This window comes from Serinus canaria, chromosome 1A (genome assembly GCF_022539315.1).
Source record: "Serinus canaria isolate serCan28SL12 chromosome 1A, serCan2020, whole genome shotgun sequence".
NCBI classification, from domain to species: Eukaryota; Metazoa; Chordata; class Aves; order Passeriformes; family Fringillidae; genus Serinus; species Serinus canaria.
The window spans coordinates 28,158,155-28,446,512 of record NC_066314.1 but is presented as its reverse complement, the minus strand read 5'-3'; the positions used below and the strand labels follow the sequence as shown (position 1 = coordinate 28,446,512).

At 39.6% G+C, this 288,358-nt stretch overlaps 4 protein-coding genes across 9 annotated transcripts; 3 read left to right on the top strand and 1 right to left on the bottom strand.

Moving 5' to 3' along the window:
• The first annotated feature begins 72,336 nt into the window (after positions 1-72,336).
• Positions 72,337-138,878, top strand: PRICKLE1 (prickle planar cell polarity protein 1). Of its 2 annotated transcripts, none has more exons than XM_030237754.2 (8): positions 72,337-72,539; positions 129,257-129,435; positions 131,668-131,781; positions 132,626-132,763; positions 133,261-133,464; positions 133,966-134,152; positions 134,292-135,155; positions 136,425-138,878. In XM_030237754.2, exons 2-8 carry the CDS (start codon positions 129,304-129,306, stop codon positions 137,279-137,281), a joined length of 2,496 nt encoding a protein of 831 aa, XP_030093614.1. In that variant the 5' UTR covers positions 72,337-72,539; positions 129,257-129,303; the 3' UTR covers positions 137,282-138,878. The 2 variants fall into 2 exon arrangements, with proteins under 2 accessions (XP_030093614.1, XP_009093279.1); XM_009095031.4 differs by lacking the exon at positions 72,337-72,539 and adding an exon at positions 123,776-123,901.
• Positions 138,879-139,666: 788 nt separating this feature from the next.
• On the bottom strand, positions 139,667-207,070 carry PPHLN1 (periphilin 1). Of its 2 annotated transcripts, none has more exons than XM_018919654.3 (10): positions 206,963-207,070; positions 202,278-202,325; positions 201,102-201,193; positions 197,745-197,924; positions 197,258-197,313; positions 180,801-181,051; positions 177,248-177,327; positions 174,088-174,207; positions 171,475-171,615; positions 139,667-144,975 (listed from the first exon to the last, which is right to left on the bottom strand). In XM_018919654.3, coding segments are annotated over exons 2-10 (1,131 nt in total). In that variant the 5' UTR covers positions 202,279-202,325; positions 206,963-207,070; the 3' UTR covers positions 139,667-144,765. The 2 variants fall into 2 exon arrangements, with proteins under 2 accessions (XP_018775199.3, XP_050844001.1); XM_050988044.1 differs by lacking the exon at positions 139,667-144,975 and adding an exon at positions 159,084-159,197.
• A 40-nt stretch (positions 207,071-207,110) lies between these two features.
• Positions 207,111-217,608, top strand: ZCRB1 (zinc finger CCHC-type and RNA binding motif containing 1). Of its 4 annotated transcripts, none has more exons than XM_018919650.3 (9): positions 207,111-207,276; positions 208,216-208,290; positions 211,838-211,925; positions 212,081-212,109; positions 214,247-214,358; positions 214,442-214,549; positions 215,291-215,400; positions 215,507-215,582; positions 216,959-217,608. In XM_018919650.3, exons 3-9 carry the CDS (start codon positions 211,842-211,844, stop codon positions 217,088-217,090), a joined length of 651 nt encoding a protein of 216 aa, XP_018775195.1. In that variant the 5' UTR covers positions 207,111-207,276; positions 208,216-208,290; positions 211,838-211,841; the 3' UTR covers positions 217,091-217,608. The 4 variants fall into 4 exon arrangements, with proteins under 4 accessions (XP_018775195.1, XP_009093277.1, XP_018775197.1 ...); XM_018919651.3 differs by lacking the exon at positions 207,111-207,276 and adding an exon at positions 207,299-207,771; XM_009095029.4 differs by lacking the exon at positions 208,216-208,290 and having other exon boundaries at positions 207,114-207,276.
• Positions 217,609-248,030: 30,422 nt separating this feature from the next.
• Positions 248,031-280,718, top strand: YAF2 (YY1 associated factor 2). Its single transcript, XM_050970052.1, has 4 exons — positions 248,031-248,344; positions 248,479-248,604; positions 268,076-268,228; positions 270,829-280,718. Exons 1-4 carry the CDS (start codon positions 248,319-248,321, stop codon positions 271,064-271,066), a joined length of 543 nt encoding a protein of 180 aa, XP_050826009.1. The 5' UTR covers positions 248,031-248,318; the 3' UTR covers positions 271,067-280,718.
• Positions 280,719-288,358: the final 7,640 nt, after the last annotated feature.

The following is a 288,358-nucleotide window of genomic DNA, read 5'->3' as shown; positions in this document are numbered from 1 at the left end:
AAGTTACTGAAAATATAGTAAAGGAAAAATAAAGGGACCTGATAGAGCAGGAATTACCAGAAGTTTGAAAAGCCTGCCTGTTTTCCCTTTGAAATCTTGCAGGCACATAAAGCGCTCAAACCTGCTCCCGCAGCCAGTTGTCATTCCCCATCCAGCAGTGGCTACCTTTATGATACTCCAGGTATGGCACAGAGATTTTTATGAGTTTCACAAAATATCCTGCAGAACCTGGAGACAAAACTTGTGAAGAACACATTAGCTCTTGTAGACAGTTCAGCAGACAGCAGCCCCCCCAGACAACCACACGACTGTTTACAGTAAATGGTATTGCCAGTTAATCACATATACACTCGTGTCAAGGCTGGAGGCAGCAGCATCCTGAGTGCAGAACCTTCTGACTGCACCAGCTTTGGGGCAGGCTTCTCCCTACTCATAGCTGCCTGTTTAAATATTGTATTCAAATGCACTGAAAGGCACTACCCACCTCAGGCAAAGCTGTGCTTGAAAGCATTGTCATTTTTCTCAAAAAACTGGGCATGTCCTTGATCCTCCATATTAAATTATCCTTAAAAAGGTAGTTGGAAATGTTTATTTGTACTTGTATTTGGGAATAATCAATAAGGAGTCTAAAAAGCACATTTGGATTTTATCTAGAAATCAAAGTAGCTGTCACTTTCAGCCATTTTTTCCAGGTGGCAGCTACAGCTCATCCTGCCCTTACTGTCAGTGTTGAATTCAGCAGTCCTGCTTGTGCGGTCAGGTCAACCAACCTCAGCACCATTACAGAACCTGATACTCAGCTCTGTGTTTGGGCAGCTTCTCGAGGTTTGTTCTCCAGCATTTTGGGGGTCAGGCGCTCTCCCAGGATGAGCTGTGAGTGCTGGCACCCTGTCTTTGTTGGGGAGGGTGGGAAGATGCTACCTGCACACTCCTGCAGATGCACTTACCCAGTGGGCCACACACAGCTGCTGGCTGTGCCACGCCTACCAGGAATGCCAGGAAACCTAAAGGGTCACCCAGCATTCTTGCACAAGTCTAACTGAGGAACACAGCTGCAGAACAGCAGCTTCTCCAAATGTTCAGAAACATTTACAGCAACACTGTCTTGCATTCTTTTGTACACTCCACATTCGTACCCGTGTGCACATTAAAGTGTATTTTAACGCATAATGTTTGGAATAAGCATCAGTAAGACATAATAATTTATGGAAAACACAGTATTTCATATATTGCTGACTCTTCCACTTTCTCACTCTTAAATTATTCACAGATACATCTGTTTCTCACGGTCTTTTCTCTACTTTTTAATTTGAGCCCTTCCCATGCTGATGTCACTCCTGTTTTCTATTTCTCTTTCAGCACTGTTCTCTGCTATCCAGCTGTAACACAAATCTTGTTCTTCCCAAATACTTTCAGAGCACTTTGTATTGTGGGTATGTTTGGGGGTTTTGCGTTTTTTCTCAACATAGTCATTAGGAATCCTGAGTACTCTCTGAGCTTCCTTGGTAATGCTTATGAAAATCTCTGAAGCTGGTTAGGGTGGATCCATCCCAAGCAGTGGAAGAACTGCCTTTTCCCTCACTCTGAGATGGAAAGCCCAACATACATTGCAGAAGTAGTGACCCTTTCTGCAGCCATATGCCCATAAGCCATATCTCCTTTAGGAGGAAAAGGCAAGGGCTGATCCAGTGCAACACCTGAACAGCTGGGTAATGCATTCTCTGTGAGTTCAGGGATTGAACACCCTTGGTAAATCACACTGATGTCTCCTGTGCAAACACTCTCCTTGTAAAGTTAAAGACAAAACCAGCTTTCCTTTGACTCACAGCACATGTATTTCCAGTGTAATTCCTGAAATGTATAGTCATCCGCTCCTCAAATTAAGAATAAGTCTTTGTAGGACAAACATTTGACTGACTACACTCTTAAAAAAATTAAATTTAAAAAATGTAAAAAAAACCCCAGCAATCAAACAAAAATCAACAAACCAAACAAAAATAAAAACAAGCAATTAAAAAAAACTCCAAACACATCCCAGAGAAAAGATAAACTAAAAAACACACCAAACTTTTGGGATTGGCAAGCATCCAAATAATGCCCTTTTTTTACCTATATTAGATAACACAATATTCAGGACAACAGTAAATACCTTATAGTACTAGTCCCCAATAGAAATCCACATTTCTTCTGGCAAGAGAGGCCCAAGGCCCCACATCTATGTCTCTGGGAGGTGATGGAAAGAGGAATATATTACACACCATGACAGCCACAGTAAAGTGGTGTGGGCCATGACTGATTAGGAAAGAAACTGTGTAATTCCTTATCTTGAATAACTTCTCTTATCTCACGTATATGTTGTTTTATCCCCCAGAAAAAAAAAAAAAAAACAGTGGAGTTTGGCAGATGGGCTAGAATGCAGTTGGCTATCCTACTTCAAACAGCTGCAATTTCTTGTGGTCTAATTTTAACTGAATCACAGTCTGCATTTGTAATTGAAACCAGTCATTTTACTTTAGGGATATCCTCCCCTGTCAGGACTGAACATCTGCTTTTATGACCTTCAAAATTATCTTCAAATCTATGTAAAGACCACCTTTTCCTGTGCCAGTAACTCTCCTTGTTACCATGTCTTCCCAGCAGAAACCACTGGTTTCCAATCCACAGCCTTACTCAAAAATATCTCAAACAATACGTAGGTTTTTGATTCCTATGGCTCTCCTTATTGCCAAATATTTGTATTACAAATCCATACCATTTCATTAAAGGAATATGAGTAATTCAACAGGTTATCTCCAACATCTGTCATATGAAAAATTAATTGATGAACTCCCCCATATTTTTTTGTACTTTTCAGATACACCAGCCAAGTTTCAGCTCTCAAACTAGAGGCATGCCAAACATAATTTAAGTGTGATCAGTGGTATGTATACAAGAATTTACACTTTATTTTTTCCCACACTCTATTCATAACATTAAGTGGTTGACTCAAAAACTCATTTCATTGACGTTCAGTTTCTCACTGGCTGTTTATAAGGAGGCTCCCTTGGCTTTTGAGTTCTTCACCTGGACTAAAGATTGCAGATGGCTCAGTTGATGTTTATGAAACACCAGTGTATGATTTGGATGTTCTTGTGAGTAGCATAGCCCAAATCATCAGCAGCTTTTGCCTACACAACAAGATTTTCAAAATGAAGCATTCTTTGTTTACTTTTAATGCAAAAACTGTAAAAGGTGGGAAAAAAATTTCCTAAAATTCTTAAGTTGAAACTTGCAAGCTTAGCTGATTACTGTGTACTTTCTCTTGTTAACATGCAATTTTGGGCAAAGCAAGGGTATTTGCACACACAGTCCATGACAGCTTATATCTTTAAAATTAGCCTACCATTTTGGATTTATAGGCTATTTTTCAGGTACAGAATTTTCAAAGAGGGCAAGAAAAATATAAAAATAATAGAAAAGTAGCAAAAATAATATAAAATCAACCATTGGGTAATTAGAAATTCTGTTGAATTCAGGGTAGTTAATTAAAGTTAATTAAAAATTGTGATAAAGACATTTAGCTGGCAAAGATTATTGTATGTTGTTTTACACTATATTTCTGCACAGAACTGTTTTCAAATAAAGCTAATGGTATTTAAATTAGGAACTTGTAGAAGCAGCAGGGACTTCAGGAAAAACAGCACACTGAATTGTATTTTCCACTTTCACTTTTAAACACAGATTTCAGCAGAGCCCATGTAGCAACAGTGATGTTACCCTGAGAAATTCTTATTAGAATTTAGAAAATCAGCAGTGCTTCAGTCAAAACACTTCAGTCAAAACGAAAATTGAAGTTTTACTTTGCTCTCCACAGCAAGAAAGGGTTAGAAAAGCCCCAAGGAAAATGCATGTTTATTCATAAATCCAAATTATATGAAGTGAAACAATTAAATGGTAATTTAGAAGCACTAACTTCAAGCCAAAGTGCTACAATGGTGTTGCAGTGCAGATTCATTAGTTGGCACTAGGCTTTGAATAATCGTGTTGAGGGGCCAGCCTTCGTCAATTAAAAATGATGTATGTCCCTTTGTCTGAATTACCTCTTGTTTTAGGCACAATCCATCCATCCAGAGGGAAACCTATCCATCTAGCTTTTGACAGGAGTCTGTAATCTGATTGTTCAGCTTCGGACAGGAATGTTCAATAATTAAATAATAATTAAATGTGTATTGATTGGTATAACATTGGCTACATTTGTTGACCTCTGCTGTGCTGTGGTTAAAGGTGGGAAAGCCTCCTTATTCTTTTGGACATCTTTCACTCCCTGGGAGAGTGCTCTAACATCCTCTGCTACCTACTGCTTTCTTGATAATTGAGATGGGCAAGGCTGCAATTAATGCAGAATTTTTCAGCAGATATTGGAAAGTTAGGATTAAAATTTCTATCCAAACATTGCTGTCTTTCTACATGTTTATGTGGAAGGAAGGGCAGACAGACTTGCAGGTCTGGGTGTCACAGAACAAGCAATGACACAAAAACGAATGGAGCATGAAATTAAATTTTAGAACTTGGGCAGTGTTTCCTACCACAGTGATAGTCAGGTAATGAAACTCCCCAGGTTCAAGATATCAAATGAATTCTACAACCCCACACACTTAGCCCTGGAACTCAGCCAAGTAATGATTAAACCTGCCAAAAGAAGATCCAGGAGAATGTATTTAGATTCAACAAACCAGTCAGGGGTTTGAAGACATTTCAGACCTTGAAATAGACTGGAAATATCTTGTCCCAAAACAAAGAAGCTTCATTCTTTACCAAAGAGATTAGAAGACTATCTGCTGAACAGAGAAAACTGTGCACCTCAGTGGAGTCCAAAGAGGGCTTTTGGAACAAAGGACTGGGCCCTCATTTCAAAGTTCACACAATAATTTTGAAATTCTGGTTTGCATAAGTAAGTTTGAGTAAGGACTTCTTTTTTCTTTCATTAAAAACTCAAAACACTTCCAAGAGCTTTTACTCATCTCTCGCTTTTACACTCTGTTTTCCAGACAGTAAGGACTCTGCATTTCAGAAGCAGAAAGGTTTTAGCGTTAAAGTGGTCTTCTGTGAGAATATTCAATAAAGCTGGAACTTTTCCATTTTGCTCAGTTTCAGGTCAGGTAGTCTTTTGCAGGAAAACTAGCTCTGTGATCCAGTCGGGCACTTTCAATACACACACAGCTTTCACTCTCTCTTGAACTGATAATTTCTTTTGTTTACATTTTACTAATAATAAAAAGAACCCTTAAAGGCATCTTTATTTTAAAAAAATTAAGACTAATGCAAAAAAATGTAAAAGCAAAAAAAATATAATGGAGTTGATCTGGGATAGAATGCAGTTTTCTTGAAATAGTCATCTTGTTCATGTGAAAGTCTCAGGCTATATTTGTTTAATTCACTTGGACCATTTTTACCTCAAATAGATGCAATGTTACTCCAGCAGATAGTAAACCAGAACATTTCTCTTGATTCTCTTGTCTCATCACTTTCTTAGTCTGGTATTTATTCCTGCAACTGCAGTGATTAAATACACTCGTTGCCTAAAATCATGAAACTGAAATCTCATGACTGAAAAGTGTACCAATAAGAAGTAGATTTTAAAATAGTGACTTTTTCTCTTCTTGCAGTTTGCAAGCTTGTACTGATGTAAAGCAATACACAAATAACTTCTGACCTGGATTCCCTCATATGCCATATTTACTGTCACCAGCGGGTTAGGTGCCAAAAAAACCTCAGTGAAATTTGTAGCATTTCAACACCACATAGCATGCATGTCAGTGAAATGAAAGGCCAGTGCATCCAGTGCTGCCACAGCTGAAAACGCCCTCTGTGGCACACATTTCACTTCTCTGAAAGCCATGCCAAGTGTTTTAAAATGTTGAGACCCTTTTGTCAGATTTACCAAGCCATCCCCATTCAGCAGTGTTTTTGACAAGTCACACTATGAAAAAGCTAAACAAAATGCAGAGTTCTATACCGAACACAAGTGGCTAACTGTTGCCACTTCAGTTTCTTTTGTACCTTTCCTGACTTGTTCAACACACCAAGTACGCTGGCACTGCCCCAGATCTCTGAATGGATGTACTCCAGACATTGATCTGAAAACCTAAAATTTGACAAAGAAGGTTTCAAAATGGCAAAGTGCTCCAAGTGTTAAAGTCTGCATTTAGTTACGAGCTAGCTGAAACCAGGGGTTCAACATCTCCTTGTTAAAGCTAATCTGAGAAAGCCAGTGAGCCATCTAAATGATGCACAGTGTTCCCTTAATCTAGTGACAGTTTTTTACTCATCTGGGTGCATGTTCATATGTGCATTTCTGGCAGATGTGCTCAGAAGGGGCTCTCCATAAATGAAACCTGGACTTTACAGTCTGTGCTCTTCAGAGGAGGAGCTGTGATTCCCTGAGGGATTGCAGAGCAGTATCTTTGAGCAAGACCCTCTGACTAGAAGGAAAAGGCTTCTGAAATAAAATTTTTTAAAAGCAAAAAAAGAAAATTTACAGCAGTGACATGACTTGGAAGTTCATTGGGAAAGGCGTAACTCTGCATGCCAGGAAGTGCGAACAGGTCCACATGGCACAGCGCAGCCGGGCTTTGCAGCAGGGGTAAAGCCAGAGAAAGGAAGGGCGGTATCTCCCAAAGGCACTTTAAAATTAGATCCCCCGAGCTGCAGATTTGTCCAGGAAGAAGGAGGTTTGGATTGTATCACATCCAAGTCTGTTGTTGCTTTAATCCCTCACTGTCAGGACCCCGGTTCTGGCCATCCCTTCCTGGACAAGGTGGTGCTTCTCGCCACTGCCACGCCCCTCACAGAACGAGTGGGGTCGGAAATCACATCCACAGGCAGCTCCTTTTGCAGGCGTGCCTTGGGAGATAACAGGGCCTGGCAGCTGTCCTGCCTTTCAGGAGCTCACCAGCCAACTCCCTGGCCTCCCTGCTGCCGAAAGAATTGCATTTGCAGCCATTAGTAGGGGAAGGACCTGGCATGGTTGGCAATGCCTGGGTCAAGGCTAGTGGCTGCTCTCATTTCAGCCCTTGCTGAAGGCTGAGAGCCATGACGATGGCAAGAGACCACTTATGTAAAGCAGAGGATACTTTGGGTCTTAGCAATTGCAATAGCACTCTCCTCAGGGCTGGCTCTTTCTCCCATTCAGCTTCAAGGTTCTGCTTACTTTAAAGAGAATATTTCCTGTTGTGGTGTTGCTTCAGACAGGAATTCCCTCATTTTGCCTTATCTGTATCCAAGTTATAGGGAGGTGGAAGAAAGGGTCAGTCTGACATTTTTCAACACAAAACTTCTTGTTTTCATGACCCGTTCACATTCTTTGCGTATCCTTTGCCACCAGAGCAATCATCTCTGCCATGTTGAGAATATGGACCCTCTGTGGGGACTGGCAGGCTTCACAATCACTCCTGAATTAAGCCTCCTGACACCCTTGCTAAGCACTGTTATCCTAAACCTCTGGAGGAACATTAAACCAGAAAGAGATGAAATAACTTCTTCAAGGTCACATATCGTGTGTGACAAAGCTGGGAAAACAACATAAATTACTGCAGGTCGCCATCCTTTGTCTCCATGAGCTTCCACCTTTTGTTGTCACTGTTTTTATATATGCTGTTTATTACAGACAGTGTTACAGCAGGCACAGTTCACAAGGAGGAGCAGACACCAATACCCCAAGTATTGTGAAAGTGAAAGGATGGGCTTTGTCCTGAAGAGGTTGAAACCCAAAAGCAAACCTTTCAGTTGCTCATGTTGCTGGGATTCTCTCAAGGTACAACCTTGAAACTTTCACTGGACAGTCACATTCAACATTTTGAAAATGCAGCTGTCTGTATCAGAAAAACCACATAGGTCTCTTATGTAAGGGATGCAGGGCTCCAGGAACATGAGGAGCACTGAATTTCACCTTACCCCCTTTTCTGTCTTATATTGAAAAGCATTTAAAGCAGACAGGATTTTTGGTCATTTCCTGCAAATAGAGCTGAGAGGAAAAGTTACTGATTGCACTGACTGACCTACCAAAAGCACACCCACAGCATGCTCTAAGTTCAGCTCAATAACATTCCCTATACCAGTCAAGCCTGGCCTAACACCAAGATTACAATGTGTGGTGCTGCCAGGTTCAGGTCTGGCTGATTTTACAGATTGGTCACAGGTTTCTCTTTAGTTATGAAACAGCTTCCAAACTTCAGACATGAATGCAATGTGCTGACTCACTGCCAGGTATGTCACACACAGGACAATAATGTCCAGGAAATACAAGAATGTGGATTTATTTTTAAACTTATTTTTATTTAACACTCCTTAAATGCAACAGCAGTAAGTTTCTGCTTTTTCAATTCTTCCCTTTTTCTGGAACAGACAAAGTGATCAGACAATAAGTAACTCCAGGCACTAAATTTACAGGGAAATTGTTGCACTTTTCAGGTGGTTAAAGTCATTAACTCATACTTTATTACAGCAGCTGAGGCATGCAATAATCAGCCCCAAAAGTACTGCTCTTTGGGTCTTAATGCTCAATTAAGTTTTGGGAATCCACATCAAGAAACAAAGGAATGAAACCACAATAAGAAGAAGCAAGGGAAGAGTTATTGTTTCCTTTATTCTTTAATTTCAGTCTTGGTTTATCAGAATTATAAATACTTCAACCAAACCCCATGCTGGTCAAGCCTCGCTGCCAGTCCAAATTGTTCTACTATTTCTGTTGACTCAAACAGGATTAATTGCAGAGGGCAGCCATGTGGATCAGACCAAAAGTCAGCCTGAGTCTCCAGAAGGGCCCAGCAGTGGATGCCCAGGAGACCCCACACAGGCAGGATAAGCACAAGTGGTGCTTTCTCTGGGATATTCCCAATGTTTAGCCTCTCTGTGAATGAGAGATGGTTTCATTCTATCTAATATCCTTCACTAGACTTCTATTCCATGAATCTATCAAATCTTTTTTTTGAACAGGTCTATAATATTATTATTCACAGCATTCTGTGGCATGAAGACGTATGAAATAACCTTTCAGGACACTCATCAAAAGATGAGTCCTTCATTTGGTCTGAATTTGGCAATTGCCATTTTTCTTTGACATCATGACTTGCCCTTCAGCTGTGTATTACTGGGGCATAGCTGAGAAAAACATTCTGTAGTCATGCAGCCTCCAAAGAGCAATAGCATTCCTTCTTGAAAAGTAAAAAATGCTGTTTTCAGGGTAAGCATTAAAAGCACTTATTTACAAAAGGAAAATAAATAAAACAAAGGGCACCCAAGCATTTTGCACAGGCCTACAGAAGAGGTTTTATGTCTGAAACACTTAACAGAAATCCTTTACTGAAAGGATAAGGATTTGAAGCTACACTTCAAAGCAGTGCAGGCATGAAGTTTCTGGACAAGGCTCAGCCTCCTTTACTAGAACAGCTGGAGAGGAATGCTATCCATGCAAGCTCAGGAAGCAAATATGCAACTCTATATTCATGACCCAAGTGCTGTACTCCTGAATTTTCCTACTGCTTTCAAGGCCAAAGTATGCCTTTCTGATTATCTAGTCTGATCACATGGCTATGAATCTTAAAACAGTACTACTGCCACCAAGCCCACATTTTCTTTTGGAGATAAAAATACATATGCTAATTGAGAATTTAAGAACGCTCTTGGGTGCCAGCAATCTTCAGTTGAGAGAGACAATGTTCTGTATTTTTAAAAAAGATTAGACAAAAAAATGTAAAATAAAAATTATTAAAACAAATGGAAAAGCATGAAAGTCAACAGGATCAAATATCATTGTACACTGGGAAGTGAATAAGGCAGGAAACAGGACATGATAAAATCTATAGGAAAAAAAAAGATTAATGACAAAAAATACTTAAGATAACTAAAACAAGCGTTCCTAACAATGGTTCTAGTACAGAGGGCAGGAGTACTGAAACATTTGTGGCCTTCTGGTTGGGAGAAAGACAGATTTATATATATGATAAAATATTTTGCATACCATTATAACCATTTCTAAAGAGGATGCTAAGCAGCAGATTCCAAATGAAGATTTAATAATAACAAAATCAGACCATTCCCATGTATGGATTTTAAAAGAGCCAGACAAGGACCTCTTTAGTATTCATCATCATTTCCAGTAAGTTTTGAAACACACAGTAACTGCAGAGGATTAAAGGAAGCTGAGTTTGTGACAGTACATTAGAAGTGTAAGCAGACATCCTGAGCAATTACACTCCCAGCAGCCTGCTAGCAAAGGCAGCAGAATGGTTACTCTTGGTTTCTATTAATAACAATCTTTAAAAGGTAATAAAAGAAATGCCAATCAACAAGCATTTATGAAAAACACATTTTACCGAGTTAACCTTGGAACATTTTCACAGGATTACACATTTGGGTCACTTTTCACATATTCATAGGTAGCTTAATATCAGCACCTGAGACAGACAGCCAGAGGACACGGCCCCTCCTGGGGAAAATAGTGCACACTGGGGGAGCAGAGACCAGGGACAACGTGCTGAGGGACAAGGGGCTCCTCAAACCCTGCTCTGTCAGTCAGAGGGATATGTGAATGGCCAACCAAAGCTCCCTGAAGACCATTAATAAAGCAAAAGGCCACCATTAGAGCTTGAGGCAGAAGAAAGTTCCATCACCGGGTCCCCATGTGTCCATCCCAAGCTGGGCATGGTCTTCAATACAACCTAGTGAAGGGTATTGAGGGAAATCAATATTAGGATTATATTTGCAAATATGGTATCAGTTGCTCTCAGGTTTTTGCTCGTTTTAGTTCAGCACATACAGCTGATATTTACACATGGTTAGCAAATACTGATTAAACCTATAAACTCTCCTTTTGACCAGCTGCGAGAAAATGTTACAGTTTGTGTATCCCACAGTGAACAGCAAGGAAGGCTATTTAATGAGATCCAGGCTAAGCAGTATCTGAAAAATTAATTTAGCAAATACAGTGCCAAATAAATAGATATACCTGTTTTTTACACTGCCTGTGGCATGAAATGTGGATAAACTGTGTTTATGTTGTAAAATTGAAAACTTGCTTTTCATTTTCTGCCCACCAGCAGATGACTAGTTTTAGCAAATTATTTGCTTAACATGTTCTAAAACATGAACTTGCTGTATTTGTGTAACCCTTTGGTCATTGTTAATTTTCTAATAAAATAAAGTCTTTTAAGTCTGGTTTTAAAATAAACCTTATTTCTCTAAAATGTGAAAAGCCTTGCATACTTGCAGTGAAGTGAGCAATGTATATACCTTCACCATTTCCCTTCTTTCAGAAATATTCATTATCTTTATGACATAATTATATATGAAAGAAGGAAAATTAAATTTCAGGTGGTCAGACTTATAAAAGCCTAATGCAATAGACCGGGCCTTATTTTAGCAAATACTTGTATTTCCTAGATGTCACTAGTGAAGCAATTATTTCTCCTCCTTTAGTCCCTGGATGTTTTTTGCATCCTCATTACAGAATCATGAGGATTTTGCACAGTTTAAGATGTGCAGAAGGGATGCATGTGAGAGTCACTGGGCAGGGTTTGGCAGGTACATGGACAGGAGATTTAAGATACAAGGCAATGCAGCCTCAGCTGTTGATTCCAGTTGAGGAAGTATTATCCTAAGAAAATGCAGGGCAATGAATCTATCAGCTGCTTCTGACACTCAGTTCCTCCCTCCATTTCCTGCTCGCTCCCGCTCCGCTGACCTCCAAATCCCCTTGTTTCCTATCTTGCTGATTTCTTTTTCAGCATCCTCAGCACTGTTATCTTCAAGCATTCTGTTGCTGTCCCTCCTTCCTCATTTTCTTTGTGTTGTTTCTAAGAGACCAGATCTTAGTGAGAGCCTCATAACTATTCTGTAAAGTGGGAGGCAGCAAGGGGTGAATGACTATAAGATATTGATAATTTTTTAAAAAAACAATAAAAACATCCATGTTGGACTGATTCCTGCAAATTCCCAAAGATAAGAATATCTTTACAACCACTTGGAATGAACTTTGCGGGAACAGCATTTTAAGAAAGCCTGAAGCAATAAACTGCACTTAAGGGTGCAGATGTAGATGTAGATGGCTGAATGAATTTCTTCAGCTCTTTTAGTAGATAAAATGGCTACTGAAAAAGTTCAGATTTTGGAAGCTTATATTAAGTCAAATATTATTCCATGGGTATTTTGAATAAGGCAAAATGGAACTGGCTAGAATGTTTTACCTGTTAAAAACTTATATTTTAAAATTTGGCCATTTTAAAGGCAGAAATAACTTAGAAATGAAATACCTGGTGAAATCTTCAGCCAATCTAAAACAAAGCTTAAATGGGACACTGCTCAGCTACAAAACAAAATAAACCCAATATATGCCTGGCATTAACTACAAACACACTCTGTATGGCTGAAATACAAAAGAATTCTGCAGATTTAAAAAGGACACAATTTGACATAGTTTACTGCCATAGCAACTGGTACCTAAACCTCATACAAATGGAAGAGATCAGCTGAACTGTTTAGCTCTTTTCATTTGAACAGTTGCTGTCATTGCAAGGAGTCAATTGGGCTGTGATGTCTCTCATTTTTATTCTTTTTTTTCTTAGGCAGCAGCATAGAGATCCGCTGCTCCAAATGGGGCATTTGTGCTTACAAAGCCCAGAAACGTCCAGCAGGAGTGTGAAATGATGGCTGCTTTGCAGTATTCTGCCACTGACAGTGCAAGACAGAAATATTGCTTTATTTTCTTAGGAGGTTTTTGAGACTGCTTAACAGATAATTTTATCCCACTCTCTGGATAGTGCTTGATGAGCTCCCAAAAGAAAAAAAGCATCGCGTGCAGCCCACTTGCATCCATCATCCCAAAGTCCAAGTCTATCCCCAAATCTGGGTTACAAGTGTCCCATCCCTCTACATCCTCCTTCTTCTCCCACACCAAAGCCCAGGGAAATACTTTGCAGCGTGTCTGGGTTGCAAATGTGGGCTCTGGGGCACAGCACAGCCCAGAGGTGATGGACTGACAGGGGAGCTTCCTTTCAGCAGCCCCTACACTTGGGCATCCAGACAAATGCTGTGGCTGGGAAGCAGAAGAAAAGCTGTCTCTTGAAAAGGTGACTCAAACTCGTCTTGACCTTTCCTATAAATGGAAAGATAAACTGTTCACAGCTCAAGCTGTGGCTGAAGCAATGTATGCATTGTTTCAGTCTCACAGTATCAGTAAGTATTCAATCAGACTGATGCACCATTTTTACCACATATTTGGTTTAGTTAAATGTCATAAATTTACTCTGAATTTTAGGAAACACTGCCACGGGAAAATAAGACCTGCCATCCTTGCACCTGCTCTGACTAGCAGCCCTGCTAATCTGGGATCCAGTCTCTGAAGGGGGAAAATACCAAACAAATGAGGGAGAAAAATGCAAGGACATTTTCTAATGCCCCAAGATGTTCTTTTTCTCTGAAAGATTGGTGTTTTAAGTTTCTCTTCAAATTTCCCCACTGAGAAATCCTTCTAGTCCTATTTCTGTCCTTTTAGCACCTGAGTGCTAAGACCACGGTGCAGCTGTGTCCACAAATCCATTCCCTGACATGTGAAAAAGCGCAGCTTCTTCTCAGCTTTAAACTTCTTGCTACCTTCTCATGAAGTGTCCTAATTACCTTGCCTGGGGCAGTCAGTCTTTCACACACAGCAGACACATTCCCTGTTGTCCCCTTCCTGAGTAAAATCCAGGATAAGTCAGTCTGCAGCACCAAGGGCTGCCCAGAAGAACGAGCAGCAGCTTCTTGGCTGACTGCAGTTCTGAGGTGCCCCTGGTGTTGCTGCAAGGTCTCTTCAAGAAGAGATGTCTCTAAAGTTTCCTCAAGGTCCATTTTCTCAACAGGAACTGGTCCTTTGTACACCTGTGTTGGCCAGAAAACAGGTAAGCAGTGCAGCAGAGTGAAGAATTCAGCTGCTCCCCAGAAGAGAGAAAAGGCAGTGCTCTGCAGTGTGTGGGACCCTGGGCCCAGCCTCTGGAATAGCCATTTCCAGGCTCTAGGAGCACTGACACCAACTCAGAGTTCTCACAGAATATTCCTGGAAGTATCCACTCACACTGAGAAAAGCATTTAATAAATGGGTATTTTCCAAAATATTTTTTTTTCCTGAGGGTCCACTACTCCTCTCTCTAAATTGTGCCAACATAATTTTAACCTGTTTGAATACTGGACCATGCCATGTGGTATGAGAGTCACTAGAATCAGTGACCATTACCACCATCATCTGTGGCTAAAAATTGGGAGTGTATGAATTACTTGAGGAATTTTTGCAATTTTTTTACTTTGGGTTTAATTAGAACTCCAAAACTCTACCTCTGTGATCAATGGCATTGGTAATTTTATTTAAATCCGGCCATAAAGATATATAATCTGAGGGGGTTTTAAACTGAATCATATAAATTTGAAAGAGACTTTTACCTGGCTTTTACTTCAAGTTTGAAAAACATTAATAGAAAAAAGTTGGATTTTTCTTGTACCTTGTCTGATTGTCAATTTTTCTTTTTAAACATAAGATAATTTCCAAAAATGAGGTATTTCTCAAATGAGTGACAATAGCAAGGGAGTGAAACAAGTTCAGCTTGCTGGCACTCACTGCCAGCTGTTTGCTGTGTATGCTGACCAGTCACACTGAGTATCAGCTATCAAAGGTTTTAAGCCATTTGTGGACAAATCCTGGATTTTGAACTGCAGACTAAGTGTTCTTTGTTCCTGTGCCTATGCTATAAGAAGTCCAGCAGTACTTAAAATCAGGTTTGCATCAGAAAGTAGAAGAATCTCAATAAAAATATTTGTACATTCGATTCTTATCACAGAAACAAATCTTTCTGTTTGATTCAGAAGGATACATCTTCATAAATGCACCAGCTCCTGGTTCTGGGAAACCTCTATTGCCCAAGTGCCACTCCTGTCAACTTCTACCAGAGTTAAGCAAATTTGCAGAATTTTTCTCAGGTTGGTCCTCAACTTTAAACCCAGATTGTCTCATGGGCAGAGATCTTCTGGATGCTACTCTCAGTCACAGAAACTGCCTCTCCTTGCTGTGGAAAGAGTGTGAGAGCCTCTATGCTAAGAATGTACTGAATGTAACTCTTGATTCTTGTGGCTGTAATTTCGTGGCTGGAAAGAATGAAGAGGAACCATTAGCATGTGACCAGCCAGCTCTCCAGAGGCTATTGTCAAACACTCTGGGAAACACTGCTTGGCAACCTTGTAACCCTCAATAACTCCCAAATGCCCAGTTTTCCCAAAGAGCCTCATTTCAGAGCACAGCAAAGCGCTATGAGACATTCTTTTTTCATTTATGTGTTTATGTGTATTTCTAAATTTTGTTATTATTTTTGTTTATGCAGTACTATGGAACCGATGTTGTTTACTTAGCGCTGGCTATGGCTGCTGATGGCTCTCAGTTGATGTGGTCAGGGCAGTCAGTCCCTAGAGCTATCCAGTGAGGGCCTGTCTCCTGTTTTCTCTGTCTTTCTCCACTTACCATCAATGTGTATTCTACAGAGCCAAGCACAAGCCTTCCTGCAGCATAGTCACAGCAGGTACAGGTCTGCCAGGAGCACCTTTGTTGGTCCTAAGACTGCCCATCTACTTCATAATGGCTCAGGCCATCACCTGGGACTAGGGCAAGGAAGACAAATCAGAGATGCCATCCTAGCTGGATCTCAGGAGTGCAGCAGAGCCCCTGGGAGGAGGCTCCTGCCTGATCTCTGCTGCTGTGAGAATGGTGTGGGACCACAGCTGCTGGGATGGTAGTGTCGCACAGCTGGAATGGGAGCACAGGAAGTGTGGGCTGGAAAAGTGTTTCCTTTGACTAAGATGTCTAGAAAGCCTTGTGCAAGGAACAAGGTGAAGGAAGCTTCAAACCATCATCCAGTCTCATTAAATTTGAGAGCAGGCTGCAGACACATAGGAGGATGTCTGAGAGCAGCACTACATGCTTGCCCTTCTTTTATACTCTTCCCAAGCATACACTTTCAGCAGACAAATACCCTACATGGGCCTCTGGTTGAATTTGGTATGGCCACTGACCCTCCCAGGAGGGGATGCCAGCTGTGGGAAGGTCTGCTGGGCAGCCCCCTGGTGCACCATGTCCCTGTCCTCTGCAGGTCCTTGTGTTCCCTGAATGCTTGGGTTTCTTTGAAAGGATCTCAGCTTTGGAGAGGCATGGTATGCAGCCCCATGTCCTTCCAGCATGCTGCCAGGACACAGGGAGGGACTGTCCAGGAGTGGGGCTGTGAAGCACACCTCAAAGAAGCTGTAGTATTGACACAGCTTCAGAAGCTGAGCAAATGGTGTCAATAAAAGGAAGATCAGATCCTGGTTCCTAAAATTACTTGTTTTCAGTTAATGTCAAATGTATTGCCAAAGCATCTTACACAATTTCAATTACGCACTAAAAGAATCTGCATTGTGAAGTTAAAGTTTAATTATATTATCATTTACTCTGAGGAATGTTTGTGGTTTAATCACTGTTTATGTTTATTATCTTTTGGTTTACATTTTTTCCCAGATTAAGAGATCATAAGATACACTGCATCAAGATCTCACATTAAGGCAAGATACTAGTTTAACATTATGTGGTAACTCCTTAAAAACCAAACAATTGTCAACCTCGTGCCACTGAAATAACTGTCTGCTCCAAATTCATGTCCCTGGAAACGATAGAATGTCCTCATGGTGAGGTGGCCAGTCAAATCACTAAACAAGGGCTGGGGTCAGCTCTCCTGCTGGTGTAACACTAATTACTCCATGCAGCTGTGCCAACAGGGATTTTGGCCCTCCAAAAAACTGCTCACAGGATGTTCATTATTTGATCATATGGAACATGCACATGCTGTGGACACGTAATGTCCTTCAAACAATCCACCTCTTGGGAGAAAAATGACTTTGGGAGGTTAGATACACACAGAAAGGATGTATAAGGAAACTAAACTGTATGTTAACCCTGTGAATGTGGTCCCAAGTGGCTGCAGAGCCCTGCAGTGTAACCAGTAATTTCCATCCCAAACCAGCCATGTAATTACAGTCTAACTGCAGAACTAATGCTAATCTCAAAACAGTTCAATTGTGCTCTGAGTCCTGATCCTGTTGTCAGATACCAGATGCCTTCCTAGACTACCCAAAGGTCAGCCCTGGCCTATAAATGCTGCAGCACATACAGAAGGCACTTGCACACGCTGGCATTCATGCATAAAGAAGGTAATCAGCAGGAATTGAATCACCAGATAGGAGAGTCCTGCATTATCAGATCAAGATTTGGTTTATACAAATTTATCAATAATGTCAATATCAATAATATCATTGTAGTAACTGTAGAAAAAGAATTGAAAGCATCGTGTAAAATCTGTGTAGTTACAATACTTCACAATTTTCAAATGGTGAGAAACTATTATAAAAGAGAGGAAGAGAATGAAGTCATTTCTTTCACTCCTTCCTAGCTAGCTTATTTGTGAAAAACTTTTGATTTCAGACTAGAACACAGGTAGGACAATCTCCTCGAGATACATTCAGACTACATGAACACCAGATTTCTCTTGAAGAAAATGTGTGTCATCCAGTGCACTCTCAAGAAGAGAAGAAAAATGCTGTGCAGTCAGGGAAAATGTATTATCATAAAATAATACACTTACTGTACTGTAATATACATATTACACATACTGTACTGTATGCATATATATTCATTAATATGCATGAACACAAAAGTACACATATGAGTCTCTTCTACTGTACCCTCTCCTATACCAGCAAAATCATACATGAAGTTTTCTCAAGCTTTAATACAGAGTGTGCATTTATCAGGACTGCAGAATCTGGTCATATTAGAAGTAGTAACAATAATGTCAGAGTTTGTCCACACTCCTCTGATAAGTTACATGCTCAAACAAACAAGTGCGTAGGGCTGTCATGTCTGCTACTACCTCACCAAAATCCACGTGGCTTGCTCAAATCCATGTAGTTAATTCATGTTTCCTTTTTCAATTAAATGACAGGTGTGCCCAGTATAAGCCATGAATGTGTGTGCAGACTGTTAAACCACTCATAAATGCAGACATTTCTGCAGTCACTGAATCGCTTGCAAATAAATTCTGATTTCATTCTAATGCATTCTGCATGCTGAAGGTTCCAGCAAATATTTTCAGTGACAAAATCTCAGCTGATGGGTGCTACTCAGCATTCACTGAGCACAGCTAGTAACCCAGTGTGTAGCCCTCCCTTTGATTGGATGAGAAGGAAGACTTTGTCAACAAGAAAATAAGGAAGAATGATTAATTCATTTCCCATATGAATTTTAAAGCATTCAGAAACATTCATTCTAAAATTCATGAGACTTTGGGGATTTATTCATACCAGGAAATTCATTTCAACTCACTTTATAGAGACAGACTTAGTGAATCACAGACCAGTGACCAGCTCAATTCTTTAACTATTTTTCAGTCCAAATTTTTTCCTCCATTTTTTCTATTTGATGAGACCTATATATATATATATATATATATATATTATTTATAAAAATAATCATGTCAGATATAGGAAATACCAGAATGGTCCCTTCCTTGGAAATTTGCAAAGGAAATTTGTTGGCTTTTGTGACCAACACTGCAGTCTTTTTAGGTACTCTGCACCCTGAGCTTTCCTAACTGGAAAAATGAACTTACAGGGGAATGAATCAGACCAAACTTTAGCCATCCAAAATGTAGACACCAGTTAGGCTGGTCATCTGAGTGGTCCTTTGCATGCAAGCAGAGATGGCTCTTCCACAGTGCAAGTCAGCCCTGCAGTCCCAGAAAGGGACAAAACACTATCTGGACTATTTATTTCCATCTATGGAGAGATGGGACTGTGGGGCAACTTAGGCAGTGGGGGCAACTTAGGGGGCAGCTTAGTGAGAAATTTCATGTACTGCAGCACAAGTCAGATGAATCTCAGCCTTTTGTCTGAACTTGGGAAAATAACCAAGTAAAGTAAGGAAGTCATAAGAGATTCAATCGGGCTTTTTATTACACTCTACAAAGCTTCATATAAATGTTGACTAAGGCATTTCTCTATACAGAACAATAACATGAACTGACATTGCTGGCTGCAGTTTTTTTTCTCCTTTCATTCTGCAGAGGCTGAACATGGAAAACAAGTCACTGGGAGGGAGGGAAGCGTGAAAAATGTGTCTCTGTCTGCAACCGCAACCTTTTGCTTATTAATTCTCAAAGGACTCAAAACGGAATCTCATGGAAGTTTTAAAACTGACAAAGTTTAAAAAAAAAGGCAAGTCTTAAAACTTTTAAGGTAATAAATCATAGTCTTAAGACTGGCCATTTTTTAGAATGTCAGTTAAGATGAAAGAGCCTGAGAAGGAATAAAATACTTGGTCTTTTTAATTGTTCTTTTTTCTAGTCACCATTCCTGTGTTTCTCTTTATTTCACCTACAGAAAAACCATTTCTCTCTGTGTAACTTACAGTTAAATTGCAGGGGGTTAAACCTTTGCACAGCTTTTTGCATGGAATCTAGAATAATTTTGGAATAGGTTGTTATCCTAATGGACCACATGAAAAACTATCTCATCTTTATCTCCTGTTAGACAGGAGAAAGATGCATCAGATCACACATCTATTACTCAAATCAATCAGACAAAGTATCATTCTAGTAAAAATGCCTCTGTAACTGCAGAAAAAGACCACTTTGCAAAGACCACTTTGCAAGAGGTTGCAAAGTACAAAATAGGGATGCTAAAAAGACCCAAAATTAAGGATGTCACTGGGATGATGTTACTAAGATCAGATCATCAGATCCAAAGAGCAATTTAACATTCCCATCCTGTGCACAGAACTACATGGATGCAGGCAGCAAGACATAGTGATGTTTCCTCTGTAGCTTACACAATCAGGTCAAGACAACATATAATTTTTTTTTTTTTGGTGTGCACTTGAGACTTAAAATTCAGAGTTACTCTAGACAATAGGTAATAGACCTGTGAACTGTGAGGGAGGAACCCTCATCACCATGGCTTATGATGAGAAAACAAGTGAATGGGTGAAGTACTTGACCAGGAGAAAATACAAGCTTAATTAATGCAGAAACAGCTGACTGGGAGACTCTGCTGGACTCTGGGAGGGTCAGCTGAAATGGGAGGGCAAAGTCACACCCTTGTCTTTGGGCCAAGCATGGGAGCATCAGGCCACCAAAATGGCAAGGAGTGAGAAGCAGCTTCAGGCAGGCCTGGCAGCCTGGCCCCTTCAGGATTTAGATGACATTTAGGGACCCTCTCCGCTCACCTATCTGGGTCATGGTGTGAGAAACCAGACAGCTCACTCATGGAGAGGCAGTTGGCCTGTCCAGCCTGCTGTCCTGCCTCCAGCAGTACCAGGTGATGTCCTGGCCATCAGCTGGTGCCTGAGGAGGATTTGGAGAAGAGGGCAAGCTGTACAGCCATGCTTCCCCTGCTCCTGCCCCACCTTGTGATGTAATTGCTGCTGTCTTTGTGTCTGACAGCCCCTGATGGCTTTTCCTTCTGTGCCCCCCTCTAACATCATGAACAAAGCCAATGTCCTTCAGCACCAGGGATCTCTGTGCCCTAAGGGAAGGGTGGGTGCAGAGCGAGGGGCAGCTAGCAGCAGTGTGGGACAGGATTTCTGAAGGGCTCCCAGCAGCCAGGTGCCTCGGCTCCACTCCAGCCTTACAGAGCTGGAAAATAGCTAGACTCAGTCTGGCCTCAGGACTTTCATGTTTCTTTTATTGCTGAAGCAATAGCATGAAACATCTGAACAGCTTCAGAATGCAATCTCACACATTGTTTTGTTTGCATCTTTTTAAAATAAAATTACTAGAGTATAAAGGTATTCTGTGAATTATGCTGGCTTTCATGTGCACTGGAATATGATGTTTAAATAAGAAAATTCAGAATAATAGTCTGCTGTATCAGATACCATGTTCACACAGTTAATATAGTGTTGTCCTATGATCTGAGAGAGGACATTTCCAGAGCAGACAATCCTTAGTTTGTTTGGTTATTTTTCATTTATTAATCTCCTTAACTCTGAGCTACAGCATAGATGTTACAGATGAAGCAGAGATGTTCCTTTAGCGTGCTTTAGACATTCTACAGGGGTTCAGAAGACCCTCTCTCAGCAGCCACCTTCACAGGACACCAGTACTTGACTTGGTCCCTCTCATCACCCCTCCAGGAGCTCAAAGCGCATGGCACAGCTACCTCAGGGCAAGCTGGATTTTTCAAAAGACTTCAGCTCCCACGAAAGCTGAGAGCATTTAAAGTTTCATCACCTCATTTAGCTGCCTACATGGGAACTGGTGGGTGCTGAACTCTTTGGAAACACTTGTCCTGTGAAACAAGCCTCCAAGCATTTTACATCACAGCTGACAGTGTCAGTGTCGACTTCTACGTGTTGAGTAAGTAAGGTCCTGACATAATACACTATAATGACTCCCTGTGCAGCCCTTCAAGGCTTTTATGTAAAGACATACTTAGATGTCTTAATAGCTCAGAGTTGTTACTTTTACTGCTCATAGCTGTCTTACACATGTGGGTTTATAGATCGATTCACGTCAGCGTAGCTGCTAGGTGAACGTATTCACGTAAGCCTTGGAATTTTTCTTGGAAAATTCACCAAAGCTTTTCCCCTTCCCTGTGAAATAAATTATGTCCATTTGATGGAGTGTTTTGTCTGGTATTCCAAAGAGGCCATGGCTACAAGAGTTATTCAATTATCTGACAAAAACTCAGTTGTGAATGTATGCCTGTCTGGGTACCCACTAAGGTAAGAGTTTTACAGTCTGGTAAACTGAGAACAAGTCTGCATTTAAGTCACAGGTCCTTTAATTAATCATTCTCTCTTTTCAGTTTTGGAGAGGTTTCTTCATCTAACTGTTGAATTAATGAAAAAAAGGAGTTTATGTCCGGAGCTGTATGGTAACAAGAGAACCTTTAAATTTCATCTACATTTTAGACAACACGTGTACTTTACAAACACGCTCCATGTGGCTGTGTTTAACAATCTGAAGTATATTGCAATGAATGAACATTTAAAAGTAATCACATAAAGGACAGGGTAGACCTCTGGATTGATCACTACAACTTTTGGGTGGTCCAGGATATGCTTGTAAAATTTTATACTAAGCAAATTTAATATTATGTAGAAAAATCATCTTTGCAGGATATTTCACCTCTGCATTCCTGCGTCTGCCTTGCTCCCTAGCAGAGCCAACATGGCCTCAGGCACTAACAGGGGTTCAGCTCCTGGGAGTGGAGCTGCTCTGCAGACCCTTCATGGCTGTAGGACTGACTGTGCAAGCATGTATTTGTTGGTAGATGATGGATTTTTCCACTGGTACTTGCCAGACTGACAAACCAGACCAGCTCCTCTTCTTTCAAATGGATTCCTGATGCTTCTGAGACTTTGAGAGAGTGTGCACATTAATATGTTTGGCTTCATTTTTGGCAACGCAGACTCTCTGAACTCAACTCAGGATGAATGCTTTTTTCTCCCCTTAGCCTCTAGCAATATGTAAATAGGTGAAATCACCTCTTACATTTGAAAAATAATTAAAAAGTAGAATACTATCTAGCTAAATCTACTTTTTCAGATCTGGCATTTATTTCTTTCTTTGTTTATAAAAACTAGGTCACAGTATGTGTTCATTTCAAAGAAAAATAATTTAAATATACTTTTCAAGCACAAATTAATGCTTCCCAATTATGCCTTCCTGTGGTGTTCAAAAAAAGTTTTTTAAAACAACAAATTTAGCATAGCAGAAATGAAAACCTTTCTATTAAAGGAGAAAGGCTATCATAATTTGCTGACTAAAGCTGTAAAGTTATCAGGTTAAAAGTAAAGTAAGGTTAAAAACAAAGTAATAGGGCTAGCAGCACCTCTCATCTCAAAGGATAGATTTATTGATTATGATCATAGTTATTACATCATTCACAGACAGTACTGGTTTGGCTACAAACATGGAGCTATTAAAGCAATCATAAATAAAAAAACACTGTCCAGGAACAAAGAATGAATGAGTGGGGAAAAAATGCTTTTCTATAGAAGGTATGTTAATTGTCCTTGTTATAGATATCTGCCTAGCTATAGATGTCTCCTATTCAAGCAAGAGAATATCCAAAATCAAAACTTGCTTGCCACTGATATTAAATCCTCTGGACCTTCTTCAGCTGTAATGGCAAGAGAGGAAAGAAGAAGACAAGGTCTTTGACTCTCTCTTTGGTGAGCTTCACAGGTGTCAGAAGCTGCATGTTCAGCACTCTAGCACTGGGATGGCAGAAAACACAGTTCCCTCCAGATTATTATTAATTTTCCAGTGATCCTAGAATCCCAGAATAATAGAATGGTTTGGGTTTGAACAGACCTTAAAGATCATCCTAACCCCATGCAGGGACACCTTTCACTAGATTGGCTTGCTCGAAGCCACATCCAAACTAGCCTTGAACATTTCTAGGGTTAGGGCATCCACAGCTTCTCTGGGCAGCCCATTCCTGTGCCTCACTACCCTCTGAATAAATAATTTTTCCCTAGTATCTAACCTAAACCTTCTGTCTTTAGCTTGAAGCTCTTCCCTCTTGCCCTATCACTGCGCAGCCTCATCAGAGAAAAGCCCTTGGTAGAGAGCAATGAGGAGAACAACACTTGATACAGCTGCAGTTTCCCTCAGAGCCCAGGGAAGGGGAGCTGTGCTCATTGCTACCAGCAGAAGTTCGTGTCACCTTCAGGAAAACAGGAGTTTATTCCCCGTTCAGCAGAGCCCTCTTGGCTGGATGCAAACACCATGGTGAGAGACAGTGACAGAAGAGAGCACGCACGCACCTCTGTTTGCTGAGGTCTGTGGCTAGATATGCACCAGCTCTTATTAACATCTGAAGGGAGGAGTGACTGAAACAAGACATCAGCTCTGGCATTGCCTGTTGGTGGTCCTGCCAGAGGGAGTCATCACCCAGGTGTGGGTCCAATGCAAAACAGCCCTCTGAGGGTCAAGGCTGCAGGGAAACTGGAGGGAAACTTGGCCAGGAGAGCAAGACAGCAATTTGCACTGCTGCTGCACATATTAGCTTGGCTGCATGGATAAAGAGCTTGCACATAAAAATAAGTGCATTAAAGCTTTTGTTTTTTCCTCTCTCTCTCTCTCTAGCTTCAATCCAACTGTCTTTTATCTGTCATGGTTTGACCCCAGATAGCAACTTAGTTCAACTCAGCAACTTGCTCAGTCCTCCCACGCCCCTGGTGAAATAGGGAGGAAAACCATAAGAGGAAAAACAAAAGTGTTTAAATAGGAACAAATCAAAACACAAAGTAAAATAATATAATACCAATAATGGAAATAGTAATAATAATTGTAATAAAAGGGGGAGAGAGCTACACCACAAGAAAAAACAAGTGATGCACAATCCAATTACTCACCACCCATGGACTGAGTCCAGCCATATCACCAAGTACCAATTAGCCCCTTCCAGCAGCTCTCCCCAGTTCGTAACCTGGAAATGCCATTCTGTGGCATGGCATACAACTTTGGCCAGATCAGATCAGCTGTCCTGGCCATGCTCCTTCCCAGCTTCTTGTGCAGTTCCTCCCTAGTAGAGCATGGGAAATCGGGAACTGCTTGACTCAGGGGGAGCACTGCTTAACAACAAATTAAACATCACTGTGGTATCAGCATTTTTCTTACACTGAATCCAAAACAAAGCATTGTACCGGCTACCAAAGAAAATTAATTCTATCTCAGGATGTTATCACAAAAAAAAAAAAAAAAAAATTCAACTCAATGTTAAAATGCTCTTCATTGCTCTGGCTAAGGAGAGCACTAAAAGAGGATAGGTGCTGAAATATCTGTTCCAGGCAACACCACTGATAGCACAGATGTAATCAGTGAGGTTTTCACACAGGAAAACCTGGTCCTGACTATCTTCATTTTGAGATAGCTCTCTAGCATTGTCATTTTCCAGCTCACATTCAACATGTAGCAGGACTAACAAGTCTCTAATCCACTGGCTGCAGAGGATACCTCTGAGTTTATGTCCACAGGCAACCATCTATGAATATAAGCACAAACAAAGCTGGTGTTCCTGGCCCCTATTGTTTAGAGCTGGCAGCAGAAATAAAGCAATAAAACCGTTAATAAACATTTTGAAATACCTACTCAGTCACAGCTAAACCAGACCTAAACTCAGTATTTTTTGGAAACAGGAAAGAAACAGACACTTCATTTCTGTGCCTCAGCTACACATGAGCACAGCCCATGTTTGTAAACCTGGCAGGCTCAGGCTCCTGGACCTTAAAGGTACAATAGCATGATGTGCAGAAAGCTGTTTCCATTCACCCTTAGCAATACCTAACTGTGTTTCTTCTTTTGGCTTGTTCCACAGTACACACAATGAATGCTAACACAGAAATTCAAAATGCCTGGGATATTGATGGAGAGGTGAGAACCCAGAAGACTTTCCCCCTCAGCCTGGAAGATTTTTTTCAGGAAAGTAAATTCCCTGAGAACTGACATAATTTAGGACCTATTCCAGCTGTAATTGCAGATTAAATTGTTTTCATCAAATATGGGGTGAACTGGACCAGGCTTCATTTGAAATGAGCTACAGATATTTATTTGGGCTTTGCCTCCCCTTCACAATGCAACCCTAATGATCACCCTCTAGAGGATCCATGCCCCACTGATCAAGGGACTGTACACAAAATAAAAAGACTGTCTAAGGGAGTTTAGTCTATCTAACGTATAGAGAATCAGAGAATCAGCTGAATGCCAGCTGTACTTACTTAGCCGATTTTTTTCTATATCTCAAATATACACAATATGTGGAATTTCTTTTAAGATCAACAGAATATTGGTTAAAAATTGACCTAATAAATAAAATGATTAAAATATATTACAAATGCATTCATTCACTGATTTTGTCCGCTGGCTATTTAAAATAATAGTGTATGATTAAAACTTGTTTTGGCTAAACTGAAATATCAGTTGTCCCAACCATTAAAATGTCCTGGCTGTGCTCCTAGGTGATGACAGTACTATATTTAGTCACTGAGTACCACCAGCTGTCTTGCTAACAGAAGTCTGGCATTTTCCTTAATTGAGAGATGCAGTATGTGTGAAATGATACCGCTCACACTCACTCATGATAATACTAGCATGACCTAGTTGAAAGCTTTTGATTTTTTTTTCCTTCTTTGTTCAGAAGAATAACAGTTGGTTCAGTAAAATGTTAAAAACTGAAACCTATCCAAGGGGTTTATAAGGAATTCTCTGCAGATTATGATCTAGAAACCTCATTTTTCTAAGTCCCCTGGCAGAGAAGGGCAGGTGAGGGGGGTGAAATGGAAAATATAGCCTTCAACATTTGACAATTACCTTCCTGGTCACCCATACCTTGCAAGTCTGAGAGATGTTTCCTTAGGTTTTTTCCCTGGCTGGACACTGGGCAAGAAATAACTCAGAGTGTTACATTCTGGTGGACATTTCTGTCAGCCTTCTACTTTACAAGCAGCGGTATAGGTGGAGGTAGATGATGGCTTTTGTTGCTGAATAGTTAGTCTGTCCCAAAAATTAATTTATCTGTGTGTTCTGATTTGACTTCCTAGAGCATAAATTTCAGAGATGAGCCAGTGGTCCCTTTCCCCACTCTCACTCCAAACTGCATTTCCCAGTAGGTAGGACAGACAGCAGGTCAGAAACTAACTAAATGCACTTCTTGCCAGGAGAGCTCCTCAGCACTGGGGGCTGGGTGGTGGGTAATGTGGGTCATATATTCTCTCTTGTTGAAATGCTTCCACTCATATTCATAAACAAACATCCACTGAGGCAGCAACCAAAAATCTGAAGGTACCCTTGTCAAAAGACCTTATCATCAACTTAGACAGGTGTATACTATTTTTTTATCCAGTAAGTATTTAAGTTTTCTTTGATAAGTGGTCCAAGTATAAGAGAAAAGCCATGAGACCCCTGCCTCATCACACACTACAGCTTAGCACTTGTGGTATTTTCTGAGTGGGTCAGCCTGAGGTTAAAATTCCTTCTGCTGACCTGACAAAAGGGGAATTGGACCCAAGGTTTCCCACATATGATGTGTATGTCCAGCCTGGAGTGGGATCTAGGGCACGGGAGGAAGGTTAGTACCAGCTTCTCTGAATTACCTCATTCCTCTTGTGAATCTGGCCCCTGGGTTATTTTTACAAAGTCTCAAAGTGGAACCAAATGATTCAAGGTGAATTAAATGTTGCAAGCAGTTCAGAACAGCTTTTTCTTTTTTTTTTTTTTTTTTTTTGACTCAGTGAAAATGATGAAAAGCCTTGTCTGGGGGAGCAGTCAACTACAACAGTCAAAAAGGATGGAAGAATGGTTGGTGAGCAGGAAACATCCTCATTCATTGTGCCTGCTCCTGAAGGGCCAGCTGGAGCTGGCGTGTGCAGCCAAGCATCCTTACTGAGAGTGTGATAGCTTGTGAATGGGCAAAATAAATACTGAATAGTATTTGCAGGCACTGCTCTGGCAGGTGAGGAAGGCGATCCTGAGCCGGAGATTCAGATGTGAATTCAGTTCCCAGCTGGGCCACAGAATTTCTGCGCATCCTCAGGTGAGTTGTTTACTCCCTGGATGTGCAAATGTAAATTCCTGTAGCTCTGCAGGTTTCTCTGCTCCAGTGGGCCGGTTATACCAGCTGGAGATCTTGGCACTGACACCTCATGGCTCTCGGTATAATAAGGTGAATAATTCTTTCCTAGATCTTGAGACCAGAGACCAATGATAAAGTCATTAATGGGTCTCATGTGTGCCTATTGTGATGGGCTCATAGAGGCCTGAAAAACCAGAATGAGTAAAACAAATAACATGGGCACACATGAACCAGCAATTTATTACACAGCAATTTGCTGTGTACCATTTCCCACGGCCATCGTGGACTTTTAAATCTTTAAAACACAGGGTGTTTTCCTGTTCTCACACTCAATGCTTCCTTCAAATGGGGAACTTCTGCTGCATATGGCAGATCAGCCATTCACATATTCATTGTCCGGTGAAGTCACATTTTTCAGGAATGAAGTTGTGACTTTTTGCTTTAGAGGTGATTAAGAAGACAGCTGAATCCACACTGCTTAGAAAAACAATGTAGTTGGTCAGAACTTCTCACCAAGCATTAACTGTGAAATGTACTTGAAAATTGAGATTTTAATTAAAAATCAGTGTTCTTACCTGACATCACTGGAGGGTCACTGAGCAACACAAGAATGCAAATGAGTTCTGGCCTGCCTCAGCAGTGGTTAACAAGCCAAAGGAGATTATAAGCTTTCACAGAAAGCCCAAAGAGCAGAAGAGGAAATGTTCCATGTTTCCCAGCCTGTCAATAAGTAAAGATCATCAGATCTGTTTTCTGCTTTTCTGTTCCACACTTTTATCTGCCTGGGGAAAAATCTGGAAGGGATGAGCAGGCTCTCAGTCACTGTTTAATTACTTTGCTTTTCACAAAATCATGAAACAGAAGTGTTTTGTTTTTCATTGCAATTCACAGCTTCGGCATACTAACTGCCTTCAGATTCCTGCAGAGAGCTAAATCTGGTGTGCAGGCTGCAGCAGGTAAACAAGGTATATCTTAATGAACTGCCAAGTAATAACATGAGGGAGTTTTTAACATGGCTTTACTTTCATTACTCATGCTATGCTCCATGAGTGCTCCTACAGCCCCTAAGCCCTGAAAAAACAGGGTTTGTCCCTGTGATTCCTGATGTAACATGACTAGGAGGCACAAACCTGACCCCTAATTTAGCACAGCTGAGTCACATGCTTTTACATGGGTTACATGGGTTTGGGTGGTAGTTTTGGTTGGTTGGTTGGTTGGTTGGTTGGTTGGTTGGTTGGTTGGTTGGTTGGTTGGTTGGTTGGTTGGTTTGGGGGGGGATTTTTGGCAAAAGTGGAAAAGTGAAAAAGTTGAAGATTTAGATTTAATTAGCAAAGATGTTTGGTTTCAGGACTATGCCCAGCAGGGTGGCATTTAGTAACAGCACTGTCTCTTCTAAGAGTAGCTGCTCAGAGTAAAGGCATCCAGTTCTACCTGCTGTACAAACATGATCTGAGAAATGGGTCCTTTCCAGAACATTTTAGGATCTCAAAATAAAAAGTGACAAGCTGGTGCAATCAAAGAGGTCTTGGAAGGGACAGAGGTCAGGGAAAAAGGAAGGTCACATGACAGGACAGTTTGGCTTACTGCAACTTTGGCACACACACAACACACTCTTTTAAGATGAGAAACATCAGTCAGCACCTCCTCTCAGCCAGCACCTTGGCATGGACCTTGTGGTAATAAGGAGTCTTGAAAACCAACCTAAAGGACAAGACAGAATCCCATTATCATGGAATGGTTGGGGCTGAAAGGGATCTTGGGGGGTCATCTGGTCCAATCCCCCATGCACAGGCAAGGACACCTAAAGCAGGTTGCTCAGGTTCATATCCAGATAGCTTTTGAATATGTCCAAGGATGGAGACTCCACAACATCCCTGGGCAACCTGTGCCAGTGCTCAGTCACCTTCACAGTGAAAAAGTGTTCTCTGATGTTCAGAGGAAACCTCCCATGTTTCAGTTTGTGCCCATTGCCTCTGGTCCTGTCACCAGGCAACCAGCAATAAGTAGGATGTTCTCTAGGAAATGGTTTTCACTCATAGATTGCAAGGATCCAGGTCACTGTGCTCACAAAGCATGAGATGGATGATTTGATAAAATTCTTACCAGATTACTCACAAAACTCAGCATTTAAGAAACAACAGGTCAGCTACTGACACTAAATTGAAGACCTTTCTTGAAAAATAAACATACAAAAATTGGGACATTCTTTATCCAGTATCTCACTCTGCAGTAAGCCAGGGGCTGCATGTTCCATTTGAAATTGCTTTGCTTCTTAGGATTTCTATCAGGGCTGTTCATCCTGCCACACTAATATTTCATGTGTTTCAACATAATCTAAATCAGCACCTTCTTCTAGCTCCAGAAATCTAACCTTTCCTTTTGAGCATATTAAAATCATTAGCATAATTAACATTAAAAGAAAATGCCAGGTAGCCAATATGAGTTCTCTGATGTTGCAAATGTTGTGAAAGCAGCAGCTTTGTAATGTGACCTACACTCACTCATCTCAATGCAATATTAATAATGGAATATTAATTACAAGCAAAAGGCTACTTCTTAAATCAACATTTTAATCTATTTTAGGGGTCACTACTGTGAGAACATCCCCAGCAGTAGTAGTTGTTATGGAAGGGTGCAACAGGCTGCTTTCTATTGTCATTGACGCTGTAGATCTCAAGCATTTTTGCCAAGGCATAAATTACTTACTGGAAAAAAAATATTCTCCAGATTCTGCACTGAAAGAATCTGCTGCCTTCTATTCCCAAAAATCACAACCAGGTTACATATGTCTGTGTCTCTCAACACAGTGATTCTCCCAAGTCCATTTCCACAGTGCATCCACAGTACAAAATTGGCCAAATGACCAATAACCAATTTTGCATTGCTTGCATTGTTTCAAGAGATGTTTCATAGCTCACTCCCATCCAGCTGCTTTCACCTGGCCCTGGATTATTTGCTGACTCACAATTTGTTTCTTAATAAGCATTGTAAATGATTGCTAGCAACCAAAGTAGACCTCCACAGCAGAACATCTGTATCATGTTCTCGACACAGAAGCCAGATGTCCAATACCACATACTAACAGAAAAGTGGGGTTGTGGTTTTTTCTTCCCTTATGTTAAGACCAGGCTTAAAAAACCAAATATCTGACAGAATTTGCACAGAAACCTTCTGGAGCTGACAAGCAATCGGGAGTACTGCTTAGGCAATGTCCACACAAAGCCCACAAGGGTACATCTGCAGCATCTGAACTTGCCTAAAATGCTTTAAGGACTTGAAAATATTTCAAGACTTGAATACCTTTAAAGACCTGAATCTTGACACTGGAAGGGTTATTTCTGAAGGGTGCAATTTGTGAGATGATTGTTGTCCAATGCAAAGGGCCACGAACTACAAAAGATGAAGGTTTTAGATGCTTTTGGGATCAGGAAAGAAAGCAATTAGGGAGCTTCAGGGTGAAGCAGCACCTTACCATCTTCTGGTTACTTGAAGTTCTAGTTACTGGTGTCTTCCAGCTTCAGAAACTCAGCTGTGAAGGGCCTCTGATGGGAAACAGGGAAGTAGCAGGAAAAGTGGAAGTGAAAAAAAAATTACTGTTTGGCAAGGTTCTCCATCACATCAGAAATTGGACAGCTGAATGTAATGAACGATGCCAGAAATTGCTTTGAGCCTGCATCTTTGCCAGACACAGTGACTGTGCAAAGAGACCATTTCTGTGAGGTGTGGACTTACAGGGACTCGAGTAACACATCTTAATGACCAAGGCTGGCAACTCTTGTAGGGAAGCCAAGGTTGGAAGTTCTGTGTGAATCTGGGAATGTTAATACCTCTCTAACCAAAAGTAGTTTTTACAAGTGGGCTTCTTCCCTTTTCCATATTCTGCCATGAGGAGAAAACGGGACAGTTTCAAGCTAGGCTTTTTTTCTGGCTTTGCTCTTTCTTGACTAAGCTATGCACAGATGGGTAAGGAAAGCATAATAAATCACATGACAGATTAGTCTCAATAACAGAAGCAGAAATCAGAAAAATAAATAATTAAATAAATAAATCTGAAAATATAGAAGGATACATCTATAAAAGTGCATGTCTCTTTTGCATTGTTCATTTTTCACTTCCATACTTAAATTGCATTGGGACATCTTCAATATTTTCCATGCCCATTTATCTTATGATATTTTCCTGTTCTTGCCTCTTTTTTCCTCTCTGAGACTTTTCTAGCACTGTGGTTGGAGAGTGCAGCTGGGATACAGCTGTGTACTGTCCAGCTTTGATGAGCTATAAATGTTTTCCCTTGTGTTAACGTTGTGGCATTCCCTACTGCTTTGGTTTCTTGAATGCTGATGTTTAAAAGGCAGATTTGAAAACCCCAAAACTGCTCTTTTTAGCCAGCTCTCCCTTTGTATCAGCAGTTTCTAATTAAACAGTACCATACTAGAAGACCTAAAGATCATTAAAGGTGCACTTGTGTGTCCAAGAATAGCAACACATTGCAGGTGTTGTTCCCTCAGTTCAAAATGGACTGGTCAGTCCCCTCACTGATTGGCAATTGTGCTAAATGTCATATAAAAGCCTGCCCCTAACACTGCTAATACCTACGGTCAGCCAAATAAATTCTTTCAAACTTTCACAGTGGAAAAAACTTTCTATTTTATGATTTTATAACCCTGTCATTAGCAATCTTTGAAACAGCATTCCACCCCCAGGTTGCATTCTGTGGTTATGAACTTCATTTGATCACTGCCCCATCAATTTGACATTAACTGCTACAATTTACAACTGCTCTGGCTTTCCCTCTATTATTGCCGTACCTCTGCAAGTGCAAAAAACTGCTGCCCAGGGGAAGTCTGAAAGAATGCAATGTCTTGTTAAAACCTGAAAGAGCAACAGGGGTGGGGGAGCAACCTCCTAGAAGAGAAAAACCAAAGGTTGATAATGAATAATGCTTCATTCTCCGCCGTGAACACGGGTGACCTGGCATGTAGACCACAGCAAAGTAGTGAATAATTCACCGAGAGAGTCACAGACCTCCTGGTAGACCACAGCATTGCTTTGTCTCACAAATATGTTCCCCCACAGAACAGGGCTCAACAGGACCTTTCAGTCTACAAATGTTTAAACAAAGGTGGGTGTGCCAGGCGTGCAGCGGAGCCCCGTGCGTGCGGCGGGCTCCGTGCACGGGAGTTTCTGCACTAGGCACGGAGAGCCCCCAGGGCCCCGAGCACAGGGGCATGGAGAGAGCAATGGCTCTGCTGGAGATGAGGCACACGGCTCATGTCCAGTTTCTAAGCCAGACAAGAAACCAGTTGCACACTCAAAGAGGGATATTTCAGCAGCATTAACTGTCTGAGCTGAAGAAACAGGAGCATGAGCATTTTGAGCAGCAGCTGGAATCCAGGCTGATTTCCTTGATGCTCCTAAAAGGAAAATCATCCAAAGGAACCTTTGGGGCTGGAATATGGTTTCAGTTTCCATGCGAGTTTCCTTCTGTGATTTTGTGGGTTTCTCAGCCTGAGACAGGCCAGGTTTGTTTCTGGTTTAGTTGCAAATGTTCATGTTGCTGAACACTATTCAGTTTCTGCCTCCTTCCATCTCTGAGCCCAGGGCTGTGAATGTGGGCCTGGATCCTGGGGGCTGTGCTGGGAGCAGCAGAGAGGTGCAAAACCCCCTAAATCCCAGCTCTGTTCTGGGTTGCTGTTGTGCTTGGGAGCAAAGCTAGCAGGCACTTTTTGTTAACTTGGATATCAAACTGTTTATAGAAGCTAACATTTTCACAGTTTAAGCCATTTTTGTAGCTTTTCCATCTCTGTAGCCAGAAATAATCTGGGGATAATCTTATGGAATATCTGAAGTTTAAATTGTTTGATCTGATGGGGCTACTGAGTGAGTCACTTCTATGTCCATACCCTCTCATGTTACCTCACTTACATTAAAAAAGACTGTTTGACATAATTGTGGTCATTTCCTGCATATAAGATAGTTAATGTCTAGCCTGTCTAGCCTAGATTTTTTTCTCTTATCCTGACCCACTGAGATATTTTCAGGCTCTAAAATTTGCCAAAGTATCAAGCAGCTATTCCTATGTTCTTCCTCCTGATTATCCTCCCATGTTACACAACCTTCTACAGTTCTTTTTTCTAACATACCAGGCAGCACCTTGTTCTCTCACACGGTGAGGATATCTCTGGTCTCTCAGCTCATGTGATAGGAGGAGGATGTCCAAATGCTGAAACTCCATTTTAGGACCATGTGCTTTGGGCATCGGGCAATGAGGCAGAGGACACAAGTGCCAGTGACCTGGTGGCTGCTGGCTGGGAAGTTAACCTGGCTCAGGAAGTCACTGACAGAAGAAAGACTTCAGGTTGTCACCATGCTTCAGAAACGAGCAGGGTGCAATGGTCAGTGCAGGGGCAGGGAATGCAGGGACCAACTGCAGGGCTCTCCTGCTGTGCATGGAGCCTCCAAAGGAAGGAACTCATGTTTTCTGTGGGATGTCTTTCAGTGCCCTTCCCTCTTGGCACTTTTTCCTCAGCCTCACTGGTACTGACTGATTCTCACCATGACTCAGTTTCACTCAGCATCACACCACAGAGGAAAAGAGACTGCTCTGGTGATTTTATTTTAAGTCAAAAAGCTTTCTGACTTTTCTCTTTACAGATCACAGGCTGGGAAAAGTGTGACAACTCATTCTGAAGATCACCTTTCCAGTCCATGCAGTTCTGCTCATGCTTGCAGTCTCTTTACCAGAATGCTCAGAGTAACATGGTTTAACAAGAAATGAGAGAATTATTTCAATTGTTTTTCAAAATAGCTAATTTTCTCTATGTACTCCAGATCTGTATAAAATTTAATTTTTATAAATGAAGCCATCTTGATGTAAGTGACTGCAGAAAGAGGACTATTTCACCTTCTTTATGGTGCTTTTAACTCTCAGATCAGGTTCTTTTCCTACTTAGCAAAGCCATAAATGCTCTGTAATAGCTGATATCTTTATTGAAGATTTTCAGAATTATTTGGTCATCATTTTGACTGGTTCAAATGTATTTGAGGAGCTACACCTAATGTTTACAAGCTTCCAGTGCAATCCTTTTATTTTTCCAACTATCAAAGTCATATGGTCTCCTGCAAATTAGCTCATGGAACACCACTTTTTAGTGTCTTTTTCATTATTTCCATCTATTACACACTACTCTCAAGCTGAGAAGAAACTTTAAAAGCACACAACTAAAGAACCTTTGTTTATTATTTGGAAAAGTTTGGATGTATTTCCTTTGGACAGATTTTACTGACTATGACTGGAGAACTAAATGTTCCTGTGGTTTCCAGTAAATAAGCTTTAAAATACAATTTTCAGACTTGTGGATAAAGCAGAAAACAAAGCTATTGGTATCAAATGAGCCCTCATATTTTTTCAATTGATGGATGCCTGGCAACTTCTATGAGAATATTATCTGAGAACAGACCTACTTATTGTTCAGCTTCCTACAGCAGGACTGCAGATGGAATCCTGCCCCTCGCTGTCTCCTCTTTTCCTGCTTTCTAGGGGGGCTGGTTTGGCTTCTGGGTCCCAGTAGCATCCAGGGGTGCCTGGAGCACTTTCAGCCTCTGAGAAGTCACTCAAGGCTTTCAGGGGGGTGAAGGGGAGTGATGAGTCCATCATTTTCAAGGATGGCTTAGACAATCTGAATGCACCAGAGAGGTAAGACAGCTGCAATCCCATTTCAAGCAGGGATGCTCTGCACAATGCCTCCTGCAGATTTTAATAGGTGTCCCACCTCGTTCAAGAGAAACCATTACCAGCACAGTACAGCTCCAGTGGTTGCCACACTGCTATTTCAATCTGCTTCTTTATCAAGGTGCTGCCCCTGTCGCGTTGGCATCGCTCGCTGTAACCAACCTGTTAATGAGACTTTATGTACTGACAGTACAGATCAGGCCCTGCTCCCATGGTGCACACTGGGAAGAGCTTTCCTTCTCCAATTACCCCTCAGAAACAGGACAGACAGAACCTAACCTTTTGCCCTACAAAAATTGCACATTGCTGTGAAAGTCAAAATGCAAATTATTCATTAATTTTGTAACTGTGTCTAAGGGAAGAGAAAAATAGTAGGCGAAATTGGAGTCTTCTATTTTTACTCATGTGCCTGGTTGATTACATGTCATTCTTCTCACACAGAACTAAATATCTTAAATGCAAATAGCCAGAGGTTGTTGTACCTTTTTTGCCCTTTCCACAGCTGTTCATTACAGAGCTCAACAGCAGCTGACAGCAGGTGAATGTGTGGATGATGGGCCATGGATATATTCTCTTAAATAGAATGAATAAACCATTAAATGATCTTGTTTCTTGCTATGCCTAAATGCAAGCTGCACCTTCAAGCAAGCAACATTAAATTCTGTATAGCAAATCCCTCTCGTATTTTGCAGCACATCAGTCATGCAAATTTTATGCTATAATCTTTTAAGCAATTATAACCTCCATTTATTTTTAATGATATAGTGTATCCTTTTGCTTTTAGTTCTAGACAATTGAAATAAGAATGCATGAGCCTGGAATAATAGACTGCTTAAATCTGGTTCATTTTCTAATCTATATTTGGTGTTTTATATAACTTGTTTGACCTGGGTAGAAATGAGTGACAATGTATCTTCCCTTTTTGAGAATCAGCATCCTTGAAATTCACTAATATGTTAATTTAGCTGTATGTCTGTACGCCATTGCTGTAGTAGGAATTGAGAATGATTGGGAGTGTTATTTTAGAGGGAATGAATATTGCATGTATATAATATATATGCATGTATACAAAGTAGACATAAATTGTACATTTTAGGCAGAAGGAATTAAAATAAGAAAGAAATTATAGAATTATTCCCAAATCATCCTCTCAAAAAAAAAAAAACAACCAGAAAGTTTTAACTTTTTGATTTAAAAATCAGATGCTGGATTTGGAAGTGTCTCTCTTCAATGAAAGGTTTGTTTTTTTCTATATAAATATTACTTCAGATGTAGCTCTGCTCTCCATTTGCTCAAGAAAGGATTCATTTTCCCATGGCTCCAACTCTTTCCATGACACACCATCCACACAGGCATGACCCTCCTCCAGCCCAAAGGCAATTATTTGACCCAATCCACAAGAGCATGGGTTTTTGAGAGGTCAAACACTTCAGAGCATTCTTCTGTAGGAGGAAGAATTAAGAGGGAGAAGTATAGGACCAGACTGGGCAGGTGAATTCATCTGAGGGATGGTGTCACTGCATGGTTACTACTCCACCTCCAAGTGTGAGGCTTGGGGGAAAAAGTGGCCAAAGACCATTAAAATGTTAACTGTCCCTGCTCTGGTGCCTTCTTGCTTAGTCTCCCCACCTTGCCTACACGGTAGAGCTTTTGTCTGGGTTCCAAAAGCTGAGAAGAACCCTCTTACCTTTAGAGACCTGCATTATCCACTCTGGGAAATACAGGGGGACATTTGTCTAGGATTAGTAACACCTGTATCTGTAAGACTTGCATGAGCAATGGGCAAAACAGGATGGACTGCACATGTGAGCAGTTCCAATAACACTAAGGGCCAGGTGGAGGAGATGATGTTTGATCTACTTAGGAGTTCTCACATTCCTTCCTTGTATGCAAGCAGAAAGCAGTGGGAATTTCTTCTCCTTCCATTCAGTAAAGCTCAGGTAGAGCAAGATTTACTGAAACCAAAACTATAGGGCATATGATTTACAAGCTTTAGTAAATCTGAGATATCTTATCCTGGCAGCCCACAAGAAATTCAGACTCAAACCCTCCACAGCCCTCCACTGTATTTTGTGTGGAATTAGCTTACATTGTACAGTTGGCCTAACGCTGTTTCTTTGCAGCCAACTGTGGACTAAAAGCAGGAGAGATATTTAGTTCTAATAGTCTAATCATTTGTTTTCTGCCAGCTTTTGGAAACATGTTGTGTGCACTCTATTTGGAGTTTAGAAAATTCCTCTGTAACCAGCTTCCAGGGAACACTTTTTTCCTGTCATGCTGCTGCCGTTTGGCCACAATTTTGACCTGATGTGCTTTCAGAGACAGCTGTATCATTTCTCTCAAACATTGGAAATCCATGAAAAAGTGTGATGTAGTTATCTGCAACACTGTCACAGGTTTAGAGGTGTGGGTTTTGCCACTAGCAGAATTAAAGAAGCCTGGCAACAGAAGCATAAAAAATATGGTAATAAGAAGATAAGGAGACAAAGAGCAAAAAATAAAAAGGTACATGTAAGCTACAAAAACGTAAACTAGATGAAGATTTATATATTAAAAAATACTTTAGTAACATTTAGAGAAGTTGCATAATAATGAAAAGCAGATACAAAACTGTCTAGCCATGTACAATACTACAGATTTGTGCATGTAAAACTATCATAAAAAATGAACATTGAAATAAACCCAGATGAAGAGACCAGAAAACAAAGAGCAGCCCTGTCAGCATACCAAGTTGCAGTAAGATTAATATGTGCTGCAAATGTTGTTCCCAATGTATCTCTCTGCACTCATCCATCATCTCCTTCCATGAAGCCAACATGAGCTTGTGGCCTTTTTGCTGCCTAAGGCAACCTGGTGCATATGTGCTTGGAAGTAAATATAGATTATTTGTCCAGTCCCCAAACCAACAGTACTCACACAGTTGTTAGCCAGCAGGACATTTTTCTGTCCCCTCACTGAGAATATCCAGGCTTTCTCCTGTTCTCATATTCACACTACTGAAAAAAAAAGGTATTTCAGAGTCCCACACTAAAATTGGTGTGAAAAGCTGAGCACTTCTAGAGTCAGGAAGTATTTAGACACTTATTTTAAAACTATGAAAGGCATCATATTAACTATAGAGGAAGCCTAAGTGTCTAGCTCAAGCTAGACACCCACTTGTGCATGGTTAACATTAAGTGAATGTGGTGCTTAGAAAGATGCATCCAAAGCCCACTGCACATGCAAGTAGCTGCTACAGTCCAGCTGAACCAGTCCATTGCCTAAATACTCCTTGTATTTAGGAGTAACCAACAGCTGAAAACCACCATAGGCTCACCAGAAGTTTCTTCCTTCTCTCTGGCACACACCAGCTGTGCTTTGAAAGTAGCTCAGATTAACTTGCTCCCTTCTTTTTAATAAGAACAGTAACTCATAGTGTTGCTATGATACTTTTACAAGCCTTTACATACAGCACTAGCACCAGCTCCCAATTCCCTTGTCTGTGTATACAGAGCCCAGAGCATGCCCCATGCTCACAGCAGAGATGATGGAGAGGAGGGAATTCTCAGAGCCCTCTCAGAATCCCTGTGTGAGGCCATCTTTTTCCTCCCTCCCCAGATTTCCTCTGGTGTCATTTCTGATGTCATTACTAGCACAGAGTTAGGCTAACACATATCTCACAGGAATGTTGTAGGTGTTAATTAATAAATGCTCATAAAATGCTTGGAAACCTTAAGGGTGAAAAATGTAAAATAACTTTCTTAGAAATATTTCTTATTTTCTCTATCCAGATACTGTGTCTCTTGAGGTATCTGCAATCTGAAAGTAGGTCAAAACTTGGCTCTTAATGAGCTGAACTGGGAACTCTGAAATTTTCCTCCAGACACAATTTTGTACTACTTAATTCAAGAAATGTGAGGCTGGCTTCCCTGTACCTAAATTCTGCTGTACAGCAGCTGAGGACAGCAATGAAGAGACCAGAAGATGTGCTCCTCACACCCAGCCGAGGTGCATTTGCAAGCCAAATGTTGACCTCAAAGTGTCAACCCACCCCACGCTAACACACACCTTGGTTTCTGTGACTTACAGGTTTTTACATTTTGGCTCCCCCAAAGTGTCACCCATCCATGCAATCATTTAGAGCATGAAACGCTTCCTTTTGGAGGAGCATTGATAAGCCAAGTGGTTGCACACGTTTGTTTCATGTCATTTGACCAGGCAGAACGTGGGCTGTTGAAATTCTCTGGCTGTACCAAGTGGAATGGTGTTAACCCCTACAAGAAAGACATGGCACTGCTCTTTTCATTTCCATTCTGTAGGAACAGACACGGCTGAGACACAGGGTGTTTCCTGAGGTTAATGATAACCTGAGGTTAATGGTTTCTGGCTGAACTTTAGGCCCTTGGCTTCCCCTAACCTGTCATTAATCCCCAGGAAATGCCTGAAACCAAGCGTATTATTTAAATCTGGCAGCAATTAATTTATCTCTGGACCTTACAGATGCTCATATTAAATTAAAAAGAGGATGATTTATGGAGAGCACCAATAATGTCCAGATCTAGGCAAAGATAGATGTTATCCTTAATACTTAAAATTCAGGTTTCCTTTTTCACTGAGTCATTGACTATCAGCTGTATTAAAGGGTTTTATTAAATTATTCTATCAAATAGGACCTTTTCCTTAATTATTCCTTTTATCTTGTATATTCTGCCAACTGCATCAAGATTTTATCTCTTTTCCTCTTTGGGAGTGTTTCATGAACATTGTTCACTGTTGCTTTGAATCAGAAAAAAAAGTATTTTTAGCAACTTAGTTTAAAAAGAAGCAATCAGAAGAAATGCAGTGGCATATGTAAGAAACAAGAATTATCCTCCCACTCAGCAGTAGATCTATAAGTCTCAGACAAAATAACAGCTGTGGTCTTATTTCTACATATTAAGAAGATAGGCCAAAGACAGAGTATAAGGCTGTTCTACAGAGCCAGAAGGCAAAGCTGTACATTGGTTTTTTCTCTGTTTATCTCTGGATTTTAGGCTGAGGCTGCCAACAGTGTGCACAGTCTGTGTTAAGGCTTCTGAAGCTTTACCAGAGCTCTCAGTGATGTGGTTTGGCAATAGGTACCACTAAATCACCGTCACAGGTGTCAGTGCCGTTGGCTCCGTAACTGCGAACAGCAGCCGTAAATCCATTGAAACTAATCCACGTACCAACCGAAATAAAATCCCTAATCTCGTCTCCTTTCTGTTTCTCAGCTCTCACTTTCAAGTCTTATCACAGTATAGTGCCATTAGCTCTACAGATAAAATGGGGTCTTCCAGACTCCTTAAAATCTGAAATTCTGCTGTAAAAAGAGCTTAAGAAAAATGGACCTTCTGAGTTAAAGGTGAGCTGCGAGGGCACAGAAATCAGAGTTGTGGATTTTTTTTCCTTCTTTGCAGAGAATTCATTCAGTAATATGTTTCATGAAAAAATGGTTATTGAAAAACCACAGTTTACATTTTAATATTTCTGTAACCTGATTAAACCAATTCCCTACAGAAAAATTACTGCCTGTATTGCAGTATGAGCTCTACTGATACACAGGATTACTCCACTCTTAGAGAATAAGAGGAACAATCTCACATGTGTATATGTGGTCACACATCTGGCTTTGTGCAGCATTAGTACTCCCTTTCCTGAAATCAATCTCTGTTGAATATTTTTTCCTTAACAGCCTCTTCTCACATGTTGATTCTGCTGCCTCTCAGCAGTTTCTTGTATAACCCACCCGTGGAGAAGAAGACAGGGCAGGTGCAGTGGTAAGGCTTCTCCTCGCTAAGGAGGGTCTCAGCCTCAGCACTGCCTTCCCTGGCAGCTCCTACCCCTGGTAACACCAGTCTGAAATGCAGAGAGATGTACATGTAAATGGACAACACACACTGCTGTCCACGTGCACCATGAATACTGCTGTGAACGTTTTTGTGACAAATGGAAGACAGACTTCAGCCTTCTCCACTAACAAGTGGCTCCTTCACTTTTGAAGAAAATTATCTTCCTCAAGGTTCAGTTCAGAATGTCTTTTTTAGCCTCCTCTTTTTTTACAAGCTTATGGCAGAACATTAGCATCTCTTTTTGTTACAATATTTTGTCTTCATTTTGAAAATACCATCATATGTGTTCCAGCAACACGTGTTGCCCTGTTTCATAATAAATAATTAAATATACATATATATATAATGCAAGATCATTTTCTATTGGCTAAGAAGTGATTACAGAAATATGTCTATAAAATATTAGTCAGGGAAGACAAGGGCAGTTTATGTCACAGCTGTACCTGCCCAGTTCCTGCAGTCATGTACAGTGTCCATTTCTTCAAGCATGCAATTGAGCAGCTATGGAGCTTCACCAGTGCCCTGGAGTGTCCTGTTCCAGCTGGTAGAAGCAATTTTGGACTTTTTCCCTTGGAGCAATCAAAACATTTTAACCATGACAGAATAACTGAACTTTCCACAAATTTTAATGAGCTAAAGCAAACATATTTCTGGTGTTCCTCTAAACACTTAGGATCCAATCTGTTCCTACATAATTTAGGAAGGATTTGCTGTGCCCTTTACTAAACTTTGGAGTGAAAGATGGAACTTGTTATCAGGCATGCTTTGTGGAGACCTTTGTGGCAAGAGTCAGATTCAGTGATCTTTACATGCTGCTTGGCAAATAAATGCTATTCCAAGGAAAAAGAAGCCAGCTATCCATATACAGCCACATTTCTTATGGTTTCCTGATTTTCTGCCTTTTGGTACACCTAAATCCTCTAAATATGAGCTACTGAATCAGCATTTTGTATGCTCAGATGTAATTAAAGCTGTTCAGAGGACACAGATTGCCCTTTTGGTCTAAATTTCAAGGTTTCAGAATTTGTTTTCACTCTTCAGAGGAATGAAAATAAACCCCTCAAACACTTTTGCCAATGGAAATTGTTATGAAATGTATGTTTCTGGATTTAAAACCTGATCTTTCCAGCTCAAGTTCTTTCTCCTCTGGCTGTAAGTGACAAGGGAACCCCAGGCAAAAACTTTCTCAAGAAATGTTTGTCAAAACTGATATGTTGATACAACATTTTGGCTTTGATGAAGTGACATATTTCACTTCGCTGAAAATATTCTGACCAGCTCCAGATGGGATTGACTTATTTAAGCTAAGAAAATGATTCATTGTGAGAGTCTGAATAACCCAATAAAATAATAGAGTAATGCAGGGTGGAGTCTAAATAAGCCAATAAAATAACAGAATAAAGCAGTATTCTTCAAATCAACATCATTGGTTCTGAACCCTTGTCTTTATGTCTGAGATAAATAATCATAAAATATCAACAGATTTAAATAGTAGAAACGATGTTTATGTCCATCCAATATAGACTACTGGATAACATTGGCCTTTTCCCTTAGAATCCTGAAGTCATAGGAAAACCGGGTCTGAGTGCAACTTTCTCCTGTGCTGAAGAACAAATACACAGAGAAGACATCTGAGAAAAATTTGTGAAACACGTTTCTAAAGTTTTTTATTAGAGGAGAGTCTAAAACTTACCCAGATAGTTATTTCTTTACTATTAGGATATGCTGATAATTGAAAATGTTGTCCTGCAACATAATCTGCGTTCTCCTGATGAAATCTCAGGTAATTAGTTTAAGCAAATGTTTCGTGGATCATCAAGCCACTTAGAGGATAATCAATAATTGTAGCACTTCCAGGTCTATTTCAAATAAAATAAAACTTCATGAGGTCCTCTCTTGTTATTCATTTTTCTTAAGTAAATAAAATACTTCTTGAAGAGTTTCCCAACTACCTGTGTTTTCTGCATTTTTTAACTTTTTGAAGAGAAGAGAAAATCAATACATTTTATGCAATGATTTCTGAATCATCTTCATATTATTCATTTCAATACATAACCATATATTCAAGTATTTGATTACTATTTTCTACATTAGCTTCAGCTACATCACATTTAAGGGGCCTCAACCTCTTTTTCAATAAGAAATAGGTAGTTGAACTGTCCACCAGTTCACCACTCATGCTGTTGTAATGGTGTCTGGATTTAAGTGGAGCTCTGACCCCCAGAACATGCCATGAAAGCCTTGGCACAGGCACCAGATGCAGAACACGTAGGGTGGCTGACTTCTCACGAACTTCCCACTTATCAGGGATTGGAAATCCCTGCCTGAACTGGAGCTTTGAGTATCGCCTGTGGAATTTCCCGAGCCATCTGACAAAGTGCAGGCATCACATCAATAGCTCCTGCCAAGCCATAGCAGGGATCCAAATACCTTTCCCTCTTGGTGTGTCAAGAAGATTGGTGTGCTATCAGCCCAAGCTAGAATTAAATCACAGAGATGGTTTCGCTGTGAACAGGAAAGAGGGGATAAATAATCATTTGCTTTGTTTTCAAAACCAGAGAAGACCAAGACTTGGCACATTGATTTTCAAGGAAAATGTGACTGCCTTAGCAAGGCTCTACCACTGTCTATCAAAGAAGATAACTTTAAAAACCAATTAGGGATGTTTGCCTAATTAATATAATTGCAGTATCTATTTGATCAGAATTAAGGCAATAGGGAACAAAGCCTGATTCTTAGTCTTGTCTCTTGGGAACAGGCTGCCCAAGCCCCCATACACTGGAATATCTAACTCGTACTGTTTTCCTTTCAAGAAAATTCCTGGGGCCAGTGGAAACATATGAGGTTTTATATCAGGTCATTAAATTGTCATGCTTTGTCCTTTGATTTAATTAAAATCTTCTTAGTTATTCAGACTTCTGTGCTGCAAGCTGAAATGTAAATGAATGATAAGATGAATGGTTTAATATAGCATCTACAACTCTATATTTCTTCCTACCTGAGAAGTTAAAATTTGATAATATATTTCCAACTCCACACAGTCATCACTTCTCAGTGCTCAGAGTAACTGCTTGTGTTAAAAAACTAGAAACTATATTTTATAGTTTCTATATTACAAATACTCAGAAAAAATTATCTTCTCTTTTTTCTATCTAACAAATGTTTAAAATTCTGTGAAGTTCAATGAACTGAACAACATCATACAGACTATTTTGACTGAATGAGTACACAATTGAAATGATATAGATCATAATTCAATATCTTCCTTTTTTATTCCTTTGTTGAATAGGAAAAGCACTTATTCCCATTACTATAATCTATTTTTTAATATACCACTAATGATTTATTATAGATGTCTCTCAAGAAGGAGAATGAGCTTCTTCTGCATTCTTCTGATGGCTTCAGTGATATAATTGGATATTTTATTTTATTTTCACTGATACCACTAAGTTCTAAAATCTAAAAACATGTGTACTCCTCAATACTACTGGAAACATTCAGCACAGATGTTTGCATTCTGCATAATTGCATTGTCCATACGTATTCTGTTTTAAAAATCTCTGCTTAGTGTAGATGGCAAACTACTCAATTAGTTTCAGAGTATTTTGCCCTTCTAGACATAACATCTGCAATTCAATTAAATGTTTCATCTATTTTATTCCTGTCATTCCAGGGTATAGACCCTGATTCTGTTAATCCAGTGTTGATGCTTGTTGTGGAAAAGACATTTTGAAACAATGCAACACTTTACAAATGAGAAGAAAACTGAATGTTTTGACTTAGGAAAAGCTATGGGATCAGATCAGTGATTGCTTCATAATCACAGCTTTTCCCTGGCAGGCAATTAGAGAAGAGCATATATGCTGGATTTCTCTGAGGGCACTGAAATGCTTAGTTTCTGTTCCAGCTTCTACCAAGAAAAGATTAAAATTCTGTGAACAGTCTCTGTTCTTCACCTGCTTTTTAGATAATTTTGTAACAATTTATGTAAGAACAAATCACAACTTTCAAGTGGGGAATTTGCAGGAAGAGAACTCACACGTGGTGTAGATCAACACTAGACAACCTGCAAAAACAGCAAACATTTCTACAGATAGGATAAGAAATGCCTACTGCTCCCAGATAAATGCATTTGCAGGCTATTCTGCATTGCACTGACTTTTGTAAGACCTTGTCATTTTGTTATCTGAGCACATCTAAACATTGTTGGGTGAAAGCATTAATAAGTGTTGCATTTGCTTCCATTCTTTGTCATTTCTTCCTTGTAGAGACAGTACATTTATCTGTTTAGGGTCCATTCCCTTATTTTTTGTCCGGTGCTTGCATGAGCCCAGTTACTTTGGAAAGTGTCCAAGGAGCCTCTCCACTGTCCTCCACTGTCTCCAAGGAGGTCCCTCTGCTCCATGAGGTCATGCTGAGGTGTGTGGCTGCCACTCACCACTCCTCTGGGACATCCCTGGGGGTGTCACCCCACGGCTGATGGAGAGAGCAGGGGAGGGTGGGGCACAGGTGGCAGTCCCAGAGCCTCTCCTGTGGGAAGTTTCCCAGTATCTCTCTGGTCACCAGCTCTGTGCTGCTGCTTGTTGTCTTCCCTGGGGACCCTCATCCACTTCCTTTTTTGAGGTATCTCGAAGGCTGACTCTGAACACTGGCCTCTGCCTTATGTCAAGAAGACTAAGTTTTGGAACTTACTGTCTGTGTATCTGCCCACACCCAGACTCCCTCACCAAGCTAAACTTGGACATAGAGTGCTTTTGAAGAGTTCTGCACCCCAAAGTTGTGTTCTTTGTTTGGAGTATGTGCTCTTTTCCCAGCCTCATCTTTTCCTTCTCCTCGTTTACATCATGCTTGTAAGACCAATGCACTTTATGCTCAATCTGCAAATAACCAAACAGCACACAGAGGAGACAGCTTATGACAATAGCATCAAGTGTTGATACTCAGGGATTATTATTTTATAATAGAAGCTAGAACAAATTGTTTTCTGTGAAAGGAAGTCTGCTTTCTCAAATGCATGGAGTTTATATAATAGTCAGAAAATGGCCAGTTCAGCAGATTTTATACACATAAATATTATATGTAATATTTTATGTAAAAATGTTCCAAGTTTACTCCAGTGTAAAGCTTTACTTTAAAGAGTAATTCTCACCCCATAATTCACTTTTATGATTTTCTTAGGGCTTTAAGTGTAAAAACTCAATCTGGTTTTGTTTTATCCTTCCTTAAAAAAAAAAAAAAAGAAAGAAAAGCACAGAACAAGTTAATTTTTACATTCAATCTGCCAAAGGCATGTTGTCACATATGAAGCTAAACATGTCACTTTTGCAAACACATGCATGCACACATGTGCACACCCAGATACACAATGACTTTTTAAGATTTAATGACAATAGAAATAGTTTCATGTGGAAAAAGGGAGGCCCTGACCAGAGCCGTTGACTGCAGCAGGCTGTGCTCATTCTTGGGCTCCTCTCCAAACCTCCCTCCAGCCCTCCTGTTTCACATCTAGTGTAAAGATATTTCTCTCCCCCAGACAGTTTCTCACAAATCTGAAACTTGGGCTTGCTGCCAGACGCTGGATCTTAGGCTGAGTCCTTTGCTTTCCTGCGACCCTTTGCACGTCCTGTCCCTTCCCTTTGGTCTCAGAGAGCTGCAGCAGACAGCAACAGCCAAGTTCTTTGTTCTTTCTCTTTCTCTCCTGCCCTGTATGAACACAGTACTGATTCCTGCTCTGCCAGGGGCACACTTTCTCAGGTGTTTTAGTATGACCTCAAAAGAGAGGATTTGATGAAGCTAACTGAGGAAATCACATGTGTTTGGGCTGGAGTGTTATCAGTTTTGAACACCATGGCTTCATGAGGGGAAAGTCCTGCTTATCAAGCCTGATTTCCTTTTATGACAAGGTACCTCACCTAACTGATCAAGGGAAACCAGCTGATGTAATCTTTTTGGATTCCAGCAAAGTTTTTGATAGTGTCTCTCACAAGGTCCTTCTGACAAAATGCATAGCTGAATAAACACATCAAGTACTGGGTGAGCAACTGGCTGACAGGTTGGGCACAGAGGGTTAAGAGAGACTCCAACAAATGAGAGGGCTGGGCAATCACCAAATATATGAAGTTCAGTGAGGGAAAGTGCCAGATGGAGGTAGGGCAGCTCTGGATGTATGGACAGACTGGGGCATGAGAGGCTGAGAAACAAAGCCATGGAAATGGACCTGGGGTCCTGGTTGAGGAAAAGTTGAATTTGAGTCAGCAGGGCCCTGGGTCCCCAGGGAAGCAGTCACAGCACCAAACCTCACAGAGCCCAAGAAGCAGTGGGACAACACTCTGAGGCACATGGTGTGATTTTTGGGAGTGGTGCTGTGAAGGGCCAGGAGCTGGACTCGATGATCCTTGTGGGTCCCTTCCAACTCAGTGCATTCTGTGATTCTGTGATTCGTCAAAGTCAAGGATGCGGCTGCAGGGGTGTCTGCTGTTTCAACCTCCCTCTTTCTTTGACAGCAGTTCAACTTTCAGACATGCCATGTAACCACACTCTTTTTGCCCCAAAATATTCTATTTTAGACAGAAATTATGACCAGTATATTCTAGAATCCAAATTACAACTGCCAGAATTACAAAACCAAAGCCATGCATGGTTTGCATTACCAGAACTGACTCCCCTAGGATCTGAAGTCCTAATACATTTCCTCCCCATGTAGACTGTGCTGTACTCGGGAGCTGCAAGGATTCCCTTTGCATTGCACTTCTTGTTTTATCACTTTTTAACTCGTATACTTGCTGCATGGAAATGCTTTTACCATGAGGATACCCTAAAAAAGTGTTTAAGTCTCCTGCTCATCCACACAGGGGTTACAGCACAAGTAATGGCAGAAGACACTCCACCACCACCTCCTGAGCCCCTACCATCTTATTTCTATGGCAATTTCATAGGGATGATGTTTACTGAAGTAATACTCTGGGAGCAGACATTAATGTGGTCCCAAAGGTTTATGGCATAGCACATGGAGCACAGGATTCCTGCTCTCTTGAGCATCTTACAGGTTTTGGTGTGACTATTCCTGTGTTATTTACCATTGTTCTCAACAACCACATTTTTAGATGTGGCTGCAGTTGTGTAGAAGCCCATTTTCCAAGATAACAGATTTTTCCAGTCAAAGGAGACACATCCAGCTCACTGGGGCAGTCATTCACACTGACCACCAGAAATGAGAAATAAGAATTGGTCTCACAGGGTTGCAGAGGATTCCTCAAAACACTTACAGTCATGATTATCCATGGTGATCTATGTTGGTTGACTTTCCAAGTGAAAAAATGATGCTCCCCAAGGCACAAAATGGGTGCAGTTTCAGAGATGGTTTACTCCAGTAACCACTTCTCACAGTGACAAGCTTGGCTCCCAGCAAGCCATGTGGTACATGCTCACACACAGGCTTGCAACTGATACTCTCAGTATCAGTATTCTCATAAAAACACCAGTCTGCAACATCACCTCATGTTTCATGCCCCTTACACTGAGAAATGACTAGCCAAAATACATAAATGCCTTATGGTCACAGAGATGCTCCTGGTGCCTCTGTGCACTCAGCAGCTCTGCTGTAAACTTCCTCAAAAGGCTGCAGGGGAGATTGCTCTGTCTGTGCTGTGTAGGCACTGTTGGGACCCATAATGCACTGTTTTTGCTGTACTGGAAGTCCTTCCTTGGAGCACTTCAATTTTTGCATAACTGCTACATGAGGTGAGTGTAATCCTGTAAAGGAAAACATACAAAGAGCACAGCAAAGGAAGGGAACTAAGTTTGCACAAGCATCTTAAATTTGGCATTTCCTACCCTTTGAGTGACTTCAGTGCATATTTTGTATTGTGTTTTACTGTGAAAATTCCCATCCTCATTGTAAGGTTATTTCTCCACTACAGATCACAGAAAGCTTGATTTGAAGTGCTCCAAAATGGGAGCTCACCATCCCTACATCTTTAACTCTTTTTGGATCCAAGCCAGAATTAACTAGTTTAATGTGTCACCATAACAACTGCTGAGCACTTCAGTTTAAGCATATTTTCTCTACTCTTTTGTTCAAAGAACCAGTAGCAGAGCCATAGATTTCACACTCTTATTCTGAAACAGGCTCAAGCAGACCGAGACAACCATTTTCAACTGTTTGTCCTTGACACAACAATAGACCACAGGCCAAATGTTTTGTTGGCCCCAAGGGGTAAAGCCAAGAAGAAGAGCAAACTTTAAATGTATTGTTGTTGTTTTGTGATCAGAAGAAATTTATACTTCTGAGAAAATGCTATTTTGATTTAGTTACCATTTTTAAAATACTTCATTTCCATTCCTAGCAAATCTTGGATCAACATAAATAAATAGATCTAAGCAACAGATTTCACATCTCAATACTTTCAAGGAGATTTATTTTTTTAGTGAGCACACTCACATATCTTTTCAGAGGAGCTTTAAAATGTTGGTTTTGTTACAAAAAATTCCTTTACTGGAATCAAACACTGGAAAATGCTTGATAACAAAAACTTTACCTAAAATAGTTCATAGTAGTTAAAGCAACAGACACGTTTCATCTCTGAAGCATTTAAACTTAGCAGGATTCTTAGGCTTAGAAATATTTTAAAAATGTATCTGTTTATTAACCAAGATTTTGTCATGTATTTTAAAAAATATGAAAATAATCATAAACTTCCTTTACAGATTTCCTACAGAACCCTGTTTGCTTTACTCACCCGTTGGGGCTGCAGACAGCAGACACTGAGGCACAGGTGGAGACCAAGCTTCTACTTGCTTCTGCAGCTCAGGTATTGAACTATGAAAATAATGTTGGAACAATGTGAAGAAAAAAAAAGTCTCAAATACACATGATGCAATATAATTTGGGAGAGGTTTCCAGCTTTGTCAGATATAAACATCAGGATTAATTTAATGAAGGAGGCAGCTGTGCCATAGCCATAGTGCTAAGCACACGTGAATAGCTGCACGTGTCAGAAGGCTGGGATGCAAGACAAAACATTGGCCAATAGCAAACAAAAGCAAATGTGTATCACACCCTTGTTTTTTACACCACTCCTTTTGAGCGGCTGCATGACATGAATACTCTTTCGTTTTCATGTTAGAGATGTCCCTGATGGTATAAAAAGCCATCCTTCACTCAGGAATTCCTGAGTGCTGGAATCTTAAAGCATTGTTGCTGATGCCTTTGAAAGCTTGTTTACACCAATTCAAATATCAGGTGTAGATATCAGTCAGTGTACTTCTTAAAGATGCTCTCTAGCACACTGTGACTGGGTGAGATGTAGACCAGCTCAAGGCAAATCCTTCTGTGGTCTTTCTACAGGTGGGACTGCAGCTGAACACCTGTAGGAAAGATTACAGACAGATGTCTTCAAAGACTCAAAAAAAAAAAAAGAGCTTTAAGAAAAACAAGGTCCTGTAAATTGAGGGAACTATATTTGGATCACTACAGTCACCAGAGCACTGCAGAAGTCAAACTAATTTGTCATCTAGAAAGCCACAAAAGCTAGATCTGTCAAATAAATGTGAACCTCCACCAGCCCCTATCCTGTTTCAAGGCTAGAAATAGCATTGGATTAAGTAGTTGAGAAAATAAATTAATTTAGAGGTAATAAAGCAGCTTGCAAGATCATAGCAGTGTTCTATCCCAAAACTATGTAGATCTAGGATTTATTTACACCCATGTGGATCATTCATTGCCATTTTTCAGGGTTAAATCACAAACTTTTAAACAACCTACTGACTCATTGAGAAGAAAGCTCACAAGTTTTTATTCTGAAGAACATTGATTTAGTGGCAATTCAATAAAAAATATTCAATCTCAAATGCAGTTCTCTTGTAAATTAGTTGACAAACTTGTCAGGCTGAGGTAGAGATTAAATCATCAGGAAGATATTGAAGTATGCTCTATAGAGCTTTAGGAATTCTGGCAAGATTTTCAGAGAGTTAATAGATTGTTATCTTCCCTATAACTAAGTAGGATGAACCAATGCAAGGAAAAGTGATCCAATTTCAAAATAGGATGCTCTAGATACTCTTTTCTAACAATCTAACTACAAATTCCTGCTCTGCATCCGATTCCTTATTCATAAAATAGTTTCCCTCATTGCACAGGATGTTATGAGGCTGTCCACACTAAATAGTGTGATTGATTTAGTAGTACAATAATGGACTAATCTAAAAGCCTAAAATAAACAACAAAAAAGAAGATTAAGTCTATGAACTTCGTTCTTCCATGAGAAGGAGATGGTTCTCAAGGAAGAATTGCTATTAATTGGGATCAGAGGGGAAACCATCCTGCTTTTGAGGGGAAAAATACATGAGCTGTACTATTTGCCCTCAGTGTGCCAAGGACCAGTCACTGCTCAATCCCCTCAGACCGTGGTCCATATTATTCATCAGAATAACCATAAATCACAACCCCAGACTAAACACCTTCCACAGCTGCTGAGAGACAAATTCAGCATCTTGTATGCTATTGTTGATGTTTGTGGTGTTATTAGTATGCAGGGAAACACAAGGCATAATAGGGAAATTTTTCCTACTGTGCCCTATTCCCACAACCTTCTTCTCATTTCCTTTAAATCCCAGGCATGCATTTCTTTCATTATGGAAAATATATGCTTAATTTAAGGCCCCAGACTGAAATGCTGCTTACAGTAATGCTTTCTTGAGTCTTATTAACTTATGAACTTTTGGTGGGTTGCCCAGCACTCAGAGCAGCTTTTCTGTTATTTTCCAAGCTACATCAAAGTGTTTGTCTCAAGGGCCTGAGGGTTTTTTATAATTTTTAGTGAGGGAAAGTATCAAGAATAATTTTCTAACATTAGTCATGTCATCTATAACTGCATTTCTCTCTTTATTCTAAGCTTAGTGGTCTCTGTATACTTAACACAGAGGGAAGCATTACTCCAATTATTGACAAGTGATGTACAGGTTACCTGATGTGTTATTCCTTCTAGAAGCCTTGGGAGTTAGAAGAGGGCCTCATCCACACAGTGGGAATCTATACCCAACACTGGTTCTATTTCAATGACTCATGATATTACACAAAGGTCTCAGCAGACCCCAGGTGAACTGCAAGGCAGTGCACCAAGTACAACACAAGTTTGGCTTACAGTAGCACCTATCATTCCCACATACACTACATCTGCATCCATGAAAAGCATAAATCCAAATAATGGTCTTTAGCTAGCAGCATTCACAGTTAAAGATGCATCACAGATAATATGGATTACTCGTGTGTGCATGCTTGGACAGTGACAGAACTTCCTTTTTTTCTTTTTTTTCCTATAAAGCCCATTTGTATAAACAGTACTTTTTGCCCCTGAGCTACATTAAGTGCGACCTGCAAAGAAAACACATTGCTGATGGGAATGTGAAAGGCTTAAATTAGCATATCTTACAGACTACAACCTCTACTTCAGCATATACTGCACAATATTTAGGTGATTAATATCCACACATTTCCTGAACCATGGAGGGACAAATTCATTTAATAACAATCTCTGACCTGTGGAAAGAGTCCCAAGCTTCCCCTGATGCCTGAAGAAGCAGCTGCAGTGTCAGCCAGTCAGAGATACAGGAACAGCAGCAAGCCCCCTGCTTGGAGCAGATGAAGCAGGACCGAGCACAGGGCCGAGCGGCAGAAAGGTCCCTGCTCAGATCCAGCTCCTGCTCACACCAAGAGCTAGCAGCCCCTGTATGTTTTGCCACTGTATTTTGCCTCACCAGTTTCTGGAAAACTTGAGAGCAGGATATCAGATTTTAATTTTCTCTACTTTTTATCCTTTTCCCTGCTGGAAGCAAAGCTCTTTTGTGTTATCCTTTTCAGACGCCTTGCATGGCTACTGATACAGTAACTTCAATCCACAGCAGCACATAAGGATGCCAGGAGTCCTGAACATTTATTGCCTCAGCAGGACACTGAAAACCAAACATGGTAAACCAGCAGTTCTCCTTTCAGCAAACAAATGTCCTGAATTTGCTTCCCAGGGATCAGAGCTTCCCATCCTCCAGCGCCTCCTTCTTACAGAAGAAAACTACTTACATCTGCAAACTCCAGAGATCTGCTTGACCAGAAGTGGTCCTTAAAAGCAACCTGGAGTCCACAATATGATTGCTTTATGTTGCTATGTGAGATAAAGTCACAGTAACCTTCTCATGTGACTCCAACGTTAGGGGCATATTTGTGTTAGCAATAATCACTCTGGGCATGGACCCGCAAAGAGCAGCCAGGCTTGCTCTTGAATACATACACAAAATAGACACAGACACATGCTTGAGAGGAGTCCAGAAAGAAGAAATGGTATTGTGCCTAGCTTTTTTTTTTTTTTCCAGTGGAGCAGGGAGTGTGGGGATTAATCAATGTGTCTGCAGTGTGGATGATGAGAAGAGCTTGGCTCCCATGGAACAGGGAGATACCCAGCCAGAGTGTGCAGCCCTGTGCTGGGGCAGCTGCATGCCCCTCTCCCGTGCTGCCCTGGAAACCTGCACAAGAAAATCCAGAGGTGTCATCCCATGAGCCTCCCTTGTGTACCAGGCAATTTGCTCATGGCAGGAGGAGCTGAGATGAGCTGTTCCTGACTTTTCCCCAGGCTGAGCCTTGTGCACAATGCTCAACAGCAGCACAACACCAAATCAGTCCTCTCAGCTCTGACACTACCCAGACTGGGTAAGCTTTAAGTGTCAGGCTGAGCTTTGCAGTTTACAGAAAGCTCTTTTAGTATGTGCTGGGTGATTTTATGCTAGGTGTAGTGTATTCACTATATATTCCCTTTCTCACTGCAGCTTCAAAGAAAAAACTTCTTATTTAAAAATAATTCATTCATTTGGGACTACAGGCAACCTTAAGTGACACCAAAAGCAGAGACAGGTAACAAAGACAAGACCTAACCTTGAGGAGCATGTTAATCTGAGTTTTGCTGGGAATTTTGTCAGAGCTGGGATAAGAGTAACTGGCTGCAAAGAATTTCTGGAAGCACAACTCTCTCAGAAAATGGAACCTATTGAACTTTTCCTAATTAGCAATCAGGCTCCTTTCATTCATCTGAATTATAAACATCAGCAAGAGAGGGAGGGAAAAATCCACACTGATGCTTTACATCAATTAATTCCAACAGAACGTGAGAGTTTTTATATTATAAAACCTCCTATATAATTATACCTCTTGCAGTTGTTTGTTAGGTATGTAAAGTTATCCCTTTTTTTCCTGTATCACTTGTATAATTTCTTTCAAAACTTTAGCTGTCATTACTAGTTCTTTTGTTGTTTGTTTGTTTATGACAGTTCTTTGGTTCTGATTACCCATATTTTGTTGTTAACATTGATCTAGCATCAGCAGCAATGCAGGACCAGACTCTGGTCTCCTTACTTAATAGCCAAAAGTTGTGTGAACCTCTGCTGAGTCAGTGTAACCTCTTGTGTAAGTATCTGTTCACCAATGGAAGAGCTTCACAATCCGGCATGTGCTGCTTTGTTGGTCGCTTGCACACTGACACTTCTGAGTTCAGTCAACTTTCAAAAAGATAGTGACTTATCATTATTCTGTCATTGATTTAAATCTTGACAGTCTTGTAAATAAGCACAGGTAAAAAAAAAATATTCCTGTTATCCCCATTTTATAGATTAGAAAAGGTGCACAGAAGGATGATGCACCACATCTAAGGCTTGCTTTATAGGTATTTCAGAAATAAGATGGAAAGTGACTGCAGCACCCAGTACTGTGGCTCATGGACCCTAAGACAGATTGTCAGGAGACTGCTGTCTGCAGCTTCTGGGTTCATGCCTTCTGAGGCCAGGATGGAATCCAGACCTAAGTTGTTCCTATCTATTATTTGCGTATTTATAGGGTGTCAGTCGCTGAAGTACTGAAATGCCAGACTAGCCCAAGGCCACAGACTCAGCATGCAACTGGAATTCAGATCTCAGGAATTCCCCTGTCCCATTCCCATGCTCTGTTGCCTCCTCTGTGCCACATAAAAATAAAAATAAAACTCAGGCCACCTTTATCTCCAGGACTGTTTGATTTCATACAATAGACACAAGAACACCATCACTGCTCCAGAAAATGTTTATCCATTTTGGCTACACTTCAATGGGGATTTTATGATGCAAAAGAGCAGTGCTGCAATCACATAAATTAGGAGACTTGTTTCAGTACTGTGATAATAAGCCAATGGCATTCCCCTTGCTTGGAGTGAACATGAAGGAGGAAGAGAAACAGTGGTGATAAAAAATAGATGTTTACATTGAGCCATGTCTCCAGCATGCTCAGCAAGGTGCTTGTTCATTGTCTTAATTTGCTTTCACGTTCTTTTTTGCCCTGTTCAAGACCAAAAAAAATGCAACTTGGGAAAACAGTTAGGCAGTGCAACAAAGGAACTGCAGCTTTTTAAAATTCATTGTGTTGCCTTAACTTTTCTTTTCCCCTAGTAATAAAAATCACATTATGAGCAGGGAAGGTGACATCTTAGACAAGTTTTGCAAATGAGAGGGACTAGGGTACTTCAAATCCAAATCTGCTGAGGAATCTAGAGAAGTTAACTCCTTTTTTCTCTTCTTGCCTAAACCAAGTTAAATCAAAGAGAGCAGAACAGGGCTCACCTAATGAAACATATCTGGCTGTATCTGAGTAAATTATCCATGTTCCCTTTACTGTTAACAGAAAGAAACAGGCAACTCAGCTAATGAAGGCCAGGTAAATCTTACTCTATTTCTTTTTCCTCAGCAGTTACATGGGAAGTTTGTTGGCCACCTTAAGCATGGTTAAAGTCCTATGAGACAAATCCCAGGTTGAGTGACCACAGTTTAATCAGCTCCATCCATGTTGTTTCTGGATGATGAAGTTTAACACACGACATGAAATGTATAACCATTTATTTCATCTGCTTGGAATAAACACTGTAACTTATCATTTCCCTGTTCTCTCTGAATGACTCAACCCTAAGGGCCCAACTTATTAGGTACCACTGAACTACAACTTCTCTTTCATGAGTAAGAAACAAGTGCCAGAGACTGGAGCTCACAGAGCTCCTCTGCCCTCCTGTCTTTTAACTTCTCTCTCTATTCTTCTCTCTCACCTAGGCTCTCATCACCATCTACAGCTTTTAGCAGCTGGTGGCCATGATAAAGCAGGTCAGCTGCTGAAATTCTTCAAATAGCTTTTTGACAGTCAATTTGGATCAACAGGCTACAGGAACAGTGCATTTCTGAAAGCCACACTCATTTTATACACAAGTGCAAATGGCTAATGTTCAAATATGTCAAATGGCTCAGGATTAAGTGTACTGGAAAGTATGAATTTAATTTCCTCTGTTTAAGAATTAGGAGAGAAGCTTGTTTTTAAATTTCCCAGTTGCAAAATAGTAATTTCATTTTATTTCAGAGTTGTTCTCTGTGAGGTGTGGTGGTTGGTACCATGTACAGCATTAATTCAAAAATAAGCTTAAGAACACAGAGTTTTAAGCAAGCAAGTAGCCCTCATGAAATAAATAAATTAATATTGCACCATCCTTCAGTAGTCAAGACCTGAAAGCCTAAAAAAATCATTTCTATTTTCATCCCCACAGGAAAAGCAGTAGGAAAATATTTCTTTTTTTAAAACCTATTCATGCAGTAACTAATGGCTTGACTTTGCACTGTGGCATTGTCTTGATAAACAATCCTTCCAAGATACTGCTTAGTTTACTCCAGACCAGGGAGAAAGTGAGCAAGCAAGGAAGATTGACACGGGGTTGTGTTTGAGGCCAGATTACCCAGAGGCAGAAAGTGGTGGGCAGCCGTCCTTGGGACCCTGTTCCAGTGACATAGTGTGTCTTTTCATTGGAGAAAAACTGCTTTCAAAGGCATCACAGCAACTCCTGAAGGACGCTCTGACATTCAATATGGGACAGAGAGTTACTGTTTAACACTGAAATGCTGTTTATTAGATAAACATTACATTTAAGTAGCAAAAAAACACATGAAACCATTGGAGAAGTTAATGTATTTTCTTTGCTGCAGCTTTGTCCTTCGTGTTATTTTTCTTGACGAAAGAGTTTAGTACTGAAGAAAAGGTTCAAAAAGCAACAGTAGTTTAAAGCAAAATTTACTTCCTCAGTAGTACTGTGAATTCACCAAACTGCTCCATCACTGGTTTCAATGTTTACTCCTGAATAAAAGGGGTTTTTTTCATAACTCAAGGATCTTCTCAGTGGTGCAGGAAGAAAGTAAAAACTTCTCTGTGTGTGACAACAATCTGCTGCCACAGCAGTGCATGTCATCTTACATGCAACCTTTCGTGCTAAATTCTGCTCCAATTATTCTTGATTCATGCTGTTGGCTTGCATACTTTTACAGGAGTTCAAGAGAGAGATCTCTTGCATGACTATTATGTGTACAGCTCTGCTCCTATGCTAATCTTACTTCACCCATCTCAACCAAGTTGCTCCTGATTTACATTAGTTTACCAGAGATCAAGTTCAATCATGAAAATCATCAGGAAGCTATAGACCTTTATTTAAAATAAAAATATCTTTTCTCATTAATCAGGAAAGGCTATGCAAAATGTAAAGAAGTAACTTTACATTTTGTTGATAAGTGAGAACATTTGTCCAAGTACTAAATCTCCCTATAAAGAAAAATAACATGTGCTAAAGCCTTAAAAGGAGTCCAAACAGAGAATTAATTGAGGAGATTGATTTCAGTTCTCCCCACCCTAGTTTAATAGGCTTTTTCTCAACTGGATTTTGGGGAGTTTGGTCTTTTAGACCACTTATTCTTTATAGCAGAAAGGAAGAAATCTAGAAATTGATTTATTGTGAGGATTTTCCATTGAACTCAATGGACATTCTGTGTTGCCTTTTTTCTTGCTTTTTGTGGGATTTTGGTTTTGGTTTGGGGGTGTGGGGTTCGCCTACTTGCTAGCTAATATCAGTCTGCTAGGGTTTATAGTTTGCATTTACTAGTATGGTATATCTTCCTCTGACATTGAACACAAAAGATTTGGACCATGTATTTTAAAAATTAACATTTCATGCTGGTATTTTACTGCAATACCAGCTCTTATTTTCAGGTTGCTTAGAACTGGGAACCTGCTGATACACTGCCGTGCTTTAGAACTGCTGTGTTAGCTGAGAGTAGAGTTAGGTCAAACCTGAGAACAAAATACCTCCCGTAACAAATTGTAGCATTTGACCAAAGACCAAATCCTGGTTTGGTTTTGGGTCATAAAGGTGCAAGCCCTTCATCAATCAAGTTTCTTTTTTGAACTGATCTTATTCCAGGACATTAACTCTTAAGAGCCCCAGGAGCCAAAACAGAGAGGAAATGACTCCTTTTAACAGAGGATGCTCTTGTAGCTGCAGCACCACGGCGCACCGACAAAGGCGGCTGTGTCCGCGTTCCAGGAGCCAGAGCTCGGGGCAGCTCTGCTCAGGGACCTCCACTGACTCGTGGGGGTATTTCGGGTGGGGACACGCACTCAGAGGAAGCCGTTCCTCCTTGTTGCTCCAACCTCCTGCTGCTGGAATCTCTGGCACACAGCAGTGGGAGCCAGCTTTCCTGCAGCTCTGCTAGCAGGCTTGGTGTGCTCTGCTCCGGTGTGACTCCAGGCAGGCAGGCACGCCAGGCCAGAGCCTTGGCTGTGCTCACAGACCACACACCAGCAGGCTCAGCCTTACATCAGCTAGCAACAGCTTGGGCTGCTCAGAAACCAGGAGGTGAGTGCTCCTGGATTTTTAACAGCAGAGCTTTTAATTGTGAAAATGTTCTTCCAGGTTTATTTAAGCCACAAGAGATCAGAATGGCTGGCAGGGGATCAGCTCCCCAGAACAGTATTCAAGGCCAGGCTGGATGGGGGTTTTACCAACCTGGCCTAGTGGATGGTGTTTCTGCCCATGGCAGTGAGGTTGGAACTAGATGATCTTTAAGGTCCTTTCCAAATCAAACCATTCTGTGATTCTATGAAGAGTATCCCAGGCACTCCTCTTTCTCTTTAGGAACAGATATGTCCATACCATGGCCAGAAATTGCTGATTCTGTGATGCAAAGCACATGATCTGGCTCCTGTACTACATTTACTGTCAAAGCTGTACCTAGAATTTATGCAACTCTGGTGATTTTTTTCCCCCTCTGTTCTGTTTTAGATCAGGCTGAGAATACATCTGAGCATTCAGAGATTTTTAATATTGTCTTTTTCTGGCTAAACAGATGTAATGTTTTATTATTTTCCCACACTTCAGGCTTTCCAAAATATACTGCTCTTATAAGTATAAATGTAGGGGAGGAGAGAAAATGGGTAATTATATCTTCTATCCTTTCTTATCGAAGCTGTGTTGGAAGAGAGGGAGAGACTGAGAAAAAACGAGAATGAAATTTATTGCAGATATTTCTCAGCTGAATGTCTTCCAACTAAGTTTCCTCTCCCAAATTTTGTGATTTTGAAGAGGTGTATGATAAATCTTATATGCAAGGATTTAAAGGTGGGGGGTTTTGCAGTTCAAGAAAATAATGTTTCCAGTCTAACTCAAACACTGGGGGAAAAAAGTGTGCTCAGTAATAATTCCCAGAACTACATCTGCATTGTGAATGTACAGAGATTTTTAAATGTCTGGCCTGTCTACAGAAACCAGCTGGGGGGAAAAAAACCTATTACTACAGGAACCTGAAGGAAAGCACAATTAGTGGATGTTCTCACTTGCTCTCCAAACATTCTAGCATGTGCTTCTTTCCCCAGGACATATTTAGTGATCTCAAAGGAGCATTTGTCTGTCACATTACACCCTGGAGCTTTGAATCAGTATTTGCCAACTCCTGTCAACCTCAAGCACTTAAAAGTTGTGAGCCCTACCCTAGGCCAATGTATGATGATCTCCCAAATACGTGGATGCTTTTTCCTGACTCTTTCATTTTTCATTAGAAAGTTCAGATCTTATTTTTAGATCATATCTTTCCTTTCCAGATATCCATGTAGTGTTTACAGCACTGCCAGATCCAAAATATTGAGAATATTGAGAAGTACTTTTGGAAGTTCTTTACAAGACTCCCACTTGGGAGTCACAGCTGTAGTCAGCTCACCATGGCTTTGTTTGGGCATTGTGTCTCCCTCACTTCCACACAAATTCAGAGACACATCTACCAGTTAACTTTCCAAGCAGCTCAACCCAGAGAGCAAAAGCAGGCACACACTCTCCAGTTATAGATCAGTTCAGCCCCCGACTCACATCTGTTTCTTGACCTAGCATCACCCCTGCTCCTTTTGCAGCGCTGGAGGCTCCACATCTCATGGGGTCAGTCTAGGGAGGGTTTTGTCCCTTCCCATCCTTTTTGGCCTGAAGAGGGAGATGCCTTCTTCTGAGACAGTAAGATGAGGAGGGAGTGGAGAGCAAAGCCCACAGTCCTTCTGAACTGCTGGGTCTTTCCCTGACACCCTCTTTTTCTTCTCTCCTGTGAGGTTAATTTGGAGTTCTCTTTCTTCCACATTCCTACAGAAAATGTTGCCTGCTCATGCACAAGTGGGAAGGAGTTCTTTTGTCTGTCCCCAGCAGCCCTGCTGTCCTCCCTGTGGCTGCTGGGGCCATGGCAGAGGCAGCAGAGTGAGGACTGCAAAGCATGCAAGGACTGCAACCTGTCACTCACCCGCCTGGGACCTCAGTGTTTGCAGCACATGCTCTTAACACCGAGTCCTAAAATGGGACGGGGCTATTTCTTTCCTCCTGTCCCTTGAGAGTCCCAGTCAGGCTGGTTACACTCAACCACACTTGCAGGAGAGATGAGATGTTGCTCCTAAAGCTGGTTTCCAGTGACTTTTTTTATTTCTTCAACTAGAAATTTCCTGGGACTCCATTTCATAAAAATATCCAGTTCATCACATTTCTTATTACTTTTAGTGACCAAGCTGTACTTAAACATGCAGCTCTCAGTTACACTCACACTCCAGCAGGAAAATTGGCTAATCAATCACTCACATGAAAGGCAAGCTTCAGGTTTAGTCTCAGTTTTTGAGGCAGATTTTTGCAGTTCTTTGTATAAATTGTCATTATATTATTCAGTTATAACCAGCTATTGGAGTTACCACAGTACTAGTGAGAAAATGAGGAAATACTAATGCAAAACAATGTTTTTTCACCCTCCGTATAGGCATGGAGCATGCATTAAATTCATTGAATGGAAACTACACAGAATGACACGGGTGTTAGGGTTAAGTCAAACCCCAGGGCTCATATGAAAGATCTGTATAACACGGGAATCCAGGTTTGAAATGAATGTTGGCTTTGGGCTTGAAGTAAACAAGGGCTTAGACTTTTCACATTTTCCAATGCACCCTCCTCCTCTACATCTATTTTATGGTGATCTATTTGCTTTCTGAAACTCCAGTGCTGCATATGTAAGAAAGAAGAATGGTTAGCTGTTTATGGCTATAAATTCTACCTAGTCAATGTGATGAAGCACAATGAATACTTCCATACAAGAGTATCTTTAAAAATAGGTTTAGCCTACCAAGTAAGACTGAAGAGGAAATATCTGAGGAAGAGTGTTGTAGCATCCCAAATCCGTATACTTTAGTATCTGGAAAGTTACAAAAAACATGTAGGCAGGGGAGGTTTCCATAAGATTTAGAGCAAAGAATATGGAAAGTATGAAATCAGATTGAAACACAGCAGAATTAGGAAGCCTAGCAATCTAGAGACAGCTGCCTGGAAAATGGCAGGGAGAGAAAATAGTGAAGAAGGTTTCCTATGAAATATGAGTAATGGTGAAAAAGTTTGCTACTGCTGAATTGAGTAGCAACAGGAAAAGATAGGATGTTGTTAAGAAACTCAGTAGGCTCTGGTTACTCTTTCCATGCTGGAGGCTATTCTTTATATATTTTCTTCAATCGTGATCCTGGGAACTGGATTAAAAGCCTTACATCTTTCATTAGTACTATACGTGTCAAAAGAATTGTACTTTAGTTATTTACATATTTTCATCTTTGGAATTCCTCTTAAAGAACCCCTCTGTGACTTGGATCTTGCATGCAGGACATGAAGACTTGCATACATCTCAGTTTCAGGGGAGAGTCATGGAGAGCAGAGCTCTCTGCCATACTGATATATAACAGGGAGTCCGAGGAATCCAGGGAAGTGCAAAACCTCCAACAATAGCCACAATGGACTGATTTTGATGATTGTGTCTATATTTAGCTTCTCTGTTTGATATTTCCCTTCTTGAATGCATTTACCAGCACATTCTCTCACCCTGCAGTAAGCTTCTGCAAGCCTGCTGCACTGAAGAAGTATCATTTTGCACGCTGAGAGTAACTCAGCCTCTCAAAGGCACAAAGTCAACTTTTTCCATTTGAATTGGGAGGGGAGGCAGGTAAAGAAAGCAATGTCAGCAAATTTCTAGCAGTGAAGAGAGTAGTATAGTCTCTACTAGATTCTGTTTTCCAGGCAAAATTCTGCTTTCAGAGTAAAACAGTTTTCACTGACGTCAGCAGAAGTCATTGGTGAGTATCTGAGGGTGGAGTTTGTCCCCTTGACATTTTTGTGAATTAAGGAGAGAGAAACTAGTTGTTCCAGGATTTCCAGGTCCAGCTAGTGCACCAAACAAACCCATTACTTCATACACATTTTTTACACATTCACCCTCACAGTATCCTGTGCCTTGTATTTCACTTTTGTTTGGGAAAACAAAACAAAACAAAAAAGGAGTATGTTTCTCTTGCTATACATTTCTGTGAATAACAAATCAGACTCTAAAGAGGTCATAAATTTTGCTTATAGAAGTCACATTGATAGAAAACCTCTGTGGTTGATAAAACCTTTTGTGGACACAGTGTTGCACCCCTCATTTTTGAATGCTGTCTTCCTGAAGAGGAACCTGTTAAACAAGCACCCTGGCCCCCAACAAGGGAAAATGGGAGGGAAAAGCCCTTCACTGTTGTTGTTAAAGCTGTATCACCACCCAAGAACCCTGGGTCCTGTTTCTCCAGTATAGCTTTCAAGTGATTCTTCTGCAAGGTAGGAGACATTCATTTTACCTTAAGCAGTGAATGGAAGCGAAACAAGGTAGTCAAGCCTCAGGTTGCTGTTCTGGTGACCAGCCTGATGTATGAAAGATGGGAATCACACTCACCACCAAGTATTATGTGAATCTGAGCCTGAACTACTTGCAATTGGCATGCACTCTTTTGATTTTCCAAGCCAGGACCAATACAGATAGTACCAATACAGGTACAAATCTTCAAAGGAGAGTGCTCTCCTCCCTGTCATGGTCTTGTCTGCAGTGTCTTTGACCAAGTCTTAACTTCTAAAGTATATTCATTAGAAAAGAAAATACTTCCACTTAATGTAATCTCTTTTCTCCCCCTCTAAAAATCTGCTTTCATTTTGTGTGTATATTAGCTACATTTGATAAATCATGAGCTAGGGGGTCAGTGAGATTTTGCCATGGTTTGACATAGCTTTGGCAAGTACTGAATAATCCTGACACATTTCCCACTGGTTACATTTCAAGCTTAGACACGGAATCAAAGAAAAGGGACTTTATAAGATATCTTTGTGAGTGAAAAAATTTCTCAGATTAGTACAATGAAAAGAATGAAAGAGATCTAAGCTAACAGGTGCAAGAAAAAACTGTTTTCTAAGTATGAAGGAAATGTACTGAAAGTTTTTCAGAAGGTTTTTATTCTGTATTTTCTACAAGCAATTTTAAGCACATTGGCTCAAATGCTTTCCTTTGATGCAAATAAACAATGTACAGAATAAAATCATGCTGTATCACAGAGAAACTCAAAACAATCTTTTGGGCTCAAACTGGAAGAGGGGAAATTTAGGTTAGTATATGCAAGAACTTTTTTACAGTGAGGGTGTGATGAGGCACAGGTTGCCCATCCCTATAAGTGCTCAAGACCAAGTTAGATGGGGCATTGAGCAACCTGGTCTAGTGGGACATGCCCCTGCCCATGGTAGGGGGAGTGGAACTGGATACCTTTGAGGTTCCTTCCAACCCAAACCATGCCATGATCTTATAATCTGAAGAGCACAGTCAGTCCTGAGAAATTTTCTTCCCAATTAGCATAAAACTGGCCAAGTAATTCCGTGTGAGTTTGCCAAATCCTGCTTTGCTGACTCCTTTGCTTTGACCTTCTGGAGTTCCCATTATAGCACATTTAACTATGTAAGAGGCAAGCAAAGAAATATAAGGCATATTTAACTGATAGATCAGGTGGCTTGACATATTTTCACATCAACCTTGACAGACAGATAGGCAGAGCCTGAGAAAATTATACCACCAAATGAACAAGGATGCCTTTTTAAATCCAGTATCTCAGCTTATTTAATTTCTGAGATTCTGACATCTCAGAAAGACAACTAATATACAATGAACCTTACAGGATGGAGAATGAAAAAGTACAAAAATTTGGCAACACTCCCCTCTGACTGGATCTTGAGAGAGACTTAGTGTTAAAGGGAGCTGTCACGGCAATAGCAAATTGTGTTGTGACACTCCATGGAAGACAAGAAAACCGAAACACAGATTAGTGCTTAATTATCAAAAACTGTGGCAAAAAAACAAGCATTCAAATTCTGTAAACACTTCTGATTTTCAGAAATGCTGCCCACTCATTATTTTCTTTCCCTTCTGTTGGATTTCTGGCTCTTACCCATCTCCAAAGTGCATCCTTTAAGTAATTTACTCATGGCTTTTATGTTTCTGTGAACTCCCATGTTACCAAGTTTTAGAACTCAAATGTTTTCCAAAAATGCTTTTCAAAATAATTTCAAATTGCTAAAGGAAGCAGAATCCTAAATTTGTCAATATACACACTAGCAGCATAGTGTCTTCAGCCAGTGAGTAAATAAAAATAATGTAATTTTTCCTGATACATGGGAATACAAATCATTTGAATAAAGAACATCAAATTCTTAGAGCAAGATATGATTTAAAACACATAAAGCAGATTTGTTACATGGTTTTAATAATATAAATCTGAGGATTTTTTAGTTTGTTTGAGGTCTGGTTTTTTCAGACACAGTTATTTTTCAAAGTAAATTTCAACAAATTTTGAAAAGAATTGATTTGTTGATACTTAAAGACACAATAAAATGCATTTTTTTCTAAAAGAGAGGAGAGAGGAGAGAGAAAAGAAATAGTTCTGATGACATTACCATTTCTGCCTCACTGCTCAGGTCTAGCTAAAATGCTATTTAAAATTGATTGAAATCTGTTTATCCTTGTCATTTTCCAAACCAATGTCTATTTAGGCAATGGAATACATTTGTCCATGTGCATGTATGTTACCTGCAAACTCTGCATTTATGGCTCCAAAGTGATTGTTATAACGCATGTCATTGAGGCAAAAAGACCTTAAAAACTGTGAGACAGCTCATATCTAAATCACAGTCCTAATCATAACAGAAAGTGTATTCCCAGTACATGAATTTCAAATCATCTACCTAAATATTTGTGCTCTGTGTATTGCTGCACTCATCCTATCACCATCAAAACAATGTCATGTGAGGTTATTATTTGCAACTAATAGCTGCATTCACTTACATAGCCTGAATAATGATTACTTCCAGGGAACAGCTCATCTCTACTGTTAAAACATCCCCAAATTTTATCAATCCTTCTGAAGTATTTCTCTCTTAATTTGTAAAAGAAACATAATCTGGTAGATTAGTGACCTTCCAGTTTACTTCTTTGGGTGGAAGACAATTCATTCCTTTCACTTTTAGCATGATGGTCAAAAACCCCTGAATACTTGAAGAAAGTTTTGATATCTGCTGGGGACTGCTGTCAAGGTCAGACTTCACTTCACCTGAGTCCAGCTGATTGATGAGTTATTTCATTAACAGCGATTATGGTTAAGACTAATGCTGAGGTTTTTATTGTTTCTTGGAGGATCTTTTTCTAGGTATGTTACATGACTGAAGACAAAAGGGTACTTTCCATTGATTTAAATGTCCAGCAAGTCAGGTCCTTTATTCATGGAAATAACAAATCAATTATTAAATTTAAAAATCCATGCGACTTGTTAAACCAAATCCTTACAGCAATGCAAATCCATGTTCATTTTTGGCACTTAGAATGAAAAACACAAATTAGGCTAAAGGTAAATTTAGCACAGGAATTAAATATTTAATTTGTTTTAAAGAATGTGCTTGATGTTTTGTAACTGTTGCATTGGTCACATAATAATGGAGGAAATTAAAATCTATAATAACAACATGGTGCTTGCATTAGACAGAAGTAATGCATGGGAAAAACAGAAAATTTTTCAGGCATCAAGTGTCATCTCTGTCCCCATACATGAACAGGCTCTTTCAGATTACACTTTTGTACAATCATTACTCAGTGCCTCAATCAGGCTACTCACATTTTAATTTCAATTTGATTTAATTGCAAGAATTGTAATTTCAAAAGAAATTATCAGTACAGAATCCAGTAGTGTTTTATCTTAATTGCAGCTTATTCTTCATGTCATCTATTCTTCTCTAAGAATGATGAATAATTGATTACAAGATTTGCCACAATTATTTGATGAAAAATCAATGGTATTCAATCAATTTGTTTAGCGATTGTGTTTTGCAATTTACATTTAAGTAAAGGATTAAGATCTCTGCATAGTTAAATAACAAAATATGTTTAAATAATGTCAAAATCGGAACACAGTGAAACAGAATTTAATCATGTTAGGGTTGTGATTTACACTTTAGCCATTATAGAGGAGGAAAAGGACAAATAGTGTGGCATATTATCCCTAACTTCTGACAACCTGGCTTCCCAAAGTGCCATTTTTAAGCAAATTGAATTTACTAAGAACAAAAGATACTTAAAATAATTATCGTTATTTATCTAAAATAATATTTATTGCCTTCTGTGAAACAGTTTTGGGTTTTTTCTGTGTAGCACTTACAAAACTGCTTCAATCTTAAGAAAGGGTTAGTCATCAAGTGTCTTACTGCATGGGGGATCAGACATGTGCTCTCAAAGATATTTTATCTCTCAAAGGGGGGACAACAGGAGGTTGTTGGTGTCTCCTGTTCAGACAGACACACCTCCATGCAATGAAACAGCCCTTAGGGAAAATGCTGTGAAAAATCCACTGTAGTCTCATGCAGATAGGAGATTGGTGGGACTGGGAGATAGATATACAAAGAACCACTGGGCTTTTGAGTGTTCTTTTAGAACCAGAGAAATGCAGGGAATTCTGCCATTGTTTCTTGAATGCAACCAGATTCATCTGAGACCACTCAGAAGGCAGAGTACAATGATCCATGGCTGGAATAGTTACAGAAATGCTGGGATGTTTTCCAAGAGCTGCTCCAAGTGTCACTGCAGCTCACAGGACTGACTCCAGCTCTGGCAGAAGGGAGCAAGGAACTGCAGCAGATCTTGGAAGCAGGACTGGCATTACTTATACGTATTGTAAATAAATGTTGCTTTTTTTCTTCTCATTAAAATTGGCCATTTTTTTTCTAGTCCGCAGGAAATAACTAGGCTAGAAGAACTAATGGAATAGTCTGTGATCAAAGGCCAGGCATGAAGCCTTCATAAAAGGATAACAGTTTAGCCCAGGAAGGACTTAAAGAGTTAAATATCCAGGGAAGGTGCCTGAGAAAGAGATCCATATGAAACGTTTTTTTATCTGGCCATGCAAGGATTCAGCTGACTTTTAAACAGAGATTAGGCAGGACTATGCATCTGAAAAAGTTATGGAGCCATAGAATAAGGCCAAGACTAACAAAACAGACAAAAATCAGCAGGAGGGATCTTATACAAAAATGAAGGACTATTGCAAAAATAAATCAAAAAAGGAGACACAGTAAACTGGAACAATACTTGAACTGGAAAGCCTGAGAAGTCATTCCCTCTCCAAAACGCAAGCACGCACTCCAGCTTTATCCTGACCATGTGGCAGGACACAAATCCCTCCCACTTTGCATGCTTCCCCCAGGTTTCCATGGGAAAAGAAATCAAACCTGGACACCATGATGAGACTCATAGTACTCCTGCTGTGAGTCACCAGTGACCAGGTTTCCAACTACCCTGCAAAACTATACAGCACTCAGGGAAAGTTTGGTGTAGATCTTTAGGTTCATGCAGATACAGAACTCAAAAGCGGTATACCTGCCAAGGTTAAGGGGAAAACAACCTTCTTAATGTCATTTGAAAACTCATTATTAAGACTGGGGGTTTTTTAAATCCAGGTCTGTAAAACTGATAAAGCACAAATTGCTGGGTACAAGCCAAAGAAAAGAGTCAGGTTTATAAGAATCAGCATTTGAAAGCTTATGCCTAATTGCTCTGGCCAGTCCACATTACTTGATTCCAGTGAAAGTGTCCCAAAACCACCAAAACACCTAAACACAGGGTTTTAACAAGTTGCTCTTGTTAATATTAATAATTGAAGTGTTTCCATACAGCTTTATGTCTGAAAAACTCTGCATAAAGATTAACTAAGCCTCATATGACCCGTGTGGTGTAAGTCAGTTTTATCCTCTGCATGCAAACAGGGAAACTGAGGCATTCCTACTGCTGCTTAGAGGCACATATAGGAAAGGAATGACCATTGTATTCATTGTGACATCCCTTCCTGAAAAAGTCTAAGTAATACCAAGAGAAATTAAAAATTCAATGTACAGTGTTATAGAAAGCAAGCAGTAGAAATTAAAGCACCGTTTCTCTCCCAACATCCCCAAATTAAGCTGGACTATGCTTCACATCTTAGAAAAAAAGCTAAACCAAAACAGAACCGTACAATTGGACCTTGCACAAAATTCAAATCTTGGCCCCATCTTAACAAAGTTTTGTTTTAATACACAGTAAACCCATCACAGACATCTGTGGGGTGGCTGAAAGTCAGTTAAAGACTGCAATGTTTCACTCAAAACTCTCCATCTCTGGGCATGGCCTTGGTCTATTCCCCATACTTAACTGGCTTAAGCAATCAGACATCATAGTCAGACCTGTGATCCAGCAGCTCTGGATCACAGCATCAAGGTTGGAAGGCACCTCTGAGGGCTGTCTGGTCCAGCCACCACTTCCAGGCCAGCCTCAAAGCTCCATCAGTGCCAGATTACATGTTTGGTACACAAGGAGCTACTCTTGTTTGCTTACCTGCAGTTGCAGCTGCAGCTTTGTATGTACGGTTTCCATATGTAAACATGGGATACTTAAAAGATAATAAGAAATATTTAAAGCATTCACTGGAAGAGGTAGGATTGGAAAAGAAAGACTGATGGATTGCTCTAGGCATTTCCTTCCAGGGTACTTGTATGAATCTGTACAGAGACTTTCCTCCTACTTCAAAATCACAGAAAAATGTCTCATACTTAACATTTTTAAATTTTAACCTCCTGCAAAGTGGGCCAAAACCTGCATTCCTCACATGAAATTAATGATAACTGTCAGCAATACTTTCTACAGAAAAAAATCTAAATATAGAACATATTTTAGAAAACATTTTTCATAAAATGGGCAACCGTCTCATGGAATTTGGGGTTTTTACTGTGTTACAGTAGCAAAGATGGGACTCAAGCCCCTTTTAAACTTGCTCATCAGCATTTTTTCTTTCTTGCATAGATATTTTTGAAATATTTAACAGAAGTTTAAGATATACAAATATATATTGTAATTCTGGGCCTTTTTTATGTGTAAGCTTTCCTTATACCCTCTTGCAACCAGCTTCAGTGTCAGACAAGACCCCATCCTCAAATTATCCACACTTCAAGTGAATGAAAAGTGCATGCAATTAAAACCTGAGGAAAGAATGCAACAAAAGCACAAAACAGCAAGTAGCTCCCCCCACCCAAAAAAAAAAGAAAAAAAAAAGGATGGAAATATTATTGCCCCTTCCTCACTAATTGTACTTGCAGGTTGTAATTTTTTATCTTTCCTGCTGTTTGCAGAAGGTGTTTTCTCTTAGACACAGACAAAGTCCTGTAAGTCCAAAGAGAAAAGTGTCTGTACTGTTTCAGGATTACAGTTGGCAACTTGGACATGCTCTATTTCTGTCCATGCTGTGAAAAACAGAGCAGCTTATAACACTTTTTAAACAGCCATGCTGGATTTGCATTGCAGACATGGCTGTAGAATGGGTAAATTACATTACTGTAGCAAACTTCCCAGGCTTCCCATATGGTTAAGTAGAAACTAGGAGTTTATAGCTTAATTAGAGGCACTTGTAAGTGAGGATCAGATAAACAGATACACAACTTAAAAGAGTGCATTGGCCATAAATTCTTTCATTCCAGATTCAGATCTGCTAATACATGACTTCAAACACCTTTGACAAGGTTATTTAAGAGCCAAGCAATCTTATTTCCTATGTCTTTGGAACATGATGTGGGAAGACGTAAATGACAGAAATCATGCAGTGCTGCCAGCAGAGCCTAAATGCATTTAGATCTTTGTGATAAGTGATAGAGAAATGCTCGAATAGGTGGCAGGGAAGAACACAAGACAAGGGACAAATAGCTCTAAGGCAGCAGATGGCTCCTTTACCATCTTTGTCACCCCATTCCCTTTACAATTAATTTTACAATATTATTATATAGTGTTATTATTATATTCTATATTCTACAGTATATTTAATTTTTTTCACACTCCTGCTTCATCCTCTGTGTTTTTTTCTTAAATTGGAGGAGAAATACAAATTCATTCTGATGGAAAGTGTGAGAGGCTGACTCTTCTGAGGTTTCCCCTCCCTGTACAAGCACCTAATTCTTTCTTTCTGAAAAATTTTTGATGTAATTTGGAAATATTTATTTTCAGACTTGGTTAATATTTTAAAGGAATTGAAAAATTAACATTTAGTAAATTGAAAAATTAAAAGAGCACCAGGGTTTGAATTGTAGTTGAAACGTGTAAGGCGACAGTTTTAACACTTTTGACTGTAGCAAAGTTGTAGCCTATGGTTGTAGTCTGAAATCGTTCCCTGCGAGTTAAGTTTTTATTTTTTCAGATGGAGAAAGATGATTTTGACCAGACTGGACTATAGATAAACTTATTCTGCTAACAGATGAAAACCAAATGTGCTTCAAAGGGAAAATTCTCATTTTCATTTCCTCATGTAATTCCTTGTTTTGAGAATCAAGAGAGACACTGCCAGAGACACAGCTTTATACAAAACAACTTTTGAGGCTCCAAACACACCTTTTTCAACAAGCGAGGAGAGTTTGTGACTACCTAGAAGTCACTCTGGCAAAATTATTCTCACCTTCCAATTTGCACCTATGGAAGAAATATAACATCGAGTTAAATGCCATATGACTCATCCTTTGATGTTTCCATAGAGCTTAAACACTGAGACCACTATGAGAACCAGGAGTGCAATCCACGTTGCTTAAAGAGTGTTGTTAGGTGCGAGCAACACGATCAAGGGCTGCAGACTCCAGCAGTTTAACAGACACCAAAAGCGCCCGTAACCTCAAAAGCAAAGGGATTTATACGTGTGCCTGGCTACTTCAGTGTCCTTTTAATGCCGGCCGCCGTCGCTTTGCCCTCTCCTTAGCCCAGAGAGCGGGGCTGCTTTGCTTTGGGAGCGCCCACCCCCGCCAGCCCCCTCGGGCGGCTAAGGGCTCCGCACAGCCGGCCGGCGAGGGCCCCGCACCGCCTTCTCTGCGGCAGTGTCCGGGTGACCGCCACGGCCGTGGGCAGCCCACCGCCACCACCGCGGGCCGCAAGCCCAGCCGGAACGGGCTCCATCTGTGCACCCCTCTGCACAGATCACCGGGAGGAGTTTTTAATTAACTTTCCGCGTCCCGCTCCCTGGATGAAACCTGGCGGCTTCAGGGCTCCGTCAGACCGAGGGAAACAGCGTAGAACCCGCCCGTGCGCTCCTGCTCCCCGTCCTTCCAGCAGGAATCAGGCCGCGCTCCCCGCGGGCTCCCCCACGCCCCCGAGCCGCTCCCAGCCGCGCCCCCCGCGCGCCGCCGCCGGCCCCGCCCCGAGCCCCGCCCCGCCGGGCCCCGTGCGCCGCCGGCAGCCCCGGCCGCCCGGCGATTGGCGGGCGCGGCGGGCGGCAGCCAATGGGCGCGGCCGAGCTCGGCCGGCGCCGTCCCGGGCGCGGAGCGGCGAGCCCCATTAGGGCGGGGAGCGCGCCGGGGCTCGGGCAGTCGCGGCGGGGCGGCCGAGGAGGCTCCGGGCGGTCTGTCCTCGGCGGTGTCGGAGATGCGCGTCTCCCGCCGGCGCTGACTCCGTGGGGCAGAGCCGGGTATCCGCCTCCCCCGTCGTCTGCGTGACGGACCACACCGCCTCCCGGGAATACGTCGCCGTGGTCCGGCAGCGCTGCGGGGAGGGTAAGTGGAGGCTCCCCGGAGTGACGACTGACGGACAGCTTGCGGCGGAGCGCCCGGCGGGTTTGGCGGTGCGCCGTCCGCAGCTGGCACCGTGCCGCTGGCGGCGGAGCGCTTCCCATGGTGCGGCCGGGGTCCTGCGCCCTGCCCGGCGCTTACATCGCCAGGGCGCGCCGGTGAGGAGCCGCCCGAGCCCGGAGCCGGCGGTCGTCACCGCCGCTGGCGCCGCGCCGTCCTGCGCGGAGTTGTCGGACTGCGGGCTCCGGAGAGCGGTGGGAAGCGCAGGGTGTCCCGCCGAATCCCGCGGCCGCTGTCGGGGGAAGGTGTCGCGGCGCCGCCGCCTCGCCGGCTCGGTGCGCCCGGCGGAGGGAGCGGCGCGCCGCGGTCCCCGGTCTGGGTGAGGGTCCAGATGTGGGAGCTCAGCTGTTGCCTGTCAGTGCGGGGCAACTGGCCCCTTCCAGGCAGCCTCCGCCCTCTCCCTTATCCTGAGAGAAGCGTCCGCCTCTGGGCGCTCCCCTGCCCCGAGCGAGGACCTTGGCGAGGTGGAAATCTCGGTCTGCCATCCCGGCGGCGTCTTCCGCGCTGTCCGCTTTAACTGGGGGTGCTCCCCACACCCACCCCTGCAACCACGGACCTCGCTGAAGTGTGTGCTTGTGCTTTCCTTTCTTAACGAAGAGCGCTCTGGAAGGGCGATGGATCGTCCGCGGGTCCCTTCTCCCAGAATATTTGTGCCCACCGCGGGATTTCAAACTCCAGCAGCCACCATTTACCAGTCGGCTGGGCTGAGCTCAGTCCAGACGCCTTTGCTGTGGTCCGAGCCCGCGGCGGCTGGGTCTGGCCTTTGGCAGGAATCTCTCACTGTACCCCAGCGGGGGTGGGCCGGGAAGACCAAATAAAGCACCCACCAGTACCGGTGTTTCTCAATGCTGTCAGCTGGAGAGCGAGGAAACGCAGCAGGGGGTATTTTACGGGCTCTCTGAGAAATGTTTGTACAGCGAAATTTAATGGTTAACAATGCATATTCCCAACACGCTAAAGAAAACCCAAAAAAAGGCATAAATAAATTACTAGCGTTATTGTTGCAAAATTCCCTGCGATCTTTAAACTACATGTTTTGCATGGTAAACTCTAGAGTAAGTACTGAGATTTTTCAAGTAGCGTGGGTTTTTTTTCCCCTTTAGCTGTAATTCTTGCTATTTCTAGGGGAAATTAAGGTAACTTGTACTATTTCTTTGCAAGACAGGTATATCACAGTGACTAGGTTTTCATCCCAAGACGTGAGTAGATCAGGATGAGCTTGGACAGGGAGTGGAAAGGAAGGGAGATGGAGAGATCCGTTACTCTGATGCAGTGACAGATCCTTTCATTTCTGCCTGCAGAGCCCCGGATGAGCCGGGCTGGTGCAGTTCTGCCAACAGCGCAGTTAATTGTGTCCTGTAAATCAAGGTCCATGGAGCTGCTCTCTTTCTGTACAACAAAAGGTTTTGTAATGAGTAAGCCCAGATCAGTCATATAAAAATTTTAACATCAACTGGGCAAGGTGTGTGTGTAAGGACCTTACAGGGTTAATAGCTAAACTATTAAGATTGGAGTCAGATGTGGGTGAAAGCAACAGGAGAGTCTGGTTTTTCCTAATATCCTGTAGTATGATAACTCTGAAAAAGGTAATTGTTTAAAAAAAATCTGTTTCAATTTAAGATTTATTAAGCAAGGAGAAACTTATGTAAACATAAGAATCCCTTTCTTGTTTGGAAAGGCAAGAAATGGCTAGAAATGTCATCTGAACTTAAAATCCACACATAGTTTGTAGTCTTTAGTGCATATGTGCAAGAATGTTATTAATTTCATTTTCAGCTAGCTTATTCTGTGTCTTAGAGGGTCTGGGGTGTTTAACTTAGGCCTTTGCAAAATGGCTTCTGTGCTTTTTTCTCCCCTAGCAAATGAGTTATTTCTAGCATTTAATAAGACTTGAAAATACAGGAGCAAGAGAAAGCAAGTGCCTTCCAAAGAAGGAGAAATGGAGGCTGTGGGAGGGGGAGTCAAGTTTTACTTACATATGTTATGAGTTGGGAATGTAAATTTGTATATAAAGAGAAGATCTGAAGAATGACTTGGCACACTAATGACCTGGCTTTTTGGAACTTCAAGAGTTTGGTCTGTCTCCCCCTATGGTTATAATAAGAGATTAAGCACATTTGGCATATTTAATTAATTAGCATATGAAAATAGGATGTCTTTTACTTTGTCATTGTTTTCCCGTGAAACTTTTCTATGCTAATGAATGTCTACATTTTACAGAATAATTTGCTTTGCTTCACATTATGCTTTTGCAGATTGGTTTGACCCTTTCTAATGCTGAAACCCTTTGTATCATAGCCTAAAAGTCCTTCCCCTTTGTCGTATGAATCTTGCGTAATAAATGTGATGTCAATTACTGCTATACACAGCTTCTAACAGGGCAGACTGAAAGTTGCTCTCAAATTGAAAGCTTCTATTTGCTTGGGTGCTATGTCTTAGGCATTCCAGAATTAATTGGATGTGCAGTGATGAATTTCATTTAAAACAAACAAACAAGCTGGGTTGTGTTTCTGTTTTCTGTGACTAGTTACCCTAAAGTAAAGAGGTCCCTGCTGCTGGGGTATAAAAGCATGCTCTGAAACATGACTTTTTATTTTTTAAATGTTGGGAAAGGTCACTTGTATTTCTGGGAAAACTGTTGCATGATACAAAATTGCTCTAAGAATGCTGGATTGAGATGGTTCCCTAGTCACCAAGTGGCTTATATCAATATTCAGTTTACCCCCTTGTATTAAGGTTTAAGCTTCAGTTTGGCCAGCACTGGTTTTTGCTTATGCTGTTTAAAGAGAAGTAAACTTGAGGTTAGCTCTAGCCATTAGTATATGCTTGGTGTAAGCCATGCAAGCTTAGGTCCTGCTCCTGGAAATGTTTACAGAAATGAGTAGCTTTTACTTGTGTGCTTAAATTGTTTGGATTAGGAGTTGTATAATGGGAAGAACCAGCTTGGAAGGACACAGCACAGCTATTGCTCATCTTTTCCTCCTCCTACCTTATGGCTGAAGAATGATGGGAAGAAACATGTTTTTCAAGTAATAGCCCACTGAAGTCATGGCATTTTTGGCAGAAATTCCCAGATAGACTATCAGATCAGTTTGCCAAAATTACATGCTTTTTTTCAGAAACAGCTCTTTGGCTGCTGGTTCATTGACAAAGGATATTTCCAGCTACTGAAGAAAATTTCACAGGTGGTCTGCTACAACTCTTCCTCTTTGTATTTTTCTTATTTATAATATTCACAAAATACATTATATATTTTTAGAACTAAAAGAGCAAGCATTTCACTTCTCAGCACAAACTGATAATATTCCTCAAGCATGTTTTTGTGCAAAGAGGGTTTTTTTTAAATGCACAAAATGAGTGAAGTGCTCATATGCAAGAGGTAAGAGCCAACACAAACATTTTTAGTATTTTTTAAAAGGTCTGTAAATGACAGCTTTTTGCTAGTTTACCTTTTCTTGGAACCCTGCCTGGAAGGCTTCTTAAAAGTTCTTATATATAGCCATAAGGTTGCTGAGTTGCTTTTCAAGATCATTATGAACCTATCAAGCCTGATGTTTTGCTAGCTAGTAAACCTGGGGTAGACAGTCTCTCAGGTTGACCTATCATTTCCAGTGGATTACACATCAACAAAATGCCAGAACTATGTTATTTCAGTTGTTCTGTACCAAAGTTGTGTACTCCTGTCTGAGGTCTGTGTTTGAAACATTGATTTATAGCACCTGATAGCTCTTGCTGTTCTGTCTTGTGTACTTCTCTCCTTCATTTTCTCTCTCTTCCCCTCTGTCCCCTCCTCAAGATGCAAGAGTATTATGGAGTGCTTGTAGGTTTATATCTGTAACAGATAAAGTTTCATTCAGTTGCCCCCCTTTTATCTAAGGACAGATTCTGCAGTTCGCAATTACCATCTTTGACTTTAGTAAGAATTTTTTTAAAATGTTTCCAGTTACACTCAATATTAACTTTGTGGAGTGGTTGCATACCAAGGAAGCATTTTCAGCTGCAATCCAAATACTGAAATATAATTGCTTGCCTTTAATAATAATAAACAAAATAATTTTGTTTCCTGTGATGTTTTTTGTAACCACCTTTTTGAGCTTGTTGCCTTTTAATCTTGCATCAAGTAACTCCAGACTTAATATTACATGATTCCAGAACTAGCTTCTCTGTCGGCAGCATGCCAGATCCTGTCTAATGTCTGTGTTAATGTGGTGTATATGAAAACTGACTTCTCTGTGGATTGGAACACTGATTTGTATAATTGCAACTGGCATGATTAAAAATCTGCATGTTAGTATCATGATGCTTATAATAAAACATACAGATTTTTTTTTTTTTAAGCAGGGTGATATTAGTTCCTTAAATTTTTTTTGAGAGTCTTCATTGTCCAAACATCTTTATTTCTGAATGAGTTTGAATGTTTAAAAAAGAAAATAAGAACATGTGTGCAGTTACGAATATAGTAATGTAGGCCTTGGATCGTGCTGCATGCTAGGACTGCACTCTTTTGTTCTGTAGGAAAGCTGCATCTTTTTTTCTCACTAGTCTTAAAAAGACTGATATGAAAGAATTGTCTCTGACTCTTTAAACGTATCTAGACAAGTGCCTCAAAAATTCCTCAAAGCACACATCCCTCCTGTATTCCTATGATCCCTGCTGGAGCCATGTAAGCCGCCTCTGCCACAGGCGCTGTAATTGTTCAGCTTTACCCGTTTTGCTGTCCCTGATGTCGTCAGTAGCAAAGTACACTCCTGTGACAGTGGTGGTGCTGGCTCAGCAGGAGGCTCTGCCGGGGCACCCAGGCACTCTTGCTCAACCCGTTGAGCACTTGGGCTTGCCAGACACTGCCCTCACCCATGGCCCATTTCGGTAGCAACAGAGACACACAATAACCACGGCAGAAATTGAAGGCCACCTTGTGCTTTCAGGTGTGGATCAACTTGTCTAACAGCAGTAAAACCTGACTTGTTTTCAAGTATGTTAAAAATTAGTGCATGATTAGTGAAGATTGTTTTTAAGGATCTCTTTTTGTAATCAAGCGTTAATCACCCAGAAGTTCAGAAGTGTTTATGTAAAGAAATTGCATGTGTTTGTGTGCATACTTTAGGATTAATGCATTTTTACTTTATTTCAGACTCTTTGCAGGAATTGGTATTTTCATATAAAAATTAAAGCTTCACATGCTGAGATGACTATTCAAAGTATGAATATTTATATACTTTAAAATGAATTTTATGGAGGCGCTAAAGAAATGTCTGAACCTTGTATATTTGCATCTCTATATACAAAGTGCTAAATAAATTATGCTAGGTCTAGAACCTCACTGGTGAATTGCAGATGTCTTTTGTAAAAGTGTACATATGGCTTTCCAAGATCTTTGAACTGTTTCCTCATCAGAAAGATGGTATGGATAACTTCATTGTGAGAGGGCATTTTTCCAGTCTTGTTTGCAAAGCATAGAGGATCTGTGTGGTAAATATTGAGTTTTCATTCATCCTTGGGCTGAAATGAGCTCATCATGTGCATATGGAATATGAGAAAAATATATACAAAGGATATGTTTATATTTAATAAAATTAATAGTATAAAGCAAGTGCAGAGAAACTTACAAGCCTAAACAGCTTGGCAGGCCAATAGCCAGCGAATGTCTTAGAGTGCTGCCAAACATGTAGAAAGCAGACCAGGCTCTCATCTGTTAAGAGGTACCAAAAAACTTCCAGCCTCATGAGGATGTTGTTTTCCCAGGATGCAGCTTTGTTCTGTTCTCTTAGCAGCTCACTGTAGGTTTGGATTTCAGCAGGTATCTGCTAGGAGGTACCAGTACTATTCAGGAGAAATGTGTCTCCCTAAAAAAAAAAACCCAAGCAGCTGTGTTACAGCAGCTCTCCACAGAGAGATCCCAGAGTCCCTATTTACAGGGTATTGGCCTCTTCTTGGGAGGCCCTGGGGAAGGAAGCAGTGTACCAGAGTAAGGCTGGAGAGAATGTCTGCAGGGTGAGAGGGAGGCCTATGTATTGCTGTTGTGCTCAGCCATGAGCTGCCATAAAGCTGTAGAAGTGCTCTCAGCAAAGGATGCTGCAGAGTAGATTAGATTACTGAGCTCGATGGTTTCTTTAGCTGTTTGTGAATCCAGTAACTGTTTGGTTGCACCCACTCTTTCATACAGCCCATCTGCTTAGACAGTACTTGCTGGGGGTTTCAGATGGTGAGAAGCTGAAGTTCAGTGGTCTAGGCTAATACCCCTTTTTGTTCTCAATATATGATTTCCCAGTTGCATAAAACTGTTGATTTCCTTCAAGAACAGCTTGCATGTTTTTAGAGTAGCTGTTAATATACTGAAATTGAGCAATGCATTTATTTGATTGAACTGAAATGACCACAGCGACAAACAGGCATCTGTTTCATTGCTGCAGATTTATTGCTTTTCAGATTTCTTTGCAAAATGTCCCCCAATACTCAGAGCTCTATTGTCTAGTTCTCAATCTGCCACCTTTTAGGCTGTAATTTTGGAAGATTGCTTTTTTAATGTCTCTCTGTCTGGTATTGTGCTGTGGCTGTTCATAAACATTTCTGACTTTCTTGTGGATGTCTTATAAGCCTGGAGCTGATGCTGTCAAGAGGTACTGACAATATGATGGCTCTTTCACAAAGGTGTACTTGATGGATTTATTCTAGGAACTGAGATGATACCAGGCTCATGGTCATTTAAGGCTTGTTTTTGTTTGTTTTTGGTTTGGTTTTTTTTTTTTTTTTTTACCTTTGATGCATAAGTCAGTGTTCAACATCTAAATGCTAAGCACAAAACAAAGTTGGATATTCAAGGACATGTATTTGTTCTTGGGTCTCTTTCCACCCTCTGAGGGTCTGTGGAAGGAGGCTTATGCTTTGAAAGAACACGTCTCATGAAGATCAGCAGGTACGCCTTCAATTATGCAACATTTTTTTTCTGCAGGTAGAAGTCATCCTCCTTTGTGCAATTCTCTGCATTTACCTTCATCCTGCTTTGTTGTGTACTAAATCAGCTGAAATCTAATGCAATTTTGAGTAGATAATCTAGACTTGTTTTTTAAAGGAAATTGTTGGCACATTTCCTGCTGAAGTGCTGGGGGGGTGAGTTAAAATCTGCTATGAGCTGTAACAGGGGTTGTGCACATGAGTGAAAGTGGGGAAAAAGCATTTCCAAACAGGTACAGTAATATTCTGTCACTGTTGGACTCTAAATAAATATGAATTACTTCAATCCTGCATTTCTGTGGTATATAAAACAATGAATTAAGTCTGTATTCCCTCTGTAAAATACTCAAGCTGTTTCCCTTGCACTATCACAGTGTTGTGCAGGCATACCTCAAGTGGAGATATAGAGATAGTTTGAAAATATTTGGGGGTTTTCTTGCGTCTTTGTTTTGAGTGAGCTTCCCCAAATCAGCCCAATCAGTACAGAACAGTACAAGGACTATGTTTGTGCACAGTGGGGTGGTGAAAGAGGAGCTTCCTAACCACATGCTGCTACCAAGAGAAAAAAAAGCCTAGAAAAATATCTACTATAAAGCTGTAGCTTCTGTTCTGCTGTACCTCCAAACCATGAAGTGATTTTGTCATCTATGTCATATGTAGGACTTTGTCTGACTTGAATTCCAGTCTGAAGTGTTACTCTTTCTAACCACTGTAATGTTAGTTGTGCAGATGGTCCTGAAGAGTTTTGGAAGATCATCTGCTTGGGCTTGGGTATAAATGATCACTGGGGCACTGTTTCTGGTGATGGATATAGGTCAGATATCCACTTTCTAGCAATGGAAGGTCTATGTCTTCCACAGACAAAATGGTGAGCTCCTCATTTTATAGAATAACTGTAGGAAAATACAAATCAATGATGTCTGTGTGAAAAAAATGCAACAGTTCTCTCTAAATGTTTCCTTTTTTTTAGAAGCCTGTTTACTGACTGGGCTTCTGACTTACTAATATCAGTCCCAAGTCTTAAAAAAAAAAAAAAAAGACACACAAACAACAAAACCCCTGGGTAAGCTGTAAGTTCTCTTCTTCCCATCCCCCAGCTAGAGCCTATTTGCCTGCCTTTGCCTGTGTACTCTATCGGTTTCACAGTTCATATACTTATGTTTTTTTAAAATCTCCCCCTGCACTCTGGTGGGGAACATGTCTGCTGTTTCCTTTCAAGCACACAAGGCTTGATTCTCCTCTCACAATGGCATAAATTGTGAAGAACTCCACTTGAAATCAATGGATGTAAAGACATGTAAAATGGGGTGAGAGAAGAGCCCAGCCTCTGGTTTCTATTTTTAAGTGAGTCTGGTTAACCTAAAATTGTTCAATGTGCCACTGTGACTTTAGTTTGTAGATATCAGTTACTATGCTTGTTACTTTTTGTACATAATGTTTCATTTTCATATATAATACATCACAGCTAGTACCCCTAATCAGGATGCGTATGTCTTTAATTTAATACCTTGGTACTACTACGTCAGTTTTGGTACATAATAAGTAATATGTATGGTAAAGTACTTACCTTACTAGAGTCAGATCCTGCAAAAAGTCTGGGGGATAGCTGTATTCCTGTGCAGGCCCCAAAGGAAAAAAGGCTGGATTGGCTCTATCTCTACAACTTAAACTTTGTGGTTTTCTCTTGCTTCAGTAGTTCTAATCTGTGAATCTTGTTCCTCATTATGCAGGTTCAAAATACTAATTCTATATAAACAATACTTCCTTAGTTACTGTTGTTTTTTCCTGTGCTTGTGAAGTGTTCAGATCCATTCTTATATTTTGTACATGCTCAAGAACTTATTATAACTTTAAATTTTCTCTGAACAGTGAAGTACTTTGCAAGAAGCCTGGAATATCCACACACAGTTTTTTCTATTGCCCAAGTTTTGGTGGTTGTTCACATTTGTTTATTTTTTGGCAATGGATTATGGTCCTTAATTACCATCAGTAGTCAAATAACTGAATGAGATTATACAGCAGTGCTGTAAAAACTGTTCATGGTAGCTGTGATCTGTCCATGTGTGGATATCTTTGAGAACAGTCACCTCATTCATTAACCAGTGCAACAGACTCCAACTTTATTTAGTTTTTGAAATTAATGCAACCTTCTCTACCTAACTGAAACATTGCTTTGACTGCCTCTTTCTATAGTTTAAAAAATGCCCATGAAATAGTTGGCTCTTGTAATGTATTCAGACTCGGAGTAAATTTATTTGCGTATTTGAATTTTTGTTTTCTGCTTGAATAGCAAATCATGGGTGTCCACAAGACAATCTCTTTAAATCTGGAGTACACTTAGTATATCCCTTAAATTTTATCTCCAATTTTATTATGATGAGGGTAAAAACCCTGTGGTGTTTACCTGTTAAGTCATTGAGCTTTCCCCTTCCATAAAGTCAAGAGGTTGCCTAGCTGGTTACGTGGTGGCCTTTTGTATCAGGGGCAGCAGATGTCATTGAGTTTGCTGTGCTGCACTGGTTGGAGTGATGCAGATCTCAACATTCAGTGTGGCTTTGCAGGCACAGAAGTGATGTGGAACTGGCTTCTGACCCCTTGACTACAGTTATTAATTCCAGTAGTGAATTATTCCTTGTCCCTGATAGGTTTTGCATGACTTACCACAGGGAAAATGGTTTATCATAGTGAGTTAATTGTAGCTTTAACTGTGGCTTTTTTGAAGGGTAGCTGTCAGACAGGGAGGTGGCATGGTGGAGACCAAGATGTGGTGTTAAATTGCTGCTGTGGTCATGAGCAGTGGTGCTTGTCCACATCGATGTGAGAATGGTGGGGGCAGAAAAGGGTGTTTGATAGGGACAGGTGTGCTTGTCAATTCAATGTGCTTTTCCTGTCTGGAAGCTGGATACGTCTCAGCTTTGTTAGGTAGAGCCATCCTTGTTGTGAAGTAGGGAACTGACAGCCTCCCAAGTGCAGAGATGTGCAGGTGATCTTCCTGATGACAGGCTTTACTCATGTTTATTCTTATTCTGTCATACCGTTTTGGGGGCATTTTAGAGCTCTTCTGAAAGTTACAATTGCAGAGGTTGCAATGCATGTCTGGAACAGAAACTACTTTTGGTAGTATTTTCAAGCCTTAGTTGGTGTACAAAAGTAATTTCTGGGTACAAAGGAAACAAAAGGTGATGTGGGGTGATGTGGTTAGAATATGAGACTCTGTAGGAAAATTAGAGCTCAGCTTGACCCAGCAATGGGTCAAATTAAATTCTTTAACACAGACTGGTATATACAGCGAGCTTGCAGAAAGACTGAAATCTTACGAAGCACCCTGTCAGGTTTATGGATGAAGTGGCTTCTATTGGAAAAGATATGGGAATAGAAGAGCATGCTTCTGGCTCTGTCATTAGTTGTGGTGGTTAACAACAAATCAAAGATAATAGCTTGTAATCAAGTCAATGGCTTAAAGGCTCTGAGGAAACTTAAGACTTTCTGCCTGTTGTGAAACTGGTGATGTGAGATGTGACCTCAGGAAATGGAGATGGTTTGGGCGATCCAGAGCTTGAATCTGTTTATAGGTACTTTTGAAGAGTTGTCACCACAAAAATACAGAGCTGATGGTGCGATGCATCTGCAAGACAGAAATCTGTTCTGGAAGCAGCAATAAGCCCAGAGTAAATCTTAGAGATCAGTCCTTCTTGTAAATAATTCCAGAGCCATTTGCTTGCAGTCTTGATTTGTATGTAAGTATGCTAAAAGCTGTGACTAGTGTATAGTTCACTACCTATTCCAGCCATCTTTAAAAGCTATCTTTTTTCACAGAGAAGCTTTCTCACAAGAGGCCTCAGATGGATGCTTGGCACCCCTGCCTTTTGTGGCAGAAAGCAAAAATGTATGGGATCAGAAGTCTGAGTAGATTAATTCTTCTGTTCAGTTACAGGTCCATGTCATTGTATACACAATAAGAAAGTGTTTAAAGCCCTTTAAGAATATTCATGTGTTAAGGACAGAAGTGTGTGTGGTGGGGGAGTAAAGCAATATTTTAAATAGTGCCAGCAGGCTCTAACTTTTTATCTGTGTCCTGTTTAAGGAAAGTAAAAATGACTGAAAATTGGTATGCTGTGGAAGGCTGCATAGAAAATATATATTTCTTGACATCCTTCCAAAAGTACTATTTAAAGACAGTTTTGCAACATTGGTGTCTTAGCAGCATTCTGGTAGCCTCAGTTTTCTTTCCCGTGGAACAGTTCCAGCTCTCACTTTCAAATTAGCCTGTTGTGTGATACCTTATGAAACAAAGTAGATATCAGGAGGACACGCTGCAACACTGTCTAAATTTGACCCCAGAATGCACACAGCTTGGTACAGCTATGAATTTTGTCCTTAAGAAACATTTTGGAAAGCACCTGATCATGTGTGCAGATGCTGCACCTGTACCACCATGGATGTACACCAGGCACACCTATATAAGATCCACGTCTCCAAAGCTGAAATGTTTGTGTAGCTGCTAGGTGAACACTGAAAGGTGCTTTATCAGCATGGAGGGCAGAGCATACCAACCTGAGGTGTACATGGTTATCAAGCCATTGCTGTGACCGCTTTCTGCAGGGAAAATGCTTGAGAAAAGTCACCGTGAAAATGTATAGATGAGACATATATGGGATTAATGTACAGTCCTGGGCATTTTCACTTAAACGCTAAAATATAGGGCTTGGGTTCTAACTACACTTCTGGCTCTGCAAAAAAAAAACCAGACTGGTGTGACAATGCTTGCCTCACCTCTCTTGCAGCTGGTGACTCCAGGGAAAAGTAGGGTGCTGCAGCTGGGAGGGTAGCAGCCAAGGCTGGTCAGGTGAACACCAAGTACAGACTCAAAGATGGCAGAAGATGTACTGGTTAACTGGTGGGGTATGGAAGGCTCAGGTGTTGGTTTTAGGGCTCTGGCTGCTATTAATGTCCAGTGTCCTCTCAGTTCTGGTGGAAAAAAGGCCATGTGCTGTTCTCTCCTTGCCTGGAGGAGGTGCAGTGGAGTTGCAGCCATGGAGTTGGTGTGACTTGTGGTGGTGGCCTAATGCAGAGCTGAACATAAAGTTGCTGAATTGTAATAGAATGGTTTGTGTTGGGAAGGACCTTAAAAATCATCTAGTTCCAACCCCCTGCCATAGGCAGGGACATCTCCTACTAGACCGTTTGTTCAAAGGCCCCTCCAGCCAGGCCTGGAACACTTCTGGGGATGAGGCATCCACAGCTTTTCTGGACAGTATGTTCTGGTGTCTCACTAACTTCACAATAATGGATTTCTTCCTAATACAGAATTCAAAGCTACCCTTGTTCATTACAAATCCAATACCCCTTGTCCTGTCACTGCATGCCCTTGCAGAAAGTCCCTTCCAGCTTTCTTGTAGGCACTGGAAAGCTGCTATAAGGTTTCCCTCAAGGCTTCTCTATTCCAGGCTGAAAAACCCCAGCACTCTCAGCCTGTCTTTGTAGAAGATGTGCTCCAGTCCTCTCATCTTCCTGGCCTTCCTCTGGCCTCCCTCTGGCCTCTCTCCAATATGTCCATATCCTTCCAGTGCTGGGGACCCCAGAGCTAGATGCAGCATTCTGGCTGGGTCTCACCAGAGAGGTGTAGAGGGGCAGAAACCGCTCCCTCAGCCTGCTGGCCACGCTGCTTTCATGCAGCCCGGGACACGTTTGGCTTTCTGGGCTGCGAGCACACGTTGCTGGGTCATGTTGAGCTCCTCAACACACCCAAGACCTCTTCAGGCCTGCTCAGTCTGTTCTCTGCCCAGCCTGTACTTGGGATTGCCCTGACCAGGACATTGCACTTGGCTTTGTGGAACTTCATGAGGTTTGCACAGATCCGCCTTTCAATCCTGTGTAGGATGAGGTTTGCACAGACCCACCTTTCAATCCTGTCCTTCTGGCTGTCAGCCCTTCTCCCCAGCCCGTTCCCTCAGCGCGGGGGCGGCCCCGCCGCACGGCTGGGCCCCTCCCGCGCCCGCCAGATGGCGCCCGTGCACCGGCCCGGCCCGGCTGATCCCGGGTGAATCCCGTGCGCCGGCCCGGCCCGGCTGATCCCGGGTGAATCCCGTGCGCCGGCCCGGCCCGGCTGATCCCGGGTGAATCCCGTGCGCCGGCCCGGCCCGGCTGATCCCGGGTGAATCCCGTGTGCCGGCCCGGCCCGGCTGATCCCGGGTGAATCCCGTGCGCCGGCCCGGCCCATCCCGGCACGGCTGATCCCGGGTGAATCCCGTGCACCGGCCCGGCCCGGCCCATCCCGGCACGGCTGATCCCGGGTGAATCCCGTGCGCTGATCCCGGCCCATCCCGGCGCCGTGCCCGGCTGATCCCGGGAGATGATGCCAAGCAGCTTTGCCGGGTGCGAGTAATGGAGCAGATCGCTCGTGCTTTTCTGTCTGTGCTTGTGGCACTGGGAGCGCATCTGCCTAGCTGTGTTTTCAAGGCTGAAAGTATTTCAAGTGCTGATTCGCAGTGGCATCAAAAGGAAAGCTTTTTAATTTCTCTCAAATTGCTTTGTATGAGTGATGTTTAAATGGTTTTGAAGGACAGAGAGCAATCTCTCCATGCAGAAAACCCAGAGAACTGGCTATTTTTGCTGTCCCTCTGCTTGCTTTGTTTCTGTTAATTTGCCACTTTTCAAAATTATACCGAAACCCAAAGGAGAAGGGAGCAAGCCTAAAGGTCCCAGCCCATATGCTGAAAGATCTGCATAGATGTTCCTCTTTTGGCATGACATCTTGCTTCATGTTTTCTGTTGGGAGGAGATGGACATGACTTTTAGGTAGAGCTGGAGAACTCTAGCCCCTCTGGTTACCCCAGCTGGCTGGAGGGTACGGCAGGAGTCCATCGGGCTGTGGCACTCCGTGCTTGGAGAGTGAGCTCTTCCTCACCAGGTTTGCTGTCCCCAGAAGAACCTCTGGCAGCTCTGGATGTGTGGTGCAGCTCCATAAGAGTGCAAGGGGTCCGAGCACGTAGGTGGAGGCAGGAGCCTTCTCACAACCACTCCACAAGCACCAGACAAATGAAGAAATCCAAGCACTTTGATGTGGTTCTGTAGGCCCCTGGTAAGCTGCCCAAACTAGTTTAACCAGGCCCAGAGGCAGAAGAGGTAGGAAGAAATGGGCTCTGCTGAATAGCCAAAGGAGCGCTTCCTTATCAGCCTCATTCCTGGGGAGCTTTTGCGCTGGAGTGAGCCTGTCCCAAAGGTACAGGAGTGAGATAGGCCTGCCTGAAACTGAAGGAGAAATCTATTTTCTTATTAATCATGAGGAGGCCGTGCAGGATCAGTAACTGTTGGTTCTCCTTTTGAAGGAAGGATGGGCAGGTGCTAAATTCAAGTCTGCAGAGTAATCCTCCTTGGGATGCAGGCTGTGACTGTCACCACATCCCACTAATGACCTTAGGAGGGCCCAGATGGACTGGGGCCTCAAACAACAGTGTCCACATCTTTCCATGGTTGCAGGGTGACCCTCAAATAAGGAAGGGATGTGACTCACCTGGCAGACAAGAAAGGCTGACAGCCTGTGCAGCCTGCAGCCAGGTTTGTGGATCAAAGCTGTCAAGCACCCTGAGCTGTGTGTGTGGTGAGCCCCTCCACCTCGATTAAGCTAGTTTAACAGCAGAAGAATGGATGAAATATTCAGTACTGAGAAAATTTTCTGCCAAAAAGAAAAGGGGGAGGAATTGCTGGCACTGCAGAACTTGGGCATCTGGCCAACTTGACCAAAATATTCTTTAAAAATAAGATGGTGGTTTCTCAAAATTTTAGGCATGTTGTTTGAGAGTTTTCAGCTAAATCCTTGTAAATGTTATCCTGTTAACATGAAGCTTTATAGACTTTCTGATGGGGCTGTGAGGCAGAGGTGCTAATAGTGAATCACCTGAATGGCAGGTGTTGAAGCCATTCTCAAATAGACCAGAAGGCTTTTCTTTTTTTTTTTTTCCCCTAATCTTCTACAAATACTGATTAGTTCTACAACAAACAAGACCTGTCTCCTTCTGTAGCCATCTTCCCATAGGAGAAAGAAAACATTCTTTCAGGAGTGGTGGGTTTGGGTTTTTGGTGGGCTTTTGGTAGGTTTTACTTTATTCTTTTGATTCCTTGATTCCAGTCTTGGGAAAGGAAACCCTTGGTGGTAAATAATTGCGTTAGGAACAAGCAGGATCGATTTATATGAAAGAGCCTTGTTCAGCAATTCATTGCTTAATTGTACAGTGGACTTTCTCAGGACTGTTTTCTGGTAATCATCCAAGTCCTTCAGCTCTGATACCTGTAAACAATTAGCATTCTCCCACATGGCACACAAACACTTGATCAGTGTTTAACAAGATATTTGTGTGTGGCAGCAGTTTAACCTCCTTAAGGAGTCTTCTGTCCTCCTTCTGCCTTTTTCTTCCACAGTCTTTCCTCCCAGTTACTGGTGCATTCAATTTATATACAGATTTTACATACAGCTGTTTATATGTGATGCTGCTGTCTTCTCTGTCCTGAGAGCTGTAATTGCATAAAAAATTTCAGGTTTAATCATATATCTCTAGTCATCCTCTAATGTTCACACCTGCTTTTCAGTTTGTTACAGGGGTAAGCTGCTGATGGAAACATGATGTTCCCCTCTCTCATATTGGAAAAAATGAAGTGGCTCCTGGGCCTTCTGTGAGGTTCCTTTTATTGCTGTCCTCCCCTTGGGTTTGAGCAGATTACAATGCTACTTGCCTCTGGACTGGCCAAAAGCACAATACGTGGAAGCAAGAATTACTATGAAATGTACCTTACCCAGGATGTAGCTTGGCCATTGGGTGACATGGAGTTAGACCTGTGGTGCTGAACCTCTTATAAGGTGTTAAAATGGATTGAAAGTCAACATATAATGAAAGACTCTTAAAAGTACATTTCTGAATCACAGGACATACTGATATGGAATATGTACAAATGAGAAAACTCTGGGAACTACTTCTTAGCCAGTGGTGAAGGGTAAGTAAGTCAAAACAACCCCCAGCTGAACAGTAAAAGTGGTTGACTCCTCTGTGCTTCTACAAAATGGAAGGGGGTCCTAAACAACAGCTTTCTTTGAGTGAAGCATTGCTCAGCACTGGTGCTAGTTTTAATGTGTCATGATGAGGCATGAAAATTGCATTGGAAGAGTTCTATGTGCTGCAGTACTGCTTTGAAAAAGGACCAAACCCCAAATTTGTGGATGTTGTTGCATTGCCTTCCAGTTTTCATGAGGTAATGTGCTGGGGTCTCTCTCTAGCTGGTCAGAGTGACCCCGAGAAAAGTTCGAAAGTCTCTTTTCCCAGCCCGGTGCTTGAAGAAGGAGTCAGGGCTCTTCATTTTTTCGGTCTCAAGGTTGTTTATTGCATCTTATCTATAAAATTCTTTCTCCCTGTCCAGCCGAGATCCGTTCGGTAGGACAGTCAGAGGCACTCTGCCCTCCCCCAGGGCGGTGTTATCTTTATATACTACAAACTACGTGTACAATATTTACAATCATTTTCCAATACCTATCATCTACACTAGACAGTGAGTTTCTACTTTAGACCAATCTAAAAGTGCCAACATCACCAGACAAGATGGAGGTAGAGAAGAAGAAGAAAGGCTAGACACACCCAAATCCCTCCATCTTGTCACCAGAAACCCCTATACCAAAAATCCTAAAACCTACATTTACACTCTGTGAGTATTTTATTTTTATATTATCTAAACTGCCGTGACTTTTATCTCTTCATGTAAAGGTGTTGAGTTGTTCCATGGTTCGTACTCGAACCCACTGGTGTTCTAGGCTGTGTGCCAGGGTCTCTGAGCCCCCTGGCAAGGGTCCCAGGAAACTCCAGACTCCCAGAGGTATGTCCTGAGTTCCGACAGTAATGCACAGCCTGAAAGATGTGTTTACAAAGAACAACTTTTAAAAATGTACTGAAGTAGAATAGAAACAGTGTAGTGGCATCTGAGATGCCAGTCCTTTGAACATTAGCTGCAGCTGAAGCACTTCAGGATTCGATGTGTGATGTTTGTAATTCTCTTGGTCTTCAGCAACCTGTGCAAGAAACTGACTTCAAGGATCAAAGTTACCCATATTTTGCACCACAAGATTGTGAATAACAACTAGCTAGCAATTTACCCATCAACAATATTTATTTGTCAATAAAGACCTTCAGAACAAGGGAGAAATGGAATTAGCTCTTTTTTAACAGCTTTTTTGTTCTTATAATGACTAAGGTTTCTTAATAACAATGCTTTGCATTTAAAAGTAGAGATACTTTTATTTGGAACTTGGAATATGTAAGTCTTACTGCAAGAACTACCTGTATGTTTTGTCTGACTGACCATTTCTTATTAATTACAAAGCTAGAAGCAGATTGGGTTGATAAGGCATAACCCTGAAGCTGCTTCCTGTACATGATCCTTAGTGTTTTCTAAATTCTTTCCTTATCACATCTAATCATGTCTGGCATCATGATACATGCCTTCAGGGGATGACAGGCTGTGCTCCTGTGGGATTTTTGTTTAAGTCTTCTGGTGTAAATTTTAGGAAGCTTCTATTGACTAGGTAACACTTTCAGCTTGGGGATAGCATGCTGTCTGTACTCTGGCATGTAAAGACTAGTACAGGAATACAAAATTTTGACATCACAGGCAACAATCTGAAGTTGATATTCCGTAGTTCAATGTTTGTGCTCTGACCAGAGCGAGCTAATATTTTGCAGGATTGTTAGTTCAAGGAAAGCCTAGTGAAGTAAAAAAAAATTCATTGTTGCTTCAGTCTTAAAAAAATTCCTCTAAAAGGTAGACAGCTTTTGCCCTTCACTGAAGCCTGAACTATATATCAAAGAAATTTCTTGAAATAAGACCAAATGCACTGAAAAACAAGTGCAGGGTGGTTTTGGGTTTTTTTCTGAAAGCTCAAGTAAGTTCACTGAAGGGCTGATATTTCATCAGTGAGTACTTCTGGCAGCTGTCTCCACACAGCACCTCTTTGCCTCCTTAAACCACTCCTTTAATAAAAACCTGAAGTATCTCCTATCCCTTACTGTAGAAAGTACAGCTCTGTGCCACTACCTGGGTTTTTTTGTTTTTTTGATTTGTTTTTTTTTTTTTTTTTTTTGGTTTTTTTTTTTTTTTTTTTTTGTAGTTTTGTAGTTTTGGTTTTATTGTAATAGGACTGAATTCATTTGAAGGACCTAGTTTATGGGTTTCTCTTGTGAAGCCACCATGTGTTGCATCAAGGCAGCACCTGAACAAAATGGTTCACAGAAGTATGTAGTATCACTGGAGAACCTAGCTAATAAAGCAAAATGAACATCTAAAACACTGAAAAAGACCATCCTCTGTAGCATGTCCAGCTCACAGTTTCTTAACTTTTCTAAGCTGATGTTTCATGAAGGCAACTCTTGGGCAAATTCATCCTGTATAAAAATAATCACTTAGCAATTCTGTACTACTGCTGCCAGGTCTTTGGAAGCTGCTCCCTTCAGACCAAAACAATGTTTAATCAACCATCTGCACACAAACGAGGCAAAAAATGTCACTTTAAAAAAAAAAATCCATTGTTTTTCCTAAAGTGTTCATACTCAATTTAGAGTTAATGCTTAAGCTGTATCTGGTCATCTGACTTGTTTTTGACTTGTTCAATAAAAGGTTACTGCACTATTGCTATGGAATGCTTTAAATTGTTGGAATGGAATGACATCTGACAAGTATCAATTATTTGGCAGATTTACAAAAGATTATGTTTATTCCATCAAAAGCACATGTGTTTATCTATACTTTAAATTTTAAAGAATTGAAGAATGTAAAGTTATTTATTCTTATGAGTAGAGTCTGTCAGGAGGACATTTAGAAAATTAAACTTCTTATATAACAAGTCTCATTTCCATTTAAAGTATTGCATATGTTCTTTCCTATTACTGGTTAACTGGGTCCATGCATGGGTCTGCTCTTCTCCCACTCAATGTCTTGGGTCCTGGATGATTAGAGTGGTGAATACAGAAGAAAAATGGTACTCAGGGGAGCACAGGAAGAATGCAAGAGGTAAAGAATCTGGAGAGATAGAGAAAGGAAAGTAATTACCATATCTATTTTTCAAACAGTCCCTCCTTTCATTTGAATAGTAGGAAGCTTATAGTGACCCACTACTGCTGTTAATGAAATGGCAGTATAGCTCTGACCTGAGTGGGAGTTCTTCACTTCAAAGGATAACTTAAGTAGGGTGTTGTACTGATCAAGAGACAAAGTTATTTTATGAACAGTGCATGCACATCTCTACCACCTACTGGTTTGCTTAGAAGAGCAAATACAAGGACATCATGCTCAAAAACATTAAAAATTCATTTTAATGGAGAATGACAGTGCTGTAGTGCTTGAAGTAGGTTCTCACCAAACTGAAGTAGCCACCACATTAGGTGGGAGAGTATAATCACAGTTGTAAATCATCAGTCTTCACACCCATAGACCACTGGAAAATTCAGGATTGGACACCCAGATTTACTTCATCATTCACACTTATTTGTGTAGGTCAAATGAATGCAAATCCTATGAGAGAGCTGATGTAGTTACTGTGTTACCTGTGTAGGAGAAAATACAAATGTACAATTTTCTAAATTGTACAGAAAGGACCTCTGAAGGCCAGTTGACCTAATCTTCTTTCAAAGCAGGGTCAGCTGAATTCAGACCACGCTGTGTCAATGAAGCATTTGGAGTTCTGCAGCATGCAGTGGGTCTCTTAATAAATAAACCAGTATTTCTATGAATTGTATCTTTATAAATTAGAATGCCTTTAGTAAATTACATGTTCCAGCTGGAAGAATGGGGATAATAGAAAAATGCAGGTTTTTCCCTGTGTGTACAGTTACTCTTTGAAGCTGCAGTACTGCATCATGATCAGTTGCAGAGTATGTTGACCTGTTTGACTGGCTTCCTTCATTCTTGGATGCCTGGTTGCTGAAGTACCTTCAGGGTGACTTAGTGGCACTTGAGTTACTATATTGCTGTTAGATCAGATTAAGATTCAAGTAACCACTAAGTTGCTTTTCTTTTGAAAATACCTTGTAAAATATTAATTTTGAAGCTGGATTCATTAAATATAGTCTTTGCGTTGCTGTTTAGACATGTGATATGTAAGTAACGGGCATTTGGGCTTTGTCATGTTAAAGCATCTTTCTTGTTATGTGGGACAGCAGACCCTACTCATTCATGGCTCGTGAATGGTCAGGGATTTGTTCTTGAAATGTTTATAAAACCTTCAGGAAGTTCTTGAGAAACAGCTGCTTGTGAGTACCAGTCCAGGGTACTTCCGGAGGAATACATAAATAAAAGGCAATTAAAATTTTCATCTTTTAAATCTGCATGATATGAAAGAAGGTGGAGAAACTGGTCATTCTGGATGAGTAGCAATCTTGCAGCTGAACTTGAGCCTCTTGGGTTTGTTTTGTTTTTATATTCTGTATGTTTGCATCTTGCTCCCTTGCAAGTACCTGAAGTTGCATGTTTGTACCCTTTCAGACAAAATTTTTATGAGTGTGGATTCCTTCTAGGTAATTTGGTAGTGAAGGGAAAGTTTGATAAGTCATAGTTATGCTTAAAAGAACAACTCTGAATTTTTGGATGCCCAAAGATCTGTTTAGTGATTTAGTGGCAATTTGATTTGGGTTGAAGGTTATTGTGGTGGCTGTCCTTTCATTCCTGTTGGTTTTCTGGGCATCTGAGAATGTTTAGGGAACTGTTCCAGGCATCTGAGTGTGACAAGCCTATTGCCAGTGGGTGCTGGTGGCACTGGTAGGTGAGTTGGCCATGCAGGAAAAGCATGTCCTTCTAAGGAATTCCTCTGCACTGATGCTCAGATTCACACTCTAAAGAGTTTTCACAGTATTTTCAGGGATTTTTGTGTTACTGTCTAGCATGTCAGTCTGTTACTGTTCAGTCAGTCTGCAGTGTTCTATGTAAGTAAAATTTCATTATTCTTTCTGTAAGCTGTTAATCATTCTTAATGTTTGTATAAAGTATTCTGATACTTCAGCCATAGATGTTCATATATTACACTCTTAACCTCCAGCTGTCTTTGCTAACACAGCTAATTCCTACCCAATGGAAATCTGTCTTGTATTCTTCCTTGCTGACCCCAGTGTGCAACTGCAAGAAAAGAGAAAAGTTCAGGGTGTCCCACTGAATGTGAAAGTGAAATCACTCAACATGGATACAGCAATAATGATCTGAGAACAGCAAAGGGAAAAGTGGTCACAGGGGGCCTGGTTCCACTGGCTTAGAGCACTGTTTAGATGAATACTGCTGTGGTCTGCCTCTCCCCTTACAGTGGCATTCCTGGTTGTCTAAAATCATGGTGAACTGGTTTAAAAAATCAAATCAACAGGAAATTTCATTTTTCTCTTTTTTTTTTTCTTTTTTTTTTTTGGCAGCATTGTTTTTCTGCTAGCTTAAATTTCTCCACAGTTCCACCATGCAATCAGCTGAGTGCCAGTGCTAACACAGTACCTGTAGTCAGTAAGGAAGAAGAAGGCAGAGTCCATGCAGCACCCCAAACATAAATGAGTTTCAGTTCTGTTTTAAGAGTCCCCTAGTTCTTGTGCATCTTACTTTGCCTTGTTCTTCAGCTGAACCTACTTCTCTCCCTCAGCCCCATTTATATGGCTTACTTTTATGGCTTCATTAATAGTGAAAAAGTTCCTGAGAAATGCTGGCATGTGCTAAAATATTTGGGAGTGTTACTACCTATGGTTACTGCTCTTGCTGGTGCAAAGATTTTTAGGGATTGGAGCCCTTTGCCTGCCATTTCTGCATCAGCATGGCTGGTCACCCCTGGCCTCTTTGCCAAAAATTATTGCTCCTCTCCAATAGCAGTGGTGGAGTGTAGAGTGGGTTGAGGAGGTTTCAGTCTAAATCAGGAATAGAATCACAGGTCTAAATCAAAATGGTAGGTAAAGAGTACATGCTATGGGGAAAAAAAAATGTGTATCATTTGGACCAGGATGAGGGCATTAATTGAAAAAGCTGAGATCTCCTATATGGCAGACTTTTAAAAAACATTTTTCCTGCAGATAAAAGTTGAGAAGATTTGTCCCTAGTACCTTTTTTTTATTTTGTGATAGACTGTGAGATGGAATTAATTCCAATTAAAAACAAAAACAAAAAAAAATGTATGTAACTAATTGTGTTTGGTTCTTAGTTTACCATCCAGTCTTCTGAGTACTTCTGTAGGCTACTGTAACTTATTTTGGTTTGCGATTATTTGGTTGGTGTTTTTGTGTGGGATGTTTGGTTTGGTTTTTAAGTACTGGGAAAAGACTCCAAAACTTGAGTTTACATTTTTCAAATGAAGGGGTTTATGTGTGTCACACTAAGTCATAGTGATCTTCATGCTGATAAGGAGAACAGTGGTGAGAGATTAAAGAATGCTTGTCAGTAATTGTCAACCTCTAAAAATTTCTGGAACTTACCAGATCTTGAATGCTAAATTTACTCTGCAACATAATTATGCCATATGTTTTTGTAAAATCTCCTGATTTTCTGTTCTTAGTTTGATGGTTTCATCTCCATTGCACCTATGAGTGCAAACTCAGGTCTGGTGCTTATAAACAGCTGCTTGTAAATATCAGGGGTACAAAGCAGAAAAAGGAAAAGGCTTAACAAAAAACCCAAACCAGCCAAACAAACAAAAACAAAGAACCCAAGCAAAGCCACCAAACATTTTTAATGCATTCCTACTGTGTGTTCACTTCTCTGCTTTTAATGAGGACTTCAGAAGTCCCACGTTTGAGGGCTTGTAGAGTAGTGCTGTGCCAGATTGTGTGATGCTTCCTTATTAGGTTTTACATCAGTAAATGCATCTTGGGGTGGCCAGAGAAAAGTTCCTTGAAGAGGGGGCATCTTACAGAGTATTAAAGTTAATCAACTGTTATTTAAAGATGGTGCTCTGACATGAAAGTATATTTTATAGATATCTGCATAAAATATTTTCTTGGTAGGTTATCTTTGTGATTTAATGGCTAAGTTATCAAAAACAATCATACAGTAAGTTCAACATGTTTTTAAATTGTGCTTACAACTAAATCTTTTAAATATTAGTATATTGTTGCAGAGAGCAAACCTCTGTCTATAGTCCATTATTGTGAGTCTCAAAAATTGGTGATGATGAACTTCACAAATTTTTGAACTGAAGAGTGATTAAGTTTGATCCATGCAAGTTGTGGCTATGAAATATTTGCCAAAAATTGTTGATTCATTATGTTCTAGTCCTAGGGAAGGGGGGTCCTGGACGCAGCTGTGTGTTAGGTAGGCCACATCATGCTTTAACAAAGAAGCCAAGAATATAGTATACAGAAATAAGTTCATTTGAGGTGATACCTACAGTTAAGTGATAAATTGATGTTAAAACTCTACATTGGCAGCAATCTGTGCTATTCTTACTGTGTTAAATTTTCCTGTGGGTTCTTGTAAACGTATATCTTAGAAGGAAAATAAAAAAGGGCATCAGATCAATTAATGCAATTTAAAAACACAGAACAAGCCATGCATCTTCACACAGCCATTGAACTGCTATGTGATCTCTTCTACTGTTACACTATGTGTAGAAAGGCTGGATGTTTAAAAAAATGATTGGACAAAAGACAGCAGGCAAGGAGTGGAAAAGAAAGTTGTCAGATCATCCAGCTGCAGTAAAAAGCAAACTCAAATTCTTGTTGCTGAGGTTTCTACAGCACTTGACTAATAATGCATTATCCCACTGTATTCTTGACTTTGAGCAGCTATTGTGCTAAAGTGTGGGTCCTGGCTGTCAAAGTCTTTCCCACTTTCTGTGTCCAGGAATGGCTGGAGCCCTGAGAGAACAGATTGTCTGGCTCTTTTTTTTTTTTTTTTTTTCTTTTAGCCAACCTTGTTTCCAATCTGGTCTGAATGCAATCAGTTATCTGTAGATAGCAAGCAGTGACTGGCTATGAATAATGTCTGTGTTACTTAGAGGTGACATCTGTGACTTGCCAGACTGCCTACGTGAAATGCCTCCAATGATCTCGCTGTTGCTCATGCACCCATGTAGGAGGGGACAGCAGCCTTAGTGCAAGACCAGAGTGCTCTGCTTTACTCTGTTGACCTAGGTCATGCACTGCCCTAGCCTAAGATCCCAAATCCTGGTGTATGTGATCCACTTTAAAATGGCACCAAGGCTGGAGCGGGCCCCATGCCACTCCTCTTGCTGATGGCTGTACCCTCTTCTGCTACTGTACAAGTGGTAGGACACAGGAAAACCAGGACTTCAGAAACCCTGTGTTCTGACACTTCTTCAGAACATTTCCTTTTCTGAAGGAGCTTATGTGTTGAGCTTGAGTCATGAGGATTTTGCAGAGAAAGCTGAATTTTCACTTCAAAAGATTTTTGTTTTGACCCTTGAAAGTGATAATATAAACAGTAGATCAGCCTGGTGGAGGCTGAAGAGTATATTTTAAGAGACTTCTGAGCTTCATCTGCCTCTGGGAAGGGAACAGAAGGATATTTGCTCAACTGTAATTAAAACTAGGATCTAAAAGGCTCTAGTTCCTCTGAGGTGTAGGTGTACCAGGTGCAGTATAAAATAAAGTCTGATTCAAAGGGCTGCAGTTGCAAGCTGCTTGCACTTACAGCCTAGAGAAAATGCTGATGACAAATTGCTCTCACTGCCATGGCAAGTTCTTTATCCCACTATATTTAATGAAGCTGTTAGTCTTCAGCCTAGTGATCATGGCATCTTTCCCTTTACTGCCCCTGCAGTGTGTGCAGCATTTATACTGTTTATGTTTACAGGCAAGTCAGTGTTTGCAACCATTCAGAAGAGATGGAAATACCCTTTTTAGGAAGGAAGAAAACTAACAAGGACAGTTAATTGAACAAAATCCACTTATTTATCAGTAACCTCTCATATCTGTTAGCTATCCTGTGTTGATTTAATAAGGAATGTAGAGATACACTTAAGTACAGAAGAAGGCTTGTTTGCCATGCTCACATCTTTATTCTTGGTTGGTAGAAAGAGGAAAATCACTCTCACATATAAGCTGTAGTATGTTGTGCAGAAAAGTGGTTTTAGAAAGAGTTCTAATAGTGAATGCTCTCTTAGGTGTAATAATCACAGCTTTGAAATCTATTGAAGCAAATGACTGAATGCTGTCTCAGAATGCTCTTATTTTGAGTTGGACTTGATGATTGTTGTGGGTCACTACTGAGGCAGGATGTTCTATGTTTTTTTTTAAAGCAAATCCACATCACAAGATACTTAGAAGCTCAATTGGGGTTAAACTCATCAAACCCAAGTAAAGGGGTTTTTTGATCTTTTTATCTCAGTTCCTGTTGAGTTGGGTGTAATTAAAATACCTTATAGTTTGGGTCATGTTAACTTAATCCTGAACAAGATCCCCAAAGCATAACTATTACTTGTCTGTATCAGTTGATGATGAAAAGTTAAGGTAACTGAGTTTAGTTATGCCTAAGGAAATCAGACAGGGTTGCAGGTTAGGATGCCTCACAGTTCTGACCAAGTTTGTGTGTGATTTATCTCCTGAACCCTGGATGTTTTTTGGCACTTCTGTTATGGACAAATGAATACAGCTTTGTGCTCTGTCAGTATTTCTCAAGCCGGGTTTTGGGTTTGCTGTTAACTTTACATCCATACTCTCCAAAAACCTGGTAGCAAGCAGGATGGATTGTTCTCCATCATCTGTGTAGTTATTAACTGGCTGATTTGAGGAACTGTGGTATGGTGAAATGAAGACTATCCTTTGAACCTGCACACAACCCTTGAATCTGCACACTGGTCTTCTCTTGCAGCGGATGAATAACTTGTTCACACATGTTAAGGTGTGTATTTGGAAGTTCTCTTTCCTATCTAGCCAGGAGATGGCTCTGTCTAGCCATTCACAAAGCACATCAAGATTTCTGAAGCTAGAGATAATTGCTATTCCTTGGGAGAAGTGTGTTTAAAAATTGGCATTTTATGCATCTGTTTCATGTGTTGCAGGATAACTTAAGGGAAACACTTGAATGGGAAGAAATTCTGAACAGAATTACAGTAAGAAAAATGGATGTATACTGACATGCTTGCCTGTAATTGGAGATCTGTTTGTAGAAGGTCAAGATAAAGGCTTTACAATAACCAGAATCTGGCTAAAAAAGCCTGGCAAGCAGTCACAACATTGTCTGGCTGCTGCAAACACAGCCTTTGGGCTGAAGCATAAGCAGCTGTGAAGCATGGTTTTCTTATTTCTTTACAAGTGTTGTTATACCTAGTAACTGCTCTTAACATAAGTAACTGATCCTAACATAAAACAAAATAATAATGGTGCATGCTGAGTGGCCTCATGCTGTTAAGCCACTGATATTTCAGTCCATGTCAGTCACAGGAAGAAATGGGAGGGCTATCGACGCAGTCTTTGGTACTCAGTGGTCTAGTACAATATTGGGGGACCCAAGAGGTGTGAATAATCTATTTTACTAAACTGCAACACCAAGGCAAATACTTGGGAACACCCATCAAGAGCAGTTGTCCTCTGTCTGCTGCAAAAAGTGAGGAAAGCACATGTTGAGAGTCTTGTGTGCTGCACTGAGGGAAATATCATGTGAAGGAAGTGTTATGTCTATGTAAATTTCATAGCTAAAGAACTCAGCTAAAAGAACAGATGCAGTCTGAACATGAGTTGTATTTTTCATCTATTCATGCAGGTGGTGAGGATCATAATTAATACTTTTGTATTATCTAAATATGCACAAGTGAATCCTTGATGATTAGGTCATGTGAAGTAACTACTGAGTATCTTGTCTACCAATGTAGCTTCTGAGGTCAAAGAGAACAGAGTGTTTTTCTTCTGGGCAGTAGGTTATTAACAGTTGTTTTTTTCCTGAAGTCAAATGAAAACCGGGTACTTGACTAGTATAAAGCTGATTATTGTTCTTGTGGTGTCTTCTAAGTTGCATTGCAGATGACTTGCTGAATTTGGAGGCACATTGATGAATCTGTAGAGTATTCACCAAGCATAGGTCTCTTAAGGTAGAAGATTTCAGTCTAGTTGTAATCTCTACTGGTAACAAATGTTGCTATGACTTTACATAAGGAAACATTACTGAAAAAGGAGGAAGCTGCATTTTCCAGCTAGTAAATATTAGAATGTTATTATTGTCCCAGCTTCTAGACAGCTGGACTTCTCAGTGAGTTTTCACTATGGTTGCTTTTGTTCACATATTTGCTTTTCTTTTTCCCCAGTGGTTTTGTGGGACTGAGTAGCTTTTGGGCACACAAGCCTTACTTCTTCAGATATGTTGTTGTTAGGGTTTCTTTACCTGATATTTAAATATTTGTATACTAATACTCAAGTATTTCTGACCAGTTATAAAATCTGTATGGCTGAAGGGTCTTGTATAAATGTTTTGCAGTGTGACAACGTATGAAGAGCTAATCAATAGAGAGAGCTGTGTGGAAGATCAGTGGTTTTTTACTTTCTGGGGTCCAAGTTCTGCAAGGCAAGACTAGACTATTTTAAAAGGTCTGGAGAGCTGGCCAGATTTGCTGTAAAATACCACTGCCTCTTTACTTGAGGCACTGGTGTAAATGGATCTAAATGCTTTTCCATACAAATAAGTATAACAGCAATTATCCTTTTTCAGATGTTTATGAAGCCAGAGGCTGATCATAGGAAAGTTAATTTTGAGATGAAGTACATATGCTGTACATATTTTGAGCAACAAGTTGCAAAAGAGAATGAAAAGCACTGATTTTTTAAAACCCTTGAGTATCTGGGAGTCTCCTCTGTACAGGGAACATCTTTGTCTTAATTTTTCAGAGCTGATTTACAATTGTACAAACACTTTCCCACTAAGAAAAGTGATTGTACTTGATTTTTTTCCCCCACCCCCTTTAGTCCTTGTACTTTTTATAGCTCTAAAGGAGGATGGTGTGACAGCTGCCTCATGAGCAGCTGAGATATCTTTATTACCCCTCGTCTTGGAGAAGGGTGGAATAGGCAGGTGGGGAATGAATATTTAGTACAATTGTGTAAGGAGAAGTTATTCCAAACTCTTGGCACATCTAAAATCAAGGGGATCTAGAAAGCAGTCTTGAGCATTTTGTGATTCTTTGATTTACTTCTTCTAAATCCATGAGAATTAATTTCGGCCTTTTAGTGCAGCGCTGTGAAATAGAAGGTTTGCATTAGTAAGCTCTTCTCTTCTGATGCACAACAGCTGGTTGTTGAACATGTAATTTTGCAAAAGTTAAAGTGATTTAAGAAAGAAGTTTTTGCTTGTAACTTGTGCATGCATGTAATTAGTAGGTTTAAACTTTTCCATCTGCATGATTGTTCTTTTGCATTACATAAGTCTTCAAGAACAGGTTTAATTACCTAATTAAGGCTATAGTTATTATTTCCTGTGGAACATTTTAATTACTAATAAAATCTGAGGTGAAGTATCTAATGTTAAAGGAAAAGGTTTGTTCTGAGATTTTACAGCCATTTATGCTGGTATAACTTAGTAAATGTTTCCATATGAAACCCTAGGGAGTGGGAACACTTATTTACATATATCCACCCACAGGAGCAATTCCTCTAAAGGTAGCCTAAAGAAGACATTTTTGAAGGTGTTCTCAAGCCACCTTTGCTTTGTACCTTGAAGTAGGAGGCCTAGAAATTGTTGCAGTTAAGTGGTATATATTCTTTAAAAAATTTTTTCTTGTACATGTGTTGGATTAGTTACCTACATCTTGATGGACTGGTGGTCAGCTTCTCCACAGCTTCTCCTGTTTTTGAAGGTTTGCAAGGTACAGGATAACAAATGGAATTTCCTCAAAATTTACATCTCTGAAGTATTAGAAGGTGTTAAATTAGTTATTTAATGACTAAAAAGAAATTCTCCATTTAACACATCAGATTTTTCTTTGTGATGAGAAAACATTAGAGAAAATACCTACTTAGACTTTCTCTAAGTCCTGGATTCTCAAAAATGTTGATCTTTTGAATTAAATGTTGAACCTGAAGCAGATTGGCTGAATTCTTATTTGGTTCTTCAGATTTTATTCTTTTCAAGAAGCCATTTCATGTGAGAAGATACTCTCTTCTCTATCCCTCAATTGTCAAGAAAATGCAAGCCAAAACCTGAATTTTTTCAGCTGTTTTTTCAACAAAAGCAACAAAAAGCAGATAATCCTATGTGTATGGCAATGGCTCAAGAACTAATGCTTGTACAATCCACCTGAGTTTTCTCTTAACCAAGGCCTGAAGCTTTAGCGTGAAAATGATTTGCACGTAAGAAAACTTCCTTGGAAAAGGATTCTATAAAGATCCAAGTCCACAGACTGCTTTTGTGGAAGAAGCCACGTTCTATTTCTACAGGAAAGAAAGTGAAACAGATGGACCAAGTGGTTTGGCAGAAGCAGAAAGTTTTATTGTTGGAAAGGATTAGAGTTTAGGAATTTTGGTTTAGTGGCTTGCACACACCCTTCTGACTAAGTACTTATTAATTTTTTTTAATAAGGATGTGGTTTGAGATGCCGAATTTCTTGAGGGGTTTTGTTGAGAGGTAGGGGAGGTAGTCTTTCTTGACAATTTAATTCATATGTGCTTAATGCTGTGCACTGGAAAAGGCTCCAAAGATGAGCTCCAGAAATCCCTCTCTTGCTGGGGAGAAGAATATCCATGATTTGTTTGCCCTAGTGAAGTGAAATATGGTCACAGATATGTGCTTGCATTCAGGCTTTCCAGTGACTGGAAGAGTTGTGGTGGAAACAAACCAGATTTTCATGCCACTTGAACAAGTGTGAGCCTCTTTTGGGACTGGCAATGAGAGAGGTTAACCTATTTCTTCTCTGTTGGAGAAGCTTTATGAAATATATGTTCTGTGGATGGTTCTTGTTCCCAGTGGATTTCTGTCTCCTTCAGCAGTGCATGTCTGGCTTAGGGCCCTGGAGTGCAGTAGATCAGGTGGATGGAAGAGATGAGTCCCCTGGCTATTAGGCTAGCATTTTAGGAAAAGAAGCCATGGCTTTACACAAAATATAGCATAGCTATTCAGGCTCTAGCCATAGAATGAAATGAAGGAAAAAATCCCCAGCAATTTCAGGCTTGTTAAGCTTGTGGGGGATTTCAAGTTATTTCGGGGCAAATGCTTCTTGTACCCACACAAATAATTAAGAAAGTTCTGAAGTCAGTTTGCATTAATTACTCTGGAAACAAATTTTACTGAATACAAAATGAATTATTCCACCATAAGATAGATGGAGGTACTTCTTAGAATAAACTACTTTGCATCTTTAGCTGTGTGCTCTTTAAATTGTCCTATTACTTGCTTGTATCAACCTGTCTACTGTTGTATCCTTAAGTGCTCTGGAATCATCTTGCTTGCTTATAGCCTTGCCTGTGTGTGTATACATACATATACACACATGTAGTGTACACATCTTGTTTGTCAGTAGAGCTGGAGCCTGCAGCCCAGCCTGTCTTTGTTGTAGCTCACAGTCTCTGTGCTCTGTCTCCCTGTTGTCTTGGTTCAAGATCTTTCACTCCCTGCCCTTCAGAGTCCTGTCCTGAGAATAGCAGCCAAACTGCTGAGAGAGAGAGGGAGTGTCTGGATCAGTTCTGCAGTGAAGTTGTCAAAACTGAGATGACCCTGGGGAGAGAAGTCCCAAGGCCTGTATTGCGTCACTTCAGATCGCAACAGAGATAGTGGGGCAGGTCCTCCTTTTTGCCAAGCAGACTACCATGGATATTTTTGCCATCAGAAAAATAGTTGAAACCTGAAGGTCCCTTAAGATCTTAAGCAGAAAAAATTCTGATGCAAAATCCAGTTGTAGTGCTGGGCATCCGTTATTCCTGGGCAGAAGAGTGAGCAGGAGATGCTGGGCTGAGAGTAAAGCAGACCTTTCCCCTTCTCTGAGATCTCCTGGCACTGCTGGAGCCTGGTGGACCAGGATCCAGTCTCAAACAGCCTCCAGTGCATGGTCAGTCCTCTCATCCCTGTACTTTTCTTTCCCTATAAGCAGTTCCAGTGATTTATGTGGCATAATGGAAATTGTCTTCTGTGTTCCCTTCTGCTCTGCACAGCAGTGCTTGTGTTTTGGCCTAAGGCTATGGGCCTCCTAAGCAGCTTTTCTCCCAGTTTCTGTGTCCCAGCTCAATCTGCTGCGTAGGTGTTGGCCATTTCCCAGCACTGCCAGTGCTGACTATGCTGCTTATTTATCCCATTGGTTAAAATAAAGCTTCAGTGTCATTTTTGGGCTCTTTGGTAGATGAGTGCTGTTTGTACCTAAGCTGTCATAGTTTTACTGATATGCAGAGATTTACCTGAAAGTAATCACCCTTTCTACCTTCTGTCAAGTACCTTGAAGTCGTATCTGAAGCTCACCCTTAAACAGCTTTGCACTTGGAACATTTCTCTTTGGAATGTTTTTTCCTTTTATGAGCATCTGTTTCCAGATCCAGACTGTTGGTGTTAGCTCTGCTGTTCACCTGAATCACCCCTTCTGCTCCTGGGTATCACAGCTCCTTGTTAGGATGGGGGATGAGGATGGGCAAGGAGATTGGTTGTTAAATCTCTTCCCGTTCTTCAGCTGCAGGAAGATGGTGATTCATCCTGACAGCTTTCACTTGGAGCATTTCTAGGCCCCAGATGTGTGTTCTCAGCATTCCCAGATTGGCTCTACTTCCTTGGAAGCAGAAGCGGTGGGGGAATGCAAGAGACTTCCAATTTTAGCGGCACAAGACCTATGTAAATGCAGCTATATCATTGCTGGGCCAAGCTGGATATCCAGCTGCACTGCATCATGAGGCTTTATGAGCCTGTGTCTCCACCAGCTCATGAGTCTCTGTTTCTGATCTGTTTCTTGGTGTCGGCACGCACGTCTTTGCAGATGTGGGGGCTCAGGGGTCCAGCCCCAGACGGCTGCAATTCTTTATCTTACCATTTCAAGCACTGGCTCTTGAGCTGTGATTGGCAGGGAGCCCAGCAGCCATATGGCAAAGGGCACATTGCCCAGTGCTGAATTCTCTTCACTGACTCCATTTGGAGTCATATCTAAGTTTTGAACCCTCCAAACTTCTGGATGAACTAGCCTGTTCTTCCACTTTGAAGCACTCTCACCGGAAACAAGTGGGCAGCTGTGATACCTAAAATACAAAAGAGGATTTTAAACCTTTTTCTTACCAACCCCTTGAAATTAACTCTCCAGCAGGACTTTTCTTGGGGAGGCATGCTTAGAATGTGATAAGCAGCATGAGCAAACCCAGTAGGGTGATGAAGGACTGACTTAAGACATAACAGCATTAATGAAGAGATCAGATCTTCTAGATCAGTAGTAACTATTTCAGACAACCTAGTCCATCAGTTTCTGATAAAACTTTATGTACTGAATCTTGCTTTCATTGGCCCCTAGGGCTGTCCTGGGTTGCTCGTGTGTTACACTCTGAAGTTAGGCATGTGGTATTTTTAGTAAATGCTTATTCCTGTATCTTGGTCTAATGAAGAGATGTTTCAGGAAAAGCTGAATGTTGCAAAACCTTATTTCAGTGTTTATTTTTCCTCAAATCATGTTACAAAATGACAGGTTGCACAGCAGCTAAAGCAGGGTTGTCAGGGGAAGCCATCTAGATATTAACTGATGAAATTTTAACTAAGCTTTTCATGATAGAGCTGTTTTGTCAGTCAGGTCCCTGCTTATGTATGCATTTAAAGAGTGGCATTAAATTGACTGTTTTCCTTGAGTTAAAACTTACACAGGTGTTTTAGCCTGCTGTCCCATGGTTTTCTAATACAAAATTTTCAAAAATCAATGCAGAATGGCATGGTGATCATACTCACTGTAAATTACTTGTTTTAAATAAATGTGTGCCGTATAGGTAGTAGAAATTCATGCTTCATTGCTCAACTTGAAATCTTAACTCTAGCTTTTTTATTCCTGTAAAGCCTACTAAATGTTGTAAGATACCTGAAGATCACTGATCTTTTTTCAGTAATACTAGCTTCAGAATTCTTCTAAAGGAATATGCTGCATGTAATTACTAACAGAGTAAAATTGGCTGGATGGTCCCTGGCAACCACTGGAGTAATAAACTTCTTCCCTGGTCACAGGTTTAGAGCATTGTCTGTCAGAGTGTAGTACATGATTTGATGTTGAATTGCTTTCTATTTCAGCAGATACACCTAAAGCAATGTGTTTACAGAGGCTCAAAGACTTATCTGCACAGATGCTTAAGTTTTGAGAGCTAAAGAAAGGGGCAGCTCCAGGGAAGGGACTGTGCATGTTGGTTGTGTAAGCATGCCAGTACACACCTGGAAAACTCAGGAACAACTGCTTGGTTTTAACTTTTGAGAGAATCTTTTCTGAATGTATTTCTGATAGAAACAAGCATAGAGCTTGCTAGCATAAATATTTAAAACATCTCCTACTAAATTCCTCCAATTTTGTCTTCTCGGTTGAAAAGCAGGTTCTTGAAAAGAATGCTCCTCCCAGAGAGAAGGCAAGTACTAAATGTTTATAGATAAAAGACCACCTAAGAGATCAGAGAACTGTGTGTTTTGCTGTACTTCTGTGACTAATTGAGAGGTAATGCATTAGAAGGGAGGTGGGAGGCAGAGGACAAAAGAAAGGAAGAGAGAGACTAAAGTGTGCAAGGGACAGCCACCAGCTGTACTGCTTTGCTGCCGTGGGCATGGAAGGAGAGGGTGCATCAATGTACTTTAGCAGAGATGGAATAAAGCTGTGAGACAGAACTGTTTGTAACCTGTGTGCTATCCCCCTCCAGCCTGTCAACCATGGAAGTTAGGGTTTTATTTTGCCTTGGTCAGTTTTACTAAAGCTACAATGTTGCCCTGTGTTGTGGTTGTGTTCTGTGAGGTGTCATATGTTGGCCTAAACTGCTCTTGCAGCTTTGCTGCTGGGACAGGTGGGAAGGATGTGGGTCTCTGGTATAGTGTATCTTAGTGAGATGTTATAATGTAATAGCTTTTGTTTGCATGTGTTCTTTGTAATCATGCTTGCAGAAGCTGATATGAGACATCCAAGTGAAAGGGCTTTTTTCCATTGAAAGGGAAGTACAGTAACTGGAAAAAGGATAATTCCTTCAGTGAAGATTGAATATAATCCATATCTGAGTTTAAACTGCTTTTGAGAATTAAAACTTAATTTAGTCAGGGTTTGTTCGTGCTATCAATAGGCATATTTTAGAGGAGATGACCTTGGTTTGCTGTGGGTCAGCTGTGTTTACTCCTATGTGTAAATTGTGGCCTGTTGATCAGACAGGAAGTGCTTTGGGTTGAAAGCTTCCTCTCATGTCCTCATTCATGTGAAAATGAAGTTTCTTGCTGTTACAATCCTTTCTGGCACATCTTACCTGTGTCAGAAGGGTTGCAAGCTAACAGGTTGAAGGAACTGCTCTGCAGACATTTGGAAGAGATTGCAGCTCTCTTTGCTAAGGATGCTGCTCTCTCCAGGCAGATGGTTGGCCTAAAAAAACTGGGACTCTGGGCTGTTGCTCCAAGGAAAGCAGGGAGAGAGTTAAGTGAAAAGGAATTTTTAAAAGATGAACGATGTGCATACTTCTTGTGCTCAGGGCAGCAGACCTTTACTTAAAACATATGGTGTATGTGTGATGGAAGGTCACACTGAAGGAAGATCAAATACTGGGGAAAGTCTGAAGCAAGTCATCCAAAATCTAGATAAAGGTATGTGCATCCAGTGCTGATGCAAACTGGCAGATGTGGGATGACCACATATGCACCTTAACAAGCATGACCTATATCACATGATGCTGTGATAATTAGAGAGTGACCATGCTGACTGTGCTGTGTCCTCACCTTATAGCAAGCTAAAAAACAAACCCCACGTCTCTTTAATCATCCAAGGGAGTACCAGCTGCCCTGCCTATACAGCCAGCTTAAAATGAATCCAGGTTGGTATGTCAGACATCAGATAATCAACAGATCTGCTCTTGCAAGTGTCCACTCCTCTAAGGCCTCCTCAGTAATGCTACTGTCTGCATGTTTACTCTGTGGGAAGGAAAGTTGCAGTTTGTGGGATATACACAAGTCCAACTGGACCTGCTACAGCAGATTCGTTGGACCTTATCTTGTGGTAGCCCTTTTTCTGTCTCGGCCAGGTATGGGCTTCTCTGTACCTAGGAAAAGAAGGGGACCTGCATTGGGTGTGGAGGCATGTGATGGATTTGCTGCATTTCACGTGACTTATTTTATTACCTGGTTTTCATTTGCTTAGTAAGGACTCTGACCTCTCCATGAAAAAGTCTGTTGGATAGTGATGGCATAGAGAACTTGGCAAAATCAAAGCATTTACAACATCTGTATCTTTGAAGTGCCTCTTTAATAGTGCCATTGTCATGCCAGTTGGAGGCAACACTTCTCTTTGCAATTGAAAGGCTCAGCAGAACTAGCTGATAAGCACTGGTGCCCTGCTGGGAAATTGACCCTTTGAACTGGGAAGAATCTCTGCAGATAAGCAAGTAATGGAATTTTTATCAGGTTTGCTTTTTATTGTAGCTTGTTTAGTGTTGTCAGGCTTTCTATGCAGCAAAAGTGTTTTCTTTCTTGTCTAGTAGGTGAGGGGGTAATGTAATATTCACAAGCTAAAGATGCAGCTTCCAGGCTTGGAAGGGTTAGCCAAGCCATAGAAAAAAAAAGAAACAATGACAGTATTACTTAAATAACAAACATATGTTGATTTAAGAGCCAAACTTGCTGAGCATCCTAACTCCCAAGGGAAAGGAGAGGAGTTGTAAGGATACTCTTAGGATCTTCATATGACAGATGTAAAGTTTTTTTCACTGTTTTCTCTCTTTTTTTTTTTTTTTTTTGTCAGGAAGTTTATTTAACAAACTCCAGTTTTAATTTCGCAATAGAAATAAACTAAATTAAATAAATTCCTCTACACTAAACCTCATAGAAGCATTTGTTTCAACAACATAATAATGCTTGAAGCAAAGCACTGTTAAACACTGGGCTTTTTTGTGTGGGTGAGAATCTGCTTTCATTTAAAAAAGGGATTGAGCTTTTCAAGTCTTTTCTTTCTAAGCCATAAAACTGAACCATTTGATTTCTTGTCTCAAATCCCAGTAACAAAAAAGCAATGAGAAGGAAACTAAAATTCAGACTTTACCTGAATTTTGGGCCATGTTGTGTCCCTGTCCTGAGCTGTTGATATTTCCAGTTTGACCATTCCAGGAAAGCACAGTGTGAGTCTTGTGGCCGGGCTGCTGTGGTCTGTGGGAGTGTTTGAGTCGCTTTGCATGCTCTGAACTGGCACATTGCACACTCAGCCTGCACAATCTCTTTAGCCAAGCAGCCATTCCTGGGAGCCTGCGCATCCCATACACATGGTTTGAGTTGTGGAGTCTGAGACAATAGCAGAGAAGATATGACTCTATTAACGATGTCAATTTGAACAAATCCATCTCGTGGATGACCTACAGATCAGAAGAAAGCTCTGAGGGAGAATATAGCAAAGCAGGGTGGGAAGCTGCTGCCACTGCAGTGGGGGACGGGACGTGTTGCTCTGAGTACAAATTAATCAAGTTCAGGCTGACATTCCTTCGTGTCAGGTTTCCCCTTTGGTCTCCCGAAGACACTGCTGCAGTGGAAAACCTTTCTCTCCAAGTATTTTTATACCACTTAATTGCTCTTTAAAATGTGCTTTATTCCTTGCTAATGATGTAGCACTGCTGTGCTATATTAATGAATTTGTAGTTTAAAGAAGGGGGGCAGGGGCTGACATATGGCAAATACATACTTTAGTTCTGGTAAGCACATGATTTTGAGGATAAACAAAGCTGTTTCCTTATCCTCAGCATGTACTTCTTTTGTTTTGCTGATAATGAGAAAAAATTAACAGTGTTAAACTTGATTGAAAACAGAGGTATCTTCTGAAATTAATGTCTGTGTGAATGACATTGAAAGTCCCTCTGCTTTTTTGCATTTACTCTTGGGTTCTTTTGTAAGTGTTATATGCAATAAAAAATCATCCAAACTCAAAAAAGGAGTTTCAAATTTCTCTAATTTTGTTTTCAGTCTAGTAACAATGGTCTCTCTGCATTTGCTTCTCAAATGTATATAACTAAAAGCTGTTTTTATTAAAAATTGATTCTATCAAAAAGTTTCCAAATGATGGAAGAGTTTCTGAAAGTATTTTATAACATAGATGTTTTGCATTGAAGTTTATAACTACTTCCAGCACTCAGGCTGGAGTAAATCATAGCTCCAAAATTCATTTTTTTAAGGGCATGTTTAAAGGAGGTGTAGATGCAGCACTGGGGGACATGGTCTAGTGTTAGACTTGGCAGTTTTAAGTTAACAGTTGGACTTGATGATTTTAAAGGTATTTTCCAATCTAGATGGTTCTGTTATTCTAAGGAAACGTATGTAAGCCTGAAAATTGCAGAAAGGCAGCAGTTACAGTGCTAGCCCACATTTTAACCACGTTTATTAAAGTCAGTGGAAGACTTCTCAAAAGCCAGCAGTTTTACCTATCTGGGCAGTGTTTCATTTAGCAGTAACTGGCCCTCTGACCCTGAGACCAGATGCTAGACTGTCCAAATCCATTGCCCTTGCCCATAGTTTCCCAGCACTGTGCACTGCAGCACACATGTGCCCTTTTTATAGACATTGCTCTTTAGTGGATTGTCTTTTTTCACATTCGGCATGTCTGAAATGCTCCTCAGGGACCTGAGGGTGGCTGTTGCACTTGTTGGGGGACTACATGACAGTATGGGCTCAAAGACTCTTTGAGGGGGGACTGTGGAAGAAGGATGGACAAACCCAAGCCCAGCCCTTTCCTGGTAGGAGCAGTCCCTGTATCCCACTCACTGTGCCCAGTAGTGCTAGTAACTGAAACTACCCTGTGAAGTGTGCCAGCAGTGAAAGGGTGTGAGTGACTGCAGGCTGGGGCTCGCCCTTGGGCCCTGTTCCTGTTGAGTTTGCCACTGCAGAGATGGTTGGAGTGTCCTTTCCTGTAAAGGAGGCCCCAGGTTCCCTAAGTGCTGGTATTTGGGGTCCAGAGAGTATTTGACACTTTGCAGACTGCAGCTGCACCCAAAGCTCCAAAGTTTGTGTCTCACTGGTCCTCCCAGGCCGTGCTCTGACACGAGTGTTCTCCAGTGCCTCCTGGGCACTGAAGGCTCTCAGCAGGGACACAGCAGGACCTGCTCTCCCAGTCTGCCCCTGGGGCTTCCTTTTTGGTGATTGCCTGTCTCCAGGGAGACAGTGGGATAGGAGTCCCCAGAACATCCCCCTGCACCTACAAGGTACAGGTGCAGCTAGTTTATTCTGCATATGCAGCACATGAGAACTTAATTGAAGGTGTAAAAAGGGGGAGCTGGGTTGAAGAAATGCTATGTGGGTACCCTTCCTGAGACTGAACTTCCTGAGACTGGACTGTGATCAGTCGTTTGTCCAGAAAGAAAGTTTGGCCCTGCTGCCTTGCAGAGGTAACATCATCACTATTTCCTGAAGCATTCTAGCAGTGAGTCTCATTGAGCTTATTGGGAGGGAGGCAGGTGCCATCAAAAATAGGAACTAGTTGATGTCTCTGGCATAACTTAAGTCTGTTCTCATTTTATAAGATAACACCCCTATTAATATAAAGCCCAGTCTCTGAAGTGCCTTCTCTCTGCCAAATCTGAAAAATGTCTTTGTGCCCTTAAGTTGAGGGAGGAAAAAAGAAGAGACCATTCAGTTTGGGGTTATCCTGTGATTTTTTTTCCCCTCTCCTTTTTCTTTTGAAATAGAGAAGTGACCTATCCCCTCTTAGCTGTTTCCATGGACTGAGCTGTAGATGTAAATTTTTTTTAACCCCTTGTTATTTATGCTGTGATGTTCTCCTGCTAATTGACTGTATTGTGAACAGCACAGTGGATTATTTTATGTTTCTTCATAATTCCGATTAACGATGTCTGATTTCTTCTAACCCCTCTCACACAAGGGAGGGGGGTTAAAAAAAAGCTCTGCTCTTTGAAGCAGACATACACCTATGGTGGCAATTAGATAAACTCAGGGACTGAACTCGGCATGCTCCCCCCAGAGGATTTCTCCTCAGGCTCCATACCAAGAGATCTCCATGCAGATCAAAACATGTCGTTTAGCTGGAAAAGTGCATTCTGCTGCTGCATTGGTCTTCTAGATAAAAGATGTGCAGAATGAAACCTTTACTAATCAAAGGGCAAAGTTCCAGTCATTCAGAACAAAGCAAGCTAATTGTTGCCAGTATTTCATGTATCTCCTTTGCAGGTGAGTTGAGGCAGCAGTGCTTTCAACATTCTTGTATTGTTACCCTTTATGGTGAAACATGTTTTCTTGTAACATAACCAGAGTTTGAACAGTGTGACATTAATTTCTCCATCGTTGTGAAAAGTTTTTCTTTGCCTTCACTTAACTGCATCGGAGTACCAAAATGTTGGTGATTCAGTGATGGACTGTTTTGCAGTATTGTCAAAGCAGCATTCAAATAAGTCATGAATCTGTGCAAGAAAAGGGTAGTGTCTTTCAGATGAGGAAAGCAGACAAAGAATGCCAGTGGTGTATTAGTAGTCACAGGAAGTCGATACTTATCTTGATCTGTATTTGAGGAGTTGGGTTTATATTGGGCACTCTGTTTTCTTGGCTGTTATGTCTTTCTTTAAATATTCTGTATGGGTCAAGATACTATTTGGCAATGGGTACAGTTGCTGCTTCTTAGGATAACTGAGAAAATTTGCAGCTCTGCCTCAGGTAGTCAGCAGTGTCCCAAAACAAATGCCTGCTGTTCAAGGGATTCAGTCTTTCCCAGGACAGCCCATGTCTTTAATTATTGCCTTGGTGTTCAGAGCAGAGACTGGCTTTCTAAACCATGGGGTTTGCTTTGGGCTCTCATTAAATGTCGTATGCTGTAGTGTGACACACAATATGCCCTGCAGTGTGTCATGTGCTGTGATGCTAATCAACATTCAATACCAAAGGAGGAGAGCAGCTGCTCCCCAGTCAGCATGTCTGAACAGTCCTGCACTCAGCAGGGTATCACTTAATTCCTGCTAATGGGTAAAAAACTGGCCTCATCACACTTGTGTAAGTGAGGCTAATGATCAGGGAAAAAATGCAAACTAGTTTTCATTTATTCATAGAGATACGTGTAATTAGAGGTAATAGCTGGATCCAAAAACTTGCTCTCCAGTGTTTATTTGTTGATAATGCAAAATGAGAATGACTTGTTCCACTGTTCCTCTCTTGTGAAGTTATTAACTTCACACAGGACTTGAAATATGTATGCTCTTAAACTCTCACTGAATGAGTTACAAGACTTAATGGGGAAAAAGCTGCAGATAATTGCATCTCATAAACTTACCTCAGTCATTTTCGGTGTGGTAACGGATCTCTGTTGTAAATCCACTGCTGGCAGGATCAGCATGCTGCTTCAGGTTTTTGACCCTTTTCCATTGGCTCCACTGTCTTCTGTAGATTAGAGAAATCAAGAGGCAGCAACTTGTGCATTGCAGTGATGGCAGCTGAGTAATAAGGTCGTAATTAGGTACAAAAGTCTTATTTTAGCACCTAAGCTGCAGAGTACTAACTGCCCTCTTCCATTTCCCCAGCATTGTTCATTTTCCTCACTCAGGAAGTCTGATATTCCCCTCACAGGTGTGTTATCCCAGTGGCACTGCTGATGCCACTTGATCATACATGTCTGGAAGGATCAATCAGTCACGTTGTGACATAGTCCAGTGGTATCAAACAGAAGTTGATCTACCTGAAGCTTTAATAAGTCATCATCTTGTTGGATTTGCTAAGAAGTGCTGAGTGCATGCTTCTCACCCTGCTCTACATGCTGGTTTTGACTGTGCAGATTTCTCCAAGTGTAATCTTACCTGTGTGAGGTGCAGGGAAGAAGTAAATCCAGCCTTAATCTAAAATACAGGAGGAAGATTTGTGATCCCAGCACAGAGCCAGTCTGGGTTTATGTGGGTATTCCTTATTTTCTGTAGCCTCTTGTTGTGCAAACTAGCTACATAAAATTCCAGGAGAGTGGGTTTCATTCCTGCTATGCAGGCCCCTCTCTGGACCTTTACATGGTAACTAAGTCTTGAAAAAATATAGGTTTTTTTATCTGACCAATACACCAAGAACTGATTGAGGAAGGACATTCTTAATCCAGCTGTATAATGGCACCGTGTTTGTTGTCAGTATTCTCCCTTCTTGATTCATCCATTTCTTAATGAAACTGTAGTTAGCTAGATGGTCTTTTGAACATTTTATCTTGTTTTTTTTTTTCTTTTCTTTGATATGCCCATTAGTCACATCTGTTAGGTTGCTCTTTCTGTGCATGGAGCTTATGCTGCAGTCTGAAGGTGAGTGTGGGACATCTGCTGATGAAAGCAAATCATCCAAACCTAAAAAGTGATTATTGCACCAATCCCCACCCCACTCTTTGTTGGGAAAAGTGGTTCTTGCTTTAAAACTTAGTGGGAGATTCAGAGTACCTTCAGAAGACTCGGGTTCTTGTTATCAGGTGGAAGTGAAGTCCAGGCCAGCTGTCAATTGAATTTACCAAAACAATATTTTTATCACTGAATTATCACTGACTCATTAGTTCTGCATATCAGAGAAGCATTATGAAGGAGAACCACTGAAGAGAAAGTAGCTGCTGACTGAGGAGGGAGGAATGTGTGTGTAACACAAAACTCCAAAGATTACGTTAAGCTGGAGAGTCATGTGTATATGGCCATTGTGAAACATTGATTCTCATCTTTCCTCTGCTTACTGACTGGCTGAGGGGTGATCTTGTTCTAGCAATAATTTTTGTAGACAAGAAAGCAACTTGGGAAAATATGCAAGTATAAAGGGACTAAATTGTTGAAAACTTAAAATAATATTGAACATACATTAACATTCTCAGGACTTTTTAAACAGACTCTTTATACCATTTTTCAGACCTGTGAAAATGCCATGTCTTGACAAATCACCTGTCATACACATCTGAAGTCATATCAAGCAGCTCTCATATTCACAGGTTTTACTTAACAAAAACCTGGTTTGTTGAAGATTGAGTTCATATTGCTATGTCAAATATATGCTTTCAAAACTATTTTAAAATAATAAAATATTAAGTAGTGGAAGAGTTGGATGCTTTTCTCCTGTCTCCTGCTGAAAGTGGTCGAACTTATTTCAGAAATTAATCTTGAACTATCTTTGTGCAAGTGGCCTGACACTTGACTACATTAGCTCAGCCTCTGCTATTGGAACTGGTAGCAATGGTAAAGTGGTTCACTTTATAGTGGCTGAATATAAATATATTCCAATATTCAAAAAAATGGGAGGAAAGGTTGTCAATTCTAGAAGCATGCATTTCGTATAGGCATAGATTACATTGGCACTTATTCACTTCCATTGAATTCTGGTGCTCTTTCAAAGCTAGGTGTTTTTCTTTCAAGGCTGTGCACCCAAAGGAATTCATCCTCCCGGGCAAGCTGCTGAGAAAAGCCAGGACATGCTGGCAAGCCCAGGTGGAAGTAGCTTAAAGCTCTGCCAGCTGAGTATCAGGTGTCAGGTGTTGTCAAGCAGTTGCTGTTTCAGCAGCTGACAGTACCATGAGGGCTTAGAGATCAATGGATGTTGCACAAAGGTCACTCATGTCAAGGGTACCAGTTGAGTGTCTTGAAACAATTTCATTTCACTGTTTGCTTCATACATAAGGATTTTCAGTACCATAAATAATCAAAAATATTTTGCTCCTAAAATATCCTTAGATGTTCTTAAGTGTCTACAAACTTTTCTGTAAACACAGATAAGGAAATACATATGTGTTGGAGGCTCCAGAATTTTCTATAATAGTGTCATGTTGATGAAATGAAGCTTGATATTTAGGGGATTTAAGTTGATTTTCCCTGTTGTAGTTACAATTAATTATCTTGCCAGTTGGTGTGGAAAGGATAATGACTGCTAGCTAAAAAACATAATTAAGTGGATTTATATTTGAATATTTGTTTAACTACAGTCTTCAGTATTCTCCTACTGAACAAACAGACATAACTTGCATCTTGAACAGACACTGCCTGCACACTTGGCCTTTAAATTCCAGTGCAGTGGAGGTGAAGAGAAGGAAAGGACCACTTTTATATTTCCAACTACCCAGCCCTAAGCATCCAGCTCTGTGGAGAAGTGAATACTATTTCATAGTATCATCACAGAATGATTTGGGTTGGAAGGAACCTTGAAGATCATCTAGTTCCACCCCCCTTGACATGGAAAGGAACACCTTCCACTAGACCAGGTTGCTGGAAGCCCCATCCATCCTGGCCTTGAACACTCCCAGGCATGGGGTATATCAAGCCATTGCAGCTCTTTGTGTGCCACTGTCCAGCCAATTCCTTATCCTTTCAAATGCCTGTGGATGGTGGCTCTGCTAGGACTGAGGTTTTTATTGAACTAGCACTTCTTGCCCAATCTTTCTCCTCAGTTTATACCTGAGTGTCCATAATCACAAGGGTATTTGGCACGCACCTGGGAAAAGTGCTCTTGAAGCCATCTTCCTGACTGCCTTTTGATGTGGTTTGGATGTGTCAGTGCAGTTATGATAGCTAGCTGCTGACCAGGAGTGGGACCATCCCTCTTGGTGTTCTTCCCTTTCCATTCCTACACTGACAACTGGGCTCAACTCATCCTGCAATAAACCAGTTCTGGGAGCTAAACCAGCAGAGGAAAAACTAATCATGCTTAGAGGAAAAAAAAAAAAAGAAAAGAAAAAAAAAGAATCAAAAGGAGAAGGGGGGAAAAAAGTATGTAGCCTCCAGATAAGCATTCTTTACTGTGTTAAGCAGAAAGCCTCTTTGGGTTTTCCAAAAAATGTGCTCAGTCATCCCATTGCCCCCAACACCCCAGGAAAAGAAACAGCAAGCTTCAACCCTTTGTGTTTACCCCACAACTTATTTTGTCATACAGAGTTAGATTCATATTAGTGGGGTGAAGTTTGTACTAAGGGCAAAAGCCCCTTAACACTGATTTTAATTTGTCCAGGCATGTAAATGGGGGATGGTTTGTTGCCCATTTTGGGGTAGTGGGTTACATTACAGTGCTTCCATTGGGAAAAAAAGAGGTTGGGTTTTTTTAACAAAATGCCAGCATATGGAGTTTCCTAGTGCATTTAAGAAAGACACAGATGTGAAACCTTCATGGCTGTCATTGAAGGAACTTCAGTAAGGTGGATGACTTCTTCTTACATTCCTTTTTTTTTTTTCCCTTTTTTTTTAAATTTCAGGGTTGGAGAGAATAAAGGAAGGGGGACATATGAGTATAATTTCTATTTTAAGGCAGCAATTTTAAGGCAACACACTACAAAACTGTGTGTCAGTTCTGGAGTCAGGGTGTCATTTGGATGCTGCCTAGCCGGCTCCAAGCCTTCTTAAGTGTGAGGAAAAAGAAACCTTATACAAATGAAACTACAGTAACAGTAGTGGCAGACTGGATAGAAGAGCAGCGAACCTCTAGTGAGGTAGGAGCCTGCCCAACTTTTTTTGCTGAGCAAGAAGTGAGTGTGAGTGTTCCCAGGCTCAGCTGGCTCAGACAATTATTTAGCCATTGGTCTTTCTATGCAAAATACTGAAATACTTATCATATTTTGGTGATGCCTTTTGGTAGAATTTCATGGTCTTCAGTCTTGGCAGCTCATAAATCAGGTAGTGTCTCTTGCAGCTGCTGTCCTAAGGAAAGTTAATAAAGGTGGAATACATCTCATTATCCACCTGACATTTTTGCATCCTTCTTGCATCACTGTCTGCCTTGAGGTTGACCTGTGACATTAATTTGGTAAAATAAACTAATAGTTAATTTAAGTGTTGTCCTCTCCCTTGTATTTGTGGTGTGCAGTGCATATAGCTTGTGGAAAATGGCAGTGTAGAACTGTACAGGATACCTATGTCTCGGGTTGCTGGATTTCCCTCCTGCAGATTTTAAGCAAGAGGAGGTTATCACAAACCTCTGCATATCTCATCTTTGCCTTTAAACTCAGTTTTGTTTTCTCTGGATATAATCCTGCAGGAGCAGTGGTAATCCTCCATGTCAAATTTTGCCTTCCCTAAAGTCAATCACTTGTGTTTTTTCCTAAGTTCAGGCTATTGAAAGGCATTGCCAGCAACAGGGAAGACTGAGTGTAATTGGAGTGTCACTCACACAACAAAACTGCGCTCACAAAGGGGTTTAAATTTCTTTTCAAATACTAGCTCCAACATTTGCTTGAATTATTAATTTATAATATTGCTATTGTATTATTTTTGTTATTATTATTATATTATTAGCTTCTTTACACAGGTGCCAGCTCCTGGGTTAAATATCCCTTTGTGTGCGTGTATGAATGTTGACCACAGCAGAAGATCCACAGAGTTCATACCATTTCCTTTTTTAACCTAAATAAATTTTCAAACCAATTTAGATAAGTTGTGAAGATTTCTTTGGAGACTAGGCCTGGGAGCAGAGCTTGACACAGAGAAGATGACATCATTCACCATCCACACAGGCTTTGGCACAATACTTGACTGAAATTCCCTCAATAAGCAAACAGTGCATTAGCTCTGCAACACCTTCCCCATTGCATAATGGTGTTTGTGCTGGGTGTTATTAAAAGCCCAGGCGGCGATTCCACCTGCGTCAGCCCCTGCCACTGGCAAAGCATTGCAGGCACCCTTTGTTGTTGCAATGCCCTTTGTTGTGCCCTGTGCAGCCTGGGAACGGGGCACTGACTGCCCAGGGCTGCTGGCGCGGTAGGGGAGCCCCGCTGGCACCCCACAGCTGGTGGTTGCAGTGGTGGTGTGGGCACCTGGGTGTTTACCTGTGCCTTGTGTGACTGTGGGCTGCGTGGAGCCAATTATGATAAAATCAAGATTGCTGTCTTCAGAGGAGCCTGTGGGGTTAAGAGTTTCCAGATACAGCAACAGACCTGTTGGTTCAGGAGCAAGTCCTAGCCCGATCTGACAAGGAAGGGCATTTTAATGAAATTTTAATTCTTTGCTGCTGAAGCAAAGTAGGATCGTGGTTTTAGAATGTGTGCTGGTCTTCAACTCTTAGAGCATTAAGGAAAGGAAGTAAAATAAACCTCTCTTAGTCAAGCATTCCCAACACACAGCAGCTTATGCCAGCCAGTCCTCAGGCCATTTATAGCTGGTGTAGCTCTGCAAAGCAAGCAGTAGGCACTGTTTCCCATCTTGGTACCTGATTGCTTGATGCCTCAGCAGATCTACGTACCATTGGCAGGTGAAAATAAACATGAGCTATTTTTATTATTAGTTTAGTGCTACTTGATTGTCTCCTGATCTGTTACCTGATGTTAGTATTAACCTGATGTTAGTATTTCCATTGGGTGTATTGACTTACTGAGGCAGGCAGAGAGAGGGCAGGCTGTTAGGATGACAGGGAATGCAGCAAAGAGAAGAGTGGAACCCAAGCACCATCATACAATAACAAACCCTTGCTGGGCAGAAATCTTCTTATTCTTATATTTTTAACTTGTTACATTTCACATGCATGCTTCCTTTTAATCCCTGTATCTCTTTACTGCATATCATCTCCTGTGTTTTACATGTACATCTCCTATGGAGGTGCTTTTCTCCAGATTTTGAATGTTATCTAAATGTTATTTTTAAACATTATTTAAAGATTGGCAAAGAGTCAGCCTTTGGAGCCTTGAGAAGTCATGAGATGTTGCCTCCACGCCCTTTCTCTGCAACCTCAAAAAGAAAATAAGGAAGACGCCAGTCAGGGGCACAGTTCTGAGGCCTCAGTTCGTTGGTAACACCCCTGCTTTGCCTCTGCTCCTGGCAGCACATGCTGATCCACTGCTGGTGCCTAACTCCCGATTTGGGGGGGCAGGAGGAAGCAGGGTTGAGCAGGGTTGCACAGATAGGGGTGGCCTTTGCCAGGTGGCCCATTGAGGTCCTTCAGAGTTCATGCATTACTTCAAGGACATGCCATGTGTGAGATGTCTCCTAGTGACTGTAGACAGTGTAAAAATTGTGCAAATTGTTCCCATCTATGAAGACATACTTCCACACTCATAACCTGGGAGAGGAAACCTTGGGCTGGGTTTGGCAAGATGTTTAAGGATCAAGAGGTGCACGTGGATGTCCATGGGGGTTTCCCAGTGCACCAAGGCAAACAAAGTAAAGTGCTCTTGGAGGTCAGGCCATTTTTATACACCAGCTAAGCAAGTGTGTGTAAACAGCCCATTTTTCCAGAAGAGAGAGGGAGAAAGGCTGGCAATTCCATTTCCACAACAGTCCAGCATCACAGGAATCTCAGTCATGGTTTTTTCTTGTGCTAACACTGTCAAGTCTAGGGAATTAGACCAGTGGGTTCCAGTAGATCATCTCAGATCATGATGAAACTGCTTCCCTTATTCTGGTCTCTTTGCTCCCTTGGGGCATAGACCCAGGGCCCCTGGGTGTGGGAAGGACCTTGGTGCTATAAATGCATCCTAGAGCTCCCTGTGCTGTAGCCTTCAGGCAGGACCATACACCCTAGAATTCCTGAAGGGCATACCTGCCTGCATCAGACATTGCTTTGATTTGTGCATAACCACTGCTTGGGGAGCAGTTGTAATTCCTGCTCCGTGGACTCCTGTGCTGTCAGATATATGGAAAACTGTTCCTGCTTTATTTGAAAATACAAAACCTGGCTTATTTTAGGGAGTTTTCTTATTGATTTCTCTGGAGCAATTATTACTGAGATTTTTTTGTTGTTTTGTTCTAGTTTCCATTCACCTTGCTTTCACCTTTCATAGCTGAATTGTAACTTTTTATTTTAAATGAACACGTGATATGATACTTAATTAAAGTCTTGGGATGGAGGTGGTGATCATTAAAGGGTGATGATGTAGATGGTGAACTCCTCTGTTTATCCACAGAACTAATCAGGCTTGAGAGGTGGGTGTTGTGCCACTGTCCTACCTGGAGAAGCTGCCTCTGAAGCACAAGAGGTTAATTTGTTTTCCGCTGCTTGGTCTCTCTTCTGTGACTGCCAACAAAGGTAGCAATTACCAGTGTCATCTGAGGGGATGTTCCCTGATCTGGCTGATTTGGAACTGGGAAACCACGCTGACAACTCAGCAAATTTCTTACAGGCCAGACAATATCCCTGACCTGGTCAGTAGTACAAGAAATTTGTTAGCTAGACTAAATTTGTGCTAATACCTTAGGGCAAAAGGTTCCATATCCATCACAGGTTCCTTGAAGCATTTGGTTGTTTGAAGGATCAGCTCTACCCAGATGCAGTTGAGAATGTGGGACATGTTGTAAAGGGTGAGTCAGTTTGTGCCTGTCTTTTTAGCTTTTATTATTTTTTTAAGGCAACTTCTGTGGCAGAGTTTGCACTTCACATAACGAGTATGTGTGCTGTCATATTTGTTGTGTGAAAATAAAGAAGAAATCATAGCAACACACTTGTTCTTGTGGAAGCAGCCGAAATCAAAGGAGGCAGTTCAGGAATGACTTTCACAATTTGCAAATGCCTAAGGGGACTTATGATAGCTGTTTCTATAGCCTAATGTTCAAGGATACGATAGAATCAAGTATTTGAGCACAGAAGCACAGCAATCTGAGGTTAAAAAAAGGAAAAATAACATACCGTAAAATAATTGACTACCTGAAATAATTTAAAGGGGCTTTAGATGGATTTTACAGAAGTTGTAGTGGGTTTTTCATTGCTGGTACTTTTTAAATCAAGATAAAATGTTTTGTTCATGCAGACGGGAAATGGAGGAAAATCTATGACCACATCAGTCCAGACCAGAAGATCACAATGGTTGGGTTTAGGCCTGCTAATGTATAAGTGCATTGTCCAGAACAATATAGTAGTTTCTGTGCTCAAGTCACAAAAGTTCGGGACAAAAAGAAGAGCCTTGTAGCCAAGCATCTCTGTACACCCTCCAACATTTCAGTGTCAAGGAAAGCGTCTGCAAAATGGGGGATAGCTTGATTTTCCAGCAAAGTGAAAATGTATTTTTGGCTTTGGTAGACTCTTGGTCATGAAACTTTGCTAACTTACCTGCAGCCATTGAGCTGGTTATGCTGCAGAAGTTCCCAAAGGAGACTCTCATTTTTGCAATGTGCAGAGGTGTTGAGCTCCCCTCAGTGTGGGGAGCTGCTGAGAAAATGTCAGACACTTCTGGTAAAGGAGTAGACAATATATGCAAATTTTTTGGTATTTATTCAGTCGTGTAGTGGGGGAGAATAAACATTATTCCTGACATTTCCATTTTTGATTAATGATGAATGGAGCTGGCAGATGTTCAGCTGGCCGCCAGATGGGGTCTGCTCAGTCCAACAAACAGAATAGGAACAGTCTGGATCTGGTAAAGCCAGCACAGACAAAAGCTCTGACAAAATCTCTAGTTCATCCAGGTGATACGCCAATTTTGACCTCAGAACGACTAAGCTGTTTAAGAATGGAGGTAGTACAACCAGCGAAACTGCTTATGGAAGTGAAATGGGGTGTGGAAGGATGGGAGCTGGTTAGTTTGCTGGAGTTTAGCAGGTTTTCTCCTGCCGCAGGAGCCACAGACTGCGGCTTTGATTGCCTGTGGCTGGAGCTGCGCGGGGCCTGGTGCATTTCCCCACGGTTACAGGTGTAATGCTCGTGTCTCTGCGCACATCTCCTCGGCTGCTGGTGGGAATGGCCTGCGTACAGCGTCGTTAGCCCGGGATGGGCCGTGCCTCAGCCCATCAGCCCGGCGTTGGTCCTGGTCCCTCGGCCGGTCGGTCTGGCTGCCTGCTCCGAGCGATGGGGAATCAGCCCACGGGAGGAGTTGTGGGAGCTTCTCCCGGCTCATATGAGACTGTCGTGTGCCCAGCCGAGGGTCGGGGGTGACAGTCCTGAGGACAGGGACGCTGCTCTGAGCACCTCCGCCCGCGCCTGTTCCGTCAGAGCGCTGCGGGCAAAGCCATTCAAATTTACAGAAGTGAATTTAAACCCATGCAAATCCGGTTCCTGGGGGAAGCGATAAGAGTCTGAGAAGTGCCCCGTCGCCGTCCCGCACGGCAGGCCTGGCCGATAAGCCGCCCCCGGCTGCGGGCTCTCGGCGGGGAGCGAGGGGCGGGATGCGGGGCCTGGGTCGCCGCTGCCCCTCGCAGCGGTGGGCGCGTCGGGGCTGTGTGTGTTGCCGCTCTGACCCCGAGATGCAGCGCGAATAAATTCCCTTTGATAATGACTTCCCCAGGGAGACAAAGAGCGGGAGGGAAGAGGAAATTTGACCGCGGTGTTCACGGTTACAACTGGCGGTGCCGGGGGGAAGCCGTCCGCCTGCCTTTGAAGCCGGAGCACCCGCCTCTCGGGGCTTTTATGCCTACGGGGTTGGGGGAAGCGGTAAAAGCGGGGGCTGGCAGCCTCTTGGAAAGTGCCCCGGTGTTACTTCTCTCTGAGTAAGCTGGGGCTCGGATGCCTCTTTCCCACTTGGAATGTGCCAGGAGAGGCAGTGATGGACGGCTGCTCTCTGCGATCCTCGGGTTCAGATAGGGTTTATTATTTTTATTGTTCATGTACAGAGACCTAGAACAAATGTCTTCCCGTCCTGAACAGAGTCCTTCCCGCCCGGGTGCGCGGGGCGGCGGTGCCCGGCCCAGGCCGGGCCGGGTCAGTCCGGGTCGGCCAGAGCGCGTCCAGGGTGGGGTGGGAAATCTATTTCGGGCGTAAACACGAACAAAAGCACTGTAGCCAAACCGTGTGTCCCTCGTGTCCTGAGCGCAGAATTTATTGCTTCTGCAGGCGCTCGGTCCCCTGGGTGGGCAGGCGGCCGGGACGGCGACCCCTCCTGCCTCGGGGGCAGTGGCAGGAGACGCTCCCCCTTCCCACACTTCTTCCCCCGCCTTGGGCAGCCCTCTGAAGGAAGATCGCTGGTGGGAGCGATTCCTCCAGCCGCCTGACGGAGGAGCGGTGAGGGGCGCAGGGGTTCGCGGGGGGTCGGCGGGAGCTGCCGGTGCCGCTCCGGGGCGAGTTCGGGGAGGAGCGCGGGGAGGCTGCTCCCTGCCGGCCCCCGGCGGGGCGGCGCACGGATCTGTCCCGCTGCGCTGCCAGCAGGCGGGACGGGAAAGGAAGCGGTGGCGCCGCCCGGCAGGGACAGGGCTGGAGCAGCCCCCGCCGCCCCTTACCTCGGCGGGACCGTGCCTGGCGCTGGCCGCTCCTCCGGGCCTGCCGTGGGCGGGAGGAGCCGCGGGAGCTGCCGGCGCCGCTCCGGCTGTGCGGCTCGGAGTGAAGCTGCCGCGGCGGGGCGCGGGGCCGTGTCTGCAGCCGGCATCGTCTCTCCTGCGCCGCCTCCGCCAGCAGCCTGGCCGCTGCTTCGGTGCCGCACAGAGGTAATTGGCGGTGACTTGTGTCCGCTCTCCCTCGCGGCAGCGGCCCCCGGGGGACAGCGCAGCTGGGTGGGTGCCGTAGCTGCGGGTGCCTTGCGCATCCGGCTCCAGAGCGTGGGGACCCGGGACACTGGGGGTGCCTCTGACCCGCCTTAGCGTCTCTGAAACTTGGTCAGGATGGAAAACCTCCTACCTGCCCTTCAGGGATCTCTGCCTGCTGAGGAAGGCACCGTCCCAACTCCTCCGAGATGGGGGCGCGGGGCTGTCAGGATGTGCGGGGCTTTGGCGCAGAATTTTTTTACGTTTCTAATTTTTTACAGTTCCTGTCTTGTGACTTATTGAACGCTTTCTTCAAGTGTTTTCTCTGGAAACTTGTCTCAAATGAGGGCTGTGGGCCCTAACAAAGAAGGTTGTTGTTCGACAGCCAACAGGTGATGGGGTGAAACCTGAGTATATGTGTACATTGGAGTAAAGTCTGGCTGCTGTTTAAAATAGAATTTTAAAAATCAATGGGAGACTGTAAAAGGCAAGATTTCCGTCCTTCTATATCTGTACACGCTTTTAAGGAGACGGGGGTAGCATCCGTGAGAATACCTCTTTCTCGGCTGGAGGTTTGGGTCTTGCCTCACTGCAGCGTGTGCTTGAGTTTCCATGGGCGATGTGCAGAGCCAAGGATAACACGGCCAAATCAGATGTGTTGGCATGGGGCGATGCTTTGTCACGGGGCTTCCTCCTTTTGCTAAATGCAGGTAGCCTGCCTTTGCAGCATGGCTCGTCAAAAGAAAATACCGTGAGAAGGATCGGCTCACTTCCAGCTGGAAAAGCGGTCTTGGCGCTAGGATGCTAGAGGAGGAAAGCAGTTAACTCTTCTGTTGGTCCTTGTATACTGGCTAAAAGAAAAGGAAAACAGTTCTTCTAGGGTCCGTCTAGAATAAACGTCTTTTGAATGAAGAAGCAGACTGGCTCTATTCCTGGGTAGTTCATTACTCAAAAGTACCCAGCAGCTGTGTGCTGGTGCTGATGCAGATTCTCCTTATCAGTTCTGGGTCCGGATTTCCCACACGGAGAGCTACAGAGCTCATCGTAGATATGTTATTTGTACTGTAGCTAGGGAATGGGACTTCCTGATCATGTGCATAATACACATTAGAAATAGGCTTTGAATATTAATAGTTTCTTTATGGTGGTTTATTGTTGTTATATTGTGCCCTTCCTCTTCTAATGTAGTTATCTTGCACCAGAGATTAAATAAGCAGGTGAATGGGCTGACCATGCTAATCTTGAGTCGTTGAGCCTTCATTGTGAATGGATGCATGTGATATGCATCTTGTATCCCCTATAGCCTTGTTAACAAGCCTTCTAACAAAAAAGTTGTTAAAACAATTTGCCCTGCAGGACAGAGTAAAACAGCAGGGGGTGGGCAGGGAGATGTTTGTCTAACTTTGCTTACAAATCGTGACCTCTTCTATCTGGTCAGGGGGAACATAATCAGTGAGCTGGAAATCCTAGCATGGGGATAGCCTTCATATAGGCTCCAGCAACAGCTTTGTTTTAAGTTTGATATCCCAGTATTTTGTGTACCCATAGCTTTGTAATTAGGAGTGTAGTTTGTCTTTGCCTCTAAGGAATTTGTCGTATGACTGTTTTAATTCATCGGTGGAAAAAGCACAGTAATTGCTTTTCTTTTCAAATCAAATTTAGCTGTGTAACTCAATTATGTTATTCATAGTTGTCAACCTGCCAGTGAAAAACCTCCTTGTAGGCTATAAAGCCTTTTTTGAGAGGCCGTGTTTGAACAGAGCTGAAACCTCAAAATGTTCCATGGTCTTTAGGAAAGCAAAGCAAAACAACACATCCTTGCTCTGTTTTGTAGGTGTCATGGCAGGAATAGAAAGACCACCTTTCTAGTCATCCTTTGGAAAGCACTTATTTTTTCAGCTGTTGTTTATATTCATTTGAATCCTCCTTAGGATGTAATCATTTTAAACAGATCACTTTGAAGGATGAGTGAGGCTGGGGGGCAGGGAGGAAGAACCCTGTAGTTTTAAAATGCAAACCCAATTACACTTGAACAGGAGAGGAAGAAGAACTCCTAAACAAGCAATTGCTAAAATACTTCTTCAGATAGCCTGCTGTTAAGACAGGCTGGAAACCTTCTTCTCAGCAGCCCCACAGTATTTAGGATGTGGCTCTATTTATAAGTGGTGTGTTGCCAATCATTTTATAGCCAGCTTCACATTCATCCTATGGGAGCATTTTTCTTTTAAAGTGAATTATGTCCTTTGAGCTGTCCAGATCTCATTTCCTTGAGGTTTGTGGACCTTGCTTTGAACATTTCTAATTACCTTACCTGGGAAGGAGAACTCTGATGGCAAAGTTGCATTTTACGTTTGGAGGTAAGATGTATTTTTCTTTTATTCTCTCTTAGCCAAACTTTCAAACTGCCCTGTGTGACTGGAAACTGGACCTGTGGGTCTGTGGTTTCCTCTTGTTGGAGCTGGTGTGTGTGTTTTCTGATGTGTCAGAGAAGGCTCAGGCAGAACCAGTCTCTGCAGAAAAGCAGCCTTGTCTCTCTCTTACCAGTGCCTTGTCTTCCTTAGGAATTAGGCAACACTCCTACACTTCTGTATCTTTGCTGTGCTTAGGATCCTGACCTTGTCCAGTGCTGCTTTGTTCATTGTGGGAGTAGTATGTAGTCTTCATGTTCAAAATTCTCAGAAAAGTTAGTAAGTCACATGCATTCAGATTTTGTGTTGTTTCCTTGTCTTTCAAGAGAAGTTGGAGAAGTTAATCTTTGATCTTGTGGAGAGAGGGTTTTGAACAATCAGTGTGAAGCAATTACTCAGTTACTTGGTGTGCTTGTGAGTGTTGGGTGTTGTGAGAACAAGGCAGGAGTACACTCTGCTCAAGTGCCCAGGCACTGCCAGAGCTGAACCTGTCTCTTTGCCTAAATCATGTTTCAAATCTGCTTCCTGTGGGATGTGGTTGAGGTAGTGCTGCCTAATGAAATATCGTCAAAGATGTTTAACCTACTGACTCCTTGTATTCCTGGGATATTGGGCAGGAGTCAGTTCTTGGAAAGGGACCATTTGACCAATACAAGTTCTTGCAATGCCCTAAGAATTGGAAATACCAGCTGAGGTGTCAGTGAGTGGCACATCATTGCAAACCAGGCATCTGCCCCTGTCTAAAAGGAAGTGGTAAAATAGTTCATTTGCTCCTCAGGGCATCTTGGAAGGAATTCAGCTTCTCAGTGATATTGCTAGTGACTTTATATTTAAGAATTACTTGGATATAGATGATGTGTGACACAAGCTGCCAAACTGAGCATCCCTATCCATCAGCAACAGTGAACACTGTTGCCTTTTTTTTCCTAGAGTGATTTCCTAACTGCATCACATTATTCCCCTCCTTCTTCACACCCCAATTTTATGCAAGCAATGACAAAAACATACTTGCTGCATGACCAGTAAGTGGGAAGGGGAAAGTTCTGTATTCCTTGTCTTATCATTTGTTTCTGAGAGCATCTAATTCAAGGGATACAGTACATACCAGGAAGCCTGTCTTTCTGTTTTACATATATAGGCTTGAGCTGTAAGGATTGAGTTTGATTATACTTCCCTTCCTTGAGAAAGACTGTAATATGGTGATGCTAAGCTCAGAAGGTGTTGTGCTAACCTTTAGTTGTTCAACTTGAGTAAGATTTCAGACATGTGCCTGACAGCTCACCAGCTTTCCAGAAATAGCCTGGCCTCAGAGGGGGAGTTGGCAGGTTTGCTTGCCCCATCAAATATTAAATTAATCTTCTATTACAGTGCAGCTATGAAGTGTGTTGGCATCTTAGCAGTGCACCAAAAATAGTGTGTATGTTTTTGAACCAGAAGATTTTGAAGTAAAGTTAAACAACTTAAATTTTTGGAGCACTAGCCCCGTGGAAGAGTTAAGTAATCCCATCTCTTTTTATGGGCTGTGGGACTGTATGGACATACTGAAAATAGGGCTAGATAAGACTATATACTGGATATTATAATTTCTCTGAGTTTGTAGCTCTTGGATGCATATGCCCACTTTTTATGGAGCAGGTTTGGGTTTATGTGCTGAGTTATCAGAACCTGGCACTAACCAGTGCCCGACGCTTGAAGGAGAAACTTCTTCAAGTAACCAGCAGAATATTTGGGTAAGCAGTCTTAAATCTTCCACCTGTGATCTAGGAGCAACTTATTTTCTCTAAAACAGTGGTGATGAGACTGGAAATATAACATAGGACTCACCAGAAGTTTTTAGATTGCTCTTCTCATTAGACCCACCAGCAAGGTTTATGTCAAGGAGATCAAAATTTTCTACAGCTTGGATGTAGCACTGACAAAATTGGATCTGTGTTTAGATGAACAGGTGAAAGAATGTCCTAAAACAGGGAAGGCACAGCTCACACATAACGTGGTACTGCAAGAGCAAGCTTGTCCCTGCCCCAAGAGGTCAGGAGATCTGTTGTGTTAGGACAAATCCTCTGTGCTTTTGGTTATCTGTATTTCATTGAAATGCCTCATCTGAATTTCTTAAGAACTTCTGCTAGAATTAATACAAGGCATATATCTTGTTAAACTTTTTTCTGCAGACTGCTGCGGAACTTGGTGAGAGCCTTCTTTGCCAGTTGTGACTCAAAACAATCCCACTGATATGAAGCTTTGCAGGCTTCATGAATCAACAAAATCATCTCCCTGTAGGGTTTTAAATTGACAGAACAATCATGATGTATTTTACAGAGACTAATCTGGCGTAATTGGATTTCAGATATTTAACAGGACCAACGCCCTTCCGCTCCCATGCAGCTCTACCAAAGTTCTCAGAGGAATCCAGCAGATGCTCTGTGCCTGCCTTGTGAACAGCAGGGTGCTACTTGCACAACCATCTTTCCCCAGTCATTTCTTTAGTTTCTGACAAGTGGTTGTCATGTCTTTTGTTTTACTAGGTTAGTGGTTGTAGTGACTTCAGGAAGAGTTTGTGTCATTCCTGTTGTTACTACCTGCTCAATGAGTCTTTCCTAGATGTAGCTAAATATATATATAATCTGTGATGTGAAACAAGCAGAACTGTAAAAGGTGACAAGTGTTAATACTGAAATACATTGTGGTTGCCAAAAATGGCAATCTGTGCCTAGGTTTCTGCAATTTTTTTTCTTCAATAGTTTTATTTTCATAACTTTTTTGAGTACTTTTGAATTGCTTGTAGCAAGTCGTAATGTAGCATCACTAATTTATTGTTCTGGGCGACACAAGGAAACCGCTGTAAGATCATTGACACTAATAATTAGTTGTTCATGTTCAAATCTATTAAAGCTCTATTAATCTTTTTCTCCAGATCACTGCTTGATGAGCTGCAGCTGAAATACTTAACACTTCACACTTATGCCATTGGAGATGGAGCCCAAAGCCAATAACCTCATTTTTGGGTGTCAGCGGAGCTCAACCTCTGATGATGACTCTGGCTGTGCCTTGGAGGAATATGCCTGGGTCCCCCCAGGCCTCAGACCAGAGCAGGTAACAACCATGTTTCTGCCTTTTAAAAATAAGCCTCATAAGCACTGTCTGAGGGGGTGATATGCCTGTGTCAGTCTAATTAAATTCTTATAATGTATAAAACTTTAATTCATGTAGAACTTTTCACTTCTTTTTTGTTTCCTGCCCAATGGGGCTGTGTGGAGGGAGCTTAAAGTTCTCAGCCCTGAGGAGTTTTATCTTCCAAAAAAGTACCCAGTCAAGGTTTTTCAAAAAGTATATGCTGCAGAGGTATGTATTGCCAAGTAAAATCAGCATAGAAGTTTGCTTTCTTTTTGAAAGAAGTTATTAGGTTAAATTAAAGCTCGTGGCATACCTCATGACATTGTGTTCCCTGGCCAAGTATTTCACTGCACTTGTATGACTCTTTAAATAATTAGGCATTTGACATCTAGAGTATGGATGGTACGACAGTGCATATAAATGGAAGTGTTCAGTCACTTTGACAGGTAATAATGTATTTTACGCTTGTTTAAATAGTTGTATGGCTGCCATTTGTTCATGCCAGGATTCCTCTTGCATGGTGTCTGGAGCTTGGCTGGGCTGTCCTTTCCCCTTTTTTCAGTCCCCTTTTTTTGTGTAACATCACATGGCAGTGGGAATATAAGGGAAAGTATTGATGACCAAGTTGCTGTGGGAGACCAGAGTGAACCGCTTATGGTATTCATTCATGCTGTTGATGATATTGCAACTGTGCTGAAGCTGTGTACTCAGTAATATTCAGAACTCAAGATTGCGGAGTTAAATGGCCAGGGTGTCTTTGCAGCATCTGCTAAAGGAGGCAGAGCAATCCTGGCAAGCTTATACAGTCCATAGTTTAAAAATTGCCGAAGATGTCTCTTTTTTGCGATGCAGAGATTTTCTTAATAATGGGTAAAGTAACAAGTCAGCAGGAATTGCAAATAACAGGCTATTTTTAGGGTAACTCTTTTTATCACTTACTTAAGCATCTATAAGGATACTGATGAATCAGACCTTAAGGCAAACAGTGAGCTAACATTCTGCCAGAACAATTAAATGCCCTAAAATATCCTCATAATCCCAGCTAGCCCAAATTCACCAAAGATGGGAGGACTTCTCCCCCAGAAGGATTACTTATTTTGAGTACAGTGCAATAAACTTGAGAAAAGGGCATAAGCTATTTTTAAAGCTTCACTTCTTGCTGCATGTTATCTTCTCCTGGAGCATCCTGAAATATAACCAGTAGCAAGTGGGCTTATATTAGACTTCACTTGTTTAAATTTTGGTTAAATGAAGAGCAAGTCATGTTTTGTACTACCTGTCTCTCATAATTCTGATTGCTTCCTGACTTAAGTGACTGATTAATGCCTTTTTTTCATCTGTCTTGCACAGTAATAAGCTGTGTTGACCTGAGCATTATTTAAATCTGTATGGCAAGTAATATTTTTGCCAACAGTCAGCTCTTACAGCCCCAGGCCTCGTGACAAGCTGGAAACTGCATAGGAAAAACAATAAATCTGTAGCTGTTCCACAAAAATATTTTTTGCCATTGGGCTTTGTCATAATGTTCATTACAGCTTTCCTGTCATAATATTCTTCTGAAAAAAAAAAAAAAAGGAAAAAAGAGTGAAGACTGATACATTCATCCCGTGAAAATTTCCTGGTTAATTTGCATCTGATTGAAATGTGGCTGGATCCAGCCTCCTCCCAAGGGAAGGATGTTTCCACCTTCTTACCAAAGCCCACATGGAAGCAATGAAAGCTGATGCTTTGGGTGAACCTGATCAGCAGGAGACTACAAAACAGCTTTTGTCTCAACAATGTGTAAAATGCAGAGAGCAAATTAAATTTGTTTATATAGTGGCTGTTTTCTGGAAGGCTTCGTGCCTTGTGTGGTAAATTGCAGAGGGAAACTTAGAATTTCCATGGAGTGGTTGACCAGCCCTGAAGGGGGTGGGAATAATGAGAACATTAAATGTGCATAATTTATGATACCCCCCTAATTGTCACTGCAAATTGCATTCCAGAAAAGCAATTCAGCAGCTGGGTGCTAGTTTTATCAGAGAATTCAGGTTTGCTGAGCTGGTTCATCTGGGTCTTGTATTTTCAGCACAAACCCTGTCACAGTCTAATGTAGCGTGACCTCTTCTTCCTTAGTAAATGAGACCTGAGATAAAACAGTAGCCAAAGGACACTGGCAGTGCTTGGGGCCTGTGTGTCCCTGGGTCTGAACTCTGCATTTCTCCTGGTCAGGTCCAGCTGTATTTTGCCTGCTTGCCAGAGGAGAAGGTCCCTTACGTTAACAGCCCTGGAGAGAAACACCGGATTAAACAACTTCTCTATCAGCTGCCACCCCACGATAACGAGGTAAATACAGAATTTAGGATGAACTGTCAGGGCTTGGGTCTCCCTGGCAGCTTTTCCGTGGAGAATTACCTGCCTGTGTATTTATTACAAGCCTAAACCATGGCCTGCAGTGGCATCTGAGCTATAAAGCAGCACGGTGTGTACACTGAGTCCATTGTTCAGCTGTCCGCTTGCCTTGTGTGCAGATAAGAGCTGTCTGGAAGGACACTGCCTTTGCTTGTTAGGGAGGCTGGTGTCACTGCAATAAACTTAACACAAGTTGGTTTTATAGTGTTTGCAGCCACCCACCAATTACCAGGAACCTACAAATTCCTGGAATTGCATTGTGGCCCACAAAAAGGATGCTTTGTGATAGTAAAAGGTTTGCATCTCAGTTATGCAGTGTAATTTGGAGTAGAAGTGGAAATAACAAACAAGCTCTTTGTAAGAAAAGGGGCGGGGGTGTCAGCACTTAAGGTCTTGTGTATACTGCAACACTTAGTCGTGGGCACTTAGCCATAAATCTAAAAGACAATATTATGGCTGATTTAGGTTCATTCCGTTATTTTAGGTTAGCAGCAGACTTTGGGCTAGCTTCTAAAAATCTTTCTCTTGCCTAAACAACTCCTCAGTTTAGCGTGGTGGGTGTTTTACTGTAATGAAAAAAGAAAAATACCTCTCCATATTAATTTTGTGTTATGCCATATTCCCTAAATATTAAGATGGTAAAGAAGGCAAGCAGGAGAAATTTAATTATAATTGGCAGCGTGCCTGATGAATTCCTTGCATATATGCACTTACTTACTCATCTGTTCCATTAGAAGCTCAGTCTCTAATATAAGTTCTCCTGTGTTTTCACTGGAAGGTGAGATACTGCCAGTCACTAAGTGAAGAGGAAAAGAAGGAGCTGCAGATGTTCAGTTCTCAGCGCAAAAAGGAGGCACTGGGACGAGGAACTATTAAACTGCTCTCCAGAGCAGTGATGCATGCTGTTTGTGAGCAGGTAACAAACTGGTGCCATAGGCTGGCTACAGGGCTGAATAGAGTCAAACTACAGTATCTCAGTGTTAAAATTTAAACTTACCTCTATGTCTGAAAACAACAACAACAAAATATTATTTTTGAAACTGCATGGAATAAGAAAGAAGGTTGCTTGCTTAAGCAAAATGTAACCTTTGATACTACTGGGAATGAAGTGAGTCTTTGATATATTTCCTACTCAAAAAAAAAAAACCACCCTAATGCTGACTCATATTAAAGTAATGGCAAATAAAAAACAGACATATGCTTTAAAATGTTATTTTGTATAAAATAAACATATATTTGCAGAAGGTTCATTGAGATGCTGTTCATCTAGGCCAAAACCGATAAAATTTTTTTCCTTGTCAGAATTTTGTTATAAAATCTCATATTGGGTTTTGTGTTTTAACTTAGTTTCAATGCAAGGAGTGAGTAGTTTTGGATGGGAAACGTGTGTTCACTTTCTGGGTTTGTTCCTAGTGCGGTACAAAAGTCAACGGCGGTGAAGTTGCGGTTTTTGCCTCGAGAGCTGGGCCTGGTGTGTGCTGGCATCCCTCCTGTTTTGTGTGCTTCACATGCAACGAGCTTCTTGTTGACCTTATCTACTTCTACCAAGATGGAAAAATTCACTGTGGCAGACACCACGCTGAACTTCTCAAACCTCGATGTTCAGCCTGCGATGAGGTAAAGAATTCACATTTTACAGCCAAGCTACACTCCTGTTGTTCAGCTTACAAACTGCATCACTTTGGAAACTCCTAACTCCAGATGCAGTCACTTAAGAAGTCAGGACTCTGCTACACAGATGTGTTTGAAAGCTGAGGAATATTTAATTTCTTGTCAAACTGGAAATATTATAAGCAATATGATGGTATTTAGAAAGCATACACCTGTTTGTGTTTAGAAATGAACATTCTCAAATATTACAAAATATTATCCTTATAGAAGCTTCTTTAATGGTTGAGTTCCAAGGTTCCTTTTTTTTGGCTTTTTTTTTTGTACTGTTTTGCTTTCTTTTTATTTTTGTTGTGGTAGATTGCTGTTTCTATCTTTGTATTCAAAAGGGAGCAAAATAAAAATAAATTTTGTGTGTGAACTGCAGAGTTAGGATATTTTGCATGCTCTAACTCCCAAAGTGAGGTTTAGGCCACCTAACTAAAAGTATTCTTTTTTATCTCTGAAAAGATAATTTTTGCTGATGAGTGCACAGAAGCTGAAGGTCGCCACTGGCACATGAAACACTTCTGTTGCCTCGAGTGTGAAACAATCCTGGGTGGACAGAGGTACATCATGAAGGATGGGCGCCCGTTCTGCTGTAACTGTTTTGAATCGCTCTATGCAGAATACTGTGAGACCTGTGGGGAACACATTGGTAAGTGTGTCCTTTTGAAGCATTAAAGTTACAAATTTAGGGAAAGCCGACTTATGACATGATTTCACATTCCAGAAGTATGAATTCTGCAAGTAATTTTTTAGAGAGACCCAGAGCATTGCTTTTTCTCTATTTCCAGGTGTTGACCATGCTCAGATGACCTATGATGGACAGCACTGGCATGCCACAGAAACTTGCTTTTCTTGTGCTCAGTGCAAGACCTCTTTGCTTGGCTGCCCTTTCCTTCCAAAGCAAGGGCAGATTTACTGTTCCAAAACCTGCAGCCTGGGAGAGGATGTTCATGCATCCGACTCTTCTGATTCTGCGTTTCAGTCGGCTCGATCCAGAGATTCCCGGAGGAGTGTCCGCATGGGGAAGAGCAGCCGGTCAGCCGACCAGTGCCGCCAGTCCCTCCTCCTGTCACCAGCCCTCAATTACAAATTTCCTGGCCTTTCAGACAACGCTGATGATACTCTTTCTCGTAAGCTGGATGATTTAAGCCTTTCAAGGGAAGAGGCAGGCTTTGTTAATGAAGACTTCTGGAAAGGAAGAGTAGAGCAAGAAATGCCTGAAGACCCTGAAGAATGGGCTGAACATGAAGACTACATGACCCAACTTCTTCTGAAGTTCGGTGATAAAAGCCTCTTCCAGCAACCCACTGAAGTAGACATTAGATCAAGTGAACACTGGATTTCTGATAGCATGGTCAAGAGCAAGTTGGACTTGAAAAAAAATAACCCAAGCCTAGCAAGTAAAAAGTATCAATCAGATATGTACTGGGCCCAGTCACAAGATGGTTTGGGAGACTCTGCATATGGCAGCCACCCAGGCCCTGCCAGCAGCAGGAAAATCCAGGAGCTAGACATGGAACACGGGGCCTCAGGATACAAACATGACCAAGCACCATGGTATGGAGGTTCACTCGAATGTTTGTCTGACCTGAAACAGCAAGAACAAAGTGTCCGAGACTCAATGGATTCCTTGGCTTTGTCTAACATAACAGGTAATGGGGAAATCAATTAATGGTTTTGATGGGGAGGTCAACAAAAGTATGTGTGTTGGAGTATTTTGAAGGAAAAATTTTCATTTTAGTGATTTCTAAAAGGCTTTAGTATCAAGAGAAGCATGTAAAGTAGGCAGCAGCTTTTATCCAGCCCATAATCTTTTACAGGATAGGTTTCTGCTACTTAAAATCCTACTAGATTTTTCTTCTTTCCTTTGGAATTATCTTTCTTTTTCTTTAAGCAATGATGTTAAACAGAACAAGAACAGTCTTCAACTACACATTTATTACATACAAACCACTGCTTTAAGCAAATTACTGTTTTTCCACACCTTATATATAAGTTGCATTATATTTTAGGATGATATTAAAGTTAATCTACAAAACACTTTAGATAACTTCCTGATTTGCTTGTAAAAATACATAGAAAATCCAAAAGGATGGTAAACTTCTTAGTCTTAGGCAATTAGGTTTGTGAGATTTATTTTTCCCCACTGATTAAAAGGAAACTGATAATGCACTTTTGTGAACCTCCTTGTCCAACATGACTTTATCCCCCAAAGGGATAGAATGTGTGCTAACCTTCGTCTCCTCTTTCTGTACAAAAAGCCCAAACCTGGCAGTTAAGACCCATTTGAAAAGTTGTCCAGTCATCATCTCCTTTCCTTTCCTCCTGTAACCCGAATTAGGGCAGCTACTTGTCTAGCTGAGGCCCAACCACAGGCTGGCTGCATTTGCCAAGCAGCAGTGAAGGAACTGAGGAGGTTGGTTCAGGAGGCACAGGAGAAAGAGGCACTGGAGGTATTGCACCTGGGACCACCAAGGGCACATCATGCTTTTGTTGATTTTTTGAGAGTAAGGATCCTTCTTTGCAAGGCAGTAAGCTTGGCTTCCCTGTCACAACAGCTGGACCATGACTTTGGCAACACTAGAAATGTGAAATATTTTAAGAATGGCAAGCATAGACTGCAGAATAATTTTAAGTAATCCTTTTTTCTTAAAAGGCATACCTTTATGTATGTTTCAAAATTTTCAACCCATTGAACTTCTGTTCTTGATGTCCTTATGATAGCTAATTCTTTGGTCATGAGAGTTAATAGTTAAATGTTTTAAGTCAAAACAAATCTTATTCTACTATGAAGGAAGTGTTTTTGGTAACAGTTAAAAAAACCACTTAGTAACAAGCAATGTTTCACATTTTGTTGTAATACTTGTCTCTTCGGTACTCCTCTCATTTTGTTTTTCCTCCTTTCTCCATTCCCACCACAGGGGCTTCAATGGATGGAGAAGGCAAGCCACGGCCATCTCTCTACTCTTTACAAACTTTCCAAGAACTGGAGGTGGAGGACTGTGAGAAGATGAGCAACATGGGAACTCTGAATTCTTCCATGCTCCATCGGAGCACTGAGTCCTTGAAGAGCCTGAGCTCAGAGTTGTGTCAGGAAAAAGTGTTGCCAGAGGAAAAGCCAGTGCATGTGCCTGTACTGAGACGATCTAAATCCCAGTCTAGACCACAACAAGTGAAGTTCTCAGATGATGTTATTGATAATGGAAGTTATGAGAATCTTGAAATACGTCAGCCTCCCATGAGTGAAAGGACTCGTAGGCGTGTTTACCATTTTGAAGAGCGTGGAAGTCGGCCTTCTCACCATCGCAGAAGGAGCAGGAAGTCTCGTTCAGATAATGCACTTAACTTGGCCACAGAAAGAAGATGCTCTCCAAGAGAGAGATTTCGTTATTACTCCCCTCAGGATCATGAAAAATTTATTCAGAATAGAAGCTCACGTGAGCTTCGGGCCTATATTCAAAATGCAGAGCTGTACGGACAATACGCCCATACCAGGTCTGACTATGCACTGCGAAACCAGATGGTTGATAAGTTCTTTGGATTGTATGGTGAGGAAGATGACTCCTGGTGTTCAACTTCATCCTCATCATCTGATTCTGAAGAGGAAGGATATTTTCTAGGACAGCCAATTCCACAGCCACGGTCATTGAGATATCCATACTACACAGATGATCTCTCTGGTCCAACTACTGCGTTATCCAGTTCCCAGTTTGGACAAAGGACAACCAAATCAAAGAAGAAGAGGGGACACAAAGGAAAAAATTGTATTATATCTTAATTAATTACTAGTATTTCTCAATTGGGAGGACCAGTCAATTCTGTAGCTACAGTTTGAACCACATCTTTTTTATATTAATAATTGTTCTTAGGCAAGTTGCTGAAGTTCATAATGCTTTGCCACTGTAAATGATAACCGTGCCAGAGTTTACATTGTAAAAGTTCAGAAATGTCACCACGCCAAAAGATCTGCTCAGATACTGCTAGGTTTACATACTGTGTTTCAGCTGTCAAAATACTGTTACTGCAGTCCTTAATACAGAGTTTTTGTAGACATTTTATATTATGCTCACTATTCACCTACATTGAATTGTGTGAGAGAGAGGATTCGACAAAGATGAATAAATAAAAATGTCAATCCTGTGCTGTAGCTATAGACACACGGGGTGATCTTTGACTTCTTCCTCTTGCTGCCAAGAAAAAGAAGGCTCTAGGCCGTGCCCTTTTTTCATTGATAAAGCTCACTCTTCTTTATTCAAGTTTCCATACAAAACTGGATTCTTTTTATGTGGGAAAGTACTCCTTAAGAAAGCAAGAATCATAATGTGGGAGCTGAAATGCCTGAAGCCTTGATGTATCCTAAAGCAGCAGTGAATGTTTTGTACATTTAACTTTCATGCTTTTCCTCTACAACTTTTTGAGAAAGTGTGAGGTGGCTAATTTTGGTTTGGGGTTTTTTCATGCCTGTTTAAAGGAAGATATTAATTCAGCTTCAGGAATTGGCCTTAGCTGCCAATGAGAGGTGATGTTTTTTCTGCCATGCCCCCCACCCCTCAGCAGTGAGAGAGGTCCTACTGCTGGAGTCCTTTGCTCAGGCATGTAACCCCATTTAAGTCAATGGATCTACTTACGTAACAAGTATTTTCATATGGGCTTAAAGGATTATGCTCCAGAATTGTCTTTTCACATGCATTATCCAGGTTTTAAAATGTATTAGCTGCAATTCTAAGTAAAAAAATGTTGATATTTATAATGTAGTATTTCATAGGCTTAAATGTATTCATAATTTAACAGTGCAAATACTAATGTACATATTGTACAGTTAAAATTTTAAAATCTGAATATTTTTATATCCCTGAATTTGAAGAAGTTTGTTACAATATCAAACTAGATTTGTTAGGGGTTTAACAGCAGTGTTATGGATGAAATATTGCTTGTATTTTAGTCAGGGGGTTTAAGCTGAAAAATGTTCAGTGCGAAACAGCTTAATTTTATCTACTAGGTATTAAAAGCTCTATATGCATGGTGGGGCTATGTAAATACTCTCTACGGCCCTCTTAATCTTGCAAGTATTATTTATGGGTCAAGCAAAATGTAAACTATATAAATGTAAAAACCACACAAGCTTGGAATATATCATTACAACCAGTATGCAATTCCTGTGGATGTGGATTTTTTTATCATTGTTCCCCCTCCTACCCCAGAAATAATTTCTGAAGTTTGCTTACCTAAAGGAAGAGAGATACTGAGTGGTTCTAGATGGCAAGCTGGTAAAAACAATAAAGTAGGAGGTAATCACAGTAGTTGCCTTGAACTCCAGATTTGGAGCAGGAGCTATTAAAAGTTACAATAAACTTCTTCCACTGTTTTAAATAGAAGGCAGTAATTTCTTAACAGCGATACCCACTAATGAAGATAGTTCCGTTTCACAGGCTTTTTTTTGTAAGAAGCATCTATTATTTCATTAGTTTCCTTTCTTCAGGTGGTCAGAAAGCCAATGGCTTTAGCATTTACTAAGGTTGCCCTTCTTGATAGAGAAGTATAGAAACAAAAGCAGCTAGAAGTAAGGGAGGGAATGAACATGAGCACTGGTTTACACCAAAGAAAATCAGGCTGTTGCTAAGGGTAATCAGACTAGCAGTTACTTGTATTTTTCAGGGTAAAATGACAAGAGGTGATACTCACCACTTTCCTAGTACACACAGGTCTTGTGGAGGTGAAAGGTAATCAAAGCCATGCCTGGGTGCCTCATGGGGTGCTTCTATCTGGCTGCTGCAGGGCTCAGGCAGCTTTCCTAGCAGCCATGTGCCTGCTGGGCTCAAGTATGCTCTACAGCCACCACACTGGTGGGACTTAGGGAGCTGGAAATGCTGACCTGTTCATAACCTCCCCCAGGATGCTCCAAGGATGATTAGGACCTTCCACTCTCACCTGCATTTCCAAAAATGGGAAACCAGGATCCTCAGAAACAAAATGCTGTGCCACTACCGCTGTGTCACATGTTGGAGACATGGAGAATGTCTTCACAAATAATTATGATTCCACACCATCTCCTGAGATGCAGCAGATTGTACTCTCCCAAACTGTAGTACCTTATGGATATTACAGTTCTCCTAGATTGTTACTTGCTTCTTAATACTTTCTTTTTTAAAAAGTTTAAAGATGACTTTATTTTTTCTGCCTCACATGCACAATATCTTACTATTTTTGACAACTTCTAATTCTAATTTCTAATTAATTCCTCCACCTTGAAGAGACTGGTATGGGATATAGTGTCTGTGACCAGCACAAGGCTCAGATATGGTCACAAAAGCTCTGAAGTGTGGTTACTGTTACTGGAAGTAGTACCCATATTCCTAGTGGAGCATATACCCCAGTGGGCACCTAAGCAGGACACAGCTCCTTATTCATACCCCTCACTGGGATGGGAGAGAGAAAAGTAAGAAAAATAAGAAAACTCATGGGCTGAGTTATCATTTCATAAATTAAAAACAAACAAACAAGCAAAAAACCCCAAACAGAAAACCCTGAAGCTAACAGAAAACTCACTAACTCAGCACTAGCCAAGCAATACCCAGCCTGTCCTTGAAGAGCAGCAGCCCTGGCAAACTCCTTGCTCCTATCCCTGGTTTATTATGCCAAGCATGATGCCCTATCATCTGTGGTCAGTTGGGATCAGCTGTCCTGGCTGTGTTCCCTCCCAACATCTTGTATACTTCCACCCTCCTCACTGGTGGGTGGGCTGAGAGGCAGAAGAGGCCTTGACTCTGGGTAAGCTCTGCTCAGCAATAGCTAAAACATCCCAGTGTTATCACCATGTTTCCAGGAAAAACTGAAGCACAGCACCACTGCACCCAGCCTTTATGAAGAACATTTAACTCTATCCCAGCCACAACCAGTACAACCTTCATAACAGAAAAAAATACTAAGGTAAAACTTTATCCTTATCAAAACTGAAAATCTTGCAGACAAGAGGGTGACAAGGATTTGGTCCTTCTCTGACACCTGGCATTACCTCCACTGTATCAACAGTGGTTTTGTTGCTGATTTTCACCTTTACTGCTCACATTGTCACCCAAAGCTGCCAACTCACCCAAGTGAGATTACAGAAGTAACCACTTCAGTTTCAGCACACAGCACTAAATTTCCAGATTCCTTCAATTTCCACCTTCTTTTAAATTTTTCAAGGGTATCTGCAACATTAAGAAGTGCTAGGAGTAATTTCTGTTTTCAGGAGCTCTGAAGGTGACAAATTAAATTCCTCCATCACAGCATGTTTCCATCCCCCAGTGCTCTTCCTACAGCTTTCCAAAGCCCCACTGAGGCTGACTACTTAGCCAGGGACTTTTTTTTTTTACAGGACGTGAATCTAATCCAAAATACATACTTTTAAAGCAAGCAAGAATAAAAGCCATGTTTCTTCCTTAAGTTAAGGGACTTCCATATTATATTTTACTTACATCAACTGAAAGCATACATTACAAAAAGTTAAATGCAAACATTCAACACAATGCCAAATATTATATGGAAAATCAGTTACTCATCACTTAGAAATGTGAATTAAACCTTTCAGAGAAATGGCACTTAAAAAAAAACTCAAAACACTCCCTAGTTCACAAGTAAAGTTAATGAATTTTATAAAATTCAGATTAAGCAAATGATTAGGCATAGTGAATGGGGTTACCTCAGGCTGGCAGCTGGTCAGCAGCAGGACTCCACAGGGCTCCATTTCAGGGCCAGTGCTCTTGGATGGAGCTAGACAAGTCAAATGCCCATTGAGTGAGTTTACTGACAATACTGAATTGAGAGGAGCTGTGGACTCCCTCAAGAGTAAAGTCCTGCAAAGAGATCTGAACAGACTAAGGAGCTGGGAGGCAATGACCAGCTACATGAAGTTTACCAAGGGCAAGAGCTACATTCCCACCTGGGACAGTCCTGATTATCTGTAAAACTTAGGGAATGAGGAGTTGGATAGCAGCCCTGCAGAAAGACACCTGGAAGTCCCAGTTGATGGCAAATTATACTCACATCAGCAATGTCCTGACAGCCAGGAGGGCAAACCCTCTCCTGGGGTGCATCAGGCACAGCATTGGCAGCTGGGCAAGGGAGGGGATTGTCCCATTCAGCTCTGCACTGGGACAGCCTCACCTCAAGTGCAGGGGGCTGGTTTGGGTGCCACAATGTAAGGATATAAATCTATTTGTGTGCCCAGAGTAGGGTGATCAAGATGGTGAAAGGAGGACCCTGTATGAGACTGAGGGGTGACCTCACTGCATTCTACAGGTTCCTCAAGGTGGGCAGCAGAGGGGCAGGCAATGAATTCTCTCTGGTGCCCAGTGACAGGACTCAAGGAAATGGAATGAATCTGCATCAGGGGAAGTTCAGATTGGACATGAGAGGATGGTTAGTCTGGAACAGGCTCCCCAGGGAAGTGGTACAGCCCCAAGCCTCCCAGAGTTCAAGGAGCATCTGGACAATGCTCCTAGTGGTTCAGTGAGGAGCAGGGAGTTGGACACAACCAACACTACAGGTCCCTTCCAACTTGAGATATTCTATGATTCTGTGAGTGTAAACCTTAGGCCTTACTTTACAGAAAAGCACTTGAAAACTTGGATACTTTTATAACAGTAAACTCAATCAGGCTTCTAACAAAGGAAACTCCTAACGAACTGTACAGTAACAATGGCAATTTTTAATAAAAAATATATTACACACAATTTTATTTTTTTTTCCATTAGCATTTCTAACCCAAAGTAGAAACTCAGATGTAACATCCTGAAGGTTCTCAGTCCTGTATGCAAGTAGTGAAGTGCTGTAGTTATGCTTCTGCATCAGAGAAGGCTTTGACTGATCTCAGTAAACCAGGTTGTTGCCAGAAGGAGTGGATCAGGTCTCACTACTATGTCACAACAGCTTGCCTCTCTTGTCCTCTCTCCCTCCCCAAATTAGCATCCTGTAGGATCCATGAGCTGATTCCCACTCACTGTGCAGCCCACACAATCCCAGATGTTAACAAGGGTAGTTGCAAGTCATCTCCTTGGAGCAATTTGAACTCTTAGAAAACAAGCAAAGCCAACTGCAAAATTTCCCCTTCCTGACAAGAGAACTAACCAGGCATCTCAGGAATCTGATGCAATACATTTTTAATATACCATATCAAGATTTGCATGTGTAAGATGCTGTCATACATACAGTACCTTGTACATGCCAAATCATTGCTACTTTGTGTTTCTGCACACCATTCTGATGAAATCTGGAAATAGTGAGTTTGGTTATTAGTCCTTTTACAGAGTTTCTCATGTTCTAAATGCAAAGGTATACAAAACAATCATGCTTATACTTACCTCCTTGTGATTATGACTCACATTATCACTTTCCTAAAAGGTTCATAAAAAACCAGTACCTTAATAAATGTATTCATCAGGATTCCACTGCATCCTAAATATTTTTCACTGGGAACCTCTTGGCTTTCCTCAACCACTATTCCCAAAGTGCAAGTTGTTCTAGCAGGGCAAAAGTGGTGCCAGACACTAACCAGAATCACCTAGGTTTGAAGTGATAGTGAAATTGAGGGCTTAGAGATAAACTTTATGTTCCACCTAAATGAAAGCAACCTGGTCTCTTAGGTTGCAATGTAAGATGTAACCAGAAGTATGTATTCTATCACCATCTGTTGAAACCAGGTGGAGCAGTGTTCTTTATCTCTTCCATGACCAGTCCCTCATAACTCTGGGGGGGATATCCTGCTAATGGGCCAGCTGTTAAAACCAGGTGGGGCAGTTTTCTTTATCTCTTCCAGGACCCATCCTCAGTCCAGGGAGATCTCTTCTGTTAATGGGCCATTGACTCTCACTGCATGACTGAAAATTACACCATCCCATCATGAGTTGCTCCACCCAGGGGGAGGAGCCAAGCATTCCTACTTAGATAAAAAGCTGAGATTTGGAATACCAAAGGAGCCTTTTTCCACTGGATTCCCAGAGGAAGACCAGGCCCATCTACACCACAGCTGGACCTTCAGAGGAAAACTACACCCCTCTACAGGACCATTGCTTCAACAGAACCACATCTGTCACTCCAGGAAGATGCAGCCACCCTTTAATCAGACTGCTACCAACACCTTGACTAACAGGGTGTTAGGTTGTATTCTGACTCTGTCAGTGTTGTTTTGTATTACTGTATTTTTATTTTAATTTTCGTAGTAAAGAACTGTTATTCCTATTCCTATATCTTTGCCTGAAAGCCCCTCGATTTCAAAATTACAATAATTCAGAGGGAGGGAATTTACATTTTCCATTTCAAGAGAGGCTCCTGCCTTCCTTGGCAGACACCTGGGTTTATTGGAGAGATGGTCCTGCTCACTTTCCTTGTCCATCCTTGACACCCCAATTCCTGCTCCTTGAAGCTGGAAATAAAGATTACACACAGCCTCCTTATTGTTAAAACTGATGGATGAAAAGGCTTGAGAAGCTGTAAGTGGGGAGAGAAACAGAGTAGGAAAAGCGACCTTTCCCCGCTCAGTGGCTGCCTACAGCTACATTCTGTACAGTGTAGGTAAAAACAGAGCAAACAGTAACAAAAAATGGAATCCATCCTACATAATACTGCTTACTAGTAATGAGTCATGATATGGAAAACACCAAAATTTAAAAGGCCTTTTTGTAGAACCTGCAATTAGAACAAAAATACAGCACTTTTTACATCAAGTAGTTAATTACTCTGGCAGTCAGAGACAAGAGATAAACCCTAGTGTAATTTTACAGAATTCATTTGATTTTTTTAAATTAAACCAGAATAAATAATTTAAATCATAATTGTGACCAATTTTGCAAGTTTTCCCTTCCTATAGCATGTATGATAACAAGAGATATTTGTGCATAACTTGAGGAATGAGAGCGGCTTCATGTAATTTTAATAAAAAATACAATGTTTCAAGTTACACTTGTAAGCATCAAAACATAAGTGTACAGACATCAGACTGATCATTCTTTCCAAGGTAACTGTGTAAGGTTGCAAAAACAGTTCATTGCTTTACAGCATTTTTGAAAAGAACATCCTCTCAAAGGAATACATGTCAACAAGAACAGGTAGGATGAATACAATCGTGGAGACCACAGTGGACAAAAGAACAGTCACCTGAGCTGTTGGAAAGGAGCACAGGCCTTGGGTTCAAACCTTGAACAAATGTTCCTCTTTCCCCACAAAAAGCAGATTCATGTACTATGGCAGACACAATGCAGAGGATCTAAAAGCATATTTTTGTCCTTAGAATGAGCCCTCTTTGAAGGACTCTGATACGTCTTGGTTGGCAGCATCGTACTGAGCAATGAAATGTTTGAGTTCTTCAATGCATCGCTCACCTATTTCATGCAAATTCTGCCTCAGGGCAAACTGAATGGACTTCTCTAATGATGGATCTTTATCAATCAGCATCTTCACTACCATGCCAAAGGTTTCACAGTCTTGTCTGTAGACCTAGAAACAACACATTTAAGAAAATTATTAAATGCAAAAGTCTTTACATTAGCACACCAACAGCCCTTATTGAGTTAGATCCAAACGTAACAAAGGATATTGGATTTAACATGAATTTCAGCTGTAAAACTCACTGACCATTTCCTCTCTTCTGACCTGTGCTAATAAAAATGTAACCAGCTCAGCACTATCTGGATACCAAAAATAACTTTTATAGGGTGAAATACCATTACAGAGAAATGAAGTTCTCCTTGCAGCAATATTTAATAAATAACAGTAAAGCAAAGTACAAATGCTAAAGCAGATTTTCTTTTCATTTCAATATATTTTAAATTAAACTGTGAAATGTCTAGCAATCTCAATCTTCATACAAAGCACCAATAATTTAATTTGTAATCCTTCCTAATACTTTAAATATAAGTTGTGTTTAAATAATTTCATCCAAATTTTGTTTGTTTGTTGGATATCTGTTTCTTATAGAACTCCTTGACAAAGAAGACTTTAATTAGTTTGGTTGCTTTTAATCACCAAGGATTAAAGAAGACCTGGCAGTGGTTTACCTGAACCCATCTGACCTTCTCCCAGTCAGTCAGGCACCACATTTGAGGTGAACTAACTTTTCATTATCTCTGAAACTGTTTTTCAGCAACAAACGTACGACCATACTCTAATGCAATTTCCAAAGCAAATCAGTGACATTTCAAACTTTTTTCCAGACTCTAGCTAAGTTTATTCATCTGAACACCCAGCAAAAAAGGAACTTCTTAAAGTCTTCCAACTGCCAGATGCAACTAATTTTCAAACCTCTTAGGCCAATTTCCATTTAGAAAATACATTAGCTTTTTGACTGAAAATAAATAAGTACATCTTTTTTTGAGGGAAAAAAGCTAAAATGTTGATATTCTTTCAAGTATGAAATACCAATCTTTTGATATTGTCAGCTTGTCTTAGAACTTCTTTTTCACAGAGATGTACAACCCTTTCCTTTCACATTTATCTGTATTGTGGACAGAAATGATACAACTGTATGTAAGCAATTCCCCTTTACTAAAAACGAAAGAAAAAGCCAAACAAAGCACACCCATCCCTCCCCCAGTGAAAACCCTCCCTAAGAACCCATTCATAAGAACCAGTCTGAGGTCAGCTCAAGCATCTTCATGTCAGAAAAACAGCAAAAAACCCCAACATTCTGTACCAAACTGAACTATTCTTAGAAACACTGATTATCACAATACCTTTAATGAAGATAATTGTTAAATGCTTAATAGCATAGTCTAGGAAAACAGTTTAAGATCAGACTCACTTTTCAAACACTGGTTGGCAAATAAAAGAGAACCTTTTGGAAGGAACTAAAATTCAGTGGAGAGTAACAAGTCAAAAAGAAGAGTGTAGCCCAAACCAAACTTGAGCCAAACATTTTTAGCGTGGAAATGCACCTGGCATTTTTTTCAGAGAGTGGTTTGTTTCCTGGTTTGTAGTTCTTTGGTAGTAAAATAACAGCACAAAATCCAGACTCTCAGAGCTCATGCTCCACAGCAAGTAAAACATGGTACTCTGTAAAAACTTCAAATGGAGAAAATCTGCATTACTTTTTTCTCTCTTCCCAAAGAAAAAGCTCAGAAAGAGCACCCAAAGCTACAACTGAAGAAACGCTCTCCTTTTCATGGGTCTGCAAACTAAAGGCAAATAGTGCTACCTGCTACTTCTCCCACAAAGAACTAGCCCAGATGAAATTCTCTGACTCTTAGCATATAAATACTAGCTTGAGCCAAGCACATTTTTCTTCCAAACTTTCACAAAAGAAGACTTGGAAGAGAATCAACAGAGCCCTTGTCATCACTGAATCCGAAGTCAGAAGTCACTTTGCTGTCACAGCAATCTGGAAACTAAACCTAAGAGATGAACATTTTCAATATTTTGTGACTAAAGACTTTTAAAAAATAGAATTTACCTAAATTAGGGGAAGAGGGCAAAGGTGGAGCAGGAAGGCACTTCTAACAACAGAAAACAAAGGAAACAGCTTGGCTCCTCTAACAATAATTGTACAATTTTCTCTCAAAAAGCTTTCTGCCCCAGCTGCTAATTCTGATCCTCCTGGTACAAGCTGCCTCCATCCCAATTGTGCTGATAAATCTATTTGTATAGCTGCAACATCCCAATTGTGCTGATAAATCTATTTGTATAGCTGCAATGTAAATTGCATCACTGAGATGTTCCCTTTTAAAATTACTTTCCCCCCCTGCCCCCATTAATGTGATTCAGTGATTCAATTCTAAAACCAGATGCATCAGCACAACTGAAAGAACTGTGACCCATGGTCTTTAAGTGAGAACTTCACAAAATAGTTTATATCTGAAGTCAAGGCACAATGACCAACTTTCAGAGATATGCTACTTTGCTTTACAGAAGGAAATGGCGATTATCAATTACAAGAATATCAATACAGAATATGTTAAATAATTACAGCTTAATGGTACAATCAACTACTTGAAAAATTTGTGAAAGCACTGAAAGCTCTTGAAAGAAGAGGAATGGTGGCGTGACATTAATACCTATCTTTAGAGAGAATAAAAGGACGCTATTTCTGACAAATAAGATGAGAATGCGATGCTTGAGGAAGAAAAAAAACTGCAGAAAAGATTCCAACCATGCAAAAAGAGCTCTCTGTTGGAGAAAAATACTGGAAGAACTCGTGACTCAACAACATATGAAAATAACTCTATGTTTAAAATTCCAGCTGATATTGATTTTGAGCACAGACCATGGAAAGCTCGTCTGTAAACATCTGGAACTAAAACCTGAAAATGATTCCATGTGCGGAGAAAGAAGAAATAACATTTTTTAAATGAAAAACAAGAAAGAGAATGATACCAATGACATGATTATTCTGTCTGACATATAAATCAGATAATCCTGAAAACAGCTAGAGCCACGGGGTGATCATTTACCGTGGCTCTAGCACACACTCATTCTCTGACCTAAGCTACAGCACCAGCATAATGGAAAGAGCATGTAAAACTGTACTAAGTAGATGAAGAAGAAGTAGAAACAGCTGTTCTACTTCCAAATATGTAAACAGAATTTTATATACACACACTGTATATATCAATATCTGTATATATATATAGATATATGCACTCTTGCTTCTCCTATGCATGGCAAGTATTTAAGCTGAATTCAAGTTCTTTGAAGTGTTTTCCAAAATCAGCACATCTGGCATCTGTGAGGTCACAGGACCACAAATATGCATACTTTTATATTATTCTCATGGAATTTTAGAACGTTATAGGATAAGGCCATAGAGGCTCTGGCTGAGATCAGCCCTTTGCTGTGCCATTCTCTGTGTAAGTACTTGATGCAAATATAAAGTTGTGATGCACCTGCAATATGTTAGTGAACACACCTCATTTATTTGACAAAGTTAAATCAAAATCTACACTTAGAGCTGTTTAAATATAGCTAGAAGACATTTACTTCCAGACCTAGTTAGAGCAATGGAGATGTCAGCTGCCCAGGTTGGAGGCAATCAAGCCCAAGAACAACCCAGGCAGAATGAAACTTTTGAGAACTCCCTCATCAGCATCTATGCCAAATTTTCACAGTGAACTTCAAAGTGCCATCAACAGTGTCTTGAATTACAACGAATGACACTGACATGGAAAAAATTATGGATACCAAACAATCTCTTCTTCCAGCTCAGCTGTGGAATGTTAACCTCTGAACAAGAAGAAAGAGGGGCAGAAGCAAGCACATGAGGACTGCTCATATCTTTGACTGCTGTATCCCTCTTTCAATGATAATCTAAAAGTGGTCTTGGCTTAAATCAAAGGTGAATGGCTTTGCTGATGGGTGAAATTACACATGGCTAGGGAATACCTTGACTGCATGCCTACTACTCACTTGCAGAGTCCATATAATTTTCTGACTAGCACATGTTTTGCTTCAAAACTGCTCCAGAGCCACACATACACTTTGTGCAAAAGAGCTGTTGGACAATATAAACAGTAATGACAATGCAAATTAGAACTTAGGATGTCCTCCCCTGCAAATAACTACAGGCTACAAGAATCACAAGAGCAATCTTGATCTCAAAATCTTGCATACCAGGCCAGCTTTATTTCAACAGCAAGACCAAATAATGGTATTCAAAGGGATGAGGACAAGCCTTATTTCAACCCATGCACTGAGTTTCCCTAGATTAGCTCTACAGTCTGTGCAAAGAAGTTTTTGTAACTTCTCAAGGTGACTCAGAACAGCTAAAACCACAGTATATATTCTAAACAGGGTTTTAGGAAAAGGGAAACAAGACAGAAATTCTCTGATAACTGGAATGACTCTCTGGAAGACTGGTCTCACTAGGATACAAAAGTTAGCCTCTGCATCTTACATCTCCACAGCTTGTAGAAAGTAGAACTGAGTAGCAAATGGGAGATGCAAATTTCTCCTGATTCAGAAAAGATTCAACTGAATCTCCACTTCTCATTTCTGGGAGAACTGTTCTAATGGATCTGCTTTATTTTATATGCAGGTATTAAAACACTTTCCTCTCCAAATATGGTTTTGAATGAATATGACACTGTGGCATTTTTTTTTGAGTGCTCTTGGATTCATGCACATATGAAAGCCTCTTCAAAAGAATTCTTCCAGAGACTTGTATATGCCAGGCTTGAGCAGCTACATGCAGGAGATAGGCAAATCCCAGTGCAGAAAGGGGTATTTCTGCTCACAAAGACAAGCAGGACCAGCAAACATGTTAAAGACCACATCCATCAGGTGGATATGATGATTTAGCAAGCGAAATTGATGCCCATGATTTAATCTGTAATTTCCAACATCTTGATCTTTTTCCTCACAACCTTTCCTGTGTTTTTTTTTTTAAGTATTTTTGGCATTCCATACATTTCAAGATTCATCTAACACTCTCTCGCCTCCACCAGAACTCCTTCAGAGCAACACGACGCAAGTCTAGACTCTCTGAGCAGCCCTGCACCATATGTACACAGCCCACCATCAGGGCCTGTGAGTCAGTACTCATCTTCAGAGATGCCTGTTCTCAGCTCCTCATCCAAAGGCCAAAGAGCCCCAAGGCTCAGTTACCACAGGGGAAGGAGCTAGGCTCAGAAACCACGTTAAATAGCCTGCAACCTTTAGATGCTAACTCACTTTGAGAAGACCCAACACGCCCAGCAATCACAATTCTGCATCTGTGATTCACACAAGTACTCATTTAATATATTATCTTTGAGAAGACAGAAGCTTTTCAGTTACTAAGGGCATATTTCCCACAAGTATCAAATACTCCATGCAAGGAGGAAAGGAGCAACATTCTCATTGGTAGTTGTTTGATTTCTCACTGAAAGGCAGAGCATCAACATGCAGAGCACAAGAACAGCACCAGTTTGAAAGCCATACTGTGCCCATTCCAAACACTCCATGAGCAACCTGCTGGAAATTTCCAGCACTTCAATGATGCCCCAGGGCCCCCCCTACACCAGACAGAGATAACAGCTTTTGTTCCCTCACCTAAACTATGATAGCTGGTTTGGTATAGCCCTCTGGTGGTATAAACCAGATTCTTATTTCCCCTCCTCAGCAGACCCAAAATGAGTCTGACAAACCAGTCTTCTATTAACCAAGCCACGTCTGTGTCAGGTTTTCATAGCATGGGTGAGAACAGTCTATGAGATTTAATTTTCTTCTACTCCTAACTAAAAGCAATACTGATTTTTTTTTTGTAATGTAGACCTAACTCTAACCTGACTGAATATGCAGTCAAATTTGCATTTTAATTGTGCATGTAAGCTTAAGCAAATTGGGAAACTACTAAAAATTGAAATGCCGCTATCATAGCTTTTTCTTTGTCAATGGCATCTTTTAAAAGGAATTATCTCTCCCCAGATCCCTTCTTTTTCATTTATTTATGTGTTATCTTGGAATTTTTTTTCAACCAGGTAAATTAGATTTCATTAACTTATCCAAAATTTACTCTTCCAAACTACAATTAATTAATCCTCTACTAAAAGAGTATACAGACATTCTCATCACTACAGTGGCAATGTAATTTTGCTGTTATGTTTATGAGTACAAAATATAAGTTTATAGCTCCACAGTGCAAAGAATGCTCAGAACTGTCATTAAACCACTTGCAGACAATTTACATGATCAAGAAATTTAAAACTGATTTTCAACCAAAATGAACTATTTTTTATGGTTACAAAAAACTAAATAACCATAGAACAAATTCAATGTTTGGTTATGATAGTATACAGTTTACAATGGCGTACAATTTTAACTATAAAATATCAAGAAATGTACTCTACTCCTTTCTTAAAATCACACTAACAATTTTGCCCTGTATCTATGTAATATTTTCTGCACTCATTAATCAATGTGTTTATAGACTAATTAGATACTCATTGAAGTGCAAACTGGGGGAAACAAGTTATTTACTCTATTATGTAATAATGAACAATTTCATGTCAATCTGCTTCTTACTGAAGATATGCAAATTATTCAACTTATTTGCACTTAAATGCAATTCTGCCTCTCTTTCCAAAAAAACTTTCAGGTTCCTTTTTAGGAACTTCAATAGATTTAATCCACTTTCAGAAATCACGCTCACCATTTTTGGCAACTAAATATCTGACTGAAAAGTCTCCTGGAAGCCCCTTGTGTGGAAGAGATGTTGATAGAGCCCTCACTTTAAAAAATAGGTAAGAATTCAGATTTGAACTCCACTTTGTCCTCAAGGACCAGTATTGGCAACACATGGGGGCAGCAGGTGAGCAAAGCGCAGGGGAGGGTGCTGGGAGCCAGGGTGTTTCTGTTCAGCTGGTTTACAGCACTTTGCTTCTAGGTCACAGCATCACTCATCCCTTTCCCTAAATTAATCTGACAGAGGACATGCACCTGAAACAATGCCACCACAAGGCTTCCCCTTCATTTAAAAGCTTAAAAGCAGAATGCTACTATGAAAAGTGCTCTGTAAAACTGAGGGGTGGGTGTCTATGTCAACAGTGACCAACTCTGCTGAGTTTACAAATACATTTTCAAGACTGAAAATCTTCAAGAGTTGGCTTGGGTCCTGAGACACAAGTCTGGTCTTTTAGACACACTGAGCAGAAAACATGTGGGCCGAATTATTGACCTGTGTGAATCCATTACCTCCAGCTTAAGCTCAAGACACCATCTAGACACCGCTGTGCTCCATAGCACCACTGCCCCTGCTGACAGCCGAGCAGTTACAGCAAAGCCATGGGGTCTGCATGGACTGGAGCCCACTGAAGCCACGGGGTCTGCATGGACTGGAGCCCACTGAAGCCACTGGGTCTGCATGGACTGAAGCCCTCTGAAGCCATGGGGTCTGCATGGACTGGAGCCCACTGAAGCCACTGGGGTCTGCATGGACTGGAGCCCACTGAAGCCATGGGGTCTGCATGGACTGGAGCCCACTGAAGCCACTGGGTCTGCATGGACTGGAGCCCACTGAAGCCACGGGGTCTGCATGGACTGGAGCCCACCGAAGCCACTGGGTCTGCATGGACTGGAGCCCACTGAAGCCACTGGGTCTGCATGGACTGGAGCCCTCTGAAGCCACGGGGTCTGCATGGACCGGAGCCCACCAAAGCCACTGGGTCTGCGTGGATTGGAGCCCACTGAAGCCACGGGGTCTGCATGGATTGGAGCCCACTGAAGCCAGGGAGTTTGAGTGGATTAGAGCCCTCTGAAGCCACAGGGTCTGCGTGGTTTGGAGCCCACCACTGCTTGGGAGAGCCTGCAGCTGCCTCCAGCATCCCATGGCTGCCCATGCCACAGGACTCTGCCCACAGCTGCTGCTGAGCAGGGCTCAGCTCCTCGCTGCAGTCATACCTGCAGTCATCTCTGCAGACAGCCTGCACACTGCCTCAACTCCCTTGTTCTTCCCTTCACCATCCAAACAAAAAGTTACACCTTTTTGTGCCTTTGCTCAATGCTTATAGAGGAACCTAAAAATGAACGTAGAGCTTTTGTATGACACTGTTGAGGAGACCTAAAGAATAAAGTCATTAAAAAGCAATAAAAATGTGAAATCCCTCAGCAAGTGCAGTACCTGTTTATAGCTGTGGCTATCCAAGGACAGATCTGTAGAGCAAAGCTGTTATAATTCAGACCAATCATAGCAAAAGTTGGCACTACTTAGAAAAGAAAGTCTTCATTTATGAAAACTTAAAAAGTCTAAGTAGTTATTCACTGCTTTAAAACTACTACACACAAGTTTTCAACAAGGAGCAAGAATTTATTTTAAATATATTGCTAGGAAATCCATGTGTTTACTATTTTTTTAATACTATGGTGGAGGACTTGACACAAATGTTTAAATGAACAAGAACTAGTACACAACAGAAATGTACATGATTATACACTTCATTTAATGGTACATTTTGGCAAGAACAAGTGCGTTATTACTTCTTCAAGAAATGTCTTGCTTAGTCAAGCAGAAGTAGCTCCCATGTGGGAGAGCAAGGACTATTATGTTACATGGTTTTACTGGAGATTATTCTTTACTAAACCAATCAGACCACATAATAACAGCATTTTAACACCAACTACAGGCCCTTGGAGACCAGTTTGTGTGTGGCCTTGATTTCATAGGCTTCTTTACAACAGATGTGTTGGATGAGGGTAGAGTTACTTCATATATTAACTTGTGTGTTCCTTCGGTAAAACAGCAGTACAAGTTTAAATTCTGCCTCTTATAGGAAGTGTTTGCCTTGTGCAAGGAGATGATAAATATGAAATCAAAAAAGGCATTGCAATTACAATTGATCAGTTTCTAAAACTCACTGGAAGGACTGATGATGTCTTGAAGATGTGTCAATGACATCTTTGCAGCTCATGTATAAGAATACCCAGCTGTATGTTTAAGAATGCCATGGTACAAACAACTGTCCAAAAGTTGTAAAAGGGTAACTATTTATATATCTAATAATTTCTCTATGTTCTATAATAATATGCAAACATAGAAACTGTGTTTTTGTAGGAGCATAAATGAAAACAAAAAATTCTCCTCTCCAAGAGATGCTAGGAAACTTCCATTAGTTGAAATACACCAGTTTAGGATTAAACAGGAAATAATCAGCTTCATGCCAAAGGAAGGGCCTCACCCTACAACTTTTTATTTATAAAATACTGAATTGATGGAAAGCCACTTCCTAAATCTGATCCACAGTAAAGTTATTGCTCCATCCAAAACAGGAAGGGTGAAGTTTATCTGCAAAAGACCCTGTGTTAATTGTCTTGTTAAAAATGCTTTAAATAATTTTCAGTTACATCCACTGACCATAAAAGAAAGTGATACTCATTTAAGCTCCAGCAGAATGGGCTGTATATTAACAGCAACAATAAAATGACAAACCAATCTTTCTTGTCATAAAACCAGACAAATATTTTGTATGAAATATACTGCAGTTCAAAATCCACACAGATTGACTGTGTTGAAGTCAAGATCAAAAATTATGCTTTTGATTTTACCCAAAACTGACTTGTGATGACTTAGTTTTCCCTCAGCAAAAGTCATCCCACTTTCAATCTCAACAAATATCCTCAGCTACAAATATTTTCAGACTCAACAACATTCTGCATTAAGTGGGCTCATTTTTGTGAATGGGCAAGATAGCATTTTATCCTGAGGTGTGGATTGCCTGTATTTTGTCCAATTGCACAATGAAAATAAGCAGTAATAAAGACAAACAAACAAAAAATCCAACAACCCTTTATTTCCAATTAAGAGCAACTCTGAGCAGATTAGTTGCACAATTAACTGGCAGCAGCATTGCTAATACAAATTCAAAGCTGGTGGATCTATGAGTTTAAGAACTAGTCCTTACAAGAGAAGATTTCCTCCCCATTATTATATAAAGAGCAACTTGAATTTCTTCTTTAATGGTTAAAAAAATGCTAAAGCAAGTGTGGAACTGCAAGCCAAAGGGTAGGTTTTTTCATCACATATGCAGCATAAAGAAAATACTACACAAAACAAGTAAACTACTATGTGTAATGGACAGCTTCTCAGAAAAGAAAAGCAACAGCTGCAAGAAGAAAAACAATTACTTCGATTACCAACATTTTATGGCTTAGTTTATGCTAAACCTTACTGCTTCTGAAGGTTTTGAATTACTTCACACATAATATTAGCCTCATAAATCAGTTTTATTAGTGCCTCAATAATGAATCAAATTTTTTTCAAGTCCAAGTCACTGTCTTGCCTTTACCTTTGAAATAGCCAGTCATCATTGAATTTAAGTACTCATTTCAAATCTAAAACAAAATAAACAAAAAAGTATATTATTTTGGAATACATTTCTAATCTTTTCTTAGCTTGTGGATAGATATAATTTTTCCACATGCAGCTGTGTCAGCTGAAAAAGCTATTCCCCTTTCCCAGCTGTCAGCATCCCTATGCCAGAAACCATCACCCCACTTGTTTGTGTGAGCCAGAAATATGCAGGACTACTTCTAAAATGAATTCTTAGGCAAAACCAGTTTGATTAGGTCACATGCTAGGACATCAGCTGGGCTGCAGGGAGGAATCACCTATCCTGGGTGAGAAAGTGATGAGCAGCCATGGATGACATCTGAAGAGGACATTTATCTATACTTTTACACTCATGTGTCCACCTTGAGCTCATCTGGAATCACTCAAAGAACTTTCACCTAAACCAGACTGACAGAGCACACAGGATCTGTGTTTAAATGTTTGCATATCTTAGTATGTAACTTCAGTCAAATACAAAATATCTACAGAAACAGAATGTGAAGCTGACACAATGGCTGGGGCTGGAGTAGGTCAGAGAACCTGTATGATGAAGCCTCATTTCTTATTTTAAGTATGTTAATTCCTTCCTTCAACACACAAACTCTCCTTCTAAATCTGTTCCCACAATTCAAGTTATTTTCACATTGATTTGGAAGCAGAAATCTGATCCAAAAATTGGTAAAAACAGAAAGCATGTCTCTCCCTAAAAAGAAAGCCACAGGATCTCCCTAAAAAGAAAGCCACAAGGAGTAGAGATTGTTTTTTACGGTTAGTAAATCGTGTCTTAGGGCAGCTATTACCAGCTGTGATCCCAAGGGAATGCAGTACAAGTTCTGCATTTACTGAGTGGATGTACTACTGATTGTATCCCATGGTACTTGGAATTAATTATTCAATAAGTTTGGGTTATAGTCATAAGTAATACTGAAGAATTACAGCGATTAGCTGGCTCAAAAGAGCTTGGAAATCACTTGTCTTTTTCATTGTGAAAAAGAAGTCCATTTTGTACCTAAAAACACCTTCTAAGAACACTGGCTCTCTGCAGTCTCTTTTCAAGCTTTTCTTAATGAGATAGTTACACAATGCTGCAGCATTTCAGCACAAGAACTGTTACCTATCAAACTCATTCAAGGAATGTCTTGTGCCCTATTCAACCCAGTGTCACTGAACATTTTCCAGAAGTTGTCTGATGGGGTGGGTGAATTGACAGAGGACAGACTGGGAGCAAACTTGGCAAGATATGCGAACACACTCATGACTTTTTGAAGTGCTTGCTTGTCTTCCGATTCTGGCATACACTGAAAAGCTTTGATTCTTTTTGAGTCTGGCTTCAATTTGTTCTTATAAAAAAAGAGAAGAAACTGGGATCATCAAACACTGTTCTGTGCTGGGGTTTCTTTTTGAGAGCTTTAGCTCTGTATTTTTCAGACAGCTTAGAGCAGCTTTCTGTGATGCCTGACACCCACGAATTTTGGTAGCAGCATGATGCAACAAATCCACCAAATCAAAAAGTAACAGAGATATTTCCAATACTCGGAAGATAAAACTCAGAATCACAGAATCATTAAGGATGACCTTTAAGATTGAGTCCAGCTGTAAACATAACACTGGCAAGTGCACCACTAAACCTTGTTCCTAAGTGCCACATCTACACATCTTTCAAATACCACCATGGATAGTGATTCCACCACTCTACTGGGCACCCTGTTCCAATGTCTGACAACTGTTTTGGTGAATTCCTCCTGATAGCAAACCCACACCTCCCCTGGTGCAACTTGGGGCCATTTCCTCTTGTCAAGTCATTTGCTACCTGTGAGAAGAGACTGATCCCCACTTGGCTAAAATCTCCTTTCAGGCAGTTGTAGAGTGATAAGGTCCCCCCTGAGCCTCTTTTTCTCCAGGATAAACACCCCCAGCTCTCTCAGCTGCTCCTCATAAGAACTGACTTTCAGCCCCTTTATGAGGTCTGTTGCCCTTCTCCAGACAAGCTCCAGCTGCTCAATGTCCTTCTTGTAGTGAGGGGCCCAGAACTGGACATAGGATTCGCCTCAGTGCCCAGTACAGGAGGACAATCACTGCCCTGGTCCTGCCAGACACACTAATGCTGACACAAGGATACAAGCAGTCTAGACTCAGTCTTCTTAGATTTAGTTCATGGAATATCCTATTTACTACAACTATAAACAGGGAGGCTGATTATGGTAACAGTATTTGTTTACTAGTAACAACAGTAAAACATCATGTAAATTAACAAGTCAATGAAAAAAAAATAGCCAGAACAAACTAGCAGCTGCCCTCAAACTCCATCAGCTTCCTACAGGTTACAGATTTGTTGAGCATCACCAGCAGCATTATCAATTATGGCCACTTCAGAGATACAGCAAATTCTGCCTCTGGCCAATACTCTAATGTGTCGAACTTCACTTTGGTAAATCACACAGACTACTGAAGGTATGGGGGACTTGTTTAACTGAACACTTAATCAAGTTTCAAGTTACTGCCACCATGTTATGATTTGAAGGGATCCCCAAATAATTAGAAAATCTGTCAAAAATCTGCAAAGATACTTACTTTGCCATTTTAACCTTACCTTTAGACAGACATAAGGTATAGTGTGAATAGTCTAAAATAACTCACTTTACAGTGACACCAAACAAAGTACTTTCAAGTCAAACAGCTAAAATTGTGGGAAAGAGTAAGGTAATAAGGAGGTAGTACAAAAGAAGATCTAATCTAGATAATGAAATTGGAAACCACTGAACTACAAATGAAAATTTTCACTGAATAAAATGTACTGTTACAACATAAACTTTTTATGTCTAATCTCTAAACAGAATATAGCTGCTGCTGATAAAGTCTACTGATGCCAGATTGATACAGTGTGTTTTGGATGAGAACAGCATGGAAAGAGAGCAGTGAAGTCTCTTTTGATAAGCAGAACTAAACTGTTTACTGCCTAAGATAAAGACAGGTTACTAAAGGTCAAACACTTTAATGCACTAGCCAAAAACAACAGTACCATATCATTTACCTTTTAACCTTACATCATACAAAATTACCACGTGTTCTCAAAGATACAGAATACACAGAGGTGATTCATATAAACATATCCTGAAAAATAAGGCATTCCTTCCTTCACATAGCCTTCCAGAATTCACAAAACACAAACACCGCCCCCAATAACATCAAAAAACCCCCACAAACAACTAAAAATACCCAACTAAACACAAACCAACAAATAAAAAAACCAAGACCAAAAAAACCTGAACAGGTCATGCTAATAAAGACTGAACTATGCTGTCTGGAATCAGAATTAAATAAAGAAAAAATATTTAATTACTCAGAACAGAGCAAGCCAAATTAAATAAAAAACAACAATGAAAATGAATGATACTCTCATTAAAGTTAGAAAGTCCAGTGGGCTTGTTGTTCCTTCAAATCACTTAAAGGGATAAACATTGCAAACTTTCTATTTTTAAATCAGCTGGTACAGAATTTTGCTGTTTCAAGGATAAGTGTACACAAAGAATTTATTTACATACTAAACAAAGAATTATTTAATCTTTATTTATTTATATATTAAAGAGTACCATGGACTTTGTAAAATAATAACAGCAACCGTTCAAGGGGAAAAAAAAGTTGCCTTCTCCAGGGTAAGTCAACAGCTTACACTTTTGATGAAGAAAGCACGACTAACACTTTCCATTTGTTGGCTGCAATGCACCTAAACCTGATTTTAGAACTATTGCTTAGTTTTAACATAATCAACTTACTCTCTTTATACTATTTTAACTTAGTATTAATATTTTTCACTTGTTTACCTGTTTTCTTTATTCACCTTAGTTCATCAATGCTCAGCAAACTGCACTGTGGACAAAGTCAAATCACTCTTGCTGCTCCAAAGACCCTGCAGCTGGCCAACACATACCTAAGAAAGGAAGCATTACTACCTCTGACTACCTTCACTCCTCCCACAATTTTATCTGAGTCCTCCCCATCCCCTTAGCAAGTATTTACTCAAGCTCTCATACAACCCTAGTACCCTGAAAAATCAAAAATTCATTGAAAAATATTTTAAGTCAATTGAATTATGTGAACATTTTTGCATTACCTCATTACAGAAATGCATTTACATTTCTTGCATTTCTACCAAACAGGAAATTATAAGCAAAATTATATGCAGTTTCCATAACTGCATGGAAACATTATCTAAAGAAAGGAAACACTGCCCACTGTATATATAATGTACATATGCACACATGTTCTTTCAGAGCTTTAATGTAATATGTAATACAGCAGCTTTAAGGAATACAGTAAAAAACTACTTGCTTACTAGTTACACCTACCTGCTGAGTGATACATAGTGAAATTAACTGCAAACACACCAGTGGAAGTTTCTATTCTTACATCCATAAAACCTCACCTGACACCAGACACTGAGTATTCATACTCAGGTAACATGCTAAATGTCCTTGCCTCTTTTAAAATCTTAGTTGATCCACAAGAGACAAAACCAAGCTCAGCACTTTATCCCCAACAGACCTCTGCATATCTCAATTTAACTCCTCAGCAATATGCACATATGTTTTGGTAAGAATACTTAGAACAACCTTTACAGTAGATGAGATACTTCTCTTTGGGATCACTGCTCTGGCTGCTTACTGTGACACGAGTAACACCTACACACATTTAAAAGCTTCAGAGTCAGCTCAATATAATGATACGTGCTTTTCTGGGTAGCAAAAAGTCCATCCTGCTTAAAGTAGAAAGAAGCACTCCTGAAGTACAGGGTTTTTTAGTAACTTATCTGGGTCATGAGACACCAGATAATTATTTGTTTATCTCAGCTTCTGATTTTAGCAAAAGCATAGTCGCAAGAAATCTTCTTCTATACCAACATAAGAAAAAGTAAAACTGTACAGTGAGCTCTTGTGATGTCTAAGAGTAAATTTGACAAAAACTATGAAAACCATTTAAAAAAATTTGTCAGAGCATTTTTGAGCTATGGCTAGACCTACACTTGGGTAAGCAGATTAATAATTTACTAAAAACCTCATTTTTACATTAAGTTACATTACATTTACATCCTAGTTGATGACAAATACAACAGCAGTGAATGGCATGTTTATAAAATTTTTTAGTAAGCCACTCCAGGTACTTGCTGCAGGAACGCTGCATTTCCTGCCTTACAATTGTAGCTTCCTGCAGACACCTCGAGGGCACGCAGAGAGGAAGACACCAAGCTGGAAGCACCTGACTGCTCCCCACTTGTTTCTGGCACCAGGAATAGCAGCAGGTTTTCTTGCATGATGTAGCGTCTCCACCCTCCAGCCAGGGAGAAACTCCACTGCATTTGCCCACGGGCTTTAGAGCTTCTGTGGAATTAATTCCCATCTCCACCCATGTTCCCCATCTCATTCCTTCCCCCACCCTCTTGGCTGCAGTTCCTGATCTTGGCAAAAATCTTTTTTTTTTTTCAACTGCAAGTCCAGTCCCACCCTTGTTCATTGCTTCCCACACTCAGTTACTAACCCTACCTCTCCTGTCACCATAAATCCTTTCATCTCTTCCAGATATCCTCCACCCTCCAACTCCGAGGTCACCTCATTCCTCAGCTAGAAATAGTTCCAAGAACTTAGGGGCCAGCTTGCTTCACAATAAATAAAAGTCTGGCCCCAAAAGGCCAGGTGAAAGGGGCTGTTCAGAGGGTGTTTAATGATGCACTAGTGCTTCCAAGTGAGTTAATTCTCAAAAATATGTACAACCAATCTTGTCAATGTTAGGAGATGTTGAGGTGTCTTAAAGGAAGATGACAGTTCTGGTCATGGCAGCTTTAGAAATTGAACAAAAACTTATTCAAGTTTAATCTTCCCTGTGATAAGAATAAACAGTTCCTGTGTAAATACCATCAAAGGCTACAGCTTTCTATAGATTTCTGCCTGATGATTAAATACTGTGTCTAAAGCAGTACTTTCAGGATACTGAATGTTCAGAGACAGTAGTGGCTCAGCACACAGCACAGGCTGGCTACTGTCTTGTAGCAGCAGGCGCATTTAAGGAAGCACACTGTGCTTAAGAGAACTAGTTAAGTAAGTGTCCACAAATTCTTTTTTTTTTTTTTCTGATCTGATTCATGGTCAAGCCCCACAAAGACTACTGTGCCAGCACAGGGAACAATACAAAACAGGGATTAAATTCCTCAAACTGTGGTTGCCACCAAACTCTTTGTAACGTGCAGCTGAAGTCTGCAGTGCTACAGGTTGGTTTTGACTGCAGCACTTGCTTAAGGGGCTTCTTGATGATGGGATGCAATCATAATATAGTCTCCACTGGAACTCATACAGTTTCTGTTACTGCCTATTTTCATAATGCTTGTAACAACTAATCATCTCAGTTTATGCCTAAATTGAATTTAGTTGAAATCAGACAATAGAGTCAAAAGATACACAGCACAGATACTGAGATTGCATAAGATAGTTTCTCCAGGAAGCCAAGTGAAGAAGAAACATAATAAAATGGGCAAATTTCCAGTTGGAGATGATCACTGAAAAGCTTGTGTCAGCATATCCTAATCTATGTATGATTTTGTGTTTAAAAATGCTTAAGTGTATTTTTTTTTAATTTAGGTAGCATGTGACCAAAAAAGTTAATACATGAATTATTTACTATTCAAAAGTGGTGAACTGCTTGTGAGGTGTATAGTTGTGATCAAGTAAGCACACAGTACACAGCTAAGTAGAACATTTTATGCTGTAATAAAACCAAGTACTTAAGCTATCTGGAGTAAGGAGAAGGGGAAAGATTGTTAACAAATTAAACCTTGAAGAAACAGTATCAAACCCATGTATTACAGGTTATCAGTGTCATTCAGAGCAGTACTTGGAGTTCAATAGTGCAGAAAATTAATGTATGAACACTGCTTCTCAAGAAGCACGAGACAGTAAAGAACCAGGAACAACACATGACCCACTCAATTTTGTCACTATTCACTTTCTGTGTTTTTTTCAAATGAGGCTGACTCTATTAGCCTTTCCAAGTCAAAGCAGAAAGGTAAAACAGGCACACCATAAACTTTGTCCTGTGGGGAACCCTGGCCCTTGTTTTTATGCCATATTTTATGAAGCATGCCATTGTGACATCCACACAAGTATATGTCCAGACAACCACTGAAGACTCAAGTCACCACACCAATGCAAGTAAGAGTCAAACAAAACAGGAAAGTGATCTTCTGTGAGTCAGCAATAAATGGTGATGTTCATTAGTCATTTATACCCCAAGATAAAAATCTCATGTTTTCATAATCTTAACTTAAAGAAACAGCACATGCATGAGCAACTTATGCAACTATAGATTTTTTTTCCCCACATAATTTAGGAAATTAAACTGTAGAAAAGCTCCCAATTCTGATGCCTTTTAAAACTATAATATTAGCCTGTATTTTAAAGGTCAGAGAAAATGAATAGGCATAATTTACCCACCTTTAAAACACATTGAGTTTAACCTACTCAATGGAACAACCACCAAAAGAAAGAGGACATCAGGCTAGGTGAGACACTGAGATACAGCACATAAATTTAAGAACCAGGTGAGAAACACAACTTGTCAACAATGTGTCTTTGGTCTCAGATGATCCTATATTTATACATTAGTTAGGCTGTCTATAAATCAAATTACAAATGGGATAGAGGATTAAACTACAAGCACCAGGAAAGCTGTCATCTACAAAACAAGCTTCTGTTGTATAAAGAACAGTCTGTAAAAGACACACAAACCCCCACAAAACTGTAGATTCACACTTCAGCAGATTTTCCCTACCTACAGGTTTTTTGTGTGACACTCTTCTGTTTCTGTCTATTTCAACCTCCCGAGGCCTGAAAGCACTTGTCAGTGCAGAAGAAATGGAAACCAGCTTCCCTGTCAAGGATCAAGTCCTTCCTGTCACCTACCCTCCTGCCACTACCATTCATTTGCCACTTTCCATGGGTTTTTACTTGTTTGCTCAGTTACCACCATCCCATCATCACATATGGTTTTATGAAACTTTTCCTCATGACACTGTGCTCTGTGTGCCCTATATCTATTTTGTTTTAAGCACCACTTGGACTCCTGCATCCTAAGTCTTTCAGAAGATCAATGCTCTGACTGCATCAGGAATACTGATAGAGCTAATACATAATCAGTGTTTGGGGCCAGAGGTGCTAGATAGTAGTTCTTTGGGCTTGAACTATTTCTGGGGGAGTTGAAATTTCTGGATCTAATTACTAGGTATATAGGACTGATTCTCTTCTTATTCTGCTTCAATCCAGGAAGCAGCAAGCTTCCCTAGTTACAATGCTGAAGAGACAGTAGGTTGTAAAAATAAAAAATTAATCCTCAGTGCATTGAGCATACTAAGAGATAAAATTATCTTTAATCCTTAAAACAGTTCAAAAACAAAAAAAATCACTACTAACCTACTTCTTAAATGCACCAATGCCCTTCTGTTAAAGCAAGAATAAGATGGAGAGCAGGATCTATCCTCTGAATTAAATCCAAGTTATTAAAACCAACAACAAAAGCCCACCATCAAAAAAAAACCAAAAAACCAAAACCCCCAAGAAACAAACCCAAACAAACAAACAAAAAGATCCAACCCACAAAAACAATAACCCTCACTCTCACAGGAACTACTGCCTTTATCAAGGCTCAGACAATTCATTTCTGGTTTTATCCTTCATCATTCCCAGGAGGTTTGCCAGTGTCAATACTGCTTATCCTTCCAAGCATCTCAACTTCTGACAGTTCTTTCAGTAGGCAATTTCTCAAAATTAATTCCTAATTGTACATCAAGGCCCACACATTTTTAGTGAGTTTCTTCTCTTTCTAACACCTCTTTCAATCCCGTTGATACTCATCATCTCTTGAAACTAATCTGTCTTCTTTCCAGCCCACTCACTATTATAGTTTCCAAGTCTTTCATCCTGTTTTTGCTCTTCGGGTTTCTCACAACAGAACCAGAAATTTCAAGTCAAACAATCACTACCAGCTTTTGATTCAAAAAAATGCTATTTAATGAATAACTCCATAGATTTTCACTTCATCTGACCAAGAAGTTAATCTTGTCTTTTAGATCTGAACAACCTTTTTTCACATTTCTTTTGGTTTCAACTAAGTCCAGCAATTTAATCAGGTACCTAATTACTAGCCCTCTCCCATTAAATTCTTCCAGAGATCTGCCACCAAATTGTAACACCTGTAAACAATGCCCTTCAAGAATGTCTGTAAGCAAAGAATCCTCTGAGATTTTGCAGTCTGCAGGCTGCTTGATCAGGTAATGAAGTGCCTCTACATCAAAAACTCTACATTTGTCAATGGGTTGTACAGCCAGCATTTGGCAACTTCAAAATAATGTTTACATGAAAGAACATAAGGCAAAGACTATCTTCAATAAATGGTGGTGAAAGCTAAAGGTGAGTTATATTTAATTCAATCCCCTCTAAGAAATACCCCACTGTTACTGGATAAATGCATACATTTCTGGTATTAAATTCTCTTAAAAGTTTTTCCCTATGAGCGCTGCATATTAAATAACACTCACTTTTATCAGCTTTCCAATGAAAAAGCTGCTGGCAAAAATCTGCAATGTGGTAATATAATTCCTTATTAAACCATACCTTCAGGTGCTGAGCAAAATGAGCTGCATTGCTTTTGCATATGCAGCACTTTGTAATTAGGAACAGAACACGGCAGTGCACACTAAATAACCCATTAATGTCCACAGAAAGGGAATAGAACACAGCTGAACAAATGGAAAGTGCAGGATTACAACTTCTAAAGCATGGTGGCCCAAACACAAGAAAAGGAAAGTAGCTGAAGCTTTCATGTCCTTTTACAAGTATCCTGCTTTAAATAAATGTATTCATAAGGAGAATAAAAGATACAATGAAGAAACTGACCAAAACCTTTTATATTTTCCTTCTTGTAGTTTCACAAACAGGAAAACATAAATTTCTAACAAATAAGTCATATTTGCAAAACTGAAAGACCTCAGCACAAAAAAAAAAACCAGAAAGAAAAAAAAAACCTTAAGGCAAGCGTGAAATATAGAGATCAAATAAGCATTACAATGTGACTGATTTGATTGTGTAATGGTAAAAAGGAAGTCTAGAATAAATACTAAAAGACAGAAAAATTAGCAGGTCAGAATTAATATGAAAGAAAAGGTGTCTAAAAATATGTAATACGAAATAAATCACTTGACTTTTACACGTAAGGAGAGGGATACTGATACAAGGAAACTAATAAACCACATAGGCAGATGATATAATTAAGTAAAAGAGTTATCAATTTTTCTGAGAAGCTTAAGGCAAAATAACAAAACCTGACACACACGTTTTTCTGATTAGGAAAAAATAAATTAACACACTTAATTACAACTTACATTTAAGTAAAATAAACCTAAGCTCAGAGGAGGCATGTACAACAGAGGTACCTAGTACAACACTACCAACCCAATTAGACTGATGATGATGAGCCCATCGTTAAGGCCTTGTCTCTGTGTATTAAGTACAGAAGGTTTGAAGGACAACAGCAAAGCTAGGAAGGAGTGATCATCTACAGCTTCCCATCTTTCCTCTCATCTGGGCTGCTACTCTTGTCTGGTCTACTCCAGTTAGAAACAAAGCATGTCTGACCTCATCCACAACCAGAAATAATCCTTTAATGTGTTTTTAGCTACTGTTCCAGTTCCTTCAGCTTCACTTAACTCACCTACTTCTTAACTTATATTTTAATTAGGGGATTTTTTCTAACCTAGATAATTTTGCCTGAAATGAGCAATAGCACAAGGAGATCAACAAGCTAATCAAAGGAAACAGTAACCAGTTTCCCTGGCTCAGCTGAAGAGTGCTTTTCAAAAGAAAAGATGCCTCCAAGGCCAGCTCTGACGTCCTCCTTCATCCCTTCTTGGATTCCCATTACTCCAATTTATTAATTTACTTATTTTACTAAAACTGCTAGAACTTAAGACACTTAATCTGTCACAGCCAAGCCTTACTAAACCTTTCCAATGCATTTACCATGAGCCTATCCCTAGCCAAGATGCAGAAGCTACTTCATGTTTACAACCTCTTTCATCTTTATACTGTTAGAGAACTGTAAAATAGTTTTGCCTGAAGCAAAACAAAACTAGCAAAGGACACAGGAGGGGCAATGAGGAAGGCATACAGTAAACTCCCATACACTCCACAAACTGTAGCTATTTTATTAGACAGAAATGACTGTATAATTTTAGTCATGTTTTGTTGATATTAAAACCAAAAATTTTAACAAAGTCCTTTCAATGTAAAAGATCACTTTGTGAGAGGTCAGTCTTCTCTCAGAGCAGCATGTCCAGAGAACAGAGTCCCATAAACAAGTGTTAAGTACACACAAAGACAACTCAGCTATTGCTATATAGATCTTACCAGAACAAGAGCTATGACAAAGAAGGGGAACAAGAAAACAGCTTTTCTCAAACTACACTCACACACTGTAACTGCTAAAACCTGTTTTTCTTATTTAATTGTAACTTCTAGGTCAGAGATGTCAGAATTTACCTAAAAAAGAAAAGGAGTCAGCAGATCTGGAAACAGAATTTGGACAGCCTGGCCCTAGCCACACCCCCATTTGTCTTTCTTTCTATGCACCATAGCTATGACGTTTCAAACACAAGCTATGAAAGATCTCTGATTTTCAGCATCTTCCACCAACAAGGCAGTCCCATTAGGGCAACAGCTCATTAATAGTATTGAGGACTCTTAACAAGCAATATTAATTTAGAATGTCAACTAAAGAAGCAATTAAGCAAAATGTTTAAACATTAAAAAATATTGTTCTGCTAAACATTTAAAAACATCGGTGAACTGAAAGCATACAGTCAACCAGTGACTGCATTAAGAATAAAAAAAACATTCATGAACATATTAATTCCTGTACTTACTTAATTCCTCAGATGTCAGAAATCTGTGGTACTAGCCAAATTGAGACAGAAACTCAGAGGTTTGATTTTTTTGACAGAATCAAGGAGGGTACTTGGTAAAATTGTCATTTGGAAAAATTTGTCTTCAGAAAAGAATAGATTTTCAGAGGTAATACATGTCACTCCAACTTGAATATGCAACATGTAAGAAAAGTGGACACATAATAATGGACTAATTAACACAGTGTTACAGACTTGATGTCTAGACAAGATAAGACATTTCAAGAATGCCTACTTCTACCCGAGCTCATGAAGGAAGAACAAAGAGATAGCCTTTTGTGCAACACTGATGCTGAATAGCTCCAATTATGAATTTAACACCAGGGACACATTTGTCATCACTTCCGAAAAAAACCACGACACTTCAGCACATTACATGCTAAAAGCATAAGCTGATCCTTAACTACACAAAACCAGAAACTAAACAACTCCAAAATATCACCTTAATGTGTAATGCATGCCATTAAATGCAAAGATATTCTAAAAGTGCATGAAATGGTTAGATTGGCAAACTATAGACATTCACTGATCCTGACTTGCAGATGTAAAATTCACTACAATGCTGTTTACAAGTAACCAGACCAATCTTTTAAGCATCTGTTTAATGGGGTTCTACCTCACCATGCAGGCAAACGCTCAGACAACATTTAACACCTTATTTCAAAATTGTAAAAGCAAAGAGGGAAATGCATGTTAAAAGATCTAAGGAAACACCTAACTTAAAAAAAAAACCCCAACCAAACAATCAAAAAACATCCCGACCTAGAAAGCTAATTCTCTCAGTATTCTATTCAAAAGAAAGAAAAAACCAACAAAACACTCCAAAGCTTTTTATTATGGACAGAACATTAAAAAGCACATCATGGGATATATTAAAATATGAGACACACATAAACGCTGCACAATTTCCACTCCATGCAGAAGAACAAAGATTGAAAAGACTCTGCACCTGGATTGAAGGGAACCATTTCCACAGTACCTGCCACACAGAAGTGGCAGAAAAATCCCTATTCTTCCAATAATGAAGTGTCAGAGCCAGGGGGTTCTAGTAAATCAATCTTTCCCTGAGAGCAGCAGAGCCCACTCCCAGTGGAGCAGGTCCCAAAAGCAGGGGATCACACCAAAGAGCTGGGATTCTGCAGTTCAAGAATGCAGACAGAAAGCTGTCAAGAGAAGAAGTGAGCAGAAACCGTGTCCTTGGTGGAAAGAAACCATGTTCTAGAATGTGATGGCAGCTGAGCTCAAGACAAAGAGCTCAAGACACTGGAAGAGGCTGCCCAGGGAAAAAGCAGAGCCTCCTTCACTGCAAACATGCAGAGCTCAATTTGACAGAGCCCTGAATGCCCTGATCTAAGGCCTGTTTTGAGGAGATGGGCTAGGGTAAGTCCTATGCAACCTAGGTGTTTTCCACAAGAATGTCACCATGCCTGCTGTTTCAAAGCTGAGACAAAAAATGCCCAGGAACTGCAGTCCCAGTTCAGAAATGTTTTCAAGCATCTGTGCATCTGCAACCATATCCCTCCTTCCCAAGTAATATTGGCACACTTCAAATGAAATATATTCTTCAAAGTTCTCCTAGTTTGGGAGTGACATAGATAATTCTTGGCTCTGTTTAAACAGTGTCTGGATTTTTCCAAGCCTTTATCCGTGAGCAGAACTTCTAGTTTCCTCTCTTTGTGTCAGCTTCAGTTAATATTAACTCCTAAAAGATAGTCACTATATAGCAAACAGCAACTAGCCCTTGGTTTGACACATTTTGCCCTGTCATCATCAGCACACAAAGAACCTCATTTGTCTTCAAATGACATGGTTTTACATGAATGTTTGCAGTAAGTCCCCCATCAAATAAATAATATACAACTATTTTCTCGATGAGCCAGGGTGATCACTTACAATCACACTTCATTTAAAATTCTGAAACGGGCAATTGTGTTATTGTAGCTGAGAGAAAAGGCAGCAGCAACTTTACAAAAGAGTGATATGAGCGATACGAAAGATACTGCGATGGACTCATTTAACACAGAACACCTGCGTGAATATTTCATTTAATCGCTCAAGGGATATTTTTGATTGCTTTTCTTAAGAGAAAAAACAGACTATATCACAAGCTGCCACCTCCCTCCTGCCCAGGGCATCAGACTGCCTGTTTCTCTGCTGCACAGCAATGGATTTGCTCATTGCGACACCATGCATGTTCTGTCAGCACAGTTTTTTGCCTCTGGGTTTTCCCAGAGGAAACAGTACCATTCTATGAAGTACACATTTGGAAAATTTTGCTCCTTTTCCAGGTTAGAGCTTCGGAGACAAATGGATATGGAGAAGGCAAAGCAAAAAGGTTTTATCAGCAGTCTGGAACAGCCAAGAAATACTTGGCAATCAGGTTGAGAATAAATATGAACCAAAAAGCAAACGTCATTAGATCTGGTGATCTGAGAGAAAGAAAAATTTAGGAGACAGAAGTAGTTCAATGGGTCAAACCTCACTTCCTCAAACATTAGCTAAGCCCTCACCAATTCTTTAACACATACCCAGCGGCACATGCCCTGTCTGACTTCATTTCTTACTTATTTAAAATACCTGAATAGCTGTCCAGTGCATACTGAAAAAAAACCTCTTGAAAATCTTGCTTTGAAGAAGGATTACAGCTTCACCATTCTTGTGGCATAAGTCTTTGCAATAAGCATTGTATTTTAGTAATCCTCCCACAAAATTACATTCCAGAAATACTACATTAAACACTTGAATGAAATTTAACTGCAAAGTCCATCAAACCAAATAATTTTTCTGCTATTACTTGAGTCTTCAAGACAATCAGAAATAAATTATGAAAAAGCTTTCTTATAAATGTACAAGCTTACAGTTCACTTTTTAGATTTAAATTTTAAGCTACATTTACATTTAGATGCTGAGAACTCAAAGTAAACAGAATAGTATACAAATTTCTACAGACTGATTCCATACATAGTAGGAAGATTCACAGTATGTTATTAATGGATGACTCATTATGATATTCATGATGATTATGAAAATCACCAGCTCTAACCCAACAATTTTATAAAAATCCAGAAAATTTAACTGCAGATCCAGAAGTTAGTTTTAAGTATTTTTGTGAAAAATATGTAGATAATTTTCCAGTCTTAATTGTTAATGATTAAGTAAACATCTTCTCTAATTCTTAACAAATTCACAGTACCTGGTTTATAAGAAAATATTCATCTTGTTAAGTAAAATACTTCTAGCATCATTCTAGAATCTAATTTAAATTCTGCAGAAGCTGACAGCTTCAATATCCAAATCAACAACAGGAGAAACTGGTTGTGCAAAATCCAAATCTAAGTTATTCCTCGGGCTTTTCTGAACTAAGTTTCTAAAAGTTTTATTTTTATTTCCCTAGAATTAAGTGCAAACTCTACCAAACACAGTAGCATTAGATCATATGGAAAACAGTATTTAGGTTTAATGACCAAATTTCCATCCATTTTCACTATAACCCTGTCCTTAGGGCCTAGGGAAATTTAACCATACATTCACCAGCATGAAGCTAATTAATCACAACAGCTATTTTTAAAAAATCTTTTCCTAGCCTGTGTATTTTTTTTCAGTTTGTCATTTTAAAAATGTCCTAAGTTTATGCATCTGGTCCTAGCTCTTTTAGGCCATTTGTGACCATGGGATCAGACACACAGGGATAAACCAACTGCATCATGGCTCTCATAGCTACAGCACACTCTGGTAAAACTCCATCCCAGCCAGACTCCGCATCCATGGAAAGCTGTGCCCATCATGAACGTGATTAGGCAAAGTAAACATTAACAGAAGAAAAAAAAAATCAACAAAACAAAACCAAACACAATTGAGTAGAAAGCTGGTATTCAAGTGTCAATAAATAGGAACAGTGTTGCAGCCCAGGAAATGGCCTCACAGGCAACTGAACAAAGGCCACTAGAATTAAGAGGCAGTCATTGTCTCAGCTTCGCTTGCAAAACTGCAGTTCTTGCATGTAAGTTGCAGAAAACTACCATTAATTTCCATGTGCAGATAAATGCCATGGTTCTTTGGAATTAAACTGTTGGTGATGATACCACATTATCTTGAAAACTCAAATTACATTCATATTACACTCCAAAGAGGAGGAAAAAATAAATCAAGGTAATTTTAGCCGAGCAAACCATTAGTGTATTAGTAACAAAAAGCCAAGAAGCCTCACCTGTTCAATCTCCTTTGTCTTAGTTGCAATTGCTTTTGAACGACCTAGGAGCTGGCTGTCCTCGTATAATTCCGTACTATCTGTTAGATTTGCCTCTGTTTCCTCTGTTTGCTCAATGTACAATGGAGCTGAAGATCCAGCCTTAAAAAAAAACCCAATAAATTCAGTTTTCAGAGAAAAATAACAATCAAAATATGAGGAAAAAATCCCAAAAACCCACAGTCATCAGATATATGAGTTTGCTCATCAAGACTATTGGTGAAGCGTTATTGCTACAATCTTAACAGATACAGAAATACAGATTTTAAACACGTAGAAAACATGACACAATAAAACCCCCTGTGACACAGCGTTAACTGTGTAAAGGCAATGATGTCAGATAACCTCTACCTGCCCATCCACTGAGAAAAAATTTGTGTATGTGGTATTTATAACACCAGAAAGCAAGAAAAATCTACAATGAAAATGTGACTCGTCTTCTGGGAAAGGAGAAAAGTAAAAAAAGCAAAGGTACATAGGCATAAACAAAATAAAAATTTTGGAGAATTCTTGAAGCATTCAGGGCTACAGCTCTATCATTATTATTATTATTATTGCAATAACTATCATATAGCAAAAGCAAACATGTGATTTGAAGATTTCTCCCTCTAGAACAGAAATTAAGACAGTACTCCTACTCCAAAGAAAACACATGCCACCTCCAAGGAGTTTATTTAGAAAATATATCAATTCTGTTTTAAAGCATTATTTAAATCTGGCATTATGGAACAAATTTTTTTTTTTAATAGATTTGAAAATTGAAGAAGATGAAAACTAGTTTCTTTTATCCAAAAACAGAGGTAAAGAATCTTAAGACTTAACTAACATGAAAGAGAAAATCATTAGACAGAAAAAGGAAGTAAAAAGCTTAAGTGGTCCTGTGAACATATGCTCAAACCTTTGCAGCAACACAAACCATTAAGACTGAATCCCAAATCTTGCTATCCCAGTAAAGAACGAAATGCCTGAGAGTGAGTGAAGGCTACTAAAAAACTCAGTGCAACACAAAGTTCAAGTATAAGCATTTGTAAGATAAACAGGAAAAAGTTAAAAATTCTTGCAATTCGTATGTGACAGCCTACTAATCAAGGTAAGAAATCCTTTCTTCTAAGACTCAGAATGAGCTGCCTCACCTCCTTCATTAGCATTTCTACAGCCCACTTTCTTAGTCAATAAATCATCTCAGACTGTACTACAACCAACTGCAATTGATTCCATATGTTTAATCTTTTTGCCACTGCAGTTTTCTCTGAGGTGTGGAGGATGCTTTAAACAACTCCTTTTCATGTGGCCCACTCTGCTCTTTCCTCTTTTCCATTACCTTCCCCTCATCAAGAACCACAGTGATATTTCTCTGCTGAACCTCTCAGAAATGTCCCTGCATCTGTTCTCCTTCATATGGTATTCATCTCTGGATCAGCTGTTGCTTTTTCTTCACTCTAACACCTCCTCCCCTTTTTTCTTTTTTTAATTACTTTTTCCAGTTTATGTATCTAACTAAATCTTCCTGACCACTACTGAGGAGCTGCTCATGCATTCACCATTACATCAATGGGCAGGACTTCAAAGCTCAGATAAATACGGATTCAGTGAGTTTATTTCCCTAACCTAGCCTTTATATTCTACAAGTGGAAATGTGACACTTCCCAAGGCACATCCATTTTCCCTAAAATTATTTACAAACCAATAAAAAGATCAAACCCATTAACTGGAAAGGTTAAGACATGACTTTGTGAAGTAGATACTATTTTTCTTTTTTTAAGAATGCTTCTAAAGTTGAAAGAAAGTTAAAGAAAAAACTTATCACGGAATTGAAACAGATTCTTTTAGATTACATAATATTTGGGTTATTTTAAATGAAAAATACATTTTTCACTAACATAGCAGAACCCAAAAAAGACATCCTATCCAAGAGCAGTATAACAAATGACTGAGAAGGGCTATAACCTCACTTCAATATAGCCAGGAGTGGAAGACACGAAGGGGTGAAAACAAAAGGGAATAAATTCGCAAATAATTAACATTGGTTAATAATGAAATAAGGATTCTGGGAAAAATAAAAAACATATCCACTGCAGTAACGAGGTAAGGTTTATTTTTAATATAACGGAGGACAGCTTTCTGAAAAAGAATTCATTATATGGTAGCCTGGCACAGCTTGAAACAGAACTCAACAAACCAGAGCTTCTCTCCTTATGTTTTACATGTAGACTCATGTTTTGACTCGGAAGTCCTCTCCTAATTTTAAGGAATTCAGTAGGCATGCAGACCTACACCACTACAAGAGCTCCTTGGAGAATTCTTGGGAGAGATGAAACTTCATTGTGCCAATTGTAGCTCAACATCAATGCAAATTAGACTAACAAAACGTACTGTGGCTTCATGTATTTTCTCAAAATAAATAAATCTCAATGTTTTAGTCTCCCTCTCACTCCCTTTCAACAAATATTTAATGGCATAGGCAGAAAAATTCAGGATTAATTAAAAAAAAATGTGCCTTTATGAAGAGTACAGAAAAACAAGAGCCTATTGTAGTAACACTTGGAAATAAGTGGATTAATAATGGTATCTTACATCATACTCTGTTATTTCAGGTAAATTGCTTTCCTCGGCCTTCTCTGACTTTTCAGCTGCCCACTTGCTTGCAGCTTCTGCAAGTTCCTTTTCTGATAGTCTGTTGCTCTTCTCCAAGGCCTGTACAAAAACATTACAGTCAAGGTTTAACATGAAACGTTAAGTGAACAGAAAAATCTTCAAAATGAAAATAAACAGTTATACCAATCCCTAAAATATTTTAAAATAGGAAATAAAAAGTTGAAATTATTTAATTTGCTGCCAAAATTTCTTTAAAAAGAGAAGTGGGTGGCAAGAGAGCAGATAATAAAGAAACAAGAGAGGAGAAAAAAAGATAAATCAATGAAAGTCAATGGACTGCTACAAAACCACTATACCTTCCAAATAAGGTTTATTAAATTCACAGGTCAGAGATAACAGAAAAATTTTCTGAGACGTTTTGGGCACTGAAAGAAGTCAGATACAAGAGTGGAGTGAACTACTAACTCAAGGTGATTTTCAGGCATAAAAGGTTGTAAAAACTTCTAAATAAACTGTTAAATACTAGGTAGGGTATAAAACCTCAGCTAATTAGGGACAAAAAAATACTTTATACAAACTTTATGTGATCAGACCTGGTTCCATTAAAATCTACTATTTTTTATTTGTGGAAATGCTAATCATTTATAATAGAGTCAGTTGTGGCTTTACTTTCTTTTAAATCTACCTTTTCAAATGGAAATTCTCACATAAATAATGTTTAAAAATTGATTTCTCTCTAAGAATACTATTTGGCTTTTACTATCAGAGCAGCAAACAGACAATGACAAACATCAGTTTAGGAACAGCTAGCTTTATGAATCTTATTACCACTATGTGGATATTTAGCTTAAATGAACTATATGTATAGAAGCACCCAAAGAATCGACATCACTACAACATTAAAAATTGCAACACTAAGATGGGTATCTGAAAAAAAGATACAAAAAATTTACTACCTGAATAAGGCTGTAGCAATTTCTACCCAATGCCTGTTCCATCTTGGTAAACAGGGAGACAAAAAAAAGCAAACAAACAAAAAACCTAAATGAAAGAAACCAACACTCCACCTCTTACCATTAGCTCATTCTAAGTTACATAAGTGGCCAGTATCAAAACCCCTTCGTCTTCACATCTTTCGTTCTTACCTCAAAATATTATCCAAATACCTCTGTATTGTAGTATGGCATAAATACACAATTCACAGAACCCTTCCAGGATTCTGTGTCATAAAGACACCACCTTTATCTGAATCCAGAAAGAGGTGCAACACAATGTTCCAATAGGAATACCTGTTTTTTATAACTGCAAATTACAGAATTACAACCAGTGAAGTCAGAGGTGACAAAGATTAATATGCAGGGATATGAAGAGGGCACTTAGAAGAAGGGAGTAACATAATTCATAGAAAATCTCACATAACCTGCTATATTTCCACAAGCCATAAAAGAAAGTAACTAATATCTACAGGAATACAGAAAAAAAATCTGTTTAATTTAGTCTCACTAAATTTAATTCTACAGGTTGGATGATTATAAATATGTATTAAATCCTGAGTGAGTTTTATGGAATAAAGTAATGATATTTGCACAGGTAGACTTCAGCTGAAGAGACAGAACAGCAATGTATTTCTCAGCTGAAAACAGCAGCAGCTATTTAGGCTGCAAACTTTCAAGAAACAACCAACCTAATAGATCTCATAAAAAGACCCCTAAACTGCTGCCCCCAACACCCCAAAAAAACACAAGTCTCTTTTTTTTTTGTATTTTTTAATCTCATCAATAACATAGAAAAGCAAAAGCCTGTCAATTTGCTCAGCAGCTGTCCTTGTCTCACACATACGCCTTCTGCTCTGTGTCGTATACAGCCTCCAAGGCGTACAGTCCATAGAGCTAATAAAGAAAAACACCAAGGATTTCATGCCATAGTCAAACAGGTGGCTAAGATCAGGTAACATCAACAGGTATTGATTCACATGCATGAATATGCAAAAAATAATTACAGATAAAAATACCTTTTTAGATTTGCAAATAGATATTACAGTGAAAAGAGGTATTGCTATGGAAACATATACCTTTGTAAGAATTTCAGAGCTAAATTATAACTTAGAGCATTGAAAATTATCTCCTTTAATTGCCAATATATAGCGTATAAATAATATCTCAAGCCTTGATAAATTGTAAGACTCAGGCTCTGGAGATGTTCATGTTTTGCCAAGACTGCTTCTGTCACTACTTCTGAGTCAGTGGAACACTTAGGTAACTTAACTGCTCTGTGCAATTCCAGCCAAGAGGCTGATTCCAAAAAACTCCACTGACACAGGGCAGTTACATTACAAGCATATTCGGGGGCTGGAGAGAAAAGTCAATAAACAGCCCTGGAAGTATTTCCATTTCTGCAACTGATTCATTCCCAATAAATATTTATGCTGTCTGGGGAAACGACTTCCATCCAACAAAGTTTCATTTTGCGTAGCCTATATCAAGTGGATATCCACTGCCAGCACATACTTGCAAACTGATGGCAAAAAACCAATACAGCATAGATCAGATCTGACTGAAGAAGAAAGCAGAACACTTACAGAGCTCAAGCTCACACTACATATTAACACAAGAGCAAGAGATTTTGCAATGCCTCCTTGTTCTCAAAGGTGTGTATTAAGTAAGGATTTGATACTAAGCTGCAGTGTGCTGAGTCTAAAAACAAAGTAAGTGAACTAATTATGAAGTATATTTGATGATCCAAATCCCTGTAACTTGAGCATAATCGCTTTTATCTTATTTTCCCTGTTTACATCACTGAAAATACATCCCATGCGTCCCCCCTTAAGGACAATGGCAATCAGCTGGCACAGCAGTTCTAAAAGTGATGTGTAAGAGAAAAGCACTTGGAATGACATAGCACAACCAAAGCCTGGTTTTTCTCCATTGAATACATGGCAGGTGTGTCTGTGTCAAAATGAGTGGTAATACTAACACAAAATTCTAAGAACAAGTCCTATTCCTATTATAAGGAATAGGAAGTAACATCATAAGGAATACGCACTTTAACAGGTGTATGCAGTATCTCCTTCCAACTGAGGAAAAAAATCCAACAATGAACAATCTGAAACCAGTGGGAAATACTCAAAAAGAAAATTCACCTTTGATGAAGGTACTGCTGTGGACCCTGAAGGTGATGCATCCCTTGATGTTTTCAGTGACTGAACTGTCCTCTCTTTACCTACAATTAAGAAAAAAAACATGACTGAGAAATTAAAGATATATATTGCAAATATGCTTACTGGCTTAGAAAAATTGCAGTAAAATTTTCTCACATCAGACATGAACCTTATCACCCTCGACAACCACCTGAGAGGGGGTTGTAGCAAGATGGGAATTTAACTCCTCTCCCAGGCAACTACTGACAAGAGGCAATGGGCTCAAGCTGTGCCAGGAAGGCTCAGGCTGGACACCAGGAAGACTCTTTCACTGAAAGAGTGGCTAAGCTTGGAACAGTTGTTCAGGGAGATGGTGGAGCCACTATCCCTGGAGGTGTTCAAGAAACAACAGGACACGGCATTTAGTGCCATGGTCTAGTTGAATAGGGTAGTCTGTTAGGTCAAAGGTTGGACTCCATCTTGGAGGTCTTTTCCAACCTTAATGAAAATCTATAAAATCTACATACTCCATCATCTGGTAAATACTAGTAACACTTTTTTCTCTTCCCAAGGAGAGAAAAGATACAGCTGTGTCATTTCACACATTAAAGAAAACCCACTGTCCTTTTTTCCATCATTAACTGAAAGGGTGTAGCAGTATGACTTCACAAGATGATGTGATTTCACTTTTTAATATGCCTGCAATAATAGAAACAGTTGAAATATTAGACACCAGTCAATCACTCAAGGTAACTGGGTAGTGCATGAACTAGTTTAGCAGGCCACAGTATGCTGAAAAGACCTGCCATGGAAAACAGTCCTGTATTCTATCAACCACAGAGTAGATGCTTCTTGTAAGATCAGTGTCTTTCTTATAAAAGTTAAAATTTGCAAAATGTCAAGTCAAATTCACAGTGCTAATCACAATCTGTGCATAGTTTTGCCATAGACCAGTTACAGGCAGCCCACAGCAATAGAACTGGTTGCAGTGTAAACTGCTAGTTTTCAAGTTGTAGTCTACAGATTACATCTAAGAGATCTGTAAAAGGTAAGTACAAAAAGCAAACATGCTGTCAGTAGGCCTAAATTAACCAGACTATTCACACTGACTTGGAAACAGTTGACTGATCACAAATACACCAAGGTAATATAAGCTTACTTTGGCTTCCATTAAATTTTTATATGCACAATTAATAAAGCGATTAATTCAAAAAGTTATGATAATTGGGATAGAAATTATTTTTGTAGAACTATAAATTTGATTGTTCATTATGGCTTTAAATATGGCTTTAATTTAATGAGTCAAAGCAACAAAGCACAGAACATCTACTTTATCATCACTAAGTAACACAAGTTTTGCTCCTGTGCTACCTGCTTCCCAGCCCCATAGGTGAGACACCTCCTTCTAAATTCATGGACTACTCTACCTCCCATATGCCTCCTTTGTCAGACTTGATTCTTTAAACATTTTATCAGTCCAATGGACTACATGTTTGCACCTGAACAGATTAAATGAACTGATACAAATGGCAGAAAATTATTCAAAGTTAAGCTAAGTGAAAAAAACACCATTTCATTAGAAGACATTATTAGGCCATTTTTTCTCAGAATGTGTGTGGCCCCAAAGCCCTAGCTGTAAAATTAAACATCCCTTCCTGCTCCTCTCCATGCCCTTCCATCACAGATGAATGCTCACCCTTTCCATTAGTCCTTTCCCTCCCTTTATCAAGCTTCTTCGTGTCCCCACAGTTTTCTTTGTTTAAACTCTGTATTTAGCTAATGGATGAAGGCTGTAGAGCATGGGATATTCTTCTTCAGTGAAAGTCATGTGGCCAAACCCATTCAGATGATGTGATTTTAAATAGTATTATAATATTATAGAAAAATGCCATATTGCAAACTCCACATGAAATAGTATATACTTTGCATGTTGCAAATCCATTTAAATGTATTGCTGACATATATGAGATGTCACACTTGATGTTCCTTTTAAATATGCAATACATGAGCTTACCTAAGGCAAATTACCTTCAAAAATTATTCTAAAAGTATTATTTAAACCATTTATACCCTGCAAATAGGTATTTTAATTCAGTCATCTAGAGGGACATTTTAGTAGTTCTCCTTTCCAGGGAAAGGAATAAAGAAATAGTCCAGTGTAAAACTCAGCTGGTCTCTTAAAACTTATCTAAAGGTGATTGGGAAAGGTATTTAACCAGGCAACTGGGAGAAAATATTAAAAACCAAAGACCTAGATGTAAGCTCCTCTCTTGATCAGCATCTTCTCTGGTTTCTGAATGCATCTGCTTCTACATCACTACCTCCACTATTGTCTGAGTAATTCTAACCATATAGCATATATATATATATATGATAAAAGTAAAAAAAAACCCAAACATTAAACACTCTAAAATTTTGTATGGTTTCCTCACAACATTGTTTTTCTGTCCCTAGTAATTACAAGCTGCACACCTACAAGACTTCTAGAAAAGTAGTTAACTATCTTGTTTTTTTCTTCCTCCCCTACACTTAGAGGAATTTATGCTCACTAAGTATTGCTACAAAATGTTGAAAGCACTGTAATGCCCAAATAGAAAGACCATCTCTACCTTGTAAGGAGTGAAATTATTTCTCAATATTTAAACAATGTTAACAAAATTACAAAGATCTTTTTTGACAAGAAGTGCTACATAATGGTTCAGTGTCACTCTGGAAACACAATGTGCCTTCTCAGTGAGTGGAAAAAAATCTAATTAATTTTTAAAAAGCTGCCAAAATGAACAGTAGGTTTGCATAGTTCACTAGAAAGCCTTTGCAGAATGGGAAATCAAATTGGATTAATTTGCATAAGCTGTACAAACAGAGTGGCTAAGATTGTAGCATACTAAAAAAAGCAATTTTTTTTCCCCTCAAAATAATTTAAATATGAAACCTCAAATATTTTCAAAACAGATGATTCATCAGACTTCTGGGAAACATTAAGAGCCAAGCTTTCAAAAAGTCAGAAGAGACTCAACTGAGATATGTTTCACATTTCTTTGAGGAGAGCAAGATCTGAGACATTGAAATTTTGACATTGAAATACAACTGCTAAAAAACAATCAGTTTCAAAAGCCTAGCAAAATTTGGAGAAAATGAAACAAGTAGAAGTATGTACTTTCATTTCTTCATTTTTTTTAATCCCTGTTTTATTCTGGTTGCAGGAATAAATGTCTTCATCTGCTGTAGATGAAGCAAAGTTTCTTGTCAGGAAATCCAATGAAGCACATAAAGAAATAACAGGAGCTGATGCCAAAATGAATATAAAATACTAGAAAAAGCTGTGCAGCTGAAACTCCCACAGCCAGTCTAGACCTGATACCAAAATAACACCTACAATCTCCCACATGAAATACATAAGGGAACAGAGAGTACAATGAAACAACCAGAGCAGACAGCACATAGTACAAAATGTCAGCTTTTCCCATTTTAAAAGGATCATGTAAGGAAAAAAGGCTTATACAGCGAGTTGCAGTTTCACCTCACTAACCAGTTCCCATCATTAATGCAGCATTACCTTGCTGAGAAGAAACATTTCTTTTATGTAAGGATGACATATTTCTGCTGTGCTGGTGGAAAGGATAGGCTTTGCTTCTTTCAGGAGAGTAGCTCCTGCTGCTGACGCTAGAGCCAGATCTGCTGTGCGGAGAATCCCTCCGGCTCCCTGGCGATTCCCTGAAGAAAGGAGAGTCCCTCTTGTGCGGCGATCGATCTCTCGCGTAATGAGAGGAATAGAAGCTTTTCCTTCTGAAGCCATCTCTGGTGTCCCTTGGAAGACAACAGAAAATTACAAGTAACTTGCTTATCCTTCCAATGCTTATGGAACAGCACAATGGCAATGGTTCATGCCGGGTAAATACAAGCAGGTTAACTGCCAAACATATCCAAAATCTTCAGTGGTTTTAAGACTACTAGGTAAGGGATGAAAAACAAGTAAAAAAAAAGTAAAAAAAGAAACAGGCAATTCTTTCAGGTTTCATTGAGGTGCTTCATTGCTAGAAGCTAATTCCTTTCTATTTCTTGATAATACAGCTAAAATGTAAGAAAAAGACATTGATGAAATGAGAACTCTCACAATTTTGTTCAGATTCAGTACACTTAGCCTGGAAATTAAGCCTTAATTTACAATAGATAAAAATGCTTATGCAAATATTGCCTACATTTTTTGGCATTATTCAGCTATGTTTTTCTCTTATTTTCAAAGGCCTATATTCTCCATTTGATTTTACACACCTTGCTACACAAAATATCACTGGCAGATTTCAGCTTATATCCAGCAAAGACAAAAAGAAATCTGCAGAATATCTGTTCTCTCACCTATGAATCCACCCAAGGTCAACTCTTGAATGAAAATATGAGGACATACATCTCCTAAATATGTTTCTCAGAACACACAATATTAATTTTGAATTTTAATGTAAAAAGTCACAAGCCCAACTGATTTAAAACCATAATTTGATAAACACCAAAGCTTTCTACTAAATATAAATATTGTTACTCCAGACCACAGCACAAATGTGTTGGTTATTTGTAAATCATATTAATGTACATGTATGTGTAAAGGAAAAAAACCCCTAGTATCATTTCAAAGTTGTCCTAAAGAATCTCAGAGCTAAAGACGTGCGAGCCAACTGAGTCTAGACTTGTCACTTTTGCTTTGGTCAAAAGATGCATTGGTAAGAGTAGCAAGTACTTCTCAGCTTCTACACAGAAATCTCCAAGATTTCATAGCATTTCTAGTAAATCAGAAAGTATCTTCTCTCCTATTTCACATCAGAGTCCAGTATTTTAAACAGAGGAGTGTGCCTCAAAGATCTGGTGGTCTCATTAAGCACTATGTAGCTATAGCTAATTTTATGTCGGTGGAGAAGAAGAAAATATGTACAATTCCTACAGCAAGACACAGGCCCATATTTGTGACAGATGACAAAGGATTTCCATGTGCCAAAGGTGTCTTGGGCTACAGAAGCCTCAGAGGTAGCACCACAAAACAAAACCCCTGTGACACCGATGTGTTTTACACAGTGCAGATTTACTTTTTGCATGGAAATCACATCTTCATTATATGTTTGAACATTTTATGTAGCAACAGACATGAAGTGTAAGTACAGACTTGAGGAATACTAGATTAACCCTGCACTGAGCTACTTTTCCTAGCTAAGTGGGGCGTTATTTATTTATTAAAGAACATATTGATCAAATATTTATCAGGAATAACCTAGGCACAGCCCACTTTTTCTTGCATTTCCTTCTTAATCACTCTCGTTAAATAATGATATTTATTTTTGAAGCACAAGCTTTCTGGCAGACCAGTACACCACTTTTATGTGTAAAATACACTTTTATAACCATGTTATTAAACCCTTGTATACAGAGCAGTTTATTATGGTAATGTTTACAGAGCCCCAGCAATTGCACATGTATTATAAATGCTCTAATATCCATGTAAGAATTTTCAAAATTGTAATTGAAACACACTTTTAAACAGGAAATATTTGAAAGCCACATTCTGCCATAATATTATGCACCCTAAAATAGAATCTCACTTTCAATTTTTGAATTTTTATTTCATCACTGCGTGTCAATTCCTAACTAGACCATATCTCATACAGAACATTCATGCCATTAACTATATTAAGTCCATTTGGGACAGCATAGCAACAGCATAGCATTTCTGATGTTTTCCATTAATGTAAAACACTGAACAGAACAAAGTAAGCATTGTTTTACAGTTATTTTTTTCCTTAAATACTTAAGCTAACATTCACCTGCAATTTGGTAATGAAGGCCCCAATTCAGCAAAGCAGTCAAGCACATGCTTCAGATTCCAACACATACTCAAAAGGTTTATTGAGCAGGGACAATATTTAATGGAGATGCAAAATAGACTTTAAAATAGTGCTACTGCCCTTAATAATAAATACAGAATTAATCCCTTTTATATAGCATCCCTCAAGTCTTTGTATTTTGTGCTCATAATTCACATTTAATGCTAAAAGCACAATTTTGCTCTCTCAGCAGTGTTGCAACAGGAAGCAGTATCTTTGTTAACATTGATGAAACTTGACCATGAAGTTCTCACTAAAGCTGGCAGTCTTGGAGGAGCTTCTGAAATGTTACAAAACCAGCCATATTGTGATATACCATTCCCCAGGGGCAGCTGGGGGATAAGCTCCAGCCTGACAGCTATTTCAGTTCACCTCCAGTTCCAGTTTCCTCAAGGACAAAACACAACTACAGAACAGACAAAGGTATGACTTTCTGCACAGCAGAAAACCGAGGGAATACAATGCTGAGGAGATTTTCAGTTGCCCACAGAACAGAAACTGAACAGTGGTATAAAGTAAGCTCTGTGAAACAAAGATTAACACAAACCAGTGTGTCAGGTTTATCTCTTAAGAGTACTCAGAAGTAAAATTAAATCACTTCCTGGATGTGAAATGCCCAGGAATAGAGGGGTACTTGGGTACATGAAGCACATCACATGAAACAAAGGAAAAGCTTTACTGTAAGAGGACTCTTAGATCACTCTCACTGAATTTGTGCTACAGAGCAACAGCCTCCAATACTTCATGCTCACTGCTCTCTGGGACTTCTATATCCCATTACATTCAACTTTTCAACTAGAATATTAATCTTCATTATGGTCCAGCTATAGTGAACATAACTCTCATTTTTGACACAGAGCTGAACACAGGCAACAAAACAGCATATTGTGTGGAAGAGAAACAGGAGGGTCTTCCAGTAATTCACAGGTGAATGCTGCCTATAACCTAGATTAAAAAGTCAGAGATGTTTTTGTGATCCCTTCCACCCAAGAAAGATTACTGCTATTGTCAAAGGGATTAAACACTCCATTTACAGGCTTCTGCCTAATTACTAACCTTGCCTAGAAATAACTCTCATACTTTTATATCTTCAACTTATAAAATAAATTGAAGCAGCTATAAATAGCTTCTGCAACACCAGACTTCAGTGCAAAGAGATAAAACAGTCAAGATCTGAACTGAATCCTAAACTGAAAATACTTTTTCTGCCTCATAACACAGATGCAAGGGGAAGGGAGAAGAAAAGTTAAACTAAAATTCCTTTTGCCTGCCTTTTCAGGACATTGCAAGAGCTACCAACATGAATCAGATGATGCAGAAAATATTTAATAAAATATACAACGCCCCCAGCCTCTAAAAGAAGAGGCAAGAACACCTCCACTTTTAACATCTTCACAGTAAATGTAGGTGGTGCAAGATTCCAGCCACCCCTCTCCCAGAACTCATTCCACTTCTTTCTAAAGTACACAGTATGTGGTTGTGCAACAAACCAACAACTTACTTAGGCTCTGCTTTGGAGATTTGCTATAATCCCTTGTTATTGCCTAAAGATCCTTATGCAGATTTATCCTAAGCTAAAATAATACAGCAAATTACAATTACACCATCATAGATAGAAGGAATTGCACCTGGTTTCAATGGCTTTCATTTGAACATTTGAAATGACAGTAAGATTTCTTATTGACAACTGGTTTTCAACATTTTATGACTAAGAAAGTAAATAGAGCACTTGTGATATCTGCATTTTGCTTCAAATGAAATTAACATAATTAGGACCTGATAAGTGTAATCTTATGAACAGCTTTCTGCATGAAGGTAAAAGGAAACAGGCATTGTGAAACACTGTTTCAAGCAGAAAAGGATACTCAGAAATACCAAATGTACAAAAAAGAAAGAAAGAAAATATATAAATGTTTCATGATTTTTATGCTGCATGCAATACTTCTGAAGTTATCATAAGCAAACAGCAAATCCTTGTCCACCTCAGTCAGTATGAAAGCTACTCAACTCCTCTCTCCCTGCCACCGTCTCAGGATGTCATGACAGGTCAGAGAATAAAAAATAAGATCTTCTGAATATTACAGCAACATTAGAGAGAAATGCTTCTATGTCCTTTAATTGAATAGTAAAGCTATGCACTTCAATGGCACTGGAAATGCCACTGCATTGATCTTTCTTCCTAGTGCCCTCCTCCTTTTTACTGCCATTGATAATGTACCATTAGACTTGCTGCAAGATCAGTCTACATAATAAAAGTATATTTAAACTAAAACTCTCTATTATCTGACAGGGAGAAATGATGGTCAATCACAGATAAGGACAGAGAAACACAGTCACAAAGAGCCCAGACAAACACCGGTTTTAAAGTACCAAAGAATTAAGAGCAAACAGCTTTAGGCAACTCAAGAATAAAGGCAAAATGTGCTGTTTAGACAAATTAAGATAATATTAGACAAAATAACTGCATTCAAATGCATGTCACCTTTGTTTTTCTTCTTTTTTAAAACAAGGGCTTAGTAAGACCCCCAATTTCTCTAAAACAAAAAACAAAACATAGGTCTTATTTCCAGAGGAAGTATTTGCTTAAAGTGATAGACAAAATTACAATTTCTATAAACAGCTACAACATTCACAAGGGCCCTTTGAGCAGCCTATCATCCCAGAAAAGTAAAGTAGTTCAGACAACTAGTTTAGGGACCTAGCTCATAAACCTCTCCCATTTTATGACTCCATGCAGTAGCAACTAAATCAATTCCTAAACAAACTTAATTCAAAATGGAAACAACTGAAATCATCTATCCCAATATAAGCTTAAAAACGGGAAAATAGCTGGGAAGCATAATATGGTACTTTGCATACTTTTTTTTTTTCCTAATGCCCTTAACAGATCAGAGAAACTGGTCAATGTTTTAGCTTCTAGACAAAGTTGGAATGGACAAAGATTCCTAAGTAGGTAATTGCACTTTTACTGTTGCCCTGCCTCAGAGACCAGCACACAAAAAAGAGTTTTAAAACATTTCCCTGAGGTACCAAAGCACATTGGTATCCCTCAAAAGTGTATTTTCTTTAAGGGCTTTGAATTTACTTCACACTTAGGATGTGCCAAGCAATTTAATGTAGACAAGCATTTGTCTTATATACACTCTAAGCCCCAGAGAGAAATATTTTTGCACTTTATTTTAGGGACATAAGTGAATTTTATGTTCAGCAAGCCATTACTTTTTCCCCAAAAGCTATCTTTAAAATCCTTCCATAAAAGAACCCAGAAACCATGAAATAGCTGCTGGAAGAGCACTTAAGCTTTTCATCAGTGTGCTGCAGAATGCCATTAGTTCAATGGCAAAAGAACACAACAAGTAGGATATGCTGACTTGACCAACTCTTGGGGTTGAGTTTCCAACACTATCAATAAAAAGCTGCAAAAGGAAGAACAAGTTGTGGAACAGGTTTGTAAGCAGTAATACCTTATGTCAGTAATAATGATGGACAATACCCTTACTACATTTACTTTTTTCCTACTTCCAAATCCCTTCACGAGATCTATAAATCAAAAAACATTCAAAATGGGAAAAATGCTTCACAGCTCTCTACGTTTTTATTCTTAAATAAAGTGAGATATGAAGCAATTAGATCAAATAGGTTTCACTTGCTTATATGCCTCAAAGTGTTGTTTCTAATAGTGGTACAGATTTCTGCACAGCAAACTTCAGCAAAATTAGCACACTACTGCCTCTGCTTCTGGATTTCTCAATGTAAAAGACATTATACATATATGAAGAAAAAAAATCCATTGCACATAATGGAATGGTTTTTTATGTGAATTCATTCCTTCCTGTCAGGTACATAGTTTGTTCAAAATCAGAAAGTTAAGAGAGACATTTCCTCTTATAAATTATTCAGCCATGTGGCTTTATCTTTTTTTATTTTAATATCTCTTGCCTCTTTTTGTAGGCCATTTCCTACACATTTTAAATATCACTTGTCTGAACAAATTTAACACATTGGCAAGCTATGCTGCTTGGGTAAATTCCTTATTAAAAATCCTTTTGCAACTCTTGTATGCCTTCAGTTATTTCAGTGATTTAATAATAGTTAACTCTGGAGGTCCATGACAGCTCATACTGATTGAAACTGGTGCTGCTGCAATCCTGAACTCTGCAACCTTCCTTGGATCTATATTTTGATTCTTTGCCTAAGCTGGCATTGATATTTTCTCTCAGACAACAAAACTGGCAGACAAATATTTAATTCATTGTGGTGGGCTAGCACACAGAACCAACTATGTGGAATGTACAAACACCTGAAAGAGAACCAGGGAGAGGGGAAGGACCACAATGGCTCCTGCTTAGATAGTAAGAACTGCTGTGGAAATATACTTTCACTGTAGGAAAATCAGTCTCTTTATTGCATTCCTGACTTTAAATTAATTACAATAAATAAAACAGGTTCCTTGACAGAATTCTAGAGCAGATTAAGTTAGAATAAATAAGCCTCAAAGAAGTAATAGTCCTTTTCTTCCCCTAAAAATAACAGACATATATATCTAGCCACACTGACTGGCTGTGAGTAATAAATGTAAAATCAAAGATAAGTTTAAAAACAGAATGCTGTTTAACTGACACGAGTTTTAGTAAGTATTAATAAATTAACAGTAGCTGAAAAGAGGTTTTAAAGAAGGTAATTCATTGCTTTATACTTCAGTCTCCTCTGTTAACATAATCTTTCACCTTACTTAGACAATCCTTGTACTAAATGCTTCAAAAACTGCCTCTAACAAGATAAAAATTGCAGAATGCATACTGAGTCTAGTAACTCATCAAACCTGAATTAGCTTGCCCATCTACTCTACTGATGATCCCACTTGGTACACTGCACCCAGCCTCAAAGTCCTGCAAAGACATGGATGGACCAGGTACAAAGGACAGCAACAAAAATTATCAAGTGGGATGGAGCACATCTGTGAGGAAAGGTGCCAGAGTTGGTAGCATTCAGCCTGGAGAAGAAAGGCTCCACCACAAAATGTTTATGATGAGCATGCTGAAACAAAAACAGGTTGCCCAGAGAGCAAACAATCCATCCCTGAAAAAACATTCAGGGTCAGGCTGGATGGGGCTCTGAGCAACCTGATCTACTTGAAGATGTCCTGCTAACTGCAGGGGGTAGGCTAGATGACCTTTGAAGGTACCTTCCAACTCAAACAATTCTATTATTCTGTAAGTCAATACATTCAAACATTTTTTCCATTTTACTTCCAAATTTCATAATCATGCTCTCAAGCATCATTTTCAAAAATAATTAGGCATTATTGGCTAGATAAGTTATAACTTAGTTTAACACATGCAACTGTTAAAAGTCAGACTTCAGAAGAGAAAGACATTCCCTCAACTGGCTGACCCAGCCCTGCTGTGTGTAGTGACATCAATATTCAGTTTCACTTAGACAAAGGCATTTACTGTCAGCTCATAAACAAGTTCTACAGAGCTTCATATACAAAGGAAAGAACCTTTAAGGTTATGCAAATATATATCATGAACTAATGTCAAGATTAATACTGGGAATAATTAGTTACCATGCAAAAATAGTCTCATCTTTTAAAAATAATACCAACAGCATGAGATCATAGATTGCTTTATTGATGAACTTTTCCTGAGATGTAGATCATAACACCCCAAACACAAGGAAATGGCACATCAAAAAGGTTCTCTTTGAAGCAAAATACTTAACAAAAGGATGTCTAAATTATTAGTAACACTAAACTTTTTCCTCTCCTCTCTTGTGTCCTAATATTCTCACCCTCTCTCAATGGGAATTGAATCTAAAATGTTTTGTTTGTTATATTTTGAATATACAAGTCCTTGGAACCTAACAGATAATGAAGAATTTACCTACCTAAGGGAAATTATGTCCAATTCTTCTGTGACAACACACCTCAACATGAGAAAGCCATGACTGCATTCATCAGTCCAGTTCACTGGCTTTGAGATTATTTAGTTTGATGCCATCTTAACAGAAGTTGTTTGCACTCAAAGGGAGACTCCCTTCTCTTTCCCTCCCCCACTGTCTCAGAAGCTGGCTGTTTTTCAATGAAGTAGTTAGGAAACTTTTCCAGAATAATCAAGTGCTACCCATGGGAGTTTGCCTCATTATTTCCCAATCCAGCCTTAACCTGCTAGTTTTGATACCATCTCTAGTGCTAGCTATAAGACTGGACCCGGCGAGCTCGCTTTTCAAAGCCTTCCTTTAAGAAATATGTTAATCAAGACCTTCCAGTGGAAAGGTACATAATCTTATCTTTAGGTACGTTATCCTATTGAACATTGTAAACAGATGAGCTCCTTACACTTTATTAGCACTTATGTAAACAACATTTATAAGAAGGAAATCATAATTTTCCAAAGCTGTGACTAAGTTTTAAACAATCAATCAACGTTAATATAAAATTTAACTGAGTTTCCACAGACTACTGAATTTTTCCTTAGAGGTGTGTCATAACATATTAACACCTGTAGTAAACAGGTGTCTCACACAATAGCCCCTGTAAAAAAAACAATGATGACATCAATTTCATATGACAATTAAAAACCTTACAAAAAATACAGTGGGAAACAATTGTACACACAAAAAGCCAAAAGCCCTTAAAAGGTAACACAGCTTAGGATCAATAGCAAGTCAAATAAACATGATAGCAGTTGAGAATTGACATGATGAGAACTTCTGGGGTTTTTTTACCAAATTTGGTGTGTTTGCTGTAATTTTGTCAAGTAAATACCTACAAGTCAATTCACTACCTGGCCATTCCTTATTCAACAACAATTTTGAAGAATATAAAAATGTTCTTTGCAAAGTTTATAAATATCTGTCCTTATCCTTTCTCAATGCCTCAGAATGATAGTAGAGAAGCTGTTTAAATGTAACTGAAACATTTAAAAGGATCAAAGTATAAGAAATACCACACACGCAGAATCAGACTGAAAATACCTTTTGTAATTATTTCAAAAACAAGCTCACCCAATTTTCTCTTAGGGCTTTTAGAGAAGTTAAGTCCAAGATACAGAACCATTCCACATTTTGTATAACAGGCCAGCCAGCTGCTTCTTAGTGTATGAGGCTGCTTATTTACAAGCTCAGCAGAAAAAAAATAAAAATCAGGTAGTGAGAAGTTCTGCTAATTTGATAGTTTAAACTCCTTTCTCTCATCTTGAGATGGAAACTGCATAACCAATTAGAATTCTGCAAGATCCTTTAAAAGGAACAAAACTATCAGTAAGCAATTTCTGAAAGCAAACTTGTTTTTTGGCATCGGATAAATTTTGCAAAGAAAATTAAACAGCCTTCAATAAACATCACAGTCAATTGCTATGCAAAAAATATTTTTATTTAAAATATATTATATTTATATATACATAAAATAATTTTTTAAAAATATATCAGCAACTAAAACTAGCTGCCAGTGAAAGCAACATTCACCTTCCAGTTTAGCCACACAATTAGCTAAAACTTGTAAAAACATCCCAGTTGAAAATAAGAGCAATTTCTACCTCCTCCCCATATTTTTACATGATAACATGTGGGCAAAAAAATTCTACAGTTGAAACCTGTCTACTGATCTCTCCTTCTCCCCCCACTCTCAAGTGACAAACATTTCAGAAGTGGAATGACAGCAGTCATGCTTAGAGTGATGTTTCCAGAATAATTCTAGATATATGAACACAGGGCTCATATGAGCAGAGCAGAAACTCAGTTTGACATAAAACTGCCAGTAAGAAAACAGGCAGTGTTCACAAAGTCTCTGATTTCCAAATTAGATAGAAGAAAGACTCATTACAACAATAAAACCAAATTTGTTCAAACAGAAACTTTTTAAATTTCAGTTGACATGCACCAGTAGACATTTCTGAACTGCTCTTGATTATACTCCATCCTCAGTATGGGGCATTTTTAAAATGCTATGTGGTATCCGCATGAGAAGATTTGAATTCTTAAAATCCACTCAAAATAAAAACTTATAGACCTACAGAACCCAAAGTGCAAGCATACAATCAGATATATTTAACTCTGACTGAGTAATGACAGTCAAATTATGGAATATAAATTTCAGTTTGCAAACAAATTGGTTGTCCCAAGCACAAAAGAGCTACAGCCAGCAGAGGAGAAAACAGTTCTTAAAGAAAATGTAGCAACTACTGAATCAGTAAGACTGCTGCATAAAATATGAACTGAATATGAAGTCATTAAATATTTAGTGTAAACCAGAATCAACTTTTATGTTGTATATTACCTATTATCTTGTTCCAAAAGGTTGTAATTTTCCCCCTCCACCCTCCAAAATATCATAAGCCAAGATAAACTAATTTAGCTAGCAGCTTAACACAATGGGTTTTCTGAGCAAAAGATTTCAACAGACAAGTTCTTGCCTGGAGTTGCAGACAGGTATTACGAATCTACCACAATGATCTATTATAAGGAAACTGTAATTTTGTATATGAATAAACAAGCTACTCTACTCAGCCATGTGAATACCTGAGAGGTTCAATGTTCTGGCAGAGATTCTATTTATTTATTAAAAGAAAAAGGCATGTGCTAATGAGTACAATCACAACTCTGCTTATCAATCTCTGTCAAAAGCAAGACCATTTTCTTTGGGTGACTGCCACATTTATTTCCCCCCACACATGTTTTTTAATAAAGAATGAGGTTCTTGTATGGTGTCCCTTAAGAGCTGTCAAATATTGCAACGGAACAGCAGACTTATGTACATTTATAGCACCATCTCATAAATCCCTTTGGGTAAGTTTATCTTCTAAAGCAAGACACAGATCAGTTTACATTACAAGAAAGTTTAAATCCAATGCCTAAAGGCCTCCCACCATATAATATACTACTTTAAAATATTATACTATTTAAACATGTTCACTATTTCATTAATCAAAGAAAATGCAGAGGGAGGAGAAAAAAGCCCCAAGAAATAACTGCTCCCTGTAACTCAAAGGTGATTGCATAGTGACAATGTAAAGATAACTGCCTTGGCCTATGACACATCTGGACTCTCAATATTAAATACTGCTTTATTCAGAGAAGAGTCAGTGACCCTTAACTTCCATCTGGAGATTCTCTCATCAAAGGTTTTCATTTAAAATAACCATTCTTATCAAAGTACATTTTTCTTCTCAATGTACGAACTTCAGACCACAACTCCTCAACATCCTGTCATCACTTTGTGCACTTACAAGGGGTTAATCACTAAATGGAAGGGTAGTTCAAGCAGAGATCAAAAAGCCAAGATTGCTGGGCTTTGCAACCAATTTACTCCACAGCCTACAGTAAACCCATTCTCACTGTAAAGGTGCATGCATCTAGAAAAACCAACATATATTATGATTTACCACCCTAAAGTGGTAATTGCAAGTTTAATGTTCAGAAATCCACTTTTTTTTTTCAAATAAAAGAAAATAAGCCATTGATTTAAAACACTTCCAGAACAAAACATAGAACTGACTGATGAATCTCAATTGTTCACAGACCACAAACTGTTTACAATTAAGTTTCTATATTTTGCTATTTCCCTTATTTGTAGTACCAAAATTACTTCAGTATTTCCATTTATTACAAAGTATTTCCTAAGCACTCCAGTAAATAAGCAGATCTGGTTTTGATGGGCAAATGCCTTAGAATTAAAGACTGGACTACTAAAACTACTTCCTAATTTCACTTAGAACATGGGAGGAAAATCCAACACACAATAAACAAAATAACACACATAGTAGCAACAAGTTTCCTCCATTAGCAAAGGAAAAATTATTCATATATACAGCTGAAGAGGGGATATCAAAAATGTCCTATATAAGCCACTTCTCAGGAGTCTACTTTTTACTTATTCCACAAATACGGCAACCTTTATTTTACAAAAAACTGGGCCTCAGATAATTCTAAGGATCAAATTTAATGCATGTGTAGCTGGGATTTACAAGTGCGTCATTTTGTAATTTCTCTTTGAAGATGAGTCTTACCCATCTTAACTTGCCAAGTTTCATATATTTCACATCCTGTAAACTCAGTTTGGTTGGCAAAAAAAAAGAAAAAAAAGAATGAAGTAATGCTCTGTGCACTCAAAAGGATTAAAATTTGGCATGACTGAAGTGAACAGCAGCTAACAATCTTCCAAAGCATTTCCCACTGAAAAGTTCATCTGACCTTATAAAAATGAACTTGTATGCAAAACCCATTGCTATGAGGCCCATAGGGATGTACTGCAAAACTAGAATCCTTCAACATATAACAGCACAGTTCCCTGCAACTTTTATTTAAAACATCTGACATGCATGAGTGCTTTGCATAAATGAGCCTAATATATTGCTGAAGACAAGCACTAACACAGCTCCAGAAATGATCAACATCAGTACAAGATAAATGTACAAAGATCACATCTTAATTGATCTCTACTCCTTTGAATTGCTAAGACTCACAATTCTCATAGCATCAGCAACCAAGACATTAATGTGTGCAGAAAGTTTCCTCCAAACTATGATGTACAATTCTTTTTATGTGCCAACCACACTTGAACCAAAAGGCACTTGAAATCAAGCTAAAACAAAATTCACATCAGTTTCTGGAGTTTAGAATTTCTCAGGTGACACCAGGAAAAAAAGAGCTGAGAATTCAGTTTGAAATCTATGCCCCACACATCCTCTGAATTCCTTTATTTTTTACATATAAAATGTGTACCTTCACCATAAAAAAAGTCACAATCAGGATGACAGCTGTTCACGAAACATGGCATAAAACAGGGTAACAACCCTCAAAAAGCATGTGGAAGGAATAGCAATGCTCCACTCAGTGCTAGACATGATAATGTCTACCATGTCAATGACAGCTGCTTGGAAACTGGAGCATAACCCTATAAGGAGGAAGGCAAGGAAAAAAAAAGACAGTAGGCCAAGTGCTAGAACCTCTGCAATCCTGATGTCACTCACAGAGAATTGCTGCTGGTCATTAGACACACAGCAGAAGCCACAGCTCTACAAATGCTATGTAAGCAAGCATGTCCTATTTTTAAGGAAAATGCAAGAAGCTTACAAAAACCCAACAAATACTACTGAAGAAACAATAGGAAAAAACAGAAAAAATCCCTAACTGCTGGTTTCTTCAACAGCAAAGTTTAAGACAATTACAGAATGACAGAACACAAGGAATTGGAAGGGACCCAGAAGGATCATTGAAGTCCAACTCCTGGCCCAGCACAGGACATGCCCAAGAGCCACACCATTTGCCTGAGAGCATTGTCCAACACTTCTTGCACTCTCTCAGGCTGGTGCTGTGACCACTTTCCTGGGGAGCCTGTTCCAGTGCACAACCACCCACTGGGTGAGAAACTTTCTTCTGATATCCAACCTAAACCTCCCCTGACTCAGCTTCAGGCCATTCCCTCAAGTCCTGTCACTCATCACCACAGAGCAGAGATCAGTACCTGCCCCTCCTCTTCCTCTCACCTGAAAGTTGCAGACTGCAATGAGGTCTCCTCTCAGTCTTCTCTTCCCCAGGCTGAACAGACCAAGTGACCTCAGCTGCCCCACACAATGCTTCTCCTCAAGGTCTTTCACCATCTTTGTTACCTTCCTTTGGACACTTTCTAATAGATTAATATTTTTCTCATATTGTGATGCCCAAAACTGTACATAGGACTCACTTAAGGACATTTGATATTGCAGATCAGCAGCATTTTTCTTCAGGAGAATCTCAAGTAATGTTTTTCAGCTCCCTAAATCAAGATAGGGGGAAGAAAACTACAAAGGGTAAGAGATGAGAAAGTACCTTTTGACAGGTATGTTTTCAAAAGCCAAAACAGAACAATGTGAATGATGAATACTCAAAGGGAAATGCTATCATATTGACAACAACTTCTTACAGCACAACTTCTTACAGCTGCTGATTGCGACTTTAAAAATAATAAAGAAAGCTATCATTTCTGTCAATAAATGAACTATTATTTTTAAGACTTTAAAAGTCACTGAACTAACTATGAAAAACCATTAAATACAAGTCTCCTGATTGTCTAGTTTCTAACTATGCTTTAGCCACATTCCATGCTTTTTTTTTTTTTTTTTAATCCTTCTGGTTAAAATCATCTTAAACCTCCTCCTATTTCCTCAAAAAAAAAAAAAATACAATTATGTGTACTCCAAAGAATTTAACTAAAATAACCTTAAGTATACCCAAAGAGAAGGCATTTTTGCACCAAATAACTTTTTTAATACCATATTTTGTGGAGCAAATGTCTTTGAAATAGAAAATAATTAGCATTTTCACCACAGGAGACAACAAATACCATAAAATGTACTTTGATTTCCTCCTTGAGATCTACTACATTGCTCAATAGTGGGCAATATGCAAAGAATCATAATTAAGTTTATTAAAAACATGGAACAGAACAAATGCTTAGCAGTCTGATCACAAGACTTTACTTTAAAGATTTTTTGCTATATTTGTATGAAAAATCAGTAGGATTTCATTTGATTCCAAATATATTTGAACCATGGATCTTTATGAAGTTCTTCCATAACATTATTGCAGTTGTGTAACCACTACATAATCTGAAGTATATAATACATATTCAGAGGGGACTGGGGACTATAATATACCACACAACACACTAATAAAGCCTTCAACAAAATGAGCTGACATTTTTACCTCACTTTTTTGAACCTCATTTTGAAAGGAAGAAATCAGGATGCATTTAAGACAATCTTTTTGACCACTGGGTGCCACTCTTGTTCTGCGTACAATAAACTGCCTGACATTAACTCAGTCTTTTCACCCTTTCTGGTGTTTTCCTCAGCTTTAAACAACCCTGATTCTTCTAAATTGAGAGGAAAAGATGGAAAAACTTAAACACAAATTTTTATTAAGCACTCCTGTTCAAAACCTTTTATTCTTGCTTCTAGCCCCAAACATGCAATTCTGAAAGAACCCTTATGATATATGAAGGATTTCCTTTATGGTGAGGTTATAGAATAATCCACCCATGCTATGTCTAAATCATCCCACTCAATGGAATAGAGATCTACTGCAACTGTGTGGCCCTGTATGGATATTGCTCTTAACAGCATCATACTGAGTTTACAACACCACAAGTCTAAGGCTTGCCCTGTGTGAACTTTTTCTGACCTGCTTGCTTGCAGCCTTTTTTTTTTTTAACTTGCTGCTGGTTTAACAGCAATCTTTCCAACTGGCCAGGTGTCTATAGCTACTTTGGTTTACTTCTGTTGACCTTTGTAAGTTACAACTATAGTTTTAAACACAAAGCAGTAACAAGGAGCGTTACATATATTATGACTAACACCATGATGCAATATCCACAAATACAGGCTGATATAATAGACATCTCAAGAAGTGGAAATGCAGGATGTGGCATATAAAAAGCACAGCCATCAGATGACATTTTTGGATCAGACTGCTAATATTTCACCTATACTAACAATCAATTCTTGTTTAAATACTTAAGGTGACTTTCATCCTTGTCCATAAATTTTGAGTGTAACACTATCCTGTGCACTTTATTTGCTAACTCAAAAAATCCATATCAAACATCATTGCAGTACTAGTCCTTAGATTTCATAAATGGGAACCTGAGGTACAGACTAAGAAGGGTTCATAGAAATTAATATTACATATGATGGAAATATATATTCATCAGTTCAGCTGAGAAAACAGTGAGCTCAGAAGGCTGTGGTGAACTTCATAATCCTATTACCTATCCCACCAACGTTAAAAATGGCATAGGCATCATTATATTGTAGCCCAAATGTACTGCAGCTGCAGAATCAAATAACAGAACAAAGAATTCTCTGAAATCATGTAAGAAGTGTGACTGATCAGAGATGCATTAAATTACTTACACTTACAGGTTACCATCATAATGATGTTATCATGATGCCTCCTTATTAAACTAGAGACTTTCATGTCATATAACTTCTTTTATTTCTATTTCAAACAATACAACTAAAACCCATTTTCCACTATTGTCTTTTACTTCAACAGATGTCCTTTCCCTGTTATTTCACTGGTCTGCTCTACCAGCTGTTTTGGTGACCAAGTAAAATGCCCTAAATATTTGCAGCCCATGCATGGCACTACTGGAATCAAAAAATACCTGTATTCAGGTCTTGTAGGGTGATCATCCCTTGCCCATCTGTATCCCGATTCATCCTGCAAAACATACATGCAAAACAACTGCATGACATGTATCTCCATGTCAGATGTCAAGTACAGTTAGTTGCCAAATGGTACTTAATTATTGCAAAACCGAAGCATTTAAAAAAGTATTACCCCTTGCAACAAGTATCTTCTCAATTTATTCATTGTATCCATTTACTTTTTATTTTCTTCCTCTGTCAATATTGAAGAGAGCAACTTTGCAATGCTATACAAAACACAAACTACAGAAGTTTCCAAAGCATATATACATGCTCTGACTTAAAGAAAACTTTCGTCTTCGAAATATAAATTATCATCAACACCCTGAAATGACAGAATTTCAAACAGCTGGGTTGCAGGGGGCAACAACAATGACCTTTCCAGTATTTTAACTACCTAGTATCCAAGCCTTAATGGGAAAATAACCATGAGAGAAGAATCACCTTATGTACACCTCGGTGTGGAGGGCCACTTCTTCGGTCGTGGGCAAAGCTCCGACCCGCGTTATAGTCTCTGTACTCGGCATGACCGTAGTCATCATAGCGACTGTAGTTCCCGTCCCCAGGTCTCTCAAGCAGTGGTGCTTTCTTGGGCACAATGTTTACTATTCTGTGGTAATCACCCTAAACCACAAAAACAAACAAAATCACATTGCTTTTAACAGCTGAAAATCTGCAACACATAAACAAATGTAGAATCAAGTTATTTCCACATATGGGACTTAAAAGAGCAAATTGCACAGGGAAACAGCAAACTAAAAATCATGCCAGTCTGACAGTGGAATAACTTATTAAATCTAATTGGACACTACTCATATTCAATCCTAAGGAATTACAAGTTTAAGTACAGAGGGAAAATTTTAAACGTGGTTTAACTGTCTTTTGAAAGTTTATAACCAGTAGCATTAGCTACTTTCTGAGCATCGGTTAGCTACATGTAATGCTCAGATTTTTACATTATCTTTAGAATGCCACAAAGAAAGTTACACCTGTAATGTCTATAAAAAAGAGTCCATTTGAAAATACTAACAATTTTCCTTATGTCCATAACATCCTCTATACTGCAGAGACTGTATTTAAGATAGACCTTGCTTCATAATCTGAATAAATAAACGCACACTGAATACAATGCAGTAGGTGATCTGAAGATTCAAGTGACAGAATTTTAACACTCTTGGTTTTTCTTTTAGTGCAAATTTCAAGCAATTTTCTGCTAGAACACTAATTTATTTTCTTCAAACAGCATGTCATATACCATTTGTCAACTAAAGAAATTGTTTATTAAGTACAAATTGCACAGCTGCAAAAGACACAAATTCAATTTTACTAGAACTAAGTTTTATACAAGTCAACTGCAAATAAAAATCAAATGAAACATGAATGCAAGATTTTGTATTTTAAGTGTTCTTCCTTTAGCAAAACATTTTTTAATGGGCCTTACACAAAAGCTACTAATACAGAGACTTGAGTTAGCATGTGCAATTTGGCAGGAGGGGAAAGGCACTCAAGCTACTTTTTTAAGAGTAAGAAGTCACAATCTAATGCACTGATAGTTTTTGCAGAAAAATCCATTGTATTCACAAACTGCTAAATATCATAATGCAAAAAAAAAGTTAGTTCTGATTTCAGAGACCACCCAACAAACAGACTAGAGGGCAATCTAAAGCCAGCCTACAGCCATACAGATGCAAAGTGGAGACTACATACACAGTCACACATAGTCACAATGCTTGATCAACTCTTACTTCATCAAACATCCTCCACACGTAATTATTTTTTTTAGTTTGGTGTCTTACAAAGATGTGCTGTGCAGCTTAAATCAAAGTGCTCCATGCTTTAACCTCACCCAGAAGACCCCACCACATAATTATACTGACACATAGAAGAACAGTTCCATGAAAACTCGATGAGTATCCTACTAGCACAATTATTAAGTGCTTGCAATTTCACATTCTTTAACAGTAACTGTGTTTCTACTACAATCTATGCTTGATTACAATTAGCACCCAGTTTAGATAAGGACACAGCTCTTGCTTTCTCCATTCTGTATCATTGGCACATCGAATTTCCAACATACTATCCTAGAAGCAAACACTAAGCATATTAACAGATTGAACAAATTAATTCCATTTCACTAGTCTAATCAAAATTAAGTCAGACTTCTATATGTGGACACAAATACAATAGCACAGGCTTGCAAGGACAGAAAGTACCTTCCAACTATCTTGAATCTGCAGAGCTGTATGAGAAGGAACTCCATGTCCATCTTTCAGTATGGCAGAGAGAAATCTTGGTTTGCCCAGCTACTGGAGGTGTTATTTTGGTACAGATGAGTAGTATTAATTGTGATGAGTGTACTCTGCTACTCCCTTCAACCCCAGTTCCAAACACATGTAATATAAAGGTAGCATGAACTATCAAGCTAACACTTGCATCAAAATGAGTGCAGCACATCTTTTAGATTATAAATTTTCATAATGCCTAATCACACCTTGTTCCTAGACAGCCTGAAAGATTACAGGAATTTAGAAATGTCAATGATGCAATGGTTAAATTAAATTGGCCACGTGTTAGACTGAAAAAACATCCATGAAAATATATTCTGTCTTTAATCTTGTCCTATCTTGACAAACATTTTGGAGAAAGAGGTAGCTAAACATCCTGAGGAAATCAATCTGATATCCAGTTTGCTGAAAATGAAGAAATGTTACTGTTGCCTGTCACAGTAACAAAAATGTCACAGAACAGCCAACCACTAATAAACTACTCAATAGAGAAGCCTGGGTAATGACTTGCATAGAGTGACCAAGAGTCTCCAACGAGACAAGCTGAAAACAAAACAGAGGGAACCCAGAAGATTCCCTAAATCAGCTATGGTATTATTTCAACATTCACCATAAGTAAAAGGGAAGTCAGATAAGAGGAACTGGCGCCCGAAATTTTATTTTGCCAAAAGCACATTACCACAGGATGTAAATAAAATACCAAAAAGTATTAAAATTCTATTTACAGCATAATACCTCCAAAGACAAAGCTACAACCTGTTTTATTTATTTGTTGGAGACTTCAGACAAAGGGGGGGAAAAAATTGCCCAACTCTGTGGAACAGAGAATTCCTAAAAGCATTCTGAAGTTATTCTATAGCATAGCAAACACAGCTTCTGGGTTTGCTTTTACAAGCATGTCATACATACATACATAACACACCACAAAAGACTCTATCCACAAAGCAGATTTCTGTTACTCTTGTAAAGTGTTTCCTTTAGAGGACTCCAAAGCACAATTTTAGCAAAGATGTACTTTCAACACTTGTTAAAACATCTTCTCTTATACTTTAAACATTATAAAAAAAACTTTGTTGGCGACAAGAAAAATCGTGAAAGTTCCTTTACCATGTCAAGTTACTTAAAAGAAATATTAACATAAAAGGACTATGGAAAAATATAACATTAGTATGGCCTCTTGTTCCCCAAAAGTCATTAAGAATCCTGTGCTTAATAACACAAAGAATTACCAAAAAAATCAGTTTACCAGAATACAAACATTGTAAAACAGTTCCAAGAGATTTGAAAATTAAAAAAAAAGAAACCAATACTTAATTCAGTAGGCAGCCTATTATTTCTGTGAGGATGCATGTGCCAGATTGCTGACTTCAAGGAACAGGGGAAAAAAATGAACTTGGGATATACTAGGAACTTACACGGGTACATAAATCCATCCATCCCCTATGGTACAGGTCATTGTACAAAGGTATAGCATAATTTTATAGTGCTACAGATACAATGCTTACTGCACACTTACATCAGCATGAATCCTTGGAGGGAGACGCTCTCTTGGAACCCTTTCATAGTCGTATCGCCCTTCAGACCACATTTCATCTCTTCGATAGGCCACTTAAGACAATGAAAACACAATTAGTGAAAACCAGACTCATTATGAATAGACAAAAGGACAGTGAGCAGAAAAAAGGTTCCAGGATTTCTCCCAATACAATGCATTATGCACAAGGCCTGTACATAGACTTTTTGTTATTAGCCCTTTAAAATATGGAAGGTATGTAATGTACTTGGAGCAAAAATAACTCACAGTATGGGCAAGAACATGGAACTGGAAATTAGTCCAGTATAATCAGTAAAATTACAGGATTTAGAGATACTGAAATCCACTCTATTGGAATATAGGCAGATTGCAAATACTAGATGTACAGACAAATGCATACACACATACCTTACAGCAATTTTAATAGTGTTCTGCTAATAATACTGGAACTTTTAAAAAAATATTTCAGCATCTATTTATTGGATTAAATAATTTCTACTTTTTAATAAAATATAGTACCTTTGAATCATTTTAATCAACTCAACTCTCTGAAAAGAGCTCAAAATGCAGCACATAATTTCTTAGTACAAAGCCCCACATTTTGGTTACATGCATACAATACATTCTTCACATGCAGGTACTTCCTGTTTTAAATTGGGAGCCAGCAGAACAAAAGAAAACCCTCTTTTCAGAGAAAAGTGACTTTGGAAGCAGAGTTAGTCATTAAAGACAGGTGGAAATAAACCATCAACCTAAGAGATTCTAGTCATGCTGTGCTAGACAACACAGAACTTGAGGAGTTCAAACCTTTCTGCTGATTATAAAGGTGACAAATTATGTACTATACAACACTGAAAGTACATATGCAACTGCTAGAATTATATTTTTCAAACCTTCCCTTCACAGTAGTAGCTCCAGCTGTTAAAAACAGTCAATATGGAAAAGTAACAACAGGTCATGTTCAGAAGGAGAAATAACAAATGTTACCTACTTGCAAAAATAAAAACACTTTACTGGAAATAGACTTCTGAGGCTATATAAAATTATTGATTAGTAAAGATGCTAAGAATCAACATAAAAGAGTATTAACTGTAAACAGAGGCAGCACTAATTCTGATATACACTTTTGCAAAATATAACCAACACTCACATACTTACTTTTCTGTCAGTTTTAGCAACTCTGCTTCTGAAGATCCATTCACCTACCTACAAAAAAAAAAGAAACTGAGGTTAGCAAAAAATACAAATATAATCATATTAAGTATATTTTTTTCTATTCAGCAAACAAGACAGGTACAATCTAAATGTTTTAACTGCCTGCACCCAGTGATCTGTCTTTGTAAAGAAAAATAAGATTGAGTTGCATGTGATGAGAAGTTTATTAAAAACTTGATCTTTTTTCTTTTGGTAAGAGAGTGAATAAAGAAGCTCTTTCCTCAACTACAAGATGCATCCATGTTCAGAGATTTTGACCCTAGCATTGGTTCAAACAAACCAGATTATCTTCTTAAAATTATAGTCCCATTTTGTAACAGACTTGACCTTAAGTTTGTTCTACAACCAAGACACAGAACCAGTCTGATGTAGCTACAGGTTATAAATCAAAAGCTGACTAAGCCAACTAGCTGATCCTAGTTTTGGTAAGGAGAAAAGCAAGAGGACCCTCTGTCCCTGCCCTCTCCAGTAAGCTCCATATAAGAGTTACTAATTCTGAAACCACTGCTCATATTGCTGCATTGGATGGTCAGGTGCATCATCAGAAGTGCCTTCCTGGCACTTTCACAGTAACTGCCTCAACTTTTCTTTATTTTCTACTTCACTGACCTTTTCTAAAGCCTTAAAAATGCACAGCAGGGCTATAAGTGCATGAACAGCTCTTAGGCCAATCCCATGCCATCCCTTCCCACATTACCAGGAGGATGCTCTATCTGCTCTTAGCCGTCCCCACCATCCTCTTTTCTTTGTGCCCAAAACAGTACTTGAACATTTCTGTGTTTTTATGTACAGGAGGGATGGAATCAGCTATGGTAAGACAAAATCATGATGCTGAAAAGGTATCACATGCTCTACCCTAAAACACTTAACTGCTGGTCCCTCATGCCCAGGCCTTGCCCAGGGTGGACCATTCCTTCTGTCTGTACTTGCCCAAAGCTGGGAAGCACCAAGAGTGCCCACAGCATCCATTGTCTCCTCTGCTCATCCACAGCCTACCCACCTCTCACATGAACAGAGATTTAGGTACTTGATGGCAACCCTCATTTTTTAGACAAGTAGCAAAATGCCAGGAGCTGAATTCAGATGAGGTTTTCAAGCGGGATGGTTTTTTCTCCATTTGGACAAATACGGTAGTGACCCTGTCCTTCTGCCTGCAGAAGTTATTGAAACTGTTAACTGAACACAATGTTCAAAAAGCAACATATCTCAGATAAGTGCTACTGAAGCTGAGGGCAAACATATCTCGTGCTGCTCTGCCAGTCAAACCAATTTCAACATCCCAACACACATCACTGGCAGTAGGCACCAACACTCACATACACACCCCATTATTTTATCAGGAATCAAGCTGATAAAAACACTCCCTTTTTTTATCACTGCTAGACCACACTGAAATGAGCAAGAATTAAGACCAGTGTTTCAACAAAAACACAAGCGGGAAAAAGGTAGAGATACACTATCACAAAAGTCAACAGACTGACAATAAATATACACTAGACAATGAGCAACTATGCAGGTGGAAGAAAAATCTCATCTGCATGAGGAATGGAATAAAGGAAGTTAATCAGGCAGAATCAACCATCAAGTACATTGGTTAAGACGCAGTAAGGTAAACAAGTAGAAGACCAATTTTATACAGAAGACAAAACAGACAAATTTTAACTCAGAATAATGAGATAAAACAAGGATCTATTTGAAAATAGCAAAAGAAAAAAATGCATGAAGGGAAGAAAATGCAATTCCCAGCACCTTGAGTACCTTCTATCTGTTTCTATAGAAAAAGAAAACAATTCATTTCTTAACTGATGTGACCTAACACAGCTTTTATAACAACCATGGATAGTATAAACTCTTAGGATCAATATCAGAAAATTGCATTAACAAAGACTCAAGAGCTCAAATCTCAAATTTATTATGCGATATTGAGATTCAGCTGTTCTCTCAGTAGGCACAAAGTTGTTGTGAAACAAAGAATGAGAGAAACCTGGTTTTGTTTCACACCAAATACTATAACTCATCCTGATTAACTATCTTCTATTAGCATATACAACAACAACAAAAAAAAAAAGCTGATGCTTAATATTATTATATATAATCACTTGCTATATTTATTTAAACAATCTCTTCCTATTTTCGATCAGAGGTGACTATTTTACCTAAAGCAAAGTCTTCTCACAAATAAACACATTCTGTAAGTGCAGAGGTCATTCTATGAACACAAAACAAGCTGCTCTATTGCAGCCAGCCACCAAGAATGGCTTTACTCCAATTAGCACTCTGTTTTGCTCTATGCCAATATGGGTTTTCTCATCGGGCAGACTACACAAGTCTCTTCAGATTTTTTGCACCCTCCTGATGCATTTACAAAAGCACTCCAGTACTCTGAAACATTTGTACACAATTCTTATCTGCTTACATTTACTTGAGACATCAATTTTCATCAAGACTACAAGCATCTGCTTCTCCAGGATTTTTAATTTTCTAGCATGTGCTATCATCCTTGTGCAGAATCTACATTTTTGTTTTCAACACATACAGCTTCCTAATCCAGATGGCTACATCTTGCCATATGTGAACAAAGCAAATGCAGAGACAGGCAGCTGGAGTGCCTCCCATGCCACTGGGATATATCAGGTTTTATAATGTTACTTTGATAAACAGCAGATACTGACAAATGTGAGCCAATTTCATCTATTGTCTCTACCTTGGAAAGCTCTCAAAAAAGCTAAAACACTTTTGTACAAGATGTAGGAGAGATGTAACTTATTAGCAATAGCACTATAAAATTTGCAATGATTCCCGCTGTGAGGATATAAAGACAGAGAGAAAATACTGTTTTATCGTCCAACAATTAGATTCTATATTTGATAATCTTCAAAGATATCCTAGCATCTCTTACCTAGACAGAAGGCAAGGCAGATAAAAATGAGTTTGGGGGAGAAAGTAACTTTCTCCTCTTCCCCTTGTACTTGGGACAGGTAAAACACACAGAATAGACACAGTCCTACTGGAAAAATTAAAAAGCAGAAGTCTGAGAGCAGAGGGAAAAATCCAACACACAAGGAAATAAAATAACATGAGTGAGGCACTGAGAAAAAACAGAGATTTAAAGAGAATCTATCTCTGCCTAATAGCAAATATTAGGCTGTAAGAGTTTCAAAAGCATTTAGAAGCATGACTGCAACAAGTCTGAGGATATTCATCTAGATACCAAGAGGTTTCCTTCCAACCTTTCTCAATCCATTCACAATGATTTTGACTTAAAACAGCATGAGTAAACTGAATATAATTAATAACAGCAGCAGCATTCCAATGAGGATTTACAATCCCACCAATTCCACTTCCTTACTACATCATTCTAATATGTCACTGGGACAAGAGCAATGGAAGCAATGTATTAGGGGTTATATTAATAGAATATAATAATAATAGGACTTATCTTTACCTGACCACCTGCAGTTACTGACCTGTCCATCATCAGTGCCAGTGCCACAAAAAGCATACTCTACCAGGCTCTGATGTGGCTGCTCCACCAGCAATGTCACTGCAAACAGCTGCATGGATCACCACTGCTGCCGTGGCTTTCCATCCCGCAGCACAAACACTCTGGCAACAAAATATGGCAGCTTTCCATACTGCTGCCAAAACCACAATGCTCTTGAAATTACTTTTGAAAGTACAGACATAGCACTTCACCCAGGGCAAATCATTGTCACTGGTTGTGTGGGTCTCCATATCTTTTTGTTATTTCTGACTGCCTTTGCTCCCTTGAAGTCACAGATAAAGAATTTACAGACTATCCTTGAAAACCCTAATAGAGGGGAAGGAGCCTAGCTAAGGAGTATGAATGAGAATAAAGAATCATAAAGAGTAGACTTGAGATACTTAAATACTAGTAAGGAGTTAAAATATTACGGCATACCCTGTTGTTAAACTAATCACACAGATTTATTCTGACAGACTTATTCTAGTACTTATTGGGAAATGAGCTGAGTGACACACTCATGTCTTATTTATCCCTCTAAAAACAATAAGGATACCGATCCTGCACCAACATACCACCACACACATCAATGAAAGTGCTTACAATGGGATTTATGTAGCCTCCAAACACTCAGTACGAATTATTGTTTAAAATTACTCTCAGATGTATGCACAAGGAGGACGAGCCTTCCCTTCAAACCAAATATACAAATTACGCTGACGATACTGTCCCATACGGGTTTCAAAGAGGATTAAATGATGTGGCTTACGAGCCATCTCGGGTGCTAACCCAGCAGCCGCCTGCCCAGAGGAGGCCGTCCTTCCCAGCGCTCCCGTGCCGCCACTGAGCTTCAGCCCACCTGGCGGGCCCTGGGGCTCCACAGAGCCCCCGCCACCCTCGGGCTGCCCCGGCGCAGGCAGGGACGCGCTCCCCAGGCCGTTCCTCGAGGCTGCCGCTTCCCAGGGCGGACACGCCGCGATGCCCGAGCACGTGCTCGCAGAGAGGACAGGAAGGCGGCCCCGGGGCGCCCCGCAAGAAGCCGAGCGTGTCCCACCGCAGCCGCGGGCCAGAGGACCGGCTCCGGCTGAGCTGGTTCTGCGGAGGAAGGCGGCCAGCCCCCGGCCCGGCACCGCTGCTCACGCACCTGCCACTCGCCTGTTTCCCGCTCCCGCTGCGCGGCACCCCGCGGCAGCCCCGCAAGTCCCCGCCGCTTCCGGCGCTCCCGAGCCGTCGGCGGAAACACCCGCCCGCCGTCGCGGAGCCACCGCCCATTGGCCGCAGCCGCGCCGGGAGCTGCGCGTCGGCGGAAGCGCGACGGGCCGGGGTGGCAGTGGCCGAGGAGGGAGCCGAGTGTCCCGGGCTGTCCCGTCCTGTCCCGCCCCGTCGGGACCGCACCTGCGCCTCTCCGGGCCGCGTCGCACGATGGGCTCCCGCGCGGGCTAAGCCCCGCCGTGACGGGTACGCCGGGGCCGGGGCACTCTCGTTCACAGCTCGCTCGCTTCGGGCCTTCGCGGAATAGGAAGGGACGACACAAGCAGCTGGTCTGGGCCGCGCTGTGATGTTGTGGCCAAGGTGTTAATACAGCGTGTGGAAGTTCCTGAGCAGTCTGTGGTTCTGTTGTTTCTATGTCGCTTTGCTCGCACTGAACTCTGACATAGATTACGTGTTCCGTGATTTGAAGAGGAGGGCCGTCACGAAATGAGTTACCCAGATCTGCCCTTCCTGGGTGAAGCTCTGGGTGAGACCAGATGCGATTGAACCAAACAGCTCTTCTCCCGTCTTGGCTGTGCTGAGAATCCCTTTAAAAAAACACTCTTGGAAAAGCTTTTGCGGGCTTTCCCTTTGGAGCGTGGGGGAAATGGTAGCATACAAATTATGAACTTCTGAGAGGCCTGGGTCTCCAAGTGGAGGTGGAAGAAGACAGCCCAAGCCTCCAGAGCACTCCTTACTTCTGTAGGTATTGCACATTGCTTTGAGTAAAGCACTTACTGCTCTATCATCTTCATTCACAATAAAGTCTCAGCAAGTAGTACTGGGGATGAAAATGGATTCATATCATTATATCTGTCTGGGACAAAGTTCTACTGATTTTGGCCAAGGTCGATGTGACGCCTATATATAATCTGGAAAAGGAACGTATATAAATTATGTGTGTTTGAAACGTAGTGTGGGCTGATGCCCTGGTTGCCCCCTTTTGTAGTTAGATCAATACATAGTATTTTGTAGTTAGATCAATACGTAGTGTTTTGATTCAAACCACAGATCCTTTTTATGTTCCTCTTTGGCTTGAGCAGATTCTATTCTTTCTTTGCTGATAGTGCTAACCTTTTTTACCAACTCTTGATCCTGTTTATTATTTGCTTGGAGTATGAGATAAAACAGATTATTCTCTTACAGCTTGTTCCATGCCCCTTGTGCAGGGCAGAATTGTAGCAAGTGGTTGATACCCTTGTCACAGGAACCAAGGAGAATGTGAGTTTGATTTCATCCTTTCCCAGACACTTGATTATTAGCCTGAGCCAAGCTCCTGCCACAACTAATGGCTTGTTGATTTGGGTCTAAATTCCGTTGACACTTTTAAATCAGGAAGAAAATACTGTGTTTTAAGGATCAAGATAGAAACACTCTAATTGGCCTGAGTGGGAGTGTCTTGAGAAACTTGCTCACAAATCATTTGTACATACTTTAGTTGATTAAATCGTAGATCTGACATTGCTGCACTGCACTTAAAAAAAGAGATATAAGTTTGTGCTTTTAAGTTGAAATACCGAAGTTAAGTCATGAAAGTGTAAGTAAATTTAGGCTCCACTTGTTGATTCAGAGGCATCTGAGCTGTTTTAGTGGTGTCCTCATGTGTTCTGGGTAGAGTAGAAAAGCCATTTACTGAAATTAATCATTGTGTTTCTGTGATATCCCCAATACTAATGACAGATGCTGCATTAAGCATATTGGATTGAAGCAAAACATATTCGTGTACCTGATCTATTTTTCAGGAGACTTAATCATTGCTAACAGATGGCACTTGTCAAAAAATGGCTTCTTTTAGTTCAAGTTATTAGAAAAGACAAAAAGGATTGAATTCAAGACGTCATTGTAATGAGACATAACTCTATTGTCAAAGTTAGTATGTAAAAGTGATAAATGAAGAAGGCATTAATATTACAGAGAGACCATTACATTAATGGGAATTGTGTGCAATTCTGTGGAGATATTGCAAAGGCTTTTAGCCTTTAAAGTTTACTAATGAAGGTCAAGAAAGCCCCAGAAAAGCATCCAGGATAAAACAGAAATGTTTTGATTTGTTGAAAATCTCTAGCAGGATTTAGCCTTGAAGCCAGGCTGTACCTGACTTTCAGTTGAGTCTCCTGCAGCAAAAAGAAAGCTGAGATATTGGTTTTTGGTTCAGTTGGAGATTTTTGTGAGGGAAGAGGATATATATATTTTTTTTGTCAGGTGAGAAGAGAGACTGCTAAACATGGAGAAAGAATGTGATGAAAATCTTAAACTTATATTGAACATTTATATGAAGTTAGAAAATTCCTGAAGTAGCAGGACTCTCAACCTTGTAACAATGAGCTTCCAGATGACATGTCTTATCTGGGAACTTAGCTTAAAGCTGGAACTGGCATTTTTTCACTCCTCCACCTAGAAAACATCATTATAATAAATGGTGATAACCATACAGTAGCTGTACTCCCTCTTGTATTAAAGTTGTGTCTCTATAGTGAGTCAGACATTAAAAATAAGCAGTACTTGCACAACAGTCCTAAACAGTACAAATTGCTAAGGATGTTTGGGCAGTTGGAGCAGCAAAACTCTTTAGCCCAAATTTGTCCGGGGGAGTAGAAACAACGTTCAACCTCAGCTGTCTGGCAGCCAGTGCTGTCAGGGTGCAACTCTTTCAGCTTCTGGAAAAAGCAGTGTGCAGCTGAAAATGATGATTCTGTAGGCTCCTTCATGAATAATTTCCTAACAACTGAGCTTAAGGCCAGTAGTTATCTCCAACTGTTGTCGCACCTTCTCTGTGAAGGTTTGCACTGTGGCATTGTGCCATGTGCAGGCTGACTGCTCTCCAGTCATGCTGTTCTCCCTGGTGCCTGCCCATTGAAATGGGGGCTGCTTTGGCCTGCTGTTGCAAGGTGCTCCAGCTTCTCTTGCCTTTTTAGGCAGAGTGAAATTGTTGTGTTCAGATACTTGAGGTTCACCTCCAGTGTTTTCTCATCCACTGCTGCAATATATTAGCACTGGCAATAAATATAGCATAGTGCAGGGTTAGAGATTGCTCTTCCTGAATCCTTCTATCCACTGTACATCTGGATAATTGCACTTCAGGCCAACCATTCACATGGCGTGTTGCCAAGTCAGTCTGGATAGGCTTGTCAAGGATACTAATGCCAAACAGAAAGGAATTTGGGATAATGAACCCAGTCTGCCTAACACCAGATGCAATGTGTGGCCTTTATTGCAAATTTATTCTGTTTTCATTTGCTTAACCTTTGTGTTGCCATTTTTGCTCATGCCAAAAAACAGTCTCTGAACAGGAAAAATCTCAAAATTTAATCACTCAGAAACTGCCACTCAAATGAATTGTGATACAGTGAGCATATCAGGAAAGAGAAGTAAAGCACTTGGACAATCAGTGTCTACTGGGAATATCAGGCCTTCAGATAACTAAATCATGAAATGCCAGAAAGTATCAGCCAGATTAGAGTGTGATATTAGTTACTTTTGTTGGCACTTGCCCAAGCAATCTGTTCAGACGGGCTACCCAAGAAGTCCCCCAAGAAACTGTAATATGGCAGATGCTGATTTTAATACTTTAGGGGCTTTATCCCTTCATCAGCTTTTGTCTGCATTTTTAAAATGAGGCGGTCCTGCTGAAGAAGTGGCTTGCTCTCAGTTGGGAATTGGCTAGAGGTGCCAGGAAGCAGTAGTAAGGCCGTAGGAAAATGAACAAGGAGGTAGAAGTTGGACTGTGTAGGGAGTGGGCTTGCTGTACTATTTGATGTGGCCTTTCATAAGGAGTATGTTTTTATCTTAAATTTTCCTCACTTAGCTCTTGGTCTGACCCATGGCTACAGAATGAACCAAAGAGAATGTTTTGCACAGACTTTACACCACTAAAAATCTTGGGAAATGTCCAAATGTGAAGAAAAACATTAACTTGTCATTTTCAAGTTAGTTCAGTTACTCTTCACCTAGTATTAGATGATGTGTATGTGGTTATAACAGTTTTTTTAATTGATTAATTGTTTCCAGACATATTCAGTTTCAAGAGCATAGAAAAGACTGGAAATTAAAATGGAAAGATTGGAAATTTTCCTGCTTCCTACCAGGAGAAATCTGCCTAGTCAGAAGGAGGAAGAGGAGTGCTTCTACAGAGATGCTTCTTTATGATCAGCTCTGGACACATGCAGTTCTAGAGGAGTGCAGAACTTGATCAGTAGTTAAGAGGGGAAAGGAAAGCATGCCATATTAGCATCATGCTACATTGACTTAAAAATGTATTTATCTCCCTCCCCACAATAATTAGGACTCTGCTTTGGGGAAGCTTGTTTTTTCCCCCCTTAACCAATTGTATTTTATTGTATGTTGAATGCAGCTGAACTGATACTTGCATAAAGAATCAGATCATGCTGGTACTGGTACCAAGGTCAGTAATTTGACACGTTGTCCATAATGTTTAATAAATGGACATTGCTTGTGTCTTTTGACCCCCAACCTTTCTAATTGCACAGATCAGCAGAGGATTATTTTAAGTACACTAACTTGCCAGTTTTTTCTTGGCTACAAATCGACTCACCTGGAACAAAAATATGTTTGGATTCAGGAGAGGAGGAAGGAATTTATGTCTTCTGTAGTCCGTGAAGGCAAGGGACATGAAAGCTATGCTCTCCTGCAACTTTATCCTGGCTATCTAGGCTAGGTTTGAAATAAAATTGAAAGTCTTGAAACCATTTTTTCAATTGATTTCTTTGTTCAATACAGTTTAACTCTTCTCTCTTTTTCCTTTCATCAGAAAAATGAGTGGTGGGTTGGCACCAAGCAAAAGCACAGTGTATGTGTCCAATTTACCCTTTGCTTTGACTAACAATGATCTGTACAGGGTAAGTTTTAAGAGATGCATTGTTTAGATTAAATATGTTGACAATAATTTTGACTGTAAAATCAATACTGATATATAAGTTTGTTATGATAAATTTATTGTTAGGAAAATGCAATTGTCTGTTGGTAAATCTTTTTATTTTGTTTTATATTTCAGATATTTTCAAAGTATGGGAAAGTTGTCAAGTAAGTGACCTGATATGGCCTTCTATTTTTGTACCTCTCATTTTAAATATTTTATGTCTTTCCTTCACTTGAAAGTCTTGAGCTTTTTGTAATTAAAGTATGAATGTGGAACTGTATTGAAGTTCTGTTCATTTTTAATAAAGTATAAATTTAATTTAACAGCTGAAAGTTCTTGCAGTTATATACATAATACAAGAATATTTGTGTTTGGAACAGGTTTTGCTTACCATTTCTTAAGAGCAAGTAGAATGTTGTTACATACCATCAGTCTCTTCTCTGAAATAGCTGAAACAGTGTTCTTCTAATATTATTTCCCTTTCCTTCACCACTGTGGGGCACAGTGGGTAAGTGTGAAAGTGGGAGCTTCTCACATGAACTAGGTGTCACAGTTCCCACAATTGCAGTGTACAGTTCTGTGTGATTCTAGAGGGGCTGGTTTTTGTGACTGCTTAGTATTTTACCTAAAGCTAGGCTTTACCTAAGGCTGCATTAATGGCTTTCAGTATGTGGGGTATTCATGAACAATATATGTGAATATCTGCCTCTGTGTTCAAATGATAGAAAGAAATGCCACAGTAAAGAACCAACTGGTTTATTTTTTTTCTAATTGGTCAGAATAAGGAGACTCAAGTCTTCAGTTTTTAATCTTAAACCAGCAAGTATCTTCTCTAATTTCAAGTAGCTGGTGCAATAACCTGTGAGATACAGAGTTTCAAAGTTTATGAAGTCTCAGAAGTGTGTTTCAGGTGACAAATAGCAGGAAAAGCAAATATATCCTGACTATTATTACTTCAACTGAGTTAGTTCAGTAAGAAATCAGACTTGCTATGGCTCTGAGAAGTTCCTGACTTTTTAAAGATTTGTCACACTTGATTCTTTCTATTCTTGTGTTATTAATTAGTATGTTCAATATCCTGATTAGAAGTCTTGACAGTCATACCGGGCTTCTGTTGGAATTCTTCAAAGAGTAGATGGGCATAAAAATTAATAAAATTGTCCTAAAGTCAGTTTTATTGACACTTGAACTGAATGCATGTAGTTGGACATGTCTTGTCCAAGAGGCTTTGTTAGTAAAACTGCTATGTTCAACTTTTTTGTGCATGTATTTGGGGAAATTTGAGCTTTCTTCACTGTGTTCTTATTTTATAAACTCTTTACCATGTGGGTCATCTGTTACTTACACAGGTTGTGTGGTAGGCCTTCTGTAATGAAGTGGGGTTTGGTTTCTTTTGGTTACTTCTTACAATTTTGGCTTGCCCTGTGACCGAACCTTGTTTTGCCTGTGGTGGATATAAGGAGGAGTGTATTCCCTACTTTTATATGTGTACTTTGATTTTTGTGTACATGCACCCTGACATTCTGGTTCTCACTGTTGTTGTCTTGTTAGGTTTTTTCAGGACTAAATACAACTGACATTAAGATTGAAAGAATTAAGGCTGTGTGGGTTTTAGCCATACACACACACCCGGACCCTATCTTGTAAATTTTTATCTCTAGGTTTTGTTTTACTGTTTCTAGATTTTCATGAACTTCTCCATGTGCTATTGAAGCTCTTGATTTCAATGTTAGACTGAAGATTTAACTTTTTATGTCATGTGAAATAAAACATGCGTCCATGATCTTTGGCTTTCAGTTGGAGATATTTGTAGAACAGTACTGCACATGGGTAGTGTTTCCTGTTGTGAACCAGTTTAGCTGATTAGTCCTACACGAACATAGATTTTGCGGTTTGGAGGCAGTTCACACTGGTCTTTTCATCAATAATAGCAATGCTAAGATTACTCATGAATTTTCCTTTCACCTCCAGTATATGTAGTTCCCTCCAGTTAGGTTGCTTGTAAATCTAAAGATTATGTTCTCTGTTCTGCAAGTCGCCCAAGGGAATTAAGAGTGATACTGGTCCCAGAAAGACCCACATGCTTTTTAAAAATCATCTCCACTCTACCTCTAAATACATGGCCAGGTTAGCTGCTCCTTTGAATTTCTGTTTAATGAGTATTTTTATTGTTAAATATACTTTAACTCTTCTGCTGTGTAACAAAGGGTCTCTCCCACTGAGATCTTTAAGGAAAAAAATATCTCTGAAGTAATTTTAGTGTGTTTCACTAAAATCAATAATGTGGTTATATGTTTCCAGAGTTACCATTATGAAAGACAAAGACACCAGAAAGAGCAAAGGAGTTGCCTTTATTTTGTTTTTGGATAAAGAATCTGCACAAAACTGTTCTCGGGCACTTAATAACAAACAGGTACGTTTTGGAAAATTTTTAATGGCAGGAGGGTTGGGCTTTCAGTCCCAAAACATTTACCTTTTCTTTCCAATTTTCTGTAGTTGTTTGGAAGAGTAATAAAAGCAAGTATTGCCATTGATAATGGAAGAGCAGCAGAATTCATTCGCAGGCGTAACTACTTTGATAAGTCGAAGTGTTATGAATGTGGGGTGAGTAAAACCAAAAATGTAGAGAAATGGACAAAGGTTGTGGGTTGACATAAGAATAACTTAATAATTGAAATAATACTAAAAATGGTAGTAATTGTAGATGGTAATGAAAGTAACAGAGAAATAAAACCCAAGAAAAATAAGTGATGCGCATGAAAACTATTGCAATGACAGCCTCCCACTCTTTGCTTCAAAGTATCTGCTTTTGATACCTTTGGAAGTTCATGATTTAGCCAGCAGTAAAATAAATACAGGAAACAACTGTTGCATATAGAAGTGAATTTTAAGTTTTAATTAATTATTGACTTTTCCTGAACATAGTAATGTAGGACAATAATATTTGGATAGTATTTAATGTCCAATACAAACTTGATTTATATTCATAACACTTCTTACAGCAAAAATGTCACCTCACTCCTGTGTCATAAATTGTTAATTCTGAGGTTTCTATCTTGTTTTGAATATGAACCATGTGTAGTGTATTCAGTTATTGTAACAGACAAAAAAATCTACTGTTCTTGCAGCTTGTTCTCAGTTTGCAGTTAAGCATGCATATCACTACTAATCTCTTCATTTCCATGGCAAACCTAGAGAAGAGTTTGTCTTCTGTGTGCTAATTCAGCATTCCATTAATCTTACTAATTGCTCCCATTTTTCCCCCCATGAACTTCCCTCATGATACGTTTTAACATATAGTTGTTTGTAATGGCTTCTGTTAAGCAATATTTCTTTTTCTCCAAGGAAGCAGGACACTTAAGTTATGCTTGTCCTAAAAATATGCTAGGGGAGCGGGAACCACCAAAAAAAAAGGAAAAGAAGAAGAAAAAGAAAGTAGTGGAGCCAGAAGAAGTGTATGTATATTGAGTTACATGTTACTACTTTTTTTAGGAAGCTTTTTCATACTAAACACTTAAATTAAAGATCTGTATTTTTTTTTTCTCTCCCTGCACAATGAAGTGAGGAGGAAGAAGAAAGTGAAGAGGAAGGTGAAGACCCTGCTCTAGATAGCCTCAGCCAGGCCATAGCTTTTCAGGTACAAAATTGAAGCATGGCATATTTATTATATTTTTTTTAATTCAACTCCCTTCTTTAGTATTTTTCAGAAGCTCTGATATACATGCATAGGTCTGTCTGCTCTATAGCACTTGGGCTCTGCTTTGGCAGCAAACTATAGTTGGCTTCTTTACATTGCAAGCATGTTCAGTGGAATTTTGTTTGGGTTCCTTCCTCTGTCACTATTGCTGCATTTGTGTGTTGCAGCCTTTTTTTCCTTCAAGCTCCTTTGGTATTTTCTTGTGTGATCTCTGCTGTGATGCTCTGCTAGGTTTTTGCCTACAAATCCCTCTTTACTTTGTTGTCTGAGGAGATAAAAAACCAGTCATGTATAAGTGACCAGACACATCCTCTGTCCTCACTGGAATGTCCTTGAACATTTATTACTGGGACAGTTCCTTTGCCTAATACAGACCATCACATTCTCTAATAGACCTCATCTCCCAGAACATACTGAATGCAATTTTTTTTATGTAAATAGGTTATCTCACATCTGTATTACTGTCTTTATTACTTCTTTATCTCTACACCCTTTTGCTTCATGAAACAGAACAAGCCTGACCTGATATTCAAAGTTCTTGGCTCCGTGGTCAGCATTGTTGCTGTGTGCCTCTCCCCCCCAAAAAAGCCCTCAAGAGTTAATAACTTTGTTCTGAATGTGACTGTATGACTGTATAACTGTTCTGAATGAGTGCAAGACTTTCACATTGTAGTCAAAAAAAGTGATTCACATATTCACAATGTGAATTTCACAGAAACTCTTTCCCCAAAACCTCTACAATTGGAAACAAAACCTATAAAGGCAGGAAACATTCTCATTTCTATTGATGCCTCACTATCACCATCCAAAGATTTTTAACTGGTAAAAATAGGAAGCTTCTATTTAAACTATTAGTTGAATAACCTTCAGTAATAATCCCCAAAGGCACTCATTATGTGAATGAATGACTACAAAGGACAATGGATAGAAGACTTATTAGCAGAACAAAGCTGATTCAATAACATCAGTTTAAAACATGAGGCATTTTTTGCTTTAGATCTCAGCTAAAGAGATCTGCTTAGATTTTTTTGCTTTAGATCTCTATATTTTTGGAAGTTTGCCATGGGCAAAATTCTTCTTTTTGAGAATACAGGATGGTCCAGACGGCTGCTGTGGTGTAGAAGACAGCTTACATATGAGAACTACTTTCAGAAATTTTTCCCAGTGCATTGATCACACAGTTTATCTGGAAATAAACCCTTGTAATTCTTTAACTTATTTAAGAATTCAGTGTATATTAAGAATTAGCATTGTTATTTGTTGTGCACCTTAATTTTTCCTAATTCCAGCTAATAGTTCTCTTTTCTTCATTATAGCAAGCCAAAATTGAGGAAGAACAACAAAGATGGACACAGACTGCAGGGGAATCTTCAATTTCAGATGATTCAAAACGTCCACGGATTAAGAAAAGTGCTTATTTCAGTGATGAGGAAGAACTTAGTGACTGAAATAATACTGTTCTAAATGCATATGTAAGATATATATAGTGTATATTTTGTAAAATGCTACAAAGTGATCTGTAATACAGGTTTGTTTTAGTGTTGAAGACAGTGAAAAATCATGGGGGTTTTTTATTCTGTCCCCTGATTCTCCCATCTTTTTATATTTGTGTCTCAAAACCTTACCTTTCAAGACAGCTTTTTAAGATAATGATCTAATTATACACTTAAATCCAGAAAAGTATCTGTGAGAATGCATCTTGCAGTTAGTGTCTAGATCCAAGTCCTAGCAGTGAAATGTTTCATGAGAGAATTTCCAAGGCTCTTTTCCTAAGAGGAGTTCCTCTTAGGATGACTGTTAACGCCACTGATGCTTTATGTACTGGTCTGTTTGGAAGCAGTGCTTTAGTAGTACTTCAGTAGATTATGAAACTTGCATTAGTTCCTCTGCATAGGGTTGAATTTCAGCTTTAGGCATTGTCTTTTTACTCTTCATGCAGTACTATAATAAATTATTGTTACATCAATGCTGTTTCTCCTGACTGCAGTTTGAGTGCTTAATAGTAATAAGAATTATCCACGGAGTTTGAAATACACTTGGATCTAACCTGCATCACATTTGAACCTGTTGGCAAAATCCAAAAGGCATCGTTTCCTGCATGCCTAAAAAACAGCTTTCATGTGTGCTTGGAACCATCTTGGTCTCTTAGCAAAGTGTGTTGCCACATATTTTGCACATAAAGCTTTTCAGTGTCCTTAGATCTCTCTAAGGTTCTAGGCATGTTGTCCTGTAGCTGTGATGGTTCCCAAAACCACAGACACATGGTGATAGTGGTACCCATTTTATATTGGTGTGTAGTCTAAACTCTTTACTGTTAGGAAGCACAAGATAAAATACATTCACAATTTCACACTTTGAATAAGAGATGAGCTGGCCTCTTTCTATTTTCAGTTCTTCCTGTTTGCTCATCAGGACTTGATTTTCTTCCAAAAATAGAAAATGTAAATCCAAATATACCATTATGTATTCTTAATTAATACCAATTTACATTCAAATATGTAACTGGGTGCAAAGCAAAGAAACATGCACAACACCCTCTAAGCTAATATAAAGTAGTGACATTGAGACCATCATTCTGGTGCCTTCCATTGCTCCTTAAACACAAGAATTCAGAAACGAGAATGAAGTAATTCAAGATTTTTCTGTGCAAGCTCAAGTCAGAATAGGAAGGAGTATTGGGCTCTAGATACAGGAAGATCTTGGACTCAGTAATCCAAGGAATGTTTTTAAGACTGACTTTGACTTTTTGCTGAAAGTACTGTATATTAAATCTGAAGCTTTCTTCAATGAATTTCAGGAAGATCTCTTAATACTGAAGAGCTGAGAGCTAAACTGCCAGGCACATGGTTAATAAATGAAAATCACTCTACATCATGTATGTGTGCAATAATGAAGCTTGAGGAGTTGTAAGCTCTACTAAAGAATCAAGTAATACTTCCAGCATGCTTTTCTTTAAATGTCAGGTTGGGGCTCAATGGCAGTCCAAAAAAAAAAAAAAAAACCCCAAAAAAATAAGATTATACCACTACGAAAAATCAGAGTTGGTCTTCTTAAATATCATATTCAATGCTGGTTTTATAAAAAGATCAAAAACTAGAATTTGACAGAAAATTGTCCAGATATGTTCTGGGTCATAGAACCTCTCATCTATTGAAGTGTCTAACACTGTAGTGTCTACAAAATCACTAGGAGATGCCTTTTATCTGTCCTTGGGGAAGAAGGAATATGGAAGTGGGATAAGGATGATTAGCTTAATTGATTATAAATGGTATTACTCATACTGTGCCTGTGCAGCACTTGTTAAAACCACTGCAGCTATGAGAACAGGAGTAATTTTAGTCCATGTTTAGTAGGCTCCTACTATGTTTTTGGCACATTCAGGTTACTACTCTCAGCAGAGCAACAAAAAGGACTGTAAATATAAAGAACTATAAGTACCTAAATAGGTGATCTCTGGAAGAAATTGTAAACACTTTATCTTTGTGTTTTCTGGGATAGCCCTTCTTTAATCTGCAGAGATGACTGAATGTAGCATAGGATGGTGAGCTGTGCAGGCTGTTTAAAATTTTTAAAAGTGTTTTACATCTAGCTTTTCTAAGCAATTTAATAAGTGCTACTATGAGTGTTTCTATTTTATTTTGCTCCTGTAGTGTCAATATGATGATATAGTCCATCACTCTTCTGCTATTGCTCTTCTATAAAAATATTTCAAATATCATTCTTCCAAATGTGCTATCTTAAAATAACTGGTATTCGATAGCTGATTGCTTTTTTTTTTCTAGTATAGATTACAAAACCATTTTTAGGTGTCCTTAAAATGCTTATCCTCAGCAGCTTTGTTTATCTTGCAGATCTTAACAGGGTGAGGGTTGTTTCCTGTGGCTGCTGAAGGCGATATAAAAAAATTACTACACTGCTCCTTCTTTACAGAAAAAGGTGGAAAGTGGAGGATTTAATCACTTGTAATGTAGATCACTTTATTTCTTGTATCTATGCTGGTATCTGTAAAACGTATCCTAGAAGAAATAAGCTGAGGAAATAGTCCATGTAAAGAAAGCAATATTTTTTAGGTTGAAGAATTCTGCAGGTTTGAGAAACAACATTCCATCACTGTCAGGCTAACCCTGACCCTGCTGTGCATTCAGACAGACGAAATGTGTGCTTATGCATGCATTTAATGGATGTGACAGGTAATTCAGCAAGTAAAGAGTTGCAGAAATTGTAGTGGTAGAATGTGATAAAAGCATGTGAAACATTTAACCAACCCACTTAGGGAATGTGGGTCACAGTGGCTTGGAGAAATACCAGTTACTAATATGAGAAGTTTCCTGTCTGATGAATAGGATGCTTCAGAGAATCAAAAGCAACTCTGAGGTTTTAAGTTCATGAAAAGCAATGGCTATAAACCTACATCAAGGTGAGCTGATCCATGAAAATTCAGTTTTATCAATATCCAGTTAAAGAGAATTAGAAGGCATCCAAATTTAGATACTGCATCAAGCTCTGTGCAGTGCAGCAAAAACTGTCTCTTGGTTGCAGGAGTAAAAATGCATTATTTTAACTGCTTATGTAGAGGTAGAGGATGTAGATGTGTTCTGTTCAACAAACAGATGTGGCTATGGAAGAAGGAGGGTCCCAAAATAGAACCAAAAGGCATATTAAAGACTCTGTGGGTATACTGTGAAGTTCCAAGGCACTGAATTGTATTTTTAGAGTGGGATAGAACTGCTTGTACCATGTTTGCTTAATTGAAGAATTAGTGGTTTATATTTGAAAATTATCAACCTTTTGAACATTAGTACGGGTTTGTACTAATGTTCAAATGCTCAAGAAAGGAAGAGAAACTAAAGGAGTACGGTTCTACAAAAGACCTCACTTGAGATGTGTTTGATGTGTGAATTTGATTAGGTGGCAAAGAGCCATCTGCCCACGAAGCCTGGAGCCATGAGGGTGCATATAAAATGAAATGACTGAGCAGCATATGGCAGTTAGGAGAGATGAGAACATGCAGTACTTGGATGCGCTGCTTTTGAGTTCATGAACCATGTATCTGGAATGAATGATTGTAGTCCTTGAAATTATGTTCTTTCCAAGAAAGTTTTTGAAAATTTGTCAGCTAGGTTTATTTTCATCTGCTGCAGCATAACATTTTAAAGAGTTTTTTTACTGTGGGAGGCTTCCACAAGAAAAACTTAACTGAGGAAATTTGGTTAATTAAAATCTGGATCACAGTTCTGTGCAAGGGTGGATTCTCTGCCAGTCTCGAGCCTGTGGCATCCCAGAGAATGCAGGGCCCCAGGGCCTTATTCATGTTCATATCTAATTTAGCTGAAGCTGCTGGAGAATATCCAGAATTCTCTTCATTCACTGCAAAATTTAGGTCAAGGCCATGATTAAGTACTTGAGTTCAGAACAAAGTAGCCCTTGAAAAACTTTCACCTTTTTTTACTCTTGTGTTATTTGTGCTAGGATGGTAGATTTTGTATTGCACACCTTTGAAACGGCAAACTGATTGACAGGAAGGTACTCAGCTCTCGTGATCTGAATGTGGTAGGAGCACTGCACCCAGATTACTTTGCACCTTTAATAAAGGGGCAAGGAGTAATTATTATAACAGCATTGTCTGGATGCAATCTCACTGCTTCCAGGGGCTCAGAGCCGGTGGAGAAGGCAAGAAGGCAGGCAGGGCAAAGGATGAGTAGCCAAATATCCATCCAGAACAAGTGTATATCAATTATGCTAAACATTTTCAGGTTTCCTTCTGCATACTCTCCTCTTCACTGTACTTCAGATCAGAGTTTATGTGGATTTAATTTATGTGGTTGTCTGGAGTACGTAGATGTAATATGTCTAACTGCACAGACTTCATTTCAGTCACATAGAAGTATGACATGGATTATATTAATGCAAACGAGGTTCACTACATATTCATGTTGTCTTCGTGCTTTAACTGGCTTTTCCTGGGGCACAATGATACCTGTCTGTTAGAAGAACTATTTTTTGTAAACTTTCTACATAGGTAGATTCTGAAATGGGAGACCTGAATGTAAACAACGCAGTGGATCTGTGAAAATTAAGAGAATCTATTCTGGGTAGGAAAGGAAGGAGAGCTTCAGATGTGAGAAGAAAACAAATTAGAAAAATGGCAGGTGAGACTGAGAACGTTGGTATGATAGAGTTCAGCATCAGAATAAGGGACCAAAACAGGTTGACAAAAAATCCACACACAGGAACACACATGCCTGTAGCAATTCCCCTGCATTTTAAGAAGGCTCTTATAGGAAGTGAGTGGTTCTGCATATTGCAGTGAAGGTTTGTTTTTCACATTCAACTCTGAACTCAGTTATCTGATTTTTCTCAGGTGCTAAACTTCACAGCAAGATGGTCAACACGGATGCAACTCAGCATTTTTTTGAAAAATTAGGTCACAAATTACTTCTCAGTCAATCCTTTGTTACCAGTTATTGTTCAAGAGTGCTTTAGCCTGTAACTAACTTAAAAGATCTAATGGTGTGTCTGAAAGCCAGAGCCTCAAACTCACTTCAGCGATGTCCTGTCCCTCCTTCCCCCATGGGATTGTACTATTCAGAGCTTTCTCCAGTTTTTCCAGCTGTTGGGATGACAAAGTCTTCCTGTCTGTCTTCACCAGTGATATGATTTATGTAGAGGGTTTTTTTTCCTTTTTTATAACTTGATATTGGCTCTTCTGCCAATAATGAACACTTCCTCAGATTTCTCACTCTCAGATGCATAGATTTCTGTTCTGTGTGGTTTTTGTGTGATATCCAGTCTGCAGACCGGCTTCAGAATGTCTCATTGTAAATATACCTTACCTGCAAGATGCTTTTTAAAAAAACATTGCTTTCCAGCTATGCCCTTCATTTAGTTAATCTGTCCAATTACTTTTCTATTTGTGTTGTCATTGACTAAATTTAGTGTTTAAACAAAAGCCTAGGTTTTCAGCTGAAGGAGACTTAACTTGTTCATGTTTTTCCTTCAGTAATGTGGGTTGTTCTGTTATCTTCTGTATTACTTAGTTCATCTATTTTTAATTAATCAAAAAAAATATAAAATGTTTAAAAATGGAAACAACCCTAGCAAGCTCAAGTGAGCAACTAATGAAAAACTTAATCTTATGTTTTGTTCTAAAATTACGTGCATTAATAATGAATAAGAAATTTAATTCCAAAAATCTGCTGACTGGGAACTTTACTGACATCTCTGTTTCTCTCTTCCTGCAAAGTGTTTGGTACAGTTCCTTCACATAATATGAATGAGTTAAATTGAATTCAGGTACAGTTCCTTCACATAATATGAATGAGTTAAATTGAATTCACTAAGATTAATAAAATATATGTGGTCATTATTAAATGAATTGTAGCAAAACCAGCAACGAATCACACAGGTTAATGTTTGCTGCCACATTTGTTGACAGCTACATCATACTTGGGCTTCAGCGGATGAGAGAGACCAAGAAACTATGTTTCAAATGTCTAGACATATTCCTTTGGGGAATATTCAAGTATGAGTTTCATGCATGCCTCCAGTCTAAGTGATAAGTGTATTATTCATTCATAAGTGGTTTTAAAATATGTATTTTTGCCACAGTATTATGATATGCAGTATTTTTTATGTTTCTATCTAAAAGGCTTATTAGAAGTTTCACTGCTTTTTTTCTTTCTTTTTTCCCTCCTCCTTTTTAAGGGTTCCGGAGTTCATTGTGGGAATCTGCTGATGTTTGGCAGAAGATACTTTAGAATCATATCTTCAGTTCTAAAACAGAAAGTAGTGTGGTAAGGAATCTCTGTAATATTTGTACATGACTTCAAAGATACTGTCTTAAGCTTATGCATTTCATCTATTGTACTGCAATTCACATAAAAACAAAAACAAGCTCAATGTCCCTTTTAGTAAAAACAAGCTAACCAGCAGATAGTTATTCCATATTTTGATTTATATTTCTATAGATCTATAGTAAGGCTGCTTCCCAAAATGTTCATATTTCTTATTAGTGCTACAACTGCTGAATAGTGGTTTAGGGAAACTGCATTTCAACTTAAATTTCGGTTACAGGAGGGAACTGAGAGACTAGGAGGAGACTTAGTAGACTCTTACCATTTACATGGCATTCACAAAGTTTGTTAAGAAACGGGAAAGCAAAGAAGCCACCTGGCTGAGGAGAAATGCCAGACAACTGGTCATTCACTAGTGTTGGTTTCCCAGCCTACTTGTCTCATCCAGAGACAGTAGCTCATATGTCACTTAGTAAAATTGTCATTGATACCATTAATTTTCAAACAGATTCACAACAGAACTGAAGCAGTGAGAAATGAGAAGTTGGAGCTCATGGGAAGTGGTCAAGAGCAAAACATGCAGGTCTTCACAGTGATAGAGGCATTATTGCCAACTGTTGCAGTATGTTTTCTTTGTTGTTCCACTACTTCCAAGGGGAATAAAATTAGGAGTGAGCTAAGAGCCCAACTGATGAAATCTTCAAAGATGGTTAAAAAAAGAGGGGTGGAACCTTGATCAGCTTGCTAAGTGTAATTAGCACAAGAATACAGAGGCAAAATCAAAAGATCAGCCAATCAATCAAGAAACAATGATGTGTGTTGTATAAAGACAGAAGAACAAGGACAATGTTAATAAGGTAAAACCAGGGAGCAAATTGATCCACACTTCAACAGGGAGGAGTCTCCAGTGCAGCAGCTGGAAAAGCTGAGGTGTTTCATCCTTGGCAGAAGGGGCCCTCACTATCAAAGCCATCTGCAATGCTAGTAACAGCTCATCAGAGTGAAAGCTACAGCTGGGAAAGAAAGAGATAGGGAATGCTTCAGTTGGTTAGGTGTTGTTAAAGAGGTTAGGCCTTGCAGAGTACATAGAAAACCTAGGCAATTTTAGGAGCTGTCTGTGAGAATTTGCATTTACAAGTATACACTCAGATTCTGGTTTTAAAAAGTGGGAGCTGAGGAATTTCAGACCTTTGGTATAAAAAAGATCTGGGAACAAAATTATCAAGCAAGGATGTGAGATGTAAAACAAAATTAATATAGACTCAAATCAATCTAATGTCTTTCTGTCCAAGGTTGTCACTCTTACATGTAAAAGAGAAGTGGTAGATGTCATTTATCTTAACTTCATTAAGATTTGTGCTATTGTGACGTAGAACAATATAAATGCTACTACTGCAACCCAAGTGAAAATTTGGGGGGAAAACTGCTTTTAGCACTTGGCAGACAAAGTGATGTGATGTACTGAGTGGGGTTCTGCAGAGATCTGTCATGAATGAGATACTGTTTTATAGTCTCTTTAAAACCTTGGATGGTGGAATGGAAAATATGCTTGTGAAAACTTGTGAATAATGAGCATCATAGGACACCAGCTGTCTTGGCTTTTCATTTGATACTGCTGAATATTGAATGGGCATAAGAATAGCTCTTCCTTTCCTGATTGTTCCTGAGCTAATCCGTTACCTCCAATGACCTCTGCAAGTACCTTCTGCTCAGCCTGTGCTTCTTCCACACTGGCATAGGCTGCACCAGCTGAACTTGTCTGTGCTCAAGGCTTATGTGTTTTTGTCCTATGGGGAGAATAGCAAGATGATTGGTATCTAGACGGAATATTTTAATAATTTAATAAAGGTTTTCCAGATAAAAATGAGACTGAAACCCCTAAATCTGGTTTTTACACCTGACCATTTTTGCCTGTGTGATCGAAGTGTTCAGGAGAATCTGTATCTCTGTCCCAGAGAATGATAGAACTGATCTTTGGTTCATGAACACTTTAACATTTCAGAAAGTGAACCTTTAAAGCTGGGTGGGGTAAGTTGCTTTGGTTTGTGAAGGGGAGCTGGTTGTTTGGGGGTAGTGTTTTGTTTGTGGGGTTTTTTTATCTTCAAAGTTCCTGTCTAGCAAAACAAGACTCTCTTTTCCTTGGAGACAAGTTATAAGACCTTCAGAGTGTGGAGGGACATAATGTAAGAAAATAAAGATAGTGGAGAAGGTAGTCTCACACCTGAGGAGTTGCAGCTGTACTGATCACCAAAGATTAGGAACAGGCCTGCCCTTAATAGGCCACAGCTGTGTCCAATAAGAAGAAGAGTGCCACAAAAGAGTTGGTTAGCTGGTTGAGGAGAGAGCTGGGATTTGTTGGTTCTGCTGTGAAGAGAGCTCCAGTTTGTTGGCTGTGTTGTGAAGAAGACGTCAGTGCTGTGAGGAGCTGCCCATGAGAAATTGCCAAGAAGGTATGGGAGTTTTGCAATGACAACATCAGAGGTCATAATTGTCCTCTGTCTTTCAAGGCTATGTTGAAGCCTGGGGCCATAGACTTTATTTCCAACAACCCCCAAAAAGTTCCGTTATGCCTCTAGCTGTGATGCTCCTCTAAGTATCAATAACTTGGCTTCACTATAACCACCACATTTATAAAACACTTCAGTGCTCGATTGAGGACAGCCCTCTCTTTGCCTGGGCTCATACTCATTTACAGCAGGCCACTGGTGCTCTGGTGAAGTGTTTGGGGAAGACATCTGTTGCCAATGTAGTAAATGCCAAAGCTGAAATCCATACTTTCAGAGCTTGTGTTCAGCCCCTTCAGTCTGTCAGCATGAAGTTTATCAGCATGTGGGGGAAAGAAAAAATGAGAAAAAAACTCTTGAGCACAAATAAGTGACAAAATTGGGGGGAAAAGGCTCTTTAAGTATGTTCTGACATTTAAAAACTTCTCTTTAGTTGGAAAGAGAGTCTTGTGTGGGATCATCATTTAAAGAGGAGGCAACTACAAGCAATTTCCATTAGATACCAAGAGACAGTAAACCTGGGTGAAGTGTTGGACATGTTCATTACATTTCTTATAATTGTGTGATGCTATCAAGCGCTACTCACTGGCAACCCAGACACTCTCATTATGTGCAGAACCATGGTGCTAAATAGCAATGTGCTAAGATGAGAAGAGTCAATGCTTCAACTGTTTTGCAGCCCTCCACATGTGTCTGCAGAAAAATAAGATGAAAATTTCCAGGTCCTGCTTTGATAGACCACAGCTTATAATTATAGTCACGTTGCATGGGAACGTGGGCACACTGCTGGCTAGATTAGAGAAACAGGCAGACAAGAGCAAAGCATCCCTGTTATAGTTTCTCCCTAAGTGTGCTAACTTGTGACTGTTTTAGAAATTTGGACAAGAATGTGTTCATGCATTTTCTCATTTCCTCACTTTTATAGCTCTGAAAGTACCGGTGGCTCTGCTTTGTTTCGCCTCTAGTAAATTCTTCCTTTGCTTGTCCTTTATTTATTTCCACAGGGATCCTTTTACTGCGCCGCGTCCCTTTCCTCCCTTTGCCTCAATGCGAGCTCCGCACCCTTCAGCGCTGATCCCGCCTCCCTGCCTGGAGGCAGCGCCTGTCATTGTCACCTCTCCTTCCGCGACAGGGCGAGAAGCTCCGTGACACACAGTTTCCTGCTTAGAAGCAGGCTGTTCACCGCCAGCTTTTATTTATTTAATAGCCCTCTTTGACAGCAGTGCTCTGCAGCTTCTGGTTGAAGGCGCAGGGAGGAAACTCCGAGCGTGGAGGGGCAGAGCCGAGGGTGGGTGAGCCGGCCTGCCCCGCGCTAGCGCTCGCCATGGCGCTGGGCCTGCGCCGCCCGGCTCTGCAGGGCCTTGCTCCCCACACACGGCTGCAGCCACGCACCTACACGCCACACCGGTGGGCTGCACAGTCCCTCCATCTCGGGGAGGTGTTCCCAAAAGGGGGGGAGTGCTTGTGGATGGGACTCGTGAGACCAGCCTAGCTGCCCGTTTTTTCCAGTTTTCAATGTTCACTTGACTTCAGTGATACCTGAAATTAAAACTACGCGTACTGAGGCACCTTCGTGGCCAAGATGTTTTCTTGAGAATTAATTCTTTTAGTTATGTGTTTAATTTGACCCAGAACATAGTTTAGTTACCCAACAGATTTACTTAGTTAGGTCTAGGCATTATTATTAACTCAAAAGCAAGAGCTGCACAGCTTACTTACAGAGCTACTGAGCTCCTTAGAGAGGTGCCAGTTCATTTTAATTTCACAGTGGAACACATTTTCTTTCCCAAATACTGAACTCGGTTTGGAATCTGCCAGGCCTTTTCCAGATGATAGACAAATGCACCTAACAATGCAGATAACAATTACCCACAAAAAGACCAGCTAATAGGCTGCCTCCCAAGCAATGTTGCTTCTATCCCTAACCTCCTTAGAGAGAGTGACAAAGATTAAAATATACTGCAATTTCACCCAGGTGTTCTACTCCCTACTGTTATTACCCAAGACAACAAGAAATAAAAGAGGGAAATGCTGAATATGCATTTCTGAGTGATGAATGCCCTGGAGCAACAGAAACACAAGGCAGGTCCCCCAGGAGAGGAGTAGGATTAATGATCTTGATTGTTTCATAATGTTCTCTAGTATGTTTTTCCTGTCATAAGGGGGAAAAAAAGCTATTTGCTACCAAAAAAAGAAAAAATACTGTACAGCCTCCCTCATGCTCAGAGGCAAGGGCATAAAGTATAAATAACACAGTGAGAGAATAAGTACAGAAAGAGTTCCATAGTTTCACTCAGGAATGTGTTTGTGACAGTTTAAGAAAACATGAAAAAAAAATCCCACTGAAACAAATTCACATTTAATTTGAAGGAATTCTCACATGTATTTCATTTCACAAGTGCATAGACTGTGTCTTCAGCTGAAAAATGAAAAGTAAACTAAAGAACTCAAAAAGAGTAGGAAATAGCTTATGTTGCCATATAAAAATACTTTTTTCTTTCAGTAGAAAAATTGTAGTCAATGCATTCTTCTGCGGGATGGTTCATGCTGCTCTTTATCTTGTAAAATGTGGGCTGCCACCAAAGATGGCAGCCTTTCTGTCTTCATGTGCCCACTTCCATGTGTGTCCCTGTCCTTTTCCTTCCCTCACATCAAGGGATTATGCAAGTTCAGGGTGAATCATCTTCCCTGATCCAACAGAAAATTAACAGGTTTTTAGTGGGGTAGTTAGCTATGGGGTTGCCCAAGAGATCTGAGCTGGAGATAGGTGGGGAGGATGGGGAAGAAACTGGTGGGTGTGTGGGGGTAACCTCATTGCTTCCATCAGCTTTAGCTGGAGCAGCATTTTTGACTGCACTCTTAGGCAGCTTCAAGACTGGAAAAGCACACAGGGAGAGATGTTCTCTATCAATATGCTGCTCTCTATCAATATGCTGCTGGACCAGCAGTAACGATTTGGGGGAGGAGAAGGTGACAATAAATGTGATGGAAGAGGCAGAATTCTGAAAGGTTTGAATGCTAAAGCATATGGGATGTTTGGAGAATGGAAACCTCCAGCTCAGTTCTTTTAGAAGAACAGAAGGAACCAGGCTCATGCATCTTCCATTATCTAGTGTCTGATGTGAGTTTTTAGTGAAGAAATTAAAATCTCATTCAGGTTCAACTAAAAAATACTATTTTCTCAGTTGCTTCTGTTCAGATATTTGCTACTGATCACAATCTGGTACATGATGTGCTATGGAAGGTGGAGGCAGCATAAAATGCCACACTGAATAATTGATCACCACTCCTCCAAGCAATGTCTATGGATGAATGCATATGCTGTTTAGGATGACTGTGTCCCTAGTTAATGCTTTTAATTGATTAACACCTGATTTGAATTAAAATAGTATTGTTTTAGACATTTATGTCAGAAGGTCTTTCATATTTTACAGTGTTTCTCTTTTGTGTGTGTCTTTCTAATTAAATGCAGGCACTTTTGGCCCTTTAATTGTAGGGACATTTAGAAATTAATTATGTATTTTTTTTAAAACAGTAGTGTAAATCTTGATCACACAAAATCAGTGGAAAACTTCCTGTTCACCTTCCTACTGTAATTCTTTGTCCAGTGTCTGTTGCTACCAAGTAGTTATGATTCCCTCATCTTCTTAACAGGAATTAGGGGACAAAAATCCAATATATCAAGTCCCAATATATCAAAGGCAGAACAAAACAGTAGAGAGACAGGCTAGACAAGAGTGTTGCTGAACTCCATATATAGCAGAGATTTCCCACCTTTAAGTGCATTCTAGAAATTTCTTGGCCTTTCACAAGAATCACAATAGGATAAGACATTTTATCTGAAAATAGCACTGAGTCTTAAACCATTAAAAATTTTAATGCAGCTGATATTATGCACATGGTGCCTTCTAAAATTTACTTCTGACTCTGGAAGAAGAGAAAAAAATCATAGGAAAATTTTAAAAGCAGACAAACAAAAAACCCTGAAGGCGTTAAGAGAGTTGGAAAAAGGGCAGAATTAGTACCAAAAGAGGCCACTTTATGTGAGCTCTCCTCTCAGCTTTTTGTGTCATCTCAGCTTTCTCAGTGTTGCATCTTCTGGAGTGCAGAGGGTCTGGCTCTTAGTGGCCTTAGGCCATTCTCTTACCTGTTCACCTTTGGGGCAATAATAGTTATTTGAAGGCAGCTGCCTAAATTTTCTCTCCAGGCTTGGATGTGACTTCACACAGTCACATCCAAACTTGGTTATGTTTGTTTTATATTTGCTATGATAAGCTGATTTACTGTTTTCTATATAAATTGTTTAATTTGTGACCTTGACAGTCCAGAGTTAACATGAATTACAGAAAGAGATAAAGTCAAATTTAATCATTAATAATTTTTTTCTGTCTTTTTCAATTTTTACTTTTCTTTCCGGTAAGCACTTTGTCCAAAGTATACATGTGTGTCCACACATCCTGCATGTACTGCATGTTACCCTCTGCATTACAGGAATATTAATAAGGATATAAGGGCCAAGGTGAAGCTTTTGAATGTTAGAAAGAAGCAAGTTTAAGATCCCCTTATTAATCTTTTTTCATCCGTATTCTGCACTGAAGCAGATGGAGATCCTGTGGAGGAACAATACATGCTGATCCTGCATAATGCACTTTGCACAGGGGACTGAGTCAAGGTCGTGTAGGCACCTGGCATCTCATGATTTTTGGGTGGCTGACTTTGCTACCCATATAACAGACTTTTTGAGTAGGTTTCTTGCTTCTTAAAATAAACCAAAAAACAAAACAAACCAACCAAAAAACAACAACAAACATTTTAAAGAAGATCCAACCAAATGTGCGTGTCCCACATTATGGACAGGTGTACTTTTCCAGATCCAGCTGTGCTGGGGTGAAGAGTTATTCTCCCTGCAGTTCATAGTCACCCAGGAAATGTTCCTGCAACCTGGTACCCACTGCCTGAGCCTGCTGTCCACCTCCAAGGTTGGAATGAAATCGTTCCAGGTTAGACAGGGTGAGCAGGAGGCTTCATTCACCTGCTTCATTCAGGTTGAAATGGTTAGAGGAAAGCAAGGCTTCCCAGGAGGTTTATAACTCTCATCAGACCCCAAGAAATGCTTCCCATGAACTGATTCCTTCTGACAGAGGAGGATAAAATTGTGCCAGTGTGCTGTTTGCAAAGAGGCATTTCGAGTGCTCTTCTGCCAACACCTTAGCAGCCCAAAAGACTGAAGGACAGTGGACATTTTGTTCTCTCCCTAAAGCTATGTTAGATGCTCTTGTGACAGAGAAAAGGCCTTTCCCTGGAAAATACTTTATATGAATAAACTTTATATAAATTGTGCATCTTCTCAAATAAAGAGAATGATTTTTGAGGGCAAGAAAGAACAAAAACCTAAACAAACCAGTATGAATTCTCTGCTTTGACCAGGAGATTGGACCAGAGACCTCTTGAGATCCTTCTAACTTGAATTATCCTGTGATTTTTAATTTTTTTTTAAAGTGAAACATAACCAGCTGTAGCTAGTTATAGCTGTCACTAATGCTATCAATTGAATGCAAATAATTAGTGCTTTGGGGTACTTTGTGGAGGGTTCCCATTTCAGCTGAGACAATAGGATGCCTAGTTCTTCACAGAGTTCACTGTTCACTCTGTCGGTCTCTCTGGTTCTTCTAACTGCTCACATGGTCCCAAAATTTTTGGGATCTGCTGGCTGAGCTGGTAGAAAACTACCTCGTGAGCTGTCCTGGCTCATCCATGGATCAGACAGTGAAAAAAATGGGAAAAGGTGGGGCAACCCAGCCAGAAAAAATAATCTGCAAACACAAGGCCTTAGCTCCTGGCATTAGCAAGCTGTGTGATAGCATAGTTTTATTTTTGTAAGTTAATGTGGACGTGTCTACTTGCTGTCTGGGTCAGTTCTCCCATTTTCATGTTTAATTATTTAATACAGCACCTGATCCTTTAGGACTGCAACCCCATGATGTCAGCTGGTCTCTGTGCTTCTGTCTTGCAATGTACAGGCTGAGAGCTTAGGTTGTGAGTGCCAGGAATCAAGTCATGTCTCTGTGAAGTACCACTTATGTCTCTGCTATTAAATAAGTGATAAACTACAAAGAGCTTTTCACTTCCCAGTAAGTTGCCTGTTTGGAGACTTTTCTGTCTTTTGATCATAGGTCAGATTCATCCTTTTTGTTGCTGGAACAATTTGGTTTTTTTGACTGATTTTCAGTGCAACCTCCAATGCTATCCTTTTGCTGAGGTTACCTATATTTATGTTGCTGACTTCTGTGCAATGAAGCCTAGAAAGAACAAGCCAGCTCTTTCCTCCCTGCCTCTGGTTGCAAGCTCCTGCTGTTTCCAATCAAGCAGCTGTGGGCTGAGCTGGACTAGCTCACAGATCAGACGGAGAAAATGAACTCTGCAGCAAACCCAGCAGAGGGTTTACAGTCAGCCTGGCAAGGTGATTCAGCTCCCCATGCCCTGCCCTGTCCCTAAGGCAGCCAATGCATGAGGGAGACAGGAACAGACCAAGGCAGCCTACAATTAGCTTGTAAAAAGGGCTTGTGAAACAGCACAATTAGTTACCTTCTGCTCTTCAGAAGTACTTGCATTAAAATTTTTCTTTGGGTGATTTTGCATATAAAAATATTCTATGAGAAATTTTCTGTGAAGCTGTAGAGCCAGTGAGACACTCTATCATAACTTCTTCATCCAACAAATGTAACAGGAAAGAATGATTACTTAAAAATATTATTGCATTTGGCAGAGAACAAAACCAAGCCAGAGAATATTTTATACTTCAGCAGTTAAATATTTACAATAGTAGAGTGAAGTGGTGATTTTCTTTTTAGCTTTCGGCAACAAGTGCAATGATTAGCTACACATGAAGTCAGTGTGAATGAATAACAGTATTTTTAAGAAGCTGTCAGAGGCTTATCTCACAGCTGGCATCTATTAATACAGTGAGTGATTTCTAACATAGACTCCAAATTTAACATTATCCATTAAAGAAGACTGTGGAGTGCTATAATTATGTCAGAATACTTTGGCTGTCAATAAGCAAGTCACTCTTAATGTATGTATTCATATCCATTAACACAGGTTTCTAAACAGAGAAGCTGTAAATTTGGAGGGTTTTGATACAAATTAGTCTATACATCATTTAACATAATCAAAAATATCCCAATTTGTCTATTATTTCCACATCAGCAATTTTTGTGGAAACTGACCCATTTGATGTGGTTCTTTTTTCTAGCAAAATTGTTTATGTAAATATGTGCTTTCCTCATAACTCCTCAGGCTTCTCAGAAGTGGCACAGTTATTCCAGACTCAGCAGCACTAAATTCCAAATTATCCTCTAGCTTGTTTTTGCACACCCACAGAAAATAACTTCCCTGCGGTTATTCTCAGAAGACTTGAGATTCCATCTGCTTACTTTATTTCAGGTGGAAAAGGAAACCCAAAGAAGATAAAACTGACAAGTCTGCATCCATTTAAATCTCTTCAAAATCCAGAGTGAGTGCTTGGATTTAAGCAGTCACTGAAGATTTACAGTGACAGGCAGACAAGAATTCAGAGAATCCAAGGTTGAGTTAGGAACACAGATAAACAACCTTAAAGCAAGTTTAAAGAAGAGTGAACTTGTGAAGAAGAGTGAACTCTTTATTTCAGAATAAACACATAATGCTGTCTTGAAATACTGTCTGTGAATCAATTCAGGCAGTAAATTTGACCCCGTCAGCTACCAAAAGAAGGGCTCTCAGCTGGCTCACTGAGGGAATATAGCAAAGTAAGGTCCAGTGATCAGCTCCTATGTGAGTGTCAAACCAGGCTGGATGATTCTGAGAATTTATGTGTTGCAAGGACAGCTACAAAAAATTCAAACAACCTAGTGTATAGCTGCTCTGATTCTTACACCTCTTTTTAATTTTAAACACAAAGAATGACTCTGAAATCACATCTGTATTAAATGTTTCATGTGCAACAGGAAAAAAGACACAGTTTCTCCCCGCTATGTATTCTTTGGGGTTTTTTTATAAAAGTAAGTATCTACTAAAGGAACTTAGAAGCTGATACTTTTTTTCCAAGAAAATAAAAAACTAAACTGATATACTTTGTACATAAAATGTCTTGGATTATAGAAGACTCATGTAATCCCTATATGTGTAGGAGGTCTGAAACTGAGGTCTCCAGTACTATAAGAGGGTAAGATTACTAATATGTGAAGTAAGCAAAGTTGGCACAGTGCTGGGCTCTCCTTGATATGCCTTTTCCACTCCCACATGGGAGGAGACATGAACCTGTAACTCTAAACCTAAGGGAGACTTGGGGTTGAAACTGAGGTCCCAGCACCATGGATGGCCAACACAAGAAAGATGTGGAGATACCAATGTTAGTGCATTGCTGTGCTCCCCTTGCTATGCCTTTTACATCCCCAGTGTCCATAGAACCATAAACATTGTGGGTCTCTTAACCCGGACCCTGTCCCTTGACCCTAACGATGGGTTTTGGTATAGGCTGAGACCTCACGTTCCATGGATGACTGAGTTATGAAACATGTAGGAAGTGTCAGTGTTTGTGCTGCCTGTGCTCTCCTTGGCATGCCTTTTCAAGCCTCGGTGTCCCTGTTGTGGTAGGCTTTGTGGTTATCTGAACCCTTACCCTAACTCTAACCGTGGCTTTGGTTGAGACTGAGATCTCAGGTGCCATTGCTGGCCTAGGCCAGAAAAATACGGAGAGAGCAAGGTTGGTGCAGTTCGTGTTCTCCTGGCCTCACCTTTTTCAGACCTGGAATCCCTGGGACTGTTTTTCTTTGTGGTTCTCTGAACCCTAGCCCTAGCCTTTTACCCTAAATGTAGCTTGGGGTTGAGGCCAGTGTACCAGGTGGTACATATGTGGCCCAGATCAGAAAATGTGGAAGGTGCAGCATAGGTGCAGTGTCCTGTTTACTACGGTATCTCTTTTCAGGCTCCAGTGTCTGTGGAGCTGTATGCCTGCTGGTTGCCCGAACCCCAACCCTAAACCTAATTGTTTAGGTTAAACCTTGGAGTTTAGGATGAAGGTTACAAGTTCCATGGGTGGCCCAGGTAAGAATGATTCCTTCAGGAAGAAGAAATATTGCTGTAATGCTGTGTTCTCCTTGGCATGCCTTTTTCAGGCCCAGTGTCCCTGGAGCTGTAGGCTCTGTGTCTTTCTGTCTTTCTTCATTGCTAATTAAAAATGAAACATAGCACACAGTAAAAGTAAAGTTTCACCCAGACCATCTTATAGAACGTATTGTGTCTCTTACTTTTAATTTCCTGGCTTTCCCACTGTCCAGGTACAGCTGTGACACGCTCATATGATCACTGATGTTCCTGCTGTTCATCTTTATATGGGTAACATTAGCTTTACAATACTTCCCATCTTTGATAACACTGGAAACAGACATTTTAAGGTTGCTTCTGAACTCAGAGGTTTTGTATAGCAGCACCATTCATCAGCACATCTAAGACACTGTGATTCAACTGGCCAGAAATAATTCTTCCAAGCTCTTTACTGAGGACTTCACACTGAAATGGCAGCATGCTGTTAGAGATCATCCTAACTATGCCTACTATGACAACCCTTTCTTACAACTTTTGAACATCAGAGAAAGCTTATATAAACTGTAAAATCATCACCACGGGTGAATTTTTTTTTCTCCCAGTTCCAGACTTTCAATGTACTGTAAGGAACATAGAGTACTGGTGTGATTCCAGTATGTGTCTTCATATAGAGATCTGAGAGAATGATTCAAAACTTCTTTGCTTTGTACGTATCAAAGTTCAAGATTCTTTTGTATGGATTGTAGGATGCATAACCAAGGATGTGTCATAGGTTGCATCACCTATCCTTCAAGTACAGCACTGTTTCTGACAATTTACTGATAAAATGTTTTAACTAATTTTTAACTTAAAATAGAAAGTAAAAAACCTAAACCAGTCACTTCAGAAATTTGTCATTTGCCAGTCTTTTATCCCACATCTCTGCTAGAATCATACAACCATTAAGGTTGGAAAAAACCTCCAAGATCATCAAGTCCAACCATCACCTAGCACCAAAACAAATTGACCACCAATCCATGTCCTCAAGAGCTGTATCCATATGGGTTTTTTGAGAATTTTTAGGATGTTGGTCCTACCACCTTCCTGAGCAGGCTGTTCCAATGCTTGACAACCATTTTTATGAAGAAATTTCTCCAAATATCTATTCTAAACCTTCCCCATTACAGGGGAGGAGAGGCTGAGCTCCCCACATCACCACAGCCTCCTTTCAGGTAGTTGTAGAGAGCCATAAGGTTTCCCCTGAGCCTCCTTTTCTCCAGAATACACCCCCAGCTCCCTCAGCTGCTCCTCATTTCAGCTGAGTTCCAGATTTTTCACCAGCTTCATGAACACGCTCCAGTCCCTCAGTGTTCTAGTGAGGGGCCCAGAACTGGACACAGCGCTCAAGGTGTGACTTCACCAGTGTCGAGTACAGGGGGTCAATCACTCAATCACTGCCCTGCTCTTGCTTACCACACTATTCCTGATACAGGCCAGGTGCCATTGGCCTTCTTGGCCACCTGGGCACACACTGGCTCATGTTCAGCTGCTGTTGACCAGCACCCCCAGGTCCTTTTCCCATGAGCAGCTTTCCACCCACTCTTCCCTCAGCTTGCAGCACTGCGTGAGATTGTTGTGACGCAAGTGCAGGACCAAGCACTTTGCCTTGCTGAGTCTTATCCAGCTGGCCTTGGTCTGCTGATCCAGCCTGTCCTGATGCCTTGGCAGGGCCTTCTTACCCTCCAGTAGATCAACACTCCCACCAAGCTTGGTGTCATCTGCAAACCTACTGCGGGTGCACTTGATCCCCCTGTCCAGATCATCAACGAAGATATTAAACAGGATTGAGCCCACTGGGGAATCCCACTGGTGACTGGCCACCAGCTGGGTAGAACTCCACTAACCACCACTCTCTGGGTCCAGCCATCAGCCAGTTTTTTTACCCAGCCCCTATCCACGTCATGAGAAGCCAGTTTCTCCAGGAGAATGCAGTGGGAAAAGGTGTCAAATGCTCTACTAAAAGTTTAGGCAGACAACATCTGCAGCCTAAAACCTGGCTGCATGTTTTTGTGGAGCTCTGTCTGGGTTGCCACATCCTTTCTGGCACATGCAGAGGATGCCATTTTTTGTTCATTATTTTATTCAATAATGTGAAAACTTAGGAGCATTCAAATTTTCCTTAGTGTTAAATGTCCTGAAATCTCACATGTAGGTGTCATATGGAGGACATACATTGATGGTATGGTATTAACTACTGCTATGGAAGCTGCTATAAGCAATAGGCAGGTGCCTCTCTATATAGATGTATCTATACACCTATATCTGGAGAGAACAGTCAAGTGTCATACTTCCTCACTCACTGATTTGCATGATCAGCTCAGCTGGGCAAAAGCAACTGGGGACACTGGCCTCATCTGTCAGTTCCCCCTAACACACATGATTACCACCTGGTCCCCAAGGCCACTCTTGTAAGCATGTCTGTGCCTGCCTGCTGGTCAATTGATGATCAGTCTCTTTGACTGGTGCTAGTTCACCTAGTAATGCAAAGCAGCTGATCAGTAGACCTGGCCTAACTTCTCAAGGCCCTTTGCCTTGATATGTAGCAGCCCAAAGCAGCCAGTACCCACTGATGAATCTGGCTCAAAACTTCAAGTGTTTTACAGCTGAGCCAAGATTCTGCATATATATCTTCAGGTTTGGTAAGGTATTTTGGTACCTTTATTGTGTCTTACTGGGTTTCCTCACAGGCTTTCTGGTTAAATATTCATGTAAAATTCTCAGACAAAAATCAATGTTAAATTGGAGTCAATATTAAGAATGTGTATCACTAATTTAACTAAAAATAATCCTGGAAAAGATACTAGCTGCAGCTACTGATGGCTACTCTTATCAAAATCAGGCTCCAGATTTTCCCAGATTTGGTTGTATCTGCAACCAATGAACTGAATATCAGGTCCTAATGAACACTACCAATTTACAAATAGATGCATATTCTTGCACTGCAGTCTGCTAGATATTTTATTTTTTCTGAGTTGATATCTTAAATATAAGAATCTTTGAATTGTAAACTGAATAGTCTGTTTTGTCTCTATACTATCCTTTGATCGATGGATTACAAAATTGTTAAGATACACAAATCTACAAACCTCTTAGACTGCATTTGCCTTTTTTATTGGTCTTAATAAAACAGGCAGTTTGTTGGCAATTAGAAACTGTTTATTTTAACTAAGCCTATATTCAGTCATGCATATCAAGGCAATCTGATGATTGAAGACTTCTGGATGTCCATCCCTTGTTCCAGTCAAGCCAACTGAAAAATCCCAGTGCTTTGTCCATTACCATGCTAAATTGAACTTCAGCTAATGTCATACTACTCTTTGAAGCTATATCACCCTTTGATTACATCAGTGTCCTAAAATAAAAATTGTAAGGATGATACTTACTGTGGAACCCAACCAATTCTATAGCTTCAAAGATTATGTAGATTTCAAAGATTGGTTTATCAGTAATGTTAGCATTAATGAAAATAATACCCTTCTGCCTTATAATGGGCTTTCTTCCATGTCGAGTCTGCTGTTCTTCTTCCTGACACCTAAGAAAAAGGCTCCAAACATGAAGAATTTCAAACTCCAAAGAATTCCACATTCCAAATTCTATTTAAATAATTTATTATCAATGCTATTTTGAATGGTTGTTTTTGAAGCATTCCACATTTTCTCTGCCTTGAGTGTTACAGTGGTCTTTAGAGCTCACTCAATATACTTAAGTTCTCTGCTCTGTCAGAATGATATCTCATCCTGGCAAACATGCAGCTGATATTTCATTTAAATTTACACAACAGAAACCATTACGATTTGAACTCCCTTCACTCACTTCCCATCACACAAACCCACGTTTGTACCCCGATGCCAATACACAACCTTCTCACAACACTGCTTGAAATTAAGGGATAGTTAGCTTCAGGACATGTCATCAAACTGTAAACCATATTAAAGCTAGAATTGCAGAAAGCTCAGTTTGGCAGACCAGAGAGATTATGATTCATGCTTTAATTTTATCTGTCAGGTGCTGTTGCAGTGCTATTCTGGCTTGTGTCCCAGGCAGACTCCTAAGAAGACAGAACAAACAGCTCTTAGAATGCCCACAATTTTTAGACTTCGAAGCTTCACAACTTCTCTTGTAGTTGACCTCCTGAAGTTACCAAATGAAGACAAAGTCAATCCATTTTTTCCTGATACTTTCTCATGGAAATCCTTCTTTCCCCTGTCTGCTATACAGTTACACAGGGACAGTCTTACCTGGAGTTACCTGAAGTTTGAATGGCTCGCATAAAGTTGTGATGGTTAACCCGAGCACAGTATCTACCGCGTTCTACTGCACATTAATGAGAGATACAGCTGAAGAGTTTCAGATACATGTCTCTCTTCTTAACTGTGCAATAGCTTTTTTACAAATAACAAATAAATCCAATTTTAGGGTTTTTTCCTTTCAAACAATTCCAGTACATCTAAAATGCCTGAACTTGTTTAAAATCTTCTTACATGTGCAGCTAACAAATATTCTGTTGTTAATAGATGAGCTAGTATCTCACATTATTAATTACTTTATCTACTCAAGTACTTCCTCAAAGATAAGGGAAATGCCTTTACTATATATTCTACTGATATAATAAAAAGGACATTCAACTCTTCATTCTTAGCAATATTTATCAAGGTTTATATGAAAATGGTAGTACCTATATAGATTTGGTGAGAACAAATTTGGGCATTAGAGTTGTCTGGAATACTGCAGAATTTGCAATTAATTAAAAACAGAAGATTCCAGATAATCTTTTCATAAATCCAGTCTTCAGGAAAGAGCAGTTCTCTGAAATATATAATTTAATAGATTATGTACAAAGACTTTATTCTGGAAGAGATACATTAAGGCAATGAAAACCCTTATTTATTTGGCAAGTGGTAATGAACAAACTGAGACAGAGATCTTGTTGGTATGTTTGAAAATATAAATCAGAAACTGTCACTCAAAGCTGACTTAAATCCTGTGCTAACACTGCCTTCATCTCAGGGTTTCTTTGAAGATTTTTTGTAGGGCTGTAAGAGAGCATTCTGAGGGTTAGTCAAGTGTGTGTAACAGCTAGAGAAGATGATAACTCTGATGCTGAATTAATCATCAAATATGAGGGTTTGTAAGGGACCCATCAGGATGATTGAGTCCAACTCCTGGCCCAGCACAGAACACCCCAAGAATCTTACCAGGTATCTGAGAATGTTGCCCAAAAACTCTTCATACACTCTCTCAGGCTGGTGCTGTGACCACTTCCCTGGGGAGCCTGTTCCAGTATACAACCACCCTCTGGGTGAGAAACCTTTTCCTGATATCCAACCTAAACCTCCCCTGACTCAGCTTTTGGCTCTTGCCTTGGGTTCTGTCACTGGAAGAGATCAGTGCCTGCCCCTCGTCTTCCCCTCATGAGGAAGTTGTAGCTGCAAGAGGTCTCCCGTCAGACTCCTCTTCTGGAGGCTGAACAGACCAAGCGACCTCAGTCACTCCACAAAAGGCTTCCCCTCAAGGCCCTTTGCTATCTTTGTTGCCCTCCTTTGGACACTGTTAGATAGCTTTATATATTTCTCACATTGCGGCACCCAAAACTGCCCCCAGAACTCAAGGTGAGGCCTCCCCAGTGCAGAGCAGAGAGGGATAATCCCCTCCTTTGTCCTGGCTGGTGATGCTGCATCTCAGAACATTATTGGCCCTCCTGGCTGCCAGGGCACACTGTTGACTCATATTCAACTTGTAACAAAATTTGCCATTTTTCAAACTCAATTTTGTGTAATCATGTGTCCTTTTTTTTAATAATAGCCAGAGGGCAGCAGTTTAGTTTGGGAGCAGAGCTTTTGCAGAAATGATGTGCCTTTGCCTCATTAGCCATGTAGCCTCACAGTCATTTGCTGGCTTGACAGCCCTCATCAAACCCCATGGAGTAGCTGCTTTGTAAAGAAGTCATCTCCTCTCAGTGTTCAGCTTCCAGTGATGGTGATCTGTGATGATCATCTTGATAATTGCAGTATTTTTTTCCATGGCATTTTTTAAGTGTTTGAGTCATCTTAAAAATAGCAGCACTGCAAGGTTCAATACTCTTTTATTTTGATATGTTTTTCTTGAATTCTGAGCAATTTGGAGAACCTTCTACTTGAACCTAACAGGAGGAATCAACACTGATCAGTGTCAACTGACAGGTTCCTCTGGGAGATTTCCGCTTCTTCCAGCCCTAGATCACCTGTCAGTGCAGTAGGCTCACTGTAAACAGTGCTCTAAACCTACAGGAATAGCCTGAGGGTACACTCCACATTAATTAAAGAACTTAACTTTCTTTTTTTTATTCTCTCATTAATATACTCATTTTGAAATTAATATTTCAAATTTATTTTAAAAAAGAATCTCTGCAAAACACTTTTATGCAATATTGAGTCTACACAGTCCAATCCTGCACATGGCAACAGTACAAGTCCAAGCAAAAGGATGGGAAGAGAGGCAAAAGGATAGGAAGAGGGACAAAAGAGTGGTAAGATGCAGTGCATGGTTATTTAGGGATACTGGCATTGCAGTAACCTTAGCACAGTGGCAAGGAAATTGTCTTCTCCTCAGGGAAGAGGCTTCCCACCTGGCCTTAATTTTGAAGGCCACACAGACATGTTCTATTGGCTGGATCTGATCCCTGTTCTTTTTTTTTTTTTCTTTCCTTTTTGTTTTTTGGATTCTATATTTTGTATTCAATTTAATTCAAAGTTGGAGGAAAAAACCAACAAAAAATAGAAAAGTAACACTGGAGCTGGAGACAGAAGATACTGATATAGATTATGTCATGAAGGGGATAAGCTTTGGCACACTGAGACCAAGCAAATAATTCCAAGCCAAAAAAGAAAAGTGAGATCTCTTACCAGCACTCCTGCATGCTGCCCTTCTATGACATTCATCATCATCTTCCTTACCTAGAATAATATGGAAATTGGGAAAAAAGGGACTCATGAGGTTTGTCATGGAGATCTCTTACCTCAGAATACTTCACAATGAAAATGCAGTGAGCTGATATGGAACACCTTTCAAGAAAATTTTGCAATTCTTTTGAATGTTTAAGCACCCTTGTCTCTGTGTTTGTATGAGTGTATATCTAATTATAAGCAGTGAAATATGCTTTTTACTACACACAGAAAAGGCATTCTTCTCAAGGACTAATCATCTCTGTGTAGTTTTTTTCTGAAAGAAGGTTGGTTTATTAATTCATTATTTCTATTACATCTGAAAAAAATCAGTACATCTGCAATATCTTTTCTTCCTACTGATCCCACAATGCAGACACATTCACACTTTTCCCATCATTAGTCAAAGATAATGCCTGTAAATCAAATTCTGATCTCAGAGTAAATCTGTAGGAATTCATAAAAGAGATTTACAGTGAGAAAGATTGAACAGCACATTTGATCCAAAGGCAGCTTATGGCACTTGTGAATCCAGCCATTGCAGTAGCATATGGTTATGTGGTTTGTGTGCTATCTTGAAACAATGTTGGAGCACTGAACTAAGCATGGAACTGGCTTAGAGGCTTTAGTTCAAGTAGTTCATTATTTTTTTTTCTCTGACAGCCTTTGAAAAGTGCTATGTAGGACCACGAAGCTATGTGACCTTCAGCCATATTTCCTAATCAGATTCAGAATGCTTTAAATATTGCAGTAAACTGTGAAATCTCCTTGGGGCTGCTGTTCTTCCTTTGGCACTAATTCCGTGGGAAGCCTGCCACCTGCGTGACACAAAAATAGGAAAGTCAACCTCCTGTCAAATTTTAACACTTTAAAACAACTTCTAAAAGAGAGAGCATCAGTGAAAGTGAAAATCAAGCAAGAGAAGAGTGAGACATGACAGAAAAGGAACTTGAAGGATGGAGAAGGCAGAATTAGTAATACAGAAGACCAGGTAGAAAGACAAATCTCGGCCATAAAGACAAGGAGGAAAAGAAAACAGGAAGGAGAATGAAGGAATACATAAAGAGGAGGAGAAAAAACACAACCAGGAAGATGACAAATAGCAGAAAAGGAATGAGGGAGCAGATTAAGAGGGATCAAGGAGCATGATGAAATCAAGGAGCAGACATGAACAGATAGCATTGAGAGTGGGATTTTTTTTCTCTCCTATAACCCCAGGGGAGCTTGGCTTGCTAATTGAGGTATCCATGTGTTCACCCCTGTAACCAGCTAGATCTTATGCTGATGTCAGCAAGAAGTGGCAGCAGAGATTTTTTTTCTGTTTAAAGGAGCCTCAGCAATACATACCTATTCCTCCTCAGGAAACTGGCTTTGCCCAAATAAATCTCCCCTTGGCAAGCTTGATGGGAGCAGGTAGGGAAAGATTCAGCCCCAAATTTAAATAGTTTATATGGGCAGCTTCACTGGAGTTTCTTTAACCCTGGAGATCCAAATTCACAGATGCTAGTGAGCCTTGTCTCCCTCTGCTTCCTTTATAGATGGTTCAAAGCAAAATCTTTGCCACTTTGAACAATTTGCCCTGGAGGAGCCATTCTTTCAGCATTTGTTGGGTTGAAAACTTCCAGGGGTTCCTTAAGTCCAGACAAAGGGCGTGAACACCTTTCCAGTGTCTGAAACAATCACCTGGCATACCTTCAATTTAGCATTCACAGGCAGTTTTTAGCAGTTTTTAGCAAACTCCTTCTGTATGAGGTATGATAGAATTAAGTATCAGTGTTATTCATTAATCTGACCTATCCAAAATAAATTTTCTTCAGTCTAAAGGACTGTCATGTGTGCTACCAAATCCCAGCAAAAGGACCAGAAATATTTAGTGAATGTTGAGAATGTTCTTTCATTCCTACCAGTGATCATTCACATCTTGGATTACCTCAGGGAGGGAGGGGCTAAATGGAAAAAGTAGGGAAACTTCTACTATAAGTGTTTTCTGTGATGAAGCAGAGGATTTAAAGAAACTATAGAGCTGAAAAACTTTAAAATTTACTACAAAATCTGAAAGGGTAAAGGCTGGGCCCAAACTAGGACAGTGAATGACAAGTAAACAGTTACTGAAATAATTACTTGAAAATTACCAAGTACCTGAAAGTAAGTGGTTCAATAATTTCATTCCAGTTCACAGAGGACAAATATAAAAAACCAAACCATTGTGATCAGATTTTTATTGATCCTACACATGCAGCTACTGCTGCTATGCTGTAACCTGCAAGAGTTCTGTGTACAATCCTCTGGTTTATGAATTTGGAGCCAAATTTCCATAAGCATACAGTCAAATTATGACCCTAGAAAGACTGCTGGACTTAATTACCACCATGTTACTCAAGGTTCATGACAGCATACCCCTGCTGATGTCAGGTCCACTCTGTGTGGAACCTGAAGGATATGTTGGTGAATCAACTCTTGTAAGTGCTATAGTTCCCTAAAAAATATACATTTACGTCAGACTTGTACATGCAAGGAAGTGAAAACTCTTTTAAAACAGCTTTTAGGCTCTCTGATGTAATGAAGTATTCTAGGTGTGGTCCCTCTCTGTTCTGGCCCTTTTAAAGCAGAATTTTACTCTCCTGTCTCTACACATTAGTTAGAGGACCATGAGTACTCAGTGGGCTGCTCCCGAGGCTGAACAAACATAGGCTGGAGGGGCAGTGCTCACACCCCTCACCAGCCAAACTGCCATTAATTGATTTGATTGTATTAATTTTATTATACCAGTCCAGCCCAAACAAAACAGATGCACCGTGCTGGAATAACATGCATTTGTTCTGGTACAATTTTATACTTATGTAGTATTCCTTTTCATGAATAGGGATTAAAATGTGGTTTATCTACAACACAATGATAATCATCTTTATGGAGAGTTTTTTAAGTTCAAGCAGTGACAAAGTGATTACTTAATTGCTCAAGATGCTGATAATGCAGCAACTGGCATAGGTTTGATGTGCACAGTGATGGTTCAAGTATTGACTAAATGGCAAGTCTTTGTATGGATTTACACAGCACAGGCTTGTTCTTAATAACCTTGTATGTGAACACCTTTTTTGGGGAACAACTGTAATTTTCTCTGCAGTAAGAATTTTCACACAATAGGTGCTTAAAAATTGCTACCATCCTCTTTCACATCCTCTTTATTATGAATAAACTTTTACCTGAGAAGTCATGAATGCCACATTCATACCATACACTGAAATGAACATTTATACCATACACTGAAATGTAAAACTTCAACAAAGCTATCAGCATATATAATTTTCAATATTATAATAACACTACGAGCATTTCCTTGTACAATGCTACAAAAAATGCCAGTTTTAAAATAATGAGAGACCAAATACTAGCTAGAGAGACCAAACACTAGAGAGTGATATGTAAAAATATACAATTATATTGCCCAACCCTTCTGTGTCAAATATGTATTTACTTTAGCTCAGCTGAATTAAAACAGGAGGCAAATAATTGCTCTGGAACAACCGTACTAGACAAAGTCAAAATTTAAGAGTATTCAAAATTATGGTTCATTCATCCCTTTTCTTTCCCAGAAACATTTTTTAAAAGACTCCTAATACTGATGCCATCAATTTTGTCATTCAAACTTTCTAGATCGCGTGCTATACAAATATTTAGCAAAGACAGATGAGCTTTCTGGGTTCACATGAATACCACAAAATATCTGAGTATGGAATTCTTGACTTTTTCAGTTTATCAAAGTCCCACTGAATCTCTCTGGTATCTGACTATTACACACACCTCTTAACTCATTACCCCATTACCTCAATGCTTTCCAGCATTGCTGCTAAATAATACCTTCCATCACTGTTTCAGTTGCAGAGATGACATGGGATGACTTTATGCTTTCAGTGGTCTTCTCTGGTGTTCTTATTTGAGGACGGAACAAGGATGCAAGGAAAATAGTATTTCTTTTCTTTTCAGGATTATTGAAGACTAAGACCCACACTTGCACAGACCCATGGCCACTGTGAGTTGCATCATGACCTTTTGAACTGAACTTTTGAATGTACCATCCAAATCACATTTCAGCTCCCAAAATAAGGGTTAGTTAGAGCTCAGGGGAAAGAGGCCCAATGCTGCTGGGAAAACATGATAATTTTTAGACATGGTCATTTGGGTGATGACCTTGAAGCAGAAGGTCTGGAACGCAACAGCCAGAAAGATTACTCTTCTGTTAGGGATAACATGGCTGGCAGTTGCATTTCCTCCTCCTGATTAGAAATGGTTCTCTCCAAGATTAGTTCCTGAGGGATTACAATATATCTCAGTGCTCTGTAACCATCAGTGGAAGTTCTGTTTCCCACAATCGGTGTGGAGACAGTAGGCTGTGACAGTGGAAAGATCAAGAGAAAGCAATAGTTTCAAAATAATTACCTTTCAAAAGTGGGGAAATAATGTTTGTTTATACAGTAGAAAGATTGTGCTGTGGAAAAGGGCACAAGGAGACAGGTTTCTCCACTGCTTCCCATCAAGAGATTTCTACATAATGTCAGATTCAAGCACAGGTGGGACACCTCATATAGTTCTGTAATTTTAAACGTCCACTTCTGGACTACTGGTGCAAAGCACTCTTTATAGTCAATGAAAAGAAATAGTCTCCATAGGTGAGAGAATTGTATTCCTGTCTTAGCATCAGATCAATCACCTTCAGCATGAGCTTGTTTCTCCTGCTGAGAGCTGGGTCTGGGCTCTTAGTCCATGTAGATGTCTAACTAAATGCAAATGAACCCAGGCCAGCTGTCTGTGTGTGGCATGCCTCTCCCTCAGATGTGCAATCCGTACATTTTATTCATAATTTACAGAAGACTGCATGAAAAGCATAAAGAGATAAGGAAGAAAGAAATTGCAATAGAGAAAGAAAGGGAAAGGTGAGGCAAATACAGAAAGAGAACCATAAGGTGAGGAAAATGGCAACAGTGGAAGCTGGATGTGAATGAAGAAGGAATTCAGGAAAAATGTCCAGATACAAGTAAATCCTGCACAGGTTTCCAATTGCTGACACAGCATTCCTAGAGAGACAGAAAAATCTGTGAATCTTGTAAAAGTGTTAGTTCTTTTGCATAAATGCTACATCCCAATTAAGGGGTCTTTAGCTGCTTCCCTAATGTGTCAAGTACTTTACCTACCTTTTCTCTCTCTATCCCAGTATTTCTAGCTGAAATTTATCTTGACAACTTTGCCTTCAGAATCAGAAGGTTTCTCTGTTGTCCACTTGCTTAATTTTTAAACACGTCTATGTCTTCACACACTTCAGTAAAACTCCCCTTGGGCATATTTTGTTCTCGAAATCCCATCATTTCTTGGCAATACATCAGCAATAGATTTGGCCACAGAGATGCTGACCGGTATAATTTCATTGTCTGCTTGCATTCTGCTCTCTACCTGTGTCTAACTGCTGTCTTTGTTATGTTCTTAGGACATGTGCTCTTTGTTCTGTTTGCACAGCATCCTGCAAAATGGCATCCTAGTCTGTGACTGGGCTCTGGTGCACTCTGATAATAGAGGTGATAAACACCCGTGTCCTGTCTGAGGTTGTAATGATGCATGAGAACCACGCTGTACTTGCAAGCTTTTAAGTGCAAAAGTAGCATGCTGCACACAGGCACAAAGTAACACCTGGTTTTGTATTGGTACCCATCGCGTAATCCCTTGGCCTTAGGCCAACGGGATGCTTTAGAGCAAGACTTCTAAGCAGAAGTTCGTATTCAGTTTATTCCTGTTAGTTTCTTACTGTAAATCACGGCCTGGAGCAATTTCTGTGGGAAGAAGCACAAGACAATCTAGACGCGAACGCGAGCAACCTTGGGCGATAACAAGGGCGGCTTAAAGGGAAGAGCCTGCAGGCCGGCCGCAGTCACTCACACTGCCGGTCTGCCCGTTCTGCCCAGCACCGCCTCCCCGCCGGGGCCGCCCCCCGGCGCCGGTACCGCCCCCGCTCCGCCCGCCGCCCCCAGCAGCCCCCGCGTTGCTCCGGCCCCGCCGCCGCTCGCAGCGCCCGAGCCGCCGGCGGAGCGAAGGTGCCGCCGTGCGCGGCCCGCCGGGCGCCGCGGCCTGCGGGCGCCGCTGGTTGGCGGCGGGGGGACACGTGAGCGGGGAGGCGGCGGCAGCGGCGGCGGCAGCAGCGGGAGTTTCCCCGACAGCTGGAGGTTGCGGCGGCGGCTCCTCCTCCCCGGGTCCCCGCTAGAGCCCGGAGACCCCCCGCGCTCCTCCTAATTGACAAACGCACAAAGGGCCGCGCCGGGGCCGGGCCGGGACGCGTCTGGAGCCGGCATGGGAGACAAGAAGAGCCCGACCAGGTAGGGGCAAGCGGCGACGCTTTCTCATTCCCCCGGGCCCTCCGGGAGCGCGGGGCCGGTGGCGGCGGGGGCGCCCCGGGGGCGGCGGGCGCGTCGCGGCCGGTGCTGCCCCTGGCGCGCGTGTGTCTCCGCAGGCCGAAGCGGCAGCCGAAACCCTCCTCGGACGAGGGGTACTGGGACTGCAGCGTCTGCACCTTCCGCAACAGCGCCGAGGCCTTCAAGTGCTTGATGTGCGACGTGAGGAAGGGCACCTCCACACGGTGGGTCGCCGGCGGAGGGGGAGCGGGGGCGGCAGGGGAGCGGCTGTGTGGCCGTGACAGGAATTGGGGCCGGGGAGCCGCGGTCCATCCCCAGGGTGTGAGGGAGGGCGGCCGTGACAGGAATCGGGTCTCGTTTATCAGGGTGGGGACGGGAACACACAGCCTCCCCCGGCCCGTGGCTCCTCGGTGAACCTGACCCTGCGCTGCGCCGGCGTGTGTAGAAACAGAAATAATAAATACCAGGAAGGGCGTAATTACCTGCACACCGTAACCCTGGGAGATTGTGCCCTCTCACGAAAAAGAGCTCTCCCCTAGGGTGTGCCTGCTAAGACACTCACCCTTTAAATTTTTTAAAAATTTACTTTAATTTTTTTTTCTATGTGTTTAAGTTTGCCTCATACATAACCCCTTTTTTATTAATATTTGAAGTATTAGTATTATTCTAATTTGCTTTTCATCACAGAGCATCACCATGTAGGTTTCCGAGGGTTGTAGGGGGTGGACTATAACCCATCAGTGTTTAGGGGAGAAACTGTTAGCTGAATTGTGCTTTATGGAATTGTCTCCCTGTGTAACCGTGACTTGCCAGGAGGACTTTTTCTCTATACACCAGTCACAAAGCTTGCGGTCGATTAACTGGTTCCTGTGCCTGCCGGTGGCCTAAACATGTGTGCTTGGGGAATGGAGGCTTTTTACAAACGAACTTGAGTGCACTTGTAGCCATGCATGCTAATTAATGGAAGAGAAGGTTGCTCAGGAATCCTTTTTTACCGTTACTATACCTGTGGGTTAATCCCATCAGCAAGAGAAGTTTAAATGGCAATCAAGTTGCAATCCTATCAAAAGCAGCAATTACATTGTAGATATTGGTGAAAGCAGAGCTGAGTATGACTTGCAATAAATGTTACATGTTTCAAATCATAATTGCAAGGTTGGGTCCAATTACTTGTCAGAAATGATTATTCTTTATTTCTGGAGCTAGTTTCCCTGACTTCTGAAAAACCAGAATAAATATTGGAAGGACTTCTCATAACTTCAGTTGTGAATATTAGTTGAACATTTTGGTTTGTTTGGTGTGTGTGGGTTGTTTGGTGTTTTTTTTGTTTAAACAAAGGAAATCAGTAAGGTAAATGTGACAAGAGGGAATTTCGTCTGTCACATATGTTATGGTTTCCAGTTATTACAATGGCATTATATTTATATCACAGAGACATGTCTTCAGATCGGCGTTGTTCAGCAAAATAAGACTGATGAATTAATGCAAAGTCTTTAAAAACATAATGAAAAAAACCTCTTTAACATCCAGTCAGTTTGATAAGAAAAGTCAGTTTAAAATTATGTTTTACTGCTTTGGAAACTCAGCTGGATAAAAGCACTGAAACTTAACAAACAAACAAAAAATGGAGCTCCTGAGAAACAAATATTTTCATTGTCTTCTAGTTTCCCTACTTGAATATTTAATCTTTTAAGTAATTTTGCAACAAAGTGTCTTTTTTCTTTCTTTGGTCTCCACTTTCTCCCTGACAGTGACCTGGTATGCAAACTGTAGTTGATAGGTTGATTTTTTTTTTTCTCTACTTAAACTCTGTAACAATGTGTCCCTGAGTAGGTTTATGGGACTCTTTTTTTTTCCTCGTAAGGTTTACATGGGTTGCATCTTCATATGACTGCAAAATCCAGGTTTTACACATGACATGAGGTAGATAAAAGTTGAAGTTTTAGGCCAGGCAGCTTTTGTCTCCAGTTCTGATATATGATTTGAGCCAGTAAGTAGACCTTTGTGTCCTTGAAGAGAATCATTAGGGTGCCAAAGAAGCACAAAAGGCCAGCTGGGTGGTTGTTTTTTTGGTTGTGGGTTGTTGTTTTTTTTTTCCCCAAGGACCTGGAGTCCAAGTGACCAAATTATTACCTTGGTAAAGCATTTGTTGGTGTTGCCTATAGGACAAAATGGTTTTCGTCAGCATGGGGCAGGATAACAATACTACCATGTTTTGATGGCACTGAGAATGCATTATTTATTTATTTTAGTCTTCCATTTTGAAGCTTGGTGTTAGATTAGGGTGATGCATCAGCATGGTTGTTGCTGTGCAATGTTCTTACTTTGAAGTTTTAACTGTGGTTTTTTTTTACTGATTAGAGCTTTGTCTAAAAGACATTTTAAAATGCTACTTTTTTTTAAAATTCAGAGCAATCTCCTTCTTTGTGTTGAAATGTGTAATACCTGATTCTGCATGTTAAACTTCATTAAATTTGACCGGATTTGCAGATGGAAAAACAGGCAATTGTATTGAAGCTAAGTGGGTTTGAAGGCCACTGGAAATTACATGCAAAGTAGATTAAAACTTTTTTTTTTAAAACTTACTATGAGCATTTACCTTTACAGAAATATTTTCAGGGTAGGGTTTGTGGGTGTTTTCACTGTTGAATAATTTCTTCTCTCTGAAAGAGTTATCTTTTGTGCCAGAGGTTAGAAGTGGATTTTGTTCTTTAGTAATTGATAGAATTGTTAAGATTAGTGCAAATTTTTACAATTTCTTTATTATATTTTATTTTTAGATTGAATTTTCAAAGCAGATTAGATAATGGGAGTTAAATTTACTTTTTGTGTATGGCAGTATTGCATTGAATGGTTAAACTGCACTGTCGTTGGAGGGGGATGTCCCAAGGGAAATCCTGGATGCTGCAGAAGTGGTGTAACTGATTCTCACCTAGTACTAAAGCAGTGCCCCAGCATCGTGCCAGTTAGATGTGCCACAAGTCAGATCTTGTGGCACATCTAAAACTAAGATGCTGTCTGCCAGATGGATATCCCTCTACCTCTTACTCTACAGCTCTTGTCAGACATTAGTTTGGTAATGTTACTGAGGATCTAAACTCTCCATGTACATATGGCTTTAGTATTTACTTTCTAACCTAAATTATTCTGTTTTGTTGCTTGGGTACTGAGAAATTACTATGTTCCTCTTGACAGGAGAGGAACTGAGTATAGTAATTTTCTACATGTGACCTTTAAGACATTTTGAAGTTTTTCTAGATGAAAGATATTATATAAATGTAAGGAACATAGGACTGTAATAAGTACTCCTTTCTTGAACAAATCTCCTGCTGAAGTTCATTAGAAGCACAAGTAAGGAATACTGAATAGAACCCTAATGTACTGTATTATAGAGGGAACTAGTAACAACTGCTATATTTAGATTGCCTAATAGTTTCCATTATAAAGAAACTGTATGACCTTTTTGAGAAGGTTTGTTGTTTGCAAAAGCCTTTGCAGTTTGGCAAGAGGAAAAGTCTTTAGGCCAAATAAGTGGTCTGATTTCCTTCCCCCATGAAATTAAGTTTTGCTGAGACTCAATCACTTGGAAATCTTCATTCCCCCTCTGTCACTCATGCTGTGCAGAAAAGCCTTTGCTAGAGCACTGAAAAAGCCCAGACTGGAACTGTGTAAAAGCAACAGAGGCAATGATGGTATGCTGAAAACACAGAATTATATGGCTCCTGGGGAGGTTATAATGGGGTTGCTGAATTTGGGTTGGCTCTCACAATTACTACTTTGTCAAAAGACAGTTGCCTCCACTGGCAAGCTACCATTTCTTCTTCTGTTCTTCATGGCACTATCTGAATCAGGAGTGTACCAATACTGGTTGACCTTCAAGAATTGGGCAGGATCCTTGGACAGACCTTATGGCAGCAAGTATTTGCTCCCAGTTTGTCTGTCTTTCAGTAGATGTTTGGATTTTGCTTTCCTTGCCAGCTAACACCATTAGTCACTGTAATTTAGATGTGTTGTAAAGCAGAAGATTACGAGTTTGTGTTGCTGGGAAGAAATACTCAAGAGGATTGGCATTCTCTCTAAAGGAATGCATGTTTCCTACTCTCTGCTGCCTTTTAGGAGGCTGCATTACTGCCCTATTGTCACCTCTCTGCTTCAGCTTCCTCAGAAGTGTTATTAAAGCTGTTGTTATTCAGTTAGCAATAGCATCCAGATTTAAAATTACCTGTTACTTTGCTTTCCTTCATGGGTTTTTTATGCATGTGGTCTGATCTCTAGTTGCAGGATCCTATTCTTTTTTCCATGCTGTTACAAACCACTTCTCCTTTCAGTGTGAATGATGAGTATCCAGGGCAGTGTAGTGAGAGCTACAGGAGGAACTGCAAATACTGTCTTTTTAAACTTTGAAGTGCTTGTAATGATATTCTACTGAGTAAACAAAGCAAAAAAGGATGCAGGGACATACGATCAATTTCTCCTTTTCTGACTAGACAACATTATGTGATTTTCAAATTACAGCAAGGGGCCACAAGTGTGGCTTTAAGGATAAAGGATGTTTTCACTAATAGTGAAAACTCTTGGCTAGTAGTAGGGGAAGATTTATTATACAAACATGTATTTTATGATTATGGTTTTATTTTATTTTTTAGAACTACTTTCATTACTTGCTTTGAATTAAAAAAAAAAACCCTTAATCTTGTCAATGAATCTGAGTCTTAGTGCCTGCTGTTCAAGCTCCTTTTCTTTTGTTTGACTGGGGCAAAGGGAGTGTAAGGAGATGAGACAGGTACAAATGACTTTTGTGAAGTTTTGTGGGGTTTTCCTTTTTCTTAAGTTTGGATTTAGGGTGGTTTTATAAGAGGTTCCTATTTGATACACACACTTGAGTAAGCTCTTATATGCAATATCATTCATAAAATAGTCCCTGAAATTTGTAGCCAGAGTAGGAAAGTCTTGTTTAGTAAGGATGAATTTTTGTGGATTTGGGATCTATATCTCTTAACATCCTTTACTGCTGAAGTAGAGATAATGTATAACCAGCCGAATGGGGGCATGGCTTCTGCATTCTATGATCTATTGATCTTCATCACTGAATTGTTCCTTTTCTCACAGCCTAAGGTGGTATGAAAAGCCAAATTTAAATCCCACCAGACACCTAAGAGTGTGAGATATAAGGAACTTGGATAGAATCTTTCTATATTTCCTTGGTATTTCAATGTTCCTTAACCGTGCCTGAGAGTTTGGCCCTCTAATGTATTTTATAATCATATCTGATCATCTACTAAATATGAGATACAGGTCTCTGCTTGGAACTGCTGTGAGTTTGTTTTGTGCTTTGAGACTCATAAATAAAATGTTTAATTTTTAAACTCGGATATCAAGGTCATTTTTCTTCAGAAAACATGTGCAATGTGTTTAGTCATGTACCATCTGGATGTTTATAAGCACAAATCAGTTACATTTAATCAAATCTGGTATTTGTATTTCTGTTGAAATGCAATACTGCTGAGGACAGAGAGTTGGTACTTCTCTTGTATTTCTGGTTTAACATGTCTGTTTCACAACAGCTTGTTAAGGACTCTTCTGCCTTCCAGAATGCAGCCTCTGTGTGTGCACATGCGCGTGTGTGTCAGGGGGAAGGTTGGGAAGGAGAAAAAGAGGAAGAGAGCTGCCTGTCATGCTGATTTCACAAATACATGACTGAATCAAGCTCAACAGACTCAAGAGCTGTTCATTGCTTGTGGTAGTTTAGAGAAGGAAATATTTGCAGGAATGAAGTGAGTGGAAAAGTCATACAGAGCTTGGTAAAATATGGGTTGTGTATGGCAAGTTTTATGGTTTAGTGTTAATATTAAATTATGAAGAGGAGCAAGAATAAATAGTTCTCTTTTTCTGTGTCAATAGTCATTGACAGAGCAAAAGAGAGGGTTTTTTTAAAGAGAGTTTTTAAAAGTGACCTTTGAAATTGTTTAGGAATTCATTTAGGAATTGTTTTCCCTGAAAAATATAGTGAAACTTAAGAATTCTGCACACATAATTTTCAATGCTGTTATAAAACAATGAATTAATTTTTTTTTATTGGGTGGCTCTGTTAGATGCTCCTCATGGGTAGAGCTTGTATGGGTAATAGAGAATGCAATGGGCAGCCAACCAAAAGAAAATCAAGTCTGTATTTTAGAAGGGAGTAGGGAGAGTGTTGTTGACTTTTTTTTGAGGTTAAATCTCATGTAAAATCTTTGTAGTTTTCAAGCAGACTGGTATTTTAATTTATTGCTCTAAGAAGCTAATAAAAATTGTAATCTACTTGATTCATTACAGTCTGGTATCCTTTTGTATCTTGTTGTTACTTAAGTAGGACTTTTTTTGATGTCGTTGTGGGGCCTGCTGTGCTTTGTGTTGTCTTTTTTGGAATTCATGATTTTCATTTTGAGTCACCTTCATGCAGGATTGTCTTGTCAGATAGTTCTCACCAGCTCTCAGCTTGATTCTTGTTCTATTCCTCATACCTTTGTCCAAATTATAATTAAAAATATTAAATAGTATCCCTGTTGAACCTCACTGTAAATGCTACCCCATAGATACATGTAAATATATCTACACCTGGTTATTGGGAACTACTAAGCAAGCAGACTCAAATTTTGAACTTCATTCTGTGCAACGTTGTCCTCATCATAGTTTAGCTTAAGTGGGAGAATATATTTTTACTGTTGCAAGTCAAGACTGGCAACGTGTGTATCTTTTCTCCTAGTCAGAACGGCTACTAGTCCATTAAAGAAAGAAACTATACTGTCAAGCCAATTTGCTTTATCCTTTAATGCTCCTAATTCTTAAATAATTTCTTTCTAGTATCTTTCTGAAATTGAATGAGAGTGAAGTTTTTATTTGCCCATCTTATGATTTTTTCCCCCTTTTTTTTTCTTCTACAGTACTTGATGACTTCTTTCACCTTTCCTGTATTCTCTAAGCATCTTTCTATGAGGGTGAATTTCATTAGATGCTGTTGACTGCCATAAATAACATTTAGTGGTCTGTTTCCTCTATTTTAGCTTGAACTCATACTCCCTTGTTTAATTTGGTGATGTGGAATTAAACTTTTGTGTGGCTACTGAAGCAAAGAAGACTTTATGCCATCCAATGTTTGCTTTCTTTCCATGATTAAGTACTTTCCTTTGGGGCATAAGTAATGTGTGCTTTGATATATGTCGCTTTGCTTGCTGGTTTTTGTTTTGTTTTGTTTCGTTTTTTTTTTTTTTTTTTTTTTTTTTTTTTGTGGAAATGTCATCTTTGTTTTTAGTCCCACCAGGGATTCTATGCGTCTTTTATAGGGAAAATGGTCTGTCCTAGACTAAAGGCTACCAGGATTTGAATAAACACCTAATATAAGATGAGGTATGTTAAAAGAGAAGATTGCCTGGCAAAAAGAAAACTCTTGTGTCACTTGTAAAGTGATGAGAATTTGCATTTTCTGCCCTTAACATTTTATCCAATTTTTCCTTGATTGCTGTGACAACCCACTATGCCTGTTCCTGTTTAAAACTTGATAGAAATATCTGTACTTTTCATCTTGAAAGTCAGGTTAGAATGAACAGTATGCTTTGCTGAACATCCTCAGAGTATCAAATGATGTCTTTTCTTGGCTCATACAGTCAGCTACAAGATACTTTTGAAGTAGGCGAGTTAGAACAAAATACTAAGTGTTCAATTTTTATACTTTCACGCAGTGGCTTATCCTGGTTTAAGTAGGACAGAGAGATCCTGAGGATTGTCTGTTCTCTGAAGTGCATTCCACTGGTATGTGGTATGCTGATGTAGAGCAGGCTTGAACTTGGGGAGTTCAGCTGCAGAATGTTGTTGGGAGGCTTTTGGCTGGCAAACTTTCCATCAAAAGTCAGATTGAAGACTAGAAGATATGACCTTGTCTGCTACAAGTTTTTTCTTGTTTTCTTAGGAATTGAGGGGTGGGGAGGAAACAAGCAATTGAAAATTTTCCTATTCTAACTTACTGAAGATTTGGAATCTATCTTTAAACTTTTCCAAAATGCTTGACTATGCTTTCACTGTACCATATAGCTCATATGACTGTGCCTAGTAGAAAAAAATTGTGTGAATGAGTAGGGGTTTGAAAATCCACTATGGAAATAGAGTTCCTAACTCAAAAAGCTGAAAAAAGTTGGTTTGGTACATGCTGTGAAAGGAGCGTTATTTGTTATGGCTATCATTGAAATCTGTGATTAGGGTCATGCACTAGAAGTTCTGTAATTGAATTAAAAGGATAAAAGGGAATGTGATAACTCATTCTGTTGCATCTTTTTAGATTGATATTCATCTTAATGAAGAACATTATGGAGACTTAGTTTTTTTCAGGAAAGTGTGTAGCCTTTTCCTCTACTTAAGGGAGAGGAAATTTACCTGTTCTTAATCTACCTGAGGAAAATCTTTGTGGGGCTGGCTCTGAATGGAAGAAGTTTCTAGATTGCTGCCAGCTTCTGGGAAGATGACACCTGTAGTGCAGAACAAATACGATAGATCAGAAGCAAGCTCCTTCCAGTTCGATCACAAAACTAGCTGTACCAAGTGTTGGCCCTGTTCAGTGCAACAGTGACTGTGCTGCTGCATCAGTGTGATCCTCAAATTTTGCATGTCTTTTTGCATCGGTGCAAGGTTTCACAGTTTCTGCAGGAAAGGGACAGAGGAGCAGTGTGAAGGATACAATCCTTTGCGGTGTCGGCATTTGGAAGAGTTTACTTCCTCATGTATCTCAAGGATCTAGGGGTCTAGGAGACTGTAATCACTCCTTTTTCTGTAGACTCCCAAATACTGCCTCCTCAGAGGATATTGTTAGAGGACATTGAGCTTCCTGACCCCTGCTCATATGTAGTTCATTGTCTTCTAGGAAACATAAATTAGTTGATACCAATATCTGTTTCTCAAGCAGGGTATTTTCAATATTGCTGTCATACTGAGCATTGGTGCCCCACTGGTTGTGCCATATGGGGAAGAATTCTAACAATATGCAAGAGGTTGGAGCCTTTTAACTGGTTGTTGGAGAAATAACATTTGATGGCTGCTTTGAAAGCTATCCATGAAAATGAACTTTGTCCTTCTAGAGGTCCTGATACAGATAGTTCTTAGAGCAGACTGTTGTGCACTGTACCAGTTGTCTTCAGGAGACTTGCTGGCCTCATCTGTTAAATGTCATCTGGAAAATAGGGCATTCCCTTTAAGGGAATGATTAAATAGGGACACTGCCTCAAGGGGTAGTTTTCTGCACATTTTTACAGTGACTGATAAAACCATATGGGTCATGTGAGTCTATTCTAATTGAATCAGCTTCTATTGAAAGATGGAATTGCTAGAAATGCACAGAATGGATGAATTCCAAGTAAATGATTCATACTGTAAAACAGCTAGGAATATGAAAGCACAAATCAGAGCTGTCTGAAAGTTAGAATTCAAATATACATAAGATGTGTAGAAATTGCATTGCTACTCTGCTGTATAGAGATGGATCTATATCATGTTTTTTCATACAGACCACTAGCTCCATTGTTTGCACTGTCATAATTATTCACTTGCGTTATTTGCAGAGGCAGTGAAATAGTCTGTTAACACTCTAGCATATGACAGAAGTAATGGTAATGAGAAAAAATAATTTTGGATAGCAAAGTGTTGAAGATGCATTTAATAATGAACTGCTTCAAAGTAGCAATAAAGACTAGTTTCTCACAAGATGGCTTTGTGTGGTGATTAGTGAGGTCATATTCATGTGACACAGCAGGCTAAATGTAGTTTAATCTGATAGTTTTTATTATATGAATAGCTTAATAGAGTGCTGATGACTGAGGAAGAGTGAGCTGATCTGTGTCAGAACCCAAAGACTGCTGCTCCTGATAGTGATTTAATTTAATTGCTAGCAACTTGCACTTGCATTACAAGAACTTGGCAGTAGGAAATATTTTTTACTTTTCACAGGACTTAAATTGTTAAAAATCAGGAGTGGCATCACAAGATGAGCTGCTTGCTTCTGTGTAGAAAACAGTTTGCAAGATCTAACTGGCCACAGCATTTGCAATACTCCTTAGTGTAAACATTGTCCCTGATTTCCTGTTTGCTTTAAATAATATCAATGATGGGCTTAATAGTCACTGATGTGAGCCTTTTTTATTAGGAGGTAAGTTGTGGCTTACTGGAACTTGATTCAAAAACCAGCAATAGTAATGGAACAAAGGTTTGTGCTAGATTTATAGTGAAGTTGAAAAAGCAACTTCCTTTGTTATGGAATATGGTTTGGCAGAACCTAAAAGCTCTTGTATAAGGTGCTGCAGAAAGAGATTGTGGACTAGATGTGATAGTCAATAAAAAGTTAAATGTAATTTTAAAAAGCCAATTTTTGCTTTTGTATCAAATTTTTTTGCTTATGTATCAAATCTAGGAGAAAATGTTAAGTATGTTGAAAAATTGCCTGGCAGAAGAAAATGAAGTCTGAAATGCTGTAGCTACTAGTCTGCAAATATATGGAAGGATATATTAAAAGCTGTTGTGTATTTTGTGTGTACTAATGCTTAACAGTTCTCTAATTATTTGGGAATTAGCATTTTACGTTTGACAAAAATAGTCCCACTACTATTGAAGTTTAAAAAACATTGCATGCTCTTAAGTGTTTACTGTCAAACTAATACTTGAAAATTTCATTGTCTTGAAGCACAAAGAAAGATCAGTAAAAAAGGTAGAGAAGTTTTGCTTGGTTTCTGTGCAGCCAGACTGCATATACTTACACCTTAATGGTACAGATTTAAGCATAAACTGTAATGAACAGCCTAAAATGTAACAATTAAACTTTTGCCTTCTTACTTGGAAGTTTAATAAGATTCTGCCATTCTCTGTGTCAAATTGGTTATTGATTGCCAGCATTTTTCCTTTAGGACAGCTACTGCAGTACCTTAATGCATGTATGCATGTCTTGGTTGTAGTTAATTTTTCTGTATTATAAAGAATTCAAGTAACAATTTTTTGACTCCTGGGACATTCTTTTGCATTTTAAGCCTTGGTAAGATTATGATGCAAAATTTAATTTGGTCCTGTTTATTTTACTTAACACTGACAATACCATTTCAATGCCTATACAAATGTAGGCCTCAGCCTTCCAACATTTTTTGTGAATTTCTAGTCTTGAAAAGAAGAGCATTCTCTTTGAAGTTAAGCTCTTCAGAGGCAGGTGTTAGCTCGAAGCAGGGAAGAGTCAGCTGTGTATGTGCTTAATTTTTAGGTGAATGTTTAGGTGAAGTTGCTTATATTTTTTGACCTTAAAACCAGTTACATTGGGAGGGAGAAGACACTCTGGAAGAGATGTAGATACAAAAATCACTAGTGTTAGTGTACCTGTTTTGCAGAAAGACTTTTTCACTCTGATAAAGAGTGAAGAATTGGAAATGTTAATTGCTTGCTTGACATAGTAACTTATCAGTATATAGGGGTGGGAGAAGAGAGGTAACCCTAAAAAAAAACTGGCTAATGGGTGGGAGGCAAGTTTATTAACTTGTTGGTAAGGTTTACTTCAGGGTAATGTGTTACTTGTTGCAGAAACTAAATTTGAAGTATCTTTTGTTCTGGAGCCATCTAGATGTTCTGCCATCTAAATCTACATCATTGATCCATCATGGAAAATCACATTCCAAAGCTGCTGGTTACAAACTGTTCTGTGATATGCTGAGTGAAAATTTTTCTAAGCTCTATTACAAAGTTAGAGTTAGATCTTTATATAATTAATGTATTTTTGAAAATGCACGGGAAGCTTCATACTCTAATATTGCTGCAATACTCAACTATAGATGTGCCCTGTAAAAGTTAGTGAAATAAATGCTGTAAGAATTGCTCAAAACTTTCATATCTATGTGAAGATGTTCTAATATGTTACAGGAGTATTCATGCCTTAGAAAATCTTCTACTTAAAACCACTTCTTCTCATCCTTCAAGTTGTTTAAAAAGCTGGCTACTGTAACATTGTGCCTCTTTCTATTTGTCTCCCTTGTATATATCTGCTTGCTTTCAAGATTAGGAACAACCATTAATTTTTGAAATGAATTGCTCTAGTTACTGTGTTAAGAGATATTTGAGAATGTGGACCTTAGAGAAACAAGGATGTGTGCTAGAGGAGTTTTTAGTAGAAACTAGCTAGAAAATGATGAGGAAGTAGAAAGTATGTGAAGATAAGCTTTTCTTGACATTCCAGTAATGACTGGAAAAATTGAGATTAGAGTATTACTGTGGATATCAGATTTCTATTAGCCTCTTGAGACATTAATATTTAGGATAGATGTGAGTGGAAAATGATCTTCAAATAAATTATAAGATATTTAAAGTCTGTGCATTTGTACTGCAAGATGACTCAGTGTAGTAATGAAAGAAAAGAGTATAATTTGAATGATCAACTTTGTTCTCAACAGGATTTTAATGACCTTAACTGTATTCTGTTTAGACTTTAAAAATACATGCATGAAACAAACATCAGCAAATCAAGATTTTTATCAATGTTTGGAATGTTTACCAGGTATTTCTGAAATGATTGCTAGGTGAGGGAGTAGCAAAAGCTGGTGGAGGAAGAATACTAGTATCAGAGTGATGCTGGAATTCCATTAAAAAAAAATTTTAGCTGAGTCAGCTCTGTTAGAAACAAAGGAGCAGATAGAAAGGAGATAGACAAATCTGCAGGGCATGAATGAGAGAGGGATACAATCATCTCTTCGATTTACAGAAGGTTGCTTTTAAGCAATTGTCCTTCATATGTAAATGAAGAGGAAGGTGGGAATCAGGAAATCTTTAGTGGTTAGGAGCTGACTGACTTTATCTGGAGCCCAGTGAGTAGTTCTAGGTATCTTTTCCTACAAGCTGATTGACCTTGTTCTTTTATGCTTTGCACAAAGATACTGAATGGGAAATGCCTGATTGATTTTAGAATTTCTACTACATTAGTCAGAACTGTGATGAGTGTTCTAGGTTTAATCCATAATGTGTCAGCATACTCTGTCTACAAGGCAGTTTTTGGAATGATCTCCAAGACTTTCCCAAGGAGGCACCATAGAAAAAGTCATATGTGAAAACTCAAAAGGCAAAACCATTTCTTTTTTGTACTGATCCTATTTGTTAGCAGTCAGCTTCATGAGTTTGACCAAAGATGACATATATAAGTAGATTATTTACTGCTCACTACTACTTGTGAGACCTCTTGACTATTGCAATTTTGCTAATTCCTGTAAAACCCTGGAGAGTAAAATTCAGGGCACTAATTGACTAGACTACAGGTTTCCAGAGAATGAGTCCTATCATGCCATTCTGGTGGGACAGAAAGCAACTGATGTTCAGAAACATGCTGAATTCACTGCCCTGTGCAGTGAGGGCCTAAAAGCAGCAAGAAGTTGAGTAGAAGATGTGGGAACTTGCATTAGCTTGGAAGCATTTATTCTGTCCTCCTGAATCCCCTGAAAGGGAAGAAAGCTTTAAATATAAAAATTTTTCATTTTTGAGGAAATGAGTCTATGACCAAGGGTAAGATGAAATCAGTCAGGTTTCTATTCCAGATATTTCTAACTTCTCTTTCTTGAGGAATAAATCTGCTGTCTTGAACAAAAAATCCATGTCTCCTTGCAGGGAAGATAAGTGTAGGTAAATGGTACTGCTTAAGGATTAGGAGTGTCTTTGAATAAAACCTCTTTAAGTCTCTGAAGCCAGATTTGGTTTGGTGGTAGGGGTTTTTTTTCTAAGAAGTCAAGAAAAGGATGACATTATTTTGCAAAGTTGGAATTTTGAAATGTATGTGATACCATGTAGAGATTCTACATTAAAAAATGTGAAAAAAATATGAAGAAATACCACAGGCTTTGTTTTTCTTGGGAGCTTTTCTTTTTCTGGGAAGGAAAGCATGGTAGGAGTTAAGATATTGCTGATCAGTCTTGAACTGCTCTGATGAATAGACAATTCCAGGTATATAGTAGTTACCCCTTCTGTTTGATAGCATCATTGTGGTCACAGAGGTCTTTTCCAACCTAAATGATTCTTTGATTCCATGAGAATACCTCTTTCATTGAATCCTGCTGTCATCCAAAAGGTAACTGATCAGTATTTGGAAGAGAAATCTGAGTCCATTAATCCAGAATAAATCAATACCAATAAATCTTGGGCAGCTAGGACACAACATCCTTCGGTAGGAACAGTGTTTCACAGATAATTTCTTCCTGATTTTTAAGATAGACAAGTTTAATAGGAAACCAGGGAGTAAGAGGAGTTAAAATTGCATCAGATTTTTTGATAGCTAGGTAAAACTGGACTAGATTATTCTCTAGTTATTGGAAGAAAGGTTTGGCAAGTAAGTTGACCAGAGCCCAGTAGCAGACTTAAATATCAGGCCTAATGTGCTGTTTTAAGTTTTTAGATAAGTTGTGTGTGTCCCTAGTTTTAGAAAACAGATAATTTGCCACTTGAGACAAGCCTCTGGCAAGAGCTATTGGCATGAATTGAAGCCAGGAGGTGGCTGGACTTGAGGAAAGGGAAGGAAAGGATCACATTATAATGGAAGCTCTTCTTCCATTTTAAACAGAATTGAAGGATATTCTGGTTCCAGGTTATCTGTTGAAGAACATCTTTCAGCTTGATTGAATGCTGAGGTGAGAGCATTTCCTTAATCTAGACCCATTGTGTTTCAGTTGGGAAATTGTAATTTTAATATTTCTGCAGTAGTAAAATATACTAAACGGGAGATAGAGCTTCAGGAAAGGGTGTGCCTTTGAGTAAGTTGCCCGTTCTTCAGGATGTCTGAAGCCTCTAAACTGCACTTTATAGATGACAATACACTTCGATCCACAGGTTGGAAAAAGCAATGGGATTTAATTATAGAATCTAGATTTCTTTATAGAAAAGTATAGGTTATGTTCTGACATCTGTGGATAATGGGAGGATATGGGTACTGGTTCCATGTGGACCACTTCAAGTCCAGGATGGCTCTCCTAAAATCAAAGCCAATGTGTTGGCTGCTCTGTTGGACTGTTGATGTCTGTGCTTTCAGCAGTCTCCCTTGCTTGGCAGCACTGTGTGCTACTTGGCAGTCTTATTTGGCTGGCTCTGGCCATTCAGGATATGTGTCACCAAATGGACAAATCATCTCCCAACTTTACATGCAGGGGTACCTCATGCTAATACAGAATTCTCTTGAGATGTAGGTAGATTTGGGGTTGGTTCATGGAAAAATTATCACAGTTGGCCCCAGATGTGGCAGATGAACCCTAAAGCTGATCGACAGATAAGTAGTTCTGATCTGTCAGAACTGGAGCTTATACTCTGAGTAGTACAGAAGGCATTAGATGCTTTGGGGACTTGTAATGGCTGCAGAAGCAGAATTGTGCAAAGGTAGTTGTGCTCTGTTTTAATTAAATTCATCTAAACACCAAGATGCTTCAGCATTAAGCCAGTTTGGTTGGCTGCATGTTTGATGCACAACTTGGGCAGCTGAGAGTTTACTGTACTTCTGGTGTCTGTGTTGGTCATCAGTATTGTATAGATATTTTTTGTTTATTTTGGTTCTCAAAATGGATCTGCTTTGCTGTAATGAGACCAAGTTATTCATAGTATCAAATTAGTCAAAATACTATTAATGTAGGTTATTGGTGAATACTAGGTGAGAGAAATCAAGGAAGCATGTACTGCTGTGAGATGTCCAAAATTATTTACGTACATGTTGGTATTGTGTTGATCTCTGGGTAAGGGAAATGACTCAGGGTGGTAACAGTTCCTGATATCATGTAGTTTTCTTGAGTATTTCTCATCTCTAGGCATGTAAACTTCTGTGCTACAAAGATTTTTTTTTTAGGAATGTCAGCAATGAAAACCAGTTCATCCTACGCAGTATTAAATATTTGAGAGTTTCAGTACTGAATGAGTTTCTGCACACAAATGCTAAAGCAAAGACAACTTTTGAAGTCTCTATAAATATGCTTTCTAAACCAGCAGCTAGATCAAACCTGGTAAGATAAAATGTAGTTATATCCTGCAACAAGAAGATTAGAGTTAAAATGATGAAATCCTTGTTTTTGAGCATTTATGGGAATTTAAGGGAAGACAAAAACTTTATTCTTGTATGTTTGGCAAAAATGGTTGTAATCTTAATGCAGAAGATTATAGAGCTTCTTTCAACCATTAGATGGGTGGATGTTAAAGGACCAAAAAATGTTAGTTTTCCTAATTTTTTAAAGGAGACTATGAGGTGCCTATCATGTAGGGCCTTGAAAACAGCATTAGAATTAGATAATTTAAAAAACTGTAATGGATGAGATTGGAATAGAAGTGTAGGTAGAAGTATGGCTCATGTCAGCTTAGAAGAAAGACAACACTGTCTGAAAAGGAAAACTAGGTAGAGAAGGGGAGTGTAATATTCAGAGATGTGATGTTTAGAGATCTCTTGGAAGCTCAGTAAATCAGTTTCTTGATATGGCTACAGTGCTTAAAGCATGAAGTTCACCTCTGAAAGAATTGCTAGGGCTTATCTTCTCTAACACTGTATGCCTTTCTTAGTGTTTTCCTTTGAATGACTAGAGTGGAATTATTAGGCAAAAATACAAAGCTTTTAGGGGCTGGCTAAATAATGGGTATTGTTTTTATGAACATTTCTGCTTGTTGTTCTGGATTGTTCAGTTGTGGTGGTCCAATAGTGGTCCAGTGATAGAGGCAAAAATGGTTGTAATCTTAATGCAGAAGATTATAGAGCTTCTTTCTAAATACCAGCTAGCTCAGGTGCTCTTGAATATTCTTAAAGAGCAAATTACCATAAATATAAACAAAAGGCCATCTTAATATCAAATCTATGTAATCTGTAGCAAGGAGTCTTTAACTGGCTTCGAAAATAAGTAATGTAAAATGTTGTATTTTGGCCAATCATCAAAATCAATTTCCTGTTCCAGGGATAGTTTCTCTTATCTTCTCTAAAATAGCCTTTACTCTATGAATTTATTCATGCTTGAACGGCATGATTCAGCTACCACTAAGCAGGAACAATTCTGTCAGGTTCAAGCTTCATGACTGTAGTAGAATTATCTCCTTACACCTGCATGGCTTGTGAAGTGCTTGGTTACAGTTCATAAGCCCCTTTTGACTACCTGGGGAAAAAAAAGCATTTTAAAGGTATTCCTAGTGTTGGGAGATACATTATTTTTTTTCTTGATGTTTTTAATATAGGAACCTTGAATGCTTCATTTAATCAATCGGAACGTGAGAAAGCAGATAATAAAATTTAGAACAGAGATGTAACTGATAGCTATAGAAAAAATTGACAACAGAAATATGGTTGTTTAATGGAAGGTTGTTTAATGTTGTTTTTAATGTTGTTTTTATGGTTGTTTCCTGTCACAGCAAAGCCACATATAACTTCTTGATTAATTTTTAGTGCATCTTCCAAAATATGATTTCTCTGTGGTTTTCTTTTTGTCTTTACTGACTTCTGCTCCTTGCTGCAAGGAATTTTTTTCAGTCCCATTAATTTTATGGTATTAGGAAAAAAGTTCTAAGACTAGGACTTAGAACTAAGCCTAGTTTCCCATCTGTACTCTAACAGAAATTATCTAGTTTACCCTGAGGAACTGAAATGGTTATAAATTCAGATCTTTCTGAATTCTCTTCAGAATCAGGCTAAGATTGTTTTTTCCCCTCTCTACCCCTTTCTAACAAGTTTCCATAATCATGGTGTTGTCCATGCTCCTGGGAAACAATTCATTGTGTGTCAAGTTCTTCACTAGTGTCTTGTTCATAAGTAACATGTCCAGTCATTCTCTCAGGTCGTTGTTTAGTAATGATGGGATTGTCACTTGACTGTCATGACAAACTGTATCCCTATCTCCTGGAGCAATCTTCAATTCAAGACAGATCATCAGTTTTCTTTATATATCATAACTGTTTTCCACCTGAAACTATAAGCTTGTGCATCAATTACACCTTGGTGGTTTTGCTCTGTTATGAACTACTGTGACAAAAGGTTGAAAAAATTGAGGCAAGTTTTCTTATGTAAAAATGTCTGATGTACTCTCTTAACCTGCACATTTGTAGTCTCTTGAGACCATTTGAGTTGTTCCCTGTGGGCTCACTACAGTGTGTGCTTTGCAAGGTTCTAGTGCTATAAGCTGGGTAGTTTTCACTAAAGGGATTTGTTCCTGTTCTTCCCCCCTCCAAGAGTCAGTGTAGGCTCAGTTCATGAGTGAGTAAGGGGTAGTCTAGTTTTTATGCCAAAGTTCTATTGTGTTGACAATTTATTAATAGTCATTCTTTTAATTTATTTTAATTCATTAAGAACTTACTGTGAAGACACATGAAGTCTCAGCTGATTAATATTAACTCTCTTTCCTACACTTTGAGTCCTTGGCTTTCAATCTGTAACTTGTAATTTGGCTTTCAGTCTGTAACTTGAACTATTGCAATCATTACTGAAAATATAACTTCTTAATGGGAGCTGCCTTGATTTCCTGCACTTGTTATTTTTCTCATCTCTTCACCCAAGCAAGAAGTGCCAGTAGTGTGATCCTGTGAGTTGGGATAACTAAGTATGTGTGTGAGCTGATACCTTCTGTTGCTTTAATAACGGTTTTGTATTTTCAGAGTATCACAGTGCATATAATTTGTGCTTTTTCTATTTTAAAAGACCTAACATCACAATCCAACTAACAAAACCCAAGAGCTTGGCAGGGTGAGCATTCTTTTGGAGAAGAAATTTACATCTTCAAAGTGTTAATTACAGAAACTTTTTATGTATCATGACTTGAAATTTCTTAATTCCGAAACTGCTGAACAAATAAATACACTTGCAATGGAATGAGTAAAATGTTTCATTTCAAACTAGGATCATTGTATTCCAATACAAAACAGAATAAAAAATTAATCTAATTCAAAATAATATTTCAGAAAAATGTGAAAATAATAAACTGTTGAAATTCTTTTGCCTGTTGTTGCTCTTTTCACACTGGTTTTTAGTTTTGATCAAAACTTGGAAATGAAACCTGCACTGTGTATTCTGATGGAATGTGGTCTTATGTTTCTGTTGCCAGCTTCCAAAGTGTATGTGTTCTGACAGCTATATCCTGCATATTAATTAGCAGTGTATTTTTTTCCAGTGACACAACATGATAAAAATTATACACAACAGGGTTTATTATTGCCTCCAATAAATTTGTTTGAGCTGAAAAAACTTGAATTTTATTCTATAAGACAAACAATGGCTTTAGCTCTGATACCTCAAAGGTCAGCTTTTTCCTTTTTGTGATAAGGATTGTCTCCTTCTGTATTGGAGTAGACTCAAACCAGAGCATTCCAACATTTGAAGGGGCTGGGAGTGGGTGGTAATGTAATTTCTGGAAGAATTGTCTTTTGGAGCTCACTCTGAGCTCTCTGTCTGGATATGACAGCTGCGAGAAGAGGGCTTATTGCAAATATGGTCTCTAAATACTGTAAAATAAAAAAAGAGAATCTCATTTGTTAATAATGCAAGTAAGTGAAACAAAAGGCTATAATGTGTTTAAATTTTGTATGCTGTCTTAATGAAGTATTAGCAGCAAGATACATTGAAAAAATATTTCTTCTTACAGTGATGGTTAATGTTAATAACTGAACTGTAGACAGTTTGAGACTTGAAAAGTCTAAGCATTATGCATATCTATATATATGTGTACACAGGAAACCTCGGCCTGTCTCTCAGCTGGTTGCACAACAGGTTCCTCAGCAATTTGTGCCCCCTACACAATCAAAGAAAGAGAAAAAAGACAAAGTAGAAAAGGAAAAAAGTGAAAAGGAAACAACAAGCAAAAAGAACAGTCATAAGAAAACCAGGTAAAAAATTTAGAAACTTTTGCAGTATTCATAAAATGTCATTTACAAACAAAAATAAGGAAGTGTTCTTTGATTTTATTGCTTTCTAAGTGCTGTGGCAAACAGGTTATATATTGGTGTGAAGTTTTATTGGTTTAGGCTGTCTATAAAATACAAAGAAGACCTGCAGTGTGTTCTTGTGGCCAGAAGATGGAGATCAGCTGAACAGAGAAAGAAAGAAAGAAAAAAAGACTTTTTAAGGGTTATTTAGAATATTGTTTTAAGGGTTTATAGAAGTATTTTTCATACCATTTGTTGATAGGCAAATTGATGATATTAATCTCATCATTGGAAAAAAGAGGGGATGGGAGTCATTCGTTTTCATGCAAAATGGTAGTGGGAGGAGAGAGAACCAGTAGCAGACTACAGATGTGTAGGGAAAATAACTTAGTTATTGATAGCCTTGTAGAACCCTTCAGCTTTGAAGGGCTGAGCTAGGGCATAAATTAATGTGACAGGGTAAGGTATGTCAATTACCTAGTGACAGAACTCTCTATGCCACATCTGGGATGCTGAAGGACTCTTAGAAGTGAAAACATGAAATATTGCAGTACAGACAAGCAGTTGTAAAAGCCTTGATCTTGCTGTAAGGAAGGAGAGGGCAAACTGCTAAACAAAAGCAGCAGGTTTAACCCCTAATTCATCATAATCTAAGCATAAAGTTATTGTGGCAAGAATGCTGTGTCGAAAAAGCTGAGAAGTGTATAAGACATGTAGTCTAAGCAAATGTGGGAGGAACTATTGATTTTTTTTTTTTTTTTTTTTTTTTTTTTTTTTTTTGGAAGCACTCCAGAACAGCCCAGCCAAGAGATATCCTTTGGGATTAGTTATGCAGAGAAGTAGCAGATGCTTCTGTTGTGCCTGAAATAGGATCATTAGGATCAGAACAAGGAAGAGACTGAGAGTCATGGGAGAGCAGTCGTTAGAAAAGGCATGGTTAGGATTAAGGACACTGAGGTGTTATTTCCTTTCATTTTTTTTTTTAAATACTCAAATTTACAAGCTTACCTCATGCATCTGAAGTACTTCAGTTATGAAGTATTTGATGTTAGCATAGTGAGCTTTAGTTAATCAAATTATAAATTGAAATATTAATGAGTAAATTGCAATAATACAGTAAAAATGCAAAAAGTGAGATAGGGAAAGATTAAGGAAATTTGAAAAATAACTAAAATAAAATCTTGGACTGAAATATCAGTATGACCTTGCATTAAGAATTGATTTTTTTTTTTAATGTTTCAAACACTTAATTTCTTCCAAGAATTATTTCACTAGGTACAATAGTAAGTTAAAAATGCTTGATTAGTTTAGGCAGATTTCTTCAGTATTCTTTGAGAAAAGGATATCCTTTTCTTTCTGCCTCAACATGGCTATATTATTGCTGGAAACAACTACAAAAATCTTCATGCACACTCAGTATAATTGATAAGCTCCAGGTACACAGCACTTGCACAAGTTGATAATTCTGAAGTTTTCACTCCATTCCCATGATGCACATCAGTAGATTTTCAGTTTTTTCTGAGTTGCTTCAGTCATGCTGCTTCAGCCTCAGGGGAGCATGATGTCAAAGCCTATCTCAGTTGTAGTGGAGAAAAGACATGTGTTGTTTCAGCTGAAGTGAATGGGAACCAATTCTACTTCAAAGCTGATGATAGGGTAAAGGTTAGAGCTTTGCTGTTATCACACCTGCAAACATGTGGTGTCATTATTTTATCGCAGTTTTAGCCAGTGGTAGCTGTGGAGTCAGTTAAATGCACAAACTGTGCTGTTCATAACTGCTTGTATGAATTCAGCTGCCTGGGATCAGCTTTTCATGGTGATCATGGGAAAGGACTAAGTTGAAAGTATTTTGTGCATATGACTAGTAGAAATATGATGGCAAAACATAAGTTAAATTCTTCTTTGGTTCTTCTTGTTGTGAAAAATTAAACAGTTGAAAGATTGAATGAAGATATTTACTCTGTCAACACTATGTATCATTCATCTCTGCATAATTTAAAACAGAGCCTGTACCAGGAATACCAGTTATACTGTGAACACGAAGTCCAGTTCAAATAGTATACTAGTGGTCCTAGTGAGGTTTTGAAATGAGGTAACACCTGCTGCAAGTTAACACTGTCTGTGCTGTTGAATTCAAAAGACAGACACCAACATCTTCATTACTGAACATAATTTTCTACTTAGAATTGTTGCTTCAGGCTGCTGCAGAGATGGATATTTCCCTGGATCAAATGTATAACTTTGCATAGTCACAGTAAAGAAAGAAATGGGTTTTAAAAGTAAAAACCTTCACATACTGCTGCATAGTGACATTATTCAAAATGTCAACTTCTAAATAGTTTTAGGAGATGGTAATATGTTATAGTCAACTATTTCAATGTAAAACATGCTAGGAAACACTCCACTGTTAATACTTCCGGTAATTTGTTTTCCTGCATATTACATGTTGCAAAAAGAAGTCTTATATACACATTTGTTCTCCTGAGCTCCTAAAAAGTAGGAGGGAGACAAGGTCATAAGATGGTGTGTGTGCTTTTAATATGATTATTTGCTTTATTTAGGCCAAGGTTGAAAAATGTGGATCGAAGTAGTGCTCAGCATTTGGAAGTTACCGTTGGAGATCTGACAGTCATTATTACAGACTTTAAGGAGAAAACTAAGTCACCACCTGCTTCCAGTGCTGCTTCTGCAGATCAACACAGTCAGAGTGGTTCTAGCTCTGACAATACAGAGAGGGGAATGTCCAGGTCATCCTCACCCAGAGGAGAAGCATCGTCACTCAACGGGGAATCTCATTAAAGTTTATTTTCTCCAATTTCATTAGTCTCTTCAAAACATGCAAATACGTAAGTTTTGTCACCACATTTTCATGACAGATTAGTCATGCATAATTGATTTGTTGACTGGAACATAATGCAGTTTAAAAAAAAGAAAGAAAAAAGTGCAGTGATAGTAACAGCATGAAGCTGAGTCAGGGGAGGTTTAGGTTAGATACCACAAAAAGTTTCTCACCCAGAGGGTGTCTGGGCACTGGAGCAGGCTCCCTAGGGAAGTGGTCACAGCACCAGCCTGACAGAGTTCAAGAAGTGTTTGGACAATGCTCCCAGGCACATGGTGTGACTCTTGGGGCTTTCCTGTGCAAGGCCAGAATTTGGAATTGATGATCCTTTTCAGTCCCTTCCAACTCAGCTTATTTTGTGATTCTATAGTAATTTAAATGCTATCTACAAATGCTTATGAAGCATCTTCAGACCAGCTTTTTAATCTACATGTGTAAGGGTGCCATGAAAATGTGGTTTGAATGTTCATTATGCAGTGTTACCGGTATGTCCATTTTCACTTTTAGTTTAGTGAATTCTAACACAACTCTTGGAATCTCTACTATTGGCATGTACTGAATTTAAATTTTTATAACATAGTTCAAGCTGCCTAAATATGTATTATTTGAGAATTGTGAAACATAGTTATATGTATGCAAGTCAAAGATCAACTTAATCAATTATTGCTGCAACAGAATTTTCATAATAATTATCTTCTTAAAAACACCTGCTGGTACTTGGTGTGGTTAAATAGGAAAAATGTTATTAAAGAAAACATTTGTATGGATTTTTGCCAATGTTTGACACATTTTACTAGATTACTGTTACTGAATTATGTTGATGGTTTTACCAATATTTTTTGACACTTAAAACACTTATTGTAATGTTTACAAGCAAAATAGAAAACACATTCTAAGCATTGATTAGTTAACCTTGCGATTCAGGTAAAGTACTGCATTGTCGCTGTACACTGGTATTTTGTGTTGTGTAACAAATACTGAACCTCAGATAGTGATGCATTTGGCAAAAACTATTTGGAAATATGAAAGTTTTGAAAAGCTTTAAAGTGAACAGATCTGCAGTTCTCATTTCTGCTTAGTGCTGTTTCCTTGCCCCAGATTTTTCCAGTGTCACATAGTCACTTATTTCAGTACAGGAATATCAGATGTTGCACAAGAATAAGGAAATAATAATTCTATTTTTTTTTTTTTGTTCCTGAATCAATTTCTTTAATATTGAATTGGCCTGTTAGAATATATTATGTCATAAATCATTTGAAAAAGACTCAGTATCCTACTTTATGGCATAAGCTGTCAACATTTACGCACTTAGCAATATACTGATAAAGAGCAGAACTATTTCCAATACCATCTGGTATTATGTAAAAATACCAATAAAATATTTTTGTGAATACAGATTTTGCATTTTTGTTTACAACCAATAAGTGTTTTGATACATACATACAATTCATGTATAGATTTTAAATTATATAATCTGGTTCAGTACAGAAGTTCATTTAGCTCCTTTTAGTGAGGTAGGGCACTTACACTCCTGTGAGCCTTTTCTTTTTCATTCAAAGTAAATATATTTTTAAGCCTATGTGAAAGTTGGATGGACCTTCTTGGTAGTGAATCCAGCCCCAAATTATTACCCACATATGATATGTCTTCTTAACAGCTTAAGAGAATGGATTTTTGTAGCCCCTGACAATTGTGATGTTTGGTGGTTTCTTGTAGTAATGTATTTTTCTGTTTTTAATGCAGTACTTCTACAGGCACAATGGTACTGTTCTATTTTGTAAGATGCTAGTTGTGAAATACAGTTAGTTGCATAAAATGAGAGTCTGATGTGATATCTGAGAACATACATACCTCATTCCTTGGTGTTGCTGTTTAAACTTTTTAGACATCAAATGTTAATTATAGGCTGTTTCAGATGGATAACTACTGACCTGTTTATTATGTATTCTGCTTTATCTTACTAAAAATAGGATGTCTGTTCATTGCTGTTACCTGGCCAAATTTAGTACCTGTAAAACATGCTTTTTAAGGTTCTTAAATGTTTTTGGGGCCGGGCTAGTGTTCAGAATAACATTACACTAGTTTTTAAAAGAAAGAAAATACATGTTTCTCAACTTTATTTTTTTATATTTTATTTTTAGGTGGGTCTATTTGCGGAATATACTGATGTAATGGATTACAAAAGAGCTGAAACTGCTTAAAGAAAGCAGTTTAAGGATAGTAAATCTCATTGCAAGAAGTTTTATGAAATGTGTTTCTAATTTGAAATGTAATGAATTCCAAGACATTTCAGAATTCCTTGCAAAGAAATAGTAATCTATTACCAGTATTTCACTAAATGGGAAATGTATTTTTATTTAAGTTTATGTGAATAAACCACCCAGCACTGCCAACAAAAGGATTCATAATTAAGTTGCTATTTGGTTTGAAAGGAAGGATGGAGTGGATTTTACTATGATTCAATTGTCTCTAGAGAATAATCTCAAAAATGTGGTGCAAGTACGGTTATCAAAAATAATGCAGAAAGTCTGAGTGTTCATTATGGAAAAAGACATTGAAGAGCAATTTCTACTACAGGTGCTACAGAAGTCAACTATGATCTTAAAAGCTGTGGTGGTTTTAACTGAACAATTAGATTGCTAGAGTTTTATTGCAATGATGCTTGTTTTAGCATTAAGCAAAGTTAATTTTTTGCCTGTTGGTGATTAAAAGAATATGACAATACTGACAGCAGAGTAGACAAATTCTAAGCAAAATACTGCATTTGAGTCTGTTCATAATATAATTTAAATGAACTTCACTTTCATACTTTCTAAATAATTTTGACTTGTAGTAATCCTAAATCCTTTTTTCTAACTGTAAATATATTTAAAAGCATCTTTACTCCATTTATAAAAAGTGAAAATTTAATGTTGTAATGTGTTCTGATTAGGTATTTTTCTCTGTGATAGCTCTCTGCATAAGAACTGTTATTTGTTAAATCTATATATGCATCAGTCTTCAACAGCCATACATTCTGGGATGTTCATGAAATGGTGGCCCCACAAGGACAAGTGTGATAGTGTTCCATGTAAATGAGTTCCTTTATGTGCTGATTGATTGTCTGGTTTCAGAAAGGAAAAGGGGGGAGAAATGGGGGAAAATAAGTATAAATAGTTCATTGATAAAGTGTACAGTAATTCAGTCTTTTATCTTCCTAACTTTGCTATTAATTATAGGTGGTATAAGAAAAAGAACAAATATACAGTTGACTGATCTCTTTTTTCATTAATTTAAATCTACGTATATGAGATAAAAATTCTTCTACTCAGTAGCAGGTTGAATTATACCATATAAAATCTTGATTCCAACAAAGGAGGTAGTAATAAATAAATTACATTTCAAAATTTAAAATTCTTGCTATTAAGAGTCAATAATTAAGAATATGTCTGAAGTTTTAACCTATTATGTGTTTATCTAGATATTTGATGGTTTGGAGCATAGATTGTAAAATCTCAAAAAAAAGTTTGATTTTATAATTTGTGCACTTTACATTTTTTTTAATATTATGAATAGCACATTTTCAAGTAGGTATGTGAGACAGTACTTTCTCAGATTTGTTCAATTGGTTCACTGTAGTGTTTAGGCAGGTCTTCTAAACTTCACATCTTGCATCTTAAATTCTTTGCTTTTTTCCTCTCCTGTCTCAAAAGCCTGACAGTTTCCTACATTTTGCTGATTGATTTTACTTTGTTAACAGGATTGATTTGGCATGAAACTGTCTATTGTGTACTTTTTATCCAGGGTTCTTTAACTGTATCTGTTTGGGTTTTTTTTTTCTGTGACATGCCTTTATTTGGCTCTTCTCCCTCCTAGGGAGTCTGAGTATAATTCATTCAAAATCAGAAACTGTAGGGAAGTAGAAAAGCATTTACATTTAATTTCTCCAAAGGCAACAGCAAGTGCTATACTTTTAGTAAATTTAGCCTGTACTTACTCAGGAATAAGATAGAAAAGATAAAAAGTTATTTCTGGTTTTGGCTAGTGGACCAGTCAGTCAAATATGGCATTTTGAAAATGCATACTTCTATCTCATTGTTAAGATTTGGGTGTGATAGAAACACAGCTTGAGCTTTCAGAGGTTTTCTTAACCTAAATTATGCCCCAAGTTATGTCAGAGCAGTCTCAGTTTGAAAGGTTATAACTTCAAACTAGCAAAAACTGTACAGTAAAATCAGTCAAACTGTAGAAGCTCAGATAGGTTTTTTTTTTTTTTGTGCTGTTAAAGTTTTAAAAAGAGGAGAAACTGTTAAAAGAGACTTAGAGGTCTTGTCTAAGACCACAATCATATTGAGCTTAGCTTGACATCTAAAGAACCCACGTTTTAACAAGAATTAACAGGATTTAACCACTAAAAACTTGAAAATGACTTCATAAGTTAATTACAAATCAGTGCTCTATAGAAATTAGTGTAACTTCCTATCTAGAATGGAGTAAATAGTACAACAGCAATGGAAAACTGCATGCTTGCTGGAAAATACTGTTATCCAACAGCAAGCAATGTTTATATGGCTTTCCTAAGACATTATGCCAGAAGATTGTGATATGTCTGTGAATGAGGCCTAAACTGCACCATTAGATGCAAGCAGTGAAAGAAAATGCAGTGAAAAAACAAATTAGTTTCAGATCCTAGAGTCTTAGTAATGCAGGAGCATATTACAGCCTCTATTTAACTGTGTTGGTAAAAATTAATAAAAACACACCACCACTGAATCACTCTGATGTATTCAACCCTAATCTTGCCCCTTTTATTGTAGGAGACAGATAAAAGTCATCAGAATGAACTTGCTCTGCCTGTTAATGGCAGATTTTAAAAGCAGACAGTCTAATGTGCACAGGAAGTTTTAGGTGTACTTTTAAGGAGTTAAACATGGGAGATAAAGGGCAAAAGCATGTTCCACAGCTTTTAATGATTTTTATTAAGAATGACTACAAGAGATTGCTGTCCCATTTGGTGTTTTGTAAAAGAAAATATTGTAACCTTATCTAATCATTCTTTGTCCCATGTGCTTAAAAAGAAAATTACCACCAAAAAAATATTGTTCAGTAACAATAGTCTAAAAAGTAGTTGTAAAATTTCAATTATTTTCTAGAAAGTATGGCATATCTTGGCAAATGGAGGACTATTTGAGCAGGACTGTTTTCAGGATCTAGGCCATCTGGAAAAGTGTAGCCTTTGGTTACACTGTTTCCTGTCATGGTTTAACCCCCGCTGACAAGTAAGTACCTCACAGCTCTGTGTGCATTCTCCCTCTGTGCAGTGGGGGAGAGAATTTGAAGAGTAAGAGTCAGAAAACTCGTGGTTTGGGATAAAGGCAATTTAACCAGTAAAGCAAAAGCTGCACATGTAAGCAAAGCAAAACATTCACCACTTCCCATGAGCAAGAAGGTGTTCAGCCATCCCCAGGAAAGCAGAGCTCCATCACAGGTTAACAGTGACTGGAGCAGACAAACACCATCCCTCCAAACATTCTCCCCTTCCTTCTCCTTCCCTTGGCTCTATATGCTGAGCACAACACCCCATGGTCTGGGATATCCCTGTGGTGTCTTGGGGTCAGCTGTCCCCTCACAATTCCTTGTGCACCTCCTCACTGATGTGACAGTAGGAGAAACAGAAAAAGCCTTGACTCAGTTCAGCTGCTGCTGAGCAGAGGTTACACAATCTCTGTGTTATCAACAGTGTTTCCAGCACAAATCTAAAACACAGCCCCATGCCAGCTACTGTGAAGAAAGTTAACTATCCCAGCCAAAACCAGCACATCTGTGTATAAATACTGATCTTGGTCAAAGCAAAGTGAACGTGCTTCCTCAAGCTTTTAAGGCATGTAGCTGTATACCAATGGAGTTCTAATTTACAGTGGAGTTACTGAGAAGATAGCTGAGGAAAGGAGACTATTAATGTATTTTTGATAGCTTGCTAACCACATGCATGTACTTTTCCTCTTTGTATGAAGAAGCTAAAGGATGCAGAAAAAGGAAATAATGTGACCCAGGCTCATGAAATGTGGTTCATGACCCTCTTCCCAAGATCACTAGATTCTACAACCTACAAATTCTGTTTGGTTCAAAGATAGTCCCAGGTATTTGTCATTAAAGAAGGATGGAGCTGTTCAATCACTTTGCATCTGTTAAGACAAGTGAGGGGGTAAGGCCAGTTCTACTTTCTAAATACCCACTTGTGAACACAGATCTAATTTGCCATTTATATGCATCTAATAATAGCTGTCATCCATGAATAATCTATTTCAAGCTGATTCTTCTTCGCACAGAATAAATAAAAATGCTTCAATGTCAAGCCCAGTTCCTGATGGCACAGATCTCTGAGCAGGAAAGTCTGGCATCTGACTGATCACCTTTCTGTAACAGCCTTCAGCTATGAATTAATCTAGGCAAGGGAAATCTCTTCAGGTTACATGTTCCATTACTCCCACCTATGAAGGAAACACATTCTGATTCCTGATACCTTTTCTCTCTTTTGTTTCTCTTAAATACATTTATACTATAAGTGGATGCAGTGAGTTTGAAATAATTTATTATGCCTGCTTTTTTAAGTGGGAAATTTGACTGCTGTTCCCATTTCTTGAACTACATTTTGGTTTCTTTAAGATCAGCATGATCTCATACAGAATAATGGTATGTGGGAGCTTAGAGGTGAATATCAATTTTGTCACTGTTGCCTTTGTTTCTATATAATTGACTACCTGAAGAGATTCTTGCTGAGCAAACTTAGTTACACTGATTCTGTACCATTCAAGCACTCTCTGTCTGGGGTACCTGGCATTCTATGATGCCGATTATCTGCATTTCTGCAAATGGTATTATTCTATGCTGGGAGGCTTCCAAATGTGGCAAAATAAGCAAAGTTCTTTCCAGGTGATGGAGGCAAATGTTGCCAAGTAAAATGCTTTTAGTCCCCACTGGAGAAGGAGATCTGAGGAGCATGCACAGATACTGAATGCTTTCTCTGCTTTCCTACAGAAATTCCAGCTAGGAAGCTTCTCTTTCTAAAATGTCAGACACCTTCAAAACCCCTCAGAGTAATAACCAGAGTAAAAAAAAAAAAAAAAAAACAGAGTAATAAGGAGAGGGGAAGGAAGAACAAAGAAAATGTATTTTCAGAATAATCCCTAGAAGAGCCATATAATGGCTTCTTTGTCTTTTTTGTCTGTTTAGTGTTCCTTTCTCTGTGTAGTGTACTGGAAGTAGGCAACACACACTTCTTAGAGGTGTGTCTTGCTTGAAAATTCTTGATGGCTGTTGGTTGAATGACATTTGGCCTAAAGATGTAGGGTTTTGTGAATTAATTATTATTATTAATTAATATTTCACTCTTGCATACAAGTTATTTAGTGAAAGGGTGGAAGTTTAGATGAAAGAATTAGGAACAAAATTAATTCCTCTCATACAATTAGCTACTACACAATTTTAAAGGGTCTAATTCCTGGACTGCTAAAAAAAGGATAGCTTTATGTTGCAAGGGTGATATGAACCTAGACTAGAATGGATGTGGCTTCTGAAGAGTTTTGTGGCCAGTAATTCATATGGCTGTTTTCAGTGATTATTCCACACCTTAACCTGTTAATCTTGAAGCATTAATAGAGCATCCTCACAAACAAATCAGAACTACCAACAAGTACTGTCAGATGCTCTTAAAATTTACTAAGTGCCTTACCCAGAGCATCACTGAGGCAATGATTCAATTGCAAGGAAGTTTGATAAAAGATTTACTCCTCTGGTTGAAGTCACAGGTTGTTGGCTGTAACCAAGGTTATATTCCTGGTTATACACATTAGAATCTTACATTTTATTGCTGATACGAGTACCTAATTAAAAACAGTCCAGAAATTTTTGAGGCTTTCAATTTGTAAAACACCCATTGTTTGGAGGAGATTTTTTCTTCTAGCCAATTGTGATGGTCTACTGGAATATCACAGAAGTGAAAAAAAACTTGTATTTCTGGATGCTTTCACATTTCTCAGCTTCTCAGTCAAGGACAGTATTATCTTTCGTGGGAAGGGGGTACCTAAGTTGGTTTTGTTCACAGGGATTATGTTTATCCAACTAGTTTTTTAAGGATTTTATTATTAGAAAAAGGGCTTGTTATTTTGAAAACAAAAATCTTACCTGCCAGGTGTCTTCCCCAAAATGAGTAAGTGCCTTTTCTGTTCTGACTCTTAGAAGTATTTACTTTGTCAGATTGAATCTGAATGTCCTGGATAAACCAACTGTTAAGTACCAAGTGTTACCAATGGCTTGAAATCCTTTCACTGAAACAAGAGATCGATTGTAAGCCACTTGAATTGTTTTGAGACCCGATGTTATCAGAAGTTTTATAACTGCTATGAGTAGTATACTTCTAAGAACAATGTAACCTTTCAGGAACTTGATATTGATAGGAAATAAATATTTATTAGAAGGAGTATATTAAATAAATATTTATTTACCAATTTGAGTAAGAGAAAATGTTACACCATGGGGGCAACAGTCTTGCTGTTAGCAGTCCTGACTACTTAATGGAAAGTAAAACTGAGGCCCTGGACTCTAACTATTAAAAAAAGGGTAGTATTTGGTGAGAGATTGGGACTGTGAATCTTGTGTCCACATTCTAATAAAGTGATTTTTCCTACCTAAGTTTTTACCAATTCTTAAGCAGAAAAGAAAGCATGAGCAGATATCAGTAAGAGGCCCTCTGGTTTAATTGGTGCTGCTTCCTATCTCTAGTGGATTTTTTTTTTAAGTTTTTTTTAAACTTTGCTCAGGACTGGTACAGCTGAAAGTATATTTTCCCTTCATTCTTAAGCCTAGACTTTGAATGGAGTTTCTCTGAGACACTTTTGTAGTGAAATCGTATTCCCTACAAACATTGAAGACAAAAATAAACATCTCTGTGAATGAAAGATCTTGTGTGGTTGTAATTTTTTAATATACACAAATTTAATTTAAAAAATATAAAGGTACTCTAAGAAAAACATAGTATATCGATCTACTTAAAAGGTGTCAGTGTAACACTCAGAAAGTACAATATGCAGCATGAGATGCTACAAATTTTCTGTCTGATAAACTATGTTCAATTCTATCATAGCACTCCTTTAAAGATGACCATACATTAACCCATTGGGATACTGCCTCCAACTGACCTCCAACTGACCTCAGTTTAAAGACTATATTAAACAATTTAAAATTCTGAAAGCTCGGCAGGAAAGCTGAGGGGAAGTGTCTGGAAAGAGAGAAATAGAAGGAATCACAGTGCAAAGACTATTTTTTTTACTGTGATAAATGATAAACAATTAATGATAATGCAATTGTTTAAAAATTTACATCCCTATAGTTATTTCACATTGATGACATACTGTTGGTTTCAGAGGAGCATAAGTAGATGTTTTTGATGCCTAGAATAGTGACACACATTGAAATGCCTTTCCCAGGAATAAATTAATACTTCTTGCCTGTGAACAGTCTAACAAGTATTTTTGGTGAAAACTAATGTAAGTGGACTACAATCTTGACTGGCATTGGTGATGCTTAGGGTGTGTTATGATAAAATGGTAAATAAAATTATTATGTTGTTCAGAACCCCTCTCTGAATGCATTATTTGTACTGTCTAGGAGAAGATGTGAGAGTACAAGTGGGCAATTTGGGGATAAACAGCAGACTTTGGGAATTTGATCTCAAAATGCTAAGAAGCCTCTGCTAATTTATCAGCAGAGATGATTCATTACCACATTTGGTTATGATGGAAGTTGAGATATTCCTGGAAGTACTGCTTCTGAAGCAAGAAACTATGAAAGCATCCATGCTTGCAAATTAAAGTAACCAATGAGGTAAGAAACTTGAGAAGGATGCTTTGTCTAAGGCTTCATCTCATTGTATATAAAAACTGTGCTTTGCTACTGAAGCAGGTTATAAAACAGTGGTCTGTGTAGGGTCTCTCAATTTGTCTTTAGTTCTACACCTCCCATGTTCAGTTCTCTGAACTGTTGCTTTGCAGCATGAGGCAAAGATCCTACAAGGCATTCTTGAAAGAAGCTGATCCTCTTGTAAAGACTGTTGGAGTTTCCCATTTGTGTAGCAGGTAACTGAAGTGTCAGCCGTGAGTATAGGAGCTCATGCCTGCTCCAAGGAGGCAGCATTGAGGCTGGTACCTCCTTGGGTGCAGAATGCTTTAAATGCCACCCTGTCATTATTGGGCATAGATCCCCAAGTGCAGGCAGTAAGTGTTGGGAAAATGTTGACGTAACTACCGAATTTGGTACTAGCAGAAATACTGACTAAATTGGCATCAGATACCAGGGCTATTGTTACTAATTAAAGGGGTCCAATTTAGTCTTACTTACTCATCTGTTTTGCAAGAACAGGAGGGATTCAAAAGAGGAGAGCAAATTGTTAAGCCCTTCTATCACCCTTTTGTTCATTTCTTTCCGCTACTGACTGTTCGGCAAGACTGCTACACAATTATGGGTCTGAAGATCAAAACAAATTTCTTAAATTCCACACAAATGTTTTGGCAGCCATGGGAGATCACAGCATTCCCCCGCAGATATGGGCTTGGTGCCTGGAGATGGTTTAGGACAGTCTCCAATTTTATTTTACCCTTTCTTGTCCTGAAAAAGAAAAGAAAAAAAGAGTAAAAACTAAATTTGTAAAGCTACAGATAAAAAGATGGGCAAAGGAAGGCTGAGTTATGCGTACATACAATCCAGAGTTAGCAAATCTTCAAATTATTTTGCATGTTTCAGGCTCAAAGTTCATCACTACACAATATCCCAACTCCTCGCTGGCTCTGCTGCCACTCTGCAGCAGAATGGTCTGAGAGCAATCCAGCTGACACCATAGTATAGGCAGTGTGATGGCTGCACACTCCAGGGCAGCGCAGGGCAGGCTGGCTGCTCACTGCAGTTCCTTGGGTGAGCTTCGGGCACGGCCGAGACTGCCACCGAGTGTGAGGGTGCTGGGTACCTTAGGTACTTGTCTGTGATTTGGCTGTTCTATCAGTGCTAAAAGAAGCAGTCAGTAAAAAAGGCAGTATTAATGTCTTGTCTCTTCCTGATGATTCAAGTACTAAGTGCTTTAAACAACTACCACATTTGACTGCTTTTGAAGCAGTCATGGTTTTGAACTCGTAGTTATGAAAATTGAGCAACCTTTAGAGAAGAAGATGTGGAGAGACAAACAGTAGGATTTTATTTCTCTATCTCTGACATTGTCTCTACATTGGTTTACATGTAAAATTCTACTTGAAGGGGGAGTAAAATCAGGGTACAGATGAACAAAATATGAAGGTAAATAAAAAGGCAAAGTCAGTCAACACTTTACCTGGTTTGACTGACTGACCACTTTCCAAAACACCTCCTTATTGAATGACCATCTGTTGTCTTTTCCATTCAAAATGGGAGCTACTGGCTCCAGTGCAGCATCTGGCTTGCAGTGCTAAATGGCTGTCAGAGACCTGACAACTCTCCTACACCTCTGTTTCCACTTATAAGGACAGCTGGCAGTTGTCATCAAATTTTGTTTTTCATTTTAGCTGTTTGCTAGATGTAGTTTCACTTTCCAAGATATGCAGCCTTTTTTTGATTTGAAATAATAATAATAAAATGCATAAAATTTTTACATCAAATATGAAATAAATCCCATCCCTAAAATAAAAGGGTGGGGTTTTTGTTTGTGGTCAGAATATTTCCTGGGCTAATGCATTCATTTTAAAGATCTTAAAAAAAGTGAATAGGATAACATACTTAGTACAAGTAGTACAAATTCGCTGAATCTGCACTGTTACTGTGAAATGGAAAAGGTAAAAAATACCTTAGATAACTACTTTCAGATTATTTGATACATTTCATCTTAAAAATTGAACTTTCAAGGCATAATGTGAAGTCACTGTTGTGCATGGTTACTGCTAGTAAATATTTTTTCTATTAGAGATAAAAAAATATATTATAGAAATTTAAAAACACTGATCTGGGTGTTGCAACTCAAAACACCTGATGCTGTAGCAAACAACAGCAGGACACAATAAGGACTTTTAAGTTAAATATAGTTATGTATAAATAAATAAACAAGTAAACACCAGCCCTTCTTGCCTTATTTCTATATTTATTGTATATGGTATGTATTTGCATAAGTAAGTACGTTTGCTTTGACTCTTTGCAAAAGTACTTTAAACACAAATCATAGAATCACAGAATGGTTTGGGTTGGAAGGGACCTTAAAGGTCATCTAATTCCAACCCCCCTGCCATGGACAGGGATACTTTCCTCTAGACCAGGTTGCTCAAAGCCCCATCCAGCCTGGCTTTGAAAACATCTAGGGATGGGGCATCCACAGCTTCTTTGGGCAACTTGTTCTGGTGTTCCGCATCTTCATAGCAATTTTTTTCTAATATCTAACCTAAACCTACCTTCTTTCAGATTAAGGCCATTCCCCCTTGTCTTACCAAGTACATATGCTTGTAAGAAGTCCCTCTCCAGCTCTCTTTTTGGCCCCTTTAGGTACTGGGGGACTGCACTTAGATCTCCCCATGGCCTTCTCTTCTCCCAGCTGAACAAGCCCAGCTATCTCAGCCTGTCTTCACAGGAGAGATCCTACAGCCCTCGGTCATCTTTACAGCCATCCTCTGGACTCTCTCACCAGGTCCATGTCCTTCTTATGTTGGGGACCCCAGAGCTGGATCCAGTGCTACAGGTACTCTACTCCACTCTCTAATGAGAGTGGAGTAGAGGGGCAGAATCCCCTCCCTTGCTCTGCTGGCCACGCTGCTTTCATGCAGCTCAGGACCCGTTTGGCTTTCTGGGCTGCGAGCACACATTGCTGGGTCATGTTGAGCTCCTCTGGTTTAGAGACAAGGATATTGCATGGGATGTTTCAAATGTTTTGCACAAGTGCAGGTATATGGCATCTCTGCACTTCCCTCATCCATCAACATTCCAAGCCCACTGCAGAAGGTCACTAAATTTGTCAGGCACAATTTGCCCTTAGTAAAGCCATATTGGCTGTCACCTATCTCCTCTTTATTATACCCATGCCAGGTACGGTCTTTGGAAAGTTTTAGATGATGCAAAGAAACAAAAGTCCAACATTGAGAATCTCTTCTGGACTGATATGCAGAAGCTCCAAATGTAGAAATCTTTTCAGAACAAAAAGCACTTGACACAAAAACATTGAAAAAAAGATAAAAAGAAAATTACCTGTGTGCTCCTAGAAAGTATTCATTCTGTTTTTTAATGTAGTAAACTACTAAATACTGTGCAAGTCTACATATATAGATACTTACTGATTTAGAGCCTGAAATTTGAACTTTCTTAAGAGGAGGGATACAAATATTTTGACTAATGTTTAATAACTTACAATTGTTCACAGAGGATCTATTGAATAAATTTTGAAGTGTCCTATTGATAAAGAAATAATTGATTGAAATTAGAAGAAATTAGGACATTTTCAAAGTATCACACCACTTCCTAAACAGTTTACAAGGCAGCTTACTTAATTTTGTGCACTATTGTTCTCAACGTTTTTCCTATTTCTATTGTTCTTGGGTGCTATTGTGATTATCAACAATAATTGCAAAATATTTTAAGCTCCTGATTGAAGTAGATTGGACACACTACAATGCTACACAATGAGAGCTAAATAGGAAAGGAATGGGGGAAGGTAATAATATTTTGGTTACTAATGAAAATTGATTTTAAGAATTTTTGTTAATATTTTTATACATTAGGAAATTTGAAGGGGTAGATGCAACAAGAATGGAAGGCAGTCATACCAAACTAAGTCTTTTTCTGAAAAGTTAATAGGCAGGGGAAAAAAGTGATTTCTGGCAGCAAGAGAACAAGAAGTGCCCCAAGAAGTCTGATGATACCATATGTACAACACATGGCAGCAAAGCAGTTTCTTCCTACTTACCCAGCCTTGTAATCTATCATAGCCAAGTGCTGACACGGCAGCTTGTATAAAAGGGAACATGAACATCAAAGGAAGTGTCTTTGCCTTTGAAAAACCCTTAACTGCTCTGCATACAGGGCAGTGTTGACACAAATCTATCAGCACAAAATCTTTACCAACTTAATGGTTTAATTTTGTGAAAGAAAAAAAAACAGGGGGAATGATACAAATGCATCTGATTATGACTTTTTTTTTAAATTTAAGTTGATCTGATTTATCTCTTTATCTAATGAGTTGTTAGAATGCTTGTTTCCTTTTCTGGCTCACAGTGACTGCTCTTATGATCCTTATGAACCCACTTGCAGAAATATCAGATGCTGATTCTTTAAAAAAAATGTCACCTGTAGTTTATTAAGATAGTTTTTTTCTGGATTTGAGCTGTTTTCTGGAGGCAGTAAATAGAATTGAATACTAAAGATACAAAAGATACTTGGCTAAATAACTAAATTCTAGTAAAGAAAAGGATTAAAGATTTAGAATCATTAATAAAAGGAGAGAATCTTGCATCTGATTGTAACTCTTCATGTTTTAAATTAAGACTAGCAGACCTTGTAGCATAAAATGTTACATATTGTTCATAAACTATTAATGGCGAGTAATAAAGATACATAATTATAAATCTTTAAAGAATTTATAAACTTAATTGGGTAATTATATACCATCTGATAATTTTTTTTTCTTCAGTGATACAATTTAGGTATGGCATTTCAATAACTTTTGCTTATTTCCCTTATTCACAAGGCGAAGTTTGTAGTAAGGAGCATTTTATCTTTAATCAGACTAACTGATACTTAGATTAAAGGGACAGATTTTGCAGTTTGAATAAAATCCTTGTCTGTGTGAAAGTTTAGCTGTTCTTTTCTCTCCAGTAGCAACAGAGGGCTTAACAAAGATAATTTCTCTCTGAGCTTGCCTTAGTTATATTCTTAGAACACTGCAGATATATTCTCATTCATTAATTATTCAAATATTATTGAACAGCACTGAATGAAGTCCTTAAATTCATACTTGAGTAATGACACGGTTGATAATAATAATAATAAAATTCTCCCTCTGTCACCTCTCCTTAGCACTCCTTGTTTATTTTCTCCTCTTAAAAATATATTTTCTTCTTCTGAAGCATAAGACCATGATTACTACCCATCTGCCATATTTATTCTTGGTGCTACTATAACACCCTTCAGACCTCATTTTCCCTGGCTGGAACACTCTTCCATATAAAAGACAAGTGTCACACCTCAGCAGAGAATAAGTGGTCTCTGCTTTTAAGCTTGCTGTCAGTAAATACTCCATTATATCTCTCTACTCTGAATCTCATGTCTGTGTTACTCATGCTCTGCCATATGGACTTGACAGTCTGTGTAAAGGGCTGTGAAGTGGGAGAGTGGAAGAATTCATGACACAGGTCAGCAGGTGTGAGAGCAATGAACCTGATTTTGAGCACAAACACAAAATCAGGGAAGCTGAATGGCAGGCTGTGGCAGAAAGCACTAAGAAACACAGAACAGAGGGGCAGAAAGCCCAGCTAAGACCTTGAGTGGTGCTTTCTGAGCTAGCTCTTCCTGCAATGCAAGCCAGTAACCTCCTTCCAGAGTTCTTTTTACAAATCCTCTGCCATTTCATCTATGACTCTCCCATCACCACCCTGCCATCTTTGGCCCTGATTTCTCTTCATTCTCCCTAGTTCCTTATTTCTCTTGAATTCTATGTTTTGTTTTTTTCTCAGCCTCAATTTCACTGCTTACACCTTTTGATAATCATCCCAGTATCTCCACTGCAAACAGAGTTGAGTAGCCCACATTTTCTGAGGGCCGCCTTTTCTCATTTCTTTTGGATTTTGAGGAACAGGAGATGAACAATTTTGGCATTACCTCTCTTCCAACTACCAGAGTTGCCAGCTGGCATCCTGCTTTCCCCTTCTTTCAAGCACAGCCAAGAACAGCAGTAAGCTATGGCTCAGGTTTTATGGGCATTCACATAAAACATACATCCTTAGACCACAAAAGCTATAACAGAATTATATTATTTATTATTATTATTATATTATTTTTTTATGGTTCATTGGAAATCAGGTTGGCATTTTTCTTAAAAAGCAGGGTCCTGAATGGGGATATTATCACTTGATTTAAAAAAGGATGTTTCCAGTCTATAGAAAAAATGTGAGCCAAATGCACTGTAAGGACAAAGAAGTAACCAGAATTATTCCAAATTTGTGGGTTTTTTTAAACCAGTGCCAGAAGTTGAGGGAGCAGCACTGAAGAATGACTTTAAAATACTTACTTGGCAAAAGTATACATTAGTTAAACTGTTAGGCCTTTGCTCAGTGGTCTGGGCTAGAGAGAGAGGATGCACTACTGTGTTGGATTCAGCTGAAACCCAACCAGTACTCCCCCCATCTAGCAAGATGTACAGCTATTATTTCTTCTGCCCCTTCCCAGACCTACATTTTGTTGTCTAGAAGCATGACTTGGTGAGCGAAAATACCTCTGTCTTTGCTAGTGAGTGCAACAAATCCTTCAGGCTCAGTTCTCCAAGCTTCTCTGGCCCAGCATCTCCCTTGCCCAGCAGCACCCGTCTGTTCCTCCGGCCAGGGTGCCACGCAGCCACCTGTGTGCCAAGGCCACAGAGGGAAGGGGCCTGGAGTCCAAAGGGATTGGCATGCTCAGACTGTGTCTGTACAGAGAAAGGACATCTGTGGAACTTCAGCTGCCTAAGGAATGAGTGGGCATATCACAAAATGGGTAAAGGTTGGAAGAGACCACAGTGGGTCATCTGGCCCAGCCTCCCTGGACGAGAGGGTCCTCCTAGAACACATTGCACAGGATTGTGTCCATATGGTTCTGGAATATCTTCAGTGAGGGAGATTCTACAACCTCTCTGGAAATCTGTTCCAGTGGTCAGTCACCTGCACAGTAAAGTTCTTTCCCATATTCAGGTGGAACTCCCTGTGTACCAGTTTCTCCCATTGCCTCTTGTCCTATTGCTTGGCACCACCAAGAAGAGCTTGTCTCCATCTTCTTGGCACCCTCCCTTCAGATATTTATATGTATAGAATATCATTGTGCAGAAGCAGCTGTGAAGCTTTCACACAGGAAAAGTTAGTGCAACAGAAACATTGAGAGCAAGGAAAGAGTGTCATTTTGAGGGAGTTTTAGCCCTTAATGAAGACGAACACCCTCTAACAGCTTTCCATTCTTCCTATATTGAGCCTCTCAAAACTGCACACGGGATTGGAGGTGAGGCCGCAGCAGTGCGGAGCAGACCGCGACTGCCA

Bases quoted from the DNA above. Each gene is read 5' to 3' on its own strand.
- PRICKLE1 (XM_030237754.2), top strand. From the start codon at position 129,304: ATGCCATTGGAGATGGAGCCCAAAGCCAATAACCTCATTTTTGGGTGT. The intron at 131,782-132,625 runs GTAAATACAGAA...TTTCACTGGAAG, and splicing joins TGCCACCCCACGATAACGAG to GTGAGATACTGCCAGTCACT. The intron at 134,153-134,291 runs GTAAGTGTGTCC...CTCTATTTCCAG, and splicing joins GACCTGTGGGGAACACATTG to GTGTTGACCATGCTCAGATG.
- PPHLN1 (XM_018919654.3), bottom strand. The intron at 197,925-201,101 runs GTAAGTGTGCAG...TTTGTGGTTTAG, and splicing joins CTCCAAGGATTCATGCTGAT to GGTGATTACCACAGAATAGT. The intron at 181,052-197,257 runs GTATTTTTTGAT...TTGTCTTCCAAG, and splicing joins CCTACAAGACCTGAATACAG to GGACACCAGAGATGGCTTCA.
- ZCRB1 (XM_018919650.3), top strand. From the start codon at position 211,842: ATGAGTGGTGGGTTGGCACCAAGCAAAAGCACAGTGTATGTGTCCAAT. The intron at 212,110-214,246 runs GTAAGTGACCTG...ATATGTTTCCAG, and splicing joins AAGTATGGGAAAGTTGTCAA to AGTTACCATTATGAAAGACA. The intron at 215,583-216,958 runs GTACAAAATTGA...TCTTCATTATAG, and splicing joins GCCAGGCCATAGCTTTTCAG to CAAGCCAAAATTGAGGAAGA.
- YAF2 (XM_050970052.1), top strand. From the start codon at position 248,319: ATGGGAGACAAGAAGAGCCCGACCAG. The intron at 248,345-248,478 runs GTAGGGGCAAGC...GTGTCTCCGCAG, and splicing joins GACAAGAAGAGCCCGACCAG to GCCGAAGCGGCAGCCGAAAC. The intron at 248,605-268,075 runs GTGGGTCGCCGG...ATGTGTACACAG, and splicing joins AGGAAGGGCACCTCCACACG to GAAACCTCGGCCTGTCTCTC.